The sequence below is a fragment of the Xiphophorus hellerii genome, chromosome 5 (genome assembly GCF_003331165.1).
Source record: "Xiphophorus hellerii strain 12219 chromosome 5, Xiphophorus_hellerii-4.1, whole genome shotgun sequence".
Taxonomy (NCBI): domain Eukaryota; kingdom Metazoa; phylum Chordata; class Actinopteri; order Cyprinodontiformes; family Poeciliidae; genus Xiphophorus; species Xiphophorus hellerii.
This window is the reverse complement of record NC_045676.1, coordinates 27,581,846-27,830,759: the sequence shown is the minus strand read 5'-3', so window position 1 is coordinate 27,830,759 and position 248,914 is coordinate 27,581,846. Positions and strand designations below refer to the sequence as shown.

The 248,914-nt window shown below is 40.4% G+C and overlaps 11 protein-coding genes and 3 long non-coding RNA genes across 23 annotated transcripts; 7 read left to right on the top strand and 7 right to left on the bottom strand.

Annotated features, from left to right (window-relative positions):
- Window positions 1-31,316: 31,316 nt before the first annotated feature.
- On the bottom strand, window positions 31,317-53,494 carry tmprss6 (transmembrane serine protease 6). 3 transcript variants are annotated; one of them, XM_032561799.1, is made up of 18 exons: window positions 53,079-53,494; window positions 50,367-50,502; window positions 49,449-49,591; window positions 48,722-48,789; window positions 48,298-48,485; window positions 48,165-48,206; window positions 47,052-47,256; window positions 46,774-46,910; window positions 46,282-46,394; window positions 46,064-46,173; window positions 44,858-45,000; window positions 44,675-44,773; window positions 43,260-43,373; window positions 42,909-43,025; window positions 40,419-40,587; window positions 39,100-39,377; window positions 33,604-33,740; window positions 31,317-32,229 (listed from the first exon to the last, which is right to left on the bottom strand). In XM_032561799.1, exons 1-18 carry the CDS (start codon window positions 53,151-53,153, stop codon window positions 32,065-32,067), a joined length of 2,439 nt encoding a protein of 812 aa, XP_032417690.1. In that variant the 5' UTR covers window positions 53,154-53,494; the 3' UTR covers window positions 31,317-32,064. The 3 variants fall into 3 exon arrangements, with proteins under 3 accessions (XP_032417690.1, XP_032417691.1, XP_032417692.1); XM_032561800.1 differs by having other exon boundaries at window positions 50,367-50,499; window positions 53,079-53,492; XM_032561801.1 differs by lacking the exon at window positions 48,165-48,206.
- A 1,818-nt stretch (window positions 53,495-55,312) lies between these two features.
- LOC116720768 (uncharacterized) lies at window positions 55,313-72,962 on the bottom strand. Its single transcript, XM_032564184.1, has 10 exons — window positions 72,863-72,962; window positions 61,937-62,084; window positions 61,742-61,850; window positions 60,821-60,902; window positions 59,644-59,731; window positions 59,431-59,570; window positions 58,666-58,846; window positions 58,315-58,414; window positions 58,170-58,242; window positions 55,313-57,303 (listed from the first exon to the last, which is right to left on the bottom strand). The coding sequence occupies exons 2-10, from the start codon at window positions 62,013-62,015 to the stop codon at window positions 56,173-56,175; spliced, it is 1,983 nt and encodes a 660-aa protein (XP_032420075.1). The 5' UTR covers window positions 62,016-62,084; window positions 72,863-72,962; the 3' UTR covers window positions 55,313-56,172.
- A 5,844-nt stretch (window positions 72,963-78,806) lies between these two features.
- Window positions 78,807-99,952, bottom strand: LOC116720625 (uncharacterized). Of its 6 annotated transcripts, none has more exons than XM_032563991.1 (12): window positions 99,852-99,952; window positions 88,839-88,897; window positions 85,876-86,081; window positions 85,679-85,793; window positions 85,493-85,586; window positions 84,860-84,947; window positions 83,873-84,006; window positions 82,767-82,968; window positions 82,456-82,552; window positions 82,259-82,325; window positions 82,036-82,107; window positions 78,807-81,205 (listed from the first exon to the last, which is right to left on the bottom strand). In XM_032563991.1, exons 3-12 carry the CDS (start codon window positions 86,048-86,050, stop codon window positions 80,231-80,233), a joined length of 2,019 nt encoding a protein of 672 aa, XP_032419882.1. In that variant the 5' UTR covers window positions 86,051-86,081; window positions 88,839-88,897; window positions 99,852-99,952; the 3' UTR covers window positions 78,807-80,230. The 6 variants fall into 6 exon arrangements, with proteins under 6 accessions (XP_032419882.1, XP_032419881.1, XP_032419884.1 ...); XM_032563990.1 differs by lacking the exon at window positions 99,852-99,952 and adding an exon at window positions 95,481-95,780; XM_032563993.1 differs by lacking the exon at window positions 99,852-99,952 and adding an exon at window positions 95,481-95,780 and having other exon boundaries at window positions 88,839-88,894.
- A 1,416-nt stretch (window positions 99,953-101,368) lies between these two features.
- Window positions 101,369-105,544, bottom strand: LOC116720675 (3-mercaptopyruvate sulfurtransferase-like). The gene is made up of 2 exons (XM_032564064.1): window positions 104,870-105,544; window positions 101,369-102,083 (listed from the first exon to the last, which is right to left on the bottom strand). The coding sequence occupies exons 1-2, from the start codon at window positions 105,447-105,449 to the stop codon at window positions 101,785-101,787; spliced, it is 879 nt and encodes a 292-aa protein (XP_032419955.1). The 5' UTR covers window positions 105,450-105,544; the 3' UTR covers window positions 101,369-101,784.
- A 367-nt stretch (window positions 105,545-105,911) lies between these two features.
- Window positions 105,912-107,811, top strand: rps19bp1 (ribosomal protein S19 binding protein 1). Its single transcript, XM_032564065.1, has 4 exons — window positions 105,912-106,116; window positions 106,495-106,680; window positions 106,892-106,989; window positions 107,380-107,811. Exons 1-4 carry the CDS (start codon window positions 106,062-106,064, stop codon window positions 107,527-107,529), a joined length of 489 nt encoding a protein of 162 aa, XP_032419956.1. The 5' UTR covers window positions 105,912-106,061; the 3' UTR covers window positions 107,530-107,811.
- A 2,429-nt stretch (window positions 107,812-110,240) lies between these two features.
- LOC116719488 (apolipoprotein L3-like) lies at window positions 110,241-116,104 on the top strand. 2 transcript variants are annotated; one of them, XM_032562013.1, is made up of 11 exons: window positions 110,241-110,419; window positions 111,832-111,924; window positions 112,063-112,161; window positions 112,761-112,823; window positions 112,949-113,053; window positions 113,297-113,380; window positions 113,454-113,487; window positions 114,075-114,126; window positions 114,641-114,770; window positions 114,905-115,093; window positions 115,433-116,104. In XM_032562013.1, the coding sequence occupies exons 1-11, from the start codon at window positions 110,411-110,413 to the stop codon at window positions 115,853-115,855; spliced, it is 1,281 nt and encodes a 426-aa protein (XP_032417904.1). In that variant the 5' UTR covers window positions 110,241-110,410; the 3' UTR covers window positions 115,856-116,104. The 2 variants fall into 2 exon arrangements, with proteins under 2 accessions (XP_032417904.1, XP_032417903.1); XM_032562012.1 differs by having other exon boundaries at window positions 112,743-112,823.
- Window positions 116,105-117,185: 1,081 nt separating this feature from the next.
- On the top strand, window positions 117,186-121,199 carry atf4a (activating transcription factor 4a). The gene is made up of 4 exons (XM_032563962.1): window positions 117,186-117,351; window positions 118,790-118,966; window positions 119,167-119,463; window positions 119,543-121,199. The coding sequence occupies exons 2-4, from the start codon at window positions 118,918-118,920 to the stop codon at window positions 120,469-120,471; spliced, it is 1,275 nt and encodes a 424-aa protein (XP_032419853.1). The 5' UTR covers window positions 117,186-117,351; window positions 118,790-118,917; the 3' UTR covers window positions 120,472-121,199.
- Window positions 121,200-128,522: 7,323 nt separating this feature from the next.
- LOC116720605 (uncharacterized) lies at window positions 128,523-129,484 on the bottom strand. The gene is made up of 2 exons (XR_004339426.1): window positions 128,946-129,484; window positions 128,523-128,842 (listed from the first exon to the last, which is right to left on the bottom strand). It is a non-coding gene; the product is annotated as an uncharacterized LOC116720605 (long non-coding RNA).
- Window positions 129,485-129,938: 454 nt separating this feature from the next.
- On the top strand, window positions 129,939-134,659 carry LOC116720603 (uncharacterized). Its single transcript, XM_032563963.1, has 3 exons — window positions 129,939-130,045; window positions 131,582-131,846; window positions 133,004-134,659. Exons 2-3 carry the CDS (start codon window positions 131,583-131,585, stop codon window positions 133,673-133,675), a joined length of 936 nt encoding a protein of 311 aa, XP_032419854.1. The 5' UTR covers window positions 129,939-130,045; window position 131,582; the 3' UTR covers window positions 133,676-134,659.
- Window positions 134,660-135,110: 451 nt separating this feature from the next.
- On the bottom strand, window positions 135,111-137,053 carry LOC116720604 (proteinase-activated receptor 3-like). The gene is made up of 2 exons (XM_032563964.1): window positions 136,694-137,053; window positions 135,111-135,638 (listed from the first exon to the last, which is right to left on the bottom strand). The coding sequence occupies exons 1-2, from the start codon at window positions 137,051-137,053 to the stop codon at window positions 135,111-135,113; spliced, it is 888 nt and encodes a 295-aa protein (XP_032419855.1).
- A 1,424-nt stretch (window positions 137,054-138,477) lies between these two features.
- Window positions 138,478-157,006, bottom strand: LOC116720601 (SUN domain-containing protein 2-like). 2 transcript variants are annotated; one of them, XM_032563961.1, is made up of 16 exons: window positions 156,697-157,006; window positions 147,642-147,750; window positions 147,446-147,540; window positions 146,862-147,239; window positions 146,720-146,779; window positions 146,012-146,083; window positions 145,526-145,614; window positions 144,388-144,438; window positions 144,191-144,229; window positions 143,119-143,313; window positions 142,898-143,011; window positions 142,720-142,816; window positions 142,066-142,181; window positions 141,813-141,986; window positions 140,845-140,934; window positions 138,478-140,329 (listed from the first exon to the last, which is right to left on the bottom strand). In XM_032563961.1, exons 2-16 carry the CDS (start codon window positions 147,746-147,748, stop codon window positions 140,213-140,215), a joined length of 1,794 nt encoding a protein of 597 aa, XP_032419852.1. In that variant the 5' UTR covers window positions 147,749-147,750; window positions 156,697-157,006; the 3' UTR covers window positions 138,478-140,212. The 2 variants fall into 2 exon arrangements, with proteins under 2 accessions (XP_032419852.1, XP_032419851.1); XM_032563960.1 differs by lacking the exon at window positions 156,697-157,006 and adding an exon at window positions 150,415-150,622.
- Window positions 156,692-167,742, top strand: LOC116720606 (uncharacterized). The gene is made up of 3 exons (XR_004339427.1): window positions 156,692-156,803; window positions 165,465-165,601; window positions 167,098-167,742. It is a non-coding gene; the product is annotated as an uncharacterized LOC116720606 (long non-coding RNA).
- A 9,082-nt stretch (window positions 167,743-176,824) lies between these two features.
- Window positions 176,825-179,835, top strand: LOC116720407 (uncharacterized). Its single transcript, XR_004339380.1, has 2 exons — window positions 176,825-176,943; window positions 179,311-179,835. It is a non-coding gene; the product is annotated as an uncharacterized LOC116720407 (long non-coding RNA).
- A 13,537-nt stretch (window positions 179,836-193,372) lies between these two features.
- On the top strand, window positions 193,373-215,698 carry LOC116720406 (uncharacterized). Its single transcript, XM_032563659.1, has 7 exons — window positions 193,373-194,378; window positions 205,228-205,330; window positions 207,151-207,216; window positions 207,333-207,526; window positions 209,750-210,863; window positions 214,231-214,369; window positions 214,739-215,698. Exons 1-6 carry the CDS (start codon window positions 194,304-194,306, stop codon window positions 214,359-214,361), a joined length of 1,683 nt encoding a protein of 560 aa, XP_032419550.1. The 5' UTR covers window positions 193,373-194,303; the 3' UTR covers window positions 214,362-214,369; window positions 214,739-215,698.
- The last annotated feature ends 33,216 nt before the right edge of the window (window positions 215,699-248,914 follow it).

Sequence of the window (248,914 nt, the reverse complement as noted above, 5' to 3'; positions counted from 1 at the left end):
TTTCCAACGGATAATTTAGTAAGATCTAGCAGATGATTTGAATACTTTTCTTTTTATTTAAACAAACTCAAATAGTTTAACCAGAGACTTTGTCATGTTACTGTAAAAGGTTGCAGAATTACCAAGAGAGTGTTGGGGTTTTTTTGTCTGTAAAACTGGAATCTAAAAATGGGAAGTATAAAGAGAAGCATTTTAGCGTGCCTAAAAATACCAAAATGTAAAAAAAAATGCTGTCTTCAAATTCCTGCGTGTTGTTTTCTATTGTTTGTTTTCACAAATTCTTTTGTCCTCTGCGCTCATATTTCCTTTGTGACCTCTGTGCACTTGAAACACCCTCCTCCCACGTCCTTCTGAGCCTAACCACTGCTCCCAAGATAAATCTGAACCGCTGTTAGCAAAAACACCCACACAGGCTTCAGCTGTGGAAACCATCGTCCGGGGAGAGGATCCCAAGGGAGCGACGGAGGAAAGGATACACGAAGACAAAAAAAAAATAATAATCTAATGTTTTAAAAAGACAAAATTGACTTGGAGTGCTTTGCAAGAGTGTTTAAAAACCTTGAATGTATTTCAGTTGGAATTTAATTTATAGTAGGGAATAAATTACAATTTATAAAACAAAAATATGAAACCTGTGGTGGCCCTTACATCAATACTTTGCAATAACGGCTGTAATACTTGTAACTGCATACAAATTTCTGCACATCCTTTCTTTGCCAAATTAGCTCGGTGTGATAAATGTAAATCAATTGAAAAATCTTTCCACAGATTTTCAATTTAGAGTTTTTCTTGAACCAGGTCAAATTTTTTGGGACCTGGTCCAAGAAAAATTAGTTCCTGTGCCTGCAACATCATGCTGCCATCACCGTGTTTCATCGTAAGGATAGTTTGTTTAGGGTAATGAACACTTAATTGTATTTATATTTAGAAGAAGTTCAATTTTGGTCTCATCTTAACTTTTACACTCTAAATATGTTAGTTTTATTGCTTATTCGCTTTCAAAAGGACTTTTTAAGGCTAACATTAGCTTTCATTTCATTTCATTTCATTGTCCCCCCCTGAGCTTTGGATCTGTGTAGCTCCTGGAGTTTTCATAGGCTTTTTGCCTTGTTTGCATTCTAAAAGACGGCACCTGTTCTCAGTTCATTTATGTTTGTGTGCTTTTTTAAAGTAATTCCTTGAGTAATGTAGGTGTGTTTTAGAGGTGCAGGACTAAGTTCTTGCGTGTAAACTGAGAAGAACCTCGCTGGGACTGACAGTGGTCCGTCCCGCCCATTTCTGTTTGCTGCAGCGAGGTGTACTTGTGTAAACTGGACATGTTACTGCGGAGTGCTAGAGCGCAGCAGTGCGCAGGCGCAGTGAATTAGTGAGGGAAGCTTCCAGGACTTTCTGTCATATTGGAAGAAGCAGATTTCTGTAAAGGTGAGATATTCGTCTTCGACATATTTTCATGTGTCACGTATGCCATGCCATTATCATTCACGTTTACTGTGACGCATTCATTTTTCTTATAAAAGATGATGCGTAAATGGCTAGTATGCTAATGTTAGCATATGCTTATGAGGCTAACATTAGCTAAAACTGCCACATGTTTAACTTGAGAGCCTTTATTAATGTTTTCATCCGTGACAAGAGCTTTGGCCAAACATTACTTGTCTTTCAGTTGTAGCCCTTTAGCATGTATGTAACATAAACCAAGGCTGCTAACACTCACGTAGCATTAATTTCACTCGGCCATTGCGGCGTTCGCAAACAATTCGATTCTTTTGAACGGCTCTACTCCGTGAACGGTAGGGCTCAAAGTCTCAGTTTGTGAGAGCCGTTCTTTGTTTTTTATGACTTTGCTTGTTGCACATGTAACATGGAAGAAAAAAAATTATTCCACCAAAAATCACTCACTTGTTAATTTTATGTATTTTTATTTTCTTGATTTAGCACCTCCTTTTAATCTTCAAATGATTATTCAAAAAGAAATACAATAATTTGGGGGAATTTATTTGAATTTGGTGTCCATAACCTGTGACATCACTTCCTCCCTCCCCATTCCGTTCATGGCTGCGATGGAGGAAAGTGAGTTTATCACAGAGCTCCTGTTCATTTACTACCTGAAAATTGTTTTAGAGAATGAAATGCTGTAAAATCTGTCAGCTGACATGTTGGTAAAAAGTTTGTTTCGTTTGCTGTATGTGGTTTGGCGAAGAATACAATGTTTTTTTGAGCGTTCGCCCTTATTTCTTACCGTTTTTTGCAGCGTTCACCAGAGTGGCGAAGGAGTCATGGACAACACACTTCCCAAGATTTGTGTCCAGTTTGAAAGAGGGGTAAGCATTCAGATTCAGATTTTTTTTAATGTATTTTATTTTAAGGGTAAAGAAACTCTGCAAGTTTGTAATGTACATCTTGTTCAGTTGGACATGCACATGATTCCTCTTCCTCACATCCTCTCATTTACAATAAACTTAATGATAGGTGAAACCAACCAGTTTGGTGCTGTATTAAAGGGACATTGGGATATATTTATTTTGGGGAAACATTTGTATTGCTGCTGATTGGTTGATTGAGACAGGAGAAAAACAATAATGAAAGAATGAGCACCAGCCTGTGGCATTAATGTACTAATCAGCTGATAGCTGGAAATCGCTGTTGCTCCTTTAAATGTACAAACACTGAAATTCTAATCGGTCTTAGCCAGACAATAAATAAATCCTCTCAACTGGGTGAAAAAATATTTCATATCACTTATTGTGAAAAATGAGATTCAGTTTCTTACTTTTATTGTTTTCAGAGGCTGTGCAGAAGAAAAATCAAAAATTTCACCTCATTTTTTAAAAGTTTTTTATTTTATTTGAACTTTTCTTAAGATCCACAGGATTGAGATGACATGGCAGACTTCACCCAGGTTCCTGTAGGGTTATTGCTTGTTTTGCTGTGGTAAGAATAACCACCAGTAACTTACCCTAATACGACTAATAGATACTTACATTCTTCAAGGCAGTTGGTTTCCTAGATTTTTTTAAAGTAAGGTCAACTTGTCAAGAAAACCATTTACCCATTTCTTTCAAAAGTACTGTGTGTTGGTCTACTGAATCACATCCTAATAAAATACATTGTAGCCAGTGGCTGAAATATAAGACTGAAAACGTTTGAGGATTCTGTCATTCTGAATGCTTTTCAGTGGAGATTGTTACGTGTACAGTAGTTACAGAGACCCATAAGGGGGATATGGATGAATTTTGAAAAGTTTGCATTCCCTGGCAATATGCAAATACACCCTATTTTGTGCACAATCTCGGTGATAACAAATGTCAATTTAAAATTACACACATTCGCCTTTAAAACGCCCGAGTGAAAATGTGTTCGTACATTCTTAATTGTTTGGGGATGAAAACTGGTTGAATATTGACCTATTGCCTTCAAAGTTCATGTTTGTTTGTGTAATTTCTTTCGGTGGAGAGGAGACTACAAATGAAAATGACCTTTTTACTAACCATTCAGACTACTGACATGAAAAAGACTCAATCAAAACTGTCAGATGACTTTATTACCCTGTGAAAACAACTCCAGAAAATAGTCCAAGTAGCTTCAATTTTTCTTTTTGAATTTATTTCTTTAATAATTACAGAAAGCTTCTGTTTATGTCTAAGAGAATGGATGGAAAGCCAGTCTTTGACTTGTTTATGCAAGTAATTGTGGTTCGTTTTATCTTTATCTAAAGAAAAAGATATAAAACTTAAGATATGTCAAAAATGAGATGGAAAAGCCTTACAAAAACTTCATATTGTAGCACACATTATTTTAGTATTCAAAATGCGGCATGAATTGACTAGTAAATACATTATTGCGAGAAAACACAGAAGTATTGCGACGAGATACAAACGTTTTGGGTAGTAACGCAAAATTAAAAAAATCCAAATGACCCATAGGGGGCTCTGCATATAGAAAATTTGAGTTTGATGCTTAAAAAAAAAAAAAAAAAATAGAAAAAGAAAAATATAAATTCTTCTCTCTGGTATGTACAAGGTAAGATTCTGGTATATTTGGGTGTTACTGTGAGTTTTCACGTAATAACTGTGTGTGGGAGCAGTGCTATCTGTCGACTGATCTGTTAGATATTGATGAACATCCATCACTAAGTTACTGAGGTTAAAAAGCTCACCAGAACAGGATAACGTCCCTCCATCGGGGTTCATCTCCTGCCAGTTTGAGAAGGAGCCATTAGCTTTTGTCAGTCAGAAGAGAGTTAAATATGTCAGGAGCTGTTTTCCCCACCTCATAAGTAGGATTTAGTTGCAGTGTTACGAGCTCCGTTTGTCTTCAGAGAGTGCTAAAACTTAGGATTTACACATCACCCACTGGAAAGAAAGGTCAACATCCTCCTCCTCCTCATAGCCGCTGGATGTAAACATTCGTCGGACCAGAGTAAAGAGAAGCGGCGAAGCTTGAAAGAAGAAGTGAGTAACTAGAACTTTACCAGAAAAGGAGCACATTCTAAGAGCAACTATTGTAAAACACGAAAGGGATTTAACATTTTGAACTTTAAGAGAAAATGTTTTGTTCGTAGCACTAAAGGACACAGCAGCCCATTAAGGAAAGCTTGTCAAAGTGCACTTAAGTCTCGTTCAACAACATCAACCCATGAAGTACACGGGGCGACAGAGCAGCAGCAGTGCCCTTTCTAACCAGGGAGTCGGGAGCATTTGATACGACTGTTTATATAACCCCATTAGTTTTTTTTTATCTTTTATTTTTATATGAAGCGTTTGGGGTTTATTTTAAAGTCATAGCTATACCTAGCTCCTATAAAGCTAAAGCTAATTTAGCACCGTTACTGGAAACCTGACCAGTTAGCGGGGGGGCAACAATTTCACAAAGTTATTGTGAAACAAGCATAGAATAGAAATAACTGCAAAGGTCAAACAATATCCTCCTTTAAACGATAGAAAAACACAAAGTCTACTAATCTCCAAAAGTTGCTGAGTGACCACAAAAACATCTGGAACTCATACTCAGGAAAAAAAAGAAGAAAAACAGTCACCACAGCTTGTTTTTGTTTTTCAAAGCTTCAGCTCTCGATGTTCTTCACTCCTCTGTTTTCTCTCATTTCAGCACCGATAAACTGTTCGAAATGGAACAAAAAAAACAAAACAAACATTGGGTATATCCTCTGAAGAAAGACTTGATATCTCCTGTTCAAATTCGTATCCTTAAAGGGGCAGTATTATGTGTTTTCCATCCACATAGAATCAATTTATGACACAATCTAGTAACTATGTTACATTATGTTGTTATAAAAATACTATACATGTCAAATATGACTTAAAAGAAATTTGACTTGTTAAATGAACGCTTTGAAATTGGGCCTCTGTCTCTTTAAGAAGCTCCTACTCTTTCTGAAACTCCACCTCCAGGAAGTCATCACAACATGACTCCTCCATTAACCCTTTAACAACATTTTTATCAGCATTGTATCAGAAGTAGCTCATATTATGAGCTGAGAAGATGTGGAGTTTCACCTGAGGTTTGCTAATTGGCTAGTCTGAAGGAGCAGGGTGGGGAAGTCACGGGAGGGCTGCTCTGTGAGGCAGGAGCTGGGAAACTGCAGCTCAGAGGAGGAGCTTAGCTCTCAAAGGCGGGGCTAGGTCTACCCAGTTGTTTGCACAGCTGAATGGTTGCCATGGAGATTAAAAGATTTCTCAAACATGCATGAAACAATCAAGGCAACACTCCATGTAAGAGGGGATAACATTATAACATGATGTAAAGCTCAAAAAAATAAATTTTACATAACACTGCCCCTTTAATATTTTCAGTCATATCAGCAGTTATCCTCTTTTTGAGTAAAATGCAAGCTTATCTCTTCACTCAACACCATTTACCTGATAATAAAATTTTCCAGAGCTAGCAGCTTTTGCTTCTCTGTGCTACGGATTGATTTGTTTTGTTTAATGATGAAGATAAAGAAGAGTTTCAATGAAACTCTGTGAAAGATAACAGACACTTTGAGGGGAGTTTTCCTTTCCACCTCCTGCTAACATCAATCCATCCAGTAGTGAAACCTACATGCCGACGCTAAAATTCAAAGCATTGTTTTCTCTGCATATACACAATGTATGAAATGGCAGGTCACTTGATACAAGCTCCTTCCCTTTAATTCCAAGTGTAACTCATGGAAATATGCTGAAATTGGCTCATAAATATTGTAGTTAGTGCGTGAAAGGAGAGCTTGAGTCTGGTAATGAGGATCATTATGCCTCATTAGCTTTAATTAAACCAAATTCATCTTTCATAATTGCCTTTTAAAAAAAAAAAGAAAATGCAACAGAGCAACAAGCTGAGTCCATGCCAAATATTTAATAAACACCCCACTCTAGGTTTACTGGTTTTTGGTATTCAATGCTAATTCATTCTCTGCATTATTCACTCATTTATATGAATCTGTATTCCCACATATCTGGTGATTTGACCCAGCAGAGGATAAATCTGAAGGAGCTTCTGGCCACCCTTTGGCAGAACGATCTGTTTACTTCTCCTCCCCAGCTGCCACTCTTTTTAGCATAGCTGCCTATCACTGGCATGGAAATGATTAACCTCCCCAAGGCTGAGTCTGGCACAGTCGATTATGCAGCACAACAAACAACAAAACCAGACACACACACTTTTTTTGTTGTTGTTGTTGCAGAAGTCTTACATTTTTGGAGGTCAGTTTGAACTTTTTATCAGAATATCTGGTGATTTGTGTGAAATCGGGAGTCTGTTTCACTCTATGCACTACAACTGGTTTAGATAGATGTGAAGGCAATGTTTTTTAATGATAAAAATCTAAATTGCCTTTGCAGACAAACAGTCTGAGACCATGTAGTATTATCCATGCTTTGCTTATGCGAGTGGGTGATATGAGTTTTATCACAATGTTTTCTTGTACTATTGTGATAATAAAAGTGACTATAAGAACTATTTATTAAATTTTTTGGTCTGCTCTTGAAAAGCATACCCATTTGTAATACACATATTTAGTCATACTGAAAAATGTCTTGGTATTTATTGATACTCCTTTATTGAACTAATCGTGGTGAAAAATAGTAAATATAATAATCCTGACAATACAAACAATTTTTTGGTTTTTCTTAAAACATTATAAACCCTGTGACAATGATAAACCAAAAGAAGAAATTTATCCCGATAAATGATAAACAATAAGATAAATGCTCTTCCCTACTTGCTTATGAACCTAGTCCAGACTAAATTTCGAGAATTATCTACTTGTTTTTCACCAGAAACCTGAGGTAAATAAAATGTTTACTTGTGCTTAGCATTGTCCTTAGGCTGTTTTCGCACCTGATAGTCCGGTAGACTCGGTTCAATTTGGGACCAAATTTCCAACATTTGTTACATTTTCAGCTGGTGCGGTTAGCCTTCACAGTGTTAAATGAACCAAACCCTTAATTCAATCTGGAGAGACTCAGATGGAGATAAGAAGACAATTAGAAGAGTTTATTGACAAACAGAATTTAAAGTCTTTGGCGCTCGGGCCCCGGCTGGGGATAACGGTTATCGCAGCGTTAGCGATAGGCTTCAGTTGAGCATTCCCGATGCTGTTAGGAACGTCATCCCCCAGGGCCCGGCACTGGTGGTGGAGGTTGAAGAAGGGTGCGGGCCTCAGGACCGGGCGAATGGAGGAGAAGGGGTGGCGGTGGGTTGAGCTCGGCTGGAGAGCGAAGGACACCATGAACGAAGGTCCTTATCAGCTGGGACTTGGTCGATGATTGGACGTGACGTGGCTTGGTCCGGCGTTGATAGGTCGACGATTGTGGGCAGGTCGCTTCAATTAACTGGTCCCGGTGGGGATAAAAGAGTCTTCCAGTTTGAATTTGTGCCTAGGCTTCATAATAGCTTTTCCCCTACTGGCCTGTGTTGGCGCTGCACCAAGAGCTACTGAAAGAAACGACAAAAACGCAGAAGGAGACATGAGTGCAACTTCCTTCTTCATGAAATGTAAACATAAATGGAGTGGTGTCAGATTTTAGCGGCTGTAGGATTTCTCTGTCGTTAGTAAAAGACCATTTCTCCCGCTGTTCCTAGCCTAGCATATTTGTTTTGGCTGTAATTACCCAGAATGCCCTGCTTCCTAAGTTTTTTGGTGAACTAGAGTGGGTCTCATCCCATTGAGACCTCCCCAAACATACCGGACTTGACCAGAGTTTGATGAAAGCTGACTGAACGGGGCTGGTGTGAATGCACCCTTAGAAATATTTGCTCAGTTACAGTTTTACAAATGCATCCCAGCCATCATGGCCATTTGAAACACACCAAACAGGAAACTGTGGGTAATTCAAACATTACTGGAAGCAGTTGTTTTGATTGATCGTGTCTGTGCTCACTGAAGTCATGTTTTGTGGCTGCAGTTGTGCTTCATAGAGCAAAACGTCTCCAATAGTTTGCAGCCTAGTAAAAGCTCAAAATGGGAACTTATGGATGAGGAAACTTTCCCTGCGGAGAGCAACTCGTTTCCACAGAGACAGAAGCATAAGACTAGGCCTGTCACGATAACAAATTTTGCTGAATGATTAATTGTCTCCAAAATTATTGCGATAAACGATAATATTGTTTGAAGACCTTTTTACACTTATTTAATGGAAATGACGTAATAATGCATGCGATTTCTTGCCAAAGATAGATACACTTTATTTTCAAAAGAATATTTAACACTTGAGCTGATAAACAAAATAAACAAAACAACCAAAAACAAAAATAAAATGGATTCTCAGTCTCCATTAACAAAAAATGCACTTGAAAAAAAACCTAAACAACATAAAGCCAAAGTGGAAATAAATACTGCATTCAACCAAGAGTGCAGATTATGAAGTCTGTATATCATGTTGCCTTTCAGTAATAATTAGATTTAAATAGAGAAAATGGGCACATCGACTACATGATGCAATAGTTCACTCTACACGGTTTTTATGCCCCTATTTTTCCCTTACAATTTCGTAACGGATCCTGCTGTAGTGTTTGGTGTGTTACGGAAGATCACGGGAAGGTTTTGAGTTGATCTCAGCAATAGGTGACAAACTGAACGCCGCCAGGACGATGAGACCAGCACTTCCTCTTCTGACTCGCTTATCAAAATATTCACTAAGATCTTAAACGTTTGTAGCTTCATTAAAGAATAATAATTTTTAAAATAATCAACAAAACCTGTTCAAATTTATATTCTCAGTAATTATTGTTTCAACAAGGTGTTGCACAATTCAGTGCGTTTCAGTTCCATTAACAAAAGAATGGAACGAATGACTAGCAGAGCAGGACTTTACATTAGCTAATCAACCAATAATCGAGAAATAAATATCAAGCCTGGAAACTTGACATCGTAACGGACTGAATGTTATGTTTTTAACGTCGCTGCTCCGTTGCGGGGCGCAGGCGGTTGCCACGGCAACGGGTGTGCTTAACGACAAAGAGAGAGAGAGTAAAACGGTAGGAGAATCTCACTGAGGAAGAAATATACTGCATTAGGTTTTCTATCACTTTATTATTTCTGCTATAACTGATGTATATTTGCATATAAAATAAGTCAATAGAGTTTAATTTACAATTTTTATGTCTTCGTGTCATGAGGTAGATCTCAGCCGGCTGGTGACAGAAAAAGTAGATCTTGGTATCAAAAAGTTTGAGCAGCCCTGCGGTAGATCATCGTTGCCGCTCCGATCTAAATCAGGGGTTTTCCCGACTGGGAGCTTAACGCAGCCCATTGAATGTGACAGGCAGCCAATCAGAAAGCGTGGATTCTCCTCTGTGCTTTCTGAGGGGAAATTACGGAGGGGAATCCCAAACAGCTGACACTGCGCGACATCGGAGATGATATGTGGAAACAACATTAATGTTTATTCAACATGTTGTGCAAAGAATACAGAAATGACAAGGGGAGGAGTTGGAGCGAAATTGCTACCGCAGTTGATAAACCCGGTAACTTTTCAGCTGTTCTTCGTTACCATGACATAAATACTGTAGGTTCTAATGATTTTCATTCAGTCAGGACTGACACTAGCCACATGCAAAACAGGTAGATTGTAGTAAAGCATTGATTAATGCCTGGTTTTAAAATTAGTTAACTGGACTTGTAGCCATTATTTTGTTCCCATTGTTGGACACCCCCGGGCACGATAGAACCGTTATAGCTAGGATTTCTGTTGGCTAATGTTTGGTCTGTCAGGTGTTGAAAATGGGCCGACAATCGGCCGACAGCTCTAAGATCGTGTCGTGTGCGCTGGGCATTTCACTAAAGAAATGAGGAAGGAGGGTCAGTGGAGAGCACCGGAGTTAAGCCTTTTTTTCATTCAGTGTCATTAACAGAAAGAGAAAAAGGCCGGAAGAGACGATAATGCCGATAATTAAAATGACATCGATAGTTTTAATTTATCATACAATTAATTGATTTATCGTTTATCGCTACAGGCTTATTAGCACCATCTAGTAGCAAAACAAAACCGTCACACTCAATAGCGAGCTACAAGTTCCGCAGGAAAACTAAACATATATTTACACAACAAAACACTCACCTTGTTCCCTCATCAACCAAGCGCCAATTAACTGATTGTCTACACCTTAATTTGATCATTTCGCTCCGACCCTTGTGCGCTCTCTCTCTCTGCGATGACCCAGCAGTTAATTGTCAGTTAATTGTCTACAGTTTGCCACCTTTCCGTTCCAAGCCCTTTCACAATAAAAGCATAGACTGTCATGTCAACAAATACTCCTTATTTACATGAGGAAATACAAAATACTAGTAAGGTCATTTACACTGCACTGTGTCAAACTAAAAGCAGACGCGTAAAGTGTAGAAATATTGCTTGCAAAAATATCGTAAATATATAATGTATATGTGAATTTATTGCTTATAAATATTTAAAAACGTGACATGTGCTCAAAGTTCGACTCTACAGTTAGCTTACCAAAGGATTGTGTTTAAAAATAATAGTGGATAAATGGCTCAAGACCATTTATACCACAGCAGGTATGGAAAACCACAAATGCAAAAATTAAATCACAGACAAACCTATTAATCTCTTCATGTTAAATAAATTTAAAATATTACTTTTTATTTAAGTATTTATGTCAGCTTGAGTCATGCAGAACTGATCTGATCGTTTCCATAGCAACAATCAGAAGCAAGCCGTTGCGAGCCAGAAGCCCAGTGAGCTCACCGATGAGGTCATAGATGATGTCATGTACATCACAGTAGATCAAAGAAGTTCTAAAGCTTGAATGCGTGAATCTGAAAGCATCAGTCAGGATCAAGACGCTTCGTGGAGTTTCATATTTGTGCTCAGCAACGATGTTTAGTGTTTCAAACGTGCTCATTCCTTTGTTTTTGCCGCTTGGTTGGAGCCTGGGGTATGCTGTCACCATGGGGTTAAAGAGAGTGTTCCCTGGAAATGTTGACTTTCAAGAGAAGGATTTTGATAAAGGTGTCTATCAAGACGAGGAGGACGATTTATTTTGGAAAGGTGTTCCTGAACGACGAGGAACGACATTTAAACGCCAAAAAACATACCGACGCAGCCGGGTGGGTGTGTCCACAGCCAGTGGTGCGACTGTACGAGACCGTACCAAGAAGAATACCGTTACTCGAACAAAGTGACCCGGCTGGGGAAGCTTGTTCGAAGACAATCGTACGCCGTGAGGGTCACAGTACAGTCGCAGGAAAATCTAACCCGGCTGAGGAGGATTTGTCTGTGTCTGAAGTCACAGCACAAGCTGTGGTTTCGTTGGTTCCATCGCTTTTCTGTCATGACAAGAGTTCTCTGAAGATCTGACTTAAATTTATGGGACAAAAGGGTAAAAAGATTCGACAGGTTTCCTGTTTGCTGGTTTCTTTCCGGGCGCTCCGGCTTCCTGCCTCAAACCATGGGAAACAATGAAATGCACGCTATGACGGATCAGACGCCGCCCGGCCAAACTAGGTGTATGTCAGGTGCTGGGGAACCAGAGCACCTTGATGAAAAATGGGCAACTGGAACAAGACGGAAATGGACGAGAGGTGAAAACATGGATCTGTAGAAGGGGCTACATGCAAAAAATGTGGGAGGATTGGTTACTTTGACATCCCCAGTCAACACTAACTGCCAAAAAACTAGCAGCTCAGTGTTCCAACATCCACAAACTGCAACTGCTATCACAACTTGAGATTGATGAGGTACCACACAAATGCTGCGGCAAGGCGGAGCCAGACTGACATAACTAGAAGCAAAAAGAAGGAGGATCTTGGCTGCAGATTTTTTTTCCTACCAAAGAGAAGAGGGTTACTTTCAGGAAAAGCCTGACAGCCTTTAAAAAATTATAAAATCTGCTACATTAGGCCTCAGAAAAGGACTGATGGAAAATATTTAGGATTATCTTTTAATTTTCTTTCCAGAATACTTGCAGTTAAAACTGTTTCTAACTATTTTTTCTTCATTTTATGATAAATCATCTAATTTTTCCTCCCATTTTTGTTCAATTAGCACTGCAAACGTTTTAATTTGATAAATACAAGAATGTTGAGATTTTCTGGCTGTTTCTTCAACATGTCTTTAGATACTAAGGATCTGAAAATTACAAAAGTGTCATAAACGTTGAAACAGATGAGAACTAAAGGGCCACTCTGCGAGGAAGAAACCATCAGTCCAAAAGCGACACAAAAAGTGAGTTTCTTAGTTCAGTTTAAGTAGCAGAGTTTGGTTTACTTCACCTCAAATTAGCTTGGTTTTGTCTCTTCAGCTTCTTTTAAGCAAATTTTGTTCACCTTTTTCTAACAAAAATTTAGTTTCAGGTGGTCCCACCTAGCATAGTTAGCTTAGATTTATTTAGCCTAACATCCATCCATCTATCTATCTGTCATGCCTGAAGCTACACGCTTGACCCACATGCAGAAACACAATGAATCAGATAAATCAAGTTTATTATTTCTTTCTTTTCAAAGAAAACAGATGAATATTTGGGTGGGGAAACGTCCTCTTGAAAGGGCTGGATCGGGATCGTCTGAGTGCTGGTTGCAGGAAGGAGGAGAGGTAAGCTTATGTAAACTGAAACCAAATAGGTTCTGTAAGGAGCTTGCTGGGTTAGGTGAGGTTCGTCCGCCGGGGGGGGGCAAGAGGCCCCAGGTGGATATGGAGTCTTGAAGGCTGGGTTTAGGGTGGCGGAGTCCGGTCCGGGATCCGGAGGTTGGGTGGATTTTCCGAGGTCGCGGAAGGGAGAGACGTAGAGGGCGGACAGGGGAGTACTGGCGTCATGAAGGAGGGAATCCAAGGCCAGAACTGGGTTCACACAAGCTGAATACTCAGCGTCACAAAGATGCACCTGAAAACAGGAAAACAAGGAATGATTATTAAGAGTAGGATTCTCGGACGAAGCTCATAGAAATCACTCAGGTGCTCTGGGTACCATTACTGGTTTAACACTCTGGCGCTGGAGAACCCGCCGTCCGCTCCTCTTTTGCGGGCGATGATTGTGCCAATTACGCGCCGGTTCGTGGGAGCCGCCCTCCAACAGACCGTGACCCCATAGCTCCTCCTGGTGGAAAAAACAGCTCCCCACAAGACTAGACCTCCAGCCTCCAACACTATCGATCTATCTGTCTAGATATAGATCTATCTATCTATCTATCTATCTATCTATCTATCTATCTATCTATCTAGATCTATATATAAATATACAGATCTAGATGTATATATATAGGTATATATATATATATATATATATATAGATCTACTGTATATCTATATATATGTTTGACCAAGCTATTGTTTTAGTTTCAGTTTCCTGATCTTTAGACAAAAAAAGACAACTTCTAATTTTTCAAAAATATATTCTACTTGGGGCTGGGAACTAAAGCAATAGCAATATCAATAGATCAGGGGTGCCCAAAGCTTTTAAGACTTTTTGGTCCAAAATTGCAACATTTATTACATTTTCAGCGGCGTGGTTCACTTTCACACTGCGTAGCGTCCCGGTTGAAAGGATGGTCTCTCAAACTGATGGTTCACAGTCCTTTCTTCTACAGCCTTTGTGTGTGAACACACCGTAAGAGCTACAAAATATATAAATAAAATACCAATAGTAACTCAAACAGTGTTGTTCTAACCGTTTACCTTAACATTGAATCTTTTACCTTATGTAATTTCTCATGCTATAATTATGTGTTACAATACACATATTTATTAAACTCTAACATCCCTGTGTCATGAAATAAAATACAACGTATTTCAACTGTTGATGGTTGACCAAAGAATATTAGCTCCTAGGCCTGTCACGATAACAAATTTTGCTGAACGATTAATTGTCTCCAAAATTATTGCGATAAACGATAATAATGTTTGACGACCTTTTAACACTGATTTAATGAAAATGACGTAGTAATGCATGCTATTTCTTGCCAAACGTGGATACACTTTATTTTCAAAAGAACACTTAACACTGGAACTGATAAATAAAATAAACAAAACAACCAAAAACAAAAATAAAATGGATTCTCAGTCTCCATTAACAAAGAATGAACTTGAAAAAAACCCCTAAACAACATAAAGCCAAAGTGGAAATAAATACTGCATTCAACCAAAGGAGTGCAGATTATGAAGTCTGTATATCATGTTGCCTTTCAGTAATAATTAGATTTAAATAGAGAAAATGGGCACATCCGACTACATGATGCAATAGTTCACACTACACGGTTTTTATGCCCCTATTTTTCCCTTACAATTTCGTAACCGATCTTGCTGTAGTGTTTGGTGTGTCACGGAAGATCAGGATGCTCAATACGTCGATCGCGGGAAGGTTTTGAGTTGATCTCGGCAATAGGTGACAAACTGAAGCCGCCAGGACGATGAGACCAGCACTTCCTCTTCTGACTCGCTTATCAAAATATTCACTAAGATCTTAAACGTTTGTAGCTTCATTAAAGAATAATAATTTTTAAAATAATCAACAAAACCTGTTCAAATTTATATTCTCAGTAATTATTGTTTCAACAAGGTGTTGCACAATTCAGTGCGTTTCAGTTCCTTTAACAAAAGAATGGAACGAATGACTAGCAGAGCAGGACTTTACATTAGCTAATCAACCAATAATCGAGAAATAAATATCAAGCCTGGAAACTTGACATCGTAACGGACTGAATGTTATGTTTTTAACGTCGCTGCTCCGTTGCGGGGCGCAGGCGGTTGCCACGGCAACGGGTGTGCTTAACGACAAAGAGAGAGAGAGTAAAACGGTAGGAGAATCTCACTGAGGAAGAAATATACTGCATTAGGTTTTCTATCACTTTATTATTTCTGCTATAACTGATGTATATTTGCATATAAAATAAGTCAATAGAGTTTAATTTACAATTTTTATGTCTTCGTGTCATGAGGTAGATCTCAGCCGGCTGGTGACAGAAAAAGTAGATCTTGGTATCAAAAAGTTTGAGCAGCCCTGCGGTAGATCATCGTTGCCGCTCCGATCTAAATCAGGGGTTTTCCCGACTGGGAGCTTAACGCAGCCCATTGAATGTGACAGGCAGCCAATCAGAAAGCGTGGATTGTCCTCTGTGCTTTCTGAGGGGAAATTACGGAGGGGAATCCCAAACAGCTGACACTGCGCGACATCGGAGATGATATGTGGAAACAACATTAATGTTTATTCAACATGTTGTGCAAAGAATACAGAAATGACAAGGGGAGGAGTTGGAGCGAAATTGCTACCGCAGTTGATAAACCCGGTAACTTTTCAGCTGTTCTTCGTTACCATGACATAAATACTGTAGGTTCTAATGATTTTCATTCAGTCAGGACTGACACTAGCCACATGCAAAACAGGTAGATTGTAGTAAAGCATTGATTAATGCCTGGTTTTAAAATTAGTTAACTGGACTTGTAGCCATTATTTTGTTCCCATTGTTGGACACCCCCGGGCACGATAGAACCGTTATAGCTAGGATTTCTGTTGGCTAATGTTTGGTCTGTCAGGTGTTGAAAATGGGCCGACAATCGGCCGACAGCTCTAAGATCGTGTCGTGTGCGCTGGGCATTTCACTAAGGAAATGAGGAAGGAGGGTCAGTGGAGAGCACCGGAGTTAAGCCTTTTTTCATTCAGTGTCATTAACAGAAAGAGAGAAAGGCCGGAAGAGACGATAATGCCGATAATTAAAATGACATCGATAGTTTTAATTTATCATACAATTAATTGATTTATCGTTTATCGCTACAGGCTTATTAGCACCATCTAGTAGCAAAACAAAACCGTCACACTCAATAGCGAGCTACAAGTTCCGCAGGAAAACTAAACATATATTTACACAACAAAACACTCACCTTGTTCCCTCATCAACCAAGCGCCAATTAACTGATTGTCTACACCTTAATTTGATCATTTCGCTCCGACCCTTGTGCGCTCTCTCTCTCTGCGATGACCCAGCAGTTAATTGTCAGTTAATTGTCTACAGTTTGCCACCTTTCCGTTCCAAGCCCTTTCACAATAAAAGCATAGACTGTCATGTCAACAAATACTCCTTATTTACATGAGGAAATACAAAATACTAGTAAGGTCATTTACACTGCACTGTGTCAAACTAAAAGCAGACGCGTAAAGTGTAGAAATATTGCTTGCAAAAATATCGTAAATATATAATGTATATGTGAATTTATTGCTTATAAATATTTAAAAACGTGACATGTGCTCAAAGTTCGACTCTACAGTTAGCTTACCAAAGGATTGTGTTTAAAAATAATAGTGGATAAATGGCTCAAGACCATTTATACCACAGCAGGTATGGAAAACCACAAATGCAAAAATTAAATCACAGACAAACCTATTAATCTCTTCATGTTAAATAAATTTAAAATATTACTTTTTATTTAAGTATTTATGTCAGCTTGAGTCATGCAGAATTGATCTGATCGTTTCCATAGCAACAATCAGAAGCAAGCCGTTGCGAGCCAGAAGCCCAGTGAGCTCACCGATGAGGTCATAGATGATGTCATGTACATCACAGTAGATCAAAGAAGTTCTAAAGATTGAATGCGTGAATCTGAAAGCATCAGTCAGGATCAAGACGCTTCGTGGAGTTTCATATTTGTGCTCAGCAACGATGTTTAGTGTTTCAAACGTGCTCATTCCTTTGTTTTTGCCGCTTGGTTGGAGCCTGGGGTATGCTGTCACCATGGGGTTAAAGAGAGTGTTCCCTGGAAATGTTGACTTTCAAGAGAAGGATTTTGATAAAGGTGTCTATCAAGACGAGGAGGACGATTTATTTTGGAAAGGTGTTCCTGAACGACGAGGAACGACATTTAAACGCCAAAAAACATACCGACACGGCCGGGTGGGTGTGTCCACAGCCAGTGGTGCGACTGTACGAGACCGTACCAAGAAGAATACCGTTACTCGAACAAAGTGACCCGGCTGGGGAAGCTTGTTCGAAGACGATCGTACGCCGTGAGGGTCACAGTACAGTCGCAGAAAAATCTAACCCGGCTGGGGAGGATTTGTCTGTGTCTGAAGTCACAGCACAAGCTGTGGTTTCGTTGGTTCCATCGCTTTTCTGTCATGACAAGAGTTCTCTGAAGATCTGACTTAAATTTATGGGACAAAAGGGTAAAAAGATTCGACAGGTTTCCTATTTGCATGTTTCTCTCCAGGCTCTCCTGCTTCCTGCCACAGCCTGGATCAGTTGAGCTGTCCAGTGTGGGTCCTTAGGCAAGACCCTTCGTGCTACTGCCTGCCTCAAACCATGGGAAACAATGAAATGCACGCTATGACGGATCAGACGCCGCCCGGCCAAACTAGGTGTATGTCAGGTGCTGGGGAACCAGAGCACCTTGATGAAAAATGGGCGACTGGAACAAGACGGAAATGGACGAGAGGTGAAAACATGGATCTGTAGAAGGGGCTACATGCAAAAAATGTGGGAGGATTGGTTACTTTGACATCCCCAGTCAACACTAACTGCCAAAAAACTAGCAGCTCAGTGTTCCAACATCCACAAACTGCAACTGCTATCACAACTTGAGATTGATGAGGTACCACACAAATGCTGCGGCAAGGCGGAGCCAGACTGACATAACTAGAAGCAAAAAGAAGGAGGATCTTGGCTGCAGATTTTTTTTCCTACCAAAGAGAAGAGGGTTACTTTCAGGAAAAGCCTGACAGCCTTTAAAAAATTATAAAATCTGCTACATTAGGCCTCAGAAAAGGACTGATGGAAAATATTTAGGATTATCTTTTAATTTTCTTTCCAGAATACTTGCAGTTAAAACTGTTTCTAACTATTTTTTCTTCATTTTATGATAAATCATCTAATTTTTCCTCCCATTTTTGTTCAATTAGCACTGCAAACGTTTTAATTTGATAAATACAAGAATGTTGAGATTTTCTGGCTGTTTCTTCAACATGTCTTTAGATACTAAGGATCTGAAAATTACAAAAGTGTCATAAACGTTGAAACAGATGAGAACTAAAGGGCCACTCTGCGAGGAAGAAACCATCAGTCCAAAAGCGACACAAAAAGTGAGTTTCTTAGTTCAGTTTAAGTAGCAGAGTTTGGTTTACTTCACCTCAAATTAGCTTGGTTTTGTCTCTTCAGCTTCTTTTAAGCAAATTTTGTTCACCTTTTTCTAACAAAAATTTAGTTTCAGGTGGTCCCACCTAGCATAGTTAGCTTAGATTTATTTAGCCTAACATCCATCCATCTATCTATCTGTCATGCCTGAAGCTACACGCTTGACCCACATGCAGAAACACAATGAATCAGATAAATCAAGTTTATTATTTCTTTCTTTTCAAAGAAAACAGATGAATATTTGGGTGGGGAAACGTCCTCTTGAAAGGGCTGGATCGGGATCGTCTGAGTGCTGGTTGCAGGAAGGAGGAGAGGTAAGCTTATGTAAACTGAAACCAAATAGGTTCTGTAAGGAGCTTGCTGGGTTAGGTGAGGTTCGTCCGCCGGGGGGGGGCAAGAGGCCCCAGGTGGATATGGAGTCTTGAAGGCTGGGTTTAGGGTGGCGGAGTCCGGTCCGGGATCCGGAGGTTGGGTGGATTTTCCGAGGTCGCGGAAGGGAGAGACGTAGAGGGCGGACAGGGGAGTACTGGCGTCATGAAGGAGGGAATCCAAGGCCAGAACTGGGTTCACACAAGCTGAATACTCAGCGTCACAAAGATGCACCTGAAAACAGGAAAACAAGGAATGATTATTAAGAGTAGGATTCTCGGACGAAGCTCATAGAAATCACTCAGGTGCTCTGGGTACCATTACTGGTTTAACACTCTGGCGCTGGAGAACCCGCCGTCCGCTCCTCTTTTGCGGGCGATGATTGTGCCAATTACGCGCCGGTTCGTGGGAGCCGCCCTCCAACAGACCGTGACCCCATAGCTCCTCCTGGTGGAAAAAACAGCTCCCCACAAGACTAGACCTCCAGCCTCCGACACTATCGATCTATCTGTCTATCTATCTATCTATCTATCTATCTATCTATCTATCTATCTATCTATCTATCTATCTAGATCTATATATAAATATACAGATCTAGATGTATATATATAGGCATATATATATATATATAGATCTACTGTATATCTATATATATGTTTGACCAAGCTATTGTTTTAGTTTCAGTTTCCTGATCTTTAGACAAAAAAAGACAACTTCTAATTTTTCAAAAATATATTCTACTTGGGGCTGGGAACTAAAGCAATAGCAATATCAATAGATCAGGGGTGCCCAAAGCTTTTAAGACTTTTTGGTCCAAAATTGCAACATTTATTACATTTTCAGCGGCGTGGTTCACTTTCACACTGCGTAGCGTCCCGGTTGAAAGGATGGTCTCTCAAACTGATGGTTCACAGTCCTTTCTTCTACAGCCTTTGTGTGTGAACACACCGTAAGAGCTACAAAATATATAAATAAAATACCAATAGTAACTCAAACAGTGTTGTTCTAACCGTTTACCTTAACATTGAATCTTTTACCTTATGTAATTTCTCATGCTATAATTATGTGTTACAATACACGTATTTATTAAACTCTAACATCCCTGTGTCATGAAATAAAATACAACGTATTTCAACTGTTGATGGTTGACCAAAGAATATTAGCTCCTAGGCCTGTCACGATAACAAATTTTGCTGAACGATTAATTGTCTCCAAAATTATTGCGATAAACGATAATAATGTTTGACGACCTTTTAACACTGATTTAATGAAAATGACGTAGTAATGCATACTATTTCTTGCCAAACGTGGATACACTTTATTTTCAAAAGAACACTTAACACTGGAACTGATAAATAAAATAAACAAAACAACCAAAAACAAAAATAAAATGGATTCTCAGTCTCCATTAACAAAGAATGAACTTGAAAAAAACCCCTAAACAACATAAAGCCAAAGTGGAAATAAATACTGCATTCAACCAAAGGAGTGCAGATTATGAAGTCTGTATATCATGTTGCCTTTCAGTAATAATTAGATTTAAATAGAGAAAATGGGCACATCCGACTACATGATGCAATAGTTCACACTACACGGTTTTTTTGCCCCTATTTTTCCCTTACAATTTCGTAACCGATCCTCCTGTAGTGTTTGGTGTGTCACGTAAGATCAGGATGCTCAATACGTCGATCGCGGGAAGGTTTTGAGTTGATCTCGGCAGTAGGTGACAAACTGAACGCCGCCAGGACGATGAGACCAGCACTTCCTCTTCTGACGCGCTTCTCAAAATATTTACTAAGATCCTAAACGTTTGTAGCTTCATTAAAGAATTATATATACTTTATATATATATATATTTAAATCAACAAAACCTGTTTTGGAAAGGTGTTCCTGAACGACATTTAAACGACAAAAAACAAACCGACATGGCCGGGTGGGTGTGTTCACAGCCAGTTTGTCGGTTGTTCGTTCTAAACAACCGACCAACATCTGTGGGACCACAGACATTGGTGCGACTGCGACTGTACGAGACCGTACCAAGAAGAATATCGTACGTCGAACAAAGTGACCCGGCTGGGGAAGCTTGTTCGAAGACGATCGTACACCGTGAGGGTCACAGTACAGTCGCAGAAAAATCTAACCCGGCTGGGGAGGATTTGTCTGTGGCTGAAGTAACAGCACAAGCTTTGGTTTCGTTGGTTCCTTTGCTTTCCTGTCAAAAACTAAACAACATGAAGCCAAAGTGGAAATAAATACTGCATTCAACCAAGAGTGCAGATTATGAAGTCTGTATATCATGTTGCCCTTCAGTAATAATTAGATTTAAATAGAGAAAATGGGCACATCCGACTACCTGATGCAATAGTTCACACTGCACGTTTTTTTTGCCCCTATTTTTCCCTTACAATTTCGTAACCGATCATCCTGTAGTGTTTGGTGTGTCACGGAAGATCAGGATGCTCAATACGTCGATCGCGGGAAGGTTTTGAGTTGATCTCGGCAGTAGGTGACAAACTGAAGCCGCCAGGACGATGAGACCAGCACTTCCTCTTCTGACGCGCTTCTCAAAATATTTACTAAGATCCTAAACGTTTGTAGCTTCATTAAAGAGTTATATATACTGTATATATATATATATATATATATTTAAATCAACAAAGCCTGTTTTGGAAAGGTGTTCCTGAACGACATTTAAACGACAAAAAACAAACCGACACGGCCGGGTGGGTGTGTTCACAGCTAGTTTGTCGGTTGTTCGTTCTAAACAACCGACCAACATCTGTTGCACCACAGACATTGGTGCGACTGCGACTGTACGAGACCGTACCAAGAAGAATATCGTACGTCGAACAAAGTGACCCGGCTGGGGAAGCTTGTTCGAAGACGATCGTACACCGTGAGGGTCACAGTACAGTCGCAGGAAAATCTAACCCGGCTGGGGAGGATTTGTCTGTGGCTGAAGTAACAGCACAAGTTTTGGTTTCGTTGGTTCCATTGCTTTCCTGTCAAAAACTAAACAACATGAAGCCAAAGTGGAAATAAATACTGCATTCAACCAAGAGTGCAGATTATGAAGTCTGTATATCATGTTGCCCTTCAGTAATAATTAGATTTAAATAGAGAAAATGGGCACATGCAACTACCTGATGCAATAGTTCACACTACACGGTTTTTTGCCCCTATTTTTCCCTTACAATTTTGTAACCGATCATCCTGTAGTGTTTGGTGTGTCACGGAAGATCAGGATGCTCAATACATCGATCGCGGGAAGGTTTTGAGTTGATCTCGGCAGTAGGTGACAAACTGAAGCCGCCAGGACGATGAGACCAGCACTTCCTCTTCTGACGCGCTTATCAAAATATTCACTAAGATAATAAACGTTTGTAGCTTCATTAAAGAATAATAATTTTTTTTTAAAAATCAACAAAACCTGTTCAAATTTATATTCTCAGTAATTATTGTTTCAACAAGGTGTTGCGCAATTCAGTGCGTTTCAGTTCCATTAACAAAAGAAAAGGCGACTCAAAGACGGACTGACTAGCAGAGCAGGAGTTTACATTAGCTAATCAACCAATAATCGAGAAATAAATATCAAGCCTGGAAACTTGACATCGTAACGGACTGAATGTTACGTTTTTAACGTCGCTGCTCCGTTGCGGGGCGTAGGCGGTTGCCACGGCAACGGGTGTGCTTAACGACAAAGAGAGAGAGAGAGAGTAAAACGATAGGAGAATCTCACTGAGGAAGAAATATACTGCATTAGGTTTTCTATCAATTTATTATTTCTGCTATAACTGATGTATATTTGCATATAAAATAAGTCAATAGAGTTTAATTTACAATTTTTCAGAGGTGTGACCAAGTCACTGTGTTGCAAGTCTCAAGTAAGTCTCAAGTCTCTGTCCTCAAGTCCGAGTCAAGTCTCAAGTAAAGACAGGCAAAAGTCGAGTCAAGTCTCAAGTCAGGAACCTTTAATTTCAAGTCATTTCGAGTCGTTTTTTTTTTTTTTTTTATAATTTGCAATTATACATAAAATTCAAATATTAGACCATTTGTTCTTTTTAAAATATGTATTTGAGGTTCATTTGTGATCCTCTTATTCATCTGGTATTCTTCAAATCTGTCAGAAGTAAACAGATGTCAGAAAATAAATTACAGCCTTTCATGAATTACATTTGACTTCAGTTTACTCCTTCTATTCATAAATAAACATCAACACTACAACAATCATAGTTTTCAAAAAATGAAACAAGTATAAATGAAGTTATCACAAGTAAACTCAGGAAGGTCTGGTGCATTTATTTTTTTGCTTTTATTTCTAAGTATGTTAGTTTCAGTCCTCCGTAAATATGGGACAGATATTCTTAACACAAAATTTATTTGGGACAGTCACTGTATTTGGTCTTTTTTTTCCCCCAGCAAAGCTATACTACTTGGAAATGGGTTCTGTGCGACATGTGACAGTCACGCCGGTCAGTGCATTAAGTCAAAAACAGTTGACTTAATGCACTGACTGCAGTAAACAATATATTGTCAATATAATTTCCCAACGTAGATGTCTTCAAATACACCAACCATCCTTAGATGATACTAGACCCGGCTCATCATCATGATGGGACAGAGAGACTCTGTTCCCTGTGTTCAGGTCCAGAATCTGCTTTCTGTTCCGGAGCCCCGCTCACTATCCACCGGCTTCCTGAGCTAACACGGTGCACATTATTTGTGGAGGCATTTGAAGGACCGGATTTATGGTAAATCATCACCAATTTAACCCGGAGTACACATGCTAACACGAAGTTAGCTAAAGTCAGCTATCTTACAGCAAAAGAAAAGCGCCACCTACCGATCTTTGTGAAGCTTCAAATGCCGGACAAAGTTGGACGTCGTGGCATCTCCATCCGATATTCTCTTCTTGCATGTTTTACAAGTTGCAGTTCGTTTTTTAGTCGAAAGTTCATAACCTACGTAGCCAAAAGAAATTACTCGCGGAAGCATATTCGAGCTGTTATTTCGTTCCCTGAGCTCTGTAGCTTTGCCGCGTTTTTTTAAACGTCCAAATCCTGTTAATTTGATTGGTTGTGCTGCAGCTACGTACACACACATACATAAGGAGAGAGGAAAACCATAGTGACGGTCTGCGCATATTGATACGGAATGAGTGAAATTAATTAATGACGCCACTTTATAAATAATGTGTTTTAAATTTTAAGACTGAGTAAAAAATATCAAGTCTTTTCAAGTAAACAGCTTCAAGTCGAGTCAAGTCCCAAGTCAATGGCATGAAAGTCAAAGTCAAGTCCGAGTCTTTGAGCATTTTTTCAAGTCAAGTCTCAAGTCGTGATTTTAACGACTCGAGTCTGACTCGAGTCCAAGTCATGTGACTCGAGTCCCCACCTCTGCAATTTTTATGTCTTCGTGTCATGAGGTAGATCTCAGCCGGCTGGTGACAGAAAAAGTAGCTCTTGGTCTCAAAATGTTTGAGCACCCCTTCTGTAAGTGTCACTAAAAATGATTAAAGTCATGAAAAAATGTATTTTTATTTCTAAAAGATAGAATAATGTATTTTAAGTTGTTTGGTTCACGTTTTAAGATTTGTGTTAAATGATTGTATTTTATTTCGTGTCAAATTATTTTTTGTCGAACGTTATCGCGAGATTTGTGTACATATGTGAGGCTGCGAGACTTAAATAAGCATAGAAGAAGCAGAAGCTGTGCCAGAGCTATGTGTAGCAGCCTCATGTCCTGTCGTTGTCAAGGTATTTTGTACTTATGTTTGTAATGTTTTGTGAATTTATTGGTTATGGTGTTTTTATGTTGTTTTAATTACTTAATATTTTGGTTTAGAGTGAACAACGACAAATTATTCGTTAAAGACCTCCGAAGTGGCAGGCGGCCACGAGGTAACGTTTGTCAAAGCACGTGTCACCTGTCTTTCTGTAAATGTGTAGTTTTCACGGCAAAAAATAAAGAGCCCGTCTTAAGAAAGCTGTGCCAGAGTTGTCACTTTGGAGCTACACCTTCGGTAGATTGTCGTTGCCGCTCCGATCTAAATCAGGGGTTTTCCCCGACTGGGAGCGTTAAATCAGCCTGTTGAATGTGACAGGTATCCAATCAGAAAGCGTGGATTTGCCACCTTTCCGTTCCAAGCCCTTTCACAATAAAAGCATAGACTGTCATGTCAACAAATACTCTTTATTTACACGAGGAAACACAAAATACTCCTAAGGTCATTTACACACTGCACTGTGCCAAACTAAGACCAGACGAGTAAAGTGTAAAAATATTGCTTGCAAAAATATCGTAAATATATAATGTATATGTGAATTTATTGCTTATAAATATTTAAAAACGTGACGTGCTCAAAGTTCGACGCTACAGTTAGCTTACCAAAGGATTGTGTTTAAAAATAATAGTGGATAAATGGCTTAAGACCATTTATACCACAGCAGGTATGGAAAACCACAAATGCAAAAATTAAATCACAGACAAATCTATTAATCTCTTCATGTTAAATAAATAAAAAATATTACTTTTTATTTAAGTATTTATGTCAGCTTGAGTCATGCAGAACTGATCTGATCGTTTCCATAGCAACAATCAGAGCCAGAAGTCCAGTGAGCTCACCGATGAGGTCATAGATGATGTCATGTAGAAGTTGTAAAGCTTGAATGCGTGAATCTCAAAGCATCAGTCAGGATCAAGACGCTTTGTGTAGATTCATATTTGTGCTCAGCAACTATGTTTAGTGTTTCAAATGTGCTCATTCCTTTGTTTATGCCGCTTGGTTGGAGCCTGGGGTATGCTGTCACTGTTGAGAATTTGTTTTGGGTTTAAGCAGGATTTGCTTAGGACTTATTATTTGGGATATTATAATTTAATATAAGTAACTATTTTAGTTGCAGTTGTTTCATAAATCTAGTTAGCATTTGATAGTATCTGGTTCAAAACTGACTATTGTGGACCTTTAACAGAATGGACTCTATATCCCATGATGCTTTAGAATGAGTAGAAGAAGAACTTGAGGTTAGAAGAAGAAGTGTACTTAGGACCGTTGGTTTCCGAGAAAAGAGCTATGTTAGCTGAATGCCTACACTCTGTCGTATATTATTATGTACGATTCGTTCATCCTTTTTTTTCACTAAAGTTCATCTGAATAATCCATCTGACTCCTTTTCGTCTTTGAATTAGTCGAATATACAACAGTCACCATGGGGTTGAAGAGAGTGTTCCCTGGAAAGTTTGACTTTCCAGAGAGGGATTTTGATAAAGGTTTCTATCAAGACGAGGAGGACAATTTGTTTTGGAAAGGTGTTCCTGAACGACATTTAAACGACAAAAAACAAACCGACACGGCCGGGTGGGTGTGTCCACAGCCAGTTTGTCGGTTGTTCGTTCTAAACAACCGACCAACATCTGTGGGACCACAGACGTTGGTGCGACTGTACGAGACCGTACCAAGAAAAATATCGTACGTCAAACAAAGTGACCCAGCTGGGGAAGCTTGTTCGAAGACGATTGTACACCGTGAGGGTCACAGTACAGTCTCAGGAAAATCTAACCCGGCTGGGGAGGATTTGTCTGTGGCTGAAGTAACAGCACAAGTTTTGGTTTCGTTGGTTCCATTGCTTTCCTGTCAAAAACTAAACAACATGAAGCCAAAGTGGAAATAAATACTGCATTCAACCAAGAGTGCAGATTATGAAGTCTGTATATCATGTTGCCCTTCAGTAATAATTAGATTTAAATAGAGAAAATGGGCACATCCGACTACCTGATGCAATAGTTCACACTACACGGTTTTTTTGCCCCTATTTTTCCCTTACAATTTCGTAACCGATCATCCTGTAGTGTTTGGTGTGTCATGGAAGATCAGGATGCTCAATACGTCGATCGTGGGAAGGTTTTGAGTTGATCTCGGCAGTAGGCGACAAACTGAAGCCGCCAGGACGATGAGACCAGCACTTCCTCTTCTGACGGGCTTCTCAAAATATTTACTAAGATCCTAAACGTTTGTAGCTTCATTAAAGAATTATATATACTTTATATATATATATATTTAAATCAACAAAACCTGTTTTGGAAAGGTGTTCCTGAACGACATTTAAACGACAAAAAACAAACCGACACGGCCGGGTGGGTGTGTTCACAGCCAGTTTGTCGGTTGTTCATTCTAAACAACCGACCAACATCTGTGGGACCACAGACATTGGTGCGACTGCGACTGTACGAGACCGTACCAAGAAGAATATCGTACGTCGAACAAAGTGACCCGGCCGGGGAAGCTTGTTCGAAGACGATCGTACACCGTGAGGGTTACAGTACAGTCGCAGAAAAATCTAACCCGGCTGGGGAGGATTTGTCTGTGGCTGAAGTAACAGCACAAGCTTTGGTTTCGTTGGTTCCTTTGCTTTCCTGTCAAAAACTAAACAACATGAAGCCAAAGTGGAAATAAATACTGCATTCAACCAAGAGTGCAGATTATGAAGTCTGTATATTATGTTGCCCTTCAGTAATAATTAGATTTAAATAGAGAAAATGGGCACATCCGACTACCTGATGCAATAGTTCACACTACACGGTTTTTTTGCCCCTATTTTTCCCTTACAATTTCGTAACCGATCATCCTGTAGTGTTTGGTGTGTCACGGAAGATCAGGATGCTCAATACGTCGATCGCGGGAAGGTTTTGAGTTGATCTCGGCAGTAGGTGACAAACTGAAGCCGCCAGGACGATGAGACCAGCACTTCCTCTTCTGACGCGCTTCTCAAAATATTTACTAAGATCCTAAACGTTTGTAGCTTCATTAAAGAATTATATATATATATATATATTTATATATATTTAAATCAACAAAACCTGTTTTGGAAAGGTGTTCCTGAACGACATTTAAACGACAAAAAACAAACCGACACGGCCGGGTGGGTGGGTGTGTCCACAGCCAGTTTGTCGGTTGTTCGTTCTAAACAACCAACCAATATCTGTGGGACCACAGACAGTGGTGCGACTGTACGAGACCGTACCAAGAAGAATATCGTACGTTGAACAAAGTGACCCGGCTGGGGAAGCTTGTTCGAAGACGATCGTACACCGTGAGGGTCACAGTACAGTCGCAGGAAAATCTAACCCGGCTGAGGAGGATTTGTCTGTGGCTGAAGTAACAGCACAAGCTTTAGTTTCGTTGGTTCCATTGCTTTCCTGTCATGACAAGAGTTCTCTGAAGATCTGACTTAAATTTATGGGACAAAAGGGTAAAAAGATTCGACAGGTTTCCTGTTTGCTGGTTTCTTTCTGGGCGCTCCGGCTTCCTGCCACAGCCTGGATCAGTTGAGCTGTCCAGTGTGGGTCCTTAGGCAAGACCCTTCGTGCTACTGCCTGCCTCAAACCATGGGAAACAATGAAATGCACGCTATGACGGATCAGACGCCGCCCGGCCAAACAAGGTCTATGTCAGGTGCTGGCGAACCAGAGCACCTTGATGGAAAAATGGGCTACTGGAACAAGACGGAAATGGACGAGAGGTGAAAACATGGATCTGTAGAAGGGGCTACATGCAAAAAATGTGGGAGGATTGGTTACTTTGACATCCCCAGTCAACACTAACTGCCAAAAAACTAGCAGCTCAGTGTTCCAACATCCACAAACAGCAACTACTATCACAACTTTAGATTGATGAGGTACCACACAAATGCTGCGGTAAGGCGGAGCCAGACTGACATAACTAGAAGCAAAAAGGAGGATCTTGGCTGCAGATTTTTTTTCCTACCAAAGAGAAGAGGGTTACTTTCAGGAAAACCCTGACAGCCTTTAAAAAATTATAAAATCTGCTACATTATGCCTCAGAAAAGGACTGATGGAAAATATTTAGGATTATCTTTTAATTTTCTCTCCAGAATACTTACAGTTAAAACCATTTATAACTATTTGTTTTTCATTTTATGATAAATCATCTAATTTTTCCTCCCATTTTTGTTCAATTAGCACTGCAAACGTTTTAATTTGATAAATACAAGAATGTTGAGATTTTCTGGCTGTTTCTTCAACATGTCTTTAGATACTAAGGATCTGAAAATTACAAAAGTGTCATAAACGTTGAAACAGATGAGAACTAAAGGGCCACTCTGCGAGAAAGAAACCATCAGTCCAAAAGCGACACAAAAAGTGAGTTTCTTAGTTCAGTTTAAGTAGCAGAGTTTGGTTTACTTCACCTCAAATTAGCTTGGTTTTGTCTCTTCAGCTTCTTTTAAGCAAATTTTGTTCACCTTTTTCTAACAAAAATTTAGTTTCAGGTGGTCCCACCTAGCATAGTTAGCTTAGATTTATTTAGCCTAACATCCATCCATCCATCTATCTAACGATCTATCTATCTAGATATAGATATATCTATCTAGATATACAGTACAGACCAAAAGTTTGGGCACAACTGTGTGTCCATACTTTTGGTCTGTACTGCAGATCTATATTTATCTAGATCTATATTTATCTAGATATAGATTGATCTATATCTAGATCTATATATCTACAATATATATAAATATATAGATCTATATCTACCTAGATATAGATCTAGATGTATATATATAGATCTATATAGATATAAATGTATATCTATATATATCTGTATCTATATATCTCTATATATATGTATATACTGTATATATATATAGTACAGACCAAAGGTTTGGACACACCTTTTAATTCAATGAGTTTCCTTTATTTTCATGACTATTGACATTGTAGATTCACACTGAAGGCATCAAAACTATGAATAACACATGTGGAAATATGCACTAAACAAAAAAGTGTAAAACAACAGAAAATACCCCTTATATTCTAGTTTCTTCAAAGTAGCAGCCTTTTGCTGTGATTACTGCTTTGCACACACTTTGCATTTTCTTGATGAGCTTCAAGAGGTAGTCACCTGAAATGGTTTTCACTTCATAGGTGTGTCCTGTCAGGTTAATAAGTGGGATTTATTGCCTTATAAATAGTCATGAAAATAAAGAAAACCCATTGAATTAGAAGGTGTGTCCAAACTTTTGGTCTGTACTGCATGTCACTGTCTGACACAGTTTAAAGCGTTTCCCTGTGATCATTTAACTAAAGTCAAACCAGTGAAGACATATGGTACCCTGAATAATAGTCACCGGTCCCCACTAGCCACATGTTTTGGTCTCGCATGGCCTTATGTGATTACTGGGACGCTATCTTCAATGCCTTCTCTCCCACTGGTAAAAGAAATTTGGATCCAGACCTTTGCGATTTTCAATGTCCCACCATTGTCAGTCTAATATTGTTGCCTTTGCTTCACTGGTAGCTCACAGGGTGATACTCTTGAAATGTCCATACTCAACAACGTTTTATTTGTTGGGTTATGTGATTACAAATGCAAAAAAAAAAAAGAAGTTCAAATATGATAATGGAACATATGATGAAACTGGACCCTCAGCAAGCATGAGTTTTTATTTCATGACATGAAACAAAGTGGAAAAAGTCTATGTCTAGTTGTTCTACTAAGTTCACATGATGGTACATTGAAAATTATTTAATGATGGAAAAAAAAGATAAACATCACCCTCCTCCTGCCAGCCCACATATTACCAATCACATACTGACTTCCTACTGAGGCCTGGGCAAAAAGAAATTAGGTTTAGGCAGTCAATTCGATCTGTCTTGCTGCTTTTTGCTATTTTCGGCTGTTTTTCACGCAGAATCTACCCATGGGCTCAGAGACTGTCTCCTCATTCCTCGGCACGCTGGAAGACATTTCAGTGGGTGGAGACACCCATCACCCCACGACAAGTTGAGCAACATGGACATGCAGTTATAAAGTTGGAACCTAGACGTCAAAACCCAAACTCGTTCTGCACTTTCTAACAGTGATGTATGTTTAAACAATTACATGTCAGCTGCAAGATTGACCAAAAATACTGATCCGATGGAAGAAACTTTTTTTAAAATCAAAGTTTGAGTTTCACTAATTTCAAGCTGTAGCCGAGGTACATACTGAGCTTTTCACGTTCATTTCAATTTGAGATAATCCTAGAGGCAAAAAAAGTATTTCGAATGCAATTTTTGTGTTTTTATATATTTAATGAATGAATGAATGAATAATTTAAAAAGTGTAGAATTTGAGTTAGCATGAATTAAATATTGTCTACACTTTAGAAATAGAGTAGACCTTTTATTTTGTGCTTACTCATAACCTTCAAATCATGTACTAACTTCAGTGAAATAACAAATATCAAGTGCAAAGGTCCATTTGATAAATATTAAATATTATTGAAAAGTCCATTTGTTTCAGGAACTTTATCACATTATATAGATTAATTACACACAAATGGGTGCTAGAAAGCCTTTATTTCTCCTAATTATGATGATTTCTGCTTACAGCAAATGAAAACATGACATTTTAATTTAGAATTTTCCATCAGACCAATAAAAAAAACATGTTTAATACAGAAATATGGGCTTTATAAAAAAAGATATGTTTAATGCCTACTTTAGGATGTTATTTTTAAAGGTATTTTTAATCCAACAAACATGCAGTCATATTCAAGTTTATTGAATATGACTTTACAGTAATATTTATCTTTCAGTGCTTTCATTGTGTTCACCACATGGGGGCAGTCACTCCTAATTGACTGGACATATTCATAAACGACAAAAAGCAATTAGGCTGGAATACACAGATTGTTTTTTTGGTTTGTTTGTTTTTACATTGTGGTCCACCATAGGCAGTGTCGCCCTGGGCAAGAACCATATGTAAATAAAAATAAACACATTTTTAAGGATTTGTTCTGAAAGCATAAAATTCTCATTCTACGTTTCCTCTCAACTGTTAGCATTTTCATGTACTTTTTCTCCTGCTTTGTATTGTTTATTACAAATAAATATATTTTAAGGAGGAAAAAGATATATATATATATATAATCAAAATACAGGATTCAAAAGTAATGGGGACAAAAATTGTCCAAATTAGTTTTAAAATAAAAGCTGGATAAAATAAATAATGATATAAGCTTTATTACTTGACGACTTTTAAACAGAAGTCTTCACCATTTTACCTAGAGGCTTCTCTGATTGGTTGAAACTCATGCATCACCGCTGGGGGACTGATCCCCAGTGATTTACGGGCTGCTGATGACCTGCTTGATCCAGTCGGTCAGTCTGGTGATGCGGGTGTAGACGCCGTAGTAATCTGGACGGCCGCAGCCTTTGCCCCAGCTCACCACTCCGGCCAAGAACCAGCGCCCTGACGGCTCCTGGCAGACCAGGGGCCCGCCAGAGTCCCCCTGGCACAGACAGTCACAGAATTAAAGAACGAAGGAGAAATATCATACAAATATCTTTATTCTGTCTAAAAGAGATTAATTAGTTATTATTCAGCAGGATTTATTTTATGGAACACTGTTACGTCTCTTTAGTATTAGTAGAATATAAATTCATATCAGCCTGTATCTTGTGACAGATTACCGTAACTGAAACAATGTATTTTATATAGTTGTACCTTACTAAAGTATTTCTACACCTTGAACCTTGTCACATTTTGTCAAGTTACTAACAAAAGCTTTAATTTTTATAGTTATTAATGACACAAATAACTATATAATAATAAATTAAGAACATGACATAATTTTCAAAAGGTTTTGCAAATAGAAGTCAGAAAGGTTAATTCAGTCAAGACTTCCTAGAATAATCTTTATGTTTTTTGAGGTATGGTTGAAACCAGATGTTAACATAAACTGAGTAAGAACACACATTTTTTTTCCCTTAGTGTCTGAAGTGAAATCAGACCAGACTTTTTTTTGTTTTAGCTTAGTTAGAATGACTAAAATTGCTTCTATTTGGCAAATGCCAGAAAACTTGGCGGGAATATTGTTTAGATTTTTTTGTTGTTGTTGTAACTTTTCTCGAATTCAAAAGTTTGGAGAAGTTGTTGGAATCTCTGAAAAGGCGTGTGTGAGATTGGCGGCCTACAAATAGCTCCACCAGTTCTTTCAGGAGGAATGAGCCAAAACTCCAGCAAACTGTTGTGAGAAGAAGGAAGAAAACCTAGAAGATTTGACCCAAAACACACATTTTAAAAGATAGATACTGACTGACACTGAATGTATGTGAAAGTTTGAATTTGAGCAAAGTTACTAAAGAAATTCTACAAAATGTTCTTTCTAAGTTTTCTGTCATTTAGCAAAAATACATTTATTTATTTATCTCAAACAGATTTTGGAAACAATGAAACTGTACAATTGGTAAAGAAGTGTAAGTAATTTAAAAAGCAACTGTAAAAGCAAGACATGGAGCAAATTTCCATTTTCTTTTTGGGAAGTGGGTACATGGAAATATCTGTAAAAGGTGTTTAAATGTGCAATCTATATGAACGTTTCACTTATAGAACATTGTTTTAAATCAAGGGTTCTCACTTATTCAATTGGCAGTGGACACGTTTCTAAATTCTGCATGATGTGTTTCTGTTCACCCAATGTTACTAAAACTTAGTCAAAACAACAAAAAGTACAGAGAGGAAAAAAAGTTCCTTTGATAAGAAAAACAGAGGGGTTCTGTGGTTCACAGCCTATAGTCTGACATGCAGTTTTTTCTTTGCTAATAGAAATAAATCAATGCAGATTGGTTAGCAAACACTTAGTGTTATGTTTATATGTCCCTACCTGACAGGCGTCTTTCCCTCCACTACGATAACCAGCACAAAGCATTCTGGGAGTGACTAGGTAGCCGTAAGAGCGAACGCAGGCTTCCTCGCTGACCAATCGAACGTCCACTTTCTGCAGCACATTGTTGGTTCTGCCTGCAGGGGGTCAGAGGTCAGACATCAGGATCACTCTGTTACCACTTCCTCTATTTCACAAGAAGCATGAAAGACATTGGGTTAAAGTCACTGCTAGCTCCCTTCAGCCTCTGTGACTCCCGAGGTCGGAAGTCTTCAACCTCTGTGACTCCTGACGTCGGACGTTTTCAGCCTCTGTGACTCCTGACGTCGGAAGTTTTCAGCCTCTGTTACTCCTGACGTCGGAAGTTTTCAGCCTCTGTGACTCCTGACGTCACAGAAGTTTTCAGCCTCTGTGACTCCTGACGTCGGACGTTTTCAGCCTCTGTGACTCCTGACGTCGGAAGTCTTCAACCTCTGTGACTCCTGACGTCACAGAAGTTTTCAGCCTCTGTGACTCCTGACGTCAGACGTTTTCAGCCTCTGTGACGTCAGGAGTCACAGAAGTTTTCAGCCTCTGTGACTCCTGACGTCACAGAAGTTTTCAGCCTCTGTGACTCCTGACGTCACAGAAGTTTTCAGCCTCTGTGACTCCTGACGTCACAGAAGTTTTCAGCCTCTGTGACTCCTGACGTCGGAAGTTTTCAGCCTCTGTGACTCCTGACGTCGGAAGTTTTCAGCCTCTGTGACTCCTGACGTCAGAAGTTTTGAGCCTCTGTGACTCCTGACGTCACAGAAGTTTTCAGCCTCTGTGACGTCAGGAGTCACAGAAGTTTTCAGCCTCTGTGACTCCTGACGTCAGAAGTTTTCAGCCTCTGTGACTCCTGACGTCGGAAGTTTTCAGCCTCTGTGACTCCTGACGTCAGAAGTTTTCAGCCTCTGTGACTCCTGACATCACAGAAGTTTTCAGCCTCTGTGACTCCTGACGTCACAGAAGTTTTCAGCCTCTGTGACTCCTGACGTCACAGAAGTTTTCAGCCTCTGTGACTCCTGACGTCACAGAAGTTTTCAGCCTCTGTGACTCCTGACGTCGGAAGTTTTCAGCCTCTGTGACATCAGGAGTCACAGAAGTTTTCAGCCTCTGTCACTCCTGAAGTCGGAAGTTTTCAGCCTCTGTGACTCCTGACATCAGAAGTTTTCAGCCTCTGTGACTCCTGACATCAGAAGTTTTCAGCCTCTGTGACTCCTGACATCACAGAAGTTTTCAGCCTCTGTGACTCCTGACGTCACAGAAGTTTTCAGCCTCTGTGACGTCAGGAGTCACAGAAGTTTTCAGCCTCTGTGACGTCAGGAGTCACAGAAGTTTTCAGCCTCTGTGACTCCTGACGTCACAGAAGTTTTCAGCCTCTGTGACTCCTGACTTCACAGAAGTTTTCAGCCTCTGTGACTCCTGACGTCGGAAGTTTTCAGCCTCTGTGACTCCTGACGTCAGAAGTTTTCAGCCTCTGTGACTCCTGACGTCACAGAAGTTTTCAGCCTCTGTGACTCCTGACGTCGGAGGTTTTCAGCCTCTGTGACGTCAGGAGTCACAGAAGTTTTCAGCCTCTGTGACTCCTGACGTCGGAAGTTTTCAGCCTCTGTGACTCCTGACATCACAGAAGTTTTCAGCCTCTGTGACTCCTGACGTCACAGAAGTTTTCAGCCTCTGTGACTCCTGACATCAGAAGTTTTCAGCCTCTGTGACTCCTGACATCACAGAAGTTTTCAGCCTCTGTGACTCCTGACATCACAGAAGTTTTCAGCCTCTGTGACTCCTGACGTCAGAAGTTTTCAGCCTCTGTGACTCCTGACGTCGGAAGTTTTCAGCCTCTGTGACTCCTGACGTCAGAAGTTTTCAGCCTCTGTGACTCCTGACATCACAGAAGTTTTCAGCCTCTGTGACTCCTGACGTCACAGAAGTTTTCAGCCTCTGTGACTCCTGACGTCACAGAAGTTTTCAGCCTCTGTGACTCCTGACGTCACAGAAGTTTTCAGCCTCTGTGACTCCTGACGTCGGAAGTTTTCAGCCTCTGTGACATCAGGAGTCACAGAAGTTTTCAGCCTCTGTCACTCCTGAAGTCGGAAGTTTTCAGCCTCTGTGACTCCTGACATCAGAAGTTTTCAGCCTCTGTGACTCCTGACATCAGAAGTTTTCAGCCTCTGTGACTCCTGACATCACAGAAGTTTTCAGCCTCTGTGACTCCTGACGTCACAGAAGTTTTCAGCCTCTGTGACGTCAGGAGTCACAGAAGTTTTCAGCCTCTGTGACGTCAGGAGTCACAGAAGTTTTCAGCCTCTGTGACTCCTGACGTCACAGAAGTTTTCAGCCTCTGTGACTCCTGACTTCACAGAAGTTTTCAGCCTCTGTGACTCCTGACGTCGGAAGTTTTCAGCCTCTGTGACTCCTGACGTCAGAAGTTTTCAGCCTCTGTGACTCCTGACGTCACAGAAGTTTTCAGCCTCTGTGACTCCTGACGTCGGAGGTTTTCAGCCTCTGTGACGTCAGGAGTCACAGAAGTTTTCAGCCTCTGTGACTCCTGACGTCGGAAGTTTTCAGCCTCTGTGACTCCTGACATCACAGAAGTTTTCAGCCTCTGTGACTCCTGACGTCACAGAAGTTTTCAGCCTCTGTGACTCCTGACATCAGAAGTTTTCAGCCTCTGTGACTCCTGACATCACAGAAGTTTTCAGCCTCTGTGACTCCTGACATCACAGAAGTTTTCAGCCTCTGTGACTCCTGACGTCACAGAAGTTTTCAGCCTCTGTGACTCCTGACATCAAAAGTTTTCAGCCTCTGTGACTCCTGACGTCAGAAGTTTTCAGCCTCTGTGACTCCTGACGTCGGAAGTTTTCAGCCTCTGTGACTCCTGACGTCGGAAGTCTTCAACCTCTGTGACTCCTGATATCACAGAAGTTTTCAGCCTCTGTGACGTCAGGAGTCACAGAAGTTTTCAGCCTCTGTGACTCCTGACGTCGGATGTTTTAAGCCTCTGTGACTCCTGACATCACAGAAGTTTTCAGCCTCTGTGACTCCTGACGTCACAGAAGTTTTCAGCCTCTGTGACTCCTGACATCAGAAGTTTTCAGCCTCTGTGACTCCTGACATCACAGAAGTTTTCAGCCTCTGTGACTCCTGACATCACAGAAGTTTTCAGCCTCTGTGACTCCTGACGTCACAGAAGTTTTCAGCCTCTGTGACTCCTGACATCAAAAGTTTTCAGCCTCTGTGACTCCTGACGTCAGAAGTTTTCAGCCTCTGTGACTCCTGACGTCGGAAGTTTTCAGCCTCTGTGACTCCTGACGTCGGAAGTCTTCAACCTCTGTGACTCCTGACATCACAGAAGTTTTCAGCCTCTGTGACTCCTGACGTCACAGAAGTTTTCAGCCTCTGTGACTCCTGACATCAGAAGTTTTCAGCCTCTGTGACTCCTGACATCACAGAAGTTTTCAGCCTCTGTGACTCCTGACATCACAGAAGTTTTCAGCCTCTGTGACTCCTGACGTCACAGAAGTTTTCAGCCTCTGTGACTCCTGACATCAAAAGTTTTCAGCCTCTGTGACTCCTGACGTCAGAAGTTTTCAGCCTCTGTGACTCCTGACGTCGGAAGTTTTCAGCCTCTGTGACTCCTGACGTCGGAAGTCTTCAACCTCTGTGACTCCTGATATCACAGAAGTTTTCAGCCTCTGTGACGTCAGGAGTCACAGAAGTTTTCAGCCTCTGTGACTCCTGACGTCGGATGTTTTAAGCCTCTGTGACTCCTGACGTCAGAAGATTTCAGCTTCTGTGACTCCTGACGTCACAGAAGTTTTCAGCCTCTGTGACTCCTGACGTCAGAAGTTTTCAGCCTCTGTGACTCCTGACGTCAGAAGTTTTCAGCCTCTGTGACTCCTGACGTCACAGAAGTTTTCAGCCTCTGTGACTCCTGACGTCGGAAGTTTTCAGCCTCTGTGACTGCTGACGTCGGAGGTTTTCAGCCCCTGTGACTCCTGACGTCGGAAGTTTTCAGGCTCTGTGACTCCTGATGTCACAGAAGTTTTCAGCCTCTGTGACTCCTGATGTCACAGAAGTTTTCAGCCTCTGTGACTCCTGATGTCACAGAAGTTTTCAGCCTCTGTGACTCCTGATGTCACAGAAGTTTTCAGCCTCTGTGACTCCTGACGTCGGAAGTTTTCAGCCTCTGTGACTGCTGATGTCGGAAGTTTTCAGCCTCTGACTCCTGACGTCGGAAGTTTTCAGCCTCTGTGACTCCTGACGTCGGAAGTTTTCAGCTTCTGTGACTCCTGACGTCAGAAGTTTTCAGCCTCTGTGACTCCTGATGTCACAGAAGTTTTCAGCCTCTGTGACTCCTGATGTCACAGAAGTTTTCAGCCTCTGTGACTCCTGATGTCACAGACGTTTTCAGCCTCTGTGACTCCTGATGTCACAGAAGTTTTCAGCCTCTGTGACTCCTGACGTCGGAAGTTTTCAGCCTCTGTGACTGCTGACGTCGGAAGTTTTCAGCCTCTGTGACTCCTGACGTCGGAAGTTTTCAGCCTCTGTGACTCCTGACGTCACAGAAGTTTTCAGCCTCTGTGACTCCTGACGTCGGAAGTTTTCAGCCTCTGTGACTCCTGACGTCACAGAAGTTTTCAGCCTCTGTGACTCCTGACGTCACAGAAGTTTTCAGCCTCTGTGACTCCTGACGTCGGAAGTTTTCAGCCTCTGTGACTCCTGACGTCGGAAGTTTTCAGCCTCTGTGACTCCTGACGTCGGAAGTTTTCAGCCTCTGTGACTCCTGACGTCGGCAGGCGGCAGTATTTCTTATTTATACTTCCCGTCTTCCTCAGCCTCACTGGAAGTCAAGTCAAAGTCTGAGAGCGACGTGGCGAGTAACAAAAACTAATATTTGCATTAAAGAAAATATCATAAAAATTCCTTGCAAATATTTCCAAAATAGCGCAATAAAATTTTTGATTTTCACTTTTTTGCTGTCAAAATCACTAATTTTATGGCGCTACTTTAGAAAGATGTTCAACATTATTTAATCTTAAGTTCTTATCGAATGCAGAGACGGCTATTTATTCATATTTTAACAGTTTAGCTGGTTTTATTAATACGTTCTGCCACTAACGGCCCTGTGAGAACATTCTGGATCTTGAGATCAAGCAAAATAAAATTAAATTTGACACCCTGCCATGCAGCATCTCAGTGAAATCAAGGATCTGGGCTTTATGTCAGAATTGGTCTCTCCTTTTCTTAATTCAATTTAGCAGTACGTTTTACATCATTGTCGTGTCACCCTATCTGATTTTACGTCAGCTTTAATCTTTTTCCAGATTATCTCACATTTTCCTCAAGCGTGCTCTGACACCTTGAATTCAGTGACGTGATCTTTCCAGACACTGTAGTATTTTGGTTTTGTTTCTATTCTTAGGCCGCTCCGCTTTCTGCCCGAGATCTCCGGCCTGTTGGCCAGCTCACCTCCCTCCTGTTGTGCTCCCCAGCCGGTGACCCAGCAGAGCAGGCCCGGCTCCAGCTGGTGGGTGGCCGGCGGCAGGCAGGCGGGCCGAGCGTGTCCGGTCAGCAGTGCGTACGCGGGCCGGTCCAGCTTCAGCAGGGCGAGGTCGTAGTCGTGGGACTCGCTATCATAGTATTGATGGAGGTGGATCTGCTGAACCCGAGCCACCTCCTCTATGGAGCTGCTGCGGTTCAGCAGCAGTTTACCCAGATACACCGTCCACACCGAGGGGGAGTACACACTGCAGCGGGAATATCAGAGCGAGAGGGTAAAGGCCCGTCACGGTGACAGATATTCCAGAACCATAAATTGTCACAGACGTTATCGCGATAAAACGTAATATTACTGTTTTGAGACTATTTTCAAATAATATAATGGATAGTAATGCCAGAGCACATTCTCAAAGATAAGTAGATGTCACTTCTAATGAACATTTAACACTGGAACCGGAAGACGTTTTATATATCCAAAATAAATACATTAAACAATAGAAACGGCAAATAAAATGAAATATTAAGTCTCTGTAAACAAAATTGTCCTTCAAAAAAGGGCCAGTTACAGACATACACATTAGCACTGGGAGAAAGCAGATCAGCTCAACTTTTTCACAGATTATATTACGGTGATTTTAACAAGTAGAATTTATATATATATATATATATATATAAAACTTGCATACTGCAGCGTTAATACAATTTTAATTTTATAAATTTATTTATTAATTTATTAGGCTTTGCATTCATGCCTTGATTGGAGAACATGGCTATATTCCTTTCTGTGACGTGAACATGATTCCGGGTCCAGTGGATTGAGCAAGATTTTCAGCAGGGGGCCATATGCCCCATCGAATCTCCCTTAGGGGTGCCACTGTCTTCAACTCTGATTTTTGATCTATATCAATCAAACAATCGTAAACAGTACAACTCAAAAAGTTTTTAATCCTCCCCAAGAAAATTAAAAAGTGTTAATCCCCCTGCAAAACGTTGCCGCAATTCTTTTGAGCTGCATCCCGGTTAAGCTGTTTTTGAGAGACAGGTGCAGATAAGACCAGAAATGCACTCACATCACTCCCTCACTCACTCTGAGACGGTTTTAACTCCTACATCCTTATCCTTATCCATCACTTGAGCCAAACGCAGAGGGAGTTTAAAAGAAAAGAGACGATCCTGATTTAGGAAACAGGGAAATGAAAGAGCATCCTTCAAAGCGTAGGCAGGGAGTGAAAACATGACATTTGCAACAACAAAGAGCTTCAGGTCGTCTGTTTGCTGCTGGCACTCACCTGTCGTCGTAGAAGCAGTGGGCGGCCGACGCCACCCACTGACTGGAGATCAGCGCTCCTCCGCAAATGTGGGTCCCTCGCACCTGCAGACTGGTCTGCCAGGGCCACTCCCCCTCTGAGGCGTCGCTGCCCCCGACGATGCGGGTGGAGAACTGCCTCAGGCCACATTCTGAACACGGGCAGACATCGAAAAAACGCCTTGAAAAAGTATTCCTGTCCTCTAAAACTTTCACATTTTGCTCTGTCGCATCTACAAAAGTCTTTTGAAAACTTAATATAACAAAAAGTAGAAGATAACTAACATCTAAGGAAATGACACTTCTATCTTTTACTATTAACCTTTATTTAGCTATATACAAAAACTACTAATAAGAAACAAAACTATCAAAAGCAATTGCAGTTAAAACTCTCTTCTTCATGGTCTGTCAGCGATACTTTTAGTTCACTGAGAGTCACTTTCTCTCAGGTGACCGAGTCCAACAGATTTATTTTCACAAGTATTTTCGCATTACTGCTTTTACTATGATGTCCACTTCATATAAAGCTTCATTAGAAATTGCTTTGGGTTTATTTCAAATGTAATAGATATTGAGATGGGAAAGAAAAAAACAAAAAAGTGGGCAGAAATGTTTAAAGGGAAAGAAGGACAGAAACAATACAAAATAACAGGCTAGATACTGTATCTGCTTCTACACCTGCAGAAAGAGAGAGGAAACAAACCAAACTGAAAAACTTGAAACAAAACACCTGTACATGTTTAATGTGTTCCACAGTGCTTGTTGCTAAATGAAACATTGAATTTGTCTGGCTTTGACATTAGCTTTTTTTCCTGTCACTGTGTATGAAAGGCAGATTTGTGTGTCTAACTATTTGTATTTGTTCTGTAAAACAAACTGTGCTAAGTGAGCTTTTGGATCTTTTCCCCCCACCAGATCCCATGTCCCCCTTACTGGGTTAATGCTCTCCCAGTCCAGCTTGTCTGTGGAGAAAGCTAAATCTTGACACGTTTGCAGTTGTGTTATGACGGCTGCGTAATTGAAAATTGATAAACAAATCGTAAAACAATTTACAGTTTATTAATCGTGAATTGTTTTACTATTAATAAATGGAACAGCTTGGATTATTGTTTACAACCCTTAAATTTCACTAATTTGTTCCTTTTGATAAATGACTGAGGCATTTACAGAGCAGCTGTGTTTACACTTGAATGAAATTACACTTATAAAACCCAGGGCCACTGACTGAGTCTTATTTAGGGGTATCGTATTAAAAGTAGCTCAATACATGTACACGCCACACTATTCAGATTATGTTTAGTCAGAAAATAACGTAAAGCACATAGTATTTTTCATCCACTTCACAATTGTGTATTTTATATGGTTGTATCACCACATGTATTAATAAAATAGATTGGTGTTTGGTTCTAAATTGAAACAATGTAAACAAGTTTGAGAGACATTAATGCTTTTGCACCGTTGCACACCCATAAATCCTCAGATAACTCAACAGAAGCATCTCAACGATCTAATTTAAAATATGTTGGATTTATTAAACCGCAAGTTAAGGCCAAGTATTGCATTGTTCTAATACATGGGGGCTTTTAAGCTCTGACTGCATTTCCTTTATGGCTACTTTCAAGCATTTACATTGAGGGAGCCAACCTTATTTGGAAATGTTTGCTCAAACAAGCTATAAAGTTTTCATGAGCAGAAGGTGGCGACTAAAACGGTTGGAGTCTATCTATGAACTCAGTAACGTTTAGAGTTCAGCCTTATATTTTCCTAGTGGAAGGTTTTAAAGCTCTTCCCCTGGCTCCATGTAGCTTAGAGAATAGACTTTAAAATACTTCTGTTAGTTTATAAATCCCTGTACGGCTTAGCACCAGCATACATTAAGGACCTGTTGCCATGGTATCAGCCCTTCCAGACCTCTCAGGTCTTCTGCTTCTGGTCTGCTCCCAGAATCTGGGACCAGATCCCCAGAACCAGAATCAAGCAGAAAAGCAGCATTCAGTTTTTATGAACCACAAATCTGAAACAAACTTTCAGTTTTCGGAAGCTTGGAAACTCCAGCTCCAAGGAGGAGCTGCGTCTCGGAGGCGGAGCTAGGTCCAGCCAGGAGTTTTGCACAGCTGAATGGTTGCCAAGGGAGAGCAAAGGATTTCTCAAACATTGCATGAAAGAACCAAATCAACACTCCAGGCATGTTTTTGACAAAAGAATAACATTACAACATGATCCAAAGCTCAAAAAAGTACATATATATATATATATATATATATATATATATATATATATATATATATATATATATATATATAGTTTTACATAATACTACCCCTTTAAAAGGAAAACAATGAATAATATTTAGTTATAAGAGTATGATTGATTGGTCTACATGCAAAACAAAGTGCTACCCTGATAACATCCACAGAATAATTGATAAAAACCAGATTAGTTTTAGTTTTAGTGGAACGTCGTCTGATCTCACCGCATCGATTCTCATCCGAGGCGTCGGGACAGTCTGTGACAGAGTCGCACTCTGGGTTCGGCTTCTTCAGGCACGTGCCGTCAGCGCAGACGTAGGTCATATCCGTACACTCTACTCCTGGACGCACAAACAGACCCACACACCGAGAACCCAACGCTGGTCAGGAAAGCTAACGTGGAGAGATTTTCTTACTTAATGTTTCACATCTAAATAACACAAACAGCTTGCTTTGAAATACTTCCTTGCAAAGAGTAAAGGAAAGGGAATTTTTCTTCATGCTGTGACACCTTCTAATGTGTGTGTGCGTGCGGGGGGGGGGGTGTGTGTGAGTGTTGGAGGTCAGAGTGTTACCATCAGTGCAGTTCATCTCATCGGAGGCTTCGGGGCAGTCTGGGTGTTGGTCACACACTTTATAGTAGTCGACACACTGACTGTCCTCGGGGCATTTGTACTGTGCCACACACACTGAAACACACATGATAAAGTATCGCTTTGCACGTCTTATAAAACATTGTAATTAATCTTTACTTTTGATTAAAAAAAATTAAATACATAGATTTTTAAAATAAATATATTTGGTGCCGTTTGCACAGTTATTTTGAGTTACTTAGCCTGTGATAAAAAATAAATAAAATTACTTCTTTTTTTTTTCAAAATTTTATTTAAATCATGTTATTCATTCATTTATAAATGTGACCATTTCAAACTACAAATATTCAGTTAGCAAGGTAATTATTTAGCTTTAAACTAAATTTTTAGCGACCAGGCTAAATATTTGGATTGAAGCCAAATATTTAATTAGCAAGAAAAATATTTAGTTAACCATCTAGTTAACCACTTAGCACCAAACTAAATATTTAGGTACTAAGCTAAATATTTACCTTTATAAAATAAATAAGTGCAAGCTTAGTACTCGGTTCGAAACTAACTATTAAGTTAGCAAGATAAATATTTTGTTCACCATCTAAATATTTAGCTCCAAACAAGTTAGCTTCAAACTAAAAATTTGGTTTAAAGCTAACTATTAATTAGCAAGATAAATATTTAGGACTACAGTGCAGGGCATTCTGGGTAAATATAACCAAATCAAACGGGTGATGCTAGCGCTAGAGGGAACAAATTAGCATTTCTGCTCCAACCACTAATATCTGACCCTACCCTGTGTTTTGTTTACATTTTGCCAAGCAGGAAGTTGCTCTCAGTGTCATTTCCTTCAGTGGTTTTTGGTGCAGCCCTGCCAGAGGTGAGGTGAACAGGGAACAGGTTTTTGAAAGAGTTTGGATCATTTCACACATTGCAGTGTGAAAGTGAATGGCACGAGCTGAACATTTATCAAATGTTGCAACTTTGATCCCCAATCGAACCGAGTGATCCGGGTTATCATGTGGGAAAACACCCATAATATTTAACGTGGAGATAAATATAAAGTTGGTTAACTAAACATTTAGCTTGCTATTTGTATTTTGGTGACATTTATAAATCAATGAACTAGTTATCTTATGACAGACTAAATATTAAGAATACATTCAACAATTTGGTAAGCTTCACTACAAACAGCAAAAGTTTCTGAGATCTATATTACAGAGTTTTTAAAGGCTCCTGCTGGCACCTGGGTCCTTGGACCAGCTCCCAAGAAATGGCAACACAACACGGACGCGTCTGTGTTGAGTATTTCAGTAATAGACTTGACAGTGTGTAACTATCTTCCCTTGTTGAAAAGCCTTGATGATGTATGCCGTTATGAATTTAAAATCTAAACTTCGTACCACAGTTCCTCTCATCCAATCCGTTGGAGCAGTCCTTGATTCCGTCACACAGGGGGACACAGAGTCCGCTCACAGTGCACAGGAACTGACCTGGACAAGCTGCACACACAGAAAACAACAACCAAAAACTCACGTTGGACAAAGGGTCTCTTCTCGGGAATCTTTCCTGCATCCGCAACTTACGGTCGGAAAGGTTAAAGATGCTGTAGTGAACCTGAAGGCCCGGCCCGGTCAGCGACACCTCGGAGGTCATAACGACGGTGGTTGAGTGTGTGAGCAGGGAGAGGCGCTCGCAGTACGGCTGCAGACCTCTGGTACCGCACAGCCTGAGAATTCAACCAGCATCGTTTCTTTTATAATGATAAAAAAGGGACAATGAAGAACTCAAACATAAATGTTGGCATTTCATGCACTGAACCAGATTATAGCAAAAGCTAATTTGCATCTGCAGTACCTTGACTAGTTACAAAAATGGACATACAATAATAAAATAAGATAGAAAATACAACACTATGAGTTATTTTCTATTCACAATACACAAACACACACGTACAGACTTAACCACTGGCACACACACACACACACACACACGCCGTCAAGCGGTTAATGTTCACATACCTGAGCGGTTTTTAACAACCTAAGCTAGACTGTATGTAAAATAAAAATCATATATTTTTATCCAAACAGATGGGTGTAATTTTCGCCTCTGACTATCTGTAGATAAAGATGAGAATATGAAACCTGCAGGTTAAAACAACATAAAGTATTAGGATGCTTTAGTGAGACAATAGTGCCACCTTGTGTTCAGACAACTGTGAAAGTCCCCTCACTTGAGTCTGGTGAATGATTTAAAAAAATATACTATTAAAAAGTAATTGAAGTTGTAGTTACAAAACCGTATTTTAGTTGGGAATGGGATTCAGTCAGGCTTTAAAGAAGTTGTGATATAGTCATTGTTTTGGCACATGGACATGATTTAATGTTATTGCAACTAAACTGAGATGCACAATGTGAAAAATCCAGTTAGCAGATTATTTTGTTGTGAGGTCTGTTAGCCTTTTAGCTGCCACCTGCATGTGTACGTAGTCTAAATGGAGGAAGAAAAACAGAGAAGTGTGACTTAACCATAAACCTGCCTTTTTTACTTCAGTGGTGCAGCACCTGGACCTTTCATAAAGGATCGGAAATATTTATGAAGCCAGATGTTTTGGGTTTTTTTCCCCCCTGACTGTCTAACATTAAAATACACATAACTTTTTCTATTTTAAGTCACGTAGGATTCTGAAAAGTCTCTACGTTATAATTAGATTTCTGTTTGTGGTTTAAACCTGTAGTTTAGTTGAACAGTGGAAAAAGAAGGCCATCCAGACCGCTTGTAACAGACCATACCTGCGGTTCTGGATGACCCACTGACCCTGGGTGCAGGCCTGGTTGTAGCTGGCTCTGCTCAGCTCGTAGCCTTCAAACTCCAGAGCTAAACCCAGCGCTGCGCCGGGCATCTGAGAGAAAACAGGAAATGTTTGAGGGGTTTTTTATGGTCTTCGACACCGGCTGTAACTACATGTTAAAAGAAACAACGTAGAGGTACGGATGGAAGGGACACTGACGATGAAAGTCCAGGTACAGTTGGTGTTCGGAGGATAGAAGCTGGGGAAGAAAGGCGTCTGCAGAATCCCCTGCACCCCCTGTACTTCCTTCAGCTGAACGGAGGAGATGCAGTCTGAGAATACCGAGCAGAAAAAATCTAGGTTAGAAATGCGTTTGGCCTTGCGGTGTGAAACTCAGGAATTCAGCTGCATGTGGTTTGCTAATGAAACTGTGTACTTCAACAAATTTACCGTCATGTTTTTTTAATGACATTGCGTGAAGAAACTCATGTGATGCGATTTTAATTGCTTTTCGTATTCAGTGGAAACACTGTAATTCCGAAATTTTGTTTTTTCGACATTAGCGGAATGTCAACAACGTTTTTCGCACGTTTGTAATGGAAACAGAGCTTTTGGCGGCAGCATAATAGCAGAATTTGTTTCTATTGAAAACTCTATACCATGGCTTCATAAACAATATTTCTTTCAGACGTTTGACAGCTTCAGTCTTACCCTGTTGGGGCCAAGCTTGCGCAGACAAAGAAAATGGGTCCTTGTAATTGTAAAGACCTTTTTTCCAAACCACTGTCATCCACTCGCCGGATGAGAGCACGCGCACCACGTCCTCGTGTCTGCTGCAGCCATACACCCTTCAGTAGAAAACAATGCTAAAATGTAGCCACATGATTGTTCTTTTCTGAGGTTTTGAGTTTTGACTTTCACAGAGCTCGGATCTTAAAGCGATCGAGTTTGTTGTAGCTTTTGTTGAAAAAAAACCAAAACCAACTTACGACGTAATTAGATGGTGATCGGAGGGGGTGATGGAGTCATACACCACCAGCCGGTCTCGGCACTCTGGGAGCAGCCACTCCATGTGGAGCTCCAGCTGGGAGCCGGGGTCGGTCTGCAGGTGCCACAAGCAGGAGGGCCGATGTGTTTCAGGGCCGCGCAGAGCCACGGGGCTGCTGGACACCACCTTCTGGTAACGGTAACAGTCTGAGGACGAAGAAGTCAGAACTTACAATAAATGCTTAGAAGAAGAAGAAACCTTTCATTTACACTTTAAGGGCTCATCAAAAGATGAAAACTAGTGAAACTGAATACTGAATTATTGCAGAATGACTAATGTAATTCCATGATATTTGCATTAGTTTCACAAGGTGTCTTAGTCTGGTACCACACGCTACCACAAATCTTGTTTTTCCTTTTCTTTTGAGTTGCTTTGACTAAAAGCCTTTGCTAAATGCCCACTTATAAATCCTTGATAATATTCAGCTGAATAAAACATGGAGGGTAGGACAATCTGCCAGCTGTTCTGTCTTCTGTTCTAATTTGTGGTTTTTCACTAAATCAGCCTAAAATTACATTAACCAGCTGCTTGGGTCTTACTTAAAACATTTTCCTTTTATCTATCATAAACGCATTTATCCATCTTCACTGCTTTGGGAAAGTATTCATACTAATTTCAGTATATTTATATTTTGGGGGGATTTTATTAACTGAACCAGGAGTCTGCAACATTTGCAACCCAAAGAGCCATTTTTATTCAGGCCATCCAAAGAAAACTTGTTTAAAGCAACAAGCGACTAGGAAATAAGAACTTATAATTTTAGATAAATATCTACTATTGGAAATTTGTTGTGATTTTAAAAGAACTACCATTTTATTTCTATTCTTAAGATTTGAAAGAAAGATGAACATAAAATGTATTTTAGAAACGATGGGAAAATGACACTAAAAATAAAAATTCACATTGATTCCAACCTAATGACTAGAAAGACTAAAACACATCACTTGTACCCTTAGTGACACTCGCTATAGGACAAAAAACCCATAGAGTGATAATAAAATGAACAAATTACAAAGTAAAAAATGATGAGATGGAAAAAAGAAAGATGTGATACCAAACGAAGATGTCAAAACTTCTACAACTTTGGAGTCAGTTTCTGTGGGGAGGTGAACAAAAACCAAATGAAACCGAAAATATATCAGGAATACGATCTGTTTCATGATCTCATTCATAACTCTTTGGCTCACCAGTAACACACAGGGTAGGGAGGTGGAACAGGAAGCCATCCACGTTTGCCGTCTCCCCGCGCTGTGACCTTCCGTACCACCTGAGGCCGTCCTCCAGGCTTCTGGTGACTTCTTCTACTGTGACTTTTCCAACGTGACTGCTGGGGACCGACAGCACTATCCAGAAGTGAGCCACCACACTCCCCTGCCTGCAGGCACACAGACAGGCCTTAAATGAACACAACCGATAATAGAGTAATAAATACATGGATAAAAATAAACTGCTCCGTAACTCTTAAGCACTTTTCACTATTGATTTAGACATCACCCACTGTCTTAGGAGGCGGGTTTTAGGTGTATGCTTTGTGAAAAGAAGTGAAGTTCAATCACTTTGGTTTTAGCTTTAATTACTCCACTACTTAAAGAAAAACAAAGGCCCACATACCCAAATGCAAAGACAGTGGTGTAGTTAAAGTATCTGGAGAGAGATGAGGCTTTTAAGATCTTCTTTAACTAAAAGACACAAAAAACACATTATTTAACATTCAGCAGCCTTTAATTAAACCTGTTTTTTGAATTGGTGTGATTTCATTTCCACATTTTAGTGTGATTAGCTGCGTTTCTATCACAGAAGTGCGAAAATCTTCATCTATATTCTACTAATGTCCAAAAAGCACAATTTCACAATTGCGATGTTGCTATTAAATAACAACATTATTGTTGTTGTTATCCAACATTATTGTTGGAAATGCTACTTCCTGTTGTCTTCTTCGACGTTTCGCCAGTAGTAACATGTGATCATGTGATGCGAAAAAAGGGTTTCCATTGCAGTTTTTCAAAATACATTATTTCAATAGGCTGATAAAACACCTCATCCTAGCACTTTTCTTCTTTTATCAAAAAACTCGTTTTGATAAAATACAAGGCTTTTAACAACTTTCTTTAAGTCGGCGTGTTTCCATTAAGCAAATTTATTTTTGTAATTTCAATTTGCACAATTTTATGGTTAATGGAAATGCAGCTACTGATAAGTGAAAGTAAACAGAGAACGTTGCTGTGCTTTTATTCTGAAGACAGGAAGTGCATTTTGTGTGTCAGCGTATCTCAGAATCACCAATACTGTACGTATCAGTGTGAACCCGTACTGAAAGAAAACCGTGTTTCCTGCTCACCGTGTTCTCTACATATTTTGCTTCAGTCTTAAACACTGGGTTATTGTGACAGGCCAGATCTGCTGAGAAGTTCCTGTTGACGATGGTTAAGTAAGCCGTGTACTGCTGCTGGACACGAGGCTCTAACGTCCAAACACTGTATTCTGTCACAGATGAAGAACAACAAACATTAGAATTTAATCCGTAGATATGGACAATAAGTTGTTGGCACATTTTAAATTGTTCATACTTATGCGACATCAGGTCAAAACCCCAACTTTCATTGTGAAGACAAAATAAAAAAATTGTCCCAAATGTTTTACTGAATAATATCTACCAAAAGGTCTTTATTATAGTCCAACCACTTGCCTCACAGCTGATTGGAAAGGCAGTACAGATGGACGGAGGCCTAAAGAGCTTCAGAAGAAGACAGTTTTTCACCTTAAATTAATACAATGATAATGATCTCAATGGAACATCCTTTCTTATGTTGGTGTAACGGCAGAAAGACCAAATGATTCACAAGCCATCATTGAAAGACTTACACTTTATGTCACACAGTAAAGCTAAAAGTCTCCAGCAACACAGAAAAAAGTCCCTAGATTTGTCACTTGTTTTGTTTTTCATAAAGAGTCACTATAGGTGTCTGGACAGTCACTAAATATAGCAGCAAAGTCTATAAGTAAACAACAGTGCTACTTTTGTCTTGACCACAGCCACACTTAACTCCTCCGTTCATCCCCGCACTGAATTCATGGGAAGTCAGTACGTCACCAGATTTAAGATATCTGACCAAAACATTTATAACTTTTTGGATTTACTGAGGAGATTTTTTATTTATTTTTTATTTTTTTACTTTTTGATTTCAGACATTCGAAAGTATTTGCTTGGCCAAAGATGAATAAATCCACACCGAGAAACTGAGAAAGAATCGCTCACCCAGGAAGTACCAGGCCAGTGCGGCTGCGACCGCAATAAGGAAGACGATAAGGACGACGAGGGAGGCGAGCAACAACTTGCAGGTGCGCGTCGTCTTTATGTGTAGTTCTACATTTTGTGTAGCAGCTCCTACCTGCTTAGAACAAAACCAAAAAAAAAAATTACAGTATGTGTGCCCCCAACATAAATTACCATGATATCTAAACATCATTTTAGATAATATAAAACATGTTTTGCTTTTGTTACGTCTTGGTTCATCTTGGGGAAATACAGGTCTCAGGTGGTTTCCCAGTAGATTGTTGCCATACGTAATCCTTACAGTAAGGTCGCTGTTATTTTGTTCCTCTGGGTAAAATTTTTGAGAGATAACAATATCAATCTGACTTCAAAAGGCAAATAAATCCGAGACGCTACGAGTTCGAAGTCACGTTCAATAATTCCCTTGGTTGACACCTTGGTTAAGGAAAGATGGGATTTTGTGATATTTGTCTTTCCCAGTCAATTGACACTTTTTATCGCAGTTTAAATTCTTTGGCTAAATTCATCAACACTCATTTGCTTAAACAGAGATATGTAAAAAATAATAATAATAATAATGCTTTTCTAAATAAACTGATATTTTTGGATCTCACTCTTTTATGAAAACAGAAAATGAAAAGAATAGGGCACATTTATAAAAACGTAATTTAATTTCTAAATCACCATTAATAAATGATGATGTTTTATCTTTTTGAGAAAAGTGCAGAACTAAACCCAGTAAATTTCATAAATCCGGGCGTGCCGTGGTGGCGTAGTGGTTAGCGCGACCCGTATTTGGAGGCCTTGAGTCCTCGACGCGGCCGTCGCGGGTTCGACTCCCGGACCCGACGATATTTGCCGCATGTCTTCCCCCCTCTTCTTCCCCGTTTCCTGTCAGCCTACTATCATATAAGGGACACTAGAGCCCACAAAAAGACCCCCTGGAGGGGTAAAAAAAAAATTCATAAATCCATAAATCTGTGGGATGTTCCAAACTTTCTACTTTTTGCCAAAATCCTAGAAACTGAAAACAGAGTTTGACTGCAACAAGCTTTGGCTTACAGTAATGTCTAAAGTCAAACTTTTGTCTTCCTCCATCCATCCATCCATTTTCTGTACCCTTGTCCCTAGTGGGTTGAGAGGTGCTGGTGCTTATCTTCAGCGAACGTGTCGGGCGAGAGGCGGGGTCACTCTGGACAGGACCCCAGTCTGTCGCATGTCTTCCTTTAGTTTGGGTCATATGAGGAACATTTTAAACAATTAAATATCATCATTGCTTTGGATAGGAAGCAACATTGTTCTTCCTTGTCTGTTGACCAAAGCCATTTTTTGTTGATCATGAGTTACTTTTCAGACAGACTCAGAAGGTTTACCAGCTCATTTTGATTTTAAATTGAGTCCTCCAAGGCTCATTCTTAGGCCCCCTTTTATTAATAGCAGCATTGATGATTTGATCTTTATAACTACAGTGCACCTTTTCAACATGATGCTGTGTTATGAAACTAGACTAAATGTTTTCCAGAAATCCCTCCTGGCTCTATGATTACATCACTATTTCTACCCTATTGGAAGACTTTATTGGAGGAGAGTCAGCCTTTCTTTTTTTTCAGAGTATATTGACTGTTTAGTAAAAAAAAAAAAAAAAAAGCTACATTGAAGTATGTTGTCAATATTTACTATAACCATTTTTTCTTCATTAGTCTTTTAAGGAATGTCTTTGAAGACCTCTGCACTGATTTTATTTCATTTTTTTGCCCATGCTTCTTTGCAACTTTCCACAAGTTAAAGCTCGATTTTAATGTCCCTAAACCTTTCACCGTTGTTTTGGAGCCGTGGCTATATATATAAGAACTTTTTTGCAATGCATTTTCTTTTCTGGCTCTCTATAAAAAAAGGGATTTCTGACAAAAACACCAAAAATGACATTAAGCTCAAATTAATACCCAACTAATTTCTGTTGGGTGTTTAAAACCCCCCCAACAGAAATTAGAATGTTACTGTTTTAAAGGTACAAGCACTGTAAAAAAAAAAGTGTCACAAAAAATTTTGAAAAACTTACACTAGAAACTGAATATTTGCATGTATAACTTACTGTAGTATTTTGAAAGTTTCTAGTGGTTTTGTTGGTCGTCATATTAATCCTAAAAACATTTTTCATGTCTATGCACTCTAAAATGCGTCGCACTAATACCAACTGTTAATCTTTATGTCTTTTTAAGTGGCTACTCTGATGTTTAGCACAGGTTTTTTTTCTCTTATCTTAATCATCTTCAAAGTAATACCAAAAGCCCACTCTGACTCATGAGTGGCAGCTACACGTCAACCTGCCTTTTTGTACGTGCAACTTTTTTCCATTAAGTTGAAACCATATTTTGTTGCATATAGAAGGAGTTCCCCTTTCTAGGCTTCTGTGAAATTGTGTACAAGACGGTTTTAAAACCCCTGAAATCGAGTGTGGCTGAAGAACACATAACAGGAAGGGGTTTTGAGTACAGGAACCTGAAAGTTAGCATGAAACTAAAGCCAGGCGAAAGCCCATTTTTCATGTCCTTACATTTCAGTTTACACTTAAAACCGCAGCAGAAGTTTCTGTTTCCATAAACAAGGACGTCCGTTATGAAATATGAGGCAATAAAAACAGCACGTTAGACGGTGCGTTAAAGTTTTCTTTTTCGGCGTTTCAGCAATACTGACCTCATTGCTCAGAGAGGCAGGTGTAACCTCCCGGTCACAAGAAAGGGACTCCTTCGAGCCGCACCCGAGGGCCATTGAATCACTCCAAGTAACTTGTGGCCTGAGTAGACATCGTAGCCTCCTGGAGGGCTCACAGTTGTTCAGATCTTAAGACTCTTATTAATAATTTTCAGCTTGCAGACAGCAAAAGCTGCTGTTTTCCGCTGCAGCTCCTGCTGTGTTTGTAAGTCCAAAGGTGTCCGGAGCTCGGTTGAATTTGGACGCTGATGTCAGGCAGGGCTGGCATCCACAAAGCTCAGAAAGGCTCCGCTTTATTCCCGCACAACGACTGGCATAATTCACATACAGCAACAGGAGCGAGAGTCAGGTGCATCGCAGTTGCACTAATGGCACCGCCTGGCAACAGTGAGGTAACCAGTCAACACCCCCGTGCACAGGTAAGTCTGCTGGGTACGAAGCATGGTGAAGGTTGCTTCTGCAGTTCATGTCAAGCCCAATGCCAAACACACAGCGTATCTAGAGAAGATGCAAAACTTCTTTTATTGGGATTAAGCTTCTTGCAGTGCGCTACATTTGTTTATGTTTTGACTTGATAGAATAGGCAATACAAAGGACACCAATAAAAAGCATAAAATATGTTTAATATATTGTAAAAATCCCAGAAACTTAAGAGATTTATGGCAATATAAACAAAGAAATAAAATCAAATTTAAAGACAAACTACAAAAACATTACAAAAACAAATTTACTTTTCTAAGAACATCCACCCTTCATCACAAATCAACACACATCACCCATCCACGCTGCTTTCAAGTTCAAAGTTCACCTTAGCGCCACAGATCTAAACTTCACAAGTCCTTGTTTTGTTCTGAGAAAAAAACATAAAATTAAATGCTACTGTACATGTCTTGCAACAGAAGACAGACAGGGATTTCTTACATCCAAGTCTGCAGCTCCAGTTACTTTATATTCCTTTTATCATCAACTAGCTTTAAATTTGGGATGTGTGCTTTTGTTCCCGCCTCCTGAGTGCAGTAGTGCCACTTGTGTTACTGGAGCAGCCAAATGTTTTGCGAAACGACTCTTAAGCAACATTTGAGGAACTTATCAATAAAAGTGGTCTGGATTTAGTATCTAGCACACATTAGCCCCATTATTTTCTTAGAAATAAAGATAAACAACTTGTCATAACACTGGATATAGTGCTGACAGTACATTGCTATATAATAAATGCATTATAAGCTCTCACAAGGCTCACTTATATTCAGTGGCAGTTTTTGATAAGGGTAAAACATTAGCAGTTGCTCAGGAAAGTAGAACAATGAAAAACTGTGCAGTTTAGAGCTTCCTAAATTAATTGCATAGCCTTTTGCACATGGGATTACTGAATCTTCTGCACAATTACTCAGTAAATACTTGACATATTAGCCCCCCTGCCCATGATTTGTGGCGTGCTGTTCAGCCCCCTGCGGTGATGTGCATCCTGTTTGCTGGTGACGCAAGAGGAGGCGGGTTACCTGGCTGAGCTGAACGTCGTTCAGCCCAGCCCACGTCTGAGAGGATATCCTGGGCTTTGATTAATTTTCAGGCGGTATGACAGTTAGCCCACAGTACGTGGAGTACAAGTCAACCTGTGGCATTCTGTTTGCTGTTAGCAAGAGGCCTCATATTTGCAAACATGCCAAAACTGCCACTGCTTACTCTTTTTTTTTTTACTTTTATGAGAAAGAGCTGGGGTAAATCAATCAATCAATCAATCAATCAATCAATCAATCAATCAATCAATCAATCAATCAAATTTTATTTGTATAGCACATTTCAGCAGCAAGGCATTTCAAAGTGCTTTACATCATTACAAACACAGAAACACAATGCAATATAGAATCAATAATCAAAACACAGCATTAAGTCAAGTTCCATCAATAAATTTGTCATTGATTACATTTCAAATACAATCCTATACAGGTGGGTTTTTAGTCGAGATTTAAAAGAAGTCAGTGTTTCAGCTGTTTTACAGTTTTCTGGAAGTTTGTTCCAAATTTGTGGTGCATAGAAGCTGAAAGCTGCTTCTCCTCGTTTGGTTCTGGTTCTGGTTCTGTTCTGCATCCCCAGAACCGGAAGACCTGAGAGGTCTGGAAGGTTGATACAACAACAGCAGATCTTTAATGTATTGTGTTGCTAAGCCGTTCAGTGATTTGTAAACTAACAACAGTATTTTAAAGTCTATTCTCTGAGCTACAGGGAGCCAGTGGAGGGACTTTAAAACTGGTGTTATGTTCTCTATCTTCCTGGTTTTTGTAAAGACAAAAAAAAAGTCCGATAACGTGCATCAATTAAGGGTGCATTCATCAACCAGACTTCCTCGTTAGACTGGGAAGTCTGGTTTGTTTGGAGAGGTGTGAATGTGCAGGCTAACTCTAATTCGGACCAAAAAAGCGAACTCTGATCCGTGAACTCTGGAACTCTTGGGGTTTAAGTGCATATGTGAATGTCAAGTGGACTATGCCGCAGGGGATTCTGGGTAAATACAACCAAAACAAACCTGTGAGTCCAGCACTAGTGGCAGAAATGGGTCATGGTCTTTTGCCAAGGACAAAGGAGAAATCCTACAACCTCTGAAATCTGGCACCTTTTCATTTGTCTGTACGTTTTGGAAGTTGTTCACGTCTTCTTCAGAGGTTTTTGTGTAGTTTCCTTCAGTGGTCCTTGGTGCAGCACCACCATAGGTGATGGGGAGGGGCAAGAGGTTTTTCAAATGGTTTAGTTCGTTTGACACAGCGCAGCATCAAAGTGAACCATGCCTGCTGAAAATGCAACAAATGTAACTTTGGTCCCCAATCAAACCGAGTCTACTGGACTATCAGAAAACAACCCGAAGTATCAATACTTTCACAGTTTCCACACTGGGAAAATGGATAAAATCCTCACAACAATAATAATACTAGTGACTAACTGCATACGTTTTATATTGTCATATTTTGCTGGGCATTATAGCTTGTTGTTATAAGCCTCCCATTCTTTGCTTTGTCCCTGCCTTACTGGTATGTAATCTATGTCACTGGTGAGCAATGCTACCTGACATAATCTGTTTCATTTACAGTGGTGGCAAAGCAGAACCCAGCTTTGATTGAGACGTATCCAAGGGTCGCTGTGAAAAAAGTATCAAGGGGTTTGCCAAAGCAGGGGGAGGAAAAGGAGGAAATAAGAAGCGAGTGCCTTCGGCGGCCTCATCCTCCTCCTCCATGATGTCCTCCAGACTCTCCGAGTCTACCTTGTCAACGCCTGAATCCAGGCAGGAAGCCCAGGGAAGTTCAGGGCTTTCAGCCTGGATTGTTGGAACTTGTTTGTAATCTGAAAAACCCTGAGGAGGATTTTGACAGAAAATGCCTTCACTGCCTCCAAACAATTTCTGAATTTCACTCTCCTTCCTCTCCTTGCTCACTGATCCATCATCATATCCTTCCGTCATATAAATGCTGTCTTCCTCCAGGCTCTCCTGACTGACTTCCTCGTAACTGTCCATGCCCGAATCTGCGCTGTGGAGCCGGAGGAACTCTGCATTCTCCACCCGGATCGTCGGAATTTGTTTGTAATCTGAAACAACGGTGATTTTGCCCAAGATGCTCTCACTGCCTTCAAACAACTTCTGAATATCTGATTTTGTCTCGTTCCCTTCATTATTTATTTCCTGGTTTTCTTGCGCCCATGGTGCCCCCTCAACCATATTGATGCTGTCTGCCTCTATGCTTTCCTGACTGACTTCTTCATAACTGGCCATGCCTGAGTCCACACTATGGAAACTGTGGAGTTCGATCTGGAGTTTCTGAACCCTCTTGTAGTCAGAAATCACCACTGCCTCATGATTAATTCCACCCATCAGAAGTGCCTTAACCATTTCCGCTTCTCTTCTCGCGACATCACTGTCCCGGTTTTTAGTTTTCTCATCTTCACGACCAGGAACGTTCTTGTAGGAGGCTTCGACGGCATGGGGCTTCGGACTCCCAGCGGTGAGAGGGAACACAGGAGGACAACAAAACTCAGAGTAACTGTAGTTGGAGAAGCTGGAACAAATGAACTCGTCTTCGTTGAACTCTGGCATCGCTTTTATGTCCGGCGTGTAGAGTGTGACGTCGTCCACGGCGGACGTTTCTTCAACAGAGACGATGTCTGCTGATTTTAAGAAGGACTGATAGAATTCACTGGTGAAGTACGGATCCAACCAGGTCTGTGGAAAGATATATGAGAGTGGGGAAGCAAGAGAAGATGGGGAAAAAATGTTAAAAACCAGTCAGGTTTTTGACCTAAAACCAAGAAAAATCCTTAGGTTAGCATGATTCAGCTAAACGTTGAGTCGGTGGCGTGGCCTGCAGCGGCTTAGTTGGATGTAAACAAGAGGCTCATTCTGAAAGGAGGGAATGAACATGCTTTGTATAGCCCACACAGCTATCTTATTATAACATAATATAATAGATCACCTTTAGTCTTTTCAGTCTTCCATTGTGTTTCTCATTGTTGTATTAAAATGTTTTTAAAATGTGTAACATTCACATATGAGAAATTAAGAAATCATATTATTTTCAAATGTGATTTTACACATTTCCAATTTGTTTATGTTTTTTGTAATTGTTAGCATTAAGGGGCTGCACAGTGGCGCAGTTGGTAGCACTGTTGCCTTGCAGCAAGTAGGTCCTGGGTTCGATTCCCGGCCCGGGGTCTTTCTGCATGGAGTTTGCATGTTCTCCCTGTGCATGCGTGGGTTCTCTCCGGGTTCTCCGGCTTCCTCCCACAGTCCAAAAACTTGACTGTCAGGTCAATTGGTCTCTCTAAATTCTCCCTAGGTGTGAGTGTGTGTGTGTGAATGGTTGTTTGTCCTGTATGTCTCTGTGTTGCCCTGCGACAGACTGGCGGCCTGTCCAGGGTGACCCCGCCTCTCGCCTGGAACGTAGCTGGAGATAGGCACCAGCAACCCTCCCGACCCCATTAGGGACAAAGGGTGAACAGAAAATGGATGGATGTTAGCATTAAATTTAGCTTGTCACATGTTTGTTGCTAAAAAGCGAAGCAGAAAAAAAAAGAAAACCAAAAGATTGCCTGGAATTGTGTTGACTTTGAAGGATCAGGCAGAGGTGGACCTGAAATCTTCTTCAGTATGTAGATCCTGGAACTAAGCACACAATACAGTTATATAGGTCTGTGATAACGATGATATATTTGGATTTATTTTTTTGTTACTTACCAGGCGTTCTTGCGCATTGTGATGAACACGCCAGGCAACAGCAACAAACCAAACACTGCTAGGCTCCAAATAGCCCAGTTCAGATTAACCACATCCTCTCCTGAAACACACAAAGAAGAACAAGTCCTGATGGGTTGAGTTCTTCTGCGACATCTCTTTGCGTTTTATGCTTAGGATTTATTATTAAATTTTTCTGACATGCAACACAATCTCAGCAAACCTGTCTCCATGGTGACAGGACAAACAAAGGAGACCTGTATTTGGACAGCCGTGACACCTAGTGAAGTTGCCCAACTAATCCCGATGGCTTCATTTAACGTGGCCTAATTTTTTTATTTCTTTTTTTTTTACCTGATCTTGGTCTGGGCACCCAAGACACAGTGGGGCTCCAATCACTCCAGCTTGCCGCAGTCGAGTCATAACGGGCCAACACACGAACGCGGGCGTCATATGTCTTGCTTTCTAGAAGCAAGTCTTCATCCAGCTGCGCCGAACATTCCCACTGACATCCACTTTTTTTGGTCTGGAGATCCTATAGGGACAGATATTAATAGACAACGTTTCACATCAGTCAAAGATGCAGTAGTTTATAAAAATATGTTTTTCACATGTTTAAGACTTTCACTATGTCCTGACAGTGTAGATTGAGACAGACAGTCTGCTTCCTCCCTGTGGTCCTACTGCCACCTGCAGAAACACACCTGCTCTCAGTCAGAAACAACCAATCAGTCAGGAGGAGGGACTTGACAGTGTCGAATTTGCTCGTGAACGCATTGCTCCTCCCCTTTACTCTCTGCTACGCCACAGCTCCACTCACATGGTGAATTCGAAGTCTCGTTAGCATGGCCACCAATGATGGCGGATAAACGATTTTGCTGCTAATTTGTTTCTGTACTGACGCAGCTGCAGCGGCAGTAGGACCACAGGGAGGAGACAGAGGAGCTCAGTTTTTTCATACATCATCTGTCTCACATTACACTGAAAGTTTAAGAAAATATCTACATTCCTTTTTATGAAGGTTGCCCACGGCATGTTTTTCTTTTTTTAAAGCTTGTTTGCCACACATCATGGATAAATCCTTTGTTTTTCTCTTTTTATTTTAAAATGTTTACTCACGCTCCATCTGTGTCCCTTTTGTTTCCACTGTAGCTCCGTATCATAACGGTAATATTCAATGTTTGTAGGCTTTGGGACTTGGGAGAACCAGGAAAGTTTGGTAAAGTTGGCTTCAGGCTTTGGAGGAGGATTCAGCTTTACTGCAGGATCATTAAATGTAAAATGCTCACCAGGTAATGCGACAAGATGGTAACGTTGACGGTTCCTACTTACTGTGACATGCTGGCCGGTAAAAAATGATTTCACTTTGTTTTGAAGGGAAGCAGCTCAAACTCATGGACACCTGAGTATGGCTTTGAAACTGAAAGAAAATAGATCATTTTAAGAAAAGAGAAACAAACACACGACAAGCCCTCAGGCTACATTTGTACCACTTTTTTGTTCTCGTTAATCTTAAAATGTCAGCTGAACTTTTTATGGATTTTAATCGATAATCACACTTTTCTCACAAATAGAGAAAAAACATGCAATGTTTTCATCCATTCACATCAATGGGCCTTAAACAGGTTAGCCCTCCCAGTTGGCAGGAGAGGTTAGAAACAGCCAGACACACATAAGCTCATAGATTATTGTTCTGGACTCTTTATTTTGGGAGGGACCGTCTCAAATAACCATAAAAATCTTCAGTCCAGTTTAGTAAAGCCATAAGTGCCAACATTGTTTTGGAACTAGAGTTACCGTTACAGCGCTTGTACATCACCATGCTTCCTTATGGGAAACACAGAAAATGGTCCTGGTCAACATTCTGGTTCCTTTTCTAAGCCTCTCTCTAAAGGAACGCTCTCTTTTCTTAGCCATACCTGTGTATGTGTCTGACGTGTGTATGTGTCTGACGTGTGTATGTGTCTGACGTGTGTATGTGTCTGACGTGTGTATGTGTCTGGCGTGTGTATGTGTCTGATGTGTGTATGTGTCTGACGTGTGTATGTGTCTGAGTGCAGAGAAAAAACACACAATCATTTATCCCTAAATGGATTGTCGATTGTCTTTCTCATTTAAGTATTAGTTTTTATAAAGTTTATGTTCTTTGTGTTTGGGGTTGATCAATTATTAGCAAGTACATGTGTGTGATTACTATATTTTTTTATTTAATTCGTAAGTAGCACTGTTAACTAGATTATACTTCAACTGTTAATATTGATTCTTAAATATATATTTTCATAAATGTGCAAAGCTTCTTAAGTTCTTTATCTTAGACAATAAGGCAGCTCCTTCTTGGAGAAATGTATGCATTTTTACATTCAGCTGAACTGAAGAAATTAGGAGAAAATAGTTGTAAACAACTAAAATAGTCTTTAGCTCTCTGGGTATTAGAAAAACATTCAACAGTATGGTAATGTGCAGAGATGTTAAATATTTTGTAGTATATAAATAGCACTTTAATACTCACCAGTTCGGTTCCCTTAAAAATCAGCGAGCACTTCAAGTCTGGTCTGGCGTTATCAAAAGGCTGCAGCTTACAGGAAGCATGTCTGAGTAAAAATAATAAGATAAGAGGGAGAATCATGATGCTTCTTTATGTTTTCTTGTTTGTTTTTATAATTAGTTAGAATGTGGAATATACAGTGAACCTCGTTTATCGCGGCGGTTACGTTCCAAAAAGAACCCGCGACAGGCGAAATCCGCGAAGTAGGAACCTTTATTTTTTTACAATTATTATACAATGAAATACTCCATAATACATTGAAACCAAAGAACAAAACCTTTTTTACAGGCCCAAACATTTGTTTAACATATAAAAAGTACTGCATAAACATTTATTTATTTTTTTTTTTTACAAATAACTACTGTACTGTAAAATAATAATTTTAATATGAACTGAAAGCGGATTCCCGCCCCACCGCGACCTGAGTTATTGGATTAGAAAGGGAGAAAATAAAAAATGATTATGAAAAAACAAAGTACAGTAGAACAAATAGTGACTCGTGTATTTCACTGCTCTTCTGACTGAGCCGCTGCAGCCTGACTCCGCTCTGTAGCAGTTTTTTCTTCTAAAGCCCGCGGTGCAGGTGTGTTTTTTCGAGAGAAGAACAGAGTTATCGGTAGTTGTTGTCGCTCTTTTTTCTTCTGGGCAAAAAGATTCTTATAAACCGACATGCCACCATCGATTATGTTAAATTTGGCAAGCTGTTTTACATACGTGTACATATTAAACCGCAACGTTGTTGACACACAGGTAGAGAAGAAGCAGAGAGACTGTTTAGCCAATCAGAATGCACGATGCAAATCCGTGAAGCAGCGAGACCGCGAAAGGTGAACCGTGATATAACGAGGGTTCACTGTACATGGCTCTATATCTATATTTAAATACTTTTTGCTCTTCAGTTTTCCAGCATGTATTGAGCAGGTATCAGTCTTATGACGTGAGCCTTTCCATGTGCAGCTGATATTATGACTGTAATCATTGTAACAAATGAGACCTAGGACAAAAAAGATGAGATCAAGCAAAGCATAAACATTTTAATTCAAATCCCATAGCATAGTTCAAGTGAAAGAAAGAACTGACTGTTATGTGGATGGCCAGGGCAATCATCAGCGGAGGTTGAAAGCAGATGAAGCAGGATGAACAGAAAAGGAGCGGCCATGTTTTTCTCTGGTTTGCTGCCAGTGTTTCCTGTAGAAGATCTCTGGTACGGCTTTTAAGCCTCCACGACCTGAATATGTGACATGAGAACATTTAGGAAAACAGGATTCAATGTTGCAGGCAGTGAATGCTGGTTTGTCTGCAAGTATGGAAAACTTTCCTTGATGTTTACCTGTGGAAGGCATGTTTGCAAATGCGACAGCAGTTTCAAAATGGAAGATGGTGTAAACTACACCGCTAACATTTAGCTATGAGCTATGACACTATGCAGCTAACTGTATGGTTAGCTGCATATGTGATACACCATAAAGTGGGAGAATTTAATTATCACTTGGTGATAGTCCAGAAAATCTGTTTAAGAAAATATACGCCACCACACAGAAATTAATAGTATCGCAACTAATTACATATATGGGTTTTAAAAAACAAAACAAAAAAAGGGGTAACGAAGGTTCGGGCAACGTCTCACCAGGAGACCGGAATTGAGGAGCCCCGCCCCTCGCTCTTCAGACAGAGTTTGGGGAAGAAGACGGCGGTTGTCCTTTCTTTCTCTCACTGACTGTTCGTCATTACAGGTTAGTAGTGTGAAGCTGGTGAGGGCTGCCCCCCCTTTAAAAATGTGGAGTAACAATGTATATTTGGATATGATTTGTAATTTGATTGATAGATGTGCTGAAACATTGAAAATAAATAAAGAAAAAAAGGATTTGTTAGGATCGCAGTTAGCTACATTTTAGCTACAACGGTCGCATAACGGCCGTTCTGAAGATCGCTACATGTATCTTTTTTTAGCTCCGTTCCACTCCCCGATTAAACATTGGTACCCTGAGATACATTGTGTTGTTTTATCTGTTAAAAAGGAGTTATTATTATTATTATTATTATGATTATTGTTATTATTATTATTATTACTATAGACTTTACTTTTTCTCCCTCGCTATGTAATCAATTAAACTGTAGTTTATTCAGTCGGACAGTAGTTATTGAAAACACATTAGAGCGAGCTTAAGGTTTTGTCCATTATTACATCTCCCTCTTGCAGTATTCAACATAATTAATCCTCTTATTTGAGAAATGGTTTTTTTAATGTATATCGCTGCACTCTGGATTGATTGGTGAGAGTTGATACCTTTTTACACAGGTGAAGGCTGTGTGTGGTTTTTTGTAGCAGAAGAAAGGACACAGGAATGTGATTGTTCTAGGAAATGTTAATAATTTCATAATTTCAATAATTTGTAATAAAGACAGAGTTTGGGGAAGAAGACGGCGGTTGTCCTTTCTTTCTCTCACTGACTGTTCGTCATTACAGGCTCTCCAAGATCAAGGGAAAGCAGAAAGTCTTCAGAAGAAGAAAAAAAAACGGAAAAACAAAACAAAACATCATTTGTTATATTTGTCACTATAAGTAGAGACGAGTAACAAACTGTGGGGGCTCGTCCGGGATCTCCTCATCAAAAATATTGGGAGAAGATCCAGAGATACCAGAACCACGTGACCAAGGTGACACAGCTGAAGGCCAGGAGTCAACCCGTGGGTGTCCAAAGTGGAAGATCAGAGTGGGAAGGAACCGCGATCCTCCACCGGAACTGCACTGTTGATCCTGAGTTCAACGTAAGCTGATCGCCGAGGAGCCACATCGCCGATTCAGAAGACAGCGCACTCGAGCTGCAGCTGAGCCACGTTGCTGATCCAGTGGACAACGTACTCTAGTTGAAGCTGAGCCAAGTTGCTGATCCAGAGGACAACGTACGCTATCTTCAGAGGAGTCAACTCATTGATTTGGAGGACAACGTGTAATTTATCAGAGGACTGAACTGGAGGACCGATCTGTAGTAGAACCAGACACCATGGCAGAGGTTCGCAAAGAGTTAATATGGAACATTAAGAAACAACTTTTCAAACTCCCAAGCAACAGTGTTTATCAGGTGGCAAAAGACATTGCTACTAATAGCCAGTATGGAGGTGAACTGGACCCAAACGATGAAGAAAGCTGCATGGACTTTGCCATCTCCTTTTTGCAGTCTGATGCCTTACTCGAGAGGGAAGACAAAGGTATGGGTTGGTTGCTGGATTTGAATGATTTGATATATAAGCTAACGAATGCTGATGCTACTGATAATTCTGGAGAAAGTGTGTTAGATGATGTTTGTGCACGCATTAAACCTAGTCACACTCAGTCTATAACAATCAAACACTCCACATTACAACCCCATGCTCACTTTAACAGTACAGTCATGCAGTCCCAGCCTGACTCTATTACCCAACCCAACACAAAAATGGGGTCGGTAGAAGGTCTGAGACAGCTGTATGAAGAACTGGGCGAGAAACTCAGGCAGTATGAATCTAGTGTGACCACACCAATTCCAGTTTCTCTCCACCAAGTTGAGTCAGAGTTATATAACAGGCCACAAATGACCCCGGATCAACCTGTGTGTCTGAAGGACCTCTCCTACCTGCAGCGCAAAGATTTCAAAGTACACGGTGGTCAGGTTGGAGATCAGAACTCTGATTTAAGCTACAACAACATCAGTAAACAAATCGATGAGGGAGTAAAAGAGGGTTTCACAGAGACTGAAGTGGTCAGGGGGGTGTTGAGGATTATAAAACCAGGAGCCTTTAAAGACATGCTCGTAAACAAAGACTCAATCACTGTATCTGAGCTCAAAGGCTTCCTCAGGTCCCACCTCGGTGAGAAAGCATCGACTGAGATGTTCCAGGAATTGATGTGTGCCAGGCAATCAGACCAAGAACCACCTCAACAGTTCCTGTACCGCATGATTGGGCTAAAACAGAAACTTCTTTTTCAAACTCGGCACACCAGTACAGACATCACATATGACCCCAAGACCATCCAAAAAGTCTTTCTCCACACCATATACCAGGGTTTAGGAACGAAACATGCATACCTCCGACAGAGACTGAGGCCCCTGATTGCAAACAGCCAAGTTACAGATGAGGAAATCCTCAGCCAAGTCATGAAAATCATGAGTGATGAGAATGAGCACCAACGCAGGCTGGGCCAACTCCCTAGACAAAAGACAACACAAGCACACAGTACCAAAGCTGAAACAGGAGGTGATTACAACAAGTCAAAAGATGCAGCAGCAGACAGTAAGAATCTCCAGACAATAGGACAGCTCAGTGCTCAAGTTGAAGCCTTGACTCAGATGGTGGCTTCATTGATGGACCTGCATACAGCTAACCCACAAGTGTCTCTGCCTCTAACTAGGTCAGCCCACATGCAGCCACACCCTCCCTACCAACCATCCTCAAGCAGCTGGCCACAACCTCTGTTGAGGCAACCCGCAGCTCAGATGAGGGGCAGGATGGCTCGTTGCCCTGTGTGTACTGAGCAGAACTCACAGGTGTGTAACCACTGCTTTACATGTGGAGAAGCAGGGCACAGGGCGATTGGGTGCTTGAAGCGAGGCCAGCCACAGGGAAACGGGACTCGGTCTCTGATGAGGGACACCCAGAGACCGGTGAGCAATTCCAGTCCCGAACAGTAGGTCAAGCTTCAAGTCAAATAGCCAGACGCCTCCAACGAAGACAACGTCAGGAGCCTCATACACCTCTCAGCCAGAGAACAGTCACCTGTAAAGCACCCCTCGTTGGAAAGAAAAGCCTCCTGAAATGCCTGCTTGGTGGCTACCCAATTACAGCCCTATTTGATTCAGGGTCACAAGTGAGTATAATTGACCAAGAATGGGCTGCCACTCACATCTCAAATTGTACAGTGAGACCCCTTTCTGAGCTATTAGAGGAGGAACTCAGTGTCTATGCAGTTACAGGTCATTCAGTGCCGTACAGCGGATGGGTGGAGCTCACTGTCAACTTAGCAGGAAACGATGACCCCAACCTGACCATACAGGCTCCATTTCTTGTCAGTCAGCTGCCCCTGCCCCAGCCCCTTCTTGGAGCCAATGTACTGGAAGAGATCATTAAAAGGAAGGAGTCCTCGGGTGAGGCGGTTACCACAGTGGTCAGTCTCCTCCGTGATGCATTTGGGATAGAGGAGGAACAGGTGGAGGCCATTGTGAGTTTCATCCAGGTGCCTCCCAGAGCCTATGATGATCCAGTCACAATAAGGGTGGGTAGAGACCACACTATTATCCCCCCTGGGAGAACAGTTCATGTGTGGTGCAGGGTACCCCCAAATTTTAACATCATTGACCCTTTTGTCCTATATGAGCCTGCAGAGGGGAGCACTGCTTTAGGACACTTGGGTGTGGGGGAGGGCCTCTTAAAAGTCAATGAGGCCAGGCGACCATATGTTAAAGTGCCCATCTCCAATCACTCAAAACATGAGGTCACCCTACCCAAAAGAACCCCCCTGGGAACCATCCAACATGTCACAAAGGTCCTGGAGACCAGCACTCCAGGGTCCCACCAAAAAGAAATGGCTGCAGTTAGGGTCAATGGAGTTGCATCCTCCAGCAGCTCTCCAACTGACTCCTGGCTCCCTCCTGTCGAGGTCAGTCACCTAAGCCTCGAACAACAAGAGGTGGTGAAGAAAGTGCTCTGTGAGGAGTGTGGAGCCTTCTCCCGTGACGGTGATGACATTGGATGCATCCCTTCTCTGCAGATGGAAATTAGGACTAAGGATGATATCCCAGTCCAAAGAGCCTATGCATCCATTCCAAAGCCACTCTACAAAGAAGTGAAGGAGTACATCCAGGAACTTCTGGTTAAAGGTTGGATTGTGAAATCTCAGTCACCATATGCAGCCCCTGTCATATGTGTCAGGAAGAAAGATGGGTCCTTACGACTCTGCGTCGACTACCGGCTCCTCAACAACAAAACCGTACCTGACCGCCACCCCATCCCTAGAATCCAAGACCTCACCGACTCCCTAGGAGGATATGCTTGGTTCTCAATTCTGGACCAAGGGAAGGCCTACCATCAAGGCTTCATTGCTGAAGGGTCAAGGTACCTGACTGCGTTCATAACCCCATGGGGCCTGTACGAGTGGGTCCGAATACCGTTTGGGTTGTCAAACGCACCAGCAGCTTTTCAAAGGAGCATGGAGGGGATGCTTGACGAGCTGAGAGATGAGTGCTGCATCCCTTACCTCGATGATGTTTTGTGCTTCTCCAGATCGTTTGAAGAGCATGTGCAGGTGTTACGCAGAGTCCTCCAAGCCTTACAGCGTCATGGTGTAAAGTTGAAACCAGAGAAATGCGAGCTCTTTCGCAAGGAGGTCAGGTACGTTGGGCGATTGGTGTCGGCAGATGGAGTAAGGATGGACCCCAAAGATTTTGAAGCAGTACAAACACTGAAACACAAGACACCACAAACAGTTGGGGACATCAGGCAAATGCTCGGGTTCCTGAGCTATTACAGAACATATGTGCAGGATTTTTCACGTATAGCCAAGCCCCTGTATGACCTGCTTCAGTCAAAGGCCGACACTTCTCAGCTTAAATCGCCACAGGGAAAAACAAAAGGCCACCAGCAGTCCTCTCGAACCCCAATAGAGTGGACCAAAGAACATCAACAGGTCCTTGAGCAGCTCATTGACCGACTGACCAAACCCCCAGTGCTGGCATACCCCGACTTCGACCGCCCTTTCACACTTCATACTGATGCCTCGCAAAAGGGTCTGGGTGCGGTTCTCTACCAAGTTCAGGATGGAAAAATGAGGGTGATTGGATATGGTTCACGCACACTGACACCAGCGGAACAGAATTATCACCTACACAGTGGCAAACTTGAATTCCTGGCATTGAAGTGGGCGATATGTGACAAGTTCCGTGATTATCTGTTCTATGCCCCACATTTTACAGTCTTCACGGACAACAACCCACTCACATACATCCTGAGCACTGCCAAGCTTAATGCAGTGGGTCACCGGTGGGTGGGGCAGTTGGCTGACTTCCACTTTGACATCAAATACCGACCAGGTAAAACTGCCATTGATGCTGACACCTTGTCACGATGGCCCCTAGATATAGACACTTTTATGGCTGAATGCTCTGAAGAACTATCAGAGGACACAGTCTGTGCTGCATGGGAAGGAAGCCGGAGAGCTCAACAGAGAGATGTGGCCTGGGTGGCAGCCCTCAACTTGTCACACCCTAGCCAAACCCAGTTCGAGGGTCTGCAGACAGTCAGTCATGATGAGCTGGTGAGGGAACAAAGGAAAGACCCCGCCATTGGGAAAGTTGTGGAGTTGAAACAACAAGACAAACCACTAACAGAGGAAGAAAGAAATAAAGTTGATGGACACACGAGGAGGCTGCTGCGAGAGTGGGGCAAATTATACCTGGAGAATGACCTGCTCTACAGAAAAACTGTGAGTCGACAACAATTGGTTCTGCCCGCCACATATAAACAAACAGTTCTGACTCACCTCCACAACAACCTGAATCATGTTGGCGTTGAAAAAGTGCTGAGCTTGGCAAGGGAGCGATTCTACTGGCCTTTCATGAAAAGTGATATAGAGAACTACATCACCAGGAAATGCTCATGCATCAAACAGAAGAAACCAGTCACAAATGAAAGAGCTCCAATGGGAAGTATTACATCGACTTCTCCTCTCGAGCTGCTATGCATCGATTTCCTTCACTTGGAAGCCAGCAGGGGTGGGTACGAGTACATCCTGGTTGTGATTGACCACTTTACCAGGTTTGCCCAAGCCTATCCCACCAAGAACAAGGCTGGTAAGACAGCAGCCGACCGGCTTTTCAATGATTTCATCCCGAGATTTGGGTACCCTGCCAAACTCCATCATGACCAGGGTCGGGAGTTTGAGAATGAGCTCTTTAAGAATCTCAGACGATTAGCTGGTGTGGCCCATTCAAGAACCTCCCCATATCACCCCCAGGGCAATCCGGCCGAACGACTAAATCGTACCTTACTGCAGATGCTCCGGACTCTGGGGGAGAAAGAGAAAGAGAACTGGAAGGATCACCTACCTCATGTGCTCCATGCCTACAACTGTACAAAGCATGAGGCCACAGGGTTCTCCCCGTACTATCTGTTGTATGGTCGACATCCTCGCCTCCCTGTTGACATCCTCTTTGGTCTCATAACAGACCAGGAGGCCGAACTTAAAGAGCCAAATGGATATGCCGAGAGGTGGGCTCGAAAAATGACTGAGGCATATCAGATAGCCAATGCAAACAGCCAACAATCCAGCATAAAGGGAAAAACATACTATGACAAGAAGAGCAGAGGTGTCGTCCTTCAGCCTGGAGACAGAGTACTGGTACGCAATCTCGGTGAACGTGGGGGCCCTGGAAAGCTGAGAAACTACTGGGAGCAACAGATCTTCATCGTCAGAGAGCAGGTGGGTGACAATCCTGTCTATAAAGTCAGCCCTGAGCGAGGAGGTCAGCCAGTTCGCACTCTACACCGAAACCTACTGTTACAGGTAAACGACTTACCTATAGAACCAGTCCAGAACCTGACCACAAGTACAGCAGAGTCACAAAGTAAAGCCAAAAAGAGTTCAAACGACCTTCAGGCCAGACATGCTGTACTGTACTCAAACACAGATGACTCTGATGAAGAGGAGGATGAGGGAACACCTCATTACTGGCTTCGAATACCTGTGGAGAGACCCAGACCAAACGGTCACCCACCTGATCAAAATACTACCGATGCTTTCCAAGAGATAGCTGAAGAGAATGAAACCAGTTTGATGGAAGCAATCCCAACCGAACCTGGACAGGAAGGAGAATGTGTCAGAAGTGGAAGGCAGGGGTCAAGCAGTGGAGATGGACAGTATGTTGAGGAGCTCCAGTCCACATTCATGGAGGACATACATTCTGCCCCTCAAGAGGATAATACCCCAACACCTGACATGGAACACCCAGTCCCCCTGAGACGGTCTACAAGAGAAAGACGACCAAGACATATGTTCACTTACACGACTCTGGGTCAACCAGTGTACCAGCCGCACCCCATGGTGAATGCAGTTGGAACCCAACCAATGCAGTGTATGCACCAGTGTTTCCCCTCACCGTACTTCCATCCTATCCAACCCCCACCCATTAGCCCTTACCCTTACCTACCTGTTATGTGTCCAATACACTGTAGATAGAACACTTGGGAAAGATAGTTACATACCTGAACCACACATACACCATACATTACATATCCATCTACTGTAAAATATACATCATACACTGTATACTCACCTTGAGCGACCTGCAACACAAAACACTACATATTTTTGTTTTGCAATGTTTTGAAAAAAATGTATGTTCAGTCAAGTTATTTTGGAGACTTAAGTGTCAGGAGCCACCTTTGTTTGTTGGGGAGTGTGTGATACACCATAAAGTGGGAGAATTTAATTATCACTTGGTGATAGTCCAGAAAATCTGTTTAAGAAAATATACGCCACCACACAGAAATTAATAGTATCGCAACTAATTACATATATGGGTTTTAAAAAACAAAACAAAAAAAGGGGTAACGAAGGTTCGGGCAACGTCTCACCAGGAGACCGGAATTGAGGAGCCCCGCCCCTCGCTCTTCAGACAGAGTTTGGGGAAGAAGACGGCGGTTGTCCTTTCTTTCTCTCACTGACTGTTCGTCATTACAGGTTAGTAGTGTGAAGCTGGTGAGGGCTGCCCCCCCTTTAAAAATGTGGAGTAACAATGTATATTTGGATATGATTTGTAATTTGATTGATAGATGTGCTGAAACATTGAAAATAAATAAAGAAAAAAAGGATTTGTTAGGATCGCAGTTAGCTACATTTTAGCTACAACGGTCGCATAACGACCGTTCTGAAGATCGCTACATGTATCTTTTTTTAGCTCCGTTCCACTCCCCGATTAAACATTGGTACCCTGAGATACATTGTGTTGTTTTATCTGTTAAAAAGGAGTTATTATTATTATTATTATTATGATTATTGTTATTATTATTATTATTACTATAGACTTTACTTTTTCTCCCTCGCTATGTAATCAATTAAACTGTAGTTTATTCAGTCGGACAGTAGTTATTGAAAACACATTAGAGCGAGCTTAAGGTTTTGTCCATTATTACATCTCCCTCTTGCAGTATTCAACATAATTAATCCTCTTATTTGAGAAATGGTTTTTTTAATGTATATCGCTGCACTCTGGATTGATTGGTGAGAGTTGATACCTTTTTACACAGGTGAAGGCTGTGTGTGGTTTTTTGTAGCAGAAGAAAGGACACAGGAATGTGATTGTTCTAGGAAATGTTAATAATTTCATAATTTCAATAATTTGTAATAAAGACAGAGTTTGGGGAAGAAGACGGCGGTTGTCCTTTCTTTCTCTCACTGACTGTTCGTCATTACAGGCTCTCCAAGATCAAGGGAAAGCAGAAAGTCTTCAGAAGAAGAAAAAAAAACGGAAAAACAAAACAAAACATCATTTGTTATATTTGTCACTATAAGTAGAGACGAGTAACACATAGTTAGTGAAAATTGCCCGTTCTGTAAACAGCCATTCTCCACTGCGAAGAGTGCAGTGTCAGGACAAAAGAGATGACTGTTTATGTTCAATATTTGGAAGCGTGGCCAGCACAGACTGAACGACTTTGTTCAATTCCTCCGCTGCTGTTGCTAAAAGTTTGAAAACAGCAAAGAAAATCAGCATCACCGTTCACAACTCCTCCTTCTGCTCACTGATTGGCCCAGTTGAAATTTTGAGAAATTGAGCACAATGGGAGAAATACCAGATGGAGCCTTGATGGGAGATGAGAATTTCCCAGGAATGTGTGCAGAGGATTTTGTTTCTAGCAAATTTATTGTGAGCATAAGAAAATCCTGTTCTGAGGAGAGGTCAGATAAAGCTCAGTGCTTTTGCTTTGAAATTTGCACCAATTGTAGATAGCAACCCTGTAAAGACCCACATTTAAATAAATGAAAACAAATACATCAATTAACTAAGTTATGTCTCACCTGACCAATAAACACAACCAGTTTCTCCATACAGGAGGCAACCTGTGGCTGCCATTACCAAAACGAGGTTTTCTACTAAGTATTACTTTAATTTTATTCAGTTTTTTTCACTTTGTTACATCTAACTGAAACCAAATAGTTGCTCATTTCTTTCTGCTCCTGCAATGCTTGGGTTAATAGATCCGGTGTGTATTTCAGGTCAGGTTTAGCATGTGGTTACTAAAAAAAAAAAAATGTTTGTGTTAAAAAATTTCCAAAATTAACATGCAGTACTTGAACTGTATGTTGAGACAAGTTATAACTGCTTGAAATGTTTTGAAAAAAAGATTCGAGGCATTTATGTCAGAATATTACTTTTAAAACTCTTTCATTTCCCAAAAAAATGAAAAAAATCTATTGAAGCATTTTTAGCTTGAATAGAGTAACACTTACAAGCCGTCAAGAAAAAAAAAATCTTTGAAACATTCTCATTAGTATTGTTGTGATAAATTTCTTATCGTAAGAATTTGGATTTATTGTTGTCTGATAAACGTCAGTGAATGAAAAACTGTCCAGATTGTTAGTTTTAGCATTTTTTTCCACTGTTTGTTCAAAGACAATGTCATTACATATCAATACATTTGAAGATATGATGAAAAGCAGTTACTGTGAGCAATTTAGTAGATACAATGCTACTTTATGTGAAAAGAAGTAATAAATTGTTGTTATTGTCACTTATTGTCACAATAGAACAATGAAAAATTGTTTTAAAAACCTTAAGTCCGTATCACCCACCTCTAATTTCCATTATGTGCTCAACAGTCAGACAGCAGAAGCTGTTTCTTACTGCTTTCCCATCAGCAGCAAGACATTTCATCTATCTGCTTGCCGACCTTTTCTCCTCCAAACACGGTCGACCACTCAAAAACATTTGACTATAGAGTTTAACAATAAACCATCGAAGTTTCTTTCCGTCTCACCTGCTTAGGAAGGCGCATAAATCCTCTTCAGAGGCTGCATTCGATGCAACTGACGGGGAAGGAGGAACTCTCTCATCACAACGTTAACGCCTCACCACAACCACAGCCGCGTTATTAATGTGTATCGACTACAGGAAAAGGTCACCGGAGGGATGAGTCATGACACTCGTTTTAGGAGTAGGTGTGAAAGCCAATTGAGTGCGAAGACGTTTCAGTCATATGTAAGCCGGTTGTTTATAGACTGTCCCTGGAAGTTTAAATGTACTCGCAGCAGAGATGAAGGTCATTCGTTTGGAGCCGTGCCTTTTACTAAGATGAATGTGAAAGAGTTTGTAAAAACGAAAATTTGTTGCACATGTTTGATCAAATCTCTCCGTGTATTCCAGTTAACAGCTGGTACGACTACATGTAGCCATCAACGGGCCTCTGGTGTGATTCTGGCTGGGATTTTGATCAGTCTTGATGCTAGGGCCAAAGTAGCAACTTCAGGTCATAAATATTAATAAATGATGTTTATCGGTAGGGCCTGACGAAACTCAATTCATTGTTAATCTGTGATCATTTCAGATGCGTCCACAGGGAAGTCCATGGTCACACTTTGTGCAACAATTTCTTTTTTTCTTTCATCACATGCAATTTTTATGTGCACGACTTAAAAACCTGCGCTATAATTTTCACACTTTATTTGGCTTATTAAATCTGGTTTAAAATCTGAGGTGAATCTGCATGAGAGCAAGAGCCAAAAATCTACGCTGAACCTTTAGTTTCAGGGTGAATTTGTATCAGACCTTTTTCGTCTGCTTTCATCAGACTCTGGTTCGTTTGCCTAGAAGGTTCTGCTCATTTGGGAAGGTGTTGGCTTGGTAACAACCAGTGGAATAGAGCAGGGCACTGTAGGAAGGCAGTGGCCAGGCCAGGGAGGTGTGAATGCGTAATCGAACTCCAACATGGGTCAGAACAGCGAACGCTGGTCCGCCTAAAAACCCAGGTCTCTAGTTCAGTTCTAATTCAGTTCTCTAGTTCAGTTCTAATGTGTATGTGAATGCCAAGCGGACGGGGCTCCAAAACCTGGAAGTGGACTACAGCGCAGGGCATTCTGGGTAAATGCAACCAAAACAAATGCGAGACTCTAGAGCTGGCAGGAGAAATGGCTCGTGGCTTTTTGCAGAAGACAAAAAGTGAAATCCTACAACCTCTAAAATGTCACACCTCTCAATCTTTCTTTATATTTTGCCAAGAAGGAAGTTGCTCAGTGTCTTCAGAGGTTTTTGTATCGTTTCCTTCCTTCAGCCACAGGCGAGGGGCGGACAGCTTTTTCATAGGATTCAGTTTGTTTAACACAGTGCTGTGTCGAAGTGAACTGCGTCAGCTGAAAATCTAACGAATGCAACTTTGCAGTCATCGAACCTAGTGTACCAAACCATCAGGTGTGAAAACACTCTAAATTACCACGTTTTCAACTGGGAAATATGATTAAGTCCTCAAAACAACAACAACAATAATACCAGTGACTAACCCTGCATATGTTTTATATTGTCATATTTTGTTGGCCATTGTGATTTGCACCTTGCCGGTGCAGAGCATTCGTCTTTTTTTAGCTTCCACGTACTTTCAGTTGTCAGCGTCACCGATTTCCTCTCCTATGTTAAGTTGTTGCTGTCAACACACACACCTGCACCTTCACACACATACACAATGCTTCTGTATGAATGCCGAGACTGAGAAGCGCATCATCTTTTAGCATTTTCCACGACTTCCCACAGACACGTAAAGCCGCAGGACAGACATTGATTGTGTTTTACAGGTTTTATTGAGGCGCGTTGCTGCTATGTAGTCACCAGGATGAGTTATTTTATTATTATTAATAATAATAATATTATTCGTGTATTTATCTAAATAAAAACATATAAATAAATTAAATGCAAACAAAAGTTTTAAAAGGCTGAGTTCTTGAAAACAGTGTAGTTTGATCGTGGTTACTCAACAGTAAACTTCGACCCCTTAGTGAACGTGTGGGGAGAAAAAAAGGGCAGATTTTTTGGGCGAGGATGTTTAAAAAAAAACAAAACTATGAAAATAGACGCTTCGTTTTGCATCGCATCTTTATGGTTACATCTTTACAGGTGATGCACACTTCCATTTTGTAGCAACGTGGTTGTACACATCAATGTAACATCAGGTGCATTGATGACGTCCCTAATTTACAGTAAAATACCGACAGCTGTGGCTGCCAGAATTATATCGTATAAATACGATAAAAATATTTATACGATAAAATTCTGGCAACCACAGCTGCCGGTATTTTACTATAAATTAGAGATGGGGTTTTTTTTTGGTTTTTTTTACAGTGCGATTTCAAATAGTTACTGTGTTCCACAAAAACACGCAGAAAACAACGCAGCAATGTACTGATGTTAGAAAATACAATACAATGTACTTCTGAATACTGAAGTATTTTTCTTGGCTGCTATAACTTGAGTTTAATCTTGACTTTGTTGAATATTTTGTCAATATTCAACAGACATTGTTGAATATTTGTTGAATATTAACGATATTGCCTGTGCACATCTTCACAGGCGGAAATGTGCACAGAAAAGCCATTTCACCATTTCAGCGATGAAGTGGCTTCACTGCCTGCAGTTTCAGCATACAGTGAGTGCAAAGTACAGATATATATTACAAAAATTACATTTGTACTAAAAAGGAATATTTTAATTTTAAATCAGTTCTTAAAAAGCAGAATTATATTAGCGCTCTGGCTGAAATGTTGCTTTTGACAGCCACTCAAAACATTTCTCACACAGCCAGGCTGAAACTGAAACCTCAGAAAAGAAGATGAATTTCATGAGATGTTAGAGCTCATGAGCAAACCTGATACCTGGTGGCGCAGAAATGCAAAACACACCAGTGAAAGCGTTGTTCATTATGAGTGGGCCGTTTAGCTGGAACGGGGAGAGAGAGCCGCAGAAAGTAAATGTCCTTTTTTATATATATATTTTGGCACACGAGAGAAAAATACTTTAAAAATGGCTCTTTTCTTAGAGGAAGCAGTAGTACAATAAACGGTTTTTAGGTGTTTTTGTGGATACTTTGTAGATTTGCGTGTGGCGGACTTTCACATACTTCGATCGATGAGGTCCTTCCACACGGGGGCTGACGGGGGCTCTCCTTCTGCCCCATGGAAGATTTTCTAGCTGTGCCACTGATTAAAATGCTAGCCTGAAAAGAAATGTTTCTGTTACTTTTGTCAGCTCACAACCAACACAAACCGTATTGATATGATTCTCAGTGAGTCATGTCAAAACATCGATATGCTAATGTGCAGTTCCAAAGAAAACTGCTTGTCAAAAAAAAATCCCATAAAAGCATGCAGGCCCCGGGGTGAGGGTTTAGTGACGGTTGCAGAGTGTTGAGTTAGACATGTTTTACATGAATGTTAATGTAACCGAACACATACAGGCTGATGTTTCATCACAACGTTCTGGTAATTTTCCTAACCCGTGATCGGAGCTTCTAGCAGAAGTTACTTTTGTTTTATATCACAAATTGTTTGTATTTTTATCGTTTGTTTTTGACATTTTAAATGCAGTTCTCTCTTTTTCTCCTCTAAAACTTGATGCTCTTTCAGAACCCAGGCTGAAATGAAATTATCCTTTTTGGTTAAGAAAACCAGTTAAATGCTGATATAAACCAAACTCAGTTTCTGGGGAAAAAAAAAATAAAAAAAAAGGTTTTTCAATTCAGAGTTTTGCTGGATTTTTAATAAAGTATAAAAAATGCAGTTTGTTCCATATTCAATGCCTCAACATGTATTAGTCAATATAGATTAGAGAAACTTAGATGAGTTTTTTTTAATTATTGCATCTCTCCTTTAAAATTGTCTCCAAATACAGTGGGTACCAAAAGCATTCATAAGCCTTGAACGTTTCCACATTTTGTCACATTACAAACACAAACAAATATATTTAATTGGACTTTGTGAAAGACCAACACACAATGTGAAGAAGAAAGAAAATTATGCATGATTCTGGGATGTAGGGGTTTAGCACGCCCCACGTTTGGAGGCCTTAGTCCTTAGAAGTCGCGGGTTCGACTCCCGGTCCCGGCGACCTTTGCCGCATGTCTTCCCCCCTCTCCTCGTCAGAAGAAAATACGAGCCACTAGCACCGCAAAAACTCTTCGGAGAAAAAAATGGAGAAAAAGAAAATTATTCATGATTCAAAACATCTTTGCAAATAACGAACTGAAAAGGTGTGCAAAAGTACTCAGCTGCCATTTGTAAAATGTGTAAAAGTTGCACATCTGGTCATTAGATGCAGAGAGCTGGTAGAGACAAACCCTGCGGCAAAAAGTGGCTCCACAAACAAACATTGTTGAATATTCGGCAGGGCTGAGTGATGTTGCACAACGCACCTTTCAGTTTTTTAGTGGTAAAAAAACAACCTCATTTTGAATCATACATCATTTACTTGCTACTTCACAAATGTCTGCCACTTTGTGTCGGGCTTTCACATTAAATTCCGATGAAATATGTAAAGTATATCCATACCTGTGGTTGTAATGTGACAAAATATGAGAAAGTTCAAAAGGAATCCAGTGCAAAACCTGACGACTTGCCTTCACCTCGTATTAGTGCTGCTGTTGGGTTTGAGTTTGCACATAACATAACCTACTGAGGTTTTCTGTTGTTTTCTTACAAATATATACATTTTTAAAATAATGTGTTTTTTGCAAAATGGCTGCTCTTATCATATCACCATATTTCTATTATCCCTCTTTTGCAAGAATAACCCTGTAAGACCGAATAATCAACTACTGACGTGTGCTTAGCTCCTTGTTGTCATTCAGGAAATCCTTTGAACACATTTGAAACTTTTTTTTTTTTTTTTTTTTTTAACTAGCTTATCTGTTTCGGAAAATCTACAAGCTTTGCTCTTTGATTTAGTGATAGGGTGAAATCATTAAAAAAAAAATAAAATAAAAATGTTCTTCACACCTAATCTTCCCAACAGATAAGACCTCATTACCTCACGCCTCATTACCAGGAAACGCCGCCACAGGACGCGGCTTTTCAGTCATCGATTTGAACCCAACCACTTATATACTTTCTGGAAGGCTTTTTGCATGGGTGAAAACTAAACATCCCCTCAGAATGTGGCATGGCGTGTTTCTTTTTTTCTGTTTTCTTCTAAAACTGGGGCATATCTCACTGGTTTTCCTTCTCTCCTCGAAGCGTCGTCTGGTTTTGATTTCTGCTAAAAATCCTTTTGCCGTCGTTCTACTTCCTGCTGGTTTCTGCTGCCGTTTTCCCCCCGGCACGTTTTCTGAATTTGTGGTGAAAAATTACACACGAAGGGCAGGATGTGGTGCAATAAGCACAACTGCGACAACAATTTGATTGTGGACGTCCACCACGCCTGGAGCAATTTTTATTTTATATTTTCACATCTTCAAGTTCACTGTTGTACTGCCACAGTTACAAATCAGATACATTATGGAAATCTCTCCAAAATGTATTCCTAGGATATTACTGGGACTGCAGATGTAACTTTTGCCACATCATTTTTATGCTTTTATTAGAAAATGTGCTTTTCGTTGTTGTAGGTTTCATGGTTTTTGGTCAAAACTCTCCGTTGGGCTTGTCTTCAAGCGAAACAAGCGTCTGACTCTGTCAAAATGTCTTCAGGAAATGTTTTTGTTTCATTAATAACAGCAAAATAATCATATTCAGCCGGTAAAATTAGTACTGAGCATGTCACGGTGAATCTGAGGCATCACTGTTTGAAAAGTCAAATGGTTAAAAAGCACAACCAGGGAGAAATAAGCCTTTTCTCCACTAAAAAGAGATTTATATTTAAAATATTTTACTCTGGAAATATTTTTCCTTAAATCCATCCAAGTCTTACGTAAAAAAAAAAAAAAAAAAAAGCAAGACAAAACACAGAACTCTTTTCTGTTTTTATTTTAATACATATATTAAAATGCATTTTAATGTACGTTAATGTCAAAAATAGCACAGCTACGTCTGGATAGCAAATAAATAAGGTCAAGTATTGGAAAATATATCAGCTGCCAATATGTCATCTGATCAGTGTGGGTGTCATTATCAGATAAAACAATTTCCGTCACTTTTACCAAACTCAGATCTTAATAAGTAAATAGTTTATTTTTTTTTTTTAAAAAAAGCCGTCATGAATGTTCAAAAATATTTTTTCACTCATCAGACGTCATGAAGCTGCCATTCACATGTGAAACAGAGACATTGTTGCACGTAGGAATTATGTTATTAAATGTTGCTTAGATAAACAAGTAAGCAGGAAATACATTTCTGTTCATTTTGACAAGAACAAAAAAAAAGCAAGAAAGAAAGAACAAAAGAAAAGTGATCACCTGAAAAAGTTACGATATCTTTTGTAAAAAAAATTGTAAAAAAAATCTATAAAAGCATGCTATTCAAAACTACACAATAGAGTCGCTGTAATAAAAATACATTTGTGACTTGTGTAAAGGGAAGTTGACCTCATCATGGGCGGCTCAAGACGGGGGAACAAAGGGACCAGAGCCCCAGCAGAACTGGACCTGCCCCCCCACTATGACCACTGTACTGAAGATATAGTACTAAAAGAATATCTTTTAATGATTTGGTTTGCACAGAAACCATAATTGATCCAGTGGACCAATTTCAGTTTTTTTTTACCTTCACAGTAAAAAAAAAAAGTTTTTTTTCCCAAATTTGTAAAAACTGCTACTATGTGGCGATAATATAGTGTGAGACAGATAATCTGTAAAAAGATAAATTCTTAATTATCTAGAAAAAATGCACTGCTCTTTGTGTAAACCAACCAATCAGAGCCAGGAGGAGGTTCCTAGCGTTGTCAATCAATCTCGTGATATGTGCTAATGGCGGAGAAACAACTCATCGTGACACATAAACTGTTTGTCCGCCATCATCGGTGGTCATGCTAACTAACCAGTAGCATTCTGCAACGAAGAAGAGTCTCTACCAGAGGAGCTCGATTTGACCACTGATTGTCTGTTTTATATCATGTTGTCCTAACATAGCGGCAGTTTTAGCAAACGTGTAAAAAATGCTTTTCAAAAGTGACGTTCTGTGGCTTTAATGTAATAAAATATTGTGCACCCATAGTAACGTAGGTTTTTCAGGCGCACAACAAAGCAGTATCCATAGTTACAAGGAAAAGCATTTCTCGTACAAATAGCATGTCGATTAAGTCTCATGTTGAGCCTCGTATCTCATATTGATAAATAAGCTGGTATAAAAACGGAGAAAATACATTCATTAAGAGCACCGCCCTCTGCTGGAGCAATGAGTGCTGTCCCACTGCGACATAAGACCCGCTGTCGTTATCAGCTCTCTCTCTGCTTCGCCGGCATGTAGCCGTCGTTGCAGGGCTGCCTCAGCATGCTACCTGACAGAGCAATCTGCTTCAGGATGTCGTTACCGTGGAGAGGCGGTAAAAACGAACTCAGAGTGGTGCTTAAAGGGTGCTGTGGCAGGGCCCTGGGAGGATGAGGTGGGAAAAGGAAGCAGGTTGTTTCGGAGGGTTTGTCATCGTCCTCTGCACTGCCTTCCTGTTCCTCGCTCTCCTCCGCTATCATGCTAACGCCTGAATCCTGGCACGGAGGCGCGGGGCTTTCAGGTCGGAGCCTCGGGATTTGCTTGTAATCTAAACAAATCTGGATAGAGTTTTTGCCCAAAACGTTCCCACTGCTGCCAAACATCTGGAAATCTAGTTTTGTCGCGTTCCCTCCCTCGCCTTTCTCGTCTTCCTGTTTTCCTTCCTTCGTCCCTTCATCGTGTCCGTCGGCCGTATTGATGCTGTCTCCTTCCATGCTCTCCTGACTGACTTCTTCACAGCTGCACATCCCCGAATCTACACTGTGGAGCCTGAGCCTCTCGGCCTGCTGCTGCAACTGCTGCTTTTCTACCTTCTCGTAGTCTGAAATGATCACTGCCTTCTGTTTATCATCGCCCATAAAAAGCAACTTGACCATTTCCAGTTCTTTTTTCGCCTCGGCTTCGCTGTCCCGTTCGGCGTCCCGTTCTTCGCCTCGGCCGCCGGCCGGCTTGTAAGGGGCGTCGGGCGCGCAGGGCTGCAGCTTCTTGGCGGGAACGCAGTCAGAAGAGCAGAGCTCAGAGTAGCTGGGGTTGGAGAAGCTGGAGCAGCTGGAGTCGTAGCTGTTGCCTTCTGGCATCGCTTTTGCTTCTGGTCTGCAGAACTTCATGGCGTCCACAGTGGAGGTTACTTCGTAGGAGACAATATCCACCGAGCTCAAGAAAGACTGAACGCATTCCCCGGTGAAGTGGGAGCTTAGCCACGTCTGCGGAAAAAACAAATGAAGATGGGGGGATAATTCAGTGGATGGGACCAAAGAAAGCAGCTGTTTTATACGAGTTTAAATGTCACCAAGCGCTACGTCGGAGCACGGTTGCCACTAAATACGTCCTGTATTGACTTGGACCTCACACTACACATGATGTTGCTGTGGTTTTACCTTTTCGCTCTTTCTGCAGGTCTAGAGGCAAGAGCCATAATGCTCCGCTTGTGAGAGTAAATCTGGTGGATTATATTTTATTTTTTTTACAACTTTTTTCCTTCCACTCCACTCTTCATTAATATGGGCAGATAAAGAGCAAGGAGGACTGTAGGCTGAAATCACTTTTATTTAATGGGAAAGTTTGCTTAAAACAGCACCTGGAACATAACCCACCGTCACTTCTTGAAATACTCAAACAAGAATATTTCAATAATAAATTGTTGAGATTTACTTGTATGGTACAACCACCTCTGTTATGCAGTAAAACTTGACAAAATTATGTAGTAAACTTTTAGTCATCACTGCTGTACAATCACTCTCTCTTCCTATCGTTCCATCTCCACTCTCTGTTTGAAACGTTTTGTTGTAAAACTCTTTAAAAAGACTTTTTAGGACGTTTATATGAAAATAAATAGGATATGTAATATCTCAGATGTTTGTTTTTTTCATTTTCCCGCTCCTTTTCCTTCACTGATGTCTTGAATGTTAAACACTTTGTAAGCTTTCCCATTTCAGTATTGTGTCACAAATATATAATCTTTTCAGGAACCTTTTTAACAGCAATTACTCGAAAGTATTGAGATCAACAACCAGAAAAAAACCTAAACACTCACTTGGACTCCAGATTTTTCGGGCATTGAAGCAGGAATAACTTCTTGACCTTTCGAGTTCAGAGAATACCAGTCCTGTGCCGAAAACATAAAGCTGGTTAGCATAAAAAAAATGTGACAATTTAAAACATTGCTTTGCAAGATTTTTCATAAACTAAATATTGTTTTAAGTGCATTCCACTAAATAAACAAGAGAAACAGAATTACGAGAAATCAACTTGATTACCTGGAAGATTTCAGATTTCCCAGGGTCCGGTATTCGTCCGCCTTTAAAGCTTTCCACTACGTAGATCCTGAAACAATTAAAAACTCCATCATGAACCGAAGCCAAAGATGGCTGACGCCCAATGGGGGTCAAACCCTTAACATAACACATCGCAAATCTGACAAAACTGTTTTTGGAAAACACGCTTAGTTTCTCACAGTTGTTTTTTGCGCATACAAAGGCCTACGCCGGCGAGCAAAAGACCCAACCCTGCCAGGGTCAAAACGCCCCTGGTGGAAACGGCCACATCCGGCTCTGAAAAACACAGAAGGTCGCGTTAGTTGAGAGACATGCTTACAAAGTCTGCTGTAGAGGTTCTGTAAAGGAAAGTGCATTGGGTTTGAGATTGATGCGCCGTTTTTATGTTCAGTTTGAGAAAGTTGATCTTCAACCTTCCTGTTTTCCATTATTATTGTCATCAACAAAATGGGTTCAACAAAACCTTTGTTCAAGTTTGCTAACATTTTACCTGGGGTCAGTTTCGATGTTCCCACTTGTGACACCCATGACCTCGTGGGGCCCCAGTCACTCCAGGTTCCCAATAAATATGACTCCTGGAACAGCACGCGAGCACGAGCTTCATAAGTCTCATCTCGTGTGAACAAACTGGGATCCAGATGAGCCTTACAGTCCCTTGAACACTGGACGGTTTTACTCAGAATGTTTGGATCCTGACAAGAAAAAAACAGCGAACACACGGTCAGCGAACACACGGTCAGCGAACACACGGTCAGCGAACACACGGTCAGCAGGCTGGTAGTTTTCCGGTCTCTCATTTGAACAGTCTACCGTTACCGTCTACCGCGCTTACATTGACCATATGATTGAGCAATTTGACATTTCGAAAATTAATTCACTTCATGCAAACACACTAATTTAGAAAAAAAAACCTGTTATTTTGTAAAAAGTTTTGGTAGCAGGAAGAGAAAGTTTTTCAGCCGTACAAACGTTGGTTTGTTTTGCAAAACTGCAATGGAAATGTTTTTGGGGTTTTTTTCGCATCGCAGGGGTAACGTGATCTCGTTGCCACTGGAGCAAACCATGAGGAAGAGATATGAAGAAGTTTGAGGATCATGGCGCGGTCGTTTTTAAAAAAAAAAATTTTATGAATTATCCCGTGAACAGAGTCACGTGTGATTTTAATTGCGTTTCTCACGCAATGGAAACACGGCAAGCGTGAAGTTGTGTTTTTTCGACATTAGTGGAACATCGACAATGTTTTGCGCACATTTGTAATGGAAGCGCAGCTGTTGCCGTAGACGCATCACAAAAATGTGCATCTTTCTCATCAGTAAAATGAAGCCCTTTTGTCTCCAGAGAGGCGTCCGACGCCAGGCTGGGGTCCACAGAGCTCTGAGCGACGTGTTGTATTATTGGTCAGAGGTTTGTTTCATGTGGAGATGCGTCCGGACAGCAATGCTGATTATTCGCTTCACTGTCCGGTTTTTGTATCCATAACAGACATAGATACTTTTGAGGAAGAGTTTGTCCGAATACAAACGGTCTGCAACCGCGTGACTGTTTGGGTGAACTACGTGGGAGCCTTTATTATAATATATTAAAATATTTACTTACAGTCCACGACTTATCCTTTTGCTTCCACTGTAGTTGAGAGTAGAACGTGGTAATTCTCAAGTGTTCTTCAACTTGAGAGGTCCAGGTCACAATGGTCTGGTTTACATTAGGTTGTCCTGGTGGGTTCAACTTTACTGCAAAGTCCAACATTCAGCTGTTAGCTGTCAGATAATGCACAAAGATAAAACACGCGGTTCCCGGCAAAAATCCTTTTACTCCTCATTGAACTTTTTCAGATTTGTCACATTACAACCAAATAGGCCAAATCGTCTTATTGGGTTTTTTAATTATGAGAGTTTCTTCATTTCTTTACTACATGGCTATTAGAAAAAGAAATCGGTGGCTACCTATGGATGGTGGCTCCAACAGTTCCTCTGTACAAAATGTCTACAATGAAATGTCTTACAGAATAGTGCCTGGATTTATTTTTTGTCATTTTGTGTTACTTAGTTGTAAACTATGTGCTTTGTGTTTTTTATGCGGGACACCTACAGTATATATATATTTTTTCCTTTTGTTCCAATAGACATGGAAATGATTGACTGTAAAATTTAGGTGATTTATAACAGAGACTTCTTGAGAACAGCTGTATTTTTTTTTTAAGTTAATGGTTATCAGTTTAGCTACTGTTACACCTACAGATGTGTCCTTTTGAAGCTCTGACTTGATAAAAAGAACCCAACTTGTTATGCTTGTGGCAGCAGCGACTTTAACCAGACCGAGACAAAGCTGTGATTTCAGCTGGTGTGTGTTAAAAACACACCAGCGATCAGCGGCTTACGATTGAAGAAACGGCTTCTGAAAAGGATTAACCGCACTCCTGTGAGCAGATCACCGACAGTTTTATACTTTTATGATTGTCACTTTAGATTTTCAACCTGCAACTGAAAATTGCCCCCCCCTGACCCCCACAAAAAAATAGCCAAATATACAACTACCCAGCACTTTTTTAGATTATTTGTTTTAGTGTGCTTAGTTTATACTCACTGTTATGCGCTGGCATTTGGTAAATGGCTTCACAATGTTCAGACGGCATGCATCTCACAGTAAGGGATAGGTTATGAAATGTCATGAACTGAAAATGAATAAATAAAATTATTTTTACTTTCAGAACGCATTCATGACCACTTTAAACATTTTCAGAAGCAATACGTTTTGTTGGCCATTCCTACATGATGGAAAAATGCTGAAATTTTGAAAATGAAACATTTTCCCTTTTTCTTTCTCGTCAAATACAGACATTATCATTTGAGTAAAGGGTTCAAGCAATGGATTAAAATAGGGGGGAAAAAATAGAAATACATCTGTTAAATCATCTGGGTCTCACTTTTTAACAACACAAGGTGCAATAACAGTGAAGATATGTCACTTCAGACTAATTCAGTCTTCATGAAATGTCTGTTTTTGGTCAGCCTGAGTGGCACCTCTATGCTTCTGTAAAACTGAACAGCTGATCCCTGACAAAATGAAGTTGAGACTAAACATGAAACGGTAGAAAAGTCCTGAGGGTTAGTTTAGACGTTTGCTTTATTTGAGATATAGTTAAGATATAAAGCTTTTTCAGAAGCAGAAATTGCCAACTTGAACCCGCTTCTCCAAAGAACAATGTTGTATACTCACAATGTAGGGCTTCGAGAATTTCATTGAGCAGCTTTTTAAAGCTGGGTTTGAGGCATCAATGGACTTTAGCTCACAGAAAGCCTTGTAGGGCCTGGTTAAAAGAGAAAAACCTTTGTTAATTATTTGTCTCAAGCGTTACTTAAAAGCATTTCATGTGGCGGAGGGGGGAACTGCTGTTGCTCTTACTTGGCAATATGATTTTCTGCATGTATTGTGCACACATCGTCTGTAAGACGGCGGACATGAGAGCTGTCCCACACACAGGTCATAGAATCGTTGTAGTCATTGTAGCAAGTGAGATCTATGTACAAGAATGTGGGCATTTAATTAACGGAAAAAGAATCATTTCAGATATTCGTCAAATATCGAGTTAAATGACTCACTCTTTGGATGAAGGATGGAGCATTTATCAGCTCTAGCACTGCAGATACAAAGTACAAGGAAAAGAAAGAGTCCTGTCCTAGTGGTCGCCATTTTTTCACAAGTTATTGTCTTTGAGATATGAACCGCTGGGATGGCTGGATTTCCAACATGTGTGACCAGAAGGCTTGAGGGCATCAGTCACTTTCCAGCTGTTGTTCTTCTCATCCTGTAGTTGATAAATGGAAGGAAAAAAAAAAAGAAGTTTTACTCTTTTTAACACCAATTTACTGAACACACGTACTGAAATACAAAGAAAGGGTTAGGAAATGGTCAGCATGTGAGCAGGAGTTTTTCCTCTAACTTCAGGTAAAACCAGCCTTATGAGTCCTGAACTCAACCGCAGTTCAGATCATTTCACCGTGTTTCACGGCGCATCGCAGTGCGCTGTCTTACAACTTCACATATTACACTCGACAAACACGACACCATTATTTGAGTAAACCAGTAGATTTAAAGCTGCAGCAGGTAACGTTTAAAAAAATACGTCTTTCACATATTTGTTAAAACTGTCACTGTGTCGTTACAGTACAGCATGAGACAGATAATCTGTGAAAACAATCCAACTCCTCCTCCTCCCAGTGCTAACGACAGAGCTACACGGCTCAGAGATGACGGCAGATAAACGGTTTTTCTGTAATGGTAAGTGTTTCGCCATCATTAGCACATTTAGCAGCGCGTACACAAGCTTGATTGACAGCACTAAGACCTTCCTCCTGCCTCTGATTGGTTGTTTTTGACAGGTGCATTTCTTCAGTTGGCCACACTAGAAAGTGGAGGAGCTTGATTATTTTTTTTCTTTACAGGTTATCTGTCTCATTCTAAACTGTCATGATAGTTTTAACAAATATGTAAAAAAAAATATTGTTATAAATGTTACATACAAGGTTGAGATACTCCCTGACCTTTCCCTTGGTCTTCATGCTGCTTTAAATGTCTACTAGCTAACTGAGGAGATTCAGTGGCAGACTGAAAGGATAGTTGCATTAACCTTAACGCATTAATCATAAACATTAGTGCCACAAACGGTGAAGAACTGGAACAACGCGATATTTAGCAGAAGCTAATGCGCTAACTTCCTTTCAAATTATATCTGCCCTTATAAGACCACAATCCTCGATTACTAATTTAAGTTTAAAATCATTTACATGATCTATAATGTCCTTAGATATTGTATTTATGTTTTTGTATTGTTTTCTGCTGTTTTTGTATTTTTCCTGTATGTTTCTTGTTTGACAAAAACTTTATTGGGGAACAAAAAAAACGAAGAAAATGTGAGGAGAGGAAACGGAATGGCTCCGTCAAAACCTCTTCCAAAATAGAAGTACCGCTATGAATGGTGTTGAACTTTATTCAGTTTAATGTTTACAAAGCAGCCAAGAAAACTAGGGCTTTAGAATTCATATGACAATATTTATTTAGGGGAAGCTAAGTGTGCTAAATGTTTTCACAATCAGCAAAAATGCCAAACAAAAGACTTGTCATTTGCACAAAGTCGGTTGTGTGCAAATGTGAAAGGGGAAAAGAGTGAACGATGAAAATCCAAAGTAAAAACTTAAATAAAAGTACTTAGAACGTACTAGAAGTGGTAAAAAACTATATATAGCTAAGACTGTTTTAATAATCATTGCCCGAGTTGTTCCACAGCTGAATGATCAAAACAGTCTCCCACAGTGTCTGGAGATGTGGGTGTACAGGTACACAGGCTAAGATGTTCTAACCGAAAAACCTTTGGTAAAACATTTCCTAAGAAATGTCTCGTATGCAAATCTCCTCACAACATGTCCTCTACAAGAAAGTACTCCCACATTTCAGAAAGTCTGCTCTTTCTTCTCTTAACCTCGCGACATGTGATAAATCTTTTCTTTTCAGAAGAGCAAAACTCTTGAGTGGAGACGAGAAGTTGAAGGTCTGCTTTTAATTCCTCAAGTTATTTCCTCCCACCTGCAGCGAAAGAGCGTCACACGACTTTTTTCTCCTTCTCGGTTCATATCTCTCACACACACCAACCGCAGATAAGATTAACAAGACAGAAAGTCATTTTCGAACTTCTGAAGGATCGCTAATGAGAATAGTTTTGATGGCAAAAAGGTGTTGGATATCTTTCCTCTGTCTGAATTTACTTGTGAACTTCAAACGTCCTCTAACTCAGCGGCGTTCTAACATAATGATGTAAAGCACTTTGAAATGCCTTGCTGCTGAAATGTGCTATACAAATAAAATTTGATTGATTGATTGATTTTGGGCCAAAATGGAGAAGTCAGAATTTTATTTTATTTTTTTAAACTACAAAAACAAAATTCCAGCATTTGTTTTTACACTGCTCAACAATAAGCTCAGCATACAGTAACTCAAATTAAACAATAACTCAGTTTTCGTATAAAATGGGAGCTTAAATCACTGTAGATGCGAAACATAACAATTTTTTCAAATTAATCAAATAAAGAGTTTGCAAATTAATTCCTTTGGGTTCAAAAGAGTTTGAACCCAAAAATAAAGAAAAAGATTCTTCCTATTCTCAGGATTTGTGTCGCTGTCTCTTTAAAAATGCCTGCTGGTTCAAGGGAGGTTTAATCATTAAAAGCAGATTTGTGCTCTCAGTCCGTTGATATTTACCACGAAATTTAAGAGAAAGGAGAAAACACGGTTGCTAAAAGTCAAATACTTTGTGTTATGCTTAATATTTTCCATTGTAGAAAACTTAAATTTATCAGTAATAACTTTGCTTTAATAAAAAATAAAAAGTCTCTCCTGCCTGAACCACTTGTTGTGACAGGCCACAGGAGCATCAGTGTTTGGTTGTACTTGTGTTTCTCTGATGATAGAAAGTAATACCTCTTTCAAAACTGAGAACAATAAGTCATACATCATCTTTTTTTAGAAGAACATAAACATGAGCGGAGATGAGAAACCTTTAGCACCTTACCTGTCTGCGAAGCAGCTCGGCGTCTTCTTCAAGTTCCTCAATTTATGTCCTCCCACCTGCTGTGAAACAGCGTCAGACAAGGTTTTTTTTTTTTCTCAGTATGAATCTCACTCAGAATCGCAGATAAACTGATAACACAGAAACTAACTTCTGAACTAGTGGCAGATCACTACTGAGAAGTGCTGCCTCATTAACAAAGGACGTGTTTTCTCAGTTTAAGTCAATTCTTTCTGCGTTTCAAATAACGTCCTCTGATGGTAAGAAATCTAGTTTCTGCAGTAATGTTTTGCTCGTCGTCTCTTCCTGTGATGAGCAGGGATTTTCTATAACAACACCTGCTGTGGACCTTAAGGAGCCCCCTAGGGGAAATGGAGGTTAAAAATGTCTTCTGCGTTCCCCCACGAAAGTAATATATTGCAGTTAAAGAGAGTGGTACTCCGTAGTACCTCGCTAAGGTACTCCGTGGTACCTGGCTAAGGTACTCCGTAGTACCTCGCTAAGGTAGTCCGTGGTACCTCGCTAAGGTACTCCGTGGTACCTCGCTAAGGTACTCCGTGGTACCTCGCTAAGGTACTCCGTGGTACCTCGCTAAGGTACTCCGTGGTACCTGGCTAAGGTACTCCGTGGTACCTCGCTAAAGTACTCTGTGGTACCTCGCTAAGGTACTCCGTGGTACCTCGCTAAGGTACTCCGTGGTACCTGGCTAAGGTACTCCGTGGTACCTCGCTAAAGTACTCTGTGGTACCTCGCTAAAGTACTCCGTGGTACCTCGCTAAGGTATTCTGTAGTACCTTGCTAAGGTACTCCGTGGTACCTGGCTAAAGTACTCCGTAGTACCTCGCTAAAGTACTCCGTGGTACCTCGCTAAGGTACTCCGTGGTACCTCGCTAAGGTACTCCGTGGTACCTCGCTAAGGTACTCCGTGATACTCCGTGGTACCTCGCTAAGGTACTCCGTGGTACCTCGCTAAGGTACTCCGTGGTACCTCGCTAAGGTACTCCGTGGTACCTCGCTAAGGTACTCCGTAGTACCCTGCAGGGCTCCGTAGCACCTGAACCTGGCAACACAGGAAGAAACAAGCTGTGAACATGGTCAGTGTGTGAAATTCTTGATGCGAAATTTCAAATTGCAAAATATGCATCAGATTATGGCACGCTCCCCCCAACCCCCCCCCCCCACCCCCCCACCCCCCCGACTCCCTCGCATCCTGCTACGCACTTTTACTCGATTGCCGAGCAACAGTCGACGGTTTCAAACAATCCAACTGAACCCGGCCGCTCTCAAGCTTCTGCATCAGAATCACAGGAGCATTCGAAGTGAGTCACAAACAGGACGAAAAGAGAAGCATGTGTGGGTTCACGTAGGATTTGTGGTCTGCGGCTGTTGCAGTCTAATGCAAAGCGACCAGGAAGCACACCAGAGCCCCCCCTCACCCCCCACCACCCGCAAACGTCTCTGCACAACAACAGCAACAGGAGCAACAGCTGGAGCGGATTCTCAGTCAATTGTGCTAATGCAGACATTTTTAAAAACTTTTTCTTTTTTTTTTTAACCAGTCAGAACGCAATCCCAATAGAACATGAAAGTCTTTGGTACAATGTTATTGTTTTTCCCCCCTGAACTAATAAATGGAACAATTAATGACTGCCTCTTTTTTTTATTATTAGTGTTGTTATTTGAATTATTTCTGCAAAGCGCTGGGCGTGTTCTTTCATTTCCGTGCGCAGGGGTTCTCACCTTCTCCGGTCACCTGTTTGTGCGGTTTAATTAAAGGTCAGAGTGTTTTTGTAAAAACCAGAAAGTGCTCCACTATTTCTGTCAGGTGCACATCCTGCTCAACGGCACCTCCACCCCTGTAAACAATTCTAATCTGATTAGACGGCGGGACTTTTTTAGAAGTCGTATAGTTTACCGAAAAGAGAGGCAAAAGAAAAATAAAGTGTAATGTGTATTTTTTGCTTGGGCGTGTTATCAGTAACAAGAAAAGAAGAAGCGGATATTTTAGTAATATTTAATGGTTACTGTGAAAAGAAATTGCACTCTTCTCGTTTAGTCAGATTTTCCGATCAGGTTGGTGACCTTCAGCTACCACCTATAACCTTTACCTTAACTAACAGCTCTTTGCTTTTACACAAAAATATCCCAAGCCAAAATGACTCTTTATGATTTACTTTGCTTCTTTCAGACCAATTTTTTTCCCCCACTTTGGAACAGAAAGATCATTTGAAACACTGACAGTATAATGAACCAGCAGTTCTGCTCGACTCTCATCTCCCTTAACTTCTGTGTCTGGGATTTCTCCCATTGGCCTGGATTCCTCCAGTAGAATTTCTATCGGCAAACAGAAGGAGAGGTTGTGAACGACGACGCCGATTTTCCGCACCGTTTCAGAATCGTAGTTTTAGCAACGCCAGTGGAGGAAGTGAACGAAGCCGTTCAGTCCGTGTTGGTCACTCTTACAAATATTGAGTTAGCATTAGCGTCTGCAAATGCTGGCGACTGGGTAAAGTTCAATACTTCAACAGAGTCCAAGCCACCAGGAAGCAAATGTTTATCAATGGCCGACAGCCTTCGCATGAAGTGAAGCTTAGAACAAGGGGCTGGTGTTTACCAGGCTAATAATGACCCAGTTGGTTCGGTTTGATGTCACCTAACCTGTTTGCATTACTAGACAACAACATAATAGGCCACAGCTGAATAATGGGATTTCCTTTGATTTATATTAGTGTCAGAATGCAGATAAATTATCAACCATTTACTGATGAGGTAAAGTAAAAAGTAACCATCTAAGAAATTACTCAAGTGAGAGTATAGAAGGGATTTGGTAAAACAGGCGACTTAAAAAAAAAATAAAAAAGTAAAACTACATCATCAGATGGACAAAAATGTAAAGCTTTTTGGAACTTTAGGTATTTCAAAGACCAAAATGAAAATAATTCTCATAGGTAAGGTGATTACAAAATAACAAAATCAGGCAAACGTCAACATTTTTCCAAGTCAATTTTTTTTTTCCAGCATGAAACTTTAAGAAAAATGTGTGGATTTCTGGTTAAAACAACTTTGTTCTTCATTCTGTGAAGTTAGTCAACATGGGCAGAGTATCCAGAAATGTTACTCTCAAGTCAGAGTAGCAATAATTCATGATAAAATGACTCGAGGAAAAGAAAAAAAGTACAGCATTGTAGAAATAGAGTATTTCTAAAGTTGCTAAAGTAATGTTGCTACATAACTCTGCTGCCGAGTCACTGAGTCTTCTGTGAACTCAGGCCTGAATGGATTCATGGCTCGACTGAGATTGAAAATCTGCAAACATTTTCAGCCTTTCATCTCATGCTGAACACACCGTGCCCGAAGCGTCGCGTCCAGATCAAAGTTATGCTTCTGCACAAAAGCCACAGAGTGAGATTAAGAGCCTAGTTTTGTGCAATGAGTCATATTTGGAAATTTGAGTGACTCACTTCATCTAACCTTAAAACACATGTACAGAACAGCAGCAGCATGTTTGGAAACACGACAATTTTAATAGAATAATCAGATTAAAACTGTCTTATCTCACTTGTTAGGGATCCACTTAAAACTGTGCCTACAGCTTTAAAAAATAATCTACATTCATGTTCTGGTTCTGTCTTCCTCTGACATTTGGACTTCCCCTGATCAGGTCCAACAGAAAAACTGAAAATGCAGACTCTTTTTTTTTTTCCACTCTGTTTTTATAGAGACCCAAGCAAGAAAACAACCACAAACTACAGAAAGTAGAGAAAAGAAAAACCCACTTCCTAACCTCTTTTTCTTCCCGGAAATCTACTTTTGTTTCTGACAAGAAATAAAAGAAGAAGAAAAGAAAAACTCTTTTGGTCATGTCCTGATCTATAATTTTTTTATTGACTGGTAACTTGTAATAATGTAATAATCTATAATAATGTAATAATCTAGCAGAGAAAGTGCAGGGTTTTTTGTTTTTTATTTTCAAGTGAGGCGTTTAAAGAAGGCATATTGTAGTTGTGCAAATCTTTCATCTGACTGAACTAAAGGTGGAGGCCTGTCCGTTTCTTTACTGATAAATGTCGCTGTTTTTGTATTCTTGGAAAAGTAGATTCCATAAAGGTGATTGGTGTTTTGCACTAAAGTTGTGCAGTAGAAGAAGAAAGGTGGAGAGTTTGAGCACAAAATAGGCCAAGTGAGTGGCCTATTTTGGTGGCATTGCAAAAAAATAGAGAACCAGTGAGTGCAGCTCTTATGAAACGCAGTGGCTCAAAAAGTGAACATACCTTTGATGAAACTCCAAGTCTAAAAAACTAGAGAACATTATAAATCACTCCCAAACTCTCCTCCTCTAATAACTGGTCAGTTTAGCAGTAAAACAGTGTGAAACTGTACATGGTCTTCATATTGGACTTAGTTGAAGCACATTTAGGGTGTTTTCACACCTGATAGTTTGATTAAAGCGGACTAAGCGGGACTTGTGTGAACGAACCCTTTGGGGTGCGTTCACACCCCCAGGGTGTCACACCAGCCCTCGTTTGTGGAGGTGTGAACACGCAATCGAACTCTGGTCCTCCTAACAGCCTAGCTCTCCGTTCGGTTGACGTGAACTCCGGTGGCGACGCAAGCAGACCGGAGACCGCTCCAAAAGGAGGAGGCGGACTAAAGCGCAGGGGATTCTGGGTAAATACAACCAAAACAAATGTGAGAGTCTAACGCTAGCAGGTAAAGTGGCTCAGTCTTTTAGCAAAGACAAAGGAGAAATCTTACAACTGCTCCATTTTTGTTCACATTTGGCGAAGGAGGAGGTTGCGCTCCGTGTCTTTCATATCATCTTCATCAATGGTTCTTGGTGCAGCGCCACCACAGGCAAGGGGAGGGAACAGGTTTGTCAAAGGGTTTGGTTCATTTGACAAAGTACTATGCAAATGCGAATCACACCAGCTGAAAATGTAACAAATGTTGCTATTTTGGTCCCCAATCCAACTGATCCTACCGGCCTGTCAGGGGTGAAAACAGCCGTAGGTTTAGTTCCAGCCTTCAGTCTTTTGGGCTAAACGCCTCACATTGCTTACACACAACCTGATAATCCTACAGTTAGCTCCAGCTGTCCTATAATTATCTTGCCATTTGCATCGTTTAACTTTTGCTCCGGTCCACAGAGAAGTTACAATGGGTAATGTGATCACATTGAAGAAGGTATCAATCAGGAGAAGGGTATAAAATAAGTCCACAAGATTATATATACATTACGGTAGAGTTAATACAGTTATCTGATATTTATAGAAAATATAGAAACGGTACGATTACTGAAACTGAACTTTCCCGGTGAGTTGCCTCAATATTTTGGGATTTTATAAAGAAAAAGAATTTCAGGATATTTGAAAATTATAAAGTTTTAGTCAATTTCTTTGGGAACAACATGGAGCTGTTGGACAGGGAACATATTAAACCTACCATACATCAGTTCATACACGTTGGTGTATATGATTACCTGTTAATGAACTGTAATTTGAATTAGTAGAAAAATATATATGTATTTTTTAGAGGACGGGGCACCACAACTGGATCCAGCCCAGAGCCCCACATCGTTGCAAATCCGGCCCTGGTCTCATCAAAAATCGGGCATTTCAACTGAGCTGAGTTCACTTTTAAATCAGTCCCATCTTATCTAGTTTCCTCAGCCAAGAATTTGCAAAGCAAAGGTGACTCTGTTTCCTCCGTTTCTGGTTGTGGATGACGATTTATGGCTTTTTTTTTTCATAACTGAGCGAAAGTGGGTGGATGGAAGGAGAAGCTGGCGCGACGGCAGGATGTGACATGTGGGAGTGAGCGATGTGAACCCCGGCAGCAGACAGCGTGCCACGGCTCAGTGGAAGAAAGGCGTGGGCTTGTGGCTGGATTTAAATCGTTCCCTCATTGGTTCTCGTCCAATGAAAATTTGAATCCCCTGACTGTGCCAGTGGGTTAAATGTTTGTTTACGTTGGAATAATACAAAAACAACAACACGTGGTCATGTTACCACCTTTACGACCTTTGGATACTCTGAGACGTTTGACTCCGTCGCTGCCCACCTCCTCAACTGTTGGCGTCATTTCTCTGTCTTGTTGCACTTTCTACACGTTTCCTGCATTTACCACACATTTCAAAGAGGCAAAAACTTTCCCTTTTCTCTTTAGATTTTTCATTTCACTATAAAAAAAAAAAACATACAGTCAAAAGGTACAGAATTAAATGTTTGCGAGCGTTTACCACGACTGAAATGTTTGTTTTAAAAACCTCACATGGTTCCACGTTTACCCCATGTGTGGCTTAAATGGAGACGTTTCATCAGTACATTAAAATACTTTTTTTCTTTTTAAAAATCATTTTATTTAACAACTTTAGGAGAGTCCCACAACAAAAGCTAAAGAAAAAGGCTTTCACGATTGCTTAATGTTGCCAAGCTGTTATCACAATATGACAGTTTTATCTCACTTATCAGAAAAAGACACCAGTGGAACCCGCGCTGTTGTTTTTTTCTCCAGACACTCGATTTTATCGGGGTCTGCATCAGGATATCGAGACTGAGGCGACATGACTTCCCGCCAGAGTCAATCAAAAACCGATGGCTTCAAATCAATACCGGTTCACCAAAATCAGCCAGAAAAGCAGCCTACCTTCCCAGCGCTGTTCAGTAGAGAGTTCTCAGCTTTTCTGATCGCTTCTTACCTCCTGAACTCAAAGTGACTAATCTGTAGTTTTCATGTTTCTCGCTCTCCCTCTCTAAAGTGACGTTGGGGGAAACGTACGTAAAGCTCTGACAACAAAGCTGCGGCTGGACTGCGGCGTGTGGTTTCGTTGATAGTAACTGTGTGATCTGCAATACGAAACGGCAGGGTGAAAACCCCATGGTGTTTTTTTTTTTTTGTTTTTTTTGTTTTTTTTTCCGTTTCCTTTTTTACACAGCACTTTATCTCCAAGCTGAAGGAAGGCGAGCCTGCCTTTCTGGAAACTGCTGCGTTTTGCTTACCGTATGACGATTTAATGCAGCCATGGTGACATTTTCAGCTCTCAGAGACTGATTTCTTAATTGTTGTAGAATTTTAAAGAGTTTTAAAACACTTGGTTTAAATGTTCAGGAGAGGCAAAGAAAACAGCAAACCTGGTGACCTGAAGACGAGCGGCCTGTGATGATTACACACAGATCATCCACCAAAGTGTTTTTACAATAGAATAGAATAGAATAGAATTGAACTTTATTGTCATTGCACTGTCACAAGTACAAGCAACGAGATGTAGTTTGCATCTATCCAGACGTGCTCTACGAGATATAAATATTTATTTACGGATGTACAAGACTGTGTATGTATGGACTATAAGGGGTTATAGCAAAGAGATATAGATATTGTGTATAAATATAAATATAAATATGGGAGCTATATGCACAGATTGTACAGATTATACAGAATATACAAGAATGTTAGGGAATGGATTATAGATAAATAATGGCAGATAAAATTTACAGGTTGTATGTGTGTGTGAAGAAAACAGTCTGTGATGTGTGTGTGTGTGAGGATAGTCCATGTGTTATTGTTGTATGAGAGGATAGGGGAGTACAGTCCTTATAGTTTATGTTTTATGTCAGGAGGCGTTCAAAAGCGTGACAGCTGTGGGAAAGAAGCTGTTCCGGTGCCTGGTGGTTCTGGTCCGTAGGCTTCTGTAACGCCTCCCAGAGGGCAGGAGGGAAAAGAGTGTGTGTGCTGGGTGAGTGGAGACCTTTGTGATTTTCCCGGCCCTTTTCAAACATCGCTTCCTGTAGATATCCTTGATGGCAGGGAGCGGTGCCCCGGCGATATACTGGGCAGTTTTCACCACCCTCTGCAGCGCCTGCCGGTCGGAGACAGAGCAGTTCCCGTACCAAGCTGTAATACAGTTGGTGAGGATGCTCTCAATGGTGCAGGGGTAGAAGTTCGTGAGGATCTCTGAGGACAGGTGGTTCTTCCTCAGGGTCCTCATGAAGAGTTTGGAGCAGCTGGTCGTCCAAGTCAGGTCCTCGGAGATGTGGACTCCCAGGAACTTAAAGCACTTTAACAAGCAACATCCCGGTTTATGCTGTGACTGTTACTTTAAACTTAAGCATCAACTGGGGTGTGAAAATTACGATATATTTCAGTTCAAGATTTCTAAAGAACCTTATTCTTTTCACATTTGCCTTAATATTGTAAGCAGAATCTTCAAAAGTGAGCGGATTCTGCATGAGAAATAGGAATTATATGAAAGAATAAAAATTATTTTATTTATTTTAACTTTATTTATTTATTTATTTTTGTAAATTGTGACTCCATTTGACAAATCGTAACTTTTCTGGTACTTGTTGTTTTCTGGTAACATGTCTTACAGTTGACATAAGCCCTGTTTCCAGCAGGGGGAGCCCAAGAGCGCTTAGATTCCCACAGAACAGACAGACCTCGAAGCAGAACGTCAACAAAATGCTTTCAGACTTTCAGCTTTAAATGAAAAGTATAATTGTTTTTTTAAAAATAAAATAACTTCTGCAGAATTTAAAAGATCTGACAAATTTGCTTTTTTTGTTCGTTTTAAATATGGCAGTGAATATGTCTAAATTCAGAATTTAAATAGAGAAATAACTAAGACACACTGTTTACATTAGAACATCTCAAAGACTTTGATGGACCGCAGAAGTTGCATCGTGTTCATCTGTCCCATAATTAATTTTAAGGCGTCAACAAAGCAAATTTATAAAGTTGCAAAGCCTTCATATGTACGACATAATAAAACGTAGCAGCAACATGTCACCCAGTCTTAATGAAACTGTTGAACATTCGCTCCTCCACCTGGCCTGAGGAACATGGAAGAGGCTGAAAACCACAGAGGATTGTTGCTTTTAGCATTTTATCTCTATTTCCTGGGAGAGTGGGTTTGTTTTGATCTGTTTTTTTTTTTTTTTACAGATGGAGACTCAATCAGTCCTGCTGGGATAATGGACCTGACCTTTACCTCAGCTCTTTTTGGATTCGTCTTTTTTTTTCCCTCCTTTTTTTGTTTTGTTGAGGCAGGCTTTGTTTTTCTAGAATGACTAACGCAGGATTACGCGTTTTTTCATGGGTCAAGCTGTTGACTTCTAGAATATTTAGATCTATATATCAGTGCTCAGATGATTTCTATAAAAAGATGCACAACCTGTTTTTTTTATCTCCCAAATATTAAATGAGACTAAAGTCTTCCTGTTGACATATGGTGAAGGTTGATATAATTATGATTCATTTTCTTAAAACTCTTTGAATTCAGAGATGTATAAATATATTTAACATTTGGTAGAAGTGCATTTTAAATTGTACGACTTGGGTCAAATGTTGTTTGACCTGGACTGACTGGCTTCACTGGCTTTGAAAAAGTGTTTTTCCTCATCATGATATCAACAGTTTTAAGACGTGCACCAGTCCCTCCTGGTGCAAAACTCCCAAAAACATGATGCTGGAATTCCCATAAGTCACAGAGAAGACGGGTGAATTTTCCCTCTTATTCTTCCAGATGTAATAATGTTAATGACGGCCAAACACCTCAGTCTTACTTTTATCAGCCCACAATGCATTGCTCCAAAATGTGACATCTATGAGTGCATTTTAAAACTTTAATCTAGCTTTTAACGCGTTCGAAGTCATTTTAAAACATTTTCAAAAGTGGACTGGCGACCAATCCAAGGACAAAAACCAATTGACCAAAACTAACATCAGAGAAAAAGAAAAGAAAAAGATTTGTGTAAAACATTTGGTTTCAGCTGTTCATCCAACGATAAAGCAGACCAACAAAAAACAACAGCATAGGATTGTATCTCTAGAATAACTGGTAGGTCACCAAATGTCAACCCCGTTCGCTAAACGCTGCTCAGCCATGATGTCATGACGACCTCCTCAATATCGTTTGCTTATTCTTTTGAAAATGTTAAAAATACCAAGTCAAACTTCTGACTGCGATGCATAAAACCAACCTAAAGGCCGCAGAGTTTGGTACGAGTCAGTGGTTGTAAGCAAAACTTGGATCACATGATGCTTCTGTTTCTGAAGTACCACAATGGGTTCAACTTCAGCTTCCTGGTGAGCCACAGACAAACTCTGCCGAACTTTCACATCTGTAGTTCCTGCATGTTGTCTTTTACTTAGTGACAGTTCCCTGTTGCCCCAGTTGCAACTGTTTTGTTTGCCTTTGACAAAACAGAGGAATACTGTGATGTTTTAAAAGATTAAAACAGCCTTACACACCTTGACGAGACGCCAATGGTAAATATGTGTAATGAAACAGTCTGGATCCGTCTCTGTGTGATTCAAACATTGCTGCTCCCATGTGGGTAGTGTTGCAATTACACCACAGATATCCAAAGAACTCAATCATTTTAATCAAAATAATGTCAATCTAAAAATATATGATTTCCTGAGGGATTTATTATCAAAATAATAAGTAAACACACAAAATGCTGTAGTTAAGCTAAGTGACAAGAGGAACTATTCTACCCACAGGAAATGGAAGTCAAGGGAAAGTTCAGTGTCACAGCTGACCATCACTCTTTTTTTAACATTTCTCAATAACGCTTTTTTTTTCTTACATCCCCTTTTTGAGTAAATCTCATTCTTCCTGTCATATTTCTCCAAGTAGGTTTTGTAATCCCTAAACTTATGGCTAGTCCTATGCATTGCGCAAAAGTTGTGAATCAATATTTGTAACTCGATACCTACCTACCTGTAGCACAATGCTACAAATAATGTTTCAGCACCAACACGCTGCGTGTCAAAGAGCGCCCAGCAGGTCATCGACCCAACAACGCGCCATCTCTCTGGTCCTGTTTCACGTCTCGGACGTTCTTCCAGTTGTTTAAAGAGCTTTCGATCATTTTGCCCACCTTGTGTGAGAATACGTCGGTTTGTGTCGGACAAAGTGGACGAAACGGAGGCATTCTGAGTCCCAATCCCAATCAACCCAGTGCAAGTGTTCAAGCCAAGATAAATGTAAGTTAATCAGAAAGAGATACTCACCAGTTACAGAGGGAACACCTGCTCTCCCATGGCCCTGCTGGTATCTGTAGCTCCATCAGACTGACGTTCGAAGCATAGACTGCTGTCCCTTAAAGGAAAAACCAAAAAAGGAAGAGAAACACACACACGCTTCCTTATGAGTATTTAATGAAGTGAGTTTTTCTCTGAAGCAGTGTGAAGTTTTATCGTCTGTGTTGGCTCAGTTTCTAAGTAACTCGAGTTTTCTAATGTGGAAAATTATAACCTTAGTGCTTTAGGAGTATGATGCAGGGAAAGAATGATTGAGGCAAATTTTAATGTTTGTTTCCCATTAAAATAAATGGTGCAGGGGCGTGCCGTGGTGGCGTAGGGGTTAGCGCGACCCACATTTGGAGGCCTCAAGTCCTCGACGCGGCTGTCGCGGGTTCGACTCCCGGACCCGGCGACATTTACCGCATGTCTTCCCCCCTCTCCCTCCCCTTTTCCTGTCAGCCTACTTCATGAAAAGGGACACTAGAGCCCACAAAAAGACCCCCTGGAGGGGTTACAAAAAAAAAAAATAAATAAATAAATGGTGCAGATCTAAACCTATATCTTAAACTTATGACTACAGCGCTGGGCTGTAAGGAGCCTCCTCTCATGTGACTACAATCAAATCTGTGAAGGAAGTTACCTTTGAGGCGAAAAGAGAGAACAGATGATAGTGTGTCGCTAATCAAATCCAGAATATTTTTACCAAAAGTCCACAGAAATTCACAGCATTGTTCTTCATTGTAGTGCATGATTAGCTTAACTCCAGTCGTTCACAGACTTTCTACTGCTTCCTTCCACTTCCAGCCTTCCAATGCATTTCCTGTGGATCCTCATCTCCCTCCAGTGAATAAACAGTGGATTTCTGAAGTGGATTTCTCCAGCAGAATTTCAAACGGGTCAATCAGCGAACAGAAGGACATGTTGTGAACGATGATGTTGATTTTCTGTGCAGTTTTAGAACTGTAGTCTCTAGTTTCGTGGCCCTGGCAGCGGAGGAAGTGAATGAAGTCATTCAGTCCATGTTGGTCACACTTCCAAATATCGGATCAGTATTAACGGCTCGGCGCTTCTCTCGTCATAGCGATGGATGCTGTTAATTTCCTGTGAGCTTCACAGCGTCAAACAGGCGGCAGGGACAGTTGCTTTGATTTTGATATTCTGATTTCAATGAAATTTGATAAAAATAGCATATTATAGCAAATCCAGGAAAGTTCTGGATTTGCTGTTTAAAAGTCGGTTTGATGCTGTTTATTTTCTTCTTTGTTGTGCAACGAGCATATGTCTTACTGGAAAATATGCTCCACGATCAGAATGCGATCATGTGCACAAAACAGCATTTAGAAAGAACAGGTCATAGGTCAGAAGTTCATCGACTCAGCTCATCGTTTTAGCAAACGATGCAATCTAAACTCCGGATCAGTGCTGTGTGTTTTCTACGGGGCCAAAGGTTGCTTAAAAGGTTGGTTAACATCCAAACACACATTCAGTGTTGAACACACAGAGACGGCTGAAAGCAAACCCAAACTTTATTTAAAAAATGACCGTTCCAACTGTAAAAACTTTTAGTGTTCATATGGTGCTTTGTCTTTAATAGTATACACATTGGATGAAAAGTATCTGTCCCACTTTTGGATATAAGTTACAATAAAACATGTGATATATTTGCACAAGATGAACAAAAACAGGATGTAGTTATCTGAGCTGAATCATCCATGTGTAAATACTCCTGTGTACTCATGGATTAAATAAAGGTGGCGTAGTGTCCGTTTAAGAGCCGATGAAAAACCTTCTTTGTAACGTTAAACTAGAAATTGAAGGCTGATTCTTTCCATGCCAGATTCCCGGCTGGCTGTAACTTTGTAACTTGAGGTGCTGAACGAGGTTCTCGTCATCTAGTCCCACGCTACGTCTTCTCGGCCGATCACAAGTGCTTCCCCCGGCCTTCGGATATGACGTGCTCGGGAACGGCACGGGTGTACCACTCCGACCACGCCCCGTCGTACAAGGACGCCTCAGAGTGTCCGCACTCGTGGGCCGCCAGCGCCAGGACGCACGCCGTCACGCCGGAGCCGCACGACACGCACACGGGGCGGCTGAGGTCCACTCCGGCTCGGACGAAGAGCTCCCGGAGGTTCTCCTTGGGCAGGAAGTGTCCGGACTCGGACAGGCAGGACTGAAAGGGAATGCTGGCGGAACCAGGGATGTGGCCGGGCTCAGTGTCTGTGAAACGGAAAGGAGAGAGATAATTATGGAATGGAATTGTTTATTGATTAGAGATAATTCCTAAGAGCTAAAAGTAAGAGGCGTTTTATGACATTTAAAAGGACAGAAAACACAGTATTGTAACACAGCATTTACACAAAATCAACAGATCCCTGCATTTTTTTGTGCTAATACATAATTGTGGGATTTTTTTCCATAAAGATGGTCAATAGCGTTGGGTTTAAGTGACTGCTAACTACCACCTGTAGGTGGCAGTATTTCTAACTTCTACAACACTACTGCCAGTGTTGACTTTTCTTTTACAAGAAAGGTCAAGTTATAGTCCGTGGTTGATACGTGAAGTGACATCGCGCCAGTCATTTTAAGGATGCTCATTGGTCCCCCGAAAAACGACAAAAACCCAGACATCATCATCAATCAATAAAATCCTCCCAGGCCGAACTTGAAAACTGGACGTTATGCTGCTAACACTTAGCTGTCGTCAACAACTCAGGAGGAAGTGAGAGTGCTGCGCAACGCAAGTAATAACCCGGCCGGAACACGGTGCCTTAAATAATGCACCGTCTGCATTTAACAAAGCTTCGAGGCAGACCAATTTTCCTCGAGGAATTTTAACAATCGAGGTACTCGAATCACTCGAGGAATCGTTTCAGTCCTATTACTGTCCTAGGACGATTATACATCAATATATGATCATTTTTTAGTAGTTTATGCATTTTTTTTCACATGGCTATTACTGTAAACCATCACACATTCGTCTTCCTCTTTGCTTTCTTTTCCACCGCTGTTGTTGAACTTCAGCACCTCAGATGCTATAATCTGCACCAGGTGTGGACATCAAGTGCTTAGAGTCCATCCAATTAGCCAATTATATGATTAGCATGCAGAGTGAGAACCTTTAGCACTTGATATATAACAGCCTTTAAAATACTGCAGCCCTTTGTGATTTTTCTATCAAACACAATGATGTTACAATTATTAGTGTGACTGTGCAGCTCAATTGTGAAGGTTTAATTATGAACAGGCAACTGAATAATAATAACCAGTCATTTTAATGAACACACTAGACAGTTCATACATTAAGTAAACGTGCAGCAGTCCTCTGAGTTCTTTCTTGTCCGTTTCTGAAAACAGTTTGTGGAAACCCCCACTAATTGTTTAAGCATCATGGTAGTTAAAGTGGTAATTAACATGAACATGAACGTCATATAAAGCACATTTCAGTAAAAAGTTAACTAGAAAGAGGACACATCTGACTGAGCCACTTCCTCTTTTTTTTAACTTAAAGTTTCTTCCACTTTCCCAATGACATTTAAGTGAGTCAAGTCTTTCCTAGTTCATACGAGATCACACCGGATACGCAGAAGGCCCTTGGTCAACCATGTTCTGCACCTCCATGTTAGTGTCTTATTTCTTTCCTTCCTTTATCTCAAAGAAATGCACTGATCTAATATTTTTTTATGTTGATTCCGATACCTGTTGGACTCAATTGTTTACATGTCTATTATTGTTTGACGTAGTTTTTTAGGGGTTTCCTAATTTTGACCTTGCAAAGCATTCCATCTGATGGTGTAATTTAAGGTCTTTTTGCAGTAGAAAGCATTTTAAGTGATGTATGCAAAAACTCAAAACGTTATCCAGCCCCTGGTGTTCCCGTGTGAAACAAAAACCTTCAGAGTGGTCACTGAACTTCCACCCACAGGACTGAAAACCAACACATCTCCCTAAACACAGAAGCTGTCTGACAAGCCACACGTAAAAAAAGGTAACACAATACTTTTATCCTCTTATGATGGCTAATTCTTCCAAAACTCTTTCATTCATGCGAAGAAAACACTAAAAATGTTGAATTTCAGCACAAAAAAACCAAAACAAATTCAACATTTTTAGAAATGCTAGCTCAAAGTTCTTAAACTTTTCTCATGTCTCTCAACTTATTAATGCAACTTTCCATCTACTTTATTTTGATTGTGTGTGGTTACACCAACATGAAGTAACGCAGAGTTGTGAAATGATGCACAGTTTAAAATTATTGCTAAATGTTTTCCAGAACAAACGTTTGAAAAGCACAGTGAGAATTTATGTTCGACCCCTGCGAGTCGACAGAACCACCTTCTGCAACAACAACACGTCTCTATCAGCGTTTACGTCATTGTTTTTTTGCGTAAAAGTAATAATCAGGGAGGAGATTGACCTTTTCACAGACTACCCACCTCGTATTGTACCGTCACGACATGACGGTATAATATGTCACAACATGGTGACAGTCTAAATAAATATGTAAAACAGTTTTTATTTTATAAAAGTTACATACTGCATCTTTAACTCTGGTCATTTTAACTTTGTGGTGAAGAAAGGCATCTCCACAGGATGATGCTGCCTCCACCTTGCCTTACTTCACCATTTGAAATGTTCAAGCTAGTATGCAGTGCCACTTTTGTGCCATGCAGAGAGTTGAGCAAATGCCCAAGTCTTTAGTTCACATTATGAGATTTTTACCCCAAAAAAGAAAGAAAGAAAAAAAACAACCTTGTTCTGCACTTTTCTGTTTAGGAAAAGTGCACAAAACAAAACAAGTGTCTGATTTGTAGCATTGGCTGGTTATTGGGAGGAAGTGATTTTATGACAATAACATCCTAAAAGTGGAATTCTGTAGCTGTAAACCTTAATGAAGAGTTGCTTGGAGATGACTTTCAGTCTTGAGTTGCCAAGGTGACTGTGAAGGTCACGCTCACCTTACAGCTCAGAGTTGAAAGTCATTTGGGGGATTATCTTGTACTCACTGTCTCTGGGTTCAGGGTCCACTCCTCGGAATCTTCCCGCGGACCTGGCATCCACCACCTGGAACTGTTTGGTGTCCAGGTTATTCAGCAGGTCGTCATAGGTTTTAATCCAGGAGCGCTTTATGGACGCCTTGAACTCGGTGGGAGAGGGTCTGACATACTTATGGCTAACCGGTCGACCCTCCAGTTCCCAGTTCCTGAACCCCCCGTTCAGCAGAGACACCGCGTTATGCCCGAACACCCGGAACATCCACCAAACGCGGGGCGCCGAGAACGCACCGAAGTCGCTGCGGTCGTATATCACGACGTGCGTGTCGTTTTCGATTCCCAAATTCCCAACGTAATCTGCGAAAACTTTCTCCGACGGCAGCATGTGGTCCAGGGGGGAGGTTTTGTCGCTGCACTGGTCTATGTCGAAGAACGCGGCGCCGGGGATGTGCCTCTCCTTGAACTCCCTTTTGGCGTTTCTCCCCATTTTGGGCAAATACCACGAGCTGTCCAAGACGCGCATTTTCCCCCGAGTCGTTATCGCGTCCGCGAGCCATTTAGTACTGACCAGAGCTCGAGCTTGAAGCGCCATGGTGGGTCCGGCAGAGGAGAGTGAGCCGCTTGTTGTGTCGGCTTGGGTATGGAGTCGGACCTCTGCAGGGGGTTGAACACGGCAGTAGGTGTAAAGGTGAAAGCAGCCGAGAGAAGAGCGCGCGTCCACCTTCTGTTCACAGCTATCCAAAGTCTTTATTTACCCTGAAGCAGTTTATATCAACATAAAACATTGATTTTAAAAAAAAGGCTTCATAGCAAAATTTTACCTAAACACATTTTTAAAAGTTTGGAAATTTTCTTCCCACAATGATTGCCTTGTTTATATTTATTGTGTTATTATTGCTTAATAATAAATAATACATCTTGACAAGACCAGCATAAAAGAGATAGTATATTATTATCATTAGTAGTAGTAGTAGTAGTAGTAGTAGTAATAGTAGTAGTAGCAGCATTACTTTGTGCTAGCATGGTTGCGATTGTTATTGTTGGGTAGGAACTAATTGCTTATCAGTTGTTGTGCGGGGAGCTGCTTTCAGTGAGCACACACGAGGAAGCTGTCGGACTCACATGTTTGTTTGGTAGTTTTAAAGCGGGTTACTTTAGATGTAGTTTGAATACAGTGCAACAAATCAGACATTGTTAGGCGAAGATGTCAGCGTCATTGATCAGGAGAGGCCTGGAGCTGCTGAACGATGACATTAAAGGTCAGTTTAACCTGTTAGCTTGTTACGATGCTAACATTAGCGGTGGAGCTAATTTGAGGCTAAGAGCTGGTTTTTAATTTTCTCTAGGTGAAATTAAGTTTGAAATAATGTTTCAAAGTTTATTTGAATGTTTTTTTGAATGAAAAACTAATTTAAATATTCAGTATTCAGTCAGAAATAAAACCTTTTTGAAAATGTGTTTTGAACTGTTGGGCAGTCAGTGGTGTAGTTGACAAAAGCACAATGCTTTCAAAAAGTATACAATATTTTGTTGTGGCTGTCTTTACTAAATAAAACCAACAAACGAGGAACTAAATAATCTTAGTAACATTGAGGACATGCTCCATCCTAATCGGATATTCCTGTGGCTTCTTCCAGACAGCAGTCGAGTGAAGAAGAAGAAGAAGACGAAGAAGAAGCAGACCCCCAGCTCAGCCACAGTGATGGATCTGGTCAGCACCAAGCGGCAGGGGGTCACCAAACAGGTCAAGAGGCTGCAGGGCCGCCTCGGGCCCAGGAAAAGCAAGGCCACAGTCAAAGACAAGCGGATCAGATCAGCAGTGGGTCAGAACGTGCTTTCATACTTCAGTTGATATTAACCAATTTGTGTCCAGAATCAGGATTAGTTGTAGTAGGTTACACAGCTGGTCAGATGCGTCTCAAACACCGTGGAGGAAAGAATTGTCTTGGCTACTTATATTCTATATCCACCATATCTTTATGGTACTATGTAAAAAGAAGAGGTTTAAATTATAATTTTTTTGTATTCTTGCAGAGGATTTTAGGAAAAACCAACCAAAAAGCCAGCTGAGCGCCAATCTGAAGTACTTTTTGGAAACAACAGGCAAAGCAGAAGCCTTTGATGCAAAGAAGGTAATGACGAGTTATTTCTCACTTATCACTATGCTAGCTTTTTAATCCATCACTAAAAAAAAAATGCACATAAACAAAAATTAACCAAATGATGCTGAAATATCAGATTAAATTATCACAGCGATCATTCATGTCCTGAAAATCATGTTTATGGCCAAAATAAGTCAGACACTGATTCCTTTATTATTTCTTCAGCTTAGTTTATTTATTGAAAAATTGAAAACAACTGTCATTTTAAAGCACTTTATAAGAAAACTGAATAAATGTACAATAAATCAAAGCCATACTGTTGGTGTTTTCAGTACTCTTTCACATAAATAAAGAAACCGTGACATTTGATGACATGCGCACACGATTGATTCTTTTTTTCCTTCTTTTGGTGTGACTCAGATTTTGAGGCACAGCAGAGGGAGGCAGTCAAGAAATCGCCCGGACGAACCTGTGAAAAAGTCCAGGGAGGCTCAGTCGGTGTTCACGGAGGAGGAGTTCCAGCGGTTCCAGAGGGAATACTTTGGCAGGACTGTGGAGGAAAAGAAATGACACCAACTCTGAGGGGAAACATGAAAAAAGGACGCAAACCACGGAGAAAGCAGCCGGACTGTGTTGTGTGGATCAAAGTGGATTTTTCAGTGAGACTGTACTAGAATTTAGTTCCACTGCAATCCACAGAAATACTTTTATTACCGAAACAGTAATACACCCTCCCTATTTAGAGGTGGGGTGTACAGGTTTATTAGATCATATTTCAAAACTTACTGTGGAAAACAGTAGTGGATGATTTGTGCACATTATGATTTTCTAATTAAAAAATGATGAAGAAAACATGTTTGAGTTCAAATGCTTGACACAATATTACAGTGTGAAGTATTTATATTTATTTATATCTCTGTATTGTGCATCTGATTAAAGTTGCAGACTCAAACTTTAACTGAACAACAAAACTGAACTAAGGCTGAAACGATTCCTGGACTGATTTGAGTACCTCGATTATTAAAATTCCTCGAGGAAAATTCATTGGCCTCAAAGCTTTAAGTTATATTTTATTATTTAAGGCACCGTGTTCCGGCCGGGTTATTGCGTTGAGCAGAGCTCTCAATTCCACCTGAGTTGTTGACGAAAGCTAAGTGTTAGCAGCATAACCTCCAGTTTTCAAGTTTGGCCTGGGAGGATTTTATTGATTGATGTTAATGTCCGGGCTTTTCTTGTTTTTCGGGGAACCAATAAGCATCCTTAAAATGACTGGCGCGATGCCTGGAGTACGGCAGCTTTTCTCCTCCCGGAGCTGCTGCCTGGTGGCGGTTCAGAGCGAACAGTGGGGAAGAGCTGCAGGTGTATTTATACAGGTGAGCGGATAGACTGAACACTGCGGGCGGCTGCACATTAGGTAGTTAACCTAAGTGTAGCTTTATGGACGAACCGGAAAATTTATTCCATATCACTCCGGTTGCAACAAATGGGTGGCGGAGCTCATCGTGACGGCACATAACTGGTAGATGAGTTTCTGTGTGTGACGAACGACGGAGTCAAATCCCGTCTCTAACATGAACACAAACGCTGTAAATGTTTGGGCAAGGTGAGAGTTCATCTATTAGACTGACTGAAGATGAATACATAAACGAAAAGCTGGACTACAGACATTTTACCAATGTTTTATCTTTTTGTTTTATCCAATTAATTGTAAGAATAATCGATAGATTACTTGATTGCTAAAATATTCATTTACAACAGCCCTAAACTGAACATATAAACTGTTGAAGCAAAAGCCTGTACCAGTGTTGTATAGTAACGAAGTAAAAATACTTCACTACTTTACTTAAGTATATTTTGGAGTACTTCATACTTTCCTCGAGTATGAAAATTTTTGATGACTTTCACTTTTACTTCACTATATTTCCGAACTTAATTGCGTACTTTTACTCCGATACATTTTCAATGTGTGGTTTAGTTACTCGTTACAAAAAAGCGAGAGAGAGAAACAAAGTGTTTTGACCCCACCTACTGATTAGCAAGTAGGCTACCGAACAAAGTCCGTAGCCTGGGCTTGTTCATCACCTCCAATAGGATACACCTGTTTCGCTTCTCCCATTGTTGGGGAAATCAGAACACCTTACAGCGGGTGGGAGGGAGTGACGGACACAGAAGAGTGCTGCCCGCACTGACGCGGCTCAGGGATTACGTGACACGCAGCGCCGTGCCCTATCATGCACTGTAAGCTATGTAATGTGTTTGAGGCAGTTGACCAAAATCCCGGACAATTTTTAAATTCCCCCCGGACATCTTTTTAGGTCTGAAAAGTAGGACATGTCCGGGAAAAAGAGGACGTCTGGTCACCCTAGTTCAATGGGGGACAGAAGCCATAGCGATAGCAATTTAGACTAAATTTAACGAATATAGGAAAGGCATGCAAGTTCAAAACCACAAACCATTAACATGTGCTACTCTTTAAAACTGGAACAATTTATTAGCAGGTTTCATTCTGCCTGCACTTGGTTGGGTACATTATTTTAAGTTTATTTGACAAGTTTACCAAAATATAAGAAATGTCATTCAAACTTGCCTTGTTTTACTTTTTACTTGTACTTTTCATTACATTACTTGAGTACATCCATTTTTACAGTAATTTCCATACTTAAGTACAAGAAGTTTCAGATACTTTAAGACTTTTACTCAAGTAACATTTCAGTCAGTGACTTCGACTTTTACCAAAGTCGTATTTTGGAGAGGTACTTGTACTTTTACTTGACTCTGAGATTTCAGTACTTTATACAACACTGGCCTGTACTGTACTGTTTATACAACCAGTTGTATAAACAGTACAACTCACTACATACCAGAACAATTACCACCTTTGTATCGGGAGATGCTAACAAAATCTAACCTACCATAGCATTGTAACGAATATAATAAGATGGATGGTCATCTAAACAGATACAGAATCAGATTAGCCACATGTTTGATGAGACAATGAGAAAAATTCATAATAACTTTAAGAAACTTTTGTTTTCCTTCGCATAGAAAATGTTTGTTTCGGACTCCATACCGTTGATTCTGGCTCACTAGAAGCTCAGCTGCTACATTCCTAACATTCCAGAAAACTTGAATCTGTGAATGTTGTAAAGAACTGCATTTTCTTATGCTACCTTTATATAATAAAATCTGGAAAAACAACTCAGATGTAAAAAAAACAAAACATGAAATGGATGTTCAGACGGGTCTTTTCCAGTTCCACAGATTCTCAGCTTGTGGTTCAGATCACTGAGACTGTGTGGATACGTTCAGTCACTCAGAGCCAAGAGAGGCGTTTTGTTTCTTTTGTCACGCCCTTTAATCAGTTAAAATTTTACATTGTTATACGTCAAATGTCCCCACATGAGCCACAATCATTTTTAACTCAGAGCAACAGGATCCTGCAGGCTGCACCATGGAGCAGGTGAGAGAATTTTATTTTTTCAAGAATTTGAACGAGAGTAAAAGTCAACAAACAGAAAAAATACCTACCGGAGCTTTTAAAGCTTTGAAGGTGTCAATTTTGTCATGAATACATAACTGTGTCATATTCTTACACGATTAAAATTAATTCTACATCTGCTTTGATCCAGCTTTAAATTTTGTGAAAATTTTTTCATAAACACATGATCTCAGAAACCGTTTGGCTAAAAGTTATTCTTTTGCTTTAAAGCTATACTTTTAAAGGTTTCTTACGTAAATCAGAATATGATATTTAAATGTTTGAATACTACACCATGTCCTACTCAGAAAACAAAAAAACCTTTGCACAAAAAAAATGTAACAAAAAATGTGATGGTGAAATGTCCCATACCAAAATGTTCAAAGCAACACTTATTACGCATGTTTTGAGAGTTAAGAAGGCTTTTAATGTCACCTTTCATCACACGTTGCAAGAACATCTAACTTTTTCATAAACATGAAGCGTTTATGTAATAAATCATAATTCTGAACTCATTTTTAAACCCACCAGATTTTCACACTGAACTGCTCCAGCCATTTGTTACTGTAAACAAAATAATAATAAATCGATAACTATGTTTATCTTACGAAACCTTCTAAGAAGAAAATAATAATAAATTGATAACTATGTTTATCTTACGAAACCTTCTAAGAAGTGTTTGAAACTAAAAGTGAAAGTATTAAATCTGCACCAGCTAGTCAGTGAATCTTGTTGGACAAGCCGTGCAGGATTGTTTCTGTTGTCCGTTGGTCTTTAAACGTTCCACGACACGCTTGAATATGTTTTGTGAAAGGCTTCGGACTTGTTTTCAACTCCGCAATCTACTCGCAAAAATGTGCAAAGCAAGTTGAGAAACCGCTTTCCAAGCGCTCATGTATCTGCAGTTGATTACGTCCACTGAATAAATAAATTGGCCTTTGCAAATAATTTATTTGTAAAACTTGGAACATTGTCATGGGTTACACAGCAGACAATTAAAGGCTCCAATTAACGGTGCGTTCTTCTGCGGCATATTTCCATGGAGGCCTAATCCAGCCAGGTTCTTAACCACAGCACAGCTCTGACAGGAAAAGAATTAACACAAACACTTACCTAGAATTTCCTTTTTGTCATAAAGGTTTTATATCTTCACTCGATCATAACATTATGACTGAACAGGTGGAAAACCTGGAAGAATTTCCTTGTATTGTTCTAAACTGGTTTAGATCTTCATGACTGGCTCTACTGTTAACATCTGCCAGTTCTAAATTTGAATGATCAAAGAGAAGGTGGGGTTCCTCAGGGCTTCATTATTGGGCCACATTTGTTTAGGGTCTGTTTAAATCAGGATTTTTGTTCATCGTAGCTTACCTGCCACGCCTTGCCATTTGCAGCCTCCTGTTCCTCTCCCGAGGAAGATACGCCTTCACACACGATCCTTTGATGACGACTATCTGAAATGTGACCCCGCTCCTCCTCAGTCTCAGGTTTGAGAGAGAAGAAATCTTTAAATTCATACTCCGATGCAGCAGTGTGGATCATTACCACGAATGTTGATAGTTGATGCATTGGTAAAAGTCTTTAACCGACAAGGTGACGTTTGTTTTTGTGTGTTGTCAACTCAGAACGGTTCGGAGGACTCCACTCCTCAACCGGTGCCCTCGCGCATGAATGTCAGAAGACAATATTCTGAACAACATGAAAACATCAGAGAGCAAGTCCAGGTATATAGGTTTTTTTTGCTTTTTTTTTGAGAAATATTTGTATTATTTGACTGGTGTGGAGAATACCTTTTTTTTTCCTCAAAGGTGGATAAGGTTATCTTTAAGCCCCGACCTCCTCCGCTGCCGGCCAGGCCGCCACTAAAACATTTCAAACCCAAACAGAGTTCACTTCAACAGAACTGAGACTTAGGTTTTTAGGTGGACCAGAGTTGGATTGCGGATTCACACCATCCCCCTAACAAACCAGACATTCTTGGCAAACGAGCTAGAGTTCAATTAAAGCGGACTAAAAGGCTGATGCGAATGCACCCTGAGATGTGCAGAAACTGTGGACCCATTTAAATCATGAATTTTGTTTACTGTAACATACCCTGTAACATCTGTTGATTTCCATGATGTGTCATTTATTTGTTCTTACTTCAAACGTGAAAGTTTCCTTTCATGACCTCTTTAAATGTCCTTCTTAACTTCATTGTATTTTCCTTTTCATTTATTTTTGTTTATTTTGTATTTTTGATCCTGTAAATCACTTCATTTTATGAATGGGACTGTACAAATAAACTTGGCCTTACCGTTTGCAGCCTCCCGTTTCTCTTCAGAGGAAGATAAGCTCACGAGCCGTTGATGAAGAGTGGCTGAGATGTGACCCTCCTCCATCTGAGGTTTGAAAGAGAAGAAATCTTTAAATTCATACTTCTATGCAGTGGTGCGAGTCATTATTAAAAATCTTTGGAATGAAATTCTTTAACCATTCGTGACATTCGTTTTTTGTGTGTCGTCAACACAGGACGGTTCGGGGGACTCCACTCCTCCACCGGTGATCTCACGGGCGAATGTCAGAGGACAATGTGCTGAACAAGACCAAACCATGAATGTCAGAGACCTAGTCAAGGTATATGTTTTGTTTTTTGTTTTTATGTTTATTGAGTTGTGCTGACTCCATGTGGAAGTTATTACGTTTTAGAAAAGCTATCACAACACATGGCCTTTCCAGGTGCATATGGAGGTACATGAGGTAAGTGTGTGTGCTGAAAAGGTTTAGAAGCTTTGTAAGAAGTTTTGTTGTGAGAGTACAACAAACTTAATGGCAAGAACCGACTCAATCGTAAAACTTTACTGTTCATTTTTTTGCTAGACTTTTAACGACCATTACCAACAACGTCCTCCATTGCTGATCAGGCCAGCGAGCGAACAGGCCACAAGGAAAATTATAAAACAGGTGAGTATTTTCAACTTCAGTAGATCCTCCAAATGGAGCTTTGACGTTTTGCTGTAACTCTGTCTGTATGCAGGACGACTCATCGATTTCCTCCAAGCCAATGACACGTGAGTGAAATGACTGAAATTATTTACCGTCCAATGTAAAATGAAATCATTTTGTTGAGGTGCCAGCCATTTTGTCCCTTCACCAGTTTTGCCATTTTTCTGTTTTCATATCCTACATTTTCAGATATAAAAGCAATTGACATTTTGTACTACCCAGGGACCGGTTTGCACTCGCCGTGGGGACAAATCAAAACCAATTATTCAAAATAAACCTTCTGTAATCTGCTCAAAGTCTACTTAAAAGAACAGTTTTTATGTGAGTCCAGTATGAAATGTATCAACAGCGACGTTGTTCTTAGTTCTTTTGGTTTAGTAGGCAATCATACTACTGAACCAAAAGGGTATCATGCTCATTATCAATAAAAACAAGGCAGAATATAAAACTTTCAGGTACAATCTATAGAGGGGATTTAAGCATGTCTGTTTGTTTCAGTAACTAATCAAATACCAATTAAAATTATTAAGAGAAATAAACAAATACTAGTAGTTGCAACTTTCTACTGGCTAAAAAACAGAGGTTCAGATTGTTGAAGCATACAAAGAAGAAGGGGCAAACCTAACCTGAAGTGTTTTTTGTTCATTTGCAGCATTGGACGACGTTTTGAAGAACCTCAAACTTAAACAATTATCCATCGAACAGTAAGTAGACTATTGCATCTCGTGTTCTATTACAGGTGGAATATTTCTAGAATAAATTACAGAAAATAACAGAGCAGCTGGTAGCGCCGTTCCCTCGTGGAAAGAATCGCCTAGATTCAAAAGCCTCGTATGTGGGTTCTCTCTCTCCTGGTACTCCAGCTTCCTACTGCAGTCCACAGACATGACTGTTAGGTTGACTGGCTGATTCTCCTTGGCTATGAGTGTGTGGATGCATGTTGGTGTGTTTCTGTATTGCCCTGTGATGAATTGATGAACAGAAGAACCCCCAAATACGCATCCAGGAATGGGTGTGTATTGGATGGAACATAGAACAGGTTCTCATCTAATTGCTGCTTTTTATTTAAAACTATTTACAAGTTTTGGTTGTAACCCCCTCCCAAATTTAGTATCTTCTACTTCCAGTGTCTATATTCTCAATGGTTCAGATGTTTTAACGCCCATCTTTCTGTACTGAACATGTTCAAACTAGTCAGATCTTCTTGTAATGTTCCAGGGACATCAATGTTAAAGCTGAGCATCTGTACAAAGCAATCCAGAGTTACATCCAACTAATGTCCACACATGATGGGAAACTTAAAGTGCTCATCTCAGAACTACGTAGCATCGCTGACAACTTGGACAAGGTAATGTTACACAACACAATACTGCACAATGAAAACATGAACGTCCAGATGTGTCTCTCTTGCTGTAGTGAAAGTCTGTTGACTTTTGGCCGAGCTGAGTTCATTGCATCACGTGAGAACGATAATGCTTTCAGGTCTCAAAGGGAACAAAGATCGCTGGCATCACTGGAGGAGCATCAACAGCAGCAGGAGGAGTGGCAGCTGCCGCCGGGGTGATCCTGGCCCCTTTCACAGCGGGAGCCTCACTGGCCCTAACCGTTGTTGGGGCCGGAGTGGCTGCAGCTGGCGGCGTCACTGGGGCGTCAGCAGCCATCGCAAACAAGGTAACATGAAAACGCTTACTCAGGACTTTGTTTATACTTTCACTAAATTCCCACAGTGTTAGAAAATCCTGCAGTTGCATTGTGATTAGTAAATTATTTAATAGTGTCAGCTAACTCACATTTCCCCAAATCTTTTCCTTAATCTCAATGTTCCAATCATTAGCTTCTTTTGCGTTACTGTTGTTGAACATGCTCCACTCACAGAATGACTTTTACCTACAACAGTGTTGCTAGTTAATAAAGTGAAGCGAATAAAGGGAAGTAAATAAATATCAGAATTATTTTTAGTGCAACAAACACAATTTCTGAACTTCTAACATCTGTTTTTTTTTTTTCCAGGCTAATCTAAATCAAGACAAAAAGAAAATTGAGAGGACCCTTCAGGAGTTCAAAGAGGCTTATGAAGAAATCCTAACATCCCTGAAGTTCATTAACGAGGGCATGGACCTGCTGAAGCGCGAAGGTGTGTCTGCTCTCAAAGCCATGGTGGACAACAACAAGATGGTTTCAAAGGAGGCAGCCTCTGCTGTGCAGCTGACTATTGGGACAGAGAGCTCCGTGGATTCAGAGAAGAGCAACAAGGTTTCCGTTATGCTGGATGGCTTTGCACTCGGCATGGAAATCTACTTCAAAAAAGATGGGCAGACGGTGAAGAAAAAGCTCGCGTCGCAGCTCGCCTTAAATATCCGGAAACTAGCCAAAGACCTTGCTTCTGGTCTGGAAGAGCTTCATAAGATAAATGATGAGTTCAGGGATGTTTAAAAGATAAATATTGTACCTTTCAGAAATTGAAGGCACAAGATGGCAACAGGTTATGGTTCAACTTGGGGTTTTTCTAGGTTCATGCAATATTTTAAAATGCTTAATCAGCCTACATGTAATGATTGTAAACACTAGAAAATAAGCTTGTATTTTCTTTTCCTTGATCTATTGGCTTCTTTGGTATTTCATGTTATTTTTTTTACGATTGAGCTTTCTTAATAAAGTTCTGTAGCCAAGGATGAAACATCACGGTGGAATGAGTGTCGCTTTGGTGTCTGGTTTTGTTGTCTGTCACTCTAAATGTAAGTTAAAGGCGCATATTAGCCTCCAGGGGGCAGCACAGTTTTCAGCTCGGCCGACCACTTCTTCTTTTCATTCTTTTCTATGATGGCGGATCGCAAGCAACTTCAAGGCGAATACCGCCATCTACTGAACATGAGTGTGAAGCGGCGTTGACAATTACACTGTTTTCAAGTTTTGTATCATGAAGCTTCGGGTCTGAAGACGGTGAGGTTGGGTTTTTGTTTGAAGAAACTAGAAAACCGCACACAAACAGAAAACCACTCAACTTAATAGTAATATAAAAAAACAACTACAAAAACAGAAGAGAACGAAAACAGGAAGTAAGGTAAACACAGATCTGAAAAGGCCAGACTATCTAAAATAAGGAATGAAACTACAAATGAGAAGTCAGAAGAAAGACTACTAATTTAACTGCAAAAACGTAACTACACAACAAAATAAACATAAAATCCAACTTGTGACCGAAAGTGAATGGAAGAGAACCTTATTAAATTTATCTCTATAAAAATAGTTTTACTATATATTTATATATATGTACTACTAGTATATATATATACTAATCCTGGCGAGAACGAGACATTACTACAAGAGATTACTGTTAAAATTTTATAGAAATGCATACAAATAATTTTCTCACTATGTAAAAATGCATTAAGAAAATATGAATGAAAGTGTTCCCCATAAAGGTATTTTCTGTTTAGCAACACGATATTTGTGTCAGCTGAAAACCAAGGATGAGTGCCAGCAAACTGCTTCTTGATTTACTGTTTACATCCTACACTGACCTACATTTGACGTACGAGTTCTGTTTTGAAACTCTGCCAGCTGTCGATGACGTTCACAGGGATGAGTTTGTTTTAAACTGCACCATTCTCCTGGTGAGCGGAGCTACCCGTGTCTTCGTTCGTATTCTCCTACGGAACCCCCTCGTGCTGTCATTGTATTTAAAACAAACGCCTCTAATGAATAGCAATCGCGGAAGAATACAGGAGGCAGTGCTTCGACTCTCTTATAGCTCGGTGCGGTCGTCTCCGCCTGTTCTTCGGTTGTGTAGCTGTACATTGAGAGAGATAGTCGTCAGAAGCTCCAAAGCTCAAAAATGGCAGTGTAAAGGCGTGCGGCAGCAACTTTTGCAGCGGCAAAAACTCGGCAGTGCAGCGGCTAAGTGCACTGGCTATTTCTTGCAAAATGGCGTAAGTATTTTTGATTCATTGTCACATTGCGAGGCCTTTTTGTGGGCAGTTTTGTGTCTCCCATTGTTGCCTTTGCTACGTGGCCTCGCGTTTTCAAGTTTTATCGATTACACGAAATAGTTTAAATTATAAGAATTTAGTGGTTTGGTGTCAAATTTCAGCGTGGCGGCTGTTGCTGACCACCCGGCGGCAGTTTATGATGACTGTACTTAAACGTAGGGCTTATGTCGCCTAATATAAATGGAAGTTAATAAAATTGTTTTTATTATTTACAGAAGTGCTATAACTGCGGTAATACACGTGCGTATTTAAACAGTTGTCGTGTTTGTATACATTAGACGCTGTCGACGTGGCGTGGCCAAAATGGCGCGGGCCGTTTTTTCCACCCTCGTTCGACCGCCATGCACAGATGGCGCGGTTGTGAAAATGGCGGTCATCCTCACACATCTTAGCGGTGACTCATACAAGAGGGCGGAGCCTGTCGCCCAATGCATGACCAAATTAGGAAACGTTATTCCCCGGTGGAGGGCGGGGCGTCTCATCAAACACGCATTGACGCTTTAGGCGCAACTAGCTGGAACTGGCCTCCGCCCCAACAGCAGAGATGTAACCAGAATGTTACACTACGTTCAAGGAAGTGAAAATGTTGAATTGGTTTCAGCCCTGACACTGGCCAAACCTGAATTGTTGCATATTATGTAGCACCATGCTTCATAGTTGCTCATTTCCTTCACTTTGTGTTCCACCCGTTTATTGGGCAAAACAAATTCTCTTTTGTAGATTTCAATACAAATATTCTATAGCAACAATTTTTAATTTATTTCCATGAATGACGTATTTGGCATAAGTACTTACTACAATAAATATTCGCAAAATTTCTGACTTCCAACCATGTATATGCCAGTTTATTTTTTTTAATCCCAAAGAATAAACAGTATATTTTCCCACATACACACATAAGAATTGGGGCTAGGTATTATGCAAGTTTAGGAATGTTAGTGGTTTAATCTGATTTACTTTGTTGTGCTATTAGTTGATTTACAGCACATAAATTATTCTCACCTCAGGAAAATATAATTACAAGCCCTTAAGAAGTATTTGCTTTAAAGAAAACGGCGCATGTCAAAACGTTAGTCTGGCTCTGTGTAATGAAGGGTCGGTGAGTGAACTCGTAAACTTGTAAAATGTCCCATACTAAATGCATCAAGTAAAAGCTGGTAACATAATTGATAAAAAAAAACAAAAAACATTTAGAATGGGAGTCGGTGTCCTGAATGGCATATGAAAGAGTTGTATGCCACGTGTTCCGTGTGACGTGTACATTAAGGTCCCCAGAGCAAATGTGATTGTTTTCTTTTTAATTGAAATCAATAAGTTTTTAATTGTAGGAATATATTTTACATTTCTATTAACCATGACGCAATGCTTTTCCCCCCAGGTCTCTCTCAGCAACCACCCTCAGCTTTGCTGCCCTCGACAGCAGTACCAGACCCCTCGACTTGCTGACGTCAGATTCCCGTTTGTTTCCCCGAACCCTTTTGAGGCCATTACCGACCAGCAGCAGCCATGACGCTCTCCCAGCTAGCCTTGGAGGACATGGAGGCCCTGTACTCAGGTTCGTGTTTGGGCGGCGGATGTCGTTGACGCTTTATTTCCAATACAGAATATTGAGTATAAACTATTGACTCAGAGGTTTTGCAAAAAGATTCATCTTGTGTCTCACTTTGAAATATTTGCAGGGAGATGTTTGTGTTTTTTTTAATATATAATTAGTCTTTGGTAGATTTGAGTCTCATGGTAACTGCTTGTCCACAGGGTCCTCGTTTTTGATGGCTGACCCCATGGGGCCCCTTCTGGACCAAGATGAAGAAGAAGCTTTTTCTCCTTCCTCCTCTTTCGAGGTGAAGGCGCCTGCTTCGCCCTCCCTCTCTTTCTCTTCTTCCTACGCATCCTCCACTTCTCCTTATCAGACGATGTCCTTCTCCCCGTGCTCCTCCACTTCCCCTCCTCCGTCCCCTCCCCTCTCTCATCCCACCAAGCCTGAAGCCGAGCTGCTGTCCCTGCTGGGAGCCAGCGATCTGCTCAGTGGCCACGGAGCAGCTGATGGCAGAGGTAAATAGTTGCTTAAAAAATGTCTGAAATGCTTTTTTCATTGAAGCTTTACCAAAGCTAACAATCTTTTTGTCAACAGATGACGATTTGGGCGACATGGAGTGGATGTCAGAAAAGATCGACTTGAGCGACTTTGACTTGGAATCTCTAATTGGCTCTTGCTCAACCGAGTTGCCAAGCTCCCCTGAAGATTTCCTGGCCTCACTTGATTCCCACATGGATCTAGATTCCTTTGACAAAACCGTCTCACCCCTGCACATCAGCCCAGAACCAGACGTCCCCTCATCACTTCCAGAAGCCCCTCCTGTGGCTGAAGACGAGGTGGTGCTAGATCAGGAACTTGTCCTGAAGTCCGAGCCTTCATCGCCACACCCTTCGTCATCTCCCGCCTCTCCGGCCTACACGTTGGAGCTGGGGAGTGAAGTTGATGTCTTGGATGTTGAGAAAATGTCCCCATCTGTCGCCACTGCCATCATCTCAAACTCCAGTGAAATCCTTCAGACCACCAGTCCAATTGTGCTCTCTCTTCCCACCACTCACTTCGTAGTTGTTCTGTCAAACAAAGATGCTCTCCCCAATCTGTCCCATAGCACCGCTCAGTCGAGCGACTCCGAAAGCGACTCCGGCATAGAGTCGGCTGCCGGGTCGCCCCCACGTCGCCCGTCCCCCCCGAATTCCCCCGTCGCCGGTTCCTCCAGAACCAAACCCTACTGCAAACTACAGCCTCCCTCCCCCAAGACCCCCAAAATCAAATCAGTGTCTGGTGCACCCAAGGTGGTGGAAAAGAAATTGAAAAAGATGGAGCAGAACAAGACGGCCGCCACTCGCTACCGGCAGAAGAAGAGGGTCGAGCAGGAGCACCTCAGCTCGGAACTGGAAGACCTGGAGAATAGAAACAACGAGCTGAAAGAGAAGGCGGAGTCCATCAGCCGAGAGATCCAGTACCTCAAGGACCTGATGGAGGAAGTCCGCAAACACCACCGCGGGAAGACCGCCTCAGTCGCCTAGACACCAGGATATGGCCCAATCTCCGCAGTTAAGAGTCATGGTGTCTTTAGTTTCTGTTTCCATGTTTGCGCGCTTTACCGAAGTAAACTATTTTGTAGCGTTAGGAAATTAGAGGTTGGTGTGTGAAGGTGTTGAAACAGGTTCCTGACAGGGAAAGTTTTAGAGTTTGAGAAGAGTATGGAAGTTAATGAGATTAGCTAGCAACGGAGGGCTGAGGGGTAGTTAGGTGAAGCATCTGTACATGCTAGTCTCTCAGCCCCCTGTTTGAACTGTGACTTTACATCACCACCTGTACAAACGGGCAGCTTCTGCGTTTATTTTGTAGACTAGGGATGCAAAACGGGAATCGGAAGTAGCTCAGTTGTCAACCAGACCCAAGAGTAGTAAGTAATTTTTCTGCAAAGTATGATCTTCCTTCCGCCTTGACGTTGCAGAGTTCTTTTTAACCTGCTATAACCCCCCAGTTTCATCTTCCTCTTGACAGCTTCAAGTCCAGAAAGGGGCCTAATAATTTTCAAATGGTTGGTCAAATATCAACAAGAATTTGTGTAAATAGTCTTTTCTTTTTTTTTCTCCCCCATCACTTGGTTGTGGATTTGTGACTCTATTTAATGGTAGATAAATCTTGATGTCTGCTGTAGTTTCCTGACTTGATGCACATGGTTGGCTTGTAAAACGCATTGCTTTCGGGTTGTTTCCTAATAAAGATCTATGGATACTAAACATGACGTTCTGCCTCTTTTCAATATGATTGGCAATACATTTGATCCATACACCAGCCTTCAGTATGTTGGTCATAAAACATGGTTAGGCAGTGTTGGTACTTAAAATTCAGTATTTATATAGAAAATAATGTATAGCAGTAGTTTCAGGCACATTTGATCCTGTTAAGGATTATTACCTACCTAAAATACCTCTTGACAACATTGAACTTGAAGATTTATAATGTTTGTACTCTGAAATCAGTAATTGAGATTATGTAGCATCAATTTACAACAGAAGGCACTTAAATTAATTTCTATTCAATCGTATTTCAGTTGATCGTAGATAAGAGATCCCCGCAGAACCTGGCACACTAGCAGCCGTCTTCCATTACTGACTGGGGGTTTGAGAAGACGAAGACAAAACCGATACAGGATAATAAGGCTTTGGTCAAATCTTAAAGTATGTTTATGTTGCAGCCGTTCTGTTATAGTCCTGTGGTGTGAGGCACAAAAAATAACTGAACAAGTCTTAAACCAAATGCTGTTTATTTAATTTTAAATAGTGTCACATCTGAAAGGAAAGATGCATTGATGGATTGCACCAATGAAAAACGTCCTGTATTTTTAGCCAGCACCCAACTGCTTAGTGAAGGAAGTGTGATGGTGTGTGGTAACATCTAACGGTTAAATTGTGACAATGCCAATATGTCTTGTTTCTACAAACTTCAGTCATCCGATCAACAAAACGAACCAATCCACTATAAGACACAAAATTGTTCAGGCAAAAATGCACTAAATGTGCTAAAAGGAATTTAAAACTTCCAAATAGATGCCCCACATTAAATACATCTTCAAACGTTATCTGAATTGCTCTAATTAGAATTGCTTCGTGCTAAACTTTCCTTTGAATTGTAAAGATTGTAAAATGCAAGATGTACTCAGATTGCGACATATAGCGAAAGGGTCTCGCGTTCACACCTTGCGCTAAAAGTACATCTGTCCTGAAACGAGAAGCGAAACAGCTGGGGGAGGAAGCAGAGTTAGATAATGGAACTTGTAATTCTGGAACCAGACTAGTCAGACAGGAAACAGATAGTGTTCCGTTTTTTCATCGCCCGACACGCCAGGTGGCATTTCACCTCGTGACAACAAAACTTGACCAAACGCAGCTACAGAAAGCAGTACAACAAACAACCTTTCAAATGTCTGACATCTTTTATTCTTCTTGTATATGATTACATTATCCCCCTTTTGTTGGGGAATGAAATATTTGCTTTTATTTGCTTTCTCCTAAGCAGCTGTGTAAATTTAGTCTTGGCACTAAACTCCTTTAAGCACACATCTACTCCATAAACGTCTCCTTGGTGTATTTGTCAGCAACAACAATCTTGTCCTCTTCAGAAGACACAAATAAGCACCACAGTCACAACAAATATCTGGTACACATATAATCATGAAAAAAAAACCTGTTAATATATTCAATCAAAAGAAATATTCAATTGATGTTTGAAGATTCTTTTTTATGTATTTCTGGAAAGAAATTAATGTAATTAAAGTACAAAGCTAACCTTGTGCTCATTACACAGATTATGTCAACAAAATGTCAATTCTACCTAAAGGTCAGGACACCCTGCCCTGAATAACGTGTGTTACCCACTTTTAGCTGAAATAACCCTACACAGACTGGACAGTGTGTCCCAACACCAGCTCTAACGTGAACCTTAGTTAAGATGTCTTGCTCTGAGGACGAGGGCCGGTTTTGTGTGGAAAGCAATCAAAATGCTCTTTAAAGCTCCACCTAATGATGAGTACTCTGGTAATTATGAGAAAAGCTTTGAAAATGTTTCACTGAGATCATGCAGAGATCCGGAAGTGTCCGGTTGTCCTGCACCTCGCCAGGACGCAATCGGCATTTAAGATTTGTCAACGACACATTTCCTGCCTTGTTCCAGTCAAGATGGGCAGACGATGCACATGATCGCTAGAGGAAAAGAAATACAGGCTACTCTTGTTCTTGTACATTCCTCTACTTAAAAACAAAACAACAAAAGCAGTTTCAGCTGGCCATGTGCCGGCACATTTACGTTCACGCACGTTCATTTAAAAAAAAGAAGGAAGATTAAAAAAAAGGGTAACCTTGTGCAAATTATGCCGAATTTGTAAACCTAGAAACTCAAATTACCAACATACATTTTCTAAACTGTGTAAATTAAGCATTTACCTACTAATCTAAATGTTTTTATTCTTGACGCCATTATGATGAGACATCCTGTAGCAGTAAATCATTTTTCTTTATTGGTAATAATGGTTTACTTTGAGGGGAGGAAGGCTGCGGTGTTAAAATTTGTTAACTCAAAAGGACAGGTTCTTCTAATGTTTTTGTCTTTTGACAGCACAGGGGACAACATCTACAGCATGTTGGGTAGTTTGGGTTCACTGCAGCTCTCCATTGAACAGGTGTTCATCGTAAACAGTCCGCTGAGTTCCCACAGACTCAAACCTTTTACGTCATCGCAGAGTCGAGTGTAAATGTTGAGTCCTGGGAAAATGTCATCTTGGAGACGCCTGTTGTATAATGAACTTCCTCAGTAATACTTTGTCTGGTGCGTATGAGTCTGCATGAATAGACTATCAGTCTGACTGACAGAAACCTTAACATTTTATTTAGGTACACCTTGCTAGTAATGCGCTAGACTTCCATTTTACAATATTGCCTTTATTCTTCATCGAATGGATTCAATAAAGTGTTATATATCTTATGTAACAAATAGCAAATTTTTAGCTTAACCTCCATGATGCTAATCTCAAATTTCACCATGTCACCAAAGTGCTCTACTGGACTGAGATCTGGTGACAGTAGAGTAGGAGTTCAAAAGAACAGCTTGAGATAATTTGAGCTTTATTGTAACCGGATTGTTCTAACGGAAGCAGTCATCAGAAGAGGAGTACGCTGCAGTTATGATGGGGTAGATTTTATCTCTGACATTTCCTGGGTGTTAAACAATGACCCGATGGTACTGTTGGTAGCATACCACCAGCATAAGCTTTAATTGTCAAAACAACACAGGACGGATCCCTGCTTTCGTGTCAAATTTTGACCCTACCGTCTGAACGATACAGCTGAGACTCACTGGACGAGGGAAATGTTTTCCCTAATCTGTTGGTGTCCAGTTTGGGTCAACCTGAGTGAACTGCAGCCTCAGGTAACTACAGCCGGCAGACACACCACATGGTTTGGTCTTCAAGATTCCCATCTGCTTCAAGATTCTCGTAAAATTAACTGACCAGGACATTTGGTACCAGCAACCATGATACAATTGTAGTCAAACAAATCCCTTTGCACTTCCTCATTCAGATGCTCAGTCGAAACTCAAGCAAGTCTCCTTTCCCATGTCTAGACGCTGATTGAACTGGTGATCATAGTGGCTATTTTACTTCCTGGTATTGTCTTCAATATACAGTTCAGAGTTGAAGCCTGGTGTAAAATCACTATTCCTCTTTCTGATTCCTGCCCTTTGCAGCGTGTACTTTAGTGTTCGAAGTGTTGCAGTTCAAGCTGTAGAGACTATCCTGAGTTTTTGGCATTTGCACAGCCAGAGTGGGGGAGCTATTTGTAGGGCAGTGACACCTTCTGGATTTTAACAAGTCTATTTCTGACTGATTTGAAATGCAACTGAGGCAGTGGGATAGTGCTTCATGGCTTCAGCTACAAGTTTAGGGAATTTGAGAATGAAATATAGAAAATTCTTCAGTCTTTTTTTTTTCATTAAAATGAATGTAACCCAATCATAACCACTAAAAATGCACTGGTTTTTTTTTCTGCATGTATTTTTAGGGGACAAACTTCAAGAAAACTGTGAACTCAACTGAAACACTGAGTTCCTTTAAATCAAGTCTAAGAACCCACCTGCTCAGAGTTGCCTTTGATGACAGTCAACGTATTAGACGTGTATTGATGATTTTGATCATCACATCTGACAAACTGCAATGTCTACTGCTTGTTTCACAATACATAGTTCCCCCAAATACACATAAGTGGGGGCTTGTCCGGGATTATGTTGAATATGGCAAAAAATAAGTTTTTAATAAGTGATCCTACCTTACAACAGTCTAATGTCTGTGGAAAAGATGATTTATGTGAAATTGCTTCACATTACGGTGCCTCTGTGTCTTAGTCTCTGCTCAAAAGTAAATGAAAATCTTTAGTTTTTCATAGCTTGGTCAAAAAATATATTATCCTTTGCTGTCTAAGGAGGATTTAGGGGACTAACAGTGATGTCACATGAGAACTATTATTAGTGATTGTATTATATTTTTTATATTTTTAAACTGCACTGCAGTTTAAAGCACTTTAAACTGCTTTATTGCTAAAATGTGTTTAGGTCAATGCGTTTGAAAACATAGCCTTTAGTTCTTAAAAACTTTCTACCTTTACTTTGAATTAATGTTCTAATAATAATAATAATAATAAGTTCCTTAATCTATGATTTTTTTTTTTTAATGTCACACAGTTTTAGGGAATATTATATGAAAGGAATGAATTGGACCTGGGCGCTTTCTCTGCCTACAAGTCAGAGGCTGGTTTGAGGCTACGGTTCACACAGTTTACTGTAAATAAAGTTGGCTGTGTTGGTGAGAAAAGCTCACGGCTCTTAATATCGGACCACCAAACATGTTCTGTTGCCAAAGACGTTTTAAAGTGAGCCTTGTTAAAGATACGTTTTACCAGGAACAGCAGATAACTCTGTTGTTATTATAATGTAACTTTGTATTCTAATGTCAGATCACTTTTTTTATAGACATGATTCAGATTGCACTGTACGACAATAGCAGCTTTATTTCAGGTAAAGGTTCCCTAAACAATCAAAAATCCCCTAAACACCAGGGTGTGATAAAATGCATAGCAGTTCTGCCTGAAGCAACAGCCTGCTACTAAATTAACTGTAGCTGTTGGTCTTTCAAAAGACGTTTTTACGTCTGGCCCTCTCTATTTTATTTTCGGAATGAATAAAGTTTTTATTTTTCATCAAAATGAACGTCTTCTCTGTCAGAACCTGGTTTTTCCCTGCGGTCTCAGGGGATCAGTGTTACTGTATCGCCTCCTTCAAAAGGAAAAAGTACTTTTTTTTTCCTCTTCTTAACACCTTTGCCTGATACCAGTAAATGAAAGAAGAACCCGAGAAACAGAAACTTGCTAGCAGGGGAAAAAGCGAAGCGGCTGTCGATGAGAATTTTCACCTTTCATCAGACATCGCTTGTATTATGCAATTTCCTTTAAATATTTCTTCATTTTGCTCTTTATCTGTAGCGTACTTCTGTCTTCTTTTTTTTTAATCTTTACCAGAAATGAACCGGAATTCATCTGAAACCTTTAAGACCAGGAAGACAGTATCATTGCCTCAAACTTGGTAAAAAAACAATTGTGATTTCAGAGTGGTTGGCAATGCGACGTTCATCCAGCAGCCATTGAAACTCCGACATTTTGGTTACATGAGTCGCCCTCTCTCCTCCTGAGCCGGGTGAATCAGCCTGGTCTTCGGCTGACATCGTCCGCGGAGGAAACCTGAGCGGCTCAGCTCCTTGCTGAGGTCATGGGCTGCGGGATTAGGAAGACAGATTTACTCCTCTGAAGTGGGACAGCACATTTGATTGAAGTCTTTCTGTGAAGACACTGGCAAATAATCTGAATTTGGTGCAGAGATGTAAATATGATATTGTATCAGGGCAATATGAACATAGAAAGAAATTTCTGAGTTGCAAAAGTCCAAAATTTGATTAAAAATAAATAAATACAAATTTCTGAAATTTTGAGATTCATTTCAGATATTTTCTAGAAAAACTTTGGACATTTCTGAGTCTCAAATATCAAACATTTTCCAATTGTGAAGCTCTAGCACATTTTCATCTTTTCAAACACAGAAATGTCCTAGTTTTTTTTTTTCTACAAAATTTCTGAGATTAATCTCAAAGTTTTGGGGATTTTTCTATCACATTTTGGACTTTTCAAGCTCAGAAAGGTCCTTGTTTTTGTCTGGAAAATTTCCACGTTTAATCTCAACATTTCTATATGTTTTTTCTAGCACATTTTATCTTTTACTTTTGCTAAAAATAAATAGCAGCAAATTAGGAAGAAATCTGTCTGGAGCTTTAATAAAAAAGAAATAATAATAAAAATAGTCAAACGAACAAACTAGTTGCAAGTATATTGTGTTATGTTTGTAACGATGACTGGAATCAATAAAGGTTTCAAGACAAAAAAATGGGTCGTGGCAATTCAATTTAAAAAAAATATATTTTTTAAAAAGTGTCGCTATACATCTTGTTATAATAGCTCTATGTACAGGTTTTGCATCGTAGACGTGAAAATCACTTCAGTGTTCAGCGAGTTATTGATTAAAAGCGAGTGGGCGACCTTTCCAAGATGGCGGCCTCCCTGCAGTGCATGCGGCTTCTACTCAAACATATCTATGCTACATGCCAGCAGACCAGAACACGGTTTTGTTTTTCGTCGCACCGGTATGGCAGGCCGTTGTAACATAAAATCGGTCTCCTCTGTAGCTGTCGAAATCAAGACGGTCAGAAAATGCCACAAAGCAGAAAGACTTGAGCAGAATGAAATATTCGGAAACATGAACGGACTTTAAGGTTGCTTCAGAAATTTGCAAATAATTTTCTGCTTATTCTATCATCCAACAAACACAGTGTGTTACGGCTCTGGAAAGTTAAAAGTGCTTTCCAGTCCCCGCTCTTTCCCAAGCGGAAAATGGTGCCTGATAAAAAAAAAAAAAAAATGTTTTAATTAAAAAAATTAAAAAAGTTCATTGTTTTATTGAAATTTCAAAATATGCTATGTACATCTGTGAGATTTTGACTGGATGGAAATGCAAATTCAAACTATCAGTATGTCTCCCTGACTAATCAGAATGTTAATGCAAGATGTCTGAAATAGAAAACCCGATTGAAAATATCTGTAATTGATTTTAAAATCAATTTTGACTAGTCAAAATTACAGGTCTGCATATCTTTAATTTAGTTTTGTCTAGTTGCTATTTGCTATCTGCAATATTAGTCAAATCCATAATCTCCTATCTAAAACCTTTAAGATATCTTGAATTATGGCGTCATTCCAGACTTAGAATCATAACTAGTCCAAAATAAAAGTGAGATATCTTTGATTTATTTTATGCCTAGTCACAATTTTAGTTGAAATATGTTTCAAATGGCGAAATATCTTGAATTAAAGCTTCTCTACAACTTGATAGCAAATCTGACGTCATTTATACTCAATTTGAAATGTCTAAAATTGGTACGCTGTCTTGTGAGAATAGAATTAGAGAGTTCCCAAGTTTTACCAAGATTTTCAGATCTCTGGACCGTGGTGTTAAAACGGCCTGCCATAGTTTCATCAACCGCAAGTCTGAGTCAACAGATTTCAGCAGCTTACCGGAACTCCGTCTCCACACCTTCCCTCCGTGGTTCTCCCGACGCGGGGCTTCCGCGGCGGGTTAAAGAAGTGGAGGACCGCTCGGGTCTCGGATGGTGTTTCATCCCTGCAGGCTGTATGCTGGTTAGGCTCCTTTTTCGCAGGTAAAAAAAAAAGAGGAGCTGGGCTCCGTGCAGGTGACTGGATTTGCGCAGGGATCTTCACGTGTAGAAAAGGAATATTCCTGGGAGGATGGGACGAAACATTATAAATGTTTATTTTGTAAAAAAAACCAAAACATTTTGTGGCAACAACAGTTTCATGAAGTGGTTCTGAAGGGAGTTCACCTCCTGCTTTGGAGGTACGTACAGTAAAGAGACCAGCAGGTTTTGGACCCTCAGTGCGAACTGTCGCATATTGATGAGAAAATGGACTGAAACACGAGCGAAGAGGCAACTTTTGAAGATTTCCGTAACATTATCGCGTTTCTTAACCTGCGTGGCCTGTTTATTTTCCCCCCCAAATATTGTCTTATTGATATGAAACTCATACCAATCACATTTCATATCAATAAGACAATATTTGGGGGAAAACAGTTGGGGCACGCAGGCTAATAATTTGCTCTGCCAAAACATGCGTCGCCCTAATAACTTGGAGAAATAAAGAGTTAAGAGGGGCCCTTACAAAAAAATCACATGTGATTCACATGTGGAACATGTGAATCACATGTGATTTTACCACGAAACGTTCCGAAATCACACGAATACATGTGATTCACATCTTTCACATGTAAAAATTTGTGTGAACCACATGTGATCACATGTGACTTTCACATGTGACTTTCACATGTGACTTTCACGGGATTTTTTTGTAAGGGGGATTTCGCATTTTCTACACACGCACACTTCTTCTCTGAGCCACTAGTATAAGTTTTATATTAATAGGACGAAAATGAGGAGAAAATAGACCGTGCAGATATTGGCAGGCGCAGAAATCGTATTGCCAAAAAAAAAAAAAGCATCTCCTCCTATATTAAAAGACTTAAGGATGATATAAAATCTTCTACATAATGATACTAGCTCTATATTCTCTGTTCATGCGTTAAAAGAAAAGGCGGGGAATTTCAAACGGAGCGGAAAACATGCTCATCAGACACGGACCGAAACATTTCACTCATACGTGTCTCCATACAGGCGCCACTACCGTATGTATTTAAAGTCATTTGCGAAATAAAACCCACCCGTTTTAGGGAAACACGATGATGTCACGAATATCTTTAAAAGTTGCCTCTTCGGCCATATAGTTCAGTCGGGTTTTCTCATAAATATGCGTCAGTTTAGAGCGATGCGCGCTCCCGCGACAGGCCACGCGCTTCTCGGCGTAACACCTGCTGGGTTGAGACTCTTCCTGAAGTCGTGAGGTATCCCTCCGCGCCGCTCACACTGAGGTAGAGTAAGAAGTGTTTAGTTTTATGTTCCCACTCTTTGTTATCAGTCCCCGCTGAGGACATTTGAGCTGGTTTCGTTTTATTAACCTTCAGTCTCAGATAATCGTCTGCTTTGCTAGCTGTACGTCAGCGCCGCCATTTATGTTCTGGTTAGAACTACAGTAGTTTCTAAAGGAAATATATTTCGGTCCAGTTTTCCAGACTTGCTGTCTCGGCACAACAGAATAACAGGTTTCCTTAAAAAGTATTTCCCCCCCCTGGCATTTATGAGCCTTTAAGAAATTAGACTGCTGACGCTTCGGATCCATTTATCTTAAATAATTCCTTGCTTCCCTTTCGCTCGGTTTTCACTCGTACAACAGAAACTTCTTACAATCTGCTTGTCTTTTTGCATTTTTTGTTTATTGTTTGTGAAATGCACAGAGCGGATCTAAGAGACTTTGAAGTTTTTGTACGCCAACCGATTCCCAGAAAACGAAAGTTAACTTATTCTCACGTTTCGAGTTCAAAAAGCGGTAAAAAAAAATAAAAATAATAATAATAATAATAATAATTAAAAAACATAAAAAGAGTTTCCAAAAACCTCCGTCATCACACCGGACGTTTAATTCATTAAATCATCAAACATTAAATCTCCACGGTGGAGGTCTAATGTTTGGCAAACGAACACACCGTGTGTGTTCGTGATCCCTTAATTTAATAGTCTAACAGTTACCAAGGTGATCTAAACAAATCCAAAGATAAAAATTAATTACGGATTTTGGTTCTAAACTAACCTTAGAGCCCAAAGAGAAACTAAATGGATAGAAATTACAATTTACAAGATTTAACTTGAATGTCCACAGCAATATTTCTAAGCTCTGCTTGATTCAACATAAATACAGAGAGGGGCTAATCTGTTGATTATTGTTTTGGATTATTGATTAATAATTGGATAGTAGAAGGTGCTTAACTGGAGTGTTTGCTGCTGTTTGCTCGGTTTTACAGAATTTGTACAGGTGAAGCTAAAACTATGTCACTTGAGGAATTTTAGGTAGTGCATATTCACAAAGTTTTTTTCTTTAGTCTTAAATGCAAACTGTGTCGATTCCTTTGTACAGTTTTGGTTTCGTTACTGTTCTGAGTATATTGTTCTGTATACTCCTGTTAACGATAAATCGATTACAAAATCCTTTGACGATTATTTCAACAATCGATTTATCGCGATACATCCAATTAATCATTGGATGTATCCAATGATTAATTGGATACATTTAATCATTGTATCCAATGATTAAATGGATACAATTTAATTACACACGCATTACAGGGACATGAAGTGTTTCCCATGAATAACCAAGTTGCTTCAGAGAATTAGAGAGAATTTAAATGTTTGTCCGTGCTGATATCAGAATACGCTGGAAATCTGTAAAGCACTCGTTTCAAATCTCTTGTGTAATTTCTTTTAATGACATTATATGATAAATAAAGAAAACTCTCCCGTTCTACCTGGAAGGTAACCTCATCTATGTCCTCCCACGTCTCTCGGCTCCGCAGCATGTCCTCCGCTCTAACTCGTCATGTGATCTGGCAGTCCGAGGGGCTGGTGGCTTACCTGAACCCCCGGCCCTGGACCCCGGGCTCCGTGATCCTGGAGAGCAGCGCTCCGGGCAGCGCAGGAGGCAGCATCTTCCACCTCGGCGAGTCCGAGTGCTCGACCTGGCTGCTGGGGGCGAGGACCGTCGCTGAGCTGCTGTGTGACGGGCTGGGTGTTCGGCGGTGTGCTCTGGTCAGCAGACCCCACAGAGACAGACCTGCTCAGGTGAGAAGAATTACCCTGGAGGAAAAATAAACTCAGACTGAAAGGATTTGCCCTTAGCCATGGGGGCTAGTTTCTATCACACAGAGGCCAGAGGGGGTGCAAATGGAGTTGGAATTCTTTCCGTTGCAAACTACGAGTCTATTAGACGATTCCAGCTGCAAAATCAGCGCACATTCATTTTGCAGAACCCAAACAAACTCTACCGATCACTTATGGTTTGAAACTACTGTTGTGAAAGCTACAACATACCTGCAGGCTAGCTAGCTAGCTAGCTACATCACTATGAAGACTGCCTGAATGTTAGCTTGTTAAGCTGCAGCTAACACCTAAAACGACGAATATTCTGCTTAATAAGAAAGTTCGAAATTCGAAATTAAATCTACCAGACACTTATTATCACTTATTAACACCAAGTCTATCCTAAATAGATAATTCATATCTTAACCATACTAATGAAAGTCTTATATTATAATATAATACTTTTATTATTTTCTGCTGTGGTTTAAAAAAAAAAAAAAGCAGCAGTGGGCACAGCTAACAAAAAAGCTAGTTACGCCTTAAGGTTAGCGCAACTAGCACTGTAGCGGATATTAGTTTCGCTAATGCTAATAAAGTAGAATATAAACGTCTGGCTACTTGAATAATTATTAAGTTGATAACCAAAACTTTAATGTAGATGTTGAAGTTTATTCAACATAAAGTTTACAAGAGAGCCGCGTCAAATTAGTGCCGTAGAATTTATCCAGAAAAGTTCATTTGTAGAAAGTGCGCTAAACGTTAGCAAAAGAGATAAACGACAGATTAGCTCTGCTATTTGCACATTAGCGGAAGTGTGCCCACCACTAAAAGGAAGAGGTGTCACAGTACGCGTTTTTGTTTTGTAAATATGTGGAAATAGCCTTACCTAAAACTAAAATTACTCCAAGGTAATTTGCTACTTGTACCAATACAAATGAAATTGATCAGATTTTCAGTTTTTAAGGTTCCAGTTGCTGTTTCTTAGCGACCTCTAAAGTATCACTTTAGCTGTGCGTGTCTGAAGCTGAAATACTGGAACGTTAAAGTAATAAGTGTCTTCTGCATATTCTTTCCACTTCAGGTGTTCTTGGTTTGCAATGCTTTGGTTGATCAAGTTGAATTCGCTCTGCTCCCAACAGATCCGTATCCTGCCCCTCCACGGTCTGGACGCAGAGTGGCGCCCCCACCTGGCCGGAGAAGAGGAGCACAACGCTCACGACCCGGGATACTGCACCTCCAAAACGGCTCCTCGATGGAGCGACTCCAGCCTGACCGACGTTCAGAGCCGAATCAGGGCGAGGCTGCCGCTCCCCGACGCGCCGCCGGACCTCACGTTCCTGGGCGACGACCCGGCTCACGCCGGCCTCTTCTCGCGCATCGTCCGAGGGGAGGAGAAGCAGTGGCGCGTGTGGGAGGACGAAAGCCACGTCGCCTTTCTCACTCCGTTCCCCAACTCCCCCGGCTTCACCGTGCTGGTTCCGCGGCGACCTCTGACCTCTGACATATTCCGACTGCAGAGAGGGGACTACGAAGCGCTGGCGTCGGCCGCCAGGAAGGTGTCGCTGCTCTTGGAGGAAGGACTCGGCGCCTGGGGGGTGGGGCTCATTTTCGAGGGCTTTGAAATCGACTACGCTCACGCCAAGCTGATCCCGCTGCCGTCACCATCACCATCAGGGGAAGGAAACGAAGCCGCCACGCCTCGCTCCCCGCACTTCCACCCCACTTACCCGGGTTATGTCACGTCAGAGGACGGGCCTGAAGCTGACCCGGAGAACCTGAAGGAGCTGCATGCTAAAATTACTGCTGCTTAATGTCGCTGCGTTCAACTCAAGGTTGTTTTTTTTTTTTACCAATCACAAAAATGTGCTTGTTTCCCGTCAGCCAAGCATGTGAACAATATAAATCATCAAGCAAGTATTTTGTCTCTCCATCAAAAACATCGACTTTTAATTCAGAAATCTGATTAAAATAATGTGAATATTAACATTCCAGTAAATTTAAAAATCTTTACAAATGAGACTCCAGCGTATGTATTTTAAATAGCTTCTTATTTAAAATAAATAAACAAAACTCTTGGTACTGATGATACATTTTTAGACAAACTGATAACTAACTTCATCATATATTCAACACAAAAGTTGCACACGTACAATAAATGAAACAAAACAAAAAAAAACAGTTATTATAGAGAAATTCACACATTATTAAATTGAATAAACCAGACGGATAATTGCTTGCAGTGCCACATATTTCCTGGAATATTTACTTCCTGACGTATTTAGCTAATCATCTTGCATAAACTGTGTAACCGCTCATTACATCACTGCTAATTGGTTCCACTGAGCTTTTCTTGCTTTGGGGCTAAATTAATTAGGTCCTAAGTGCCCATTAAGTGTTTTGTAAACCCCACACAGCTTTAGAGTTTCATTAAAAATAAAAAGAGCTTAAGAGTTTCCGTAGCAACCAGCTGATAAATTTAAACACCTGCGAGAGAAAGGTATATTTAAACGAGCTGCAAGATATGATTAAACTTTTAAAACTCAGTTGTTTAATAGAAAGCCTTTAATGTTTTTAAACATTTTATTTGATGTACAACTTTTTTTTTTCTTTTTTTTGCTAATTCAAATTAGCTACAATTGTTGCTATCGCTGGTACAGAGGCATCAAAGAGTTAAAAGTGATTTACTCTTTTATGGCAGCAGCAAAATCTGAAAATGAGCCATTTAGTAATGAATGAGTCCAGTCTTTTCAATGGAAAAAACAAATACATTTTTTAATTATTCTGTTCAAATATGATTTCGTTAAGTTATACTTTACCTTTTGAGTTAACCAAAGTCTCGAGGAATGTTTAATTAGTAGCCAAGACTTCATGTTTCCCTCATGTATGACTGCTGATGGGAAACAAGTTAATTTATTGTGTCTATTTAACTTAACAGCATAATAATTAACCTGGATGAACATAATTCAATTCCTTGTTACTAATTGAATCATTTTATTCGAGTGGGATCAACAATTCTCTTTCTTCAGCACGAGATTAATGGGATTATCTTCATTAGTTGGTAAATAAAAAATATCGAGGGCAACGAAGATGATAAAAAAAAAAAAAATCTAAGCTCCCAGTCGGATAACGGGAGGAAACAAACGTTTTTCACCACATCGCCATGGTATCTATTTATTTTAAGACTCTGTAGCCGTAGGGGGTGTCGGTAAATGTGGAGGACGGGAAGTGACTTCACACACGGCCGGGTCAAACCTTGACGTCGGCCGGGCTTTCCGAGGCCTTCTTGCAGCAGAAAGCGTTCAGTCCCTCCGACTTTGAGATGTAGAGCAGCGGCTCGATGCTGCAGCTCAGGTCCATGACGGCGAACACGCTGATGCTGATCAGACAGAGGTACTCGAACCGCGTGTAGTAAGACACGAAGGGCATGGAGGCCACGGGGGGGAGGTAGTTGAAGACGATGATGCCCAGGTTCTTCAGCACCATCTTGAAGGCCCTCTTCTTCACCGGGTGCATCTTTTCCTTCCCCGCCACCGAGTGCCGGAGGACCCAGATGACGGAGATGTTGCAGAAGACCATGACGGCGAATGCAAAGAGGATGACCCCGGAGAAGATGCCGGTCACGCTCAGAATGCCGTGGATCCCCTTGATGATGCTGTAGGGCATTATTAAACTCCAGATTATGATGCAAACGCAACCGCGGGTGATGGTCTCCTGGTAGCTCGAGAAAAACACTGGGTGTACGACAGCCATGTAGCGGTCCACGCAGATACACACCTGGGGGGGTACACACAGGGAGAAGGAACTATTTAGCATTTATTTTAATTAGCTCTATTAATTTATTTTGCTTTTAGGGTTGTAAAAGAGCACTTGTGCTTTTTCAGTGATGTTATCTAATTTGGGGGTCTGTGAAGAGCTCGACAAAAGCCTTCGTTCCCTTGTTACCTTTTCACATGAGAACCGTGAACTTCTGAGTATTTGGGTTGATCTTGCGTGATGAACTGGAAGAACGTGGAGCAAAAGTGAAAAGCGAAATGAAAGTGATGGTTTTCAAAAACTTTCACAAGAGAAATGTGGTGTCTGTTTACATTCACCACCAGATGAAAGCAGCTTTGAATTCAAAGCACGCCGCGACAAAAAAAAACGCGCGCGCTCACAAGACGCGTGCTGCGCTCGCGCGCAAGAGAACTACAGACACCGCGATATGAACTACAGACACCGCGATATTAGACGACGTGTTTCGACGAAGTTGTCGCGCTTTTTTTTTTTTTTTTTTTGCTCGTGCGCTCTCGTCAGAAAAGCTGACAAGTTTCCGTTATTAGATATTTCGACGGACGGTCGGGCAGACATTCAGATACCGTTCCCTCAGTTCATCACAGAGAACCGTATCTGACCGGCTGTACGGAGCCGGAGCACCGATGATTCTTTTGTCTCCAAGGCTGAGGCACTGACTTCATGACGAGCAATCTGCTTCTTAGGTTGAGAACAAAAGGACTGGTTTTGTCTCACAGAGACCGAAACCAAGCAAACTGCTCCTAACGCCATGTTTAAAACGCCATGTTTAAAACTTGAACAGGGCCAGTCCGTGACATGATGTAGGCAAAGGCTAAGGGCGCCAGTCCAGTGGGGTAAGGAAAAAATATATATATATTTTCACTATTATTTTATAAAGCTCACCGTTAATAATATAAGGATTCTATACCAATCTAGCAAGGAATATAAAATACTTAATCTAATAATATTGATACTTTACTAAACCCCACTCCTCCTTTTCCACTAGTTGGTTTGTTCCTCACAGTCACAGTTGAAGGACAAAGTCAAGAAAAACGTACAAGAAAAAGTGGTGCTAGGTCCTTCACCCCATACGCAAACCTCTGGAAGATCCAGATGTTTTTGTCGTCCAGCTCCAGCCTGTTGACCAACTCTATAGGCGTCATCAAGCAGAAGTAGGCGTCCAGCACGGCCAGGTTGAGGAAGAAGATGTCCGACGTGGAGGTGTTCTTCTTTTTCGAAGCGATTTGCCAGATGACGAAGATGTTGCCCGGAGTGCCAACGACCAGGTTGATCACCTTGCACGCAAAGTAGAAGGCAAAGGGCTGAGGGGACACGACGCATTCTGGGTAATTGTACCAGAGCGGGCGAACACGACCCCCGGTGCTGGTCGAGTTGTCATAAAGGCTGGCGTTCAACATGTTTTAAATCTGGAAGGAAATGCTAAAAAGAAAAAAAAAAGAGTTGGAGTAAAGGTTATGGTTTATCATTCATGTCTAATCCATTAAGATCATACTTAATAGAGAAACATCTCATCAAACGCCTCACCTCAACACAGCCCCGACCTTCTTATCCTGACGATCACTGGGACAAACAACTCACTCTACAAGGACCAAGTGTACCGTTTCAGGAATGGAACAGATTTTAGATCATGTGATTCCCGTTCGTAGCATTGAGCTAAGTTGTAATTGGTTAGCTCCATGAACTTCAGTAGCTGTGTTCAGCGATTGGATGGTGTGGAGATGGATGGAAGGCGTGTTTAGGCTGTGGCGGAGATGGATGGTGGAGCAACTTTTTTATACAATGTGGAAAGGTGTAAAAGCTCTACTGTTACCCAACATTTCTCCCTTTTTGATTTTCGAAAATGATATTTTAGGTTACAGACTCTTTAGTAGGAAATATAAGCCACCAACTGGATGGTAAGTTTCGTGTTTCTCCGGCAGCATGATGATTCTCCCATGAGTATTTTATCTACAGTAGCAGGACAGAAGCTTCATCGCACTGATGCAACCTGAAGCCGTAAACAACTGATGTAAGGTTGGCAAATGAGAAATCTAATGCAAGGTGTTACTGTAGAGCTTCGACTGAGGTAAGGAGCTTCACAATGGACACAAATAGATGCATTATTATGTTGGTGCCAACTACTGTACAACCTGGAGAGAAATGGAAGTGTTGTTTTCAAATTGTAGTGCGACGACATTTCTCTGGTACTTTAGACGTACTGGCTGGCCATGACTTCTGCAGGAGGCCTCCATCTTGACAGAAGGCTGAGCTGAGATCTTCAAATCATCCAAACTTTGTGTTCTGACCTCAAAAAGTCCTGAAATCATGAAGTTTATTCCAATAGTTTAGAACCACAATGAAACCGTGAGTAGTTGTACCTCTATGAATAAGTTTTATTTTTAGTTTGAATATTACATATGCCTGTAGCCTCCAAACTGTGTTTGTCCCTGAAAATGTAAACAAATGTTACATTTTTCAAATGAAGTGTCAACATTGTGATTCTGAAATGTTTTGTACTAATTACATCTTATTTCTCTTAAACTGTGCAAAAAGGTGGTGCAATGACTTTGATCATTCATCATTCAGATCATTAGCAGCATTTTATGAGACTGATAAAAACTTTTAATGTACAAATACAACATAATGTAGCCTTATCCTTGCTACACTACAAAGTAAAAAAATAAATAAATCTGATGGTGACATTTGTCTTAATTCAAACTTTTTCCGTTTATCTTTTCGATTATTCACGATTTGTCTACATAACGTTTTCTTTCCATTTGTTTCCTGAGCAGATTTTTCCAACTCTACCAATTTCAGCAGGAAAGAAGAAAAAAACAACAAAGATGTTATAATCCTTTATTAAACAACAACCTTATCAAATTTTCTAGTTTAACGGAGTCTGCATTTCAGAATTGAAGCAGCTGGGTAATTTTTCTGCTTTGTTTTTATTAAGGAGAACAGAAAAAAAAAAAGCAAAAATATGATGCGTTTCCAACCCCCCCAACTTTCTCACACAGATTTATTTATGCAAAAGCTTAGGAAGAGTTACATATGTTGAGTTGTCGAGACAGGAGAGCCAGTAAAAGAACTCAACATACCGTAAAAATAAAAAAACAATAAAACATTTACAACATAAACGCGAGCATTATGTTGTAAAGATGTAAGACATTCATTGTTTAGTAAAGCGTATTCAGGGATAATGAGTTTACTTAACTGATAAAAAATAAAAACGGCGATTAAGCAAAGAGTTCTTCAGTTCTTTGCACTGTAATATGAGGATGAAAGACACAAAATTGGCTATCTGTTTTAAAAAGTAACACTTTGGTTAGACTTTACTCGCCGCCCTATTTGATTCTATTTGTGCAGTAGCTTTCAAAAATGGGTGGTAACGAGTCAGACATGTATAAAAATAAATAAAAATCACCTTAAGCCTTGAAGCAATCTCAAACCTGTGCTACGATCTCTGAGGAGAAACAGATCCTGAGTTTTATTTTTTGTCTAGATTTGAAAAGGTGGGTAGGAATAAATTATTTTCCATCATGTCTAGTGCAGATCTCTTCTGCCAATTAATTAAAATTTGGATTTGTTTTGGAGAATTTTTAACGACTTAAGAATGCGTTGTAGTCAAAGCAGATAATATAAATTTATAAATTATATTTTTGTCTAACGAATAAGGAAGCATTTTAGCTTGAAAAGTTCCTATAAACTCCTCAGTACAAGGAAATGGAAAGAGATATTTCATGTGATTAGCATGGCGTCTATTAAAAAAGATGTTCAAGTATTTCAAGTACCAGAAAGTAAATAAGCACACTAGAGTCTCCTAAAAGAGTGCAAAATATAATCACACAAAACTGCATATTTTACTTTTTTTTTCCAGAATTTACCTCAATAAGAAACAATACTGATTAAATATGCTCCCCTGCTGCCTGCCATGATTCTTACTCAAAATGCGATAGATCAGGGCGGTGAGACAAAAATAAAAAATTAATTCCAAAAAGGCGTCCAACACGGACAGAACCTGTTAGTCACAATATGCATTTTTTCTTTTAGTTTTGACATCTTATTTGTGCCACAATATTATTTATTAATTCAGCCTTGCTCAGTTGTTTAATAATCAAGAAGAACTAGCGAAACAAAAACAAACAAAAAAAACACCACTTATCAACTTAATTAGAAGAAAATTCTGGCGTATGCTAGCACACTGAACCACGAAGCAGGAAAATACTCATAAATAGAAATAATCAATAGCAACATATTAAAAATGACCTAGTGGCACGCTCATGATTGTAAGCAGAAAGTTACCAGAACCTCATGCTACCAAAAGGTTTCACCAGGCAGACGTTTGGGCAAACTTCATTCTTCTGTCCGCTAAGCTAACTGTGCGCTGCACAAAGAGCTCCTCCTCTAACTTTAATATTACCAAAAAAAAAAACACTGCAAAAAAACCCTGCTGCTTTACAGACAGCTGGAACAGGAGTAACATTACTCAAACACCTTTTCAGTAGAAATGAGTCCTTTACTCATTGGACAACAAGGGAGAACTTTCATGTCTTTAAACACGTGATGCAAAGGGATTCTCAAACGTAGGCGAGCATTCCGTGGACACGGAACCGGTAAAGACACGTGTATTCGACGTGACCCCAGTTGGAGAGAACTCGCAGCTCCACGAACCGATACACCTCGTCACTGGGGTTCTGCGCGAGAGCAGGGGAGAAGACGACAACGGGACGAATGAGAAAGAGAGGAGAGGTAAGAGAGGTTAACCAAGACTTAGACTGTATTCTGTTACTATGGAAACAGAAACGAGATGTGCTGGTAATAGTACGACGGCTTGTTAGGGATATTGCAGATAGAAAAGTGAAGGAGGGCTCATTTCTGCCAAAAAATCTCAGAAATTGAAAGAGTTTGAAAAGTCAAAAGTTTACTAGAAAAAAACTCGGAAACCTCGGAGCATTAAAAGTAAAACATTTTTTTTGCAAGTCAAACATTTTCCACTTTTGATGCTCTGAAATTTCCATGTTTCTTTCTAGGAAATTTTTGACTTTTCAAACTCAGAAGTTTAGAAGTTCTTTTCTACAACATTTTTGAGATTAATCTCAAATTTTCTGAAATGTTTGGTGGAAATTCACTCCTCTTAATTTATTTTGAATATTTTCATCTACAACATCCCCAATTCACCGCCGTGTAACAGAGACCAGCTTGAACTTACAGGCAGTTTAAACGTCTGAGTTGACGCTCCGTCTTCATCATAAAAAAACGCCCCGAGCAGCGCTCCTTCTTCTGTGTCATTTTTCAATCCCTGGAGGAGAAAGAAACAGAGGAAAGCTGCTCTTAATGAAACTCTCTCTACTAGAGTGGTCATAGTGATTTATGATAATAATAATAGCTGACAATACACATGTCGCCTATTTACGCAATTAATCACATTCCTTTTTATTTTATTTTTTTAAATGTACAAAAGTCCTGAGCCGGAACCTTTGTTTTCACGTGTTTCTGGCTCCCCCATAAATCTGACGCACAACTACAAACAACAGCAATGGTTGACAAAGCCACTGGGAGTTCATTTTTACTTTTTTACTGGAAAAAACTATTGTTGTGTGCAAGTTGTTTTTCTTTTTTAAATCAAGTTCCACCACTAGATAATAATAATAATAATACAGAATAATAAAAATAATAATAATAATAATAATATGTTTAATACAAGATTAGCAATATGAAGGTTTGGAGCACAGTTAAGGCTCGGTTAGATCTTCTGAAATAACATATAATAAATACAGTTTATCACATTTGACTATAATAAAAGTCAGCTCCAATATTTGCTAAGAAAATTTTTTACATTCAATTTAGACACACTGGAAGGCATGAATAAATCTCTATATTTTATATTCGCTAATGAACTAGCTGAAATAATTACAGAAAGTCATCCGTTATTGGCAGAATCATTTATCATTTTTCTCCTGTTATGTTGCTGTGTGTTATTGTCATTTTTGTAACCGGCTGACTTGCTGGCTGAAAGGCATGTGGTGCCACAAATGTATTCAAATCAGCTGAATGGAGTGATTTGTAGAGCAAAATGTGTCACTGACATTGCAAGGCAACCAGTCCCACCACAGAGTTTTGTTTGAGCTACCGAAAAACCAAAAAAATAAAAAATGTGTGCAGCATTGCAGAACTCACGTAGACTTCAAAGTCTTTTGGTGCCGAGTCGATGTGGCCGGTGGGGGAGTTGTAGCGAGGCAGGTGGTCCAGAGTCACATGACTTATCCTGATGGGGTGAGACAGAGAGACGACCAGGGTGCCTTGGACGCCGTGGAACGCCCAGCATTTCCCAGGGAGCAGCACCGGGTAACCCTGGAGAGACAGCAGGCTTCGTTAGCAACCCCGCCTGGGAAAGCTAACGCTTACCGACGGAGCAAACAGGACGTCGTGCCTGGATGACGGTGCGCGGGCTCTCAGACGGATACCAGAGAGGGAAACCAAAGAGAGTGATGCACGCCGAGCGAATGCGATACGTCTCTGAACACCGTGTGCTGACGATGCTGGCACCTTCACAGACACGCACAAAAAAGAAGGACCGGATTAATGGAAAGGAGAAAAGGTCACTGTGCGTCTTCAATGCACAATTAATAATAACAGATATTTTACATACACTAGGAAAAACGTTCAGATTGATATACATATTTAAATATTTCTGGGGGGGGTTTAATTTGAAAAAACATCAAACCTAAGGAAGCCGAGAGAGGTCGTATTTGCGTAATTTGTTTTTTCTCTTCAATATAACAAGATATTTATGTTTTGTTATCATAAAATAACTGTTTTGTTCAGATAATTTCTTCCGTTGTCACAATTTAGTTTTTCGATTGTTTTCTAGAGATAATGAGTTACTGTTACACACACACACGCCATGACTTACACTTAGGAGTCCTCTCAGGTTGTCGTGGCAGCCACACACACACACACCAATGAACTTATCTCGAGAAAACCACCGGGGGAAAGTATCTGTGGTCTCGGCTTCCGTGCCAAACAAAGCAGACTTGGTAGAATTTTAAACACAAACTCTGGCAGGAGATTTTAAACCTCTGACCTTGAGTCTCAAGAGCAAAGTCAGGCATTTTGTCCGCCTCTGGACGTCTACACTCCTTGCAGTCCACTTTGACCTCCAGCCTGTTCGCTTCCTGTTCCTGATTGAAGAACAGAGCTAACAGTGAGAAACACACACAGTTAGGAGTTCATACTTCCACGACGATCTCCAGACTGGCTACCTGGATGCGATCAGTGAGCCACTTCTCCATGGCCAGCTGGAGCTCTGGTGTGAGCTGGTTGTGGACGGAGTCTGGAGCTGGTGTCGCCTGCATGGAGGACAGCTCCTGGGACAACTACGGTAACAGAGAGGGGCCACAGTGAAACCGGAGCAAAGTGTTGGAGGTGCGGAGGGGGGAGGGGGGGAACGTCTCCGCCAGTCAGACGCGTTTCCGTCGGTTACCTTAGCGTTCTGGGTCTCCAGAGTTTGGATCTTGAGGCTGAGGCTGGCGGCAGCGGAGCGGCTGTCCGTCTGATGATCTTCCATCTGCTTCCCCAGACCAGAAACCTCCTGCTCCAGGTGGCGGCGGATGTCAGAGTCCGCCGCCTCGATCTTCGCCTTCAGGAAATCCACGTCCAACTGATGTTTCTCCTTCAGCTGCGGGAAAAAGATAGAGAGAAGTTGTTGGGTGTGGATACTGCCGCTCCTTACGGAAAGGCAGTTCTTTGTTTTTTAAATAATCACACACTCATTCTGCACATTGTGTACAGACTTCGCTGTGAAAAAGTATTTGCCCTCCACTCCCAATCCCATCCCCAGATTTCTTCTGTCTTGGCTTATTTAATTACTCTCACGATTCAGAGACATTTTAATGTCAAACTAAGATGAACACAAAAAGCAGTTTTCCAATAATAATTTCACTGGATGTACTTAGAGGAAAAAGTTATGTAAACCAACACATCGTGACCCACTCTAAAAAAAAATAAAATAATCTGAGCAGATCTGAAATTTATCCATCAAAAAAAAGAAACAAGTGCTATGTAAATAAAATGTATAAATGATGTCAGAAAATTAAAGTGATGTGGTTAAAAATGTAAGACGTAAGAGCTATTAAATATATTTTTGTCAATGTATACAATCAAAGTTATTAAAAATAAAGCATGCTAGTTTTTAAACCTGCAACAGCAAATAAAAGAATCCAACAGAAAATCTATCATTTCTGCAGTTTCATATCTCAAGCACTAGAGGTCACTCTAAGCGCAGGTGAGCTAAGTTAAACTGAACCTCATTTTCTTTTAAGAATCTTCCGACAATAACAATAGAAATGGCTCATTAAAGGAGCATTTAGGACATTTTCTCTTTTTGTCAAGTGATAACTGGCAGCTGAATAGACAATGTGTGTAGGTGGAGGTTGTTCTGATTTTAATTTTTCTGGACATTGTATTAATTGATCACCATAGATGCTGCCATGACAGCTGGAAAAATGTACCAAAAAATAAAAGAAAAGAGAAGAACAAACACAAAGCAAACCAACCTGGCAGAGAAGCTGTTCCTGTTTCCGCTGAAGCTCCACCTGGGATAGAAAAACACAAACAAATTTAATACAAATCTGTTTCTGGTTCAGGCCTCGAATCCATTCTAACCAACCTATTTTGTTTACTGTTCAGTACCATTTGTAATAACAGAAAATTACAAATGTTAAATTTCTCTCTAGCTTTCCCCTTGTCTTACCAGAAAATCTTGCATCTTTCCTTGTACAGCAGCAGAAACGACGTCTGAATCCTGGATGGAAGGAAAATACACTTTTAATCAACTCAAATGAGAAAACATCACAGTTGTGAGCAAAGCTAAAACACACGGCATCTTTTAAAGCAAGCAGGCTGTAAATAAATGTTTACACCTCTTCAGGCTCTGACTACATACTAAAACCATGTTTTGACTGTGGGCATGATGCCCTTTCTACAGAAAGTTTATTTTTTTCACGACTGTCCACACGGCATTTTGCCAAAAGTCCAAATGTGAGTTGGAGTATTTAGCTAGAACTGGTGTTCGCTTTAAAACTCTGCAGAGATCATCCCTGCATGCGACTCATAAAATAAAACACTGCTTTCGTATTTACTCAGATTAACTTTTGTCTGATATCAGAATTTGTTAAAGGACCTGAAATATTTCCGTTTTACAAAGTAGCAAAAACTAGGGACGGACGGATCCACTTTTTTCGCTTCCGATACCGATATCTGAAGTTTAGTATCGGCCGATACCGATCTGATACGGAAAAACAGCTGAATTGGATTAAAACATTTCTTTTTTTAAAACACAGACATACACATACCGGAATTACAAATTTATTGGATAACTCTGCACCAGCAAAGAACACAGCTAATTACACAAATACCTTCACAAGCTTGTTGTGAAAAACAACTTTAATTTGTTCAGTAGGTGGAAGTAGGAGTAGAACAACCAATGTAAAATAAATAATAACGAAACTGACAAAAACAACAGGTTGACTACCTTGGCCAAACACGTGCAAATAAACTGCAACACACTTTCTTTCAAATGTTTCACAAAGTGCAATTAGGAATTTTAAATATAAAATAAACAATAAAGCATGACGTCGCTCAAAGGATAGAACTAGAGTGAATATATCAACTCTTATGGATCAGCCACATCGTCACAGATACCCAATATAGAATTTATTTCAATAACGAGATTGACACAGATATCAATATCGGATTGGTGCATCTCTAGTGAAAACTGAACGAATCTGTAAGAAGGAAGAATAGTTTTTTTCCCAGCAGCGCACTGTGGAAACCAGCGTAACCAGCACAGACACACAGAGAGAAGAACACAAGCTGTAGCTGAGTCCTACCACCACAGGTATGGGGATGGTGCTGGGTCGAATCCCGGGTTGTGTGCGAACGATGAAAGAGGTGAACAAAGGAAGGAGCAACCAAATACCTGCAGAAAAAAATAAAGAGGGAAAAACAAAGCTTCAGATAAAGCCCTCAGAAACACACAGTAACTACAGCGTCATTTAACTGGTGCGTGACACGTTCGGTCACTGTGGGGTGGAAAATGAAACACGGCTGCTTTGAGTCAGACCCTGCCACCTCCTCTGATTGCCTGGGGAAACCCCTGCTCTTGATAACTTTATACCCTTCACACGACAGCGTCTCTAGCAGCGCTGCAAAAGGGCATGTCCTGCTTTCATTTAAAAAAAATGTGATCGCAGTCGTTTGAGCTGCAGAGATCTCCACAGATCTGCTAGAATAATGTCAGTGTCTTTAACACGAGGCTGAAGCATCAACCAGACAACCAAGCAGGCTCCGACACGTTGAATGTTGCTGTAACTTACACATAAGCATGATGAGGAGCAGGAGAGCCAGCAGGAGAGCCTTCTTCGTCCGGTCCCTGACTGAATTGTTAGCTGTAAGAAAGATTTATTTACAGAGATATTTTTATGAGGTAGAAAAATCACAAGAAGCAATTTTTACGTAAATATTGGCATGTGAAAGCAGCTTATAATCCACAGGCAGATGTTAAAAAGTAATCAAAATATTGGCGTTGTCTAGGTATGCACCATATATCGGCAATAATATCTTTATTATCCGATATATTGTTAGTCATTTTTTCGAACGTATCAGTCCGATATCGACAACCAATGTTTACTTCTTGCTTGTAAGGTGTAAAAATTTAGAACGCAATTAATTGCTTTTTTAACTTTTTGCACACCAAAGTATTTTGGTATTTTACATGCCAAGTCGGAACCTTTGTTGTCCGTTTCTAGTACGCCCATAAATCTCACGCACAAACTATATCCCCAAACAAAGCAATAGATGACAAACCTGCTTCTCTTCTCTTGGAAACTTAGCAGTTTTGCTAAATATCGATACGGTAAAAAAAACAAAAAACACCCTACCTCCTACTCTACCTACACTAGCGGCAAAACATTTTAGCAAAAAACAAGATTCAAAATGGCGTATTTCCATTAAGCTAATTCATTTTCAAAATGTCAAATTGCACAGTTATATGGTCAGTGGAAACACAGCTAAAGATGACAAACCTGAAGATGTGACATGAAGCACTTTTCTGTGTGCATGAGCAGCCATCACTGAGGCTGAATCTGTCACAAAGTAGAGACAAAGAATTTCATTACTGTTCCCCAGAAACACAAACACACATATAAAACACAAAGTAGTTCTCACTCATTAGATTAGAAAAGGCATCATTGATCCTGCTTCTGTATCCTGGACTGGGAGCTGCACCGCTACTGCCAGGTGGGGTTCTGGTTGTGCTGGTGGCAGGTGAAGGCTTCCTGTAGGGGCCCTCGGCGGACGAGTACCCTGAGCTGTCGGCGCCACTTTGACTCTGCTCCTTGCTTTTGGATCCGTGCTGTAGGGGCGGCAGGCCGGCGTCGCAGTGGCCAGGAGAAGGGCTCCTCTCCGGGGTCATCGAGTGGCATTGCTTGGACGTGTGGTTCTGAGGAGACGACGGAGTCAGAGCCGGCCGAGGGGTCGGCGCGGTGGGGGCGAAGGTGACGCTCCTCAGGGGCGACAGGGTGGGAGCGCTCCCTGCCGTCAGACCTGGAAGGGAACAGATAGCTGCCGTGTCAGATTGTCCCACTCCCAACAGGATGGTGCTTCCTCAGTTTGACAGATGACATAACATTTAATTAGCTGTCTAATTATGAATGTTTTGTTAAATTAGTAACTATTTAGCGTTGCTGTTTTGAAAAGAGCTCTACAACAGAGATCTGACTAAAAGTTCAGGAGTGACAGAGTCTACTGGCCTGGCTCAGGGACCGGAGTTTCTGGGCTGGCAGAACTGCCGTTGCTGCTGGTGCGGGAAGCCGACCTCCGACCTCCGGACTTCTTCTTGAAAACCCTGGAGGACAAATGGGCGTCAGAGAACAATCACACATGGGACTCGAGTTGGATTTCCAAGCCAGAATCCTTGCTTTGCACACAAATACTGTAGATACTTACTTGACAGGGTTTTCTCTGTAGGATATGTTGGTCACACTGCTGGAGTCGGATTCCTCATCTGAATGGTAGTAGCCACCAGACACCAGGCGAGAACTCCTACGAGCCATGACTGAAGAGATATGATGAAGAAATCATAGGATTAAGTAAGCTTCTTTTACTAGCGATGCTCAATATATCGGCACCAACATCGGTATCGGCTGAAATTAGTCAGTTTTAATGTATCGGTTTCAGTTTGACGATTAAGGATTCCTGGAAAGTTATTCGAGAGGATATGTCTCGAATATTTTCTCGATTTTCAATTTCCTCCTGCTGCGTTAATGTCCAACCTTGCAGCAGCTAATTAAGCAATTTTAATTAATGAGCAGTTAATTAAAATTAGCAGTTTAATTAACTGCTAATTAAAGAAATCTTGTTGCCGTTTATTTGCTAGACAGGAAAAGGTTCGTCATGATGTATTTGTTTGGTCATGTGACAGTAACAGTGATGTAGCAAAGGATTGTGGGAAGCAAAGGTGAAGCTGGTAGGCTGCCTGTTTCTTTTCAAGATGTCAGAAGGGTAATAATACATATAACACAAGTCTGTACACAAAATTCTCATTTGAAACAGGCGCTTTCTGGAAGACACTTACTTAAAAATAGTGTGACTTGTATCACTAAACTTTACACAGTAACTGCATTTAACCATAGTTTCAAATTTACTGATATTTCGTGGAACAATGGAGAAATTAGTAAAAGTGACCTTTACAATCACAGTGATTGATTTTTTTTTTAAAATTTACCATCAATAACTGAAATTTATTACAGCAAATCCATGCTCACAGGAAAGACAAGTAGATTCTACACATCCCAGCTGGGAATAATTTATAATAATAATTTATTCACATAGCTATAATAATAGCAGTGGATACAACCGTAGGAGCAACAACTTGCTGTGGTGGCACAGCAGCAGTGAAACATAACAAAGGAGCAACATTAACCCTGTTAGCGGTGGTGGTAGTCATGCCAACAGTTAAGTCTCTAGAAGACGCTTTTGCAGTTAATCTTGGGCACGTGTAATCCAACTAATACTGCACACTCCCTGGGATTACACAGCAGGAGTACATAAACACAACTCTACAGGACATGCAAACAATTGTTCCTGCGATCTTATGCAAACAAAAACACACACGTACCTCCTGCAGACCTCAACAGAGCCGGTGAACTTAAAGGAAAATATCTTACTGTTCAATCAAAGAAGACTGATTAGAAGGAGGGAGCAACCTGGTCTCAGCTGCTTTGTTAGCTTGTGGTCACACTTGCAGAATAAGCTCAAACATCATTACCTGCCAGTAACACAAAGCATCCCAACGATGATGCAACAGCAACTTTAAGCTGTGCGGTCCGATTGGTTAAAGATGTGTCCTTACAGTGAAGATAAGCAGCATAAACTGCTCAGCTTTACTCCTGACTGCGTCAACGCTCTGGTGAGCTCTACGTTAAAACTACACACCTGGTATGTTGAAGTTACTGTCTTTGGAACTGAGAGGAATGATCTATAGTCAGTGTACAGCTTCGTTATTACAGATATAAACTACAGATCAGGCCTGAAATCTGGGGATAGTGATGGACTCTGACCTGAACCTTCAGAGTCACATAAAGACAGTTACAAAGTCGGCCTTCTGTCACCTGAAAAAACATTTCCAGGATTAAAGGTCTAATGTTGCAGCAAGATCTAGAAAAACTCATCCATGCGTTTATCTCTAGTCACATTGATTACTGCAATAGTTTCTTCATAGGTCTGCCTAAAAAGTCAATCAGACAGCTGCTGCAGGTACAGAACATTGCTGCTCGTGTTCTCAATAAAACCTGGAAAATAGAGCACATCTTCTCAGTCCCTACTCTGGCTCCCTGTAGCTCAGAGGATAGACTCTAAAATACTGTTGTTAGTTTATAAATCACTGAATGGCTTGGAACAAAAATATGTTATAGAGATGTTGTCCTTGTGTAAACCTCCCTCTGGTTCTAGTCTACTCTGCTTACCCAGAGTCAGAACCAAACACGCAGAAGCAGCAGTCTGTCTTCATGCACCACAAATCTGAAACAAACTTCCATAAAACTGCAAAAAAGCCGAAATACTGAGTTCCTTCAAAGCGAGGCTAAAACCCCACATGTTCAAAGTTATTTTTGGTCAACATTAACTGGAACATTGAAAATGTCTCGTCTTCATTCCAATATTTGACTATAATGACCTTAGATGATGGCATTTGAGAAAATGTGATGTTTTATGTTCATAATTGTTATGCTTTTAATCAGGTAAAGCATTTTGAACTGCACGTGTTGCTGAAATGTGCTGTACAAATAAATACTTCCACTCCACAAAAATGTGCTACTTTGAGTTTGTGCATCACATAAAATTCAAAATACATTCAAGTTTGTGGCTATAAGATGAGGAAAAGCAAAAGGAGCATGAACCTTAATGCAAGCTCGATTAGCAGAAACACATTAGCATGCTAACAAGAGTTAAAGTTGTAACTAAAGGCTCCCAGAACGGTGGGTGTCATCATGGCCATATATTAATAGACATATAAACTGGCCAAACTCATTTGAGCAGAGTTACTCATAACTTAGTAATTCAAACAGGCGAAGACTTGGAAAGAACCCGGTTCTAATCATCAGTCCATCTTCTCAACAGGGTGTTACCCAGCAGAGAGACAGCCAACGCTCAACTCACTAGAACGTAACCGAGATGTCAAACTTTCAGCAGAGAAGAAACTTGTATCGTCTTAAATTCTTACCCTGGTCAAAGTTAGCAGGAATCCTGAAGTCATTAACGTGGGTACGAATGTGCAGCCGAGCGTAACTACAACACTGACTAAAAAAAGAGCGGCAGATGATGACAGAAGGGGAAGCTGTGGCAGTCCCGACCCAACAGACAGGAAGTCTGTATGACAGCACGCATGCACACAGAAAACACTGTCGTCCAAACATTTCATATTGACTAATTAGAATTAGTAGGAAAATGAGACACAAACGTTTTTTTTCCAATGAGATCTTGTCTTTGACTTAGAGGCTCAATAATACCTTCTGTCTGTTTATCAGCCGCCGCCAGGTTAAAAAATGGAGAAAGGTAAACCAGGAAGAGGTGATGTTTATGCAAGCAGACAGTAATAACATCATCATGGTAACTGTGCCTTCCAGTGCAGTGGAAACAGGCCTTTCTCTGTTTACACTAAATAACAACAAGAGAGTGTGTGTTTCTCATCTGAGCCGTGTTGCACACACACAGGCGTGACTCCACACTGTGGAATACATCTTCACACTGAAAAATAAAGGTCAGGACTGCTTCAGTAACACTAAACAACACTGAGGTAAAGTTTAGGAGTTAGAGTTAGATATTAATAGCCTTTTTCCCCTCTCGTGATAACTACCAGGCTTCTCGTGCAATGTATTCATTTGCATGGATGCCTCCATTGTTTATATCTTATCAGATTTTCAACAGAGGCAACAGGAGAAGCTCATTCTGATACGACGGACAGTAAACTAAAGGTGGGTAAAAAAAAAAATACTGATTCATCAAGGCGTTGTAAAATAATTTTTCTCCAACTGAACATCTTTTCAGGATGAGAGTGGGTCAGAATGGCAATATTGATCAAATACGCTTTAAAATTAGGATTCAAAAGTGAATTATCTCAGTTTCCACAAGAAAAGGAGAATTATTTACATTTTCATTGCTTGCTGAGCACCAGAGGTACTAAAAGCTTGTACTTAAGTAAGAGTAGAACTACATCAACTCATATTTTTACTCAAGTAAAAATAAAAAGTGGCCATCCAAGAAATTACTCTAGGATAAAAATGTATTTGGTGAAAAGGCTACTCAACTGATCAAAAAACAAACAAACAGTCATTCATTTGATTTTTAAAAAAAAAATTACTTCACATGGACCAAAATACAAAGTTATGTGGGATTGTTGGTATTTCAAATATCAAACTGAAAATAATTCATATAAATAAATATTAAAACAACAAAAATCAGGCAAACAAAACATAATTCCCCAAATCAATTCCTTTCAACATAACACTTATGAAAGTTTACAAAAAACTGCAGCTGTGCATTTGGTGACTGGTGAATTTTTGGTTCATTCAGTGAAGTTACTGAGTGGCCAAAAATGTTACTCAAGAGTAGTGATGCGTCATAACAAAATGACTCAAGTAAAAGTAAAAAGTACAGCGTTGGTAAAATACTCATAAGTAGATCTTTTCCCAAAAAGTTAACCAAGTAAATGTGACTAGTAACTACATAACTCTGCTGAGCACGAGCGTTCTCATGCTACCGTTTTAGTTTCAGATGTTTTACTGCTCAAAAACATGAAAGTAATGTTATACATGGCTGTTCATATGGGAATGAAAAATTTAAAAATAAGTAATTATTAATATTTTTATTCATTAATTATTTGTATAATACTGATTCCTAAATCAATATTTGAAGCAAATTGAATCAAATGGTAACAAAGAATTGAACTGAATTGTTCACTCAGCCCTAGCCAAAACTAACGGCTGTGGTGCAGAAACTGCAGAACATGAGATACAAAATGATGCCATTTCTAGTTGAAGCATATTTTTGAAACCATAACACTGATCCTATCTGACAATAGAGTTAAACTATTACAAAATATTTGGACTCCACAGCGACAAAAAGGAGAAGAAAACCCGTTTTAGCATTTCCTTTTCTTAATGCATCTGAAAATGAACGGAGGGAGCAGCTTGCACTGTAATTCGTGAACATGCCAACTCCCTCCCCGGTCAGCGTGACCTGATACCTCAGGCACAAAGCTTAATCTCTTCTTTAAAAGCTGCATCTTCCAAAGCCAAACTAAACACAACAAGTCACCGTTCGTTCTCAAAATCGCTGGAAAGTCGTCTTTGTAATGAAACGGCGAGACGGGGTTCCACGCCTCGTACAGAGCCGTGGAACCGTCTGTGCAGACGTGTGAAAAATGTGAACAGGCCACAGTGTCAGGAAGATGAAAAGATTCCCCTGGAGAAAAAAAAGAAATCAGAGATCATGTGCAAAAACAGACAAAAGGGGACTTTATCCAGAACTGGTAGCACAGTCTTTTCACCAGTGACGTGCGGTCAGGGGAGGCAGGTGAGGCAGAGTAAATCGGAAGCCAAAAAAAGTGCCTGATTAAAAGTTAAAAGACAGCAGAACAAAAGTAAAAGGTCTTGTGAAGATGCTAGTTCAAGTGATGTGATTGGGCTGAAAGGCCACTCAGCAACATTTGGAGGAGAAAAAAACGGGATGCTTGTACCCAAACAACACCATCCCAAGACTGGGGAAGAGCTGGTGCACTTCATAAAATAGATGGCATCACAAGCGAAGAACATTGAGCGACAATATTGAAGCCATCAGTCAGACATCAGTCAGGAAGTTAAAATGAATGAATTGTCCAAATGGATAATGACCCAAAGAATGCAGCCAAAGTGGTTCCGAAATGTTTTAAGGACAACAAAGTCATTGTTTTGGGGTTGTCTTGATCTAAATTGAATTTGTGGGCTGATCTGCCAAGGCATGCGAGAGCAAAACGACCTACAAACCTGACTGAGTTCCACCAGCTCTGTCTGGAGGAATGGACCAGAACTCCATCAAACTATTGTCATAAGCTGGTAGTAGAAAACCCAAATCATTTGACCAAAGGCATACAGTTCAAAGGCAATGCTACTGAATACTTGGGAAATGTATATAAACTTCTGGTTTTAAAGACATTAATCAATAACTCTCTGACATATTCATTCCCTCATTATTGTGATATTTAGCAAATAGGAATAATTTTGGCAATTACAAGAGAGGTTGGTCTGATTTAACTTCAGACAGTGAGAGGAAAAAAAGCAGATATATATTTTTATGTGGTGTATTTAAACTTCTGGTTTCCCTCCTCAAACAAGATTAACAGCAAACCAAGCGTCTAATGAGATAATGAAATTGGTTTTCTCTCTCAAAACATTACGCTCCTTATTTTGGTCTCAACATTTGTCGGCTAAAAAAAATAAGTAACACAAAGTAACAACCACAACAACAAAAAAAGCAATACATCTATAAACCACTGGCCCAAATGAGGAATTAGGTGAGAAGGAACAGAACAATTTGCACATAAAAAGTAACATTTGAGGCGTTTCTGCTGGGTCTCAGAGCCCAGCTATTGACACTGGCAAAACACGAAGACGGAAAAATGGCATGAGAGAGAGAGGTGAAAAAAAAAAAAGAGTGAGAACCAGACTGTTAAAAGGCTGGACAAAAACACGAAAAAAAAAGAAGCAGGTCACAAAACAGGAATAAAAGATGGGTGGGTAAAATGACAAAATAAGTTTAAAAAGATGAAAGAGGGATGTAGAGGAGAACTTTTTAGTGGAAAAGAAACAAAACCACAGAAGGAGAGTGAATGGAGGGTAACGCTGCCAGCCAGAAAAACGGCCAGAGAACATTTAGGTTTAATTTGAATGGAAAAAGAAGGGGCGGGAAAGAGGGGAAAACATCTTGGAAGAATGTGACTAACGTTGGAAGGGGCAAACTTAGAAAGGAATGCAGTGAATTGGCTTTACTCAAGGTCAAACGGGCTGGTAAATAGCTGAGGATGTGGCTAACACTGCTGGGACAATCCAGTGAAATGTGACTCAGACACAAAGAAGTTAAGTCGTCTCCTTGGTTACCCTGAAAGCAGCGTGGAAGGTAAAGAAGCGCTTGGATCTGGTTGCTACCTAATAAATTCTGTTTACATCAGTGCCGTCCAGATGTTTCCTTTGCATTCTCTCACTTTCTATAGTTGCTTTCTGGATTTGTCTGAGGCACTGGGTAGTTTTCTTTGTTCTGGTTTACAATAAGCAGTAGATGGGCTAATCAGCGAATCCAGCACTGAACCTTTAACTCTCATAAATCACCTGAAAAACACATGAAAGCTCTTTGATCTTAACCATGTCACTGTAGCTCTGGTGTTTGTTTAGGGTAGTTCCCCTCGTGGAAGGATAACCTCAGTGTAGGTCACTGTGGGAGATCCAAAGAGTAACTTCACCAAAACGTAATAAAGGACCAACTTGAATAAAGATATAATACTGTAACAGCAGCTTTTCAGATTTTTGTAAATGGAAAAATTGCACTATAACCACCATTACTATTAATTTGGTCTTTTTGTGTTGTTAGGTTGTAAACCTAATACCAGAATCAGAATCAGCTTTATGAGGCGAATATTGTTTGCCTAAACAAGAATTTTGACTTCAGTTTCGATATATGATTTCGGAGTGCATTGATTGCAGTTTTCAAGCCGATTACTGATTTAAAAAAATTTAAAAAATAAAATTTCCACAAATATCAACATCATGTATAAATCTATTCACGAACTTTATTGCAAAAAATGTGCGTCTTCCTTTATTTTTTAACCTCAAAAGGTTAAATAAAACGATGACTCTTTAAAACCGGGAACACATTTCCTATAGCAAATATTTATCAAAAACTTTCTTTACAAAACAAAAAAGAAAAGTGAAATTTTAGAAGTTTTACTTAGCTGAGCACCATTTTATTTTTGGTGTACTCGAATTATAGCACTTTTTTGTTCTAATACTTAAAATTTCCAAAATAAATGTCATGTGAAAAAGTACAAGGCACTCATCATCATACTTAGTCATTTAATAATAGTTTAATTCAAAGAGGAGTCCATGTATTGTTTAAACCATGACAATATCGTGGATATACATTGTTTAATCTTGAAATTCATCTGGATGTGTTTTCAAATGTGGCTATATTTAACATTTGATATTAAAGGTTAAAAGTCTTGTGAATCTGCGTCATTATTTTGTCAACGTTTTTCATCTCTTTGTGTTTATTTCGGATTCTAGATTGGAAACCAAACTACTTGAGACCTTGGAGCTGTGCCTGGTAACAAGGGATGCATTCAAACCATTTGTGCTCCAGTAATGCACAGCTGTTCTTTTGCTGTAGCCAGATTGGAGCTAAATCGGTGCAGTGACGTTCTGCACCAAGTTTTATATATGTATATATCTGTTTAATTTGCAGGATGATGGAGTGTTTAGTTGTCATATAAATGTGACAACTAAACATATTTTCAGGAAAACCCCTACAGTGGTGTTGCGTTTCTAAGGAAACACAACACAAAAACACGTGGCTTTCAGCCCAGGATGACACACTATAGAGGGCACCACAAGAGGGAGTGATGTTATTGAACTGTACACCAAAAGTTTTTTTTTAATTGTTTGTTTGCCTATTCAAGTCAATTGTGTGTGAGCAACATAGTAAATCATTACTGTGCTAAATCACAGACTGCTTAAGTGTGTTTTATTGAGTCTGAAATGTATTTTTTACCAATTCAAATTTTAAATTTTACATATTTGCAACCTGTGGCTCTTTGAACCCTCTACAATAGCTCTGAGTAAATCTCGCTTAAAATGATAAAGAATCAACTAGTGTTTTTAATATGAATTTGATAATAAATCAATTTTATTTTTAAATCAATAAAAAACCTGCTTTAAAAGGTTTAAGTAGGTTTTTTTTTCTTGTAATAGATTACTTATCCACATAAAAATACTGGTGACATTGTTTTAGATCTATTTTTTTCCATTACGTTGGAAACAATGTTCTTTTTTTCATTTCAATTTTCCATAAATTTAAACATCCAACAGAAGGAAATTTTTTCCCTATTTTAAAACCTAAAAACAGAAATAAAATGGGGTTCTTTAAAAATGACGACCAATTTTCTTTAGTAGATATTTGTCAAAAAAAAAAAGTTGTCTTTATGTATGAAATAGTAATAGGTAAGGTAACATTAGAGCACTAAACAAGCATTATTTTGTTGGACATATGGTTTTCAGGATTTTAAATACCTGCACGTTTATAAAATAAAGGAGCACAGTATCCACAAGTCTGGATGGTCCTTGAACGCAGCAGGGAGCCCAACCGACAAAAGTAGCATCACGAAGAAGAGCAATGTGGTGGACACATGAAGTGTGTGAAACCTAAACGCAAACCGTTTCACTGCACGAGGAGCGGGTTTTTCTGGGCGTTCATAACTTACCTCGTCATGAAGAGCCGTCTGCCGCAGATAAACAGAACAAGTCGCTAACAGCCAACACAACTGTCAGTTTCCAGTTGCTCAGGAGATGATAATCCTCTCCTTGGAAGGTAAGACTCAACCATTAAGCTTCGTTTAAAGCGTCATAATCCCGCTCAAGTTTCTGCTACGAAATAGCCGAAGCTAAAGTTAAACTGCGTTGTATTTCATTAATTTAGGCTTTAATTTTGGACACCGTGACAGCAGAGTACAGCTGCGGTGCAAGCACTGACGGTTGTTGGGATGGCTTCGCTTCGCCGCTTGTTGACAGTAGTCAAGCTAAGAGGCTAAAACAGACTTCCGGGCGAGATTTTCAAAATAAAGGCGTTTGTGAGGATAATAATAATAATACTAATAGTAGTAGTTCAGACACGTGAAATGTGACGTACCAGTTAAATTTTTGAAATTTGACAGTGGCACTTTTATTATTAATATTGTTTGCTTATGTTTCAATTGCAGTCCTTCCGCCAGTATTTTTTTTAATTGTAGAGAAATCTAAGAGAGACATTTGCAGTTGACTTGAGAACTAATGTGAAATTTAGAATTGAGTTAAATTATGAAACGGTCTAAGAAAGACTCGACAGAATTGCTGCTTTAGAAAAGAAATTGGATGCATTATATAGCTGATGCATTATGTACAGTTTATCTTTGTATTCTTTTCTTATAAATACATAAATACAGTTACAGTTTAACTGTTACAGTTTAATACATACAGTTTATTTTCTGTATTGCAACTGCTGTAATGCAGTAAGAAATTTTATTTTATTTTTTCTAAAAATGTTTTAAATTAATATCCATCAAGTGTAACATTTATTTATGTGATCATACTAAGACCTTAAAGCAAACATATATTTCTCACCGGAAATATAGCCCCTCTTCTATATGTTTTATTTATTTATTTACCTGCAGCTGTACACGACCACACCGGTGATGTTGTTCACTTTCAAACTGCTTCCGGTGACGCTTTTGCATTTCCCAGCAGTAAGCAGCTACCAATGCTACCAAACGACGTCATGCTGTTGGGGGTCTGTAGCTGGCATTCCCGTACACCAGCTGTAATTTAAACCATCTGTCACAAGGGGGAGCCATTTAGCTATAGACGCTTGTGACGATACTGTCTGTTTTTGTTCTGTTTGTACTTGAAGTACGTAGGAGTACCGACGGCTGAGCTGCGTACTGCGGGAAGTTTCATTTCCGCAGCACACAAACATCAGCCAGATATTAGCTGGGACAACTGGAGGATGGTTATAGTTTTATCCCTAAAAAAGCAAACAACCCCATATCAGAACGCCCAGCAGTTTGCACATTGCTGTGTTGTTGGACATACACCTACTTCAACAAACCCACGGTCATCTGAGCAAAGCAGATGACAGTGCATTGTGAGGATAATGTTCTTTGATTTCTTCAGCATGCAGGAAAAACAAAACAAAACACACTTTCTGAAACACCAACACTCCAAGCAGCAGGTACTGTGACCACCTGAGGCCAAACCTTTTAGAAAGCAAAGTGAGGTGTTGCCATAAACAATCAAAAACGACAACCTTTTCAGGAACTCCCGAATGGTTTCTGTAAAAGCAGCTTAAAATAAACCCGATCTGACCTTGTCACTGGGCAGCACAAGGTCAGATCGGTGATTTTAGAGGAAAACTGGACGTACAAGACTTAGAAATTTGGCCCACATCTTTAAAGAGGCAGTATTATATAAAATTGACTTTGAGCTTTAAATTATATTGTAATGTTAATCCCTCATCAGAACGTACCTGATTCTTTCATGCATGTTTAAGAAATCCTTTAATCTCCCATGGCAACCATTCAGCTGTGCAAAACGCCTGGTTGGTCCTAGCCCCACCTTTGAGGGTGATGCTACACCTCAGAGCTGCACTTCCCAAGCTGCTGAGCTTCTGCCTCACTCAGCTCCTTCAGACTAGCCAGCAGCAATTAGCAAACACCTGGTGATACTGCACGTCTGCTGAGCTCATTATATGAGCTATTTCTTAATGCAACGCTGGTAAAAACATTGTTAAAGGGTTAATAAAGGAGCCGTGTTGTGAGGATTTCCTGAAGGCAGAGTTTCTTAAAGAGCAGGAACTTCGTAAAGAGACAGAGGCCCAATTTCAATTAGAAAGTCAAATTTCTTTTAGTTATATTTGATATATATAGCTTTCTTACAACAACTACTACTGACAAGTATAGTTACTCTAATAAAATGGCACAATGTGCCTGGAAAACACATAATACTGCTCCTGTCTTTAATTACTAATCATTTCAGAGCTTCACCAGCAAAATGATTGTGAATACACCGTGCATCAGTGTGGACGGCACTGTCTCAGAAGGTTTTATCATTAGTTTGCAGTTTCCTCCAGCCAGGGTGAAGGAGCGGCAGAGACAGAGAAACACAATTACACTCAATCATCGTTTCCTCGACAATAAAGTGTCTGTAATATAGTCTCCAAGCTCTTCGCTAGTGCCAACTCCACTGATTTCCAGACAGAACATTTTAATGCTCTCTTTCATGTCCTGGTATTTCCCTTCTCAGTTCCCTTCAACTCTCACAATGCTCACACACGCACCCCCACACACACACATCCACGCGCACACAGACTCCCACCCTGCTTATCTGGCAAGCTTTTGCCCCAGACACAATCACAGTATGCAAACAAACAGCTGATGTCATGGGACACATGCACACATACACTAGCTAATGTCATTGGGGTGGAATGTGATCAAAATAGAGTGAGTGAAATGTGTGTGTGGGTGTATATTTGCGGCAACAAGACAGTTTAAGTAGGGGTTGTGTACAATCAAGGAACATGAGCGCAGAGACAGGGAGGATAGACGAGAGAGAGTGATTTGTTTTAAGAAAACAGACAGGGGAGGGAGGACACACCTATAGACAGTGACACACACTCACGCCGACACGCACACACTCAAACGGCCTGAGTCATCGCTGACAATCTATTATCAAGGTCCCATCGGAAGAAAGTACTACAACTTAGTGCAACAAGTCTACCAGAGTGAATTATTCCTACACCTACAGAACCATTGTTTTACCTCAGAGCCATTTTTTCCACATTTTGTCACATGATAACCACAAACTTCTGTTTATCTTAATGGGTCTTCAATTCAAGCCAAGTTTATTTGTGTAGCACATTTCAGCAACAAGGCAGTTCAAAGTGCTTCATGTCACAGAAACATAAATACAGTAATCTATTATTAAACGAGCAACAAACGTTACATTTTGTCAAATGCCGTCATCAAAATCAGCCACCAAATACACATCAAATGTGTTGATGAATGTTCCACTTGCTACCAATCAAAGGAAACTCTAAACATGTGGATTTTTACCCTCGTTTCAAAGGAAGTCAGTGTTTTGGCATCTTTGCAGTTTTCTGGACGTTTTTTGGGGATTAGCGGAGCATAGAAACTCCACTATGTTCTCCATGTTTGGTTCTAGTTCTGGGGATGCTATATCTGGAAGACCTGGGATATCTGGAAGGTTGATACGTTTGCCTTCAGAAGTCAATTAATGTGTTTTAGAGAATATTTGTGACCAAAGTTCACAAGACCAAGAAATGCATCAAACAGGTCAGGGACAAAGTTGGGGAGAAGAACAAAGCAGGCTTACTTTGCATTGCCAATAATAAAATGACCATCTCACAGAAATTTTGCGTTTGACATCTAAACTATCAGTTGTTCAAGAAGAGCATCCAACAAAGAAACTGCTGAGAGGTCAATGGCAATGTAATTAAAGCATAAGGTGGTAAAACAAAGTATTGGCTTAATGGGATGGAATACAAATCTGAATCACAATTTCAGATTTTCACTTCACAATTCAATAATGTACTTATTTGCGCTGGTCCCATTGTGTAAAATACCAATAAAACACAGATTTTAGTGGTTGTGATGTGACAACATGCCCCAAAAATTCAGAGTAGGAATACTTTTGCAAGGCGATGTACCTATACGCAAAGGGAGATGATTTAAAACACAAATGATGGATTTTCATTATTTTTACACTACGATGTGGATTATAGCATCACAAAATCGCTCAGTTTCTTGGTGTTGAGTAAAACTTAAAGAAAACTCTTGCCACAGAAATTGTGTTCTTAGAAGGAAATCACATTTTTCTTTGCATCATAAATATTCAAAAATTCCCAGGATACAAGCCTTTTTCTCCCACTTTTGTCTGAGGACTTCTAAGGTTGAGCAGATGAATAATACATGAAAATGTTGATCGCCATCAGCCGTTTTATATGAAAGGCATGCCATTACAATTACAAGAAAACACAAGGGTGATGCAAATGGGAAAACAAGCCAAAGTTGTAAAGATGCCTGGAGGAGACGGACATTCATGTTCTATAAGGCATTTAACAGAGAATTATCAGACGTGCATTACTCCCATGGGCTCTTTCTGACTGAACTGAAACTGGCTTTGCTCCATTTATTTCAGGTCACATTCACTAAATATTTTATTGCACAAGTCTTTTGAGAAGCTTATATTTAGAAAGTCTGGGAACCGAGCCAGACATTTACGACCGCTACCTGATGACATGTTTTTGAGGAAAAGAACTCCTAATCTCAGTGGTCACTAAGCCTCAAACAAAAAGCCTTAATTTTCCTCCTTGAAGGTTTTGTAAAAACTCAAAAGTGACTGAAACCTGCGCTTTGCTTGGAATAATTTTAAATCCTCAAAAAAAAAAAAAAGTTTTACGCATTAATACTGTTCCCTATTTACGTCGCAGACTTGCAGAAAAAGTACCTGTCAGTCAACACTGTTGGGTTGAGCCAACTTTTATCACTGAGCTGACCAGAAAATGGAGGCCCTGCCCACACTCTAAAGAACGGTGATGCCTTTCAAGAGAAGCTGGTGGGACATATCCAGCCAAAAATCTGTTTTCCTGTTAGGAAAATGGCTGAAGTATGACCGTTGGAATTTCAGGAAAGCCCATAAACAGGATGGATTTTCCTTTGTCCCCGACAAGCTTTTACAGTTTATAAGGGACACCCCAACACACACGCGCACGTACACACACAGATGTCCTTAGTGTTCAAAGGTGTTGACTTAGGAGCAGGCACTGTTATACTGGTGAACACCCTCTTAACTCTTGTTGACTTTAAACTTTAGTGGACAGTGATGCTGTTGTTCCAGCAGATTCCAGGTTATGACAGGCCTGTTGTTAGGTACTTGAACATCCTTACAAAGCTGGTTTAGAGTCTTTAGGCATAGAGTTAGGCAGTATTATGTAAGATTAACTTTTTTGAGCTTTACATCATGTTATAATATTATTCCTTCATCAAAAACAAAGCTGGAGTGTTACCTTGATTCTTTCTTACATGTTTGAGAAATCCTTTAATCTCCCATGGAAACTATTCAGCCGTGCTAAAAGCCAGTGTGGACCTAGCTCCGCCTTCGAGGTGCAGCTCCTCCTAAGAGCTGTCGCTTTCAAACTTCCAAGCCTCACAGAGCAGCCCTATTCTAAATAAAGATTAGTTTTGATTAAATAAGACACAGAATGAAAAGGTTTGTTCATGCGACGTCATTAAAAAACATGCTGTGCCATCGTCCTCCTACCACTTCTTGTCGTCCTTATCGTTTTTTCCACCAGTAGCGACATCCAGTTGTTGAGCACATAACTCGTGATGCGAAAAAAAATGCTTCCATTGCAGTTTTTGCGAACTACATACATTTTGACACAGATGGAAAACCACCTCATCATTCAAAAACGTAGCAAAAAACTTTTTAAAAATTTTTTTCCATTAAGCAAATTTATTTTCAGAATTACAATTTTCGCAATTATCTGGTCAATAGAAACACAGCTAGGGACATCTTGTGCTACACCAGCCAGTCCTTGCAAACTACCAAAACATAATGGAGTGGTTAGGTATCAAAAAACCAGCAGAATTTAAATGTATGATTGGTTGACTATTTTACTCAAACCTTCAGTCATATGAAGAGACTGTGCTACCATTTTAACTTTCAAATTTCACTTTCACTTCAGACTTCAGAAATGATTATTCAATGGCTGGGGTTCGCCGAAATGACTGTGGAGATTATGCGAAAAGCAAAGAAACAGGGATGAAATGCAATATAGGTCACGCACAGGCCTCAACCTCATGACATCATGCAGCACAGCGCGTACTTTAATCTGCTGAGCCACACACACGCTGATCTGTGTGAGCGCGCTAAGCTACCCCGGACCCATCGTGACAACCTTCCATCGGCGGCTTAATCCGCTCACAGGACAGTGACTTCACCGCGGTGATGTCATGAAGGTGAGTCAGACATGTCTGAGGGGCTGAGGAAACTCTGAGACAGCTGCACATTCATGTTGAAGGTTCCCATTAATTGATGGCATGTATTTCAGGGTCAGTATTTTGAAAACTGTAACCTGTAAGACAGAGGTGTCCAAACTTTTTGTCTCGTGGGCCAAGAACATAAAAACTAAATAAATCACTCCAATTTTTTGTTTTGCTTTGTAGGAAAGGGACATTACTCACTGCAGATCCAAAAGTTAAAAGGGATTTTGCATGTTTGCTGTATTAAAAGAAAGGAATCCGATTTCAAATTCTTTGGAGCTCGATTCGACACTTTCTTTCAAAACGCTTGACTATGTTTAACCCAGTTTTACAGGTAAAAGCTGAATTGGAGGCAGCAATATCGGTTTTTCAGTAAAAGTCTCTGAATAAACGTCGTTCTACTTATTATAAAAGCTTGGTTATAAAAAAAAAGGCTACTTTGTGTGGCACTTTACATTTCTTATTGTGAGAAAATTATGTTGGTATTAATATTACCCCGATTTCAGACAAAAAGTCTTCATCTACTCCAACCAAGTGAGAAACGGCTCAAATTTGAATCATTCTTGAATTGCAGCTACACAAATTCTGTCCAAGGGACACAAGTGGACACTTTGGAAACCAATTATTTCCCAGACTGGGTATTACACACCCTTCTAATTCGCATTGTGTGTGCCTGAACTTATGTTTTTTTTTTTTAAACGGGAACAGTCCAGACAGTGTCTCTCTTTCTGTGTATTAGTGTGACATAAGGGCCAAGCTGCTTTAAGGTCCCGTCACTTATTAACCAGAAACTGCAGTCTCGGAAGCGGGAGATTTTTCATCGGTGACATCACAGGTACGGACTGACGAAGAGGTTTGGGAAACAAGAGAGAACTCACCTTAAAAGGAGAGCGGTGATGCTGTTTTTCTGTTCCTGTTTAGCAACATTAGAACACATCATCTCTGCTTCCTCCGATTGTCTCAGAGGTTGAGTGGACCGGAAGATGCCTCAATCTTATCCAGAGGCAGCGGCTGTGAAAAATATTATCCACACATGCTTGTGATTCTGTTTATTCGTTTATTTTCTTTTAGCTAAGGGAGCAAGTTGGACTTATTTCCCAAACCCTGGCAACCCTGTGTTTATCTGGAAGTTACACCGACAAGAACAAACAAAGTTCAAACGTCTTTTACCGGAAAACATTTTAGATTAAAATTGAAAGCGGCTAAAACGCACCGATTTGCAATTACCTTCAAAAACAAGACTGAGAATGATAGTAAAAATGATTGATATGAAAAGAGACACTGGTTTCTGACATGTGGATGTCGCACCATTTATTATGTGTTTTCTAGCCACATAGTACCATTTTATAGCACAATCAAGTAACTATGTAACTTAGTTACAATCAAATACAGCATTTTTTATATAAAAATTATGTTGGTATTTTTAATGTAATGCCTTGAAATTGGGCCTCTGTCTCTTTAAATACTCCTGCTCTTTCTGAATGTCTGCCTTAAAGAAGTCGTCACAACATGGCTCCTCTATTAACCCTTTAACAACATTTTTGCCAGCGTCGCACTGAGAAGTATCTCCTATAATGAAATCAGTAGATGAGCAGTTCCACCAGGTGTTTGCTAATTGCTGCTGGCTAGTCTGAAGGAGCTGAGTTAGGGGAAGGGTGATCTGTAATGTGGAAGCTCAGAAACTGCAGCTCCTAGGAGGACGTGCCTTTTGAAGGCGGGGCTAGTTCCACCCAGGCGTTTTGCATAGCTGGATGGTTGCCATGGGAGATTAAACGATTTTTCAAACATGCATGAAAGAATCAAAGCAACATCCCAGGTATGTTTTTGATGAAGGAATAACATTATAATATATAATATGATGTAAAGCTAAAAAAAAAGTTGATTTTACATACTGTATGTTAGGCAGCTTATGTGTGTTCTTTTATTTTCATTAACAAAGAGCGGGCATAAACAATGTCAAGCTGTTTATATTACCAATCAGGTCTTTTGTTTACAATCACATCACCAAATAGCTGTTCTCCGATGCCACTTTTATGACTATAGTCAAAATCATGAAAGATAGGAACATACTAGACTAGTCTTTATTGCATAATTCCTGGAAGTTGCTTTATAATCCCACAGTCGTTTAAAGATGGCCACAAGGCAGCTGCAGGATTCAGAGACCAGATTTTTTTTTTTTTTTTTGTACACCAGACCTCATTTCAGCCAAAACTCAATTTAACAGCTTCAATTAATAGCTAGAACATCTCCTAACCAATCAACCTTCAGCAAATTGTTGCTTTGGACTGTAAGCAGTTTTCTGTGCACAAAAGGAAGGTCTAGTTGTTGTCAATGCACTGATATGCACAGGTTATTGCTCGCTTACTGAAAGTGCGTGTGTGTTTCTGCACATCTAAGCACAGTTTTAATGTTTATCAACCATCTCCAAAACACAGCAACCCCACCTGAGTGCTGCAGACACCACAAGTGTTCACCTCTCACCTCCCCACCGCACCGGAGGGAGTCTCCGTGTGAGCTTATGTCTGGAACTCTGCCTGTCTGAAAAGCAATTACGCTACAGAACCAACATTAGGTAAGCTTGTGCTTATTAATATTAGAGAATATTATGTAATATTAAATTAATTCCATTGTACTGTCTACCATTAATGCATTTATGTTTACAGTAACCTATTGCTTTTTTTCATCCATCCATCCATTTTCTTACACCCTTGTCCCTAGTGGGGTCGGGAGGTGCTGGTGCCTATCTCCAGCTAACGTTCCGGGTGAGAGGCGGGGTCACCTGGACAGGTCGCCAGTCTGTCGCAGGGCAACACAGAGACAGACAGGACAAACAACCATGCACACACACACACCTAGGGAAAATTTAGAGAGACCAATTAACCTGACAGTCATGTTTTTGGACTGTGAGATGAAGCCAGAGTACCCGGAGAGAACGCAGCATGCACAGGGAGAACATGCAAACTCCATGCAGAAAGACCCCAAGCTGGGAATCGAACCCAGGACCTTCTTGCTGCAAGGTAACAGTGCTGCCACTGTGCAGCCGCTTTTTTCCCCCCCATTTTCCATTTTTTTCATGGAATGTGAAATCAAAATTGCATTAAAATTGCATATGCAACAAATTCCACTGTGATTGATATTGTAGTTCAGTCCTTAGAATAGAGTGTGATTTCTTGTTTAATGGAAGCACAGAAATTGTGTTTTGTCGGCATTAGCTGAATATTGACACAGCTTTGCGCACATTTGTAATGGAAACGTAGACACAGAAAATTTATTCCCAACCTCACCTTTGTAAAATAAATGGAAATCATTGCTTACATACAGTATGTGTTTCCTAACGTCTTAACTTCCCAATTAGACAAAAAAAATGTAGCATGTGTAATTCAACATAAACTATACTAGACAAGGTAATCCTTTCAACACTTACAGCAGAGAAATCAAACCAACAATCAGAAAAGTTGTCCAAGAATCAGAAGTACCTTCTCGAAGACTGAGTTAGGGCTTTTCCTGGAAGCTGAAATCTTTGGGAACTATTTCAAAAAATTGGAAAATTCACACCCAGAATATTATATTTGAAAGGATTTGATCTCACTTTGATATGTGGCTGATCACTCTGAAAGAATGCCATTCTCCTTACCATACAACGAAAGACGTTTCATGGCAGGCTAGACCCCCAAAAGGCAAAATCCACCCAGAGAGACTCATGGAAGAGTATCAATGGAGGCATTGATACATTAAAGACTGGACGGAGGGAAAGTGTGAGTGTTTGAGCTCGTGATGTTGAGTGTGTGTCTGAGTGTGTGATGGAAAGAGATTTATGAGGACAAATCCGCCAGATGAAGAGTATGAAGCGAGCGCCAGAGACTCATATTTGTTCGGGTCGTGACCTGAAGGACTGAATGAGTTTCCCCCCCCCCCCCCCCCCCCCTCCTTTTGAGCCTATTTTTCTTCTTCATTTGACAGAACTTTTAGTTTCATTCAGTTTTTAATATTTGACCTCTAAAAATTATAATAATGAGGCTAAAAATAAAAGCATGTTGTGTTTTGATTCATCCTCACTCACCTTTACAGTCACAGAAATGTTTCCATTCATGCCTCACGTCACCAGGCACTTTGGTTCCAGCACCGCCACACAGGTGAGTAATCTGTCTGGCATTGCAGCACCAATAATAGAATTGACAATTAGACAGTTTGATTGAAGAATTACCTATCTCTTCACTTACAGCTGTTGATGTAACATTCATTAAAAGAGGGACGTTTCAGTTTAGCAGCTTTGACATGGTAATTTGGAATTATAGAAATGTTTGTATTTCACACAGAAAATCTCACATTGATCAAAATACAACAATAAAAACACAAAGCTTAGAGCAATTTGGAACAATTTAATCTTTGAAAAGCCATGGTTCATGATAGCTATTATTAATGTTATAATTTGTTTGTCTTTTTTTTCCACAAGAGCTTTTTCTCTGAACATATTTATAAGTTTATTTCATATTTCTATATTTCCTTTGGTCATATTTTGTTCTTCGTTTTGTGATTCTGTTTTGTAGGTTTTCACTTATTTTAGATTTTCTGTTTTCCTTGCTTTGCCAATGCTCTGCATCGCGAACTTGTTGATTTGAATCCATCTCAATGACGTCAATTTACGATGAAAAAACAAATGCGACATGGATGGAGAAAAAAACCCAGGCATTTATCACGTAGGCACATTTCTTTCTTTAACCCTCTATGGCATGGCGTTGCCCTCAGGCAACAAACCACATATCTGTACCTCACATTGCTCCTTTATTTTATTTTTTGGGGGGCATGATTTTTGACATATTTTTGTCCGAAAAAAAGTTTTTTTATGAATATAGTTTTTGTTTGATTTGTATTTCATTTCTCATAATCAGTGTAGAAAATCTTGGTGTTCTAGACCAATGTTACCCTGAGGCAACAAACCCAAATCTGGTTCCAGGAGGTGTCAGAGTCCGATTTTATGATTGACATGTAATTAGGGACCACCAAGCTCCCAAAGAATGCAGGAAAATATTTTTTCCCCCAAAAAATAAAAAGTCATGCCATAGAGGGTTAAAACGGGAATATGTCGCGTCAACAATACGGTTTGCCTTCAGAATAAGCCATTTCTAAGACGTTAGCATTCATATTAGCATTCGCTTGAGCCGCCCTTCAGACGCCTCTTAACGGTGAACAGCCATGAATACCTTTTCTCTCTCCTCCTTCCTGTTCCGTCTGTCTCTTTTCCACTTTGTGTTTGTCTGTGCTAACTCTTCCACAGCAAACAGTCCGCCGTGGGCAGCGGGACCAGCTGTCCGTGTTTTGATTTTCACTTGTTGCTCGGTGTTTAAGCGCCAGCTGAACTGTGGCTGACACTCCGGTTTGCGCGCGCGGGCGAACGAGCGCACACAGGCGCGCGCGCGGACGAGCAGACTCGTGCAGGACGGACGGAAGGTGAAACAGCTCCGGGCTGTCATAAACGTCACTGACATGTCACATAAAAGCGCAATATGATGAATGTCAACGGCGGTGGTTTGTGTTATACGCCTGAGCAGGTTTTTATCACCTTCACAATGTGGAGACGGTAAATTGCAAATGCTTAAGGTAGTTCTGTGGCGAATGTGGACATGTGTGCGAGTGTTTAGAGTGTGTGTGTCTCTGTAGAAAGACAACAGACAGAGAGAAGGAGACTTTCTCTTTCTTCTGAGGAATAATATAAATCTTGACAAGTTGTCTCTGCAAACATATTCTCGGACAATCCGAATGAAATTGGCTTTGTGGGGAATTAAGAGTGTATAGAACTCATGTCAACACTTTTGATCCAGTTAAAACTGTCTTGGCAGAGAAAGAGATTTACTGGATTTTAAGGCATAACGCCGACATAAGGGAATTAGGATGGCTGCTAATCGGCACAATAAACTGTTTACCTGATGCAAGTCGAGCAATGAAATGAGAATAAATCGGCTTTGAAAGTCAGTCTCTGTGTGTGGGAGTCTTATAATTTCTGATCCTCGCCCCTTTGTGTTTATGTAAAACCCAGATTAAAAGTCTGCACGCCATAATTCAAATCTGTCTCTTTACAGCAGGAATTACAGTCGTGATTTGACAAAGTATTTTATGTGGCATTTTTGAAATGCAGCAATGTGCAAAATGTGATAAATGAAAAAAACACAAAAACTTACAGGATAAAATAACAAAAGAGATCTCACTGAACCAAAGCAGAATATCATTTCAAAGGTGCAATATTATGTACATTATATTCCAACCACAGTGCCATTTTACAGCACAATCAAGTAATTGTATTATCTTCACTTGTTATAAAAATGTTTTGATATCAAGTACATCTTGGGGTTTTATTCATATTATTAGTTTTTCCTACTTTCTGCCAATTTTCTAATTCTCTTATTATTTTTACTAAAATTTTAGTTTTTGTCATATCATTCATCTACCTGTGCTGTTGTTATGGGGCGTGCTGTGGTGGCGCAGGGGGTTAGCACGCCCCACATTTGGAGGCCTTAGACTCCTGGTCCCGACGACCTTTGCCGCATGTCCTCCTTCAAAAAATGGCGCCGGCTCAGCTGGCTGCCTGCAGACGCAGCTCCTGTCTGCAAAATAATTTCCCTGCTGGGATGAATAAAGTAATTCTCCTTCTTCTTGTGAATATTGCGAAACACTTTGGCCCACTGAGGTAGTTGTAAATGAGCTACATGAATAAATTTTGACTCGACTTCATCCTGGGAGGCGGGGCTAGGTCCCACCAGGCGTTTTGCACAGCTGAACGGTTGCCACGGGAGATAAAGGGATTTCTCAAACATGCATAAAGGAATCAAAGCAACACTCCCCCTAAGTATTAGAGCTGAAAATAAAATGTCAATGTCCCCTACTGATGTTTAGTGGGGTAACAGCATGGTGTAATGTAAGCACTGGTTAGGGATTAGACATGCAGAGCGGAGGATTTCTAGAAGACAGGGTAGACGTGCCGATATTCATTCTCTGAGGGGGCAAAAAGAAAAAAAAAATGGAGAAAAAATTTCTAAGCCAAGAAGATTATACTGATGATGATGATTGCATAATCACGGTGTGTGTGTGTGGGTGTGCGTGCGCGTGTGCGCGCATTGGGAGTGTGTTTCTTATGGTGAGCAGACAGCACAATTAGTCAGTCGCTCAGTTACGGCCCCCCGGCTCTGACCTGACACGTAACATCACGCATGCAGCTGCATGGCTGTGTGCACTTTTACACTTGGCAGGCGCGCAGCAGATCACTGATGAAAGAGCTGCGGCGCTTCGCTCTCAGCTGTGGCTTTAATGAGGAACATGTTTTCTCTCCTTCTCTCCCGCACTAATTACCTCCTGTCTTCCTTTCTGCCATACATCATGGCCTCTTTCTTTCCCTCAGCTTCCCCTCTTCTGCTGCTGCTTCTTGCTTCACGAGTCTCTCCCCCTTTTAAACTGAAATGTGCGAAGGTCGGCCCAAACACGCCCCAAATTTAAATCAAAGTCCTCATGGATGATTTTCTGTTATGTGTTAATGTGGGTGAGCTTTCAGAATCTGAAATTATATTTTTGCCTTAAGGCTCACAAGTAATTGAAAGTATCAAAGGTTATAGTTTTCTTTCATTAATTGGTTTATTTCACTCCTTACTTCATGAATCTAGATTTCATCTACTCATTCATGCTCTGTCTCAGTACCGTCTCTTACCATCTTCCTCAATCTGCAATCTTCTCGGTCCCATCATTTGTTCATTTCCCCCGTGTTGCTGTCCTTTGGTACTTATCAGTCAACCACTCTCTTTTCTTTTCTTTAACGCCACTTCTTCCATTTTATTTCACCCTCTTCTCTCACTTTTCGCTTCCTGCCTATGTTTTTTTTTACGTCATTTTTAATCCTCTCACCTTGATTTCTACCTTCCTTTTAATCCCTCTCCTCATTACATTGCTCTGTCTCGCCTGTGCTGCCACTCGCCCTGACATAAATTTAAAACATCTAACTACCTCAATCACATTTTCCAGTAATCGAATCCCCCTATGCTTGTGACATCACTCCTTTTTTTTCTTTTCTTTTTTTACGCCTTTTCCATGTCTTTCTACTCATTTCTGCCTCTGACATGTTCGGTTGCTTCTCTATGATTTTGTTGGTGATGTCATTGGGTTTGTTTTCCTATATTTCTTCCATTGTCTCAGACCTGTAAAGTCCCCCGTCTGTTTTTGGACGAACAGTCTTTTCCATAATGTACAATAGATCATTAATAACGTATCCGCTGCGTCTGTCTTCATGTACAATATGAGAAGCAAGATGGGGAACATTTGCCTTGCCCTTCAGTTAAACGTGAGGTTACGTAACGACGTCCACAGGAAACGGTTCTTGTTGCTTGTTTTTGTTGCTCTGTTAACTGAACATGACACTAAATATATTGTTAGTATTAGTCTCCATCTGTTTTTGCAATTCCCGTGGCACTGTTGTGAATGCATAGCAACAGGTCGTGTCTCATGCAGTCATGTAAACATATAAGTAAACAGTGCACCCTGTCAGAGTGTATAAAATTTGCTGTAACATGTAATAGATAGCTAGACTAGGTAGCATGAACACACAGCATTTTGATGTAAGTTTACCCTCCTTCATTCTTTGCTATTCAGTTTAGTGAACACTTTTGGTGAGATTGAAAAAGTTGTCTGTGACTTTGCTAAGGGACAAAAATGTTTTTAAAAGAACGGAGGTACAGTACTCGTCAATCGATCAATTAAACAAACTGGGTTTTCACATATTCTGCTTTTAGTGTAAAATAATCTGGTCCAGGTTTTAAGAGTCAAAGTATGGAAGTTTCTAAAATAGAGCGGTAGTGGAAAAAAAGTTACGTGGAATCGCTCTTTAGTCATTTCACAAATTACATGCCAACTTCAGCCACGTTCACTGAGCGTAGGTCTGTTGATGTCACGTTGCATCGCAGTAAATTCTGTAAAAAATAACACGTCAGTACATGTAACACATGTTGCTTACCGATATTTTACGTTAACCATTTGTCTTGATAAAGTTTTCTTTAAAGGAAGAATAACAAGTCCGGTAAAATGGGCAAATAGTCTAGGCATGCTAATCGTTAGCTTGTACAGTGTTAATGCCAACAGTTTCGATGCTAAGGCTAGCCTATCTGTGCTAATGAAAGAAAGAAGGCAATCCAGTGGGTGACCAGCCTTGGCATGATAGTCTATAGCGTCTGAAATGCTAACGCGAGTAGGCAGTCTCTTTCTCATTCGCCAGCGCTGGTCACGCAGGTGTCATTAATCATATCAGTAGCTAGCTTTGGATTAAGATATAGCCTCCTGTGACAGGGAAGTAGTCACCACCAGGTGTTCAATAGTCTTAATTTTGGTCATAATGCCGCACACTGACCTCCAAAACAACTGCCAACATGTTCAGATCTAGCAGACCAAGCTAGCGTACTCTGAAAACGGGCCACACAATGCTAAATTAAGTCTCCAAATACCTTAAATGTCCTCACAGGAGCTTCACCAGGATCTGGCCACTGTTGATCTAAAGATTTATGTTTACTAATTTTATACAGACTTCACAGGTTTAGCTTTCATGGGAGGTGGGCAAGCAGGAATATTTTGTTCTCCAAGAAAAACATGAAGGCCAGTCAAACGTTTGCTACAGAGAACATAGGGAGAGATGAGTCTAAATTGTGCAACATGACAATGACCCCAAACATGCCACAAAATACACCAAAGCCTGGCAGAGAAATAAGAAATAAATAGTCCTGGTCGATTTAAATCCTCACACTGATATTAAGCATAGACGAGGTAAGACTAGCTGCTAGGGTGTAGGACGTCCTGGCTTTGTTCTTAGCTATAAAACTTCTCTTTCTTTTCCAGGGTCAAGAAATAGTAATTAGATGTTAATATTTGAAGTAATTATTTTTTGAAAAACCTCAGTTAATGGAGTGTCCAAACTGTTTCAATTGACTGCACGTTGTTATTTCTGCTCCCTACCCACAATCCTCTTTCCTGATCGTCACACCTGCGACCGCAATTTAGTCAGCGACACAAAAGCTCATGGTTTTCCGTCTCTGTCTGGTCCTTCGTGATCTCTCGTTTGCGGCGTGGCATCTCCAGGACGGGAGTTGCTTTGATAAAAATCGGGAAAAGGGATTAAGCTGGGAATTTCCACTCACACTTGCTTAATTGATCTTTAATCTGATTTCATAAATCCTGTGACACATGCAGTTAAACCCAAACGTATTCATACCTGCGGATGATTTAGGTTTTAATGTAATCCTTTAATTTGACTGACAGGTTTCTTCTGCCTGGAAGTGATATTAAAGTGTTAAAGTGGCCGAGCAAAAGTCCGGACTGAAATCTCTGGATTGAGCTCAAGATTAATGTGATGGCAATGAGGCCCTCCAACCTCAAAGACTTGAACTTGTGTGTGAGTGTGCGTGCGGGTGTGTGTGTGTGTGTGTTTGGGTGCACAGATATGTGCATGTTTATTCTGGTGAACCTGTCTATTAATCTGTAAACACGCCCCACAGCTGTTCCATTGAAATCAATGGCATTGTATGAAGATCAGGCTTGCTATTATTATTGGATTTAAAAGATTAACACACACCTGCGTGGCAGGACATTAGAGAGCAACGAGTGTGCGCACAGTGCGTGAGTCAGAATGTGTGTGTGTGTGTTTATTTGCATTAGACATAAAAAACATTTTAAAAGGGAGCGAGATGAAAGAAAATGTGGCCATTTGAGGCTCTTTAGCAGTAAGCCACTACTGAACAAGCAGCAGGACAACAGGGACCAAAGGAACGGAGAAGCTGCTTTTACTGGCTCTTTGTGTTACTCCTTGACTTATCTGGAGAGAGAGGGAGAGACAGATACTTCACAATAGGATGATGGAGTGTGAGGATGATGTCAGTGGTTATTAATGCGACGCAAAACCGCAACGTTTTCGTCTTCTCGTTTAAGAATTGTGAGGAGAAATACTGTAGTTGGCCAGGTGGAGAGGAAAAAACGTCGTCGGGCTCAACTTGCAAATGCTGCACCATTGCCATCAAATGAAGCGTAAACAGGAAGTTCCCCAAATCAGATAACATTATGGAAAGTGAGTGAAAAGGCCGCGATTCTGCGTGTGTGTGTAGCTGGGTTAGCCATTACATGGAGGTGCATGTCTGGAATATTTTTCATGTCAGTCACCTCACTTTTAGTTTCTCTCTCTCTGCACCAACATTTCCATTCCTGAACCCATCCACCTTTTAATTTGGTGACCAGTTCTTTATATATATATATATATATATATATATATATATATATATATATATATGAAATTTGTTTTTTTTTGTGATTTGTGTAAACTGTTTGTTTGTTTGCATGTTTGGATCCCCAGTAGCCGTTGCTGTAACAATAGCTACTGGGGTCCACCTCATAAAAAAGTAGTACAAAAAACCGTTGCACTTAATATAATATTAAAAACATAGCACATTAATTCAGAAATGCACAATTATCACAATTCATATAATAAAACCGTTCTATTAGAAACTGAACACATTTTAGCGATTATAACACTACATAATAAAATAATTAAGCGGCCCTCAAAAACAAATGTAGAAAATATGTTTTTCTCTCTAACTGTATTGATCATTACAGATTCGGATATAAAACATGCGAGCAGACGCAATCTCCTGCAATAAATTAAGCCAAACTTATTGGAACAGATCAGCGAAATCCACATGCAAGTCATCTATCATGATAAAGCAGACACTATACAGAAAATATGTTTTAAAAGATTTCTTCCCTACTTATATCACACTGCTCCTGAGGCCTGATCATCTGCCTGAACTTGAGTTAATTTCATTTCATGTCTGAAATCAAGTCCTAAGGCGACCAGGTGAGCAAGTCCAAAAAAATAAACGTCTGGGGCAGCAGGTTGCGGCAGAGAGACTGACGAGCAAGAAATAACAAAAAAAAAATCAACATAAGGTGATTTTCAACCATTTATGGCGTCAAAAATCACAGCCGTCACGTTGCATCTCGTCAGCAAACGATTTGGTCTTTTAAAAGTCGGAAGAATCGGTTTTACTTCAAGCAAATCCGACTGGAATCCACAAAAAAATCACATTTATCTTCTGCTGTGCTGCAGAAGATGAACTCACATTGATTCAGATACGTATATAGAAACAACATTTTTCCTCACTGTCTGACAGTAAATGAGATGCAACTTTTCAGTTTTGTTTTTCTTTTTTTTCTGTTTGCTGCTGATTTTTGTATTTATTTATTCTTTCTTCGTTATATTTTTTAAATTTGTAGACATTTCCTTGCAATTCAAATTAGAAGTCAAATAATCAAATTACTTTATTTATGCAACACAATTTAAAGACACAAAGCAGCTCAGAAGTTCTGATGAACAGTAAGGAGGAGCAGTGCAGGTCCGCCTTCCCTTGTGCATTGATCTAAAAATAAAAATTCAAATTTTAAATTTAATTCCAACTTCACGGGAAAACTTTCTAAAAGTTTTCCAACAGATGAGGAGCTGCATTCTACATGAGAGAGCTCAGATTGTCCTCCAATCAGAAATACCGGGCGTTGCGGTAGTCAAGACAAGAAGACAATATAGTGAAAGTCTAAAAAATATTAATTTTTGGGACTCTGGGGTAGTTAAATATGTGCGATCAAAAACTTTTAATTTCTAAGGCAGGTGCTGGGTCCAGTCCGATATAATGATACTTCAACTAGAGAGGGAGACGGCAGAGAAATGGCCTCGTTTCCCGGTGAGCAGCCCGGCTATTACCTCGCCTCTGGAATGCACTGGAGCTCAAATTAAATAATTAGTTTGCATGTGCACACAGGACTTCATTCAGGCTCTCTGTCTCTCTGCTGCGTTTAAAGTGCCCCTTCATGAAAAGCCGTTTGCGAAAAGCTGATTGTATTTGCTTTTCGGAGAGTGGATGTTGTCATTTCTAAAAGGGGATGGACCACTGGAGGCAGAGGTCCGGCAAGCAGGTGGGAGAGAGATCTAAACAGAGGAGAACTGAGCTGCGGTCAGCTCAAAACTGTACATGTGTCTGAACATGACATCCCTGTGGCAGCATCATGATGAGGGGATCCTTCTCTTTAGTGTGGGCAAGGAAGTTGGCCAGAGTCGATATGAAGACATATTGAGCAATCCAGCAGGACAGCAACTCTTAAAGGGGCAGTGTTATGTGTTTTCCAGGCACTCAGTGACATTTTACAGCTTGATCAAGTAACTATGTTACCTTCAGCTGTTATAAAAATGACATATATGAAGTCATATATTTCATGTATGATTGAAAAAAATTTTCCTTCTAGATTCAACGCCTTGAAATTGGGCCTCTGTCTCTTTAAGAAACCTTCACAAAGTCATCACAACATGGCTCTTCTATTAGCCCTTTAACAATGTTTTATTTATTTATTTATTTTTTTACCAGCGTTGTGCAGCAGATATGAAGCTCCACTAAGTGTTTGGTGATTGTCGCTGGCTAGTCTGAAGGAGCTGGACGGTGGAGGGCTGCGCTAAGAGGCTGAAGCTCGGAAACTTGGAAACTGCAGCTCAGAGGAGGAGCTTCATCTCGAAGGCGGAGCTAGGTCCACCCAGGCGTTTTGCACAGCTGGATGGTTGCCGTGGGAGATTAAAGGATTTCTCAAACATGCATGAAGGAATCAAAGCAACACCCCCGGTGTGTTTTTGATGAAGAGATAACATTTTAATATGATGTAAAAGCTCTCAAAAGTTGATTTTACATCATACTGCCCCTTTAAAGCTGCAGTAAGAAACTTTAATAGAAAAATATGTTTGATTTTTAAAATACATTTTCACACCCAAGGCTCTTCCGACATCGGCCAGGTCGGAAACATTTCTCTGCCGTGGAATGGAGGATATTCTTCTCAGTCCTGGCGAGACGGATGACGACCTGCATGGTGAGGAACAATGATTGGTTGTTTCTGACGTGTCTTTCTGCCGATAGCAATAGGAGCAGGCGGAGGAGCTTGAATTTCTTTTCACAAACTACTATACTGTCAGTATAGTTTAAACAAATGTGTTGAAACTATATTTGTTGGTATAAAAGTTACATACTGCAGCTTTAACTTACAGGCCGTATGCCTTTACAGTGATGAGTCTTCTCCATACGTATTGATATTCACATATGATTTAGTCACACTCAAAACTGTCGTTATACAACTTATAAAAATAAGTTTAATTTCCAGTTTTTACCACCTTTCCATGCACTATGAGACAATGAACCTTACTATGCAGAGTCACACACACACACACACGCACACACACCCCCCCCCACACACACACCTCTACACTGAGACTGAATTTACTCCAGTTTGTCTGTGAAAGGATGGGTTTGTTTCAGAGGTTAGTAGTCCCCCGTCTGCTGACGTATTTCCTCTACTCCGCGTCTCCATGCCAATCTTTTTTCTTAGCAAAAAAAGAAAAGAAAAAAACCCACAACTGTGCATATTTACACAGAAAAAAACCCACCTGAGCTTCCCCAGATGTCAACTTTTTTGGGGAAGTGGCTTTCCTTCACGGGGCTGCGTGACATCTATATTTACGCGCTCCGTAACGTCGGCTGTGCACGTCGTTTTGCGCCGACTCGTGCTCTTTTTTTCTTTTTCTGTAACACTTATGACGCTTTGTTCCGAAGTTTAAATTAAAAAAAAAAAAACAAATCAAACCTGAGTCAAAGTTTGTCTTTTTTTTTTTTTTTTCTCGGCTCGCCCCTCACGTTGGGAAAATATCACGGGCTGGAAAAAGCTGCGGTCTCGCCTCGCTGAGAGTCGCTCGGTTTGAACAAAGGTTAACTGCCACCGTTGGGGGAGACGGGAAATCCAGGTGCAGGAAAAAGCACGAGTTATTTCAGACGCCGTAATGTGCGTTTCCCCTAACAGCACTTTTAGTGAAGAGCAAATATTCACATAGCTGTGCTCTAAAGCCTGGAGGAAGAAAAAAAAAACAAAACAACAACAACACCTTTTTGTAACAGTTTTAGAAATGTCACCTGTGATATTTCAGCTACAACTCACAATATTTGTACGAACGAGGATAGTTTTCTAAAAGCATCCAGCCATAATTACTTACATGTAGTCTATGGGGATTAATGTCTTCCAAGAGGTAAAACTGACATTTGCTTCTCTGTTTGGTTTGACAGAACAGATGGGTGAAAATGTCTTTAAATTATGTTCTGGATTTTAACCGAAGGCTGTTTTAGTTAATTTCCCTTTTCAAAGAACGTAAAAAAAGAAAAGAAAAGCGAAAATTAAAGAGAGCAGTAGGCCTAAAAGAGAATGGAACGCTGAACCGCTTTATTAATGCGTAACACAATAACAACCACATCCAGAAGTTGGGATTTCAAAGTGTGAAGATCCGATCTGACCTTTTGCATGAAAGGAAAGTTTGAAAGGACCAAGAAACTTTCTCAGCCACTCTGCTTCTATGAGAGCGCCATTCATCAGCACGGCGAAGGTTTTCTGAACTACTTAAAGGCAGTTGTTTGAAGTAGGACACCATGACCTATGGAAACTATTGGCGGCCGCGCTGCGTGAGGATCAGAGGGCCAGGAACAACAAGCAGATTGAGATTAGCTTCAAGACGAGGAAAAGAAGAAGAAGAAGAAAAAAAACAGGAGTGGAGCGTGTAAAAGCTTCCATCGCTACAGGGCAAACCTTAAGAAGCTTCAGAAGAGTTGGATGAAGGAAGAAAATGAAATGCATTTCTTTCTTTATTGGAAGGTGGAGGAAGAGGAGCCTCCAACAGCAATATAGCAGGGAATTTCCCTGGATCAAATGCACCTCTCGGATCAAAAAGTCTGTGGATGTGTTTCTGTGAGCATCTCTGACCTTAAAAGGAAAGACGGCTCAGGAAGGAGGACGGACGGACGGGTTCTCTTAACGCGGCCTGTTTTCCTGGACTTTTTTTTTTTCTTTCTTTTTTGCGTGCGATGCAGAGTTTTAAATGATTTTCATTTGTGCTTCTTGCGTCGAGTGTTGCAGCGTTCCTTCAGTCAGTCAGTCAGTGGGCGGGGACCGAGGTTGATGCGGTCAACTAGAGCTAACAAAATAACAAAAACTGAAATTGAGGAGACATTTTTGTAAACTGAAATAAATAAAAACGGTAATTAATGGGGGGAAAAAACTATAAGTAACCGGAACTATATTGTGTGTTTATAAAACTAACTAAAACACTGAAATTATACACATAACACCCTTTGTTTTTGGGTTTATGAATCTCTTTGTTGGCCTTTTACACTGATGTGAAATTGACTTTTTCCCCCACAGTTTACGTCAACTGAGGACAGTTTACGGCACTCCATTCTCCTCCTGGCGGCGCTTACGCTGGTCCGCAAAACGTCGACAGCAACAGGAAGAAAAACAATTTGAAAAAGTTTAATTGTTTTAAATAACAAAGATTAAATTGCTTTGTTTATACATTGGTGACCACTTGTAGGACTTGTATTTGACTGTTCTGAGGTAACATAATCTGTTGTACAGGGATGGGATGAGGAATGAATGATGTGCGTTTTGTTGTTTTCTTTCTTTCAAACACTTGCATAATAAAATGCATGGAATTTCTTCACAGGCGTTAAATAGCTTCCCTGGAGACCTGATTCACTCACTATAACTTTGCAGTTATGGTCTGTGTTGATTTGTGATCCATATTATCTGGTAAAACAAGTATGTCGTAAGCTCCTCATGCGATGTATTAAAATTGTGTGAGTGAATAAACTGAATGAGAAAAGCGAGGGAGAAGACAACCAGGCCAGTTGATGTTCAACAACAATGAAGTACATTTTTTGACAATCATATCTTCTGTTGAGTATTCAATGTGCACATAATCACCATGCAGTGCTTTGACCTCATACTTTGGAAAAACTAACCAAAGTATGAAAAAACTAAAACTACTACTATAACCGGTGAAAACTAAACTGCAACTGAATAATATACGTATAATAATAACAGTTCATAAAAACAAGCAAACACACTCTAAGAACTGAAGCTAACTGAGTTAGACAAAAAGTCACAACGAAATAAAATCAAACTTTAATGAAAAACCCACCATTATTCTTCTATAGTGACTGAAGTTCTCACTTCTCATTAAGATAACATTAGGAAAGTATTATTTTAGTTCTATGTTGAAAAGCTTGACGTACCTTGATATCAATAACCTTTCCATACATATTAAGAACTGAGATCATTCTGTATGCAGGTTACTGGACACGTTGACTTCCCAAACAGTCAATACACACAACTATAAAGGTGAAAAGTACACCCTCTATTAAACCCAGAATGTTAACATGTTACCAGGTTACTGGGCACTAACATGACTTTAACCTGACCTGAAGTATGTCCAACCACACAGAGCAGCTCCAACCACGTCAGCACATCCTGATCAACTCAACTGCACACAGAGACCGTGGAGGTCTATCAAGCGGAGATGTTAACTAATGATTGATGAAGGCAAGCATGTTGCCTGCAAAAGTCAACATTAGCGCTAACAGCACTAATATATGTATTTTTTTAAAGAAGTTGAAGGGCAGAAGGGAGCAGTTTGTCAAAGTGTGTGTCTACATGCACAACATACACTGGATGCCTTAGTTTGTGGTGAAATATTTTTATTGAGTTGTTTAGTTAGAGATATGCATTATAAACTATGTTTTTTATATATATATGAAAAGTTGATGCTAGGGTTAACCCTTTATGACCGAAGTTTCAAATCTCCGCCTGGATATTTTTTTGCTTACTTTAATTGTACGCAAAGTAAATATATTTGCCCATTTATCCATAACAGCCAGAACTTTCAATATCTAGCAAGATATTTTCACAATTTATCGTCTATTAAAACAGCGGCCCTCAGATTAATTTCAGTCCCTGCTACGTTGGGGGGGGGGGTGAAATTACCGTAATATCCCGATATTGGCTGGAAAGCGCAACGTCTCCCCTTTCATAAACCGTTGGAATTTTCTAGATAGCACAAAGTGCGGCGGAATTACGGTGCTGCAAAAATTTGGCTGGATCGCAGGCACTCTGTTTGGTCTGGAAGGGTTCAAAAATGATAAGCATTCATTAGTTTTCACTCTTAGTCTGACATGCTAACCCCGTCCCACCTTACTGCCCTCTCTGAGAGGCTGAGACGTAGCCAGCTCTCCATTCAGTGGGTACTGACTGAGATTCCTAATCCAGGAGAATATCAGCCTAATCGGGATTTGTGGGAAATCTCTTTTAGCTGGTTCATAGAGGTAGACCCACCCACATACCCACATCTGAGAGTCTCACCGCCCTTCCTTTTCTGAATTAGACCGACTAATTCACGCAGGATTCCCAGATCACACCCATTAGCAGACAATCACCTCCTATTTAGCAACTTGATCCAGGAATTATTTAGTGACTCGCTTGGAGCCCCAGGGTTGTTGCTTTACCAACTCTGGGCTCAAGGGAATCGTAAAATACCGCCTGTGAGTGAATGAACCATGCACCATGCCGATTTTACCTTTTGAAGAACATTAATTAAATAAGAAATTAAATAATATTAAACATCTTTTCACACTGATCAGTCCATCCGGGATTTGTGATTGTTTTTTTTTTGTAATCAAAATCACAGATTTTTTTTGGTGCTAATTTAGAAATATTTGTAAGAACGTTTTAAGACATGTTCGTTGTTGTTTAGTGTGACTTTTTATTAATCGCTGTATTGGACACAGACCATAACTTTACATCAACTAAGGCTGAGGCAGCAGTCACTTAGACCAAATGTTTTTGGTTAAATTTGAGAAAAAAATGTGGGGATCTGTTGATTTTGTGTGAATTTCCTGTATTTGTGAAAAAACCAGAGTGACTTAAAGATGTAATTTGGAGTCCAGAGGGCCACATAAAAAGCTCTGGCGGGTCAGATCTGTCTCGGTTTAATTTCGGAGTTCACGAGTCTTCATCTGCTCTGCCTGTTATCGCCATCCGATAAAGACTGCTTGCATGACGACTGTTTAAATAAGAAACACTTTGAGGTGGCGTGTGTAATTGTCCTTCCAGCGATCTGGTGGGTGTGGGCCGCGGGATGGGGGCTGAGGTCGCGTATTGGATTTATCAATCCAATACGCTGGATTGATAAATCCAGCGTATTACGCTGGATTTATCAAGCTGCATTTTAACATGTAACATGGAGTTTCTGTTGCATTTTATTGTCATTTTATTGACTTGTAGTAGGAAGTACTTCTTAAAAATTGAATACGGTGAGAAAGCAAAATTTTCATAAATTCAAATTCAATGCACACAGAAATCTTTCAAGCCTTTATTTCTTGTAATTTTGATAATTTAACTTTACCTTATATTTTTCTATTTTTAAACAAAAAGCTGTAAACCCCCCCCCCCCCCCCCCCCCCCCCCCCCACCCCCCAGTAAAATAAGCAAAATAAAATTAAGTACACAAATAATCTTAGGTGACAGCAACAAGCAAAAACAACTTGGCGTACAGCAGTTATTGACATTTTATAAGTTATCCACTTATCCCATTTTTCTTCCAATACATCTTCGTTCACTTTAAGAATAAAAGTCGAGTGGACAGAAAATGTGTGATTCAGTTATTTTGATGGGTATGGTTTACAGATAATGAAAACCCAGAATTATTAATTTGTGTTTCAGAAAATTAGAATATCCCAACAAATCTATAAAAACTGGATGTTTTGAACAGAAACGTCAGGCTGTCAGGAGCTGCTTGTCCATGAATTGCTGCGGCACGGAGGCAGAGGCCTGTGGTGTAACGGAAGCCAAAGTTGGTTTGTTTCTCCTCTTTTGTTTGACAATGCTCCATAGGTTTTCTATGGGGTTAAAGGTCAAGGAAGTTTGCAGGTCAATCAAGCACAGTAACGCCATGGCAACTGAACTGGGTTCTTGTACCTTTGGCAGGTGGAAAGTCCTGCTGGCAGCTGCATTGCCTGTGGACTTCAGAAAACTCAGTGGACCAACACCAGCAGATGGCATGGCACCCCACTTAATCACACTGTGGGAATTTCACACAAATGTGCTTCTCCGCTCTCAGAGATTTTGATTCCCAAATGAAATAAAAACTTAAGATGACTTTGGACCAGAAGGAACAGTGTGGTTCTTTTTCTACGCCAAAGGCAAGAGTCTTCTGATGTTCTTCCTGATTTAGGAGTGACTTGACATGAGCAATGGGACATTTGCAGCCATGTGTGGGGTTCGTCTGTGAGAAGTGTGGCCCTCGATGCTCTGACTCTGTCCGCTCTTTGTGAAGCTCCCCTGAATTCTTGAATGAATTTTGCTCGACAACTCTCTGACAATGGAGACCAACCTTGTTGCTGGCGCACCTTTCCTTCTCAAATATCAACCAACTTCTTTAGCAATGACCCTTTGTGGCCTCATTGCGAAGGACATCCATGACCGTCTTATGGATATCTGTAAAATCAGCAGTCGTCCTCATGATTGTGTCTAAAGCTAAGTTAAGGCTCAGAAACCTTAGCAGGTGTTTAGATTTAATTGGCTGATTACAATGTGACGCCACGAGATTCTAATACCTTTTTCACAAGATTCAAGTTTTCTAAGACACTGAATATTGAGGTTTTAATATCTGTAAGACATAAGCATCAAAAATACAAGAAGTAATGATTTAACATCACTCTGTGTGAGGTCTGAGTTTTTCTTTTTTTAAAAACAGTGACAAAAACTACTGAACTTTGTCCAAAATGGCCATTTTCTTAATTTGTCCCTGTATTAAGCTATTGTTACTCAGTGACCTCCCTTCAAAATGTTTTATGCTAATGTTTAATGCGAGTACAAACAACTGCATGCAGTTAGTGATTTTTTTTTTTGTCGGACACGTGTAGTTGTGCTTACAAGAGTCACTAGAAGGAAAGATGTTTCTGTTTAATATGATTATATTTTCAGCACAAAAACTCATTTTAACATTACCAGAGTAAGAAGGACACATTTCTGACATACCATCCTGTTGTTTTTTGTTTTGTTTTATTTTTTGTTAAGTGGTTACTGAAAATGCCACGGATTCTTATATTATTTGGGTTTCTGAATGCACATTTGTATGTCTGTGACGTATGAATGTGTGTGTTTTGGGTGTGGACTGTGGCTCAGCTCTCCATTTGTGCACCTGCTATGCATCACTTAATTCTTTCTGTATACATTCTCTCCACTCATCTGCAGATTAACTAGCCGTCATTATTATCCTTTGGCTCCGACTGACGTATTTTTGGTATGTCTTTTTTTTGTGGTGTGCAGTTTAGGTTTGTAGTTTGTTTTCACATTAGCCCGTCTTTGTTGAACACTTCTACTTTTATCTTAATACATGTGTTTGATGAATCGCTGTCTTTTGACTCCATGAAAATAAACGTAACAAATTTGTTCTTAACTTTCTTTGGATTCAGAAGTTTGAACTTTTGTCGGACGTTTAGGGTTTTCCCTTCACGAGCTTCTTGGAAAAGTTTGCTGGAATTTTATGGCATTCCACTGGACAAAACTGGGGCAAATTGAGTCAGGTCCTCATGCACACTTTTTTTGGCTTTGCCCAGGAAATTTTCAAAGGAACTGAATTTGTGATGGCCACTCCAGAACATTGACTTTTTTGTCCTTGAGGCATTTTGTAACCAAATTGGCAGTATGCTTAGGGACGTTGCTCAGTTAGAAGACTCATTTCTTTAATCTGTTTCAGACAGTAATACGTAAAAGGTCTTTATACATCATATGCTGGGTCTTAACGATATGGCTGAAAAACTTGTCTAGAGATGAGCATTTCATATCAGTCGACATTGATGATTATTGATTACTTTTTTGGTTTTAAATATCCAAAATACTACAAAACGTTGACGTGACCTTTTCTCTTTTATCCAGTTTCCTCTTGAGCTGTCGTATTCATTCTCTGCTTTCACTCCACGCCGATCGCTTTTATTTTTAAGCAGCTTAGAGACAAGATGGCAAATCATAAAACTGTTCCCACTTACTCAGGCGTACTGTGTGTATTCTGTGGACTGCGCATTGCCGAGCGCACCGATTGCCTACATTTCTCGTGATAAATTCTTTCATTTCCCACAATTCCAATGAATACTAGGTAGCTTGATGAGCTAGTTGGGCGTCCAGTCCAGTTTCATCTCCAGGGCAGCCAACGCACAACTGTCAGTGCTGCACAGAGAGCGGCAGTCATACTACTCATCCTTGCAACTATTTGCCCTGACTCAACATCGTCAGCTTGGTGAGCCATACTCAACGGTTCGATGTGAACATTGTCTCCTGCCAAGCAGTTTCCTGTGAGAGTCAGAGTATCACCGTGTATGTGGCATCTTGTTCGGATGTTTGACAGACTCACCTTTGAGTCTGTCTTGAGTTTGCGCGGACTTCCAATGAGTCACGCATGCTAGAGTATCTTGGGGGCTGTCGGTCGTCTTTTGTTGGACACGGATGTAGGTACACAACAAGTCATTGCAAGGTAACCAAAGATTGGGTGATGCCACAAACCGTTTTTAGCTAGGCCAGGGAAGGTTGAGCGGCTAAAACCTTTTCTCTGCCTAGATTCCCCAGAATATCATGCGGTTGCGGATCAGAGTTTAGTGAAATGATCAAAATTCGATCGGACGTGTTCTCTATTGACCTTGATCACACGTCTATCGCGATAAATATTGTTATTGTTTCTTCACAAATCACTACAGTATGTGAACATGTGGTTTCCACTGGGTCTCTTCTGGAATCTTCTAAGGATCTCGCAGAAAGAGTTGGAGAGTTTCACTGGGGAGAGGAAAGCCTGGGTTTCCCTCCAGCGTCTGTTACTTCCAGTTCTGAGCTGCGGACAATGCATGAATGAATGTGTTGGGTGTGTCGAGTCCATTTTTCCTGGATTCTAATTAGTGTCGGGCAACCGATCGCAAGGTCTGGAGTGAGATAAAACCTTAAGCCAATGAACTGAATCAGGCAAACGTCTCGTGCTAATTTTAAGGATCCGTATCACAAACATTGGGTCTTCCGCAGTGAACGGAGCGCAGTCCTGACAGCCACACTCGGTTGCCTTACTGTGCTGTTTGTATATTTAGCTGCCCTGTTCCACTTCCTCCACTGCTAATGTTGGGAAAGCACACAACAATACAGCCGTAATTCTGACCTCCCCTCTTTTCCTCTGCTATCGGCTTCTCACCATCTTCTCCGCCCTGTGGCACCTTCCCTTGAGTCGGTGGTCCCTTGTTCACTTTCCGTCCCATCAAAGCCTTCTTTGAGAAAGAAACCGTGAAGTGACTCACATGACCCAGGCAACGCAAACACAAACTTCCCTACGCTGGAATTAGACTAGAATACAATCCGAAAGCCAAAGCAAAAAAAGGACTATTAGTGAGCAAAATCTGAATCACGCCTTCAGATGAAAATAATAGCTCCAGTGACTCACACACACACACGCACACACACACACACACACATATTTCTGGCTTCATTGTTCCTTCCACGTTTTGTCTCCATTTATGAGCTGTTCAACAGTTTACTCTGCTGGACAGATTAGGTGACAGAGATAAGATGTAAATATTCTCATTTGATTTTTTTTTTTTAAGACTTGAACATGGTGCAGATCAGATATGGGACCTGTGAGTTCTGGGATCTCTCTGTATATTTACACTCATTAGGAACACCCTAATGGGAACGCTCATTACAAGCCAGGAATGGAAATAGTTCTTTCATCAAAGTTCATACAGCTTCATGGGAGAATAGTTTTTTTTTTAATTTGTTTATTTGTTTTTCTGTTGTTGTATATATAATGTATTGGCCCTGCCAATAGATTTAAAAAAGAATAAGAAAAATGTGTCAGATTACCAAACACTTTTTACAAACAGCTTGAAAATTGTCATTCTTCATGTTGTGAGCTATATAAAAAAAAATTAAGGTACATTAATAGTTTTTTACAGAACTAGATTAGGACCACTCAAAAATAAAATGCTGATTTTTTTTCTCAAAATTTTGACTTTCATTTTCTGAGATTAAAGTTTTTTTTTTTTTTCATTGACCCCGTTCCTCTTCCATAGTTTTTCATTGAGGAAAAATCTAAAAGAATGACTTCATTCTTTAAGTAATTCTTGAAAAGAATCAAGAAAGTGACTCCAATCTCACTTATTAAAGATCAACATTGTCACCAAATAAATGAGATATAAATAATTAGCCTTCTCGCTGAGGTTAAAGTTAGGACATTCCTACACCTGATAATTGCTAGTTTTGTCCTCATTGCTTGAAGTAAATGCAGTCAGACTCTTCTGGGCATCTACCAGTCTATCAGCAGTTAGATATTTGAAGGGTTTCTTCCATGTACCGCCTTTTTCAGGTCAAACTACAACATCTCAATGTCAACATCTGGATCTTAAACCTCAGTTTTATGGATTCACTCGTATGTCTTGAGTCAGTAGTTGTGTTTCCATTAACCATAAAATTGAGCAAAACGAAAATAAATTAGCTTGACGGAAGCTCTGTGGTGATGTCCAATAAAAAAAAATCCGATTTGACTCCCAATTGTCCACAGAACGTCACTCCAGGTGAAGTTCTCGTCTTTGTCTATGTTCTGTTGGACAACTTTGACCTCAGCGGGTCAACTGAAACGCATCCGCCATGGCGGTATTTGCCGAAACGTTCGCCGCTGGACATCTGAGAATATCTAGGCAAGACTGTCGAGACGAGATCAAAGCCGGTTGCAGAGGTTGTGTGTTAAGTCTGTGGCCCGAGTTTGAACTTTGCCTCATCCTGCCGTGGTGACAGAGGAAGCTGGCTGAAGCAGCAGAGAGGGGGAGAAAATCACACGGCGAACTAGATCAGGATATTAGACAGGAAGTACATCAACTCTTCAACTCATCCCTGAATGCTGGGAAGGACACGGCTAATGATGAACGATGACGACACCAATGGATAAAGGATTTCAATACTTAATTATAAATTTCAAACTGATTAACTTAACTGGCTCTGTTTGAAACCTGACCTGCTTCCAGGTTTATGAACGTCAGAGTCTTTCGGAATCGAAATTCCACAAATTTCCAGAAATTAGATTAGTTTGGTTCTCACTGTAGCAACATTTTATCTCCACGTCCTTTTAGGGGATGTGATAAAATGGGAGATTTCTGCAAACAAGCATGCACAACAAACCAAACCAAGTTTTCTCTCTAAATGAACAAAGTTTGGCATTAAGGATGGTTTTTAAAACTACAACAAAAAAAAAAACAATAGTTAAAAGGTTTATTGCCAAGGCTAATAACATAACCTCATAGTGATGCTGTCTGAACTTATCTAAGGTTGTAGCAGCAAAGAGATTTTCTTACCAAGTGGCTGCATGAATATTCATCCACTCGTCGTTGGAAATATAACATTAAATTTCCATTATGATCTTTTAATTAGTCCATGGCTCTCGTTTGAGCTCACAGGTTTGGTCAACAGCCAAAAGCAATAACTAAAGATTTTAATGAACATTTTAATTAATGGTTCAATAGGGAAGTGCATAATTGTGTGACAGGGAAGTGATGGGTATTTCACTAGACTATTTTTTTCAAATAAAAATCTGACTGTGCCCCCTGGAGAACCAACATTTTGCTAGAATTAAAGCTGCCAGATCTCATTCCCTCAGCATAATGCTGCCTCCACCATGCCTATTGGGCAAGATGGTGTGTCAAGACTGATTTGCAGGTTAAGTTTTCCACCACATTGTGTTTACAATGATTATGTTAGTGATCAATTATTCTATTTATTATTCTGATGATGAATCAGGCAAGCGAATAAAAAAATTGGCACACTTTGCAACTTTTTCATTTAACTGCTTGTGCTTTTTTAAAAATACAATACTGTAAGTACTGCATGAAATAAGTAATATTTGATATCTACGGCATTTTAATAACAACTGAAGTTAACATAGTTACTTGATTGTGCTATAAAATGCCTCTATGTGCCCCTTTAATTCATAAACATGCACTTTGTGGTGGTCCATAACATTAGTGCCACATACAGTATATTTAAGTTTACAATTCCAACATGATAACTGCTTCAAAAATGTAAAGGTTGCACGTTTTTGTTGCGAGGTACCTTTATGCCAACTACAAACAAACTTGCAGTGTAAAATCATTCGACAAACAAAACGTGTATTGATGTTTTTCAACAGAGAGGGTTTGCTTTGGAGACATTTTCATATTTACCTCTTTAGCAGCTTGACAATTCATCTCTTTCTATGCATCGAGTTGTTATGACGCAAAAAAAACAAAACACGGTCCATCTCCTGCATGTATCTGTGTCATGGACAGCTGTGAAAAGCGCGGAAATGTTTGACATTATCACACCTGCAGAAACTCACGCACGCACGGACGCGTACGTGTTAGAGGTACGTCTTCTTCCTCTGTTACATACCGGGAATGTCAAAGTTGGAGCTCTGACAGCGAGCAGCTCTGTTAACCTGATACAGACACTCATAGGAGTACAGCGGGGTCATTGCTGTGGAGAAGGGGTCGTGCTTCAGTCTGTCGGTGACTCAAGTGACCCCTTAGTCAGGCCTATCAGTCTGCACGCTGCAATGAGGCTTTAATTAGATATAACTGCTTTGCCACTTGTGCTTTTACGGTGAATTCTGTCCCACTAATGATGTTTTTGTTTGCACGAAAGAAGAAAAACCTTGAAAGCAATCGAGCCTTAAGTTTATTCTTATAGAGATAAATATTGCTCTACAACGGCAGCATTTTACACGGGCAGGTATTTATGAGTACATGTTTGTGTGAAGTCCAGAAATAGCCCCCCACCGAGATGCCTCTTTCCTCTGTCTTCCTAAACCGCAGAAGAGGAAGAATCTGCCTTGACCCCCAGGTTTCCGCGACGACTTGTCACAACGTGACCCGAAAACAAAATGTGGGAGCTTCCCGGAAAACACCCTCCGTCTCTGTCTGCTCTGGAAATGAGCGCAGATTGGTCTTTTGTTTCAAAACAAGCTCATCTATAATGATTTGCCACGCAACAGGTCAAAGCGCCGCTGCTAATGCCAACGAGATAAAAACCTAAGAGGAGAGAACGTGCGTCTGCGTCCTTCCAGCTTGAAAATTTGGATTCCATATTTACTAGGGCCCTGGACTTTAACGCCAAGACTCTGAACTCAAAATTAAATTAAATTAAAACTTTATTTATTTTGAACATGTAAAATGTCAAAATGGTGTGTTAAGACAAAAGAAGAAAACAAAAATAAATACAATAAAGCATATAAATACAAACCTTTTATATTGCTCAAAAAGAAGTAGAAAGGAAACAAAGCTTGTTAAATCTTAATGTTTGTTGGATCTTAAATCGATTAATTAATTTTGATTAATTACTCGCACAGATTTTAACACGCTACAAATATTAGCACAATAAATTGCGTTTCTTTACAAACCAAACTCCAGAGACGGAACCTTTGTATATCTGGTGCTCTCGTAAAGGTGACGCTCGAGCAACATCGACAAACGACAGCAAGCTGCTTCTCTTGGCACAGTGCATGGCACAATTTCAGCGCTAAATTGAGACTGTTGAGCACCTGGCGGTGGCTACTTCCTGGTCGCAGGAAGCTGCATCCACTCCAAAGCTAGCTCCTGATGCGATTAATGACGGGCTGGTACGCTAACCGAGCAACCATTACCGCTAACCGAGCAACCATTACCGCTAACCGAGCAACCATTACCGCTAACTGAGCAACCGAGCAACCATTACCGCTAACTGAACAACCTAGCAACTGAGTGTCCGGCGCTAGCAAATGAGAAGAGCGTAGTCACTTGTGTTAGCTTTGGAGATGCTAGTGACTAGCATGCTTAGGCTGGTCACTTGTTGCATTGCCTAGTGTTGGATAGACAAACGTTAGCACTGGATATGTTGGCCACTAGCGACTCGTTTCTTCTTTAAAGAAAACTTAATCAAGACAATTGTTAGCATCTCTACATTAGATGTAGCTAGCTTAGGAACAGATATATCCTTCTGCGTCAAGGAAGTAGCAACCGATGGATAGGGTAGTCTTAACTTGGCACTGAAACCGCGCCATAAATAATTTTTACTCAGCTACACTAACAAGCAGAGGATATGAATACTTACCAGAGCAAGGCAGAAAAAAGACTTCATAGGACAGTTAGCGTACGTGTGATTTCCTGAAAATGCAAAGAGGCCACACATTTTACCGTTAAATAGACCTGGGCAAGGAAGTTTGTTGGCAAAGACACAAGATGTTGAAGAAAATCTCCTGAACACCACAATTATCTTGACAGTCTAATAATACCATCAGTCCTATGCAAAAATTTAAAATAAAACTTTAAAAGTGTTAGAAAACTGTTGATTAAAATCACTTTAGGAAGTTACAAGCAAAGCGTCACTGCAAAAACTCAAAGTATTACGGGTCTACTCTACTGCAAATATGTTAAAATGAGGCTATCCTCATTTCTATGCAGGCTATCCATACATCTCTTCACGTCCAGAATTTGACTTCTAAGACCAGAATTTTTGCAAAGCAAATGACCCCTGAACACAGTCACAGCATAAAAAAAAAAGATGATAAGAATCAGCCTCCTATTCACCAGCCTGCTGCGTAGCTGGTGATAATTTGAGAAATGCTTATTTGCATATTATTTATGCTGATTTTTTCTTCTGGTTTAGGCAGACAACAACAGACAACAAAAATAAAGTAAAATAAAATCCTTAATATATTATTTAGCCCAAATTTATTTTTTATACTGGAAACACTATAAAAAAATAATAATAATAATAATAATCTTCTTCTGTTTGCAAAGCTCCCACACTAAGTCCAAGCAATAATCCAGATTGCAAGAAATCATTGTCCCCTTTTCGTCCATGCTTTCAATTGCTTTTAGCATGAATTTAGTCGTACAAGTTGGATGTTTTTCACGAGTAATAAAAGGAGCACAGCTTCTGCACTATTTTTTCCATAATGCTTAGAACCCAAATTTACCATCATTTTTAGAACAACAGCGGCCAAAACTGAGAGACGCCTTAACAGAGCTGCAGAGAATCTGAGGGAAAGTAGTTTGGCATCACCTGATGTCCAACATCACCTGATGTCAAACTATTTTCACCTGATGTTCAGGTGATAATAGTTTGACATCAGGTATGTTTGACATTATCACCTGATGTCAAACATCAGCTGATAATAGTTTGACATCAGGTGATGTTGGACATCAGGTGATGCCGCCTTCGAAAGGAGACTTTCTGGCTGAGCCAGAAAGTCTGGCTCCTTTGAAAGAAAATACACAAAAAAATTATGAATAACTCGGGATTTCTGCAGAATAGTTTCAACGCAAAAAATGTAGTTTTAGTCAGAATCATGTACTGTATTGTCAATTCATCATATGTACTAGACATACAAAGAATCACAATTAAGTTTCTTGCAGTGTCCCAGTGAAACTAAAAAGTTAAAAACATCCCCTAACAATAAATAAAAACAAATAGTAAAAAAAAAAAAAAAAAAGTTTTCCATAATCGATATTGATTATATTATAAAAGAGATACATTAACTCTGGACCAGGTCTCCCTTTAAGAGCGCTTCAGTTCCTTCTCACCTAATAAGGAGGACACAAACCCAGCCTTCACTGCGGAGACCTGCACGCAAACTTGGGGGCCAAAGGTAAAGACAGACATTTTGTAAAGCGAAATATCCGCCGAAAACCTTTCAAAATAAAACACAAACGTTCAAAAGGGAATTGTTTCAATTTACACAGATTACTGTTTGTTTCTTTTCTAGAAAAGATTATGAGTTCGCTTTTTGCCACCTTTGTGATTTGCTCAGTGTTTAGAACACATGACGTAATAAAAATAGGATTCCTTCTGTTTTGGCGAGTAAATATCTAAGCTTTAACTCGTCCGTGTCCAGATTTGACCCATAAATAAATTTAAGGCTGTGGAGCTGTCAAAAAAAAAAAAAAACAACAACAAAAAAAACAACAAACAACTAACAAGAGTGAGAGTTTCAAGAGTTTCTGCACATTTTTACAACACAACATCAACTTTCAGCAATAATTAAAGTGAGTTTTTGACTTTGAAATCCAATCTTTATTTCAAACAAGTAAAATGACAGAGAAAAATACGGAGAGCAAAATTATATAATGACAAAAATGAAACATAAAAAACAAAACTTCCATGTCCAGTTCGAAAAGAAGTAGGGAGAAGACAGAACTTATTGAGTCCTACCTCCAATAAGTAAATAAAATAATAAATGACAGCTAAATGACAACTCCTGCCGGCACTAACGGGGATGGTAATAAGACGGTTAAATAACAGAAAGAGTTGTAAGGTTACCCACGCCGTTTTATTTTGAAAGAGAAATCAGCCTGCTTCTGGTATGAATTTCGTTTCACCCCCTGTCTGACTTGACGGATAAAAGTTGAGGAGAGAGGCCAAGCTCCCTGAAAGCCGCTCACGGCTCGGGACGCAACCAGAGAGGAGAGGCGCGCGAGGCGAGACCAACCTGATCCAGCATACCACGAGAGGCACGAGCAGCAAACAACACGCGTGGGAACGGACATGCAGGGAGAAAAACGCTCCGTTTGGACGCAGAATTTCATATGCGGTTAGATAGATTTTAAGAGTTGCGTTACAAGAATCACACACGAAGCGTCTCTTCCCAAGGTGAACCAGCTTTTTTTTTAAATTATTTTTTTTTTACGCGCAGACCTTGAGGGATGAGAAATTCCGCGCGTGAGCAGAAACCTGCGTTATTCTCACGCTAAAGAAAAAACAAAAAAAAAAAACCCAAACAAACAAAAAATGACATTAAGAAGCGGGAGCTTGTTGAAAACTGATAATCTTTCCGTGTGGAGTCTTGCATGGAGAGCGGACGCTGTGAACACTTTGCCACATGTTGACGAACGCGTTCAGAGCCGCACTCGGACTGGCTTGTGGAAGCAGCCTCAGTTGAACTGAACTTGGACATTGAGGGAACGGTGTGGGCAGGCAGGAGGACCGTGCGGTAGGTAGTCACCACACCTGCGCACTGGTCCCACCGCCGGAAACCCTCTGAGTGAGTTTTGATAAAGACCGACGGCATGGACAGAGTCGACCCAGACGTCTCTCTTGCGCGTGAGTCACCGTGAGCGGAAACCCCCCCCCAAAAAACAATCAAACAATAAAACTAAACATTTGGACGAGGATATTATAACAGCGCGTGCTTTTGCGCAAAAGCGGCCACACAGCGCACGCGACACTCCTGGGACGAGGCTCGGTGCGGCTGCGGGATTGGACCCCCGGGGCTGTGTGCTAAATGCCCAGCCGGACCCCTGCGGCTCCTCAGCCTGGGCGGAAACATGAAGTCCTGGGTCCTGCTACCGCTGCTGCTGGCTGCGCTGTTATCGGCCCGTCTGCGGCTCGGGAACGCTGAGGTAAGCCCGGTACACAAATGACCTCTAATCGGTGAGGAGGGGATGGGGGGGGGGGGACCTGCCGGAAGCATGGAGGACCACATAGATACTCGGTCGGAATTTAAAGTTAAATGATGGAATTTGACTCAGCGTTTTGTCAGGTTATTTTCCCGGTATTGAGTTGCTTAAAGATTTATTTTTTGGGGCAACAATGCGTCACATTTTACATTACAGTCGAGATGAAGAGTTTGGACTAATTTTACTCTGAATAATTTTCAGTAGGGATAGATTAGGATTGTATTATTTTGATAACTTTACATCTAATGTGCAATCTGTGAGATAGATTCCCAGCTACGATAAAATGGGTCTGACACTGGTAGACTGATGGGCCCCAGGCAGTAGACAAGTTACGTAATGGGGTCTCAATATGTTGATGGCCTCTGAAGGGTCAATTCAGGACTACTTTTGGGTAAAAATTGGAATTTTGTGCAATTTGAGTTTCAGTGTGTGCAGTGTTAACGCATGGTTCTGTTATTTGGTAGCATATGACGATTGAAGTTTCATGCATTTCATACTTTTCATATCTGTAATATTTTCGGCCAGTTGTACCTGAAGTACATGAGACTCAAGCATTCTAGATCCATACTCAATGGACAAAACTATAAAGATCGCAGTGGGGCAGAAGCCCAGGGCCTCATTTCTGGGAGCGGCCAAAAGATTTTTTTGTTTGGAGGAAAGTTATAGTGCATTTTTTTTCAGAACAATATGTATTCAATCTACCATGCATCAGTTTATATCCACTGACGTACAGGACCACTTATGCAAGGTTTCCCCCAGAAAACTTGCTAAGCCTGGTGGTTGGGGCGCTCAGGCAATCATTCAACCAGCGCGCCGCCGTGTTTTTGAGTTAAAAAACAGGAGATTTGGAAATATCACTTGATAATTATGTGGTATTTAAAGATTAGAAGATTAATATCTAAACACCAACTATAAAGTTTTAAAAAATCCAAACATAAAAAAAAAAAACTTAAGCAATGCTCAGCCTGGCGGGGGCACAAGTAAAGCCTGTTGGTCCGCCAGGCTTATAATGCACTGGGGGAAACTCTGCATATGGATAGGGCAGAGGGCCCAGAGGCCCACATCCCTCTAAATCCGGCCCTGCAAACAGGGTTGATTTGGAAAATCACTTTGGATAAAATGTCAGACCCCAAATGGTCCAGAAAAATAATAATTTCAGCAGATTCTGATTTCTTATATCCAACTATTTTATTTGCTGGATAGCTGCTAAAACAGGAGAAAATGCTCAGTGAGGTTTTCCCTTTGCGAATCGGTAAATCCGTGTGAGGCTTGTGTTCAGGTGCAGGGAGGAGTCAGTCTGTCGCTGGAAGATGGAGAAGAAAGGCGAGATGTTATCTCTGCCTCCATCCAGCAGAGATTAAACTGCGATGCTGAAATAGTTTTTTTTTTTTTCCACTTTATCATTACAGGTGTGGACCGGTTCCCAGTTCCTGAAATCATTTTTCTCAGAATGGGGTCCGTTAGAACATTTAGTTTCACTTAGCTTCTTGTCAGCCCCCATGCTGAAACAAAAATGTGCACATCTACAAAAAAAAAGAAAGAAAAAAAAAAACCTGTTATAGTTCGTTGACAAAATGAAGCTTCATTTTGACCGGTATAGTGATTATGTGCTGATTATTGATATGGCTTGAGCAGAAAGATCTTGTGGAGATTTCCTCTTCTTTGTGGATGATCTGCCAAAACCAGCTCTCCAATTAACTTCTGTAAAAGCAGGAAGTGATTATAAATAGAGAGACTGATTAGTTGCACTTTTCACTAATTTCAGTTCCCTCCTCCCCCCCTTCAGGGCGTAAAACAAAAGATAAGGAGAGGAAGCTGAAAATGAATTAATTCTAAGATTTTCACAGGTTATGAATCAAATATGTGCCTCACCATTGCAGATTGTTGTTTATATATAAACCGAGCAGTTCAGGAATAAAATGAGTTGTTCAGAGTACATGTGGATGGTTGATGCACTGAAATAAAGAGAATGGAGCTCCAACTTAAAAAGAAATGTGTTCATTTGTTACATGTAATTGAATTAAGTTTGACAAACTGCAGTTTTTATGTTTAACATGACAACTTGATAAACTTAATGCATTTACTTGGATAAACTTAATTATATTACACGTAACAACAAATTAACAACAAAAAAAAATTAAGTTGGAGCTCCATTCTCTTTTCTTCAGTGTAGATTTGTAGAAGAAAATTAGTGAAAACTCTTCGTTTTGATGCGTGTAGATCAGATTTTTCATCATTTGACCGGCCACTTTACAAATCAGCACAGATCCAGGGCAAACTAGTCAGCTTCTGGTTTCTGGCTGATTGACTAAACCGTTAGCATGCTCAATTTGTCGGCAGAAAGGGGAGACGACGTTGTTTTAGTTCGGCTGCTACATCCACTTGTTGCTGCTGGCGTTCTCACTAAAACCAGGAAGATAGAGCACAAAACACCAGTTTTAAAGTCCCTCCACTGGCTCCCTGTAGCTCAAAGAATAGACTTTAAAATACTGTTGTTAGTTTATAAATCACTGAACGGCTTAGCACCACAATACATTAAAGATCTGCTGTTGTTGTATCAACCTTCCAGACCTCTCAGGTCTTCTGGTTCTGGTTCTGCTTTGCATCCCCAGAACCAGAACCAAACGAGGAGAAGCAGCTTTCAGCATCTATGCACCACAAATCTGGAACAAACTTCCAGAAAACTGCAGAACAGCTGAAACACTGAGTTCCTGTAAATCTCGACTAAAAACCCAGCCGGTTAAAGTTGTATTCAAAACGTGATCAATTACAAATTTAACGATGGCACTTGACTTAATGTCATGTTTTGATTGTTGGTTCTATGTTGCATGACTTTGTGTTTTCGTGTTTGTTATGATGTAAGCCACTTTGAAATGCCTTGCTGCTGAAATGTGCTGTACAAACAAAATTTGATTGATTGACTGACTTGTTGAACAGACGTGGCCACTTTCACCCGCTTGATTATTCAGCAGTTTTTCAGCGCAGTAACGTCATTAGCGCCGCGTCTCCGCTACCGTTCGTAATCTAATAACACGCTGCCGCTTATACAACGTGTTGTTGAACACAAGCTAAGCGTGTCCACACATGCGCAGGGAATTATTACGTTTCCTTTTCAGATCCACTGTAGAGATAGAGTTACACCCACAAAAATGCTCTCACGTCAGGTTAGACCTCAGCTTCCCCCCCCCATCATCTTCTACTGAAAAAGTAAACAACTGTCGATTGGTGACTTTGAAACAGGTTGTTTTTGTGGCAATTGTCTCGGCGCACAAGCCGGCCGCCGCCTGTTCGCCTGATCCATTTTACATAAGAACAACAAATAATCTGCCTGGGGATTTTGTGCAGTTTGTGCTGCATGTGTGTGCTCACATCTGGACGCCTGGGTACATGTTAGAGTGACATATGTGCATGTGTGTGTGTGTGTGTGTGCGTGCGTCAGGGGTTGGTGCGGCACACCAAACATCAGATAGAAAATATGCAGTGGCACATAAGAGCATTTATTCGTTAAACCTCGTTTGGTGTGATTTCAGCGAAAATTAATGAAGAAAGATACGAAGTTGTGGATGATCGCTAATGTTGCAAATCTAAAAATAAAATACTTTTTTTTTTTGAAGGACGCATGTTAAGTTTTATCAGATTTTTGGACAGATGATGCAGCTTGGGATGAATCAAAGATTATTGCGACATGCATCAAAGTGACTCATCCACTCTTTCAGCGAGACTCCCAACACCTGGAAGGCTTTTATTTCGAAGCAGCTGCAAGTATGTGCAGAATGTAGCAGATTTCATCACAGCAGCTGGTCTGAAAAGATGTTTTCAGATATTAATCACTTAACTTTTTTTTTTTTTCAAACACAATAAGAGGAGTACGGAGCTGTTCCATTAAGTCACTTGGTTTTAAAGCCAGGGCAGTGGAAATGTTAGCATCTTGTAAAGTTTCACAGCAGTAGCATGGACTACTCCAGTGGTTAACTGAGAACTTCAACTGTTGATCTAGATCTCATTTTCAAGAGGGACCTGGGCAAAAAAAATTGCAATACATAGCAACCTGGTTACAAGATAAAAAACAATTAATACATATGCACAAGTATAAAACAATAAAAAAAAAAAAAAAAACAAAAAACTTGCCTTATGAGGGTTTTTTTTGTTCCCCAGTAAGGTATCACTCAGTGTAAGAAGACAAAAAATGGTACATCCCTGTGGCGAATGTTAAAATATATGTATTTGCAACACTATTGGAGAAACCTTGGCGACATATTATACAACTAACTCACAAACGGACCTATCACGATGATAGATTTTGCTGGACGATAAATCATTCCCGGATTTATCACGGTAAACAATAATATTGTTGTTTTAAAGCCAGTTTCCAGTAATATGACGGTAATGGCGCAGTAATGCAAGAACACATTCTCGAAGATCATTACACTTTGAATTCTAACGAACATTTACCACTGGAACTGGGAGACGTTTTAAATATCCAAAAATAAACAAAACAGAAATGACAAACGAAATAAATGATGAAATCTCTGTAAACAAACAAAAGGGCTAGTTGAGACCAAAACACCAGACTGCAGACTGCTGTCCTCCAGGATTTGGTAGACAAAGAAAGAGAGATGATGAACAATGAATCATGCAAATGGAAATTACAGAGCAGGCCTAATATTGACCTCATGACTCACTTTTAACATCTGTTAAATATGATATCCAACTAAACTTGTATTCATGTAGTGCTTTGCATTTGACGTATTGCATACAGAGCATCTCAGAATAAACTCACCAGTTTGTTCGCCCATTTGTTGTCACTAATTCACCCCAAATTACTTCCACTTCATGGCCAAATACTTGGACAATTGCTCTTTACTTTATTATAATTTTTTTTGGTTGTTAGGTATTTTTATGAATATGGATTAATGAGGTAACCCGAAGTCAGTCAAAGCAAGCAGGGAGGTGTAAGAAGCTACATGCCAGCGGTTCATTCGTCCTGCATGAGAGAACGAGCGTTTGAGCAGAGAACAGGAAGTCTGAACATCAAAACTGTTCAGTTTTATCATTTTACTCTTTCAACCTGTTGTGGAACATGATGGTTTTAGAAATGTTTGCACCTTTTTTTGGTCTATGTTCTGCAGGGAATGCACTAGGGCTGCACAATATTAGAAAATATTGCGATGACGATAATATTGATAAACGTTGTGATAACAATATTGGTAAATATTGCAACGGTATTGATAATATTGGTGAAAATTGTGATGGCAATAATATTGGTGGTAGATATTTCACTGACAACAATATTGGTAAATAATATGACGACGATAATATTGCATTAACGGTTGCGATATGTGCTTATTTTCTTTCTCATCTGTGCATCTTACGACCGTTGGCATTTTTGGACGATGCTATTTGTTCATCCGCAAGACTGTGTCCAACAAGCTAAAGACGACATTAAAATGCAAAATGCAAGTTCAGAACACTTTGAACATATTAGCCAACGGCTATCGCACTCCAAACAATCTTTTGCAATATGAATATTGCGCACAATCATTTTGTGATGAGGATAGAAAGTATATCGGATCCACAAAGTGACTGTTTTAGTATAGCTAGCTTTACTAATCACCAACACTAAAAGATGATTCTCTTTTAGACAATGTGTCACATTGTCACTGTTTCTTATTTCAATAAATAATAACTGCTCATCCAGGCTGTTATACTATGTTTTTGAATAAAACATGGCAACGTTTAGTAACACTTCTTTAAATCTTTACAAAGATTGCATCCCGTCTGATCTCAGTTTGGACCAGTCGCCTCCTTTAAAACTACGGCAGATCAAACCTAAGTGGTTTCAAGAGAATAACTTACGTTAGCTTGTTGGACCAAACCATTTTCACTTTGGGTTTTGGTTCAATGCAGGAATCTGTGCGGCGTGCAGGAACACAAAGGTGAGAGCTTTCTCCGAAGTTCCCATTAAAAGAAGAATGTTAACTTGTGTACCCCTGCAGTCGGAGCTCATCTTTGTTTTCTCAACTCCTCTCCTCTTTTCTCATTTACCATCCCTCCATCCATCACCCACACCCTCATCTCTTCAGCCAGGGGTGGAGCGCAGCGTGCGTAGGGGTGGTGTGTGGGCGTGTGTTTGTGTTTGCTCTGCTTGCTGCTCTGTGTGATTGAAAAACTACCCACCGAGCTCAGTGGGCCTGGTTTTTTGTTTTTTGTTTGTTTTCTTTCTTTGTTCCTGCAGCATAAAGTTGGCGACCTGCCACTGCCGCGCTGATAAAAGAAGGCATGTGGCGTCGCATCTCGGTGTGACTGCGACTCAAGCGTTACATCGATTCTCCGGTGTTGTTTGTGTTTGCCCTCTGCTGAAAACTTTGATCGTCTTTTTGACAGCGTGTGTGCGCTGGCTGTCTGCTTGGCCCCCCATAATTACATTCCAGCACACACTCCACCTTTCTCCTCAAACATTCCTTACAAACCCCGCTGCCTTCAGGGCTTCCTCCGAGGCCCCCCGGCAGTGTGTGTGTTCTTCACCAGTACATCTGCGACCTGCTTGTACGCCGCAGCAGCCCAGCGGATTGCCTTTTTGACCTACAGTCTGAGCACTCACGCTGGACCAGAAGCAGAAGCGATCGGAGATTTCGTCTGTGCAAATTGTGCGTGTGTTGCATGAGAAATAAAGAAAAAAAGGCGTTGCTCTCAAATCACTGATTGCGCAAATTGGAACTACTAAAATAAATTTGCTTCAGTGTTTCTATGCACTAATTTCAATCTGTAAAACCATCTCATCCTAGAGAAAAAAACTTTTATCGCAAACATTTTTTTTTAAATTGGCGCGTTTCCAAAGTCGACTTTATTGTCAGTTCATCGTATGTGTGCCCTAGATAAACGAGGGATCAAAGTTACATTTCTCGTTGTCCCCCGGGTGAAACTGCAAACTTAAAAGCATCACACAATAATAAAGAAGAATAGTCAGAACTTTTTAAGTTACTATTTGCTCTTACTTAATATACGATGTTTTTAGCTTCACACAAGATGAAACTACAAACATGACTAGTACATATGATGAATTTACAATAAAGTTGATTCTGACTTTTTTGTGTGTTTTGTGCTACGATGAGACTTTTTTTCCCCCAGTTGTATTGAATTTTGTGTATTTTGCAAAACCCCAACATGGAAACACCTTTTTCGCACTACAAGAATCACGTGATCAACAACTACAGGCGGAAAAGACGAAGAAGGAAACGACAGGAAGCGGTAGGAGCATGACGGCGTTTTTAATCGCTCGTCGCCTAAACAAACTTATTCGCTCGTGATTTTAATTGCGTTTCGTTTTTAACGGAAATGCCGCAATCGCAAAACTGCGTTCTGTCGACATCGGTGGAGCATCGGCAAAGTCTTGCGCACGTTCGTAATGGAAACGCAGCTACTGTTGTTCGTCCAAATCCATTTTAAACCAGTGGTTGAAGCTTATTTCCTCCCTCCACTCTAATTTGAGTGGAGGGAGTGAAATAATGGCCTGTTGCAGAGTGAAAAGTGTGTGTGTGTGGTTGTAAGGCTGCCTTGACAAATTGGGCGGACAGTGGTTAAAGCATCTGTATGTAAAGGACAAAAAGAGACGAGGAGTGTGTGTGTGTGTGTGTGTTTGCTAAAGTGGGTCAGCCAATGGCTGGTGAAAGTCATCCAGGTGTCCTTAGCCATCACCGCCCACCAAGCAGGCAGAGAGCAGCAGAGAGAAAGCCGGGAGTGGAGGGGGGGAAATGAAAACGGCAGAAGATTCAGCTGGAGCTGCTCCTGTAAAACGAAAGCAAAAGCTAGGATTAAAACGACTGTTTTTGTTTTCTTTGCTTGAGCAGCTATTGATTTTGTGAGCATGGTGAGCTGTAAAAGTCGTCTCATTAGTTGTTTGCCTATGAAACCAGAGTGTTTGCTGTTTTCCCCCCCATTTGGTGGGAGCTAAATTTATAATGCAGCTGAATAAAACGCGAAACCTTATTGAGGTAAACGACCCTGGAAAAATAGAACCAAGGATGGAAAAAACATGGAGGACAAAACTCAAGTCAAACGTTTCCAATTTTAATTGTAGGCACTCTAGCGGAGTTACAGCCACACACATTTAAACAAGCTGCCATTTGTGGGCCTGTTTCTATTAATGACATGTTCAAAAGGCACAACCTGTTTTTTTGTTTTGTTTTTTTGTATTGTTTATTTTTACATTACTGTGGGAGAATAAAGAGGAGTAATAAACGTTGTAATCCAGGCCAAAAAGAAAATCTATTTTTCAGGTATTAATGAAAGGAGCTTTGTGGAGCTTTATGTTTCAGCAGTTTTGCAGTTTTCTTGAAGTTTGTTCCAGAGTAGAGGAGCTTAAAAACGGAATGCTCCATGCTTGGTTCTGATTCTGGGGACGTGGAACGGAACCAGAACCAGAAGAACAGAGTGGTGTAGAAGTCACAACTGAGGAAATAAAACAGCTGATATTATCTGGTTCAATTTTTGGAAATGTACATGAAATTAGCTGCGATTGCAGAATGATAATTTTTTTCTAGTTTTGCGAAATTTTACAGACGTCAGCTTAAAAAGCCCTTCATACCAGCTCTACCCCAAAGAGAAATGATGTTGTGTGCTGAGTTTTGTTACGGCACCAGAGATGAGCTGTGATAAAATTACACAAACAAAATAAATGAATGTGCCAAATATATGACATTCTGTCCAAAGTAGTTTTTGATTTACGTTTCTGAAGAAGCAAAGATTTTAATCTCAAAATTATTCAATCATCTCTCATGTTTCAGTTTCCCTTGACATCTCACACAAAAAAAGAACCTTCCACGTTTCTTTTTCCTTAATGGTTTTCTGCGCTTTGGCAACCGTTTTCTGTTTACTGATGCAATGCGGAGTGAAGTCCAAAGCGCCAGCTGCTGATTATGCAGCTGCAGCTTCACGTTGTGTGTGCCGGTATTTAAATCATGATCGTGCGTCGTCGCTGTGATGCAGGATTTCTGAAGTATCGTTTCACTTCCCAGCTGCTTGGACACACAAACAGTGCGAGTGTAAATCACATTTAAAGGAACTAAGGGTGAATTTGAATAAGAGCACATTGTCCATGTTCTCTGTGAATTTGGAGTGTTAAAAAAAATTAAGCAACACATTAAGATCTATTCGGCAGCGTATTTACAGTCTAGATGAATAGGAGCATCTAAGGAATTTAAATTTGACTAATTAACGTTTAGAAACATACATTAAGTGAAATTGGAGAGTTCTGACAGATCCGTCGTTTTTTTTTTTTTTCTCACAGTTCTCACTTCTCATGATTGCCCTCCCTTAATTTGTTCCGGCATGTCTTTTTTTTTTTTTTTTTTTTCTTAAACGTTCCTGTATCAGTTGTTTCTCTAAGATGGCATCGAGTAACAGCCAAGCAAAACAAAACGCTTCAAAGAACGTTCGCTGCCATCGCCATTTGATCTCCGCAGTGAAACCACAAGCCTTTCCTGCAGCACGGCCGCGCCAGATCCATCAGGAGTCCCTGCAGCGGCACTCATTAAAACCTCATTAAGTCTCTCAGTTCAGCTCTTTTCTTAAATAATGGATCGTTTCACTACATACATTTTAAAAAATATTGAGAGAGAAAAAAAGAGAGGAGGAGAGAGGGAGGGGAAAAACGGGGGGTCTTGTGGGTAAACAGACAGGGAAAGGAAGCAGCGAACACCAATCACAACCCTAATTTCCTTCAAAGGAGGAAGTGAAACTGGAGCAAGTTTTGACTGGAGATCAAGGACAGAGATACTCTATATAAACCACTTTTTCTTTTCTTTTTTCTTTTTTGGATGTTTTTTTCCTTCGTCCTCCAGTCCCGCCATTTGCCCCTCTTGATTTTAGTGTAAAAATAATGGATGACATTTTCAAGTATTTTCCATTTAACAAAATATAGTCACTGCTACTTTTTAAAAACAGTTTAATAAACCGACTAATTAACCAGCTAATGTCACTGTGTGAGACTTCTGTTGCTCTAGAACCACTTTTTTAAGTCTATATGTGTCAGAATCAAAATCACAAGAAACAAACAGAATGCTTTGTATAATTTTAAATCCACTGATTAATAGGTTGATTATATGGCCCATTTGTTTTAAGTGTCTTTTTTTCTTGATCTGCCACTAACAGTGTTTATATTTTTGTCAGCTATTTATAGGAGACAGTGTCATGTATATGTGATGGAGGAGTCACTGTAAAACAAGGTTATAATATTTTACAATAAAAGCAAAAAGATGACACAACTGTAATTAGCATCCTGTTTTAGCAATTATCATTGTTAGCATTAATATCTGTAAACAACAGTCTTATGTGTGGATCGCTGGTAAACGCAGAAACGGAAAAACAGATCAGCTTTCTCCGATGTTTAGCCTTCCTGTTATCTACTGAAATCCTCCACTCTCTTGAAAAGTAGCAGAGTGAATGAACGGTGAAAATGTCTCTGTAAAAAAATCGAGCTTTTTTTTTTTTTTTAAGGTTTTTTTCTCTTCCAACTTCATTGTAGAAAAACCTTCATGAATAAAAGCAGTGGAAGTTTTAGCTAAATTACTGAAACTGCTGATTTAATCTCGACGCCTCCCCAAACGAATCTGACTTCATTGGCAAACAAACTAGATTTTGATTAAATCAGACTGAACACGGTCGCAGAACTGGAATACTGCAACGCATTCAGATTGTCGCCATCACTCAAAGACTGCGTGGCTTACTTTAACATTAATGTTGTTTCCAAAACTAGCTAATAACACACTGTAACTGTATGTGTCTGTCTCCGCAGGGCGATCCACTCCCTCAGTCACTGATTGACCTGGTGTGGGACTCTCCCATCTCCTCAGTGGAGGAGCTGATGCTGCTGCTGCAGGAGGAGTCCAGCACAATAGGTACCACTGGCCGTGCACACCGAAACACACACACACACGTTAATTAGACCGACATGGAGGAGGTGAGGATGGGGGTGTCTTAACAGTCATGAATGAAGGGAAATGCCGTCTGAGAGCGTGTCAGCAGACATTCCAGGCTACATTGCTCAGTCGGTTATGGCAGAAGTCTGAGAGAGAGCGGCAGCAACTTTTTCACTTCGGGAACCGAAACAGCGAGGAGGGGGAAACCGCTTCCAGCACAAGGTCACTGAATTGTTCTGCTGCTCTGGATTCCTCAAAAGGCCTGAATTTTGGATGTGAGCATTTGTGCCACAGGACGACCGTGCATGCTGCGTGTTTCCTTCACCTCCACAGAGTCCAAGAACGAAGCAGCTCGCACGCAGACCAGCAAACCGTTTTAAACTTGTGCCACAGCGGAACCAAGTCACACATACATGTATTAATAGACGGGACTTTGATCATCTCATAATGTATAAATAACACAGTGACATAACAGTGGCCACAGAGAGGAACAAGCAGAGGGAAGGATGCTTAGAAACAGGGCATGAGGGAAGTGACTCAAAATCTTTTTAATTTAGAATAAACTTTTTCATGAGGCTGACGCAACTTAATCGTCTTTACAGGACATTCTAGCATGTAGGCAAGTGAGCCATTACAAATGGTCTTATGGCATTTAAATAGCTTCATAAAAAAAATTACTCAATACGCTAATCATAGTGCCAACCATCTACCCTTTGAATCAAACATAAAAGCCATTTTGGATCTCCGGTTAACCCAACATACACGCCCCATTGGACTATGGGAGGAAGTCTGAGTAGCATGTTGCTATCACACAATAATGCAAAAATAATTATTAATGATTATTAATGATTAACTTAGTGACATAAATGATAAAAAATTTGTGTTGTCAAAAGATTTTTAACAAAGTATAACCCTGAGCTACACTCTGTTAATGCGACATCCACGTGCTAGTAGCCACGTTAGCATGTTTATGTAGCCAAGTTAGCCATGACAGAGCTAAGCCTCTCTCAGAAACGATGGCAGAGAAATTCTCTTTTTTCTTTGTTTTAGAAATTGACTTAACCATTTGCATTTTATTGATTGTAATTGCCTGAGAAAATTTGTTTTTTTCTTACAACAGGACAATGTGCGAAACACGTTAACAAAAAAATGCTTTGCACCAGATTTAGCTTCAGCTAGTTTCCATCTGTAGTGGCCTCTGTATGTTTAACAGTTCTGAATGGTCTTAAAATTGATGCTATACTAAATATAAAATAACCATTCATACTGCGAATGCTTCTTTTAACAAATGACAATACATAAATAAATTACATTTACAGTTTATTTAGATACAGATAAATGGACACCTAGCAACCTCTGTAAACAAAATCCTTCAACTCCAGGCAGCTAATTAAAGTTAGCAGGCAACCAAGTAACACCTTTATTTGTGTTTTGGAAACACACACAACACACACTGACACATTGGCCAAAGCAGCCTACACCAGGAATATAATTAGGACTTGGGGGCTACAGTGTGAAATGAGAGTATATGTACACACGCATGAGTTATATTTAACAAGTCATATCTTTGTTCCACAATTTTCTTGACAGCAGCGAGACAAATTGTGGCAGAAAATAGCCTAATTGTTTGAGAGAGGTTAAAAAAAAGGCTTCCTTTGTGAGTTGAACAATGAGCTTGGCATAAATCTGCCCAACAGGCTGCTCATGTTTCACATGCTTAACTTTTTTATTCAAGATCAATGCTGTAAAATGTAAAGGTGACCTAACTGTGCCTTATCCTTTTGATTTCTTTACTACAGAAGATAAAGAGGACGAGCATGACAGTCCTCTAAGCCCTGTCCACGGTCGATACATTAGAAGTCTTGGTAGGTTTCCTTATCTCCTTCTGTTCCCAGCATTGCTCTTCTTTTATCTTGATATTTTATGTTTTTTTTTAAAAATAATTCTTATCTTAGTTTTGATCTTATGTTTCTTGGCGTAGAAGTTCAGAAAGCCCAGAAGGCGGACTGTAAAGTCAGAACAGAGGTGATGGAGATAACGAGATCCATGGTGGATCGTAGCAACGGCAACTTCCTGGTGTTCCCTCTGTGTGTGGAGGTGCAGCGATGTTCAGGCTGCTGCAACTCCAGACACATGCATTGTGCCCCCGTCGTTAACGCCACCCGAAACCTGGAGGTACGCAACAAATACGGCTGCCATTAAAGCATGACCTCACCACCTTCTGTAAAGTGACAGCTGAAGAAAAGTTTATCATGTTTAACTTCCCCCAAATGAAAAAAAAAGCTATTTTTGACGTATTGGTTAATTACATTTCTTGACTAGAGGATGTGAAGTTTTTTGTTTACCTAAAGTGCTGCTGCTCCCACAATGCATTGAAAATTCATTTCCCACAAATAAAGATTTTGTAAATCTCAAATGGTGAATTAAATCATGACTGCTCGGTGTTTAAGGTTTGTTCAAGTTTAGCGGATTTTACACTAGAGATGAAACAGTGCAGTACAGTAAAAAAAAAAAAAAAAGAAATCTATTTAACTTCAGTACCTGCATCACTCTGAACACTGAGATACATGCTTTTCCATTACCCAAGAACTACTTTCTTGCTTCAAAATATTATCCTAAACAAAGTTGCGACATCGTCTCACAACTGCTTACTCTGGGTTACATTGAGGTCGCTACCTAACCTCTTTCTTAGGAGCGGTTGCTAAGCAACATCAAAATGTTTACTGGTCTTTGTAGGGAAATGGTTCTGGATCTCACTGCAGTAATGACATTTAACTGGAAATGAGTTCATTCAGAGGAGCAGATTGCAGAATGTGGACAGAGAAAAGCACTTTTTAATTGATTTAATGCTTCATAAATAATGAACCAAACAAACCTTTTCATTTAAGAAGAAATGATTGAATTGTATCTACAAGCTGCTTGAAATGCAACAAAACAACCGTCTTCCCCCCGTCCCCAAGTTATCTCGTTGATTTTTGGATCATTTCATATTCTCACATATTAAACGTTGAAGTGACAACAAAATTCTAGCAGAACATTTTCAAGTTCTAATTAAATTCTTACAAGTCACCCTGCACAAATTACCATTGGGTTTTTGTTTATTTTGTGATTTTGTAAGCAGACTGATACATTTCTGTATTGACATGCCATTATGGAAGCCAGACTAATGGGTAGATGTTAGAAAGGTGATGAAAGCTGTGTGGTATTTTTATTATATTGTTTGAATGATTAATGATAGCTTGCATAGACCGTTTGAATCAATTTACAGGCAGGAATTTTTACAAACAGGAATCTCAGCTTCACTTTGTGAACTTGAGGAGTAAGCAGGTCCTGACAGGCAGCCACTTAAAACTATGGAATCAGATGCCAATACTAGGAAGCCAACAACATTAAATACGGATTGTTACACTCACCGGCCAATTTATCAGGTTCACCAGGTTGGACTCCATTTGCCTTCATCTCTTGGTAGCGTAGATTGAAAAAGGCGTCGGACACATTCCTTAGTTTTTGGTCCGTGTGGTTGTCATGGCATCATGCAGTTGCTATTATGGTGATGTGAATCTCCCTTTCCATCATATCCCAAAGTTGCAACAGTGTTGAGACTGATTGTGGAGGCTGCTGGAGTAACAAACAAACAGACATTTAACCCAACGTCACGTACAACAAACCGATGTGAGAAGATTCAAGTTCTGCGGCATATTAGAAGTTGCCATCAGAGGGGTAAATAAAGGTCATAAAGGGATAGATAATGGTCAGCAGCAATCGTCTTGTAGTCTTAAAAGGTCTAAGGCAGGGGTGCCCAAAGTGGGTCCTCAAGGGCCGGCATCCTGCATGTTCTAGTTCTCTTCCTGGTTTAACCCACCTGGATCAAATGATGGCTCGTTAGAAGGCCTAAGGAGAACATTGACTTGCTGAAGAGGTTGTTACTACCAGCAGGGGGGGAACTAGAACATGCAGGATGCCGGCTCTGAAGGACCGACTCTGGGCGCCCCTGGACTAAGGGATGCAAAGAAAAAAATCCATGATAACCCCAGCTACCTGGATGTGTAGTGTGGATACAATGTCTTTGTGTTCAATTCTCAGACCAATTCATCCTCACAAGAAAGTTGATTAAATCCCATTTTATCCCTATTTTGGTGCTTGTTTTGGACCTTGGCAAGCTGCCTTCACCACACACAGCTGCCTAAATGTATTCAGTTGCTCATTTGTGATTGATTGATTGGATTGCTCTTCATGTCAACCATCAATTGAACTGATTGATTTACTCAAGGGGTTGGTGGGTATATTTATGCAACAGGTTTAGAAAACTGAAAGTTTACAATTTCTATTTTATGCACCATCATGTCTTTATCAAAAACAAACAGTTTTCTTATTTGGTCTTTCATCTGTCTTGCTCAGGTAAAAAAGTTTGTGTTCAAGAACGAGAAACGTTTCATTGAAACCGCCATCATCCAAGTAGTAGATCACGTGAGCTGTCTGCTGCAGGTGATCCCTCCTTCCACATCGTCGTCTTCTTCATCGACTGTCTTCGACTCTCAACCAAACCCTCTTCCAGCTCCCCCGCAAAGATACCCTACATCCTCCCTACGTCTTTTCCCATCCCACAGCTCCCACCCGCTTCCACCAAAGACTCCCACCTCCAAGGCGGACCTCCACCGCCACGACGACCTCAAGCACAACCAGCACCACCAGCTTCCGCACAAGCAAGATCCGTTGGCGAGGCAGTGGCAGCAGGGCAGCTACACTCAGCTGGTGCGCTGGACGCAGCCCCGAGCGCATCAAGCCCCCACATACGCGGAGACTCGACTCACGACGGCCGGGTTTCTCGGCTCAGTCGGGACCTGGCCGTCTGAGGCGAGGGCAGAGCACAGCGTTCTGGAAAGTCCGCAGCAAGTCGGACACGAGAGCGGCTTCGACGGGAGCCGCGAGGAGACCAGCGGGGAGGCGCGCCGTCCCGACAACGAACAGCGACAACAAGAACTGTTAAAGCACCAGCAGAGGCAGGAGCATCATCATCATCATCATCATCAACAACAACATCATCCTCACCTCTCGCAACAATACAACCCCAGAGGAGATGAGGACCAGGAGATGAGGACGCAGTATCTGCTTCACGCTCCCCAGTCGGACAGCGCTTCCCCGCCCGTCAGCATGACCCCGGCGCCCACGACGGGACAAAATCCCACTTCTTTCACAACTGTAATTCAAAAAGACTCGGTGACGAGCCAAACGTATGGAGAGGTCACTCGTCACAAACAGGTGGAGAGCAAAGGAGACGGTCCAAAAGACGGGACCGAGAGGGAAGAAAGCGGGTCCGCAGTTAGCGGTGACTCGGGTCGAGTGGAGGCAGCCAATCAAGAGAAGGAAAATGACTCTAAATTAAGTGGGGGGGCAGACCATTTAACAGAGAAGGAGAGACGAAAGAAGATACTGGAGATGGTACAGAGTGAGCCGGAAAAAGACCCTCATCTGCATCCTCACCAAAGACCAAAACCAACAACATTTAAATCAGGTAATTCTTACATTTCTGAGACATTGTAGTGACGACACCTGTTGGATTATAACAGTTTGAATGCTGCGTCACTTTACCAGCTGTAAGACTCAGTGTTGTAATATTACATCTTTATTTCACACACAAACAAATCTACAAATCTACTTTTCTTCAGTTTGTTTTACTCAAACTTAGAGACTGAACCCTGCTGTTCAGCTTGACTTTGAAACAAAATTCCTAACCATAGTTATATGTTTATATTACAATGTGTATTACAACCTTTTGCATTCTCTCATTTTGCGATGGTGCATTTTATACTTGGTTGCAGAACGTTACGTCCCGGTCTTGTTCTGTAGGGCCTAGACAAACCGGGTCAAGGCCAATTCAAGACTCTAGTTTTTGTCAAAAATAGAAAAACGCGAAGCCTTGTCATTTTCACCCACAACAATCTGAATGTGAAGCAATAAGCGATCAGTGTTCATCTGCCGTCCCAGAAATGATACAATGTTATTATTGCAAATGAAAGTCTTACTGCATGTGAATGTTCACAACAAAAGCCAACAAAATCCATGCACAACAACCAGTTTGGACACTAAACAGCCAAATGAAAGAAAATGTAAATAGACCCCTAACCTGTATACCCAGAAAAACACAAAGCAGCAACATTTTAATGCCAGAAACCGTTTTAATGAAAGCCCAAACGCTGCTCTGTCCAGTGATATCAGTGTCACTGTTCCACGTGCAAAACTCACTGAACGGCTGATGAAGAAAAGGAAAATCATGAAGCCAAAACTTAAATTTAGTCGTAGCTTCGCTGTTTTATAGTCATTATTTTCACTTGGCATCTGTAATCCGCTGCCTCTGCTTCACACTGGTTTGTTGCCGACTGTTTAACGTTTTTTACTATTTTGGTTGTTATATGACCGCTTTTTTTTAAATTATTTTATTTTATTGAACGCGTCAAGTTACAATTAAATGCACATTTATTACTCTCACTGGTTGTTTTTTTTTAAACATATAATACAAGTATTGTCCAATGTAAGCAGATGAATTCAGATTAGGGAATGTGTATCAATGTATGGCCACGTTTAATAACTTAAACATTAGTTTATTATGGCAATAAACATAATAAACTAATCCACTTGTTCAAATCCAAGAAGTGATTTTGGTTGAGTAATTAATTACTTTTTCATTCATTTTTGCCTTTGATGATGTGCAAATAGACAGTGTCCTGTAATATTTGTCGATCTCTAAGCATTCCTCGGACTCAGTCATGGTCTCGACCTTGGAAAGTCTGGACTCGGTCTCAGGAGAATCAGCTGAAATAACTGAACAGATGGAGTGTTGAGAAATGATGGGAGACAAGGAAACGCAAAGCCACGGATAGAGTTTAAATGTAGAAGAGGCATAAATACTGAGGAAGAGGTGGAAATGACTAAAGGAACCAGAATGGATCCAGCTGGGGAAAGGAGCAGGTAGAGGCAAATGAGGAAGAAATTAACTATTGGGATGGGGAGCAGAACGGCAGGTTGGGTTAATCCAACAAAATAAATGCAAAACACACTGAACTAACACAAGAAATAAACTAGAATGACAAGATATAAGAAAACAAAAAAGAAATTACCAAAACAGAAAGTAGCTGAAGCTAAAAGTCCGAGCACCAAAGGAACATGATGACGCTCCACAATGGTGCATCGACTGAATCTATATGGAGTTTTTCTACTCATAAACTCAAAGCTCTTTACACTACAGCCATATTTATCCATTCATGCTCACAAATCTGCACACATTTATACACCAACCCACAGACCAGGAGGCAACTTGGGGTTAAGTTTCTTGTCAAATTGACATGTGATAGGCATAAGTTGTAACCAAGGTCACAACCTTTCAGTTACAAGACGACTACTCTACCCAGTGAGCCGCTGTCGCCCAATCAGATCGCCTGGCATAACGGTGAAAAATATTGAAGATTATCTGCCACTTTTCTCCTTTGTATAGGTGAAGAACAAAGATTGCAATCTTAGTTTGTAACTCACGAGTGACTAAGTATGTTTATCTGGGAGGATGTAGCAATCTGTACATGCCTAAATAAACAGCAGCACACCGACGTGTCCAACTATTTGTCCTCACTTGTTCTGTGTTCTGCATTCGAAGCGTGAGCTCAAACGTACGTGTAGTAGAATCTCTGTCGAACCGAGTTCAGGTTCCTTCAGGGCACAGTTGGTCAAATTCCAAATCCAGTGTTTTTCCTTCCTGTCGCTTTCCTTTAAACCAACCTGTGGTTCAGGTTTGTGCTAGCTACTGCTCTCTTTAACTGAAAACCTGCCATGAATGTGTGTTTCTGTGCTCATTGTTGCCCGATTGCACCACCCTGCATCTTTATTGACCCACTTGGTAAAAGAAGGCGGGGCAACTGTGACTCAGTCGGAAGAGTAGTCGTCTTGTAATCTGAAAGTTGTGTGTTTGGTTCCAGTTTTTCTCCTGTCAGATGTTGATGTGCCCTTGGGCAATTCACTTAACTCAAGTGGCTTACTGAACTGTTTATCAGTGTTGCCTGCGTGTGTGTTTGTGTGTGTGTGTGTGGGTGTGTGTGTGTGTGTGTGTGTGTGTGTGTGTGTGTGTGTGTGTGTGTGTGTGCGCGAATGGCTGACGTCCAACCCTCTTTTATTACCATCCCTTCCATTAGTGTCATGCTTTGATTGGTTGGTGTGACTGGAAAAATCCCTAAATAAATTCAGTCTGTTAACCACTTAATAAGCCTTAAAACAAATACATCTCTTTTTATTTGCATAATTTCACAAGAAAGGTTTTGGAAAACATTAACCCTTAATTTAAGTCCCTTTTCTCAGTGGGGATAAAAAATACCACATTAAAAACTAATGTGGCTCTCATAAAGTCAGGCCTACCTGTGAGCCATGTGGATTCCCCTGTGCACGGTCCGTGGGCCATTGAGATTTCATAATCAGGAATAGAGACTTCTCATGACAAATTCCTTCATTTCCCAAAATTTCAGCTGCTATGTCTCTAGCCTCAACCTTGCTCAGTGTCTGAGCCATTTCCTTCCTCGGTGGAAGTCGCTTTGTTCCCTCTTTTTCATGCATCCTACGACTTTCTGTATTTTCTAACATCTTCCATCAGACGCTCTTCAATATTTTGCACCATTTCGTCCACAAGACGGTGACGACAGTCGGCCTTATCAGCTTGGTGTCACATATGAAACAATTCAGTATGAACCTTGTCCCCTGCAGGTTACTGTGCGACACAGAGGACGCGAACGTCATAAAAATTTACTTTTGCGCAGACATGTCCGGCCGACGTCCAACCCTCTTATTGCCATCCCAATTCGCCTAATCCTGTCTTTTTTTGTTCTGTGTGTTTTCTCCTACAGCGTTGTCCACTGTGGTACCCGCGTCGACGGCAGCTCGTCAGGTACCGTTCCGACCCGCTTCTCCTCGCCGCAGAAAAAGAAAACACCGCAAACGTATCAGCAAAGCTGCTATGAGGGCTATGATCATGTAGCGATGAAGGTAAGAAACCTACAGGCATGGAGGAGTACGTTTTGTTTAATAAAGTTTATGCTGGCAAACCCTTGGTTACGTAAGCAGAGAGCGGACGTTTTCTGCAAACAAAATCTTGATAGCATTCTAAAATTAAGGGAAGGGCCTACATTGTGTAGAAATCACGGAGGCTTCTGTTTTAGTAGCGCTAGTTGCGCTATATAAGATGCTAATAAATGATGAATAAAAACTGTCGTCTCGTGATACGAAGGGCAGGAAACACATTCTGAAAGCTGGTAGTTGTAGTCCCCAATTATAAATCTGAGTTAAATCAGAAGGTGGACAATTTTTTTTTTTAAATCAGATGTTTAAAATTTTGCTTATTTGTTTGTCCAACAGGAAGTGGCTCTGCAGAATGAAAGGTTGTGGAGATGAACGATGCGTTTCCTCAAGCTGGATGTTCAGACCTGCTCTTTTACGTACTCGGCTTGGCAGAAAGTTGCCTTTCCAGCTCTGGAGATGCTACAAAACATCCGTTAGTCTGGATTTAACAAGTGCAATCTCGTGAACTCCTCAACTCAGAGAGGCTTTGACACACTAAACACTGGACCTCAACTTGTGTCACCTTAAAAGCACAAATGGATGAACTAAATGAGGATCTATCTGTACAGCGCTTCAGGAACGCAGGACAAGAGGCAGCCATTGACTGGCTACTTTCAACAAGTTGCTTAATTGCCAAGATGGATATTGAATTGCTGATTTGGCGATAAATATGGAGTTTGAAATAATAATAATAAAAAAAAGCGAACTGACCAGGAGAACTGGATTTCTACACTGGGAAGACTGGAAACTGTAGCCTACAGCCTTGGCCTCAGTGCCAAAAAAAAAATACTGTTATCCTGAAATGTTTGAGTCTAACATAATGTAACACTGGAGTAGTAGCACACTGATCATACCACACCGACTTTAGAGTCTACTATGTACTGTAGCTAATTGTACAGGACAATATTAGTAACCTGCTCAATCATTACTACTGTCTAATCAAATAAACAGAACAGCAACTAAACGCCTGCTTTAACAAAATGCTATAGATATCCACAAGTCTTAAAGACATGTCTTTTAGAGGCTGTTGTGAACCAGTTATGTAGATGATGCTACATTGTAAGAAAAAAGAAAGCTTTTAAAGAAAATTATTTCCTGGTGAAAGAGAAAAAAAAAGTATTTCTTAACTTATTGAAGAGGAGGATATGAAGTCGTTTGGTTCTCAAGTGTAATTATTGCCACAGACATGTAATATTTGGTTGTACTGTAATGAATGTTATTTTTCATAAAAAATAATAAAAAAAATGATCAAGAAAAATTGCAGTGATATCTTTGGTGGGTGTTTGGGCAACTGAAGAAAAACCATGCACATTATCAGCGCCTGCACTTATGCACTTTGTGTGTTTAGCTGCGCGTTGCATATTAGAATCACCTGCTAATCTTTGCTCTATGACTGCAAGTCATGTGGCACCGTCACACGAAGCAAAGCAGCGGTCAGCAGAGTTTCTGGTTGCTATAGGTACTCATGGACAGATATGTCAACAGAGGAGTATCGAATGTTTGACAGCAGGACAAGGGAGGGAGGCTGTCAGCTCAGGAATGACAGCGTGATGAATGACAGAAAGGGTGAGAGCATACTAAGGGTCCTGAGAGGGGTCCGGGAACCTGACAGGAATGATGAGAAAGACCAAATCTACACACAACTAGAAAAGATGGGGGGAGGGGAGAAATCATTTTAGAAGCAATAGTTAAGCGTTTTTCACATGAGCTTGTTTTAGTAGCATGTTCAGCTCTGCAAGAATATTTTTAAACCAGAACATTTCTGCAGAAATTTAAAAGGTGTCTGCCAACATGTGCGTATTGGTTAGATCCATATCAGGTGATCTAATGCTGAAAATGAGCAAAAATGCTACGGTTAGCTTTAATTCTGTCAGTAGCATGTGGGGTATAACTAACATAACATGGCCTTACTCCATTGATTATTCAAGCAATATTATGTAAGCTAAAATGCTACGGTTAGCTTAAATTCTGCCAGTAGCATGTGGGGTATCACTAGCATGTTTGACCTCCAGTGACTCAACTCAGTATGCAAACATTAGTATGTAAACTAAAATGAGCTAAAATTATAAGGCTAGCTTAAATTCTGTGGGGCATTACTAGCATGTGGACGCACATTGACTTACTCCATTTAGTATGCTAAATGTACGTAGATAACATATCAAAAATAAGCTAAAATGCTTATTTTAGCTATAAGGCAAACATTAGCATCAGAGCTATCACTAGCACTTAAAGAGACTAGCATGTAAACACTACCAGTAGGATGCAGGGTCCTGGAGGTGCATGGGAGTTTGCCCAACCAGTTTAAATGTGTTTTGCGGACTTGGAGAAGACGTTTGACTTTGTCCCTCTGGAAATTCGGCTAGAGGTGATTCTGGAGTACGGGCGACCAAGCCCCTTGATACGCACGTTTAGGTTCCTGTATGACTAGTTTCAGAGTTTGCTTTGCTTTGCAGGCTGTAAGTCAGGCATGCATGTTATGGTGGCCCTTTGACATGGAAGCTGTTAATAATCTGTAGGGACAGAATTTCTAGGCACAGTGGAGGTGTAGAGGGATCCATTCTGGAGGGCTCAGGATTGTGTCTCTGCCTTTTACAGATGACATTGTTTTGTCGGCTTCATCAGCTTGTGATCTACAGCAATCCGCAGCCAAATTTGAAGAGGTCAGAAATAAACACCTCCAAATCTGGGACTAAGGTCTTGAGCTGGAAATGGGTAAACCACCTTCTCCAGTTTGATGACAAGTAATGCCCCAAGTTTGCAAATAAGGGGAAAGACAACAGAAGATTGATAAGTAGATTGATACGCCATCTGCAATGATGCAGCATTGGTCTGTCACGGCGAAGAGAGAATGGAGCCAAAAAGCGAAGATCACGTTCCTGCCTTCATTTATGGTCATAAACTTTGAGTAGTTCAGTCTCTACGCATGATTCATGCATAGAGACTGAATGAACAATCTCAAGGTCAGAAGCGGCTGAAATGAGTTTCTATCTCAGGGTGTCTAGACTGTCTGTTACAGGTGGGGTGAGAACCGGGTCATCTGGCAGTGGTTTAGAGTAGAGCTGCTGCTCCTCTACATTGAGAGGACCCAGCGACTTGGGCATCTGGTTAGGATGTGTCCTTGACCCAGAGATGTCCTCACTGGGGAGTAGAAAGTTCTGGTGGAAGATAAAGTATACATGGATGAAGGCAGGCAGGAGTTATTAAAGTGGAAAATTTTTATATCAAAATAAAAAATGTGGAACTTGTCCTTTATTCCTTGAGGGATTTTAGGTGCAACAACACCTGGATGGTGTGCAGCAGATGAATCCAGCAATGACTGACTAAAACATGAAGGATTAAAGACTGAAGATCACAGATTAGTGGAACCTAGAAATGTAAATATAATCCATGTTTCACATGATCAAAAAGCATTGAACAAGAAGACAAAATACATAAAGTAATAAATGAACAAATAATTGGGTGCCAATTGACTTAGTGGTTCAGCAGGCACTGCATCATGTGCAGAGGTTATTGTCCTTGAGCCAAGGCTCAATTTACGCCCCTGCGCCATTTACTGCATGTCTTCTCCCGCCCCTCTGCCATTCTTCTTGATCAACGTCCAATGAATGAAGGTCTCTCTCTCTACAGCTCCAAAATCTAAAATAAACAAATAAGTACAAATCATAAAACTCTCAGGGAGAAACATGGTTAAACAAAAAGCTTTTACAGCGATCAACAAAATTTATGATAGGAAACTATGCTCTGTGCCACAGGTCCTGTCATGAGCCTGGTTGACGTCAAAACATGCAAACGAAGCAAACACATATTAACTTAGGCTGCCTACAAGGGAAACGTGTTCTCATCTCATCCCCAGACATTTATCTGGCAGAGTACAATGTTATTTAAGGAATGAAAATAAGGCCAATGTTTTGTGACTCTGTGATTGTGTGGCCCCTTCCCGCCTTGAGATGTTCCTTTGTGGGCTGAGAAAAAGAAAAAGAAATCTGACAACCTCAGCTGATAAGACTCCTGTACTCACAGGACAGTTTGAAGAACATCTTGTCTTGTTCAAAAAAAAATATTGTAACAAAACTGCTATCTCCTTGTGATTTTGTTATTTGCTGTATTCTTTTTGTAATACAATTTCTTGTGCGTCTTTGCAGCTTGTTACAGATTTCTGGCCTCTCCTCAGATAAATCATGACCCCCCTCCGATCGGGTCCGGTTGTCTGTAGAGTAGGTGTGAGGTTTTGTGGTCCAATGAACCATTGAGGGTGAGCCAAAGTTCAGCCAGGTCACAGAGGCCACACAAACGTTCTGCTCCCAATGCATTATGATGGTTTACGAGAGTGGATGCACATGCACATGGTGGGCATGCGAACGTGGCTGCCTGCCATCCCTGTGGTGTTCCTCTGACAAGTGTGTGTGATTGTGTTCACGGTGTTGTGAACCAAATGGAGAGAGTGTCTTTTGGCACGGCGTCCCCCCACGCCGGTAGCTTAATGAGCTGGTAGCTGGCAGCCACTCAGGGTCGGTGGCACCCTGCGGGGTCGCACCATGGTGTTTTGAGTCAACAGCTCGGCGGGTCCTCGTACATTTTACACTCGCCCGAGAAGACGAGTGCACGCTTTTCGGAGAGGTCACAGCAGCTTGGCACAGCTTTAGCCGGTCAACATACGGAGGGTTATGTGCACACAGGCCGACATCGGGGGAACACAACTCTCTTGCTCACCACTATGTGTTTGCGTTCACATTTTTTTGTGAAGTTAACCCTATGATAGTGGGGAGCGATTACATAAGGCTCTGGAGGTAAACAGAGTTTCGCGGTATCTGTACACGCATTCAACTTCTCACCTATCACAGATGTTTCACCTGTCAGGACAAGCAGTTAGCAAAAATATTCAGGATTTCTAATCTTAGTTTGGGCCTTTCTGTGTGAAGACTCCACGGTTCTCCCTTCATTTGAATAAAACATGCTTGTTAGGGTAACTTGTGTCTTTTATGCTTAGTTCACACAGCAAGATTTTTATGATGGTTTTTAGTGATTTCTTCCGTCCAACAAACTTAAGGATGCCCCGATTAGCTCTTAAGATAATATTAAGAGATGCTCCTGTTGTGTGCGGTGGGTACTAACAGTGATCCGGTCTGTTCTGATGGACTTCAGGACCACTGTGATCTAAAAAAAACCCAAAATAAAACCGGGCATTAGTCTGGCCTAAGTGTGAGTTGATGCATGAAGGACTTGCGATCTGTCCAGAGTCTACCCCACCTCTTATCTAGTTCACAGCAAGAATAATAAAGCAAATGAATGAATAGACATTTCTCCCTAAAAAAAAAAGTACAACAAATGTGCCCTGCTTTGTCTTGTTCAGGGTCAAAGGCATCAAAATAGACTCACAGGAAGCCAGTTGACAGCATGTATATTTTTGGAGTGTGAGAGGAAAACACATGGACAGGAAAACAAGGCAAATTCCACTCACAAGGGCTCCTGCAGCTGAATTTCACCCTGGGATCTTTTTCCCAAAAATCATATTGTTAAAGATATTTGTATGTTGCATAGGCCGTTAAGCACAGACTCTTTTTTTTTTTTCCAGTTTGTACTGGGGATGTCCCAGTCCAGGGGTTTTTAAATGATTAGTATCATAGTAACTGATTAAACTCACAGTATAGTGTTGGTGAGCCGTCTGCTTTATATCAGCCAGACTCATGAGGAGCGTTTTGTTAGACCAAGTTTTAAAAACTAGGGGGCCATATTTACATGCTTACTATTTTTACCAGCCATGTTGTCAACAAGTTGAGTAAAATAGAAAGAAAATCTGCTAATGCTAGCCCATAACTTTAGCACAATTTATTATAATTACCGTGGGAGCTTTTATCAGCTGGCAGCAAGTTACTTAATCCCGACTGATGAAATGAGTGGCTTCTCGCTTCTTAAACAGAAATGTTGAAACACACACTGCATGGTGGTGGAAGTGTGTTAAAGAAAGGGGCGATTATTGGAAGGCGTCAAGCAGAGAAAACATCCGAGGAAATTCCACAAACTACTAAAATTGAGTGAAGGTCAGTCCAACGCAGCATTACAAACGCGATGGAAACTGGAGGGACTGGGACTGAACAGCTGCGTCGCCATAAGAAAACCACGAATCAATGATGGATGGATGAGGGTAAGAAGAGAAGCAGATAGTGTCCACTGTGTAGGCCTGCTGCTGCAGTTGGTCAAGTCTTGATTTGGCCACATTATAAACGCATTAAAAACATGAGGTCAACTGACTGCAATTCACTTAAAGAAAAGTTCCCCTAATTTGACCACTTTTGCTACTTTCCAGAAAGAAACTGGCTTATGATTACTCAGCCCTCTTTTAATCAAATCTGATTCATTCCCTTAAGGTTGGTCCAAAGCTGTCCGCATAAGCCCGGTAAAGGTCAAAGCACTTTGTGGAATAAAAAAAGTTTAGAACAGTAAGTTAATAAACTGCTTCAGTGGAAAAGCTAAAGTATATTATGCTAGTTTCATCCTTCTGGCAATCTGCGTTCCCTGAGGTTTGAAAGAAAATCCACAAATCCCATTTGTGGGGTGTTATGGAGCTTTAAAGAACCGATAAATCCTAAAGGATTAACCGGCACTTAGTCGGCCCCATGAAATTCAACAAAAATGATTAAAAAAGGAAAAAAAACAAACATATGAAGAAGATTTATTGTTAGAGGAGTCCAGGTATCAGAAGAGATAAAGTATTTGTAAAATAGCGATCAGGTTGGGAGTTTGTCCATGATGTGAGTCTGAATAATGCATTTCTAGTTGAATTTGTTTAGACGATTAAAAAAACAAACAAAAAAAGAAAAAAAAAAACAATTCACACTCGCCAAAATTAGATTTAGTGTGCCGGGAGATTTCCATTCTCTGCCCAGCAGTTTGCACATTTCTGGCTCGGCCTGCTTCTTATTGTGACAGACTTTGTCAATATTATCCGTCTGTCCCGATGGGGAAGTGAATCTCCCTAAAACCATTTGTTTCGCTCTCTGGAGGAAACCCAGATGACCGGCCCCGCCCGAGTGAACGCCCGCACACACACAAACACACGCCGCCTCGGCCACAATAGTGTTGTCATGTGGTGACGGTGGGTTTGTGCTGGTAGTTTGGTTTCTTTGCTGTTTGCTGTGGCTCCCCCACAGGACCCCCCACCCACCGTTTGTCCTGGGTTCACTATGGGTTAGAACGCTCACATGGACGTCCATGTGAGCGTTTTCCATTATGTTGAACATGTATTTCCAAATATAAGGCCAGAATGGGAGCAAACTCTCTTACCATAGCTGTAGATTTTGATTGAGTGGCTACATTTGAGTTCACAGATCACAATCACAGCTGCTCTCTTTCTTTTCACAAACCTCAGTACTACTTTGAACTAAGTGGAAAATCTTACCAATTGCGCCCAAATGTAGAATTGCATTTTATATGAATGAATTAAATAAAGCTAAAAAAAAATGGGACAGATTGGGCTCAAACCCTATCCCTACATATTCACTGGAGGAGGATCATGTTCTGGCATTGGGATATAAAGTGGGTTTTTCTTAATGCTTCAAGGTGCGGACCATAATCAATTATCAAATGTGAGGTCGTATTTTTAGGAAGTGCTTACGTCGACAGTTTGAACACATGAAGATCGCAACCAAACAACACTTCAAAAACACCAAATGTTACCAAGTATTCTTGGCCTATTTGTATTTGGCCTACAAATAGAAACTTGGCCTAGTTTCTAATTTCAAATATCCACAATTGAATAAAAGGCTAAACTAGCTTGACTTCTCAGCATGACATAAGAACTTGTTTCAAGTGAATTCCTTGATAACGACTTTAAAAAGTACTGGTTCCACTGGCAGATAGTTTCACCTAAAAGACATTTTTCCCATGTTATAGGTGAGATAATTTGCCAGCGGAACTAGTAAATCTTCATCAATACGAAGGCCTCGTTGACTTAAACCAACCTAAAAATCAAACTTTAAAGAAGTTTGATTGTTGCTTCTGCCATCAGCGTGTGAGAACAAAAGCTTTGGTACTGTGGAGAACTTTGAAGGTGTTTCTCTGAAACATTGATTCACACTCTAAAGCAAGACCAAGATCACAAAAAGCAGGCGAAGGAGTTCTAGTCGGCCATTCACAAGGCTCAAAACGGTTTAGTCCCGTTACAATCCACAGTCCAGATTTGAGTTTCTAAGTTAAAGATAATGCCAAAAGTGACATGTTAAGATGTTAGTATGTAAATCAATGAATTCAGCTGGTAAATAGTTGTACAAAATGTTATTCAAGAGTTCAAGTGCTTGTTGTGAGCCACAGGTTATTAATGAGAATATTATTCTCAATTATTTTTTAGCTATGATGTAAAGAATCGACTCGCTGGCAACTTGAGCTATGATAGGCCCCAACAGAGCAGGCGAAGAATCATTCTGGTCCGTCATTTTGGCTCAAAATAGATTGAAAAACAAAAATAAATCTAAAAAAGGAACATACTACGAACTGCTACCAAGTTTTTTTCATTATTCATTGTTTCAAAAATAATTTGGAACAATTAACGGCAATAAAACATCTGCAGTCAACTTGCTGAACCGGTGATTTTTCCATATAAAGACGAGTCAGCTAGTCTTCCATGGAAAAAAGAAAAAAGGTCCAACCTAAGCTCTTCTTAGACATGCTATTAGCACGTCTCTCAAACAAAAGCAACTCCCAAAGCAGAAGTGAAACCAGAGTTAGCCTGGGCGTTGCTTTCCAGTGCTGAAGAGTTCTTTGAGACTTTGCTTTGATGATATCTCCTTTAATTGCGTTGCCAAGTTGGTTTGCTTGTTGATACGTAATTCTCCAGTAGCTATTCATCTAACTGATAAACTGAAACGGCAGCAAATGTTGGCATGTCGAGGCAGAAAACGCAGCTCTTTGGGTTGGTCCAGCTGTCATGCAACTACCTAGTGACAACAACACTTTGGTAGAAACAGTTACCTTAGTAGTTCTATAGAAACGTCCCACATGCAACCTGTAATTTGGCTACAAACACTCATGCAACCAGGTTTTTATCCAGAACAAGCAGGAGAGGTGTTGGGTCCGGTCCTATTAGCTCTACTCACTTCTGTCTCTTGTTGACTTGGTGTTGTACTCAAGAACTCTGCGTAGTCTCCTCCATGTACGCCCAAGAATCTTCCAGACAACCTTGCAGTATTGACCTGGATTGCTGGTTTCTCTCCACGGACATCTGCTGCAGATCCTAACCTAGGAATCTCAAACCACTCCAAAATTCAAAACCACAGACACGCCAGAAGCAGTTTTTGTTTTCTTTTTTTAATGAACATTGAGGTAGAAACAGATAAAAACCAGCCTCTTGTTCTACGTTTTGCTTCGTAACCAGAGTCTGGACTCTGAGGTGCTGATAAACAATTGCTTGCTGGCGGCGTGGACGCTTGAAGTTTTACATTTTACCCAAATGCTAGCGTTTGGCCGTGATGTATGCGATGCACCAGTTCGACGCTATGAACTTTACTGGAAACTGCCTGCGCCGTAAACAACCATAATCACTGTGAAGAGGAAGTAGAACGAATCAATCTGATGTGGCCAACACGGACTGAACGGCTTTGTTAACTTCCTCCGCTGCCACTGCTAAAACTACAGGCCGACTGCGATTCTTTCTGAAACAGTGCAGAAAACCAGCGTCATCTTTCACAACTTGTTCTGCTCACTGATTGGTCTGTTTGAAATTTTTCCAGAATAATCCAGATCAATGGGAGAAAGCCCAGACGGAGGACTGAGGGGAGATGAGAATCGAGCAGAATTGTGTAGCAAGCCAGTGGCCAGGCTAGTAAAACACTATACAGCTAACAGGATTTAAAGCAATATTTTTTAACACAGTGAGAACAAGTATGTCTTTTACTTTCTATATTGAAGTATTGTCGTAAAGGTGCTTTGCCACAAAACATTTGTTGTCCTTATGCTCACCTATTTTAAAAGGATATTCGAAGCCTTAAGCTGAACTTAAAGTAAACAGGTCTGCAGCAGGCATGCTAACTTTTTGTAGCATACTGAGTTTACGATTATCATAAAAAGAGAGTTGATGGATGACAAAGCCGGGACTGTCCTATTCAGAAGTTTACGCAACAAGCAAAATTCAGACATTTTTTAGCTCTTGGAAAAGTTCAGGGGGTTTCCCAGGCCTTCGCTAAACTGACAGCTCAGTTGTGCAACTTCAGAACATCACGCCGTCTCCGATACGTCTTAGAAAATGTCTAAACTGTAAAATAATCTTCTAAAAAAATGTTGAATTTCCGTAATAAGCTATGCCTACTTGTTCTGGGGGAAAAAAAATATTTGCAACAAAAAAAAAAACAATCATATATATAAAGCTTTGAATGACGGTGCAGGTTTTACGTGTTGAGCTTCATTACTGCACAGTTAAGATTAGTTAGTTAGAAAATCAAGTTTTTGTTATTAAATCCTGTGAATCAGTTCATATGACTAATGAGCTCCAACCAGAGCCTCAGTCCAAATTGTTCAGTAATCCACTGTGAGACAGTGAGGGCTCTGTCCAAATGATCTCATTTCCCAAAAATTTTTCAAAAATCAAAACGTCCGTCTCTCCCCTAATTTCTGCAAATAAGTACAAAAAGCTTTGAAAACAAAGAACCCGGGTTGTCAGTCAAGTGATGACAAACATGGCGCAAGACCGTGTTGCACAATAGCTCGGCATTCAACATTTCTGCACATCCTCCTGCGCCGCTTCCTGTTATGATCTTGATAGGAGCTCGACTCATGTTTACGCTCACGGGAGAAAATCATCAACAACGGTTATCTGTCGCCCTTTGTGTCACCACCGGGTCCCAACAGCGTCTGCGCAGCGCCGACATCATGAATGAGTGAATGGGAGTTATTTCACAAAGCGGATAATGCATATCGATCATTGTGAATGCATCCGATTTATCCAAAGAGGCAGATTTTCTTCTGTAGTCCCTCAATTAGCACGCATAACATTCATGACTGATCATTTCTAACAGATTTCAATGTACAGCTAAAACTACTGTAATGTAGTTAATTAAAAAATTATTCAAGGTGTGAGCACATTCTGTTTTAATCTTGAAGCCGTTATGAAGTCCATGATAAAAACTTAAATCTTCTATCTAGCAAAAAAAAAAAAAAAAAAGTCTGAGGTTTTGGTCACATTTAGATTTTCCCATAATTGATTTGAAATCAGTTGATTTTTTTTTTTTTAGACATATTTTAAAGTCTTCCAATGGGAAAAGTTGGACATGTGGAGCAGCCAGTAAATCAGAGGAATCCCATTTTTATTTTTAGCCACATTATTTGTTTCGGGAGTTGTGGTTACAGTAACCAGGCATTAGCTTGCTTCCAGATTTCCATTTTAGATGCACAGAAGTGAAACAAGGAGTTCATGCTTCTTGTGTTCTTTTTCACAAAGCTTTAAAATCTAATTCTCTCTCTCTCTTCCTGTATTCCCTTCTTCCAATCAGACTCCTCTCCTCATGCTGCTCTGCATGTGTGCAAAGATGAAGAAAGTAACCCTGAAAGCGGAACGCCAGGGCTGACCAGAACTATATTCGACTCTGGTTTCACGAGGGATGCGGCATAACGCAACATCCGTGTTGCAACACGCGTACATCCTCAGAATACTGCAACTTTTTTTTGTTTTTGCAGAAGTCTGTGATTTAGAAAAAGAAATAAAAACATTACTCTTATTCACTCGTTTCTTACAAATCTGTCAGATTTCATCATTATTCCCAAATGTGCATTTGGGAAGTAGAACTAAGGTCAACCATTTTATGGTTCCCACACAAAGCTTGACCGCTGACGCCCTACTTCACAAACACTTCACTCTTCACATGTAGTGACGAAACAAGTGACATGGAAAAGCTGAAAAGAGAAGAAATTCCACCTCATCTGTGGCTAATTTCACTGTAAATCAACAAATAATACGTTGTAAACGAATCAATAAACGACGTGAGTTCATGAGTGATTTCGCTCACATACCAGCCATATTCTCATCAACTGAAAGGAAACTTCTTCTGATTGTTTCAGATGATTTTATTTTACTTTATTGTGAAAACATAATCTCACACTGAACTCTAACAGTTTGTTTTACAGATTTCTTTTTTAATTTTTTACCCCTTTTAAAATCTGGTGAAAGTAAAATGGATCCCAGTCCTCATCCAAACTTTCATTGCCACATTTCTAGTTGTCCTAAAAGGTTTTGTCATTTCTCTGACTTCAGATACGTGCAGTTTGAACGTACTAGATATTTTCAGCCGTTTCTTGACTGAAGACAGTCGTTACACATCTTCCTTACATGAATCGTGTGCTCTCTTGTCCTTCCAACACTGAACAGTAGGTGAAGACAGGCGTCACGTCGCCTCTATAACCTCAGTACCCAAACAATTAATCCTGCATTATTCATTATGTTCTTCAAAAGTCTGGTTCATTCAAACATGCAAAGCAAGTGTTACAAAATGCTAAAGTTAGATTTACAGGAATTGGTAGGGTTGCCAATGAGTGTTGCACTCATGGATTTGTAGATTAAAAAAAAACCCCATCATTTCTTACCAGAGATTTTGTTATTCTCCAACTACAAAATGTACTAAAGATAAATGTTGGATTTCTTGAATTGTTACATGATGTTACTTTTTTTGGCCTAATGAACTTCATCATGTTTTAGTGTCAATCCTGCAAATTAATCTGGTAAATTCATTTGGCCAGCTATGTTAATATTTAGAATTTGACGGGTAAAAAGAGAATATGACAGATTTTATTTATTTACTTTCTTTTTGGATGCTGTCAGTCAAAATGATGGACAACCAAAAGTCTAGCGTGGCCTCTGGTTATATCTTTCTTTCTAATCCTGGAGATGTGATGTTGTTGCGTATCGTCACCTTCCTAAAATAATGGGCCAAGTCATTTTTTGCCAAAAGTGATTTATTTAATTTTTTTTTGCCTAAAACATATTTTGGAAAGAAAGAGTTGGTGATTATAAATTTTTAGATCACTATTTTAGGAAAGTGAGGATGTTATACCACTGGTGGAGTTGCTGCTGCAGCAGAGGGTCAGAAGAACCGGCTGAGACATGAAAATAGCACCACTGACCGTATCCAACATTCGCATATCATGCGAGTTTCACGCGAGGTTCCAGAAATCAAACGGTCCACCTAAAACCCTCAGAGTGCTCGCTCTCACCGGGGCAGGTTGGCTGAAGAGGGGCTTTTTAAATGACATCACCAATCACATCTGAAATTCTAAGAACAGAAAAGGATTTCAACGTGTATCGTCTCCCTGGTTCGGAGCAATTTGAATACTTTACTTGAATATTTCTGTAACCATCTGTTGTTTATCTTCTCAGCTTGTCATCACGCACTCTTTGGTTCTGCTGTCAGCTCCACCTAAACTCTCAACACTCTCTCTCTCTCTCTAATCACCCTGATCTCTCCCCTGCACTCCGGGTCACTCTGTAATCCGTCTGTCCGAGCCCATCGGTTATTGTGCCACGCATGTTGCCCTGTCGCGCCCCCTCCTATGCGTGTGGCGCTCCATTTTCACCGCGGGTCGACTTCTCTCTTCACTTAAACCACTGCTTGCTTGGTGCCGATTCAGCACCTCGACCTAAACTTTAACCCGAAGAAACAAAACAAAACAGAGAAGACAATAACCCAAACACAGAGTACCAATGTGTGCACCGCATTTATAATAGCTTCACATTTGTGACTTTTTTTTTTTTATGTCGGCGTTTCCAGGTCCCAGCGTAACGTTTCACGATAGGAATGTTTACGCGGCGTTTAAAAGCGTGTGAATGCATATCAGCCACGTGAGATCAGAGCAGTGAGTGGAAACTCGGAGAGGAGGTGCGCCGTGGGTACCTGTTTATCACACGAGGAAACACACAAGCATGTACTAATTGGGCTAAAGCATGTGGTTGGTTCAAAACAGAAGTTACAAATTTGACTTATGACAGCTGGCTTCAAGTCAGATTTATTCTTTTTTTTTTTTTTTTACCCTTTTTGCCCTAAGGCAGGGGTCTCAAACTCCAGTCCTCGAGGGCCGCAGTCCTGCAACTTTTAGATGTGCCTCTGCTGCACCACACCTGAATAGAATAATTAGGTCATTAAGGCTCTGGAAAACTTATCTACACAAGGAGGAGGTCATTAAGTCATTTCATTCCAGTGTTTTGTACCTGTGGCACATCTAAAAACTGCAGGACTGCGGCCCTCGAGGACTGGAGTTTGAGACCCCTGCCCTAAGGTAAAGGAAATAAGCCATCGCGTGTGGCAAGAATAACAATTCTTGCCACACGCAAGTCCAGAAGACACAGGTGGAGGCCTCAACAATCGCCTGGATCCATGACTACCTCACTAACAGACCACAGCTTTTTAGACTGAAGGACCGTGTGTCTAACCAGACCAGGTGGTCAGCGCCACTGGAGCGCCACAGGGCACTGTACTCTCACCAATCCTTTTCACTCTCTACACTTCAGACTTCCAGCCCAAGTCCGACTTCTGTCATCTGCAGAAATACTCAGATGACTCTGCGGTTGTTGTGTTTGTCGGAGACGAACAAGAATCTCAGTAGGGAGATCTGGTGGACGGCTTTGGGGCATGGAGTGAGATCAATCATTTGATCTTGAATGAGAACAAATGAAAGGAGGTGACTGTAGATTTCAAGACAAACCAGGTTAGATAAAACCGTATTTCCATGAGGGAAGAAGAAGTGGAGGTGGTTGAGGGATATACATATCTCTGTGTTTTTCTGGACTGAAGATGCAACAGTGAAGCCGTCTACAAGACAGGACAGAACAGACTGTACTTCTTGAAGAAGGTAAGGTCCTTCAAGGTTTGCAACAAGATGCTACATATTTGATAACTCTGTTGTCGAGCGTAATCTCTTCTGACATTATCTCCTGGGGCAGCACCATTTTTAGCAACCTAAAAAGGCGTAGGATTATTAACGTATCAACTGGAGCATTAATAAAACTTTTCGGAGTTCAGTTTGAAAAAAAAACGGGAGCCCAAAACCAACTTCTTCAATTTGTTTAAGGCAACTGCATAATAACGGATCTTTTCTGGCATCAGTGATCGTCATTATCTGGGTAGATATTAATCTACATTTAAAAGGGATTCAGTGAGTTTGGGGCTCGAGTCAATGACTTTAGTGATGTACCTTGACCCGTACCTAAAAGGCAGTGGAGCAGCTGCTGAAGCAGAACTCAGGTACTGAAGTCGAAAAAGCATGCCACGTCTTTTTGCGAGATTCATCCGTCGCATTGCGCTTTACCCAGCATTTCTCCTGAACGGGACACGTTAGATGCACGGTTTATCTCATCAAAATGTAAAACGGTTTCAACAATGGTCGGCCCAAACAAAGACGGAGCACAGGCCCTCTTCCAGTGGGGTACTGTCATTGACGAGTACCTCTCACAACCTCCTCCACTCTGCAAGTTTCCTTGCGTGCCAACAAAGCCATTTTTGTCAGCCAGCGACAAAGACTCAAAGAACAAGAGTCTGTATGCGACTTTGTGCCGTGTCCCTCTCCGTACTGTCACAGGCTGTCAGGGCCAGAGAGAGAGAGAGAAAGATGAGTCCGACAAAATGACAGCAGGACGACGCTTCAATCCCCCCATTGTGGTCGGGTTGGGGGTCATGAACCTACAGTGACTGTCAAAAGGGAGACAGAAAGGGTGTCGAGGGAAAAAGACACAGGGATCTATTTTCCATCATTTATTGTGATAAAGCGGAGGCAAAAAAAATTGTATTTCACATGCTTGTGAATAAATGTTCTTTTCCTAACATATAATAAAGTAATTCCAAGCAATAGCAACATTTTTGAGTCTTTGGGTTTGGTTTTGAACAAGTAAAGATCAATAATAGGTCATCTAATCACTGTCATATTCCATTCGTTTGTACAGAAAAACTGGCAGTTTCTCAGTGCAGTTTTTATGAAAATATTAAAAAAAGTATACACTTATTACAGTGGGTTTTAACAATCTTTGATGACATTAGATTGTGGTTGAAGTTCATCTTTCTGAACTTAAATGAACAAGTAAAGTCCGCAGCACCTCTTCAACCTTAGTTGGACCCAAGAGATGGTCCCAGAGTTGTGAAGACGTCCTGCCTTGTATCACAGGAAAAAAAAAAAAACAGACCCGTTGCCGTGACGTCCCATGTCATGAAGAGACTCCTGTTGGCCCACCTGAGGAAGCAGACGGGCTCACATCAAGACCCCCTGCAGTTTGCTTGTCACCGTGAAGTTGGAGTTGAAGACGCCGTCATACACCTGCTACAACAAACCCACCGTCATCTGGACGAAGCAGGCGGCTCTGTGAGGGTCACGTTCTTTGATTTCTCTGGTCCATTTAACACAATTCAGCCTGATCTGCTCTGCGAGAAACTCCAGAAGACACAGGTGGAGGCCTCAACAATCGCCTGGCTCCATGACTACCTCACCAACAGGCCACAGCTTTTAAGACTGAAGGACCGTGTGTCTAACCAGACCAGGTGGTCAGCGCCACTGGAGCGCCACAGGGCACTGTACTCTCACCAATCCTTTTCACTCTCTACACTTCAGACTTCCAGCCCAAGTCCGACTTCTGTCATCTGCAGAAATACTCAGATGACTCTGCGGTTGTTGTGTTTGTCGGAGACGAACAAGAATCTCAGTAGGGAGATCTGGTGGACGGCTTTGGGGCATGGAGTGAGATCAATCATTTGATCTTGAATGTGAACAAATGAAAGGAGGTGACTGCAGATTTCAAGACAAACCAGGTTAGATAAAACCGTATTTCCATGAGGGAAGAAGAAGTGGAGGTGGTTGAGGGATATACATATCTCTGTGTTTTTCTGGACTGAAGATGCAACAGTGAAGCCGTCTACAAGACAGGACAGAACAGACTGTACTTCTTGAAGAAGGTAAGGTCCTTCAAGGTTTGCAACAAGATGCTACATATTTGATAACTCTGTTGTCGAGCGTAATCTCTTCTGACATTATCTCCTGGGGCAGCACCATTTTTAGCAACAAGCTCAACAACCTGATAAAGAAGACTTGTTCTGTTCCGGTCCGGGAATGACTGTGGAACCTCTGGAGACGATGGTGAAAAGAAGGATTTCACACAAAATCAAGAAAACTATGTACAATCCTGAGCATCCTCTTCATGAGACTGTCATATAAAAACAGCTTCTTCAGTCAGAGGCTTTTTCACACCTGCTGTAATGCAGGCCGCTGCAGGAGAGCCTTCCTGCCCACAGTCAATGGCATCTACAACAACTTTTTAAAGAACCTTGTGTAACGTGAGTTACAGCATTATTTATTTATACCCCTCCAGGGGGTCTTTTGTGGGCTCTAGTGTCCCTTATATGACAGTAGCCTGACAGGAAATGGCGGAGGAGAGGGGGGAAGACATGCGGCAAATATAGTCGGGTCCGGGAGTCGAACCCGTGACGGCCGCGTCGAGGACTGGAGGCCTCCAAATACGGGTCGCGCTAACCACTACGCCACCACGGCACGCCCAGTTACAACAACATTTAATTCCAATAAAGTATTCTTAAATCTGAATCGTTTTGATGCGCGCATGGACTCCATGTTTTCAAATGGATCAACGTTAGAAAACACATTGATTGGATAAATATGGAATCTTGTTATCCTGTGGTCACGAAACCTTGTTTTCTGAAGTAATATTGAATTTGCATGTTTTTAAATGCTTCACTTAGATGCATAAAGTTTGTATGGTTATTACCGTTTTTGTCATAGCAGATTTTTGCCAGTGACACACAGGTTTTCACAGCTCCACTGGCAGGAAGTGCTACCTTAGCGACCAGAGGGGAAACAAAGGAAGTTCAAACCGCATGTTTCAAATTCCAGCGCTTTTCTTACCCGAGCAAAGGAACCAAAACCAGGGAGGGAGGGATGGATGCAGAAGTGACGGGAAACAATGAACAGCACACACACTTTCCCTCCCCAAGAAGACTCCAACGTTCAGACTGAAGAGCCACAGTCGTACAGACGGCCAGGCACAAACAAAAGGTCAATTATGAAGTGCTGGTTAGAAATGAATAAATAAAAGCAGCTATGCACATATTTCATGAAACAGTGGCAGGGGTGAGGTCATCTATCACTCACTGAAAATCTCACCACGAAAACAACCATGCGGAGGTCAGAAGGGAAATCTTAATATAAACTCAAGTTAGAAAAAAGAATTGTTGTTTCAGTAGAAAACAGGAACTGTATCGTTCACATTTCTTGCAAAGAGACAAAGCAACTTCTTTCCCTTTTGTAAATGTCTCCCACACAGTCAACACAGATTGTGACTGTTTGCTGTAGCGTCAATATTTGAGATCCTCCAGAGGTAGTTTTAAAAAAATAAAAGTTAGAAATTTTATTTAACATATATGACTCTGTTCCGCCCCAATGAATAGGTTTCAATATGAGAAATGTACTTTTACTCACACTTGGGAGCATGGCAGCGTTTAATTGGTTAACACAAAAAACAGATCAACCCGTCAACGCGTGCAGCTAAATGCATTCGAAAGTAAAATGTGAATAATCACCAGAAAAACTCAAATTGAGTATCAGGATCTGCAGTGTGAATGTAGCGTTAGTCCCTCAACTTGTAACTGTTTTGTGTAATTAATGTGACACAAATTTGTTTAGTTTTTTACCGTTTTACCAAATGTGGAGAAGCAGCGGATTTCTGTGTAACCTTTTTTACACAACCGCTAGCTAACATTTGGCCCCGACGTACGTAATGCGTCAGTTAGACGCTGTGAAGCTCAGCGGAAATTCCTGGTAAACAACCATCTTGAAATTCTACCAAAGAAATCCAGCTCAATGGGAGAAAGCAAAGATGGGGCACTGAGGAGAAATGAGAATCGAGCAGAATTGTGTAGGAAGGCGATGTTCAGGCGATTAAACTCATTATGTCTTTATCTTCTTTAGCTTATAGAAGCATAACTCAAGATAACCTATGCTACCCTATCGATAAGCTTAATTAAAAAAAAGAAGAAATGTTTTAGGCCTAAACAGAGAGGGCGCGTGCCTCACAAACTAAAACCGGGAGCTGGTTCCGTCGTGTCTGAAAAGCTTTGGCACAAGATTTTGCAACGTTCTTCTCACTCAACCTGAAAGTTTTGTTGATAACGGATCTTAACTTTGGTGCTAAGAAACACCGTGGCGTTCTGAAGTCATGGTTCTGTGCAAACCTGTCAAGTCTTTCTTTTTTCCTTTCAACGATGAAGGAAAATCTGAACACCCGATAACTGGCTAAACTTGAGTAAAACTTGAGTAAAACAAAATATTGTATCTCTGCTTATTTAATCCTGCTGATCTGACGAAATACATCACGCTCACATTTCCCTCTCTGTTTGTAAATTCCTCAAAAGAAACGCTCTGCTCAATGCACCTGCATAACTCTCTCCCTCTGCCCCTTTCACCTCCTCCCTCCCACATTCTCTCCGTTCTGACAGTGTGATCCATGGGGGCATTATCTTCCCATTATCTGTCCCTCCCATAATCATTTCCCTCACCTCAGCCGGCGTCTCTGGAGAATATTAATCAGCTCACAGACAAGACTAATCACTGCTCTGTGGCTATAATGGGAGACGCAGTCAATCTTGCGCCGCACCGCCAGCGTGCACGTACACACGGAGAGGAGCAGTTTCCAATTAGTGAGTAACTCCCTCCATGCCTGTGGAAAAAAAACCTCAAGTCTTCATAAATTGGAACACTGAATGTCAAAGATGGAAAGAAGACGTTATTGTACAACTGCGACAAAGACAACATATTGTACCAGTAATTTGTAACAATCTTTCTTTATTTTATTTTATTTTTTAAATCTGCAACATTCAGCTTCGGGAATGTTATTCTGGGAAATACTAGAATTTGCTGCGTATGCCTTTATCTTGTTTTGACGCTCCAGAACGCTACAGAAGTACAAAATCTTATCAAGTATTTTTGTGTAGTTTCTAAAACAAAATATCTTTGTTCGCTTGAAATAAGATAAAGCTAACTAAGAGGAAGCTCGTTTAACTCAGTAATTCCTTCATGTTGATGAAAACGTATTAGTTCCAGCTGGCAGATTATTTCACTTACAGCATGAGAAAAATGTCTTTTTGGTGAAGTGAGTCTGGACTGGAGGTTTCTTGGTAGAATCTGAATGTTTTTGCAACAACCTTTATATTGGAAACTCAGTGATTTTTAACCTGCACCTCCTCAATACCACCGTCAAAAAGGCCTTTTAAATCAGCAACACAACAGGTTGTACTCCCTTTATTTAGAAGAACCAATACTAGGACAACAAGGGACTTACTAATCAAATTAAACGTACGATAACAAATTTACTGGATGATAAATCGTCCCTGAAGTCATCACAATAAACGATAATATTGTTGTTTGGGACCATTTTCAAGTAATATAATGAGAGTGACATAATAATGCAAGAACACATTCTCAAGGACCAATAAACTTTCATTTCCAATGAACATTTAACACTGGAACTGGAAGACATTTTACATATCCAAAATAAATGAGACAACAGGAAAATGAATTATGAGGTCTCTATAAAAAAAGTCCTTCAAAATTAAAGGGCGAGTTGAGACCAAAATGTCAGGTCCATGGAATCATGGACCTGACATTGACACTGACAATGTCACTGACATTGACACTGAAGATTTTTGCCATCCAGTTTTCGGTAGAAAGACAGAAAAGAGAAAAACGGCAAATCGTGCAAATGGAAATTATTGAGCTGGTTTTAGCTTATCGTGCGATTAACTGATCTATATTGCTTATTGTCCAAAAAGTAGGCGACGCAGATGAGTTACTCTGTGTAATCTAAAAACAATGTTTCTGACTTCACATCCATGGAACTGAAGTGTAATCTGAGAGTAAAAACGATAAATATCTCCTTCAGCCATTTTGCGAAAATTTAGCCTGCATCCAAAAATCAGCCCATAAATCATCTTGCAAATTAATAAACCCCTTCCTAACGAAAGAACCACCAAGAGAGGAAGAAAAGGGCAAAAGATGAAAGGATGCAGTTTTCCCCCCTCGACGGACCAAAACTAGAATGTTCTTGAACATGAACCGTCGCCCCGAGGATGACGACAAGCGGAGGAGAGAAACGGAGGGATGAAAAGAGGAGGAGTGTGGAAGATCAGAGGCTGAGGAATGCTTGCCATGGGGATGCAAAACTACAAACCGTATGAAACTTCAAGTGTCCGCGTGTATGTGCTTGCAGGCTTAAAAAAGCGCATAAAAGCCGAGATGTACTTTCGTACGTGCAATGTCAGTTGTTCCCTAAACGCGCCGACAAACACTTGGCGTCTCTCGGCGCGTCCTCAAACTCCCAAAACTGATCTCCAAGAGAAACGTCACGGTGAAAGACCTGCTAGCATGACACTGGAGGTGGTGCAAAGATAAGGAATAAGTGGTTATATGAGGAGCTGTCAATATGTGTGTGTGCGTGAGAGTGTGCGTGTTTGTACGTGGGCCATAAATCCTAAGGGGGACTTAAAGCAGACACAGCTGTTTCACACCCGTCCAGATGTCGCAGGCAAGAGATCCACAGCGATATAACGACGAAGGAAGACATGACCAGACCTATACTACACACATCAAAGACTGCGGACTAACAGACACGCATTGTGGAGAAGGAGAAGAAGAAAAAAAGGACACAAACACACATTGCAGATGGCGTTGGGTCTCGGCGAGCATCAGAAGAAGCTTTGAACCAAGTGAACTAGCTTTCCTAGCAGGGCTGCAGATTTCTGGTGGGGGGTGTAAATGTGAGGGAGTAAATATTTAACCTCAAGTAGTGCTTCAGAGCTTTTTTTTTTTTTTTTTTTTGACTTCTTTTAATGATTGAGCTACTTTATTTGCAACTCCCACACCTTGAAAACATCCCTGTTCAGATCTTTGCCAACCTGTTTCCAGCGTTGGAGCTCAGTTTTGCTCGACCCACTAACTTTGTTCCTCCGCACAGTTTTATATAGGATCGCTCAGACGTTTGTGCTGCACAGATTCCACCTGAAAATGACTAGTTTTCTAGGAAAAAGACACTTTTCAGATTTTATTTTATTTTTTCTGATGTAACTAAAGCAAAAATGAAGTAGTGGTTTAAAACGCGTGTGGCGATGACAGTGCCAGGGTAAGCCACAAATGAATGAGTTCATTCATTTCACTAAATTTTACTTGAAGAGTGGCGATATTTCATAATAAAATTATTCAAGTGAAATAAACAAACAGCATATAAAAGTACATTTTCCACAAAAAGTTACTCAAGTGAATGTAATTCAGAAAATGTAGCTAGTTGCCACTCAACTCCCAACAATAAGTAAGACACCTTGAAAAAATGCCAGCAATGGAAAAAAAAAAAAATAGCATCTATACATTTGTTTTCTCAAAATACAGCCACCAACATGAAACTGAAAGAACGGTGAAGAATCACGAGTGCTTACCACATTTTTCACAAAAAGTGCTTTACTCGTTATCAGTTCACTACAGCCCTGATGTGGGTCCAAGCTGATAAAACGACTGAAACAATGGCACCTTTTACAACGTAGATGTCAACAAACCAGATTCCACATCTCTTATCTGTTCATTTCTAAAAAAAAAAAAGAAAAAAAAACTTCTCTCAATGTAAAAGTAAAACCAGTTTTGCATGTCGACACCCTTATTTCATGGTTTTCAGTTGTGTGGTGGTAGTGGCGGCGGCCTGGAGAGTTTCAGTCTCCCATCAAGTCATTTATAGGGGACGAGTGCACTCTCGCTCACCTTCGCCTCTCGGATGCACTGAAGGCTTCATCGTATACTCCCTGCATCGGGTTTCCTTCGCAGGATGTAAAGTAAAACTGTAGCGTTTTTCTATCTTTCTTGACGCGTTCACATATGGGCTCAGGTTTCCCAAGACGAGCGAACGCGCACGCCATCGACATCTGCCGCAAACACACAGTTGCATGCAGAGGCGACGTTACAACACGGCACAAAGAGAAATTCCTCAGACATTAAGGCAGAACATGGCGGACGTTATCTGACTGTTCGAATGAGCTCGTCACGCCTCGTGTTTTCTACATGATTTATCTTTTTCTGACACCTGCTTGGGAATGGCTTACAACTTTCACGCGCCACTTCCTTCCATTACTTTGAAGGCATGTTTACAGATACACATCAGTCAGATTTCTGCCTTTAATTCACCACCGGTTGACTGATAAGTTACATTGTGAAACTACTAGCTCTCTGCCACTTTTCATTACTGATCTTATTGGGGTAGTCACTCTCACTAGTCTGAGTAAAAAATAGGTTTGGACCCACATTTACTGTAAAAAAATAAATCTTTATGCAAAAAAAAAAACAAAAAACTAATTTACTCTTTACATATAAAAAAATGAGGGTTTCAAAAGCTAAGAAAACAAAAACATAATTCCAACAGAAAACCCTGTTGAAATAGGCAAACAAACAGCACATGCAAATCAAATTGACATTAAAGTGGTGAGATTCAGCCTGGATCTCTCAGTGAATCTGGAGCAGTTTGCTCAATGTGCACGACACATTATATGGCTGCTGTGACTGACCTTTCAGTGCTGTGTGACTTTATAAACTGGCAACAGAGCTACACTATCAGCAACAGAGGGAGAAGTGGTGTTGGTGTAAAGTAAACCTGAGATGATGATGGGTTTAAATTAAAAGTTAAAGACATTTACGATTCGAGAGCCAGCTGGTGACTGCAGGTACAGATTGATGACAGGACGTTCAACAGGAAAGAAACTTAAGTGTAAGAAATGATCAACCAGCTTGTCCTTACACTGATAAAAGCAAATGTTCATTTTTTGTGCATTTTTGTAAAAAAATAATTTCTCACAATGATATTCATAGTGCTGTTGGGATACAAACAAGTTTGGACCATTTTATCTGAGTAAAAACCTATTTCACCCAAACGTACATTTAATATCAACAGATGTACAGAGTTGGGTCGGACCTAGTTACATTTACTCAATTACATTTATGTGAGAACTTTTTTTTTTTGTTTTGTGAAAAACTTTACTTTTAGGAGTAGTTTTACTATGCTGTACTTTTTACTTTTATTGAGTAATTTTATTATTACTCTTACTTGAGTAAAATGTCTGGATTCTCTACCCACTGAATGAAGAACAAACAGATTCAACCAAAAATAATTCACCAGACACAGACACACACGTGCAGTTATTGTTAAAGTTTTATATTGAAAAATTTTCTTTTACCCGATTTTATTTTTGTTACTTATGTAAATTATTGTCATTTTGGTCCTTAAAATACCAACATTTTCACTCAGATTTTATTCTGGTCCATCTGATGATGTACATTTTAAATATTGAGCGATTGATATTTTGATCCGTTACTTTACTTGAGTAACTTCTTGGATGGATACTTTTTTACTTTTACTTGAGTACAATTTTTGGGTCATCTGTTCTCCTCTGTAGATGTACCAGTCATCTTTGTGATGAGCTTTTTCAAAATTGGCATGTTTCCATCATAATTTCAACACGTGCCATACCACATGGTTAATGGAAACGGAGTTACAGTAAAGTCCTTCACATCATCGTGGCGAGACAAAAATGAGTGAAAAACATGGCGGCCTAATCACCAAAGAGATCCATCACAGCCTCATGAAACGGCTGTTGACTCAGCTGTGCTGTGTGAGGTATAAGCCATGGAGACCACCTCAAACACACCTTGGTCAGGGGGCGCAAGTACTTAACCACTCTAAAACAACACCGAAGTGTGAATCGTTCTGTAGTTTATCCACACAAGCCCCATCAAGGGCATTGGCTCTTTGTACGGGCAAACCCTAATTACAGCCTGGACAGTCATGAAAAAGCTTCCGTTCTGACATCAAATGCAAAGTCATTGAAGTACAAAGGCTTTCATTTTTTTCCCCCCCTTTGTTTTTGATGGCAGAAGGTGCGTAGAACCGAGGAGGAAACGGGGAACAGATAACACGACTTGCAAGGGAGTTGGCAGAGGAACGGATTTGCAGCAGACAATTGCGAAGACAAAAATGGCACCGGGGAGACAGATGAGAATGAACAAAAAATGGAAACATGATAAGAATGATGGATGTTGGACGAGAGCTCCACTTGCGTATCAGTGAGTGTGTAAATAGCTGTCGGTTCGGTGGACAGGATAAAACAGCGTTGGAACAATGGCGCAGACAAGGTGATTCACAAACTTTATGAGCGGTTTTCACATCATCCTGGTTCAGTTAGAGACCGCACACTTGTGTGTGTTGGCCGGACATTTCTGAAATGGTTTTCCTCTCTTTGTTGCGTAGAAGCAACAATGGTTTGTCCGGCACCACATGGGGAGGGGGGAACCAGTTATCCCAATGCAGTCCGGAAAACTCAGAAAAAGTAGAACATCTGAGTTAAGTATTTTACGTCTGGATGGATATGAAGAAAGAAAAATATTTATATTTCCAGACACTTGTATCTTTCCTATCCTCTAAATCAGGGATGTCAAACTCCAGTCCTCGAGGGCCGCAGGCCTGCAATGTTTAGATGTGCCTCTGCTGCACCACCTGGATAGAATAATTAGGTCATTAAGGCTCTGGAGAACTGATCTACACAAGGAGGAGGAAATGAAGCCATTTCATTCCAGTGGTTTGTACCTGTGGCACATCTAAAAACTGCAGGACAGCGGCCCTGGAGGACTGGAGTTTGAGACCTGTGCTCTAAATTAACCCATCCATCCGGCTATCAATGTGTCAATACATCAGTCTATCCAGCCACGTATCTCTTATTTCCACTAATTACTCCGCCCGTGTTTCATCAAAACGTCACCTGTAGAACTGAAATCTCTTAATCAAAACTTAAAGTACTTAAAGTAAGATAAAAATTTCTCAAAAACCATTTTATTATGCCCCAATTTTCTGTAGTTTTCAGCCAGACCTTGGTGGGTTTTACTCAAATGTTTTGGGTAATTTTCATTCTACAGGATCTAGTTCTGCTTGAGCTTAGTTTTTTATCGTCTTTCTTTTGGTCTGAAATTGTCCCTAAGAGCTGTCTTCTGGACCAAAGACTTTATGGTAGAGTCAGTAACGGTGACATGGTTAGGATTCCTGAACTACTACCTTTCCAGCTCTGTGCTTCTCAGTTGGAATGCTGTAGTTTTTCTCAGACAGCGAAGATTTCCTCTTTACAGACCTCCTATGAAAGTTAAACTTCTAGAGTCTCTTTTTTATTGTACTGCAGTGGTACGTTCACATCCACGTTTCCAGAAGCTGCCAGGGTTTAGGAACATTACAGGGTTTGTGAAGACCTCTTATACCCAACACCTGGACCTGTTGGTCAGATAGCTCTGATTTATCGCAGTATGAGGGTTAAAAAGTCTTTGCAGCTGTTACTATCCTCGTAAGCGTTTGATTGTTTTTTTTTTTTGGTAGTGCCTCAACGTTGAAGTGCTTTCACTTAAAAATAAAGTCTGCTTCTGAAAAGTTTTTTACATATCAAAACACATCGACACTCAAACTGCATGACTGTAACAGAACAGTATTCAGTAAAACTGAATCACAATGTATGGTTAGGAAAACACAGAAAACAGAAGCCTTAAATATCAAATGGCAACACACACACACACACACGTTCTGGCTCAACAGTGATGTGATTTGTGTATCTTTATCAATAGTCATTGTGTTCAGTTCCATTGTTGACTTTCTTAGATTGAAAATGTCTTCATCTTTTGAATCACACCTTGCCAAGGTCTGGTGTGGTGTCTGTCCACTGGTTCATCGGCCACTGGAGCTTTTTGTTCGAGTCTGTGTTTGTCGTCTTATCCAGGAGTTGTCGTCCGCCAGTATCTTCTCTTCTTTGACAAAAACTGTTTGGTGTTGAGCTTTGGTACATTAAATATGGCTAGCACATAATCTGGGTCTTCAGGATCATCTGATTTTGAACCTGAACAATACATTAGAACAGGGATGCTCACACCTTTTAGAGCATGCAAGCCACTTATAAAATGGCAAAGTCAAGTTAAATTATTTCTAATTATATTGAGAATTCTTTCATTCCGTATGAAAGTGAAAGGTTTTATGCTCTTACATGGTCCTCACCCCTCCACCCTCATAATTTCTATTCCATTTCTTAAGCTTACGAGAAAAACCAAGGGCTAAAAATTGGAGCTAACTTGCTCCAATTTTGCTAAGCAAAATTGCTTGTACATGCACAGTGTGTCGAAAAGTCCCTTCTTCTTTGTTATAAAGATGGTTAGTAAACAACTAAAGAAAATATTACCGCCACCAACTGTCTATTTTTTATTTTTTTTTAAATGTCATGCGATCTGACGTATTGAGCACTCCATACCAGCTGGTGGCACCATTTTCGTTGTTTGCCAACCGCCAATACACACTGAAGAAGAAGAAGCCGTGTTGAGCATATTGGTCAAATGCTTAACGATGCACAAGTAGTAAAGAATCTCCTTCCTGCATAACGGGACATACGCTTACAAAAAAAAAAATGAAATATTTGTTAGTAAATTTAATTGGAATCTTGGAGCGACTGTGTTTTTAGGCTTCAGATAAAACCTCATAAAAATACCCAAGTGATGTTCAACCCTACTAAAAGTGCCACTTGCATAAATAAAATCTAGATTTTTTCATTATGATGAAGCAGGAAAATTTAAAGATGGGTTAAAGGACTGGGGTATTGGTTGTCTCTGGGTATTTAAAGTACCTATTCAGGTGTGGTGTCAGGAATGCCATCTTTCGTTGATAAGAGTTTGTTCTTGTGCGTGTTTGTCTAGGACCAAATCATTTGCCGTGTTCCTGTTTGTCTGAAGCATGAACAGACGGTTCCTGTGTAGGTGAGGACGCAGAATCATTTCAGTGGGTATGTGTGAGTTTATTTGGAGAAAAGGGCTGTGTGTTTATGGTGAGTGTCCACATGCGTGTGGTTCTTCCACATAATATCCGCTTCTAGCTTTTGTACTCCAACAGCAGATTTGTCTCTGTTTTTATTTCTTACTTTTTCAGATGTGGATGTTTGAAAAATCAGAGAAGGACGATGGCCGCCTGCCTCACAGCAAAAATGTTTCCTTCTACAATCAAGAGACTTATTGTCTAGTAATGATTTTAAATAAGCTTTTTCATTTCAACGTTGTAGATAAATCCTATAAAAGCTTGGTTTTTTGAAAAAGGTACAGGTTTTATTGAATTTGTTTAACACCCACAAGTACTGTTACTGAAATAAAAAGGAAATATTGCAACCAGAAAGTTGAGTTTACACTTTAAAGAAACTTAATATTCTATTCTATGTTGGATTTGAAAAGGGGATAATGCAGTTACTTTGAAATGGAAATGTAATTTTTTTATTTCACTGTGGTTGTGGTGAGTCGGTATCTTACTAAAACTAAAGTTGTCTTTGTTTGACGGATCAGCAGTCAAGCTAACTGCTACTCAGACCAGGGCTTGTTTAGGAGCTAATTTTTCAAATGTAAAAACTTGAAAATGCCCCTTTAAACATTGAACGCTAATTACATTCATAACTCGGCTATACAGTGGTGATGACAAAAAATGGCTCAACAGCCAGTATCCTGCTTTTTTCTTTGTAAATGCATTTTTTGTCTCCAACATCTATGACATAAATGTGCATTATCGTTATTTTCACTTTCTTCCACTTTGAAGGAAGATCAGATCCCAAACGTTGGGCGCCAAACCAAAGTTTTACAGCTTTCCTGCTGTCCACTCACTGTGCACCTTTTCTTGCAGAAGCGGACTGACACGTTGTAGAAAACATATTTTCCTCTCGAGTAGCTTTTTACATCTCACCAATTCATGTGACTTGATTTTAAACCACCTGCCTGTTACTGAAAATAGTCGTCATTAAAGTCCTCCCCCCTCAGCGACACGCCCAGAGCAGCGTGGAGACCAACCAGTCAGGAATTTCTATTTAAACCACAGAACTATTTTTGCGATGCCCACATTTTTGTATGCAAAGCAGTTAACACAGACATACGAATTCATGCAAGGAACAACAAACACCGCCTAATAGTGACCCTGAGATGTACACACTCTGTATGCTCACACCAACATCACAAGCCAAGTTCTTGACAAGCGACTCCAAGCAGTCTCTGCCTCCTCCACAGCTTCATAATTGACCTTCTGTGTGTGTGTCTGGCCATCTGTGTGACTCTAGCCGCCCTGTTTGAACATTTCCATCAACCCATCTCTGCTCATTTCGTTTGTCCTCCGTTTGTCCTCCGCTCCCTTTGCCCGTCCAATCACACGCTGCAGCCTTAAATAACAAACACTGTTCGTGACTGCTTCCTCATCTTGGGTCTCATCTGTAACGGAAGATTTGCTGCCGCAGGACGCCAGCGTATCGGCCCGTGTTTTTGATGCACATCGGTTTATGCGCCGTCGGCGATGCGGTTACTACTGGGCATTCTTTTCATTTGCTCTGGATTCAAAGTGGATCAAAGTGTCAAGCAAAAGTTTGAAATCTTAATATTCTGCAATAATGGAAGATGGGCTTAAGATACCAGACGGAAATAAGTTTGTTCATTGAAGTTTGCCCATTGTTTATAATCGCTTATCTCTGCAGTGGGTTGGTGCCTAACTCCAGTGGTCCTTTGGTTTGAGGTGGGGTTCACACTGGCAGGTCAGCAGTTCATCATAAGGCAACTGCTGATGTAGTTGTCCGTTGACAACTATGTGGCCAGACTATGTGGTCCGTTGACCACATAGTTATGCAAATTGTAATTATGAAAATAAATTTGCTTAATCTCAACATGACAGTCTTGGGAAAAAAACACACACGGTTTTCGATAAAGGACAAATTGGTTTGTCGGCCGTATCAAAATTATTGTATTTCGCAAAACTGAAGGATGTTACTACTGGCAAAAACGACAGACGACGACAGGAAGTGGTAGGAGGATGACGGCGCGGCATGAGTTTTAACTACTTCATTAACTTATTCACATGTAATTTTAATTGCGTTTCTTATATATTTACAAGATCTTGTGCACATTTGTAATGGAAACGCAGCTGGTGAGACGCACTCGTACCTGAGAAAACAAACCTAGCCGTCATGTTTCTGGACTGAAGCCCGATCACGGTGCCCTGAGGGAACCCATGAACAGGGATGACATGCAAATTCCACGCAGAAATCTTTTTGCTCCAAGACAACAGTGGGCCACAATACTGCCTGTTCAGAAATCAGTATAAGGTAATTTATGCATCTTGCCTGACCTGAAGGACCCAAGTTGCTGTAATGACGACAAGGATGCTCTTGATGACGACCCCTGCAGCAGGTTAAGTTCAAGGAGAAGTGCATTGGTCCTGCAGCATGATCACTGCCCCACATGTGTGGCAGAAGCAGAGCAGCAGCGCCTCTCTGTGGCAACAAGGGCAAACTCAGTCTGAGACAGAAATATGAGAACATCATTTTTAACATATAGAGAGAGATCTTTAATTCTTTTGTTTTCAAATGGAATAAAAAACAGTTTGACATTTCACTTCCCTGGCTTTCCTCAGGTCTATGACACTTTTTTTTTTGATACCTTGGAATTTGATTTGAACTTTTTATCATCAGCCATTTTGAAAACAATAGATCAACTTAGCTCTGAACACTCGCACATGTTCTCTGTATGTATAATTTTAATGTGTTTATGTCAGTTTGAGCAACCAAAAGCACGAATCTCTAATGTGTAAACAGCGCCTCCTTGTGTTCTTCTACGAAAACACAAAGACATTCCAACAGCAACTAGCAACATGGTTGAAGAAAATGTTATTGCCCAAAAATAAACTAAATAAGAGCATTTTAAAAAAATGCAAAAAAGAATTAAATATTGTTCTATTATCAAACAGTGATCACAAAATACAAGTTACTAAAGTAAATGTAGGTTTACACAAAGTCCAAAATTAAACAGTAATACATTGAAGTTAACAGTTACAGAAGTAAACGTATCCCAGCTTTTAAAGCAGAAGAAATAAAGTCAATATTACAAGCATGTAATATTCAACATTTAACATAAAGTTTTCCACTTCTAAAAATGTTAAATTACATTTTTTTTGCATGTTGCTTCATTTTTTTTCAATAAATAATTTATAGATTCATTTACAGATTCAACACAAAAAGCAGGCAAACAAAAGAAACAAGAATACAAATTCTGACACTACAACATGGCTCCTCTCTAACAACGTTTCACCAGCATTTCACTGAGCAGTAGCTCCAATGGTCTCTCCCAGGAGATGCGCAGATCCACCAGGTGTTTGGTGATTACTGCTGGCTAGTCTGAAGGAGCTGAGTGGGGGAGTCGCAAGGTGAGGGCAGTTCTAAGGAGGAGCTTAGACCTCGAAGGCGGGGCTAAGTCCACCCAGGCGTTTTGCATGGAATGGTTTCCACGGGAGATTAAAGGATTTCTCAATAATCATGCATGAAAGAAGTTACACTCCAGGTATGTTTTTAACATAATGTATTTTACATTATGATAACATAATGTAAAGCTAAAAAAAAAAAGTCAATTTTACATAATACTGCCCCTTTAAATATTTCAAGCTCAGTCAGAGCAACTCTAGTTATAAATTTTAAATCTTGACACATTCTCAACTGGATACAGGTCTGAACTTTGACTAAAACCATTTTGCCGTATCACTTAGGCACCGATTGCAGTTTTTTGACAGATCATGATTATCGATCTTTAAAAAAGCCTGACCTACTGATTCGGATTTTCAATTGGAATGTCAATTCTTTTCATGTGAAATCTTGTTAAATATAGCAAGGAGGTCATTGATTTGGCAACAGTGGGATGACTACTGTTAACAGCAAACATGCAAATGTAATCCGACTGGCCGGTCTGTCAGCCAAACCTCTCTAAAGGCAGAGCAGAGGAGGACATCGACCTTTTTGATAAGATCAGCTGCATGTGTAAGTATTGGCGGATCACCCATCTCCCACAATTGAGGAAATTGGCACAGATGAATCGGCTGGTGGATAAATCGCTGCACCCTTAGTATCGATGGCTCTGCGTTGGGGATCGTCTTCCTGACGGAAGGAGAACAAAGAATATTTTAGGGTGAAATTCTCCTGCCACTGGTGGATCACACAAGATGAGTTTACGTTCTCATTTCTCCATTGACAGCAGCGCTAATTGCGACCTCGTCATCCTCTGTAACCTTCCTCAGCTCTCCTGTCTCCGCCCCTCTGGATTCATGTCCCTCCTCTGATTCTGACACTAGAAACTGGCCGAGGACGGACCCAGAGGAGCGAGCGCTTCTAAAGAAGATCCGACCCAATTAACCTATCGCACCGCGCGACTCCATATTTAGCAGTTTGCTGCTCGTACCGGTGTGATCCAACGTATCCTGATCCGTCAGGTGGACCATTTTTAGACGTTGCCATTCTCCTGGTGCAGAGCCACTGAACTGCCCGTCTTCCCTGTGGCTCTCCCCTTGTTGATTCTTCAAGCAGAGGCGAATTCCCAGGAGCGGCTCCCTGTCAGGGTCCTCACTGTCAGAGACACGGAGCGTACGAAGTTCCTCCGCCGCATCCTGCAACTCACGTCTGCGGTGAAACGTCATTTCAGCTCAATGTGTTTTAGATTACTTGCCGAGACTCGGCCTCTGCGACCGCTATAATCTTAATTCAAATCGATAGCGCTTCTGAAAATATACTGTAAAAAAATACTACTAATAAAACATGAATAAAATGTGAGTTTTCTGGGTTTTTTGGAACGTTTCCCACCTTTCATCAGCAGTTCTTCTCGGTACGTTTCTGCACTCTGACGCAGTGCTGGCCTCAATAACATTCATTACATTCCTTAATTTGACGTATAGCAGCAACTCCCGAGGAAGAGCTGATAATTATATTCCGGGGAGAGGGTGACTGTGCCTCCATGGTGGGTTATGCAGGGTGTGAGATGGAGAGAAATGTCAGGATGTCAGAGTCCCTGAGAGGTCTGACAGACAGAAATATGCAGACATGAAATGATAATGCAGGTAATTTCAGTTTACTGAAAGGTAGATGCACTTTATAAAGCACTCCCAACATTTTAAAATATGTCTTTTTACCATAAGAGTGCAAAAAGCCTAAATAGTCTTTTTCCTTTTTAGCATATTGTCACCTTCATGAAATAATGTAATAAGTCATTTTTTGCCAGAAGTGACTTTTGCAACAACAAAAAAAAAAATACTAATAATAATAATAATAATAAATAAATCACCACCTCGATTTAGATTTTTTTTTATTTTAAATATGCTGATTTACAATAAAATGAGAATAATTGTTATGCCTGTAACTGATTATTAACTTCCATGTATTTTGGACAACAGTCTTAGAAAAACGTCTTAATTTCACATGTTTTAAATTAAATGGAGGCTTATTACTAAATGGCAATGTGTCATTCAAATGACGACTGTATTTCCTTGCAGGTAAAAAAAACAAAAACAAAAAAAAAACATTGGCAAACGTTATTAAACTAATGTTTTCTTTCAAATTAGATTGTGGAATTTGTCCCAAAGAAAAAAGCTGACTCAGTGTTTTATCTTTCTACGTTCTGGAATTGGCTATGAAATGTGTAAGAATGAGCTCAGTGAAAACAAAGTGATTTTTACGATTAAAGCTAAGCTCAAAAACTACAACAACAAAAAAAAAACACATTTCCCTGCTTGCTTTATAACATCAGAGCTTTAGAAATACATTTTCAAAAATGCAAACAAAAAAAAACTTCTAAATGTGTTGAGCACAAAGCCATGAAGTGGTGCACATCTACAGAAGAATATACCGTTTACAAACGCACTAAACAAAACTATATTCAAATATTTACACAGCATGTGATTATTTTATCTAATTTTAGCTAAGTAAGAACGTGTTAAACAACAGTAGGAATTCAAAAAGTGAAGAAAAAGACACAAAGCTCAATCCCGACTTCATGGCTAACTCTGACAGGGTGAAGGTGGAAATGTGTAAAAGTCCCGCTTTGAAATAAATCTCTTTTTTTTTTTTTACGATTGAGAAACTGATCAAAGAAGAACTGAAGCTCTTTTCCAGAACAGTACAGAGAATCTCGCATTTCCTCTTCTGGTTTCGATGTGGGAGCCGTGGTAAGCTGAACGGATCGTTTCACTGGAAGTGAATGTTCAGGATTGTTTAAATAAATGTTTCTACCTCGAGTTACGTCAAGAGTTTTTAGATCTTAGAAGCAAAGATCTGCCACACCCACACTAACAGATGAAGGAAGTCAATCCCACTGATTTACAGGTCCTCCATTAATATAGATATACATTGAGACGTTTTCTAAAACAATTTACAAAAAACTAGAGAGGCAGGAGAATATTTCATACGACTGGCACCATCAGACACATGGAACAGAAACAACAGAGAACTCATCCAAAATAGCTGCGTTCACACCGACTATATAATTATGCAATTTGATGTTTTGAAAATAAATGAGCTCAATGGAAACACAACGCAAATGCAACTTAGAAATAACTCTTGTTTTTTGATAAAAAGTTCT

Excerpts from the sequence above, each read along its gene's own strand:
- tmprss6 (XM_032561799.1), bottom strand. The coding sequence starts at position 53,153 with ATGGCCCTCGGGTGCGGCTCGAAGGAGTCCCTTTCTTGTGACCGGGAG. Across the intron at positions 45,001-46,063 it reads TGGGTCATCCAGAACCGCAG|GCTGTGCGGTACCAGAGGTC; the intron begins GTATGGTCTGTT and ends TTGAATTCTCAG. Across the intron at positions 40,588-42,908 it reads CTCGGATGAGAATCGATGCG|AATGTGGCCTGAGGCAGTTC; the intron begins GTGAGATCAGAC and ends GCCCGTGTTCAG.
- LOC116720768 (XM_032564184.1), bottom strand. The coding sequence starts at position 62,015 with ATGGCCGCTCCTTTTCTGTTCATCCTGCTTCATCTGCTTTCAACCTCC. Across the intron at positions 61,851-61,936 it reads CCCTGGCCATCCACATAACA|GTCTCATTTGTTACAATGAT; the intron begins GTCAGTTCTTTC and ends TTTTTGTCCTAG. Across the intron at positions 58,243-58,314 it reads ACAATGCGCAAGAACGCCTG|TTCCAGGATCTACATACTGA; the intron begins GTAAGTAACAAA and ends TTGTGTGCTTAG.
- LOC116720625 (XM_032563991.1), bottom strand. The coding sequence starts at position 86,050 with ATGCCCTCAAGCCTTCTGGTCACACATGTTGGAAATCCAGCCATCCCA. Across the intron at positions 85,587-85,678 it reads GCAGAAAATCATATTGCCAA|CAGGCCCTACAAGGCTTTCT; the intron begins GTAAGAGCAACA and ends TTCTCTTTTAAC. Across the intron at positions 82,969-83,872 it reads AAAAGGATAAGTCGTGGACT|GATCCAAACATTCTGAGTAA; the intron begins GTAAGTAAATAT and ends TTTTCTTGTCAG.
- LOC116720675 (XM_032564064.1), bottom strand. The coding sequence starts at position 105,449 with ATGGCGCTTCAAGCTCGAGCTCTGGTCAGTACTAAATGGCTCGCGGAC. Across the intron at positions 102,084-104,869 it reads GGACCCTGAACCCAGAGACA|ACACTGAGCCCGGCCACATC; the intron begins GTGAGTACAAGA and ends TCCGTTTCACAG.
- rps19bp1 (XM_032564065.1), top strand. The coding sequence starts at position 106,062 with ATGTCAGCGTCATTGATCAGGAGAGGCCTGGAGCTGCTGAACGATGAC. Across the intron at positions 106,117-106,494 it reads GCTGAACGATGACATTAAAG|ACAGCAGTCGAGTGAAGAAG; the intron begins GTCAGTTTAACC and ends GGCTTCTTCCAG. Across the intron at positions 106,681-106,891 it reads GCGGATCAGATCAGCAGTGG|AGGATTTTAGGAAAAACCAA; the intron begins GTCAGAACGTGC and ends GTATTCTTGCAG.
- LOC116719488 (XM_032562012.1), top strand. Across the intron at positions 113,381-113,453 it reads CAAGGAAAATTATAAAACAG|GACGACTCATCGATTTCCTC; the intron begins GTGAGTATTTTC and ends GTCTGTATGCAG. Across the intron at positions 115,094-115,432 it reads CAGCAGCCATCGCAAACAAG|GCTAATCTAAATCAAGACAA; the intron begins GTAACATGAAAA and ends TTTTTTTTCCAG.
- atf4a (XM_032563962.1), top strand. The coding sequence starts at position 118,918 with ATGACGCTCTCCCAGCTAGCCTTGGAGGACATGGAGGCCCTGTACTCA. Across the intron at positions 118,967-119,166 it reads CATGGAGGCCCTGTACTCAG|GGTCCTCGTTTTTGATGGCT; the intron begins GTTCGTGTTTGG and ends GCTTGTCCACAG. Across the intron at positions 119,464-119,542 it reads CGGAGCAGCTGATGGCAGAG|ATGACGATTTGGGCGACATG; the intron begins GTAAATAGTTGC and ends TTTTGTCAACAG.
- LOC116720603 (XM_032563963.1), top strand. The coding sequence starts at position 131,583 with ATGTCCTCCGCTCTAACTCGTCATGTGATCTGGCAGTCCGAGGGGCTG. Across the intron at positions 131,847-133,003 it reads ACAGAGACAGACCTGCTCAG|ATCCGTATCCTGCCCCTCCA; the intron begins GTGAGAAGAATT and ends TGCTCCCAACAG.
- LOC116720604 (XM_032563964.1), bottom strand. The coding sequence starts at position 137,053 with ATGTTGAACGCCAGCCTTTATGACAACTCGACCAGCACCGGGGGTCGT. Across the intron at positions 135,639-136,693 it reads ACCTAGCACCACTTTTTCTT|GTGTGTATCTGCGTGGACCG; the intron begins GTACGTTTTTCT and ends GTACCCCCCCAG.
- LOC116720601 (XM_032563960.1), bottom strand. The coding sequence starts at position 150,607 with ATGTTTGGACGACAGTGTTTTCTGTGTGCATGCGTGCTGTCATACAGA. Across the intron at positions 147,541-147,641 it reads TACAGAGAAAACCCTGTCAA|GGTTTTCAAGAAGAAGTCCG; the intron begins GTAAGTATCTAC and ends TTTGTCCTCCAG. Across the intron at positions 142,182-142,719 it reads CTTTGCTCTTGAGACTCAAG|GTGCCAGCATCGTCAGCACA; the intron begins GTCAGAGGTTTA and ends GTGTCTGTGAAG.
- LOC116720406 (XM_032563659.1), top strand. The coding sequence starts at position 194,304 with ATGAAGTCCTGGGTCCTGCTACCGCTGCTGCTGGCTGCGCTGTTATCG. Across the intron at positions 207,217-207,332 it reads TCGATACATTAGAAGTCTTG|AAGTTCAGAAAGCCCAGAAG; the intron begins GTAGGTTTCCTT and ends TTCTTGGCGTAG. Across the intron at positions 210,864-214,230 it reads ACCAACAACATTTAAATCAG|CGTTGTCCACTGTGGTACCC; the intron begins GTAATTCTTACA and ends TTTCTCCTACAG.